Source organism: Oncorhynchus nerka, linkage group LG4 (genome assembly GCF_034236695.1).
Source record: "Oncorhynchus nerka isolate Pitt River linkage group LG4, Oner_Uvic_2.0, whole genome shotgun sequence".
NCBI classification, from domain to species: domain Eukaryota; kingdom Metazoa; phylum Chordata; class Actinopteri; order Salmoniformes; family Salmonidae; genus Oncorhynchus; species Oncorhynchus nerka.
In genome coordinates, this window is record NC_088399.1 from 64,068,266 (window position 1) to 64,295,105 (window position 226,840).

The 226,840-nt window shown below is 42.4% G+C and overlaps 5 protein-coding genes across 12 annotated transcripts; 2 read left to right on the top strand and 3 right to left on the bottom strand.

Moving 5' to 3' along the window:
* Positions 1 to 5,411: 5,411 nt before the first annotated feature.
* Positions 5,412 to 29,362, bottom strand: LOC115128413 (zinc fingers and homeoboxes protein 2). 2 transcript variants are annotated; one of them, XM_029658241.2, is made up of 4 exons: positions 29,221 to 29,362; positions 22,077 to 22,204; positions 9,684 to 12,676; positions 5,412 to 9,273 (listed from the first exon to the last, which is right to left on the bottom strand). In XM_029658241.2, the coding sequence occupies exon 3, from the start codon at positions 12,648 to 12,650 to the stop codon at positions 9,687 to 9,689; it is 2,964 nt and encodes a 987-aa protein (XP_029514101.1). In that variant the 5' UTR covers positions 12,651 to 12,676; positions 22,077 to 22,204; positions 29,221 to 29,362; the 3' UTR covers positions 5,412 to 9,273; positions 9,684 to 9,686. The 2 variants fall into 2 exon arrangements, with proteins under 2 accessions (XP_029514101.1, XP_029514102.1); XM_029658242.2 differs by lacking the exon at positions 22,077 to 22,204.
* A 7,113-nt stretch (positions 29,363 to 36,475) lies between these two features.
* On the bottom strand, positions 36,476 to 120,445 carry col14a1b (collagen, type XIV, alpha 1b). 4 transcript variants are annotated; one of them, XM_029658237.2, is made up of 47 exons: positions 120,088 to 120,445; positions 118,069 to 118,200; positions 115,470 to 115,586; positions 105,661 to 105,801; positions 105,396 to 105,500; positions 92,054 to 92,206; positions 91,644 to 91,763; positions 91,187 to 91,351; positions 90,733 to 90,894; positions 88,749 to 89,036; positions 87,192 to 87,337; positions 86,192 to 86,321; positions 83,423 to 83,562; positions 82,999 to 83,125; positions 82,480 to 82,619; positions 81,706 to 81,838; positions 80,469 to 80,537; positions 79,316 to 79,458; positions 77,065 to 77,194; positions 75,972 to 76,094; positions 74,871 to 75,020; positions 72,145 to 72,261; positions 70,009 to 70,155; positions 68,947 to 69,021; positions 65,580 to 65,719; positions 65,255 to 65,378; positions 64,396 to 64,539; positions 64,090 to 64,254; positions 63,956 to 63,994; positions 63,422 to 63,560; positions 62,629 to 62,771; positions 62,245 to 62,354; positions 58,434 to 58,592; positions 56,144 to 56,221; positions 55,804 to 55,890; positions 55,484 to 55,537; positions 54,453 to 54,548; positions 52,306 to 52,359; positions 51,449 to 51,502; positions 51,267 to 51,320; positions 50,861 to 50,932; positions 45,665 to 45,700; positions 43,770 to 43,836; positions 43,374 to 43,562; positions 43,006 to 43,083; positions 41,543 to 41,698; positions 36,476 to 38,145 (listed from the first exon to the last, which is right to left on the bottom strand). In XM_029658237.2, the coding sequence occupies exons 2-47, from the start codon at positions 118,163 to 118,165 to the stop codon at positions 37,766 to 37,768; spliced, it is 5,736 nt and encodes a 1,911-aa protein (XP_029514097.2). In that variant the 5' UTR covers positions 118,166 to 118,200; positions 120,088 to 120,445; the 3' UTR covers positions 36,476 to 37,765. The 4 variants fall into 4 exon arrangements, with proteins under 4 accessions (XP_029514097.2, XP_029514098.2, XP_029514100.2 ...); XM_029658238.2 differs by having other exon boundaries at positions 36,476 to 38,097; positions 120,088 to 120,444; XM_029658239.2 differs by lacking the exon at positions 36,476 to 38,145 and adding an exon at positions 38,175 to 40,093.
* A 2,310-nt stretch (positions 120,446 to 122,755) lies between these two features.
* LOC115128416 (DEP domain-containing mTOR-interacting protein-like) lies at positions 122,756 to 137,536 on the bottom strand. 3 transcript variants are annotated; one of them, XM_029658245.2, is made up of 5 exons: positions 137,407 to 137,536; positions 124,664 to 124,795; positions 124,467 to 124,537; positions 124,235 to 124,339; positions 122,756 to 124,050 (listed from the first exon to the last, which is right to left on the bottom strand). In XM_029658245.2, exons 1-5 carry the CDS (start codon positions 137,444 to 137,446, stop codon positions 123,922 to 123,924), a joined length of 477 nt encoding a protein of 158 aa, XP_029514105.1. In that variant the 5' UTR covers positions 137,447 to 137,536; the 3' UTR covers positions 122,756 to 123,921. The 3 variants fall into 3 exon arrangements, with proteins under 3 accessions (XP_029514105.1, XP_029514107.1, XP_029514106.1); XM_029658247.2 differs by lacking the exon at positions 137,407 to 137,536 and adding an exon at positions 130,983 to 131,072; XM_029658246.2 differs by lacking the exon at positions 137,407 to 137,536 and adding an exon at positions 125,637 to 126,670.
* Positions 137,537 to 137,566: 30 nt separating this feature from the next.
* Positions 137,567 to 170,005, top strand: LOC115128415 (ectonucleotide pyrophosphatase/phosphodiesterase family member 2-like). 2 transcript variants are annotated; one of them, XR_010463826.1, is made up of 26 exons: positions 137,567 to 137,735; positions 139,088 to 139,193; positions 139,668 to 139,823; positions 140,231 to 140,356; positions 140,967 to 141,027; positions 141,291 to 141,388; positions 141,767 to 141,846; positions 142,053 to 142,172; positions 142,406 to 142,461; positions 142,994 to 143,059; positions 143,256 to 143,328; positions 143,656 to 143,764; positions 145,593 to 145,718; positions 145,858 to 145,889; positions 146,025 to 146,152; positions 147,707 to 147,791; positions 147,894 to 147,981; positions 148,131 to 148,300; positions 151,725 to 151,770; positions 153,159 to 153,298; positions 153,968 to 154,109; positions 154,328 to 154,405; positions 155,197 to 155,329; positions 166,161 to 166,314; positions 168,297 to 168,559; positions 168,765 to 168,895. XR_010463826.1 is itself a non-coding variant. In XM_029658243.2 (25 exons), the coding sequence occupies exons 1-25, from the start codon at positions 137,718 to 137,720 to the stop codon at positions 168,933 to 168,935; spliced, it is 2,562 nt and encodes an 853-aa protein (XP_029514103.1). In that variant the 5' UTR covers positions 137,567 to 137,717; the 3' UTR covers positions 168,936 to 170,005. The 2 variants fall into 2 exon arrangements, 1 of the variants encoding a protein (XP_029514103.1); XM_029658243.2 differs by lacking the exon at positions 168,297 to 168,559 and having other exon boundaries at positions 168,765 to 170,005.
* A 1,679-nt stretch (positions 170,006 to 171,684) lies between these two features.
* LOC115128417 (venom phosphodiesterase 1) lies at positions 171,685 to 196,518 on the top strand. Its single transcript, XM_029658248.2, has 25 exons — positions 171,685 to 171,866; positions 177,272 to 177,359; positions 177,616 to 177,750; positions 179,660 to 179,785; positions 179,950 to 180,010; positions 180,178 to 180,275; positions 180,398 to 180,477; positions 182,332 to 182,451; positions 182,753 to 182,862; positions 182,981 to 183,046; positions 183,168 to 183,240; positions 186,495 to 186,603; positions 186,834 to 186,962; positions 187,049 to 187,080; positions 187,304 to 187,431; positions 187,546 to 187,615; positions 189,094 to 189,181; positions 190,236 to 190,408; positions 191,128 to 191,173; positions 193,356 to 193,510; positions 193,950 to 194,085; positions 194,428 to 194,505; positions 194,798 to 194,930; positions 195,130 to 195,283; positions 196,214 to 196,518. Exons 1-25 carry the CDS (start codon positions 171,825 to 171,827, stop codon positions 196,385 to 196,387), a joined length of 2,604 nt encoding a protein of 867 aa, XP_029514108.1. The 5' UTR covers positions 171,685 to 171,824; the 3' UTR covers positions 196,388 to 196,518.
* Positions 196,519 to 226,840: the final 30,322 nt, after the last annotated feature.

Genomic DNA, 226,840 nt, shown 5'->3' on the forward strand with positions numbered 1-226,840 from the left:
TCGCATCTCTGCATGTCTGGCAGACATATCAGTGTGGATGACGGATCATCACCTCAAGCTGAACCTCGGCAAGACGGAGCTGCTCTTCCTCCCGGGGAAGGACTGCCCGTTCCATGATCTCGCCATCACGGTTGACAACTCCATTGTGTCCTCGTCCCAGAGCGCTAAGAACCTTGGCGTGATCCTGGACAACACCCTGTCGTTCTCAAATAACATCAAGGCGGTGGCCCGTTCCTGTAGGTTCATGCTCTACAACATCCGCAGAGTACGACCCTGCCTCACACAGGAAGCGGCGCAGGTCCTAATCCAGGCACTTGTCATCTCCCGTCTGGATTACTGCAACTCGCTGTTGGCTGGGCTCCCTGCCTGTGCCATTAAACCCCTCATCCAGAATGCCGCAGCCCGTCTGGTGTTCAACCTTCCCAAGTTCTCTCACGTCACCCCGCTCCTCCGCTCTCTCCACTGGCTTCCAGTTGAAGCTCGCATCCGCTACAAGACCATGGTGCTTGCCTACGGAGCTGTGAGGGGAACGGCACCTCAGTACCTCCAGGCTCTGATCAGGCCCTACACCCAAACAAGGGCACTGCGTTCATCCACCTCTGGCCTGCTCGCCTCCCTACCACTGAGGAAGTACAGTTCCCGCTCAGCCCAGTCAAAACTGTTCGCTGCTCTGGCCCCCCAATGGTGGAACAAACTCCCTCACGACGCCAGGACAGCGGAGTCAATCACCACCTTCCGGAGACACCTGAAACCCCACCTCTTTAAGGAATACCTAGGATAGGATAAAGTAATCCTTCTCACCCCCCCCCCCCCCTTAAAAGACCTAGATGCACTATTGTAAAGTGGCTGTTCCACTGGATGTCATAAGGTGAAAGCACCAATTTGTAAGTCGCTCTGGATAAGAGCGTCTGCTAAATGACTTAAATGTAATGTAAATGTGTTTTACAAAGACATGGTTGCATTCATCAGTTTGAGACTCAAAAATTGAGATAGTAAGGATCAGAATCAGAAAGGTGGAGGGGATATGTGCGTTTGTAAGATCGGACATAGCTTATAACGTCAGATCGGATTTACGCGTTGATCTGGAGATTGTCTGGCCACTCAATCAGAATGCATTATATGAAGGTCTTAAACTTGTGTTGTCAAACTGTAATGATTCTCTGCTGAAGGAAAATAAATTATTAGGGGATTTCAATACTGATGTCTGCATAAAGGACTGAACATCAGGGGGAGATGGAATATGAAAAAGCAGAGGATGCCAATGAATTCAACTCTTTTTTTAAACTTATTTTGCCAGCAAGCTGCCTGCCACCTGTTCTGGTTTGTATGGAAACGACCAAGTCAAGAACTATTATGCAGAGTATGGGGTCCAGCCAAACTCTTTTTCTTTTGCAAAGGTAGCAACAGCCAAAATAGCCAGTATGCTAGCAGAGCTTAAAGGCTCCAAAGCCACAGGCCTGGATAATATTCCTGCAAGGTTTCTTAAAGATTCTGCTGAGCACATTGCCCCTTGTATTACGCATATTGTTAATCTCTCGCTTGAACAAGGCATCTTTCCCAGGGACATGAAACACACTAAAGTTATACCTCTGTATAAGAAGGCGATACAGTCTGACCCTGGTAATTATAGGCCTGTATCTATCCTCAGTAAAACATCAAAGATACTGGAGAGAGTTGTACATGAGCAAATGTATAAATATGTCAACAAAGTCTAATGTATAATTTTCAGTCAGGTTTTAGAAAAATTAATATATACTTTACTGACTTCACCAGGAAATAGATTGATGAGGGAAATCTCTGTGGAATTGTACTGCTTGACCTACAGAAGGCCTTTGATACAGTTAACCACTGTATCCTAATCTCCAAACTGGAGGCACTGGGGTTAAGCCATATTCCTCTAGGCTGGGTAAAGTCCTATTTATCAGGTAGGGAGTAAGTAGTAGAGGTTAATGGTTCACTGTCTCCGCAGGCGTTCCGCAGGGGAGCATGCTTGGGCCTCTACTGTTTTTACTTTATATTAACAATATTTTTATTTATTTATTTTACCTAGGCAAGTCAGTTAAGAACAAATTCTTATTTTCAATGACGGCCTAGGGGGCAGAACGAAAGATTTGTACCTTGTCAGCTCGGGGGTTTGAACTTGCAACCTTCCGGTTACTAGTCCAACGCTCTAACCACTAGGCTACTCTGCCGCCCCATATGAAAGATGCTTGTTCTTGCCGTCTTCCTTTATGCGGATAATTCTACACTTCTGATGTCTCACAAAAGTAAATCTATGTTGGAGAGTATATTTAGCACAGAGCTTACTAACATTAGCAAGTGGCTTGGAGATAAGCTATTTGGGAAAACTGAGGCAATTATTTTGGGATCCAGACCTAAATCGAATGGGTCCTCTAAAATCAGAGTGGAGTTAGGGGGTGAGGTGCTGACTACTAAAACCTATGTTAGCTACCTGGGATGCATCCTTGATGGAAGCTTGGGAGGTGTGAGCATGGCAACTAAAGTGCGAGGGAAGGTTAATGCTAGGACTAAGTTTTTGTCCAGAAAACCCAAGCTGCATGATAAGGACATGAAAGTGCTAGCTCCTTCAATGCCATTTTGACGACGCTAGTACATCCTGGTTTGGGGGCTTATCCGAGCTTATGAAGGAGAAGCTCCAGATAGCCCAGAATAAGCTGATCAGGGTAGTATTGAAGGTGAGTCCACGTACTCACATATGCACGAGCTGCTTTCAGGAACTCAGCTGGCTGCCTGTTGAGGCTAGGGTATCCCAGATTAGACGGTTTGGTTTACTGTAGTATTTATGTTTCTGTGCCCAGATATCTAACGGATTCATTTCCCTGTGTAAGGGATGCACACAATCACAGCACCAGATCAGGTGTTTCTAATGTGTGCTTATACAGGTTCAGGAGTAATGATGGGAAAGGTACTTTCTTGTATACTGGAGCCCAGAGTGGAATGAGTTGCCTCAGCCCATAAAAACAACATCCTCTCTGGGTAGCTTAAAAATAAAGTATTCTGGTTCCATATGAATGGCCCCTATGATGTAACTGCAATGATGAGATAGATGTTCTTCTTCTTTGTTTTATTATCGAGCTGTCATACTGTGTTCCGTGTTCGATCTTGCCTAGCCATCTTGTCTCAAGAGGACCACAATGGAAATAAGTCCAACTTTTTGTGCGTTATCCTCAATGATTTACCTCATGTGTATGCATGTATGGCTTCTTCAAGGTTTGTGTGTGCTTGTTTATAAAAATGATTCAAATGAATAAACTAAACTAGTCCATCATACACATTCATACCCTTATCTTTCACTTTCAGATGTTGGACCAAAACATTACGATACGGGTTAAAGTATCAATCCATCCAGTTGTTTGGGACACGATGGCGGAGCACCTGCTCAGCTTCCTAATGGTTTGAGTTGACATGGGCGGCAGCGCCTTTCTCTTGACGCCGGGGTTCCTGTGAGCTTGTAATCACTTCCTCCTATTAAGCACTCCGCATTGTTGGCCGACCTTGGCTCAGAGGCCCAACAGTGAGGGACATCTGATTTCTCTTCCACCTGGCCCATTATTCCTGTGCCTGAGTCCCTTAAAATGTGACCATCTCTTTATCAAAAGCTGAAACATAGGCCTGCAGGTATTGCAGCAGGTTGTGCAAGGCAGGCCATCTTCTTGTTGATATTGTGGCAAAATACCAAGTGAAGCACAAGCAAAGCCATTTAAATCTCTGGTTGTTCTCAACAATGTTGGCTGCTTCTGTTAAGACCCACACTTCATCTCCATTGTGCATCTTACCTGTGTTGCTCTGACCACTAATATCCCAGCAGACAGAGCCTCAGGACCTTTAACCAATATTAGATGTACCCCAGCGGGGCTAAGTGAGAAGTAACAGAACTCCAGCTCTGTTGTCTGATGGTCTCGAGTCAACAGTGGTGGAATTGAACAAGGTGAACAAATCCCTCCAGTGATGCTTGTCATCTCTTTTGCAGGATGGTAAGCTGAAGGGTCATCTTTTTCTCCTGCTTTTGCTGATGACATGCAGAAACAACCCCAATGGCTGATGCTGTATTTGTGCTTTAACACTTTAAACTAAGGCTTTGCCAACTTCATGTTAATTAATGACGCTTGAATTCCGCTTAAGAGCTGAGGGATGGACAGTGTCCTCAAGGTGTACAGCCTGCTGCATTGGTACTCAGACAATTTGTGGTGTCAACATTTGAATACTATAAAACAGGAGGCTTGCGCTTTGCCTAAATGAATTTACTGGGTTCTGTTGGTGGGCCCATGGCCAGTCAGCCCGGAGTGATTAGCTCTGTCCTGTACCAGTCAAATCTCAAGGTAAACCTTCTGAGACACATTACATCTGCCAAGAGCAGAGGAGAGAATGCCAGGCCAGTGCCCTCTGTGTCCTATTACAGCGGTTACTCTACTCTCTAAGCCCATACTAGACTTTAAAACAAGGTTGGTACAGTAGATGGTGAACTGACATCCTAAAATGAATTGTTAAAATTGGCCTTAGCCATCAGGAAGTGGAGGATTTCCAGGAGGTGAGACACCATTATACTGGATGCCCAAAAAATGTTTTCCTCAGAAGTGGATGGCAAAGGCCAGAAATCACATTACTGCCCAATAGTGGCACAGGATTGAAAGCTGTGCTGAGTTAAAGGCATCATTGTAGAGTAAAGGCTGAATAGTTCCCTCTCGTGCCATGACATTGGTGAAGTGGTCCATTTAGAGAAGCAATCTGTGTTTCGTAAATCAAATAAGTAGGCTGCAGATTAGTGCATTAGCACTGAAATAGTGCAGGTTTCCTGCAATAACAGAAAAGTCCCATATGGTCTGAAGTGGTAAAATATGGGTTATGAGTAAAAGCCAAAAAAAAAAAAATCCTAATTGATATACCCTATACAAGCTTGTTCTATCCAAAAAAAAGAGAGTGCACACTTCCAATACACATGAATTACTTAATCCACACAGTATGTTAAGGTAAAATTACATGGTGGAGCTTGTAACATTACACAGTTCAATAATTGTTTGGAAATGACCACATCAAATCTGAATGAAAAATCCAAACAAATGCAATAAAACAATTACACATGATAATTGCATACAAATTAGACTGTTGGCTGTCTCACAAACTGTTGTATGCTATATTGAAAGATGGCCACATTCAAATGGTTCTCCCAATTATAACCACACAAATAAGATGGTTACATAATGGTTTTCAGACAGGACTAATACTGAAAGGCTAGGGTAATTTGATTGGTAGTCCATCCAGCAGAAAGTATTCACAGGATTTGGCTCAAAATCCGAGTTTACCTGAGCTCAGAAAGGTTTCTTCACAATACGTTGCATCCAAGTTACCTCATGACACGCTGCATACATGGGACAAAGAGTAAACACAGCGAGTTACCTTTAAAAAGGCTCTGTTTTATTGGATTACAGCAGACAACTGGTTTTTGAAAAGAGTAACTGGTTTTTGAAAAGAGTAAGCAGGATCTTGGTATAAGTGGAGTATTTCTTGTTATACAGTGCCTTCGGAAAGTATTCAGACCCCTTGACTTTACACATTTTGTAAAGTTACAGCCTTAATCTAAATTGGATTAGTCCAATATACCCCCAATCTACACACAATACCCCAGAATAAGAATGTAAAAACAGGTACATTTTTGCTAATTAAAAAACCTGAAATATCGTATTTACATAAGTATTCAGACCCTTTACTCAGTACTTTGTTGAAAACCTTTGGCAGGGATTACAGCCTCGAGTCTTCTTGGGTATGACACTACAGGCTAGGCACACCTGTATTTGGGGAGTTTCTCTCATTCTTCTCTGCAGATCCTCTCAAGCTCTGCCAGGTTGAATGGGGAGTGTTGCTGCGCAGCTATTTTCAGGTCTCTGCAGAGATGTTAGATCAGGTTCAAGTCCGGGCTCTGGCGGGACCACTCAAGAACATTCAGTGACTTGTCCCGAAGACACTCTTGCATTGTCTTGGCTGTGTGCTTAGGGGCGTTGTCATGTTGGAAGTTGAACCTACACCCTAGTCGGAGGTCCTGAGCATGTTTTCATCAAGGATCTCTCGAATCTTTGCTCTTTTCATCTTTGCCTTGATCCTGACTAGTCTCCTGGTCTTTGCTACTGAAAAACATCCAAAGCATTATGCTGCCAACACCATGCATCACCGTAGGGATGGTGCCAAGTTTCCGACAGACGTGACACTTGGCATTCAGGCCAAAGTGTTGAATCTTGGTTTCATCAGTCCAGAGAATCTTGATTCTCATGGTATGAGAGTCTTTAGGTGCCTTTTGGCAAACTCCAAGCAGGCTGTCATGTGCCTTTTACTGAGGAGTGGCTTCCGTCTGGCCCCTCTACCATATAGGCCTGATTGGTGGAGTGCTGCAGAGATGAGAGAACCTTCCAGAAGGACAACCATCTCCACAGAGGAACTCTGGAGCTCTTTCAGAGTGACCATCGGGTTCTTGGTCACCTCCCTGACCAAGGCACTTCTCCCGATTGATCAGTTTGGCCGGGCAGCCAGCTCTAGGAAGAGTCTTGGTGATTCAAAACGTCTTCCATTTAAGAATGATGTAGGCCACTGTGTTCTTGGAGATCTTCAATGCTGAAGAAATGTTTAATACATTTGCAAACATTTCTAAAAACCTGTTTTCACTTTGCCATTATGGGGTACTGTGTGCAGATTATAGGTCGACCAATTATTTGGAATGGCCGATTAATTAGGGCCGATTTCAAGTTTTCATAATCGGAAAGCGGTATTTATTTTTTAAACCTTTGAATTATTTTAACTAGGTAAATTGTGTCACTTCTCTTGCAACAGAGTCAGGGTATATGCAGCAGTTTGGGCCGCCTGGCTCGTTTGAGAATTGTGTGAAGACTATTTCTTCCTAACAAAGACAGCCAACTTCGCCAAACGGGGGATGATTTAACAAAAGCACATTTGCGGAAAAAAGCACAATTGTTGCAAGACTGTACCTAACCATAAACACCAATGCCTTTCTTAAAATCAATACACAGAAGCATATATTTTTAAACCTGCATATTTAGCTAAAAGAAATCCAGGTTAGCAGGCAATATTAACTAGGTGAAATTGTGTCACTTCTCTTGCGTTCATTGCACGCAGAGTCAGGGTATATGCAACAATTTGGACCGCCTGGCTCGTTGCGAACTAATATACCAGAATTTTACGTAATTATGACATAACATTGAAGGTTGTACAATGTAACAGCAATATTTAGACTTAGGGATGCCACCCGTTAGATAAAATATGGAACGGTTCCGTATTTCAATGAAATAAACGTTTGGTTTTCGAAATGATAGTTTCCTGATTCGACCATATTAATGGCCAAAGGTTCGTCTTTCTGTGTGTTATCTTATAATTAAGTCTATGATTTGATAGAGCAGTCTGACTGAGCGGTGGTAGGCAGCAGCAGGCTCGTAAGCATTCATTCAAACAGCACTTTCGTGCGTTTTGCCAGCAGCTCGTCGCTGTGCTTCAAGCATTGAGCTGTTTATGACTTCAAGCCTATCAACTCCCGAGATTAGGCTGGTGTAACCGATGTGAAATGGCTAGCTAGTTAGCGGGGTGCGCGCTAATAGCGTTTCAAACGTCACTCGCTCTGAGACTTGGAGTAGTTGTTCCCTTTGCTCTGCAAGGGCCGTGGATTTTGTGGAGCGATGGGTAACGATGCTTCGAGGGTGGCTGTTGTCGATGTGTTCCTGGTTCGAGCCCAGGCAGGGGCGAGGAGAGGGACGGAAGCTATACTGTTACACTGGCAATACTAAAGTGCCTATAAGAACATGCAATAGTTAAAGGTATATGAAATACAAATGGTAGAGAGAGAAATAGTCCTATAAATACTATATTAACTACAACCTAATACCTCTTACGTTGGAATATTTAAGTCTCATTTTATAAAGGAACCACCAGCTTTCATATGTTCTCATGTTCTGAGCAAAGAACTTAAACGTTAGTTTTTTTTACATGGCACATGTTGCACTTTTACTTTCTTCCAACACTTTGTTTTTGCATTATTTAAACCAAATTGAACATGTTTCATTATTTATTTGAGGCTAAATGGATTTTTATTGATGTATTATATTAAGTTAAAATAAGTGTTCATTCAGTATTGTTGTAATTGTCATTAATGTAATACATAAAAGTTTTTTTTTTTTTTAAATAAATCGGCCGATTAATCGGTATCGGCGTTGAAAAATCATAATCGGTCGACCTCTAGTGCAGATTACAGAAATGTTTTATTTAATCAATTTTAGAATAAGGCTGTAACGTAACAAAATGTGGAAAAAGTCAAGGGGTCTGAATACTTTCTCGAAGGCACTATGTCCTGACCATGACTCTAAAGCGGTACATAAAGAGCTTGTATTGGTTTGTTTCTAATGTCGGAATGGAACTAGCACTACTTCTATTAAGTCAACATGTACGTAGGTATAAAGGCTATTACAGATGTGTATGTTCATTTGCAGGACAACAAATAAATCAAAAGAGAAAGATTAGAATATGATACAGGCAGGCAGCATGATTCTGGATTTGTTTCAATGTGATTATTTCTTTCTGGTTTTGCCACTGACCGTTTCTTTTCTCTAACAATGATCCACAACATCACTTGGTCAAACAAGCATGTTCCTTACCAAAGTGCAGGTTGGCTTAGAGTCCAGGGAGTACAATAGCACTTCAGAACCGTAAATAGTTTGATTTGATATAAGTCCACCTGACAGGAGGGAACTGCAACGGAAGTTCAGCATTGGAAAATGGACTGAAGTATTGCCAACGGTTGTAGTGGTTCATGGTGTTTCATTACAAAATGTAGGACAGACCACTTAAGATCCGCTGGAGCGAAAAAAAGGGGCAAGTTGCTCCCATTATAAAATGTAACAAAATTCCCCCAAAATTGTACAAATCTGTAGCAACACAGAAAAAATATATTTACAAGAATCCTTTTTTTAAAAGTGTAATAACACAGCAAATCCAGCTTTGGCACTCAACGATCACCACCTGGTCAGTGCTTCAGGCACACATTCACTGCACTGTGCCTTCTACCTCATCCTAAATCACACACAACATTACCACCATGTTTTTGAAAACGTTCTACAAAGTTAACTCAACCTTGAGGAAATGTTGGGCACAAACTGGGATGGAACAAGCAAGAAATAATTTGTTCAGAAAATACAATATTCAATAATTAAACTCTTTCCTTTTCAGCTCCTGTGTGCAACTGACAGTGGCAACGGTTCTCACCTGCAAGGAAGAAAAATGGTCCCGTTATTACGTTTTATACAATTGGCATAACACTTTCACAAGAGCCCTGATAATTCCCAAAAGGGATTAAAATGCTATTCTACTGCCAACAGTCAGGGCTCTCAGTGCCTTGGTCCCATTAGTAACTAGGACACGTTGTGAAATGCAGCTACTACAGTAAGAAAAACATGCCCTATTCTAGTGGCAGCAGGTAGCCTAGCGGTTAAGAGGTTGGGCCAGTAACCAAAAGGTTGCTGGTTCAAATCCCCAAGCTGACTAGGTGATAAGTCTGTCAATGTGCCCTTGAGCAAGGCACTTAGCCTTAATTGCTCCTGTAAGTTGCTCTGGATAAATGACTAAAATGTAAATGTCTACAAAACTAATAAATTAAGTTTGATACACTTTCTTACCCTTTATCCAGTCACCCTTCCAGAAGCATCCTCCATCATCCTGTCTTTGTCCGAGACCAGCTCCTTAGCACCCATGCGTGCATCCATCCCCTTGGTTTCTTCCATCCAGCTCCCGAACCCCTCTCGAGAGCCTCCATTTTGGCCACAATTCTGGCTGATATCAGATGTGTTTTGTCTCAATTTGCTGGCAAACCATTCCTTGATCTCCTGGCTGCTAAGACTGGCATGCTCCGTTAGCCTCCCAATATCCTCCACCTTGGGTGCCTTTACTTCCTGGTAGCGCTGGATTATGCTGAAAGCATTCTCTGTGCTCAGTAGCGCCCCCTCGCCATTTTGCCCACTGCTGTTCAGTTTATGGAAAAACTCCATCCACTCCAAGGTCCCACTCTTCAGTGCTGACCTACTGTCCTTGAACCAGCGGACGATTTCTGTGCGAGCCAGGCTTGTCTGGGCCTCAAGCTGATTGTATTCTTCAGGGGAAGGCCACCGAGTTTGTGCAAAAACATCCTTCAGAAGAGCCAAGGATTTGCTGTCTAGAGGCACTGAGCAAGTGGTGGTGGGGGCAATGATGGCAAAGGGAGAGCTTCTTGGATGGCCACCTTGCTTGTGCACACCATTCAGCGGTCCGTGTTGTTGCTGACGCTTATCAACGTTGAGTCTCTTTGAGCCCATGGAGTTTAGAAGAGCTTGTTCAAGGTTGTCACGCAGCGCCCGGCGCTCTAAAAACCAGCTGTCAATTTCCTCCCGCGACAGTTGGGTTGCAGTCACTAGATTGTCAACGTCATTGTATGTTGGAGAGCTGTTTTTCTGGAAGTTCTCTTCTAGAATCTTCAACTGCTCAGAAGTCTTCCCTTTCATTCTCTCCAAGAGTGGAAATTGAGTCTGAACTGATTGTTGCTGTTCTGGTTTTGATGCTAGCTCGTTGTACAACTGTAGAATGCCGTTCTGTGCATGAGGCCCTTGGTCATGAACCCACTTTGCATCCCCACGAGAGACACCATTGGCTTCCCCAAGAGGGGTGAGCACTTTGTCCTCTGAGAGACGTCCTCTGACATATCTGGCCTTCATCTCTGTTATTTGCGTTTTTGTTTTCTTGCTGTCTTGGTAAAAGCTAGGGAGTTGGAACGGGCCCTTGAGGGGAGTCCACACGGACTGGATTATTGTTGGCCTCCTCACTTGAGGGGCAATGAGAGGGGGTGAGATTGGTAACTTTAAGTCTGAAGCCAATAGAGAGTGGGTGATTGGAAGTTTGTCTTTGGAAACTAATGAAGGAGGAGGCTGCATGTAACTCTTGAATTGAGGGGTGACAATAGGTCTCTTCATCTTAGGGAAGACTGGAGAAGGTGCCATTGGCAGCTTGTTTTTGGGGTTCACAAGTGGAGTGGCCAAGGGCAGTTTTCCTTTAGAAACCATGAGAGGTGCTGCCAAGGACCTTTTCATCTCCGAGGCGATAATAGGAAATGCTACAGATCTCTTTAATTCTGGGGGCACTGGGGGTGGGGCCATGGGAAGTCTCTCTTTTTGTGGAACTGGAGGAGGGGCCATTAGTATCTTCTCCTTTGGGTCTTCTGCAGGGGCCGCCATGGGGCGCTTTAATTCTGGGGCGAATGAAGGAGTTGTCAGGGGTCGCTTGAGAGGTTGCACAAAACTGGCTACAGTCACTGCAACAGGAGCACAGGTCATGGTTGATCCATTAGCAATACTTGTCAGTACTAGATTAGACTGCCCAAAGCTAGTCTGAATAAGGGGCTGGGTGGCTTTGGCAGCCTGAGAGATTGGGGTAGGCAGAACGGTGAAGGTCTGATGTATGGGTGGGATGGAGCCATTAAACATTTTCTTCCTGGCTTCCTCGACTTCCTCTGGTGACCAGGTGATGCCTTGCTTTAGCCGTTGGGTAGTGAACCACACCTTTATTTGCTCCTCTGGGTGCTTGGACGCAGCAGTTAGCCAGGACAGCTCAGCATGGGTTGGGTAAGGGAATTTGTTAAAAGATGTCATTAGGGTTGTGTTATTGTCCAGTGAAGGATTATATTTGGTAGAGTTCAGAGGAACAGCAATTGTTGGTACAGAACAGAAGTTGGGTGGTCTTTGAAGCAATGGCATTACATACGAAAGCCCTTGAATGATTGTTGGTTCAGGGATGATCATTGTGCCGTTTATGTTCACAGCTGTGATTTGATCTTTTGGAATAAAGTTTTGCAACCTCTTTTCCAAATCATTCCCTTGGTAGAGGGACTGTATGTTGTCCATGTTTGGCTTTCCGATATTCCCCTTAATTGGTTTGCTCGGTGGAAAAGTGACAACGCCTTGTCCGTCTACAGTATTGCAGAGAACTGAATTGGTCTTGCCTTCGATTGTCTGCTCCAAGATAGTCTGGTTATTTATTTTTACCCTCTTGAACTTGAAGTTGGTCTCTCCAGGGTGTTGGGTCTCATTGTGGTCTGTAAGAGAGTCAAACTTTTTGGTGCTGAAGTTGCACACGGCACAAAGATAGAGGGGGTTGAGTATGACATTGGGGTGACTGGAGTCTACGTGCTCTTTGAAGTCGTTGAGTTTCTGGGTGGAGAACGGACAGTATTTGCACTCATAACTTCCATGCTGCCTCAGTTGGGGCATAGGATCAGCTTCCGCCACAACTTTTGTTTCAATCTCACTTCCTAGATCTTCTATAGTGTCTTGTACTGTATGGTCTTGATTTTCCACAGACTCTGAAGACCCATTGTTGGTCACATTGGCAGTGGACACTTCCATTTCTTCAGAGTCATCCTGCTCTATTATGTCACTAACCCGGATCATGCAGGGGGTGGAGGATTTCCTGCGACTGGACATTGCTGGTGACTGATGTGGGATGTTATTTGGGTCAGGGGGAGGGTAAGTCTCCAGTGTTTGAAGAAGACCCTGCTCCTCTACTGTCCTGGGTCTGCAGTGGTGTCTCCTGCGGACGTCAGCTCCCGTGTGCGGCTTCATGAGAGTTCATCACAGATGGCATTCACCTGGAATAAAAAGGGGAAAATAGGAAATGTTAAAAGGGGCAGTTGAAAAAAAGCTGAGGGATGGGGCTGGAGAAATGTAACCACTCAAACTCAGACAGAGCTATGGATGCAAGGTTTGACCATCAATTTAAACATGTTGTTTCGAGGCTATAGTGTTTGTTTACAAACAATGGAGTAAAACAAGCTTATATATTGGGTTCTCATGGAGTGTGACAGTTAAACTAAGTTCAAGAGGCATTTCTAAAAAGTATGTACCCATTGCCTCTTGAAGAATATATCATTAAAGTCCAAAAATGTATGGAGCAACTACAGATTGGCCCTTTAACTGCCATCACCTTTTATTTTCACTCTTGTAAAACTATAGCTGTACCACCTAATCTGGAAAAACAGTAGGTCTATAAATTCAACATATAATTCAATATCTACAGAGAGTGGGCCTAAAATGCAGTACTGAGGTGTGACTTTCAGTAAAAAGTTTAACTTCAAAGAAGCCAGACTGACATTCACACAAACTCAAAAGTGGAGAAGTTTGAGTGCCAAAGGAGTCTCACATTCAGGCATTCTGAAGTGTAACGTGTACGCCAATGTGAGCACAAAGCAGAAGATAAACTAGGCCATGGCCTGAGTGAGACCGTTGTGATGGGGGGAGGAAGGGAGATCAAATCTAAGACACATGATAACCTATTTATCTAATAATGACAGTATAACAAATCTTAGTGTATTAGCCATTTTAAGTCTTTAAACAAAACTATCACTTTTAGCTTTGTTGTTTTAATAATTAAACTTCTAGGCTACATGCAATGGTACTACCCAAGCTAGCCTACACTTACTACATTATTACAATAATTAGGCCTACAGTACAATTACATTTTATTACCAACAAGCTGAACTAATTGCCTCTAGTTTTTTTTGTTCAGGTTAATAGACAAAAGTTTAATTATGATGCCGTGTCACTATGCTTTTATCAATTGCACACCTAAGGTCAGTCTGACAAACTTTACATCTAGAATGAAATACTCTGAACTTACACTCAAGATCCCTAGAACTTTCAACACCAGTCTGAAAGTAGCATGCCTATTGTCTGTAGGAAAACTACCATATAAACGCCGCAAAAGAAACATCCCTTTTCCAGGACCCTGTCTTTCAAAGATAATTTGAAAAATCCAAATAACTTCAGATCTTCATTGAAAAGGGTTTAAACACTGTTTCCCATGCTTGTTCAATGAACCACAAACAATTAATGAACATGCACCTGTGGAATGATCGTTAAGACACTAACAGCTTACAGATGGTAGGCAATTAAGGTCACAGTTATGAAAACTTAGGACACTAAAGAGGACTTTCTACTGACTCTGGAAAAACACCAAAAGAAAGATGCCCAGGGTCCCTGCTCATCAGCGTGAACGTGCCTTAGGCATGCTGCAAAGAGGCATGAGGACTGCAGATGTGGCCAGGGCAATAAATTGAAATGTTCATACTGTGAGACACCTAAGACCGCGCTACAGGGAGACAGGACGGACAGCTGATCTCAGCACAGGATCAGTACATCCGAACATCACACCTGCGGGACAGTTATAGGATGGCACCAATAACTGCCCAAGTTACACCAGGAACGCACAATCCCTCCATCAGTGCTCAGACTGTCCGCAATAGGCTGAGAGAGGCTGGACTGAGGGCTTGTAGGCCTGTTGTAAGGAAGGTCCTCACCAGACATCACCGGCAACAACGTAGTCTACGGGCACAAACCAACCGTCGCTGGACCAGACAGGACTGGCAAAAAGTGCTCTTCACTGGCGAGTCGCGGTTGTGTCTCACCAGGGGTGATGGTCGCATTCGCGTTTATCGTTGAAGGAATGAGCATTACGCCGAGGCCTGTACTCTGGAGCGGGATCGATTTGGAGGTGGAGGGTCCGTCATGGACTGGGGCGGTGTGTCACAGCATCATCAGACTGAGCTTGTTGTCATTGCAGGCAATCTCAACGCTGTGCGTTACATGGAAGACATCCTCCTCCCTCATGTGGTACCCTTCCTGCAGGCTCATCCTGACATGACCCTCCAGCATGACAATGCCACCAGCAATACTGCTCGTTCTGTGCGGTATTTACTGCAAGACAGGAATGTCAGTGTTCTGCCATGGCCAGCGAAGAGCCTGGATCTCAATCGAATTGAGCACGTCTGGGATCTGTTGGAACAGAGGGTGAGGGCTAGGGCCATTCCCCCAAGAAATGTCCGGGAACTTTCAGGTGCCTTGGTGGAAGACTGGGGTAACATCTCACAGCAAGAACTGGCAAATCTGGTGCAGTCCATGAAGAGGAGATGCACTGCAGTACTTAATGCAGCCAGATACTGTTACTTTTGATTTTGACCCCACCTTTGTTCAGGGACACATTATTCCATTTCTGTTAGTCACAAGTCTGTGAAACTTGTTCAGTTTATATATCCCAGTTGTTGATTCTTATGTTCATACAAATATTTACACATGTTAATAAGTTGCTGAAAATTGATAAGTTGCTTAGTTTGTATTCAGTAGCACCATGAGACGCATGACAAAAAGCATTGATCAATCATTCATTATCCACACAGGGCCTGAAACAGTAATTAGGCTACATAGTGTTAATGTGCCTCAAGGTGCACGGCACACCAAGACAAGACCATATGACTGCCTTCCTCAAGTTTGCATACAGTATTTACAATTCATGTGACGCAGAAAAAAAACACACCATGTTTTTCAAACGGAACTGACAGATCTAGGCCGATATTCAGTAATCAAAAGGAATATTGTTAATTGTAAAAAGCACAGCAACAGTGTCCTCAGCTCTAGGTCTGTCAATATGCTGGGCAGCAGGGATTATGTTGTCTTGCACCTTAAGAATGCAACATGCCAGGCATCTCGTCACCTCTACCTAAACAACAATCTATGGCATGCCCACAAATGATTTTTATTTTATTTATTTTTTTATAAATATGGAAGATTGTTCGATCACACACTTGCCTCACAAATATTATCCAGCCTCATCAAGGGTACACTCTATTCTACCCAAACTTGAATTGTCATGCCCATATTGCCCAGAACTGAATGATGAACTAAAACATGAATAAATAATTATATCAGTCCTCCCTCATAAATGAAATAGATTCAGTGGCTCCTTATTAAAAATGAAAAAAAGAATCTAAAATAATTAGACTGCCTTCATTGCCATGGTGTCACTATGGCAACAGCCGAGGTGCCTTTCTGCTACCTCACCACTGCATATTAACGATTTCTTCTCACAGGTGCTAATTAGGCGAGGAGGGCTGTGGTCGAGCAGAGCTGGGGCCAGCCACAGTGAACAGCGTGTGGCAAGGGTCCTCCGCGAACCCCGTCGGGACGATCTATTCTGGCTGATCAGTGACGCTCGCCTGGGTAGGCCTTCTCCATGGAGGCGGCTGGGCTGATCAAACATGCATGAGCCATTCTGTCTCGTGTCCTTTGGCAACTCTCAAAGCGCCAGTCAGCCACGGGGGACATAAGCCGGCCTCCAGACTGCCTGGGATATGACTTAAACCTCATCTGTGCATACTGGCCGATTAACACACTTCATAAATGGTGGCAACACTGCCTAAAATCAGGGCAAGAAAATTCCCCCTAAAATCTGGGCAAGACAATTCCCTCTAAAGAAGGCTGACAGTGACATATGCCAGGGATGTTCAGGGATCTATACCGTGGAAAAGACTAGCGCTGAAGATTTCTAAAATGGTGCGTTGAACTCTTCCGGTACCAGTTCAGAGAACAAACGCAATGCATCATCGTGGATGATCAATGTCCTGTACAGCTAGAGCAGACTGTGTAAAACCCCAGAGGCAGCCTCTACTAAGTCACATACACGCAGCCCTGCCTCGCGGTCAGCTCTCTCAATCACAAGAGAAAACGACAGACAGCGAGAAAGTAAGAGGGGAGAGAGAAAAACAAGAAAAAAGACAGAGTCAATCTGAGCATGTCATGTAGGGCTCAAACAAATTTGACAAGTGGATAATGGCATTTGTGATCGACTGTAGGCTAATTAGTAACACAAAAGGAACTTACTAGTTACTATAAAACTATGATTATCAACACCATAAAGATTCATAAACGATTTAGGCTGCACTTCCTAAAAGACAAGGCATAATTTGTCCTCAAATGAACGCAGGTTCATTCAGAGACATCGATCTTAGTTAGAAGTTGTCCTCAAAGCTCAGAGCATCATGCAATCCAAACAAGCAGTTCTAGAAAGGATCATGTTTTATTTTCCTGTGTAGTCATTTCCATATCAAAAGGAGGTGACTGACTGACATGCAATATCAAAGTCCTCAAATAGTGCACTGCACTGAGGAAACGTTGCATGTGTCTGATTTCAAAAGCATGTTAAGTACAAGCTCATCGGCTAAATCTTGCTCTATTTGGTTAAACATTTTAAGAACTGCTTCGCCAGTGAGAGGAGACTAAACCCAAATAACAGAGCAGCTCATTCTCAATAAGACAGAAGAATTTGAATGAGCACAGAATTAATTTAAATCTCATCAGGCCACCCTTTAATACCTTATCAGTTCTGCATGGAGACAGAGGTAATTGCATTAGTCCCCCTTTGGTGTTTCGTAAGTCAGTGTAGCCTATTTGAAGTGGTTAGACAGTTACCTTCTAGGGGAAGAGCTCATGGAGAAGTTATGCACTGTGCTGTTGTCTCTGGCAACATAGGTCGGGTTTAATATCTTCACACACTGTAGAACTGTACATTATATACAGACTCCCACAAATCCAAAGCACGATGAGTCAAAAACAACAAAAAACGAATTATACAAAAGAAATGCAGTCACACAATGTAGACCACACAAATAGTATAGGCTATTCCATACTATTATGTAAGGATGTAATAAAAATAAAAAACAGTATTTCCCCATAGCTATATAAATGTTAGGGGAAGTCTGTGGCAGCATCAGTGTGTAAGGGCTATTCCAAACAACTCTTACAACGTTTAATCATTACGCTCAGATTGATGCCCCTGAAACTTTGATGGCAGATTTGGGTCCAGGCTACTGGGGTTTAATTCTCCTCAGACGGCCATGGGACTGGCAGGTTGCTATGGAAACTGCCAAACCGGAGATAAGAGTGATTCAATCTCCTCCAAGACCTTTTGATGGCAATTGTTTCGCTCCGTTTGAATTTAGAGATGTGAGGGTCTTGTTCATACTTTTGAAGGACATTCATATAGATTTTGGTTCGGAGTATAACGGTCAAATTTTTGGCCAACGATAATTTGGTGACTAATATTCCTATTCCTTGTCCTTCGTCTTGATTATTCACGTTTATTCTCCTGCGAACATGTCTCAAACTAATGTCTGACTGTCTCTTAGTTCATGAAAACATCTCTAAACTTGGTCTTTGAAATAAACTACAAACTAAACCACGGAGACAAACACAAGATCAGACAAAGGATTAGAAGTATGTTTAGGCAGGATCCCGTCCCGCCCACCTGTGAATAAAAGGGACGAAACCACATGACATCCACAGGGACTGCTGTTCTCCGAGAACAGAGGACTCCATCTTGTCTGCAAACTCCACACATTAAAGACATTTATTTCAAAAACGCCAGCCAAGCAGGGAAATAGTTTGGCTGCACATCCTGTGCTGCTTGTTTAAGCTCCGATCTGGAAAACGTTTTTTTTCTTCTCCCCCCATGCTTTCCTCCTTACACCCCTGCAGACAAAGAAACCATTGATCCTTACATTGTGGTAAAGCAGGGTTTGTGGTCACTCTAAACAATGGCAAAAACGCAGGAAATGGTTTTCTGCTGACCACTGAACTGCGGATGAAAGGCTAAAACGTCCAGCAACTCAAAATAAAACATTGGAGCTCGCTTATGAAAAGTTATGAAACAATACATTAGCCCATTAAAGTGTGACGCTGTAAACTGTGGTGGTGAAACCATTCATTTGTATATGTGTAAACAGACTGAGAAAAGGGCTATGTAAAGGACAGGAGCACGAGTGTGTGTGAGAGAGAGCTGGAAGGGGTATGTGTCGAATAACTGTGTGGTGGCCAGCTGCTTCTCTACATGTGGGGATGTCCAGCAGGAACTGGATCCAGTAGAGCGGCAGACTCCCATGGCTTCTTTCCCAGAGAGTTTAGAGGCAAAGCAACGTTGACGAATCCGAGGGGGTGTCTGGGGGAGAGGGGGAGCCGAGAAGGGGGTCTGATGAAGACAAGGGGGAAGGAGTGGGCTGAGTTTGACTGTTGTTCGACAGCAAATACGTATCTTTTGCCAGACACATGGTCTAAGGAACAAAACGGTATTAGAACTCGTAGTAGTTCAAATGGGGACAACAGAATCTTCAGGCAGGCCTAAATGTTTATCTTTTTAGACAAATTAAAAGAGACTAGTCTGTTTAAAATATAATGTCCACCCAACAGCGTATGCATGTAGGATACACGTGAGATCAAGTCACAAACACTGTCCATGCACAAATGAGACAGCAGACGTAAGTAAATTATGAGAGCAGTTAAAAATATAGCTAAACATTGGCAAACAAAGTATGGAGAGCGGAATTAAGCCTCCCATGTACCCAGGACAAGCACACAGGTGAGACTCAAGGAGAAGCACAACATAGATCACTTGATGCCACAGAACCAATTGGGGAAAGCATTTGGTATTAACAAGGTGTGCTTGTCATCTTGTTAAAGTGATAAGGAAAAATTCTTCACTGCAGGTATGTTAATATACACTGTGTACAAAACATTAGGAACACCTGCTCTTTCCATGACAGACTGACCAGGTGAAAGCTATGATCCCTTATGGATGTCACTTCAAATAAATCAGTGTAAATGAAGGGGAGGAGACATGTTGAAGAAGGATTTTTAAGTCTTGATACAACTGAGACATGGATTGTGTGTGTGTGTGCGCCATTCAGAGGGTGAATGGGCAAGAGAAAAGATTTGTGCCTTTGAATGGGTTATGGTAGGTGCCAGGCGCACAGGTTTGTGTCAAGAAATACAACGCAGCAGGGTTTTTCAAGCTGAACAATTTCCCATGTATCAAGAATGATCCACCACCCAAAGGACATCTAGACAACTTGACACAACTGTGGGAAGCATTGGAGTCAACATGGATCAGCATCCCTGTGGAACGCTTGACAGAGTCCATGCCCCGACGAATTGAGTCTGTTCTGAGGGCAAAAGGGGGGAGGGTGCAACTCAATATTAAAAGTGGTACAAGTATGAAGAAATATATATTTATTTAACAGTTCCCTACGTGGCTTTTAAAGTTGGTATTCTTCATGTTTGTATGCGTAGACATCTATTATGGCTCTTTGAGTGGGAAGGCATAAAAATGCCCACCCCCTTGATGAATTATTAAATGTGGCCTTGATCAAGGGTACACACAGTAACTCCAGTTGCAGTAGGCAGCAGTGGCTGCTTGTCAGTGAATCGAGAGTCAACTTACCTGGTGACTCAGGACTTGGATTGATTGAAAGGGAAAACGTGCTGGCATGTCAGCTGTTGAAAGACCGGAGATATGGTTCCCAAGTCTAACTATGCACCAAAAATCACTGTTTTCCTGCCAAATATGAATTATTCTATTAGCCCTGGCTGGGTAGGAGACATTACTTGGGTGAACCGCTTTAACGGCGGAGGTCAAGGAGAACTAATATTGCGAAGTGTGAGACGGATCAAAGACTGTCACTGCGGCATGATGACCCATGATGACGTATCGTTGCACAAATAAACATTCCCCAGATGGGTCTCGCTCCAACATTCAAATAAATACTGTAAAGTGTCACTTGTTATGCGGCCCATTAATTACAGTGGAATTTCAAGTGAGCGCCAAACATAATATTCACTTATCTGTACCAAAAACCATTACTTCTATTAGATGGAAAAACAGACTAGATACTATATTTTGTATGCTTGTTCTTCTGAAAAAGTCTGACACATCTACAATGAATTGTGAGGTAATTACTATATACAGTATTATATTGGTAACACTGAAGTTCCCTTTGCTGCATGTTGAACCATCTGACTAACCATCACAGGGATTTTTCTGCCATCAAAATCCTTGGGTGGGTTGCCTAGGCGTTTTTTCGGGCCACCAAACAGTGTAAAAATAATAATAATAATAATAATTTTCAGGATGGAAAAGCGCCTTCAGCCTAAATGACTAAAACCAGATATAAAGTAAGTAAAAAAGATTATGGGACTACATATTTTGTAATAATATAATCTTTGAGAACCAACAAATTCACCAAAAAAACCTAGACAGCCAGGTAGAATAAAAAATTCCAAAAACAATGAATTTGGCAGTTTTGATTTGTTATTAAGTTTGAACAAAATTACACAGCATTAGCCAAGGTAAAATGCATAGAATTGAAGGAAATTAGCTTAGAAACTGCTAACATTTTTCTCAGCTCTATGGATAAACGTTTAGAATTTCAGGAAATTGCCTTAAATTCAAGAATGTCTACACCGCCAAGATGGGGGCCTCTAAAATGTACTCAAATTCAGCTGGGCCAACCACGCCCACCACCTTAGCCCCTTTTGATCCAGATATCCAGTGGAATCCAGTCGAATGAGAGGGGGTTATTGGGTCTGTAGGTCGGTTAGGACACTTCTGCACCACATATCCCCCACAGTGTGTTTGTGGTGTGCAAAGAGAATGTCTCTTGAAGCAGACAAGTAAAACAGCTCATATCTAAAACAGAAATAACATACATTTGGAGACTTGTTTATCGAGCTTTTAGGCCTAGTTTTAATTGCAGTAACAGCCTTTTACTTTCTCATTGACAAAAAAAGGAAAACAGTACATAGTTAGCTAAGCTAGGCAAATAGATGTTTTGAAGTGTTTAAAAAGTAAATGCAGAGAAATGTTTACCATGGGAACTACCTGTGTTAAAATGCAGATTGATAGTTTTGTATTTGAAATAATAGCCTGCCCTACTCGATGCATGACTGAGAAGATTAAAATCAGCCAACTAATGTTAACTATGCTAGCTAGGAATAGTAGCTCGTATGCAGCTTTGTGCTGTGCATTCTGTTGAGTTTGCTGAACGGAAAATTTGACTTCTAATTGTTGCATATATTATGTTCAATATGTTTTAGATGAGCAGCTGTTTGCTTTGTTTGTATTTATAGCTATCTATTGTGATATTTACTGTATGCTGAGTGGGCTTAAAGCTGCGTAGTGTGAACGTGGCTTTGCCCATACCACATCCAAGGATGTTCTAAGGATAATATAAATAGAAAACTTGCAAATCTGATGTCAACGAAAGGCAGCGCCGTCTAAAGGGCCTATTTCAACAAGCATAGCAATTACAACAGTAGAGTAGTACTTGTTTCCCCCCCCGAGCATCCCGCCCCCACCAGAGTGTTGCCCCGTTGTGAAAGGGCACTCACTGCACTTCCGCAGTAGGGTGGGGCTTCCCTTGGGGGGGTTGCCTATCTTGCTCCAGTTCCGCCTCCACTCTCTCCAGCTCCTTTTTGGTCTCCGGTCCAGCGGCACTCTGGGTAGTCTCCTCTGGAATCTGAGACGAGACAAGAATGTCAGTGGCAGGGGGGGGGGGTTGGGTAGCTCGGAGGCAGAGCCCTGCCAAGGCCCTGAAAACTGCATCGCTTTGTGTTTGCCGAAAAATTGAAGGTTGTTACCTTGGAAACGTGCCGAAAGAAAGAGCCGGACAGCTTTGGAAGGTTATTTGAATGACAAACACCACCTGGGATGTATCGTTTCATTGCGCTTGACTTATCAGAATTAATCACATTACAACTTGTCAATGAACGCCGTTAGGAATTAAGCTCATCGCCGATACAGTTAGGCTACTTTAAAAAGTGTGTGCAAGACTGGGGTAAAACCAGGACCAGTTTATAACAATCAGCCCAAAGCGAGATGGAAGCTGTGTAAAATGGAGCTAGGCAGCAAGCTGCTTATTCGAAGATGTAACAAACTAACCCGAAATTACAATAAACAGTGCATGTTATAGAAAATATACCGAAAATGTGTTACAGGATATCGATGGCACACAAAAACATAACGTCTTAACACGAACACGCTTAGCCTATGCCGCTCAAATTGCTCATCCATATATTTATATATTCTTATTCTATTCCTTTACTTAGATGTGTGTATTAGGTATTTGTTGTGAAATTGTTAGATAGATATTGCTGCACTGTCGGGAACTAGAAGCACAAGCATTTCACTACACTCGCAATAACATCTGCTAAACACGTATGTGAACAATAAAATTTGATTTGACATTTACAAAATGGAGTCATCCACCTAGGGCTGGGATGATATCAATATTGCAATGTATGTATACATATATACACATACATACAAAACATGAAACAGACAATTCTTTGGTCCTTTAAAAACCTGTGAATGTAAAATATTGTGCGCTATAGCTTGGAAAATAAATTTGTAACTCTGGATGACAACATAATGATGGTTTCCAACAGTTTTCCTAAAGAAGTTAAATACGCTTCTTGTTTTGTTTCCTTGCCATGATAATAACTAGTCTCGCGATACTGGGATCTTCCCAGCCTATGATCCACCCCACATACAGCACTTATGACAAGAGGAGCTGTGGACCATACAGTACAACCAGAGAGCCACTGAGATGCTCCCCCTCAGGATGAGGTCATTGCTACAGACAGAGCACAACAACGCAGCTTTCAAGGGAGCTTAAGCCCAAAGAAGTGACATCATCCGTCCACCTGAAACGACTGCTTAGTCACCAACAGCATAGCATCCACATGTGAACCGCAGCAAGTGGTTGCCACATAGAACTACCTCCTACTCACCACTCAATGTATTGATAAACAAGTAGGCCTATTCAAGGTAATGTAGCTGCAATGAAATTCATTTTCTTTTGGAGAATCAAAATGTACCATTATCGAATGAAAACCACTGCGCTCTCTCCACAAGGCTAGGCCTGTGATAACTACCAATAAATATGATGGTCCTGACAGCCCCTCCTGTTTGCCAGAATCGACAACCCTGAAGTGAAGGTTCAGCCAAGGAGTACTTTACGCCTACGCCATGTGTTTACTTTTGAGGACACTGTTGGAGGCAGAGTTGAAGAGGAGAACAGTGTAAGGCTGTGTCCAAGCTTATGTCATTTCTGACCCTCAAATGAAGTCTTAAAGCAATAGAGCTGCTTTTGGAGGCAAATGTAGTTGATTATGGTTCTCTTCTCTTACACTGAATCATAATGTGAAATACAAAATGCTTTAGATAGCCAACTGCTGTTGAGAGATGTGGCCTACATTTAAGTGTTCGGAATTTCACCATTTCACTAACAATGAGTCACTGAAATAAAAATATTTAGCATATCTTAATTGGTGCTGGCAATTAATCGACTATGGTATTCAAAGCGAGCAGACAGATAATTTTTGTGTAAACAGAGGTAACTATGCAATGAATGATGTTGGGGAAGCTGCAGTAGATGGCTCTACACTACAGCCTCCATGGCTACAGTAGTTAGGTCCCACATGCAGCTCTCTGGGAAGAAACAGACCCACTTGATTCAGTGAGACAACTGAATGCAAATGCATTTACTGGAGCACTAAATATATTAATCTAATGCAGCATGCAGAACATTCTACTAGCCTTAGTCATAAAGTATTTACAGGATAGGTCTACCACACCTTGCTTGTTAGTCTGCAGGGCTGCATATTGCAAAATGGAGTAGGCTATGCGTGTTAACATCCAATTAGGCAAGCCCGGCATAGTGGAGGAGAGCAAAAACAAAGCTGCAGAATTTGAGCACTGGGCTTGTGATTTCCAGCTTTGCACATGCTCAGTTGGGGGGGGGGGGGGGGGGGGGCTCATCAGAGCACATTGTATTTGCACCACATGACTTGCACAAGTGCATGCTTGCCAAGCAGCTCTCTGGAGCTCACATTAACCAATACTTGTGCAAGCAGGAAATTCAAATAAGATGCAAATGAATTAATTCCTTGAGCTTGAACCAAAAATCGAGTAGTACCAGATTGAGCAGAAAAATGTTCGCTAAGGGCTAGTCTGAAGACAAAATGGAAATATATGTTTTTCTGATAAGAATATTAGACAATAGTTAAATCATTCAAAACCAACAAGTAACTAATTGATCAACATAATATACATTTTAAAACTATTAACCCCATCTATCATTGGGCTTACATAATTAAGGATACAAAAAATAACTACAAGAACAATAGTATAGGATTACTACTAGCCACTAATCTCAACATATCTGGCCCAGGCTATAGGAGTTTTGAGTCTATTTTTAGTGAGTGCAAACTGAGAAGTCATACAAGGGACAGGGCTTACCGAGATACAACATAAAAGTGTCCTGAGACATTGTAGTGCAGGGATCCCCAATTTGGCCTGCAGGTGGTTTTACTTAGCCTTCTGATTTCATTGTTGGACATAAATATAAAATGTAAAAACACCAGGAAATTAATTTTAATTTGTAAAATATGTTAAAGTATTTCCACTCATATTAGACGTGATCATAAACAACTGTAAGCAAGGTTTGAAATGATTATGTTTCAGTGAAATATGATATCTGTTTGGGCTTCCTGTGGTCAATTTTCAGTCAACAAATGACTTGTAATTATGCTCCGGCCCGCCGACCATCCACTCAAGGGGAGGGGGAAAAAAGAAGAATTGTCCCGTGGCTGAATCTATACTGAACCAAAATATAAACATGCAGCAATTAATGATTTTACTGAGTTACAGTTCACAAAGGAAATCAGTCAACTGAAATACATTTATTAGGACCTAATCTATGGATTTCACATGACTAGGCAGGGGTGCAGCTATGGGTAGGCCTATGAGGGCATAAGCAATCCACTGGGGAGCCAGGCCCAGCCAATCAGAATTAGTTTTTCCCCACAAAAGGGCTTTGTTACAGAAATACACAGTTTCATCAGCTGTCCGGGTGACTGGTCTCAGACAACCCAACAGGTAAAGAAGCAGGATGTGGAGGTCCTAGGCTGGCGTGGTTACATTTACATTTACATTTAAGTCATTTAGCAGACGCTCTTATCCAGAGCGACTTACAAAGGCTGGTCCAGTGGAACAGTAGTGCATCTAAATCTTTTCAGGGGGAGGGGGTTATCTGGTTACATGTGGTATGCGGTTGTGAGGCTGGTTGGACGTACTGACAAATTTTCAAAAACAACGTTGGTTTATGGTAGAGAAATTAACATTAAATTCTCTGGCAACAGCTTTTGTGGACATTCCTGCAGTCAGCATGCCAATTGCACGCTCCCTCAACTTGAGACATCTGTGGATTTGTATGAAAAAACTGCACATTTTAGAGTGGCCTTTTATTGTCCCCCAGCATAAGGTGCACCTGTTTAATGATTGTGCTGTTTATCAGCTTCTTGATATACTACCGTCAGGTGGATGGATTATCTTGGCAAAGGAGAAATGTTCACTAACAGAGATGTAAACACATTTGTGCACAAAACCTTAAGAGAAATATGCTTTGTGTGTGCATCGAACATTTCTGGGATTTTTTTTATTTCAGCTCATGAAACATGGGACCAACACTTTACATGTTGTGCTTATATTTTTGTTCAGTATAGTTGATCAATGTCATAGTGCTTTGTTTACTTGCAAATAAGAAACCATGTAAACCATTTCCAGCTAAACTTTCCCATACCTAATAAGTAAAGTGCAATGAGCTGTGGGCATTGAACTCCACGGTCCAACTGGCCTCACAACCATTGTGAACAGAGTGCCCCATGGTGGTGGTGGGGTTATTGTATAGGCAGGCATAAGCTACAGACAACGAACAAAACTGCATTTTATCGATGGTAATTTGAATGCAGAGATGATGAGATCCTGTGGCCCATTCATCTGCCGCCATCACCTCATGTTTCAGCATGATAATGCACAGACCCATGTTGCAAGGATCTGTACACAATTTCTGGAAGCTGAAAATGTCCTTGTTCTTCCATGGCCTGCATACTCACCAGACATATCACCCATTGAGCATGTTTGGGATGCTCTGGGAAGACGTGTACAACATCGTGTTCCAGTTTCAACCACTATCCAGCAACTTTGCACAGCCATTGAAGATGAGTGGGACAACATTCCACAGGCCACAATCAACAGCCTGATCAACTCTATGCAAAGGAAATGTGTCGCGCTGCATGTGGAAAATTGTGGTCACACCAGACACTGTCGGGTTCTGAGCCACGCCCCTACTTGTTTTTTTGCATCTTTTTTTATATTTTTTTAAAGGTATGTGTGACCAACAGATACATATCTGTAGTCCCAGTCATGTAAAAGCCATAGAATAGGATCTAATGAATGCATTTCAATTGACTGATTTCCTTATAAGAACTGTAACTCAGTAAAATCTTTGAAATTCTTCCATGATGCATTTATAATTTTTATTCAGTAAAATGTATAAAATTAACAAAATCCACTGAGCAGATAGGGCACTTTCTCATAGGAAAGAAAACAGGCAGGTGCTTGAGCACTGGTTGAGCCGTATCTGTGCACATGCCTGCTCCAGTGGTATTTTTGCATTTTGTATTTGTTTTAAACATGAGCTGGTAAAAATGTTTAGGACCATGTCTTGCCAGTCACTGGTATAGCAGCGGTTGCAAAAAGCTGTACTGTACTGCCAATGTTATGTCAGCACTACTGCCCGTGTCTAAAGGCAGATGCACACTACAAGATTTTGGCCACGATCTAGCTTCCCAGACAACTTTTTGAGATCCGAGATAAAATACCCATGTCGTTGCCTACTTGGGGCGTCTGTCATCGACGCTCGCTTAATGTGAGTGGGTCAAAGATGCAATCTGAGGGCTACCAAACTCATCTTTGAGAAGTTCCGAACATCAATATATTTTCAAACATGTTTAATTTTATCAGCACAAAGTCTGCAATGCTCTTGTAGAGCGAGATGTGCAATGACACGTTTTGAGAATGGTGATCAGCAACAGCCAATGAGAGTTTGCCAGAGGAAGCCAGTGAGATGTTTCGCATCACCCAGAATGTGTAGACTCTCGAGCAGGAGCAATGACTACTACTAGTATGCGTTTGTACTTGCCTTTATTAACCAAAGCGTCAAATTGTTACAGCTCTGATGATCACAAGCTATGTTATTCAAATCAAAATGTTGGCTAGATATTTGAACTCTGTATGGCAAGCATGAATGTCTGACAAAGTTCACGAGGCTGCTTTGAGCCACAGCTCGTAGCTACATTAAATCTTATCACATTGTTTTCCCGAGAAAGCATGGTATCGAGAATCCTCATGACCAAGTGAAGAATCTTGTAGTGTGTGACAATCTCTGTGCCACATCGTTTAGTGTGTGCACCACTACGTTGGCAACACACACAAAACTACTGGAAAGACAGTCATTTAATGTGTGAGGCTGAGCAATAGGAGGATTTAGAAAGTTGTGTAGTGTTCCCCCGGTTGAAGCTGGACGCAGTGATATAGGCTGGTGTGGATAAAATGCCAGGGCCGAATTCTTGTCCCAGTCCGCCACTGCTGGTTTAATTTACCACACTGCTGTCACCGGGCAGCATAGCCCGCGCTGCCAGTGTGCCACCACCAATCCATACCGCGGAAGGCGTCACCACCAATCCATACCGCGGAAGGCGTCACCACATTTAACCCATCTGCCTGCCTGGCTGGCTAACTGCTGTAGCCAGGCTGCTAAGCAAGCTAGTTTCAACCAGCTACGAGACAAATAAAACCAGAGCTATATAACAGCAGCAAGTAAAATGTACAATAACTAATTAGCGATAAGTAACGTTAGCTAGTTACCTAATCCAAATTGTGCCTCTTGTTACACAATACATATAACTAACTGCACGGTGACAATTAAGGAATAAAAAAATATTCACATAGTTAGGTACTGTACGTTTCGCTGGTGACAATAGGAAGGCTGTCTAATATGTAGGATGACTCACATTACTGTCCTATAGCTAGCTACTATAGTATAAACCCAGAACTTGTCAACAAGCTTGACAAACGGAGGTCGAATCTTAAAATAATGATGGCACTATTTAACGAGTTAGCTAACTATGTAAACATAGACATTATAAAGCTAACCAGTTCAGAAGTAGTGTTGAAGCACGAATCTTTGTTTAGCACGTTTTCAAACTTCAGAAGTGAGCTGCTGGGTCGCTAGCTAGCTAGGTGACAAGGCAAGCTAAATGTCTAGCGCCAATACATTAAAGGTGCCCACTTCAAATGGGCACAAAAAGTTAAAAACGTCAAAGTAAAAACATTTACTTAATTCTAAAATGGTTACATATTTACCTAAACGAAAAGTTAATGTATGTAATTAAAGGGTAAATTATACTTTTAAGGTTTTATTGGCATGATTTGATGGCAAGGTGATTCTAATTCAAGTGTGACAGCGCGCGAGTAGTGATGAAAGGGATGTCGCTAGCATAACCACACGAGCCGGGCAAACCAGGCGGCTAGTCTCGCTTGCTACCAAACCGTTTATAACTTCATTTGAGGAATTTATTTGGCCAATATTCTTCACCATTGTTGAAAAACTGTTTAATATAGTATTCTTACCTGCCTAGAGCCTTTTGTTGCTGGGACGATAAACTAGCAGTAAAATTCCCAATTGTAAGTAGTCGGTGGTAACGCGCATATTCCGCTGGTAATTCTAAAGATTCTGGCATATCCTAAAGACAACAGTAAAAAAAAAAGTAGTCGTTCATGATCTACGACAAAAACCACATGATGTTTTACGTCAGCATATATTTGCATACGACGCCAAAAATATGTTTCAGTCAAGTGCCATGAAAATGTATTTAAAAGTTAGATATGGCAATATACATTTGGAAATTGAAGACAATTGAACAAAATGTCTGAATTCCTCTGGTGAGTGGATTATATTCGAACGCATGTTCAAACATTGACCATACTACATATCAAATAACTTCGTGTGTATACCATAACCTACATAAGAAATCAAGTGTCACATCTACGCTGAAATACACAATATAAATTCAAGTCATTTTCACATTTTCTCCATTGATTGGTTATATCCAATAAATCTTCATGAATCATGTTTTACTCAGTGGATTCTATGGGCATAGACTGCCAAAACTGTTCATTCATAATGTAGACTACCATGTATTGAAATAAGATATAGCAAAATAAATATAAGGCAGACGAGACTATTTAGGCATAATATGAATACTATAAACCTAGCATTAACAATATTATGGGACATGAATCACATTAGAGATATGCTATATTAAATATATAGACCTAATATGGAAAATTGATTGTCAGGTATGGTCATCAGTGCAATTTACTTTGATGGGAGAAAGGCATCAGCCTAAAGCTCAGTGTTTTAGCAATATCATTTTGCAATTTATATTGTCTGTGAACTTAATGTACATGACCAAATTCAACATAATAATGCAACATCAATGTGTCCACTGTCAAGCTCTAGTGAAAACGTGACTGATAGCGACATCTTCTGTCCATACGGAGAATAGCAAGCAAGATGTATATACATTTATACAGTACACACAGCCAAGTCTAGGGATACCACCGTATCATACAATTTTAACTCTTAAAATGTCTATTTTGATATAAACAAATTGAAGAGGAGTATGTAGCTGACTGTCCTTGATGATTAGGCATTGATACTACAATAGGAATGTGACAAAAAACCCTACAGTCAGTCTTAGGCTACTCCTCTGGATTCAGTGACCTTAAGACCAGGGGTGACATTGAATAAGCAGAGAGGTGGATGGCTACACTTTTGATGAAGCACAGGGAGTTGGCCTCTAACTCTTTCTGTTATGATCTGATGAATTACAGAGGGGGGAAATAGGTGTGATAAATTGGGAGAAGAAGTTCTTTGCACTCCACTGCAGCACGGGTTGGCTCTCCTCATGCATAATTCATGAGGCCAAACTGGATCGCCATGGTGTCTGGGCACATTTACATACAAATGAGCTTTGAATTCATTATTTATACACCCCTCTGCTGCTGTCTTCGGCCGGCGTCTTCTTCCTCAGCTCCACTGATGTAGTGGATGCCAATTATAAATGTCACTACACAATACAGTATCAGTGTTATTGTAAGGCGAAGGAGTATGTTCTCTGCTAGTGTGTTTGAGCACTTAATCAAGTTTGTTGAAGTGATCATTTGCCTTCTTGTTTACAGTAACATTGTCAATTTATTGGTGCGTGGAGCAGGTTGACTGCACTGTGTATTTTCTGCACGGTTGCATCATCAGTCTTTTGATATTGTGTATATTCATATTCATGCAAGGATCCACATGGTCTGCATAATAAGGCCTCTCTCACCGGGCATACCCGCCAAAGCACACGCATGCACACGCTGTTTAATGTTTATGATTGCATGCACTGTATAGGGTCTATTAATAATATTTTATCTACAGTGCCTTGCAAAAGTGTTCATCCCCCTTGGCATTTTTCCTATTTTGTTGCATTACAACCTGTAATTTAGATGGATTTTTATTTGGATTTCATGCATTGGACATACACAAAATAGTCCAAATTGGTGAAATTAAATGAAAAAAAGTACTTGTTTCAAAAAAATTTAAACCAGAAAAGTGGTGGGTGCCAATGTATTCACCTCCTTTGCTATGAAGCCCCTAAATAAGATCTGGTGCAACCCATTACCTTCAGAAGTCACATAATTGCTAAATAAAGTCCACCTGTGTGCAATCTAAGTGTCACATGATCTGTTACATGATCTCAGTATATATACACCTGTTCTGAAAGGCCCCAGAATCTGCAACACCACTAAGCAAGGTGTGCCACCAAGCAAGCGCCACCACGAAGACCAAGGAGCTCTCCAAACAGGTCAGGGACAAAGTTGTGGAGAAGTACAGATCAGGTTTGGGTTATAAAAAAATATCAAAAACTTTGAACATCCCATGGAGCACCATTGAATCCATTATTCAAAAATGAAAAGAATATGGCACTACAACAAACCTGCCAAGAGGGGGCTGCCCACCAAACCTCACGGACCAGACAAGGAGGGCATTAATCAGAGAGGCAACAAAGAGACCAACGATAACCCTGAAGGAGCTGCAAAGCTCCACAGCGGAGATTGGAGTATCTGTCCACTTTAATCTGTACACTCCACAGAGCTGGGCTTTACGGAAGAGTGGCCAGAAAAAAATCCATTGCTTTTGGTGTTAGCCAAAAGGCATGTGGGAGACTTCCCAAACATATGGGAAAAGGTACTCTGGTCAGATGAGACTAAAATTGATCTTTTTGGCCATCAAGGAAAATGCTATGTCTGGCGCAAACCCAACACTTCTCATAACCCCCGAGAACACCATTCCCACAATGAAGCATAGTGGTGGCAGCATCATGCTATGGGGATGTTTTTCATCGGCAGGGATTGGGAAATTGGTCAAAATTTAAGGAATGATGGATGGAGCTAAATGCAGGGAATATCTTGAGGGAAATCTGTTTCAGTCTTCCAGAGATTTGAGACTGGGACGGAGGTTCACCTTCCAGCAGGACATTGACCCTAAGCATACTGCTAAAGCAACACTCAAGTGGTTTAAGGGGAAACATTTAAATGTCTTGGAATGGCCTAGTCAAAGCCTAGACCTCAATCCAATTGAGAATCTGTGATATGACTTAAAGATTGCAGAACCCGTCCAACTTGAAGGAGCTGGAGCAGTTTTGACTTGAAGAATGGGCAAAAATCTCAGTGGCTAGATGTGCCAAGCTTATAGAGACATACCCCAAGAGACTTGCAGCTGTAATTGCTGCAAAAGGTGGCTCTACAAAGTATTGACTTTGGGGGGGTGAATAGTTATGCACACTCAAGTTTTCTGTTTTTTTGTCTTATTACTTGTTTGTGTCACTATAAAAAATATTGTGCATCTTCAAAGTGACACCAGGCCAAAGAAAAAGCAAAAAAATTTTGTATGTCCATTGTTACATCAAGATTTTCTCTCCTTTTTGGAATATCTGAGAATATATTATTTATCTTGCTGTTTCCATCACAACCTTCCTCGACTAACCTGTACCCCTGCACATTGACTCGGTACTGGTACCGGTACCCCCGTATATATAGCCTCGTTATTGTTATTTTGTGTTACTTTAGTAAATATTTTCTTAACTATTATTTTTATTGAAACTCTATTGTTGGTTAATGTAAGTAAGCATTTCACAGTTAGGTCTACATCTATTGTATTCGGCACGTGACATTATGTTTTGTATTTCATGTATAAAGTCCGACATCTAAACGAAAATGATTGAAATCTCACTTTTTCTTCAGACAATCCACATCTATTTGTATTATCTATGGTAAACAGTAAGGGACTTCAGTAACATCCTTTGTTGGACCCAGTAATACCGTAAACAGGCACAACATCAGATTACCCCAAATCACGTGCCTTTTTAAAATTGTCTAAAGGGAGGCTAATTGAATTGAATGTGATTATGAAAATGTACTCTAATTACCCATGCTCTGATATATTAGAATCCAAATGACTACCCTATTGAAAATATTAGATTGTTTTCCAGGTTCAGTTTGGCCCTTCTAATGTCTTGTTCAAAACTGAAAAATGACTGTGGTAATCACATTCACCAGACCTATAGTCATGTAATCATCTGAGATAATGAAGTCCTTCAAATGTATGTATCCCATATATATATAAAATATATGAATATAATATATGCAGTGTGTACGTATAGTACAGACATTTCTTTCCCGATCATGAATTATCTGAAAATCCACACTAGGTGGGGCACTAGGTCCAAACTTTACAATCTCAAGCTTATTTTCAGATCTGCCAATGTAAGTTTCTCACATTCTCTGACAGTTAAAGTAGAAGTAACAATAACATGTACATTTACAAAATGCTTCTGTACAACCGGACAACCCAAGCATTTGAGCAAATACCGTTCACTGGGAAAAACAGGTCTAAAACATGGTGATTGTGGCATCTTTATGTAGCGCCGTGCCTCAATATGTCCTCGGAATGTACCTGTAAATTGCCTGGTTGTTAGCGTTGACAGCTCACACAGTAGAGAGCGAAACATCTGCCACTGTATCCTTCCCCAGGATGAGACTTCTCTTTCTTCACTTGACCTAAATACTTGGTAACCTAGTAGTGATCGTGACATGACTTGTCTGAAATCAGATAAAGAAAATTCTTATAGGGTGTATGTTTTTTGTGTGCTTGGGTTTGTGATAAGAGGGAGAGGGGGAGGGAGGGAGAGAGAGCAGGATACGTTTATTTAAAAAACCTTTGACTGTAGTGTATATATACAGTACCAGTCAAAAGTTTGGACACACCTACTCATTCCAGGGTTTTCTTTATTTTTACTATTTTCTACATTGTAGAATAATAGTGAAGAAACCAAAACTATGAAATAACACATATGGAATCATGTAGTAACTAAAAAAGTGTTAAACAAATCAAAATATATGTTATATTTGAGATTCTTCAAAGTAGCCACCCTTTGCCTTGATGACAGCTTTGCACACCCTTGGCCTTCATGGTCAGCTCGTCATTCATTCGCCCCCACTTGGAGCGAAAAGGCAGACTTATGTACAGGGGCACCTGTCTGTCTGGTCTGGTCTGTCTGTCTGTCTGTCACCAGAGCCCACTTAGCAGCGTGACCCCAGGGGATCTAACACCTGGCCTGGAGACTTCCTGGGTGCAGATCATGTAATTATACCTCCCCTCAGGACGCGGCAGAAATAATAGCGAGGCAGACACTACTCTCACTCAGCAATTAGACAGAGGAAGAAAGTTTCTGGCTTCACAACGTTTCGGTGTGTGTCAGTTCCATTTGGTTGTAAGTAGGGCTGTGGCAGTCACTACATTTCTTCAGCCTGTGATTGTCAAGCAAATAACTGTCAGTCTCACGGTAATTGACAGTTAATTAACATAAACACATTTAGCATCTCCTGGCTTCCACAAGCCACTGATGCAGACCTTTGGAACATCTACATTCTAAAAAGTCTAATAAATCCATGTAATATAGCCTACACATTCACAATAAATCCATTATTTATTTTAGACAGGTCTAAAGAAGCATGATATGAAGAAAAAGTAGTCTATTTCAGAAGAACAGAATAGCATACTCTGAGTTGTCCTTATATTAAGTCCTGATCTGGCTATGCCAAATGGCTGTGGGCTACACTAGTTCATTTAGCAGACAAGATTTGCTTGGAATTCCGTGGCATTATTTTATATTAATGAAGAACACAACTGAACAAAGCTGAATAAAATAGAAAGGATATTTTCTCCAAACGATTTGAGGGAGTGCGCACATTCGGCTATTCTGTGTTGAGTGGTTAACAAAAAATAATTATTCCTATATGCTTAATTTAGAGTTATTAATGTAACTTACGTTGGGCTATATGTTTTCATTTTTAATACATTGTAAGGCTGCATGATACGATTCTAATGATGATTTGAAGAAAGTCGCTTGAAAGGAACGAGCTCTGCTTTGTTTTTTGCACAGGCTGTACACACTACATCTGTCACTCAACAAGCAGGCGGTATCCCTTTTGTGTGGCCGTAATGCACCCTCATAAGCGCAAATGTTCCATTAGAACAGCATTCTCAAAAGCGACCGCAAATGCAATTATGCATGTAATTCTGCATTTTTATAGTGAAAATGATCTTCCCCAAACTTGAAACTCACCCGCTGCTTATGTATGCCAATTAGGCTCTACACCCCTTGTAAAGTGGATTAATGAGCTACATTTTAAGAAGTTATTTGGCCACTTTAGTTGTGATATAAACCATATCAAAACATTTAGGCCCATGGTCTAGGCTACATGAGGTGTGCAGACTATGATTAGAAAAAGTTGCAAAAAAAAGCATTTTTCTTATGCTGGACATAACTCACAAGTGATAATATATCATTCACAAGTGATAGGCTAATATTGTTACCCATCAGACTATTCTTGATTTAAGCTTGTCTTTACCTATACTAAATAGTTTGTGTGTGAAATTTGTTTTGATTTAGAATGGACCATTATCATGGAAACGAATGGAGGAAGCTTTTTTTGAGTGGTTAATTTTCCTGCCAGCCAGTTTGGTTATATTTACAACAGGAGTATAGCCTATGTGCTTAATATTAGGAAAGTTGAGAAATAAATATACTAGGCCTAGCTGATGGGATCCTCCTCTTTTTAATAGAGGCCATCACACTGTTTTCTGGCGCAATTGCATTGCCTATAGAAATGTTGCGCAACATGAGCTCATGGGCTCTCATGAAGTGTTTGATTAGATTTTCGATTACATTTGCATTGATGTCAGAGTGATTAGAGGGACAATAGTGTGCTTAGTACCAGGCAGTTAGCATGTTTTGTAGGCTACTAATGACCAGCAGCATCAGAGCTTGGAGAAGCCTAACTACTGTGACATTCACATGGAATTTGATTGCCTTCATGACTCGTGACCGCAGGTGTTGCAGTAATACGGTCACAGCAAAAGCCCTAGTTGTAAGTCCTATGCGGTTCACGGATTCAAAAATAATTAAGTATTGCACACCGCTTGCTTACAAAGTTTCAGTGTGTGTGAGTGCATCCTTTTTCAAGTCCCGATAGCTGAGAGAACCACAACAAGGATTAAGGATGTCATCTAGAAGACTCTCAGCTATAGCAAGTACACATTGCTTTGGGGTTGCCATCTGTGTGTGTACACATTGCTTTGGGGTTGCCATCTGTGTGGGTCCTTTAGTAATGAAACATCTTATAACTGATCATGTAATTGAAGTTCTGCCATTGGTCCAATTGAAGTGCATTTTATTACTTGTAGGAGAAAACAAACACATCCATATGAACAAAGAAGCAGTGTTGAGAGTACCCACCGCAAATAATGGTTGTACTTCAATTTTATTGTTTGAAAAACCAATACCAAGTAAAAAATAAATTACTTCCTTGATTGAAATGTGTTCTGATGAGAGACACTACAGTGGCCTGTTCCACATAGTTAGTCTCTGGAGCTCTGCAAGGTGAATAGACCACAGGCCTAACAACTCATCACAATACTGTAGGCTGAACGTTCCTGTTCTGGAGACCATATTCCGAGACACTTGCAATAACAATAAACATACATTAAAAAAAGAAATATATTTTTCACATATTTAACTCATAATCTTGTTATATTACATGTTTAGCACCTTCTCAAACACCCTTTAAAGACATACATGTATCGTAAAAATACAAAGAGCAAAATGTTTTGTACTGTAACACTGCAATGGGGGTATTAGTTGGGCTATATGGCTGGTAGCTTGAATGACCCTGTCAAGATATGAAAGCATATATTTATGTTGATATGTTGTTTCCCATGGGTGGGTAAAAATAGCATTATAAATTGATATGGAATAATTATATGTGAAACAAACACACATGCAAATATTACATTATGGGACATTTCATCAAAATAAATAATAATAGTCAAGTTTTGAACAGCTGGAGAATAACTGGTCATATTGAGTCTATTTATAATGTTAGTTGGATAGTTATCAATATAGGTAGTTGTATTCACTACAAATATCACCAAGTAGTATATCGTTAATATTATATTATATTTTCAAAATGTTCAAATAGTACTTGCTATCCACTCTTGCGTAATATCCTAGCAATAAAAGCTACAATTGAACAAAAATATTACTACTAAACTATACTATATTATACTATAATATACACTAGACTATAATATACTACACTACACTATAGGCCTATGTTCTTCCAGTATTTACTAAGCTCATAAACAAGCACTTGAAGTAAACCGTGACCAGGAAATTGATCATTTGCATGAAATTAGATGAATGAAGCACAGAGGTGGTAGGCTGAAAACGAAAAGAAAATAACAATACAATTGTATCTCTTGAAGTAACCGATTAACACACACAAAAATCTGACCACGCTACAACCAACAGTACAGATACCATATCTACACCACCAACCACAACACTTCCAGAAAGAAGAGGAGAAGATGGTCCCTCCCACTCTCTCCTCCAACCTCCTCCACCCTTCCTCTCCCTTATGTCCCTTTGACATTGACATCAGGCACTTAATGATAGTCCTTAGAACCCCCTTTGGATATTTATCCCTTTAACTGAACAGTCCCAACTCCTCAGTCGTGTGTCCCCGACCTCCTCAAGGCTCTCCTTAGCCTGCTCTCTCTCATGGGACCAACCATTTTCCTCTCCTCCGGCCCCTCTTCCTCTTTCTTCTTCTCCTCCTCCTCCTCCTCCTCTTCAGCCAGGCTCCTGGAGGAGCGGTGGATCCCGGGGGACCTCAGCACCTCGTCGCCCTGAGTCAGGGCTGGGTCCTCGGGCTCGACTGGTCGGGGCGCTGGGTAGTTGGGCTGATAGTACTCGGAGGGGTAGCCCCCTGCGTCGTACCTATAGGGGTCCTCCTCCCCCACCTCGTCATAGTTCTGGTAGACGTTGGGGGGCAATTGGACTAAGGGAAGATTGTGGTGGTCAGATGGGTCACCACCGTTGCCACCCTCTTTAGCCACCGCGGACACCCCCAAAGCGTGCATTTGTTTGTTTGTTTTTGATTGGGTTAGCGGGACAGGAAGGAGGAAGAGACACACATGAGGAACAGTGTTAGCGACGACATCAAAGCGGCCAGAAGAGCTAAAGAGGGGTATGGATGAGCTACACTGACAGGGACAGGAGGTCTAAAGTGAATCTCTAATTAAATGTATGTGACAGCTCAACTGAGTAATGCATCAAATGACAATCAGTATTCAACTATTGGCTCCTTATAGAATATAAAAACTGTACACATTCGCTGCAGAAACATAGAGAAGCCTTGGATAAAATACAGTTGAAGTCGGAAGTTTATATACACTTAGGTTGGTGTCATTAACACTCATTTTTCAACCTCTCCACAAATTTCTTGTTAACAAACTATAGTTTTGGCAAGTCGGTTTACTTTGTGCATGACACAAGTCATTTTTCCAACAATTGTTTACAGACAGATTATTTCACTGTATCACAATTCCAGTGGGTCAGAAGTTTACATACACTAAGTTGAATGTTCCTTTAAACAGCTTGGAAAATTCCAGAAAATGATTTTATGGCTTTAGAAGCTTCTGATAGGCTAATTGACATAATTTGAGTCAATTGGAGGTGTACCTGTGGATGTATTTCAAGGCCTACCTTCAAACTCAGTGCAATTTTCAAAAGCCTGAAGGTACCATGTTCATCTATACAAACAATAGTACGCAAGTATAAACACCATGGGACCACGCAGCTGTCATACCACTCCGGAAGGAGACGCGTTCTGTCTCCTAGAGATGAACGTACATTGGGGCTAAAAGTGCAAATCAATCCCAGAACAATAGCAAAGGATCTTGTGAAGATGGTGGAGGAAACAGGTACAAAAGTATCTATATCCACAGTAAAATGAGTCCTATATCAAATAGATGGCATCATGAGGCAGGAAAATTATGTGGATATATTGAAGCTACATCTCAAGTGTAACGATCGTCGTATGAAGGAGTGGACCAAAACGCAGTGTGATAAGTATTCATGATAAATGTAATACTCAAAACACTCAAATAAAATAACAAAGAAGGAAAACAGAAACAGTCCTGTCAGGCGCAGACACTAAACAGAAAACAACTACCCACAAAACCCAAACGAAAAAGGACAACTTATATACAGTATGATCCCCAATCAGATACAACGATAGACAGCTACCTCTGATTGGGAACCACTCCAACATAGAAATAAAGAAACTAGAATTCCCACCCTAGTCACACCCTGGCCTAACCAAAATAGAGAATAAAAACCTATCCTATAGAAAATTTGTGGGCAGAACTGAAAAAACGAGTGCGAGCAAGGAGGCCTACAAACCTGACTCAGTTACACCAGCTCTGTCAGGAGGAATGGGCCAAAATTCACCCAACTTATTGTGGGAAGCTTGTCTACCCGAAATGTTTGACCCAAGTTAAACAATTTAAAAGGCATTCCTACCAAATACTAATTGAGTGCATGTAAACTTCTGTCCCACTGGAAGGTGATGAAAAAAAATAAAAGCTGAAATAAATAATTCTCTATAGTATTATTCTGACATTTCACATTCTTAAAATAAAGTGGTGATCCTAACTGACCTAAGACAGGGAATTTTTACTAGGATTAAATGTCAGGAATTGTGAAAAACTGAGTTTAAATGTATTTGGCTAAGGTGTATATAAACTTCCAACTTCAACTGTATATATTAGTTTATATGGGGTGAGCTAAAAAAACATGCATTTATGGCTAAATTAGTTTTTGTGTCGGGCAGAATGTGTTTCTACAAATAGAGGGACAGCCTTATAGGAAACAAGGCAGTAGTCATTGCTGACAGTGATATAGCGAGGGAGTAGGGCCAAGGGACAAGCCTATCTACCCTAACATCTCCACTACAACCCTTTTGAACGCTGCTCACTACCCATACTGTTGGACTTGAGTAGGAGAAAGTAGCGAGAGAGAGAGAGGGATGACAGAAGCAGAGAGAGAGGGAGACACACACACATACCACAGGTCAGACAGATGAGACAAAATCATAAAGTCACCATGCTGGTATTACTCACACTGTGGAGTGCATGGAGAACACCGCAGGCCTTTTGAGCCATACAGTGTGCTCACCGTAATGCCTTTTCCTCAGAGAAAATGGCCCGATAGAGAAAGACATCATTGATGGGTGTCCATGCACACATGCATTTACAGTTCGGGCGCTATAGATTGTATCCACACTCACAATAACCATGTGTATTAGATGACAAACTATTGTTGAATAAATCATGATCACATGACTGTAAAGATGCAGAATTGTCTTTTTGAAACAATGTAGCCAAACTTGATGCAATAGTGTGGTCTGTTCATGCAAATACTGAAACATGACTTATCGTGATAAGACTTTGAGAGTTGATAGATACTTTGTTGGAATAACTATATTGCACATGTCACAAGCATTCACAGATATCTATCTGTAGGGTCTATATACGTTTAAACAAGCAGGCTTGTTTACATTCAATTCCACAAGCTAAGATACTGGGATACTGAGATGGCAACATTTAAAAAAATATTCTCAGGTACCATTATATGAATTCAGCACATTGTAACTCATTGTTTCCAAGCTGAATTCTGCATCTTGGTTACATTTTGTATTTCAAGGCTTAAATGGCAACAGGAACTAATGGATTCATAAATAAGCCATATGCTCACGGCCATCTTACTGTAAACCATCAGATAATAGAATGGGCTCATTATTTTCCTGAGCTGTCGTAAACAGAGAATAAAGAGCTCCCACTCATTTATTTTAATGAGGTTTGGTCCTGAGGTTAATCAAGTGGGTCTCAATACATTAGAATTCAAAGTCTATTATGCATAAAGTAAATCAGAAAACAAATGCCAATTGCTTAAATATATCTCAGTATGGGCAACCAAACTAAACTTGGTTAACTGGTAAGTTAGTCATACTATAGTGTAGGCAATTCTGAGAACTTCCTTTTCAAGATAAGTCAGATAGGTCATGTTGTCTTAGCTTCACCTTGAAATACAGTGTGGATAAGGGTGTGATTCGGGTCAACCCCCTGGCGGATTTAACCCAATGAGACCTCTTTGCTCAGGTCTCCCTTTCAAAGAGCTTTAATTGGATTAAATGAGTTGATGATTGATTGACAGGGTATGATACAATAGGTCAGATACACAGACATGGAAACCCATTCTCAGAGAGTGCATTCTCAGGTAAAGGTTATCTATACAACAAGCTGATGGCAACGCCAATGGAGTTCACTATGGCTAAACAATTAGATCTAACGTATTGGACTTTGATATTCTAAAAATCTCATGCTGCCTTGTGGTGTTTTGGTGTGTTTACAGTGGTAGGGGAGGATGAGGGTCATAATTACCTCCTACGTTGTAGCCCACGCAAGAGTTCTGGTCACAGTATCCAGGAGGTCCAGCCGACCCCACTGGTCCAGGGATACCCGGCCGCCCAGGAGTTCCAGGGTTCCCCGGCCGACCAGACGGACCCTGGCTACCTGTCCGCCCCTGACCCGTTGGTCCTGGAGGAGAATGGAAAAGGAGTGATGAGAGGGCGGAGAAATGTGGGGAGTGTGTTTTGATACAACAAATACATTTTCAATGAACAATTAAGGTTTTAACATTGAGCTAAATTCCGAAGTTAAATCATTATATGAAACGTTATGGCAAACCAATAAAACATGATGGCAATATTATTGTCTTCATTGTGACTAAGAACACTGCGTATTGAGGTAGAATTCATGAAGTTAAAGGGATTGTTCACCCAAATGACAAAATTACGCATTGGTTTCCTTACCCTGTAAGCAGTCTATGAAGAAGTTATGACAGCAATCCATGTTTTGGTTTAGTTTCCCTGGCACTGGTTCCACATGCTAACGTTTTAGCATTTGTGGCGCAAATCCCATTATTGTAAAGCTCAACCGTCACTTATAGATGTTTTGAACATAATGTGTGAAAAATGCTACTATTCAATTCATGGGACCAATGTATTGAATTCAATTTATGCCCAAAAACAATAAAACATTACCATGTGGAAACAGTGCCAAGGAAACTAAATCAAAGCATGAATTGCTGTCATACCTTATCCATAGACTTCTTACAGGGTAAGGAAACGAATACGTCAACATGTAATTTGGGTGAACTATCTAGTAGTGTGCTTTGAAATAGAAAACTAGCTAGAGTCCATAATTAGGCCACTGATTGGCCAAACATCTCTCCACAAAAGGAAGAAAATCAGCATATTTATCATTACCCAGCAGTCAGTATAAGCTTTTGTGCCTTTTCATCAGACCCAAAATGCTATTATCACTGAGCTGTCTCCATCAGGAAATGCAAAGGCTATGAATGTCCTTTTTCAAATATCCTTGGAGGCACTGATCTCGCGCATGCCAGACACCTACATGTTCTCCCAGTAGCGCTCCAAGTTCTCTCATGTAGACCAACCTGGCAACCACTCCAGGAGTTCAATCAACACTCTGCGTCAGCTAGACTACAATCAATAAAGGAGTCAAAAGCTATGCCCCCTAATCATGTTTAATTAAACCAGTAGGGGCAGCTTAATGAAAAACAACAAAACAACAAACAAAAGTAAATTAAATCCAACTTGGGCTATCCTCTTCGTGTCATATTCTCCCCTTGAATCAAGAGGGAGACGCTTAATCAAAAAACAGATCGGATGACTTCCCATTTTCTAATCCACCCCCTTAACAGATGTTGATTTCCTCTGCAGATGTTCGGTGGCAAAGGAAGTCCCTGGAGAAAAATTGAAGTTGGAAATGTGCATTTTTTCGTTTTTGGGGTGTTTTTCACCAGGCATTGTTTTGGTTACCTGGGGGTCCTACGGGGCCTCTGGGACCCTGGACTCCTACACCTGGGCTTCCCTTGTCACCCTTCTCTCCTGACAAACCTGGACAAACAGAGACAGAGGGGACACACACTTTGACAAAATTCAGAGAAGTGGGCATGCTTGTCTCCTTTCCATATTATATCACCTTCAGCACTACACATGTCATGTCCAATAATGTAGATCTAGCCTAATATGTAATCATCTTTCTGATTCTATTAGTGATGTTTTCTTACATTACCTGCCGGTATCATTTACTGTAATATCTTCTCTCACAAGCTTATGGCACAGGCTACATGACTATATCTTTGCTCGATAGCTTGAGTTAAATCTGAGTCTCCTCTATTCAGTACCTCTGGCTCCTGGTTGTCCATTCTCTCCGTTGGACCCGGGGAACCCTGGTCTGCCCGCGGGCCCCTGCTCTCCCTGTGGTCCTTGGCCGCCCTGCCGCCCGGGCTCTCCTGGGGGTCCAGGAATGGTGCGGACCGAAACGGGTGCACTGGGGATGTGGTTGAGGATGGAGCTGTAGCGAGCCATGTGACCTGTGGGACAGACGTCAGACTGAGGTCAGTGGCGCATGAATGGATGCCAATGGCAAAATACATTTACACCATCACAGACAACACTCCTTTTTTCAAACCGTACACCCCTTCTATAGAATACAATTACACAAGACCTGTGCAAACTCACATCAATACACACAAACCCGCACAGGAAGAGGGTCAGCTGAAGGATAAAAAAATACTCACTCTGTATCAGCTGCTCACAGACCTGCCGGGCGATTGCTTGGACCGATGCCTGGGATTGCAGGTCACCCTGGAGGCAAAAACACATGGTGACACCAAGACTATGGCTACAGATAACACTGTGTGTTTGATGTGTCCAACCTGTTTCATCGATCCCACAGGTGACATTTCCTCCACCATTACTTGGGTAGAAAGCCTGCCAGTTGTGATTTTGGCATCAACTCTTTCGATTGGAAAACATGGCTGTTGTTGACAGGCATAGATGTTGCTTTTTGAGCCTTGTATAGAAACCTTATTACCCATTCGCTGTTCGCTGTTATGGGCGAAACCAATCCATAAAGTACTTAACACTAGAACGATAGCTCTTTAAAAATACAACTGCTGTAAAGTAGAAAATCATTTCTACAGCTCAGTAACACAGCTCTAAAGCTTTAGCTTATAAAGTATGCATGAATAGGTCTTCTACAAAATGTGTTCTGGGTGCAGTACACCGTGTGATATTGCTCTTCAGAAAACTTGTTGTAATGGTAATTGTATACTGTCAGGCTGTCAGAGAACACCTACTGTATACCGCCTAGCTGAGGAGCAGCAATTACTTGAAAGGAGGGCATTATTTATCTTGAACATTGATGTTAAGCATCGAACACATACTTCACAGAATTACACTACATGACCAAAAGTATGTGGACACCTGCTTGTTGTACATCGCATTCCAAAATCTTGGGTATTAATATGGAGTTGGTCCCCCCTTTGCTGCTATAACAGCCTCTACTCTTCTGGGAAGGCTTTCCACTAGATGTTGGAACATTGTTGCGGGGACTTGCTTCCATTCAGCCAGAAGAGCATTAGTGAGGTCGGGCACTGATGTTGTGCATTTTGGCCTGGCTCGCAGTCGGAATTCCATTTCAATCAAATGTATTTATAAAGCCCTTTTTACATCAGACGATGTCACAAAGTGCTATACAGAAACCCAGCCTAAAACCCAAACAGCAAGCAATGCAGATGTAGAAGCACAGTGACCAGGAAAAACTCCCTAGAAAGGAAGGAACCTAGGAAGAAACCTAGAGAGGAACTCGGCTCTGAGGAGTGGCCAGTCCTCTTCTAGCTGTGCCGGGTTGAGATTAAAACAGTACATGGCCAAGATGTTCAAACGTTCATATATAATAATCACAGTGGTTGTAGAGGTGCAACAGGTAAGAACCTCAGGAGTAAATGTCAGTTCATAGCCGAGCATTCAGTTTCATCCCAAAGGTGTTCGATGGGGTAGAGGTCAGGGCTCTGTGCAAGCCAGTCAAGTTCTTCCACACCGATCTCGACAAACTATTTCTATATGGAGCTCACTTTGTGCACAGGGGCATTGTCATGCTGAAACAGGAACTGTTGCCACAAAGTTGGAAGCACAGAATGTTGTCTAGAATGCTGTAGCGTTAAGATTTCCCTTCACTGGAACAAGGGGCCTAGCCTGAACCATGAAAAACAGTCCCAGACCATTATTCCTCCACCAAACTTTACAGTCGGCACTATGCATTCGGGCAGGTACCAGATTTGACTGTTGGACTGCCAGATGGTGAAGCGTGATTCATCACTCCAGAGAACGCATTTCCACTGCTCCAGAGTCCAATGGCCACGGGCTTTACACCACTCCAGTCGACGCTTGGCATTGCACATGGTGACCTTAGGCTAGCTGAATCCACTAATTTGAAGGGGTGTCCACATACATTTGTATATATAGTACACTGTATATTATATAGAACAAGATAAGTATCATAAGATATCTCAATTCAATTGAATTTAATAAATGCTCTACTGGCATGAATGGGTGGTTGCCACTGTTGCCAAAGCAATGTATATGAAGTATTACATCAATTACCAATATGTTTGTTATCTCTATGACTTACTCTTTCTCCCTTCTCTCCTTTGTTTCCGGCGGAACCCTGCAACAGAACAAGAGGCAGAATGACAATGGACAGAAAACAATGAAGTACATTTACTGTACACATTTTTTGAGTTGTCCATTTTCTTTGCCATCTTTTTCTTTTCAAGAACTTGCATCAAGAAGTAGACATTTACCCCAGAGAAGTAAAAGCAATTTGGAAAGGTTAACAGAATTACAACAGACATTGAAAGCAGGTATGACAGGTATGAAGAACTCTTTTTAGGAAAAAGCACTGCACAATGAACAGACGCTACCTTCAGTAAGCTAGAAGCTACCTTAAGCAAGCTAGCGTCATTATTTGAACCCTGCCATAACCATTTATCTGCAAAGGTCATATAATGACAAATAATAACTATGCAGTACCAGTAATTACATCGTAATTACATAGTAGGCAAGAGTATGTAATTACTGCTAACCTTGTCTGGCTCTCAGCCAGAGAATGTTAGCATTTTGACGTCTGGGGGCACACCAATTAAAAAGTACCTTGATCTTTGGTTGGACGATAAGGTGTCCTACAAAGTTCACGTGAGGATTGTGATTGTGAGGATGTTTAAACTCAAATTGGGTTCTTATTCTTGTAACAAGGCTTTGCTTCCCATTTGAGGCCAGAAAGAAGCTTGTTCAAGCCACTTTTCTTTCTGTAATTGATTATGGTGACATATTGTATATGCATGCAGCCTGTTCTGTGTTAAAGAGACTGGACTCTGTTTATCATGCATCTTTGCGTTATGTTACAAATGCCAAGTCACTCACCCACCAGTGCACCTTATATCAAATGCAGGGCAAGACCTCACTTTACATACGCAGACAGCTACATTTGTATTTCTTCATCTACAAAGCCCTTCTGGGTAGCCTGCTCTCCTTCCCCATCACCACCAGCAGTTCCCAGACGCGGTCTACTAGATGGTTGCTGCTAAAAGTCCCCAGGGCCATTGCCGAGTTAAGCAAGACTGCCATTCCGATTGTGCACCTGAGGCATGGAAGTCTGCAAAATATGCTTCACCTAGATATACTAGTGCCCCTTAGTGGGTTTAAAACTCTGGCCCAAAACTCTGTTGAGGAGTGTAAATGTTTCCTCCAGGTCGGATGAGCACCTAATGATGTGTTGTTTGTATTGGTATGTTTAAATGTTGAATTGACTGCTGCTGCTTTCTTGGCCAGGTCTCCCCTTGCAAAAGAGACAATGTGTCTCAATGGGTTTCTTCCTGGTTAAATAAAAGGTGAAAAAAATCATATATATATATATATATATATATATATATATAAATACGTTAGTGCCTTGCAAGCCACCAATGTAGCTTAAAATGCATATTGCATATTGTCATGACATTTTAAGGCAATATGTTAAAGGTTAACTTAAACTGCCACAAACATATTCTGTTCCATAGTCATGATAGTGTTAGGTTAACCTCTGATTTTCTAACGAAAAGAGAGGCCATTGAGTGACACAAAAGTATGTTTTTCTGGCAACAATGTTGAAATGGACAACGAAAAAATAAACTTAACAGCCGAAATAAAGGAAACACCAACATAAACCGTTGGGAAACCACGAGCGGGTAGAATAAACAGGATGCATAGATTGTACAAGCATAGATTCTACATGTGTCTGGAATAGGGGTGCGGGTCAGCTGTTTGTTCACCCGCACCCGCCCGCAATTGTTAATAACCCATTCGCAAACCGCACATTGGGGCGGCAGGTAACCTAGTAGTTAAAGCGGTTGGGCCAGTAACCGAAAGGTCGCTAGATCGAATCACCGAGCTGACAAGGTAAAAATCTGTCGTTCTGCCCCTGAACAAGGCAGTTAACCCACTGTTCCTAGACTGTCATTGTAAATAAGAATTTGTTCTTAACTGACTTGCCTAGTTAAATAAAGGTACAAAAAAAAGTGTGACCCACTCAACCCTAACCCAAATATAGAATATGCGCTACAGTCAATGATGACACAATGATTATTATTATTTTTTTTACAGTGGGTGCATTTTTTGTTGTTGTTGCCTGATTTAGATACAGTTGAAGTCGGAAGTTTACATACACCTTAGCCAAATACATTTAAACTCAATTCCTGACATTTAATGCTAGTAAAAATTCCCTGTCTTAGGTCAGTTAGGATCACCACTTTATTCTACGAATGTGAAATATCAGAATAATAGTAGAGAGAATGATTTATTTCAGCTTTTATTTCTTTCATCACATTCCCAGTGGGTCAGAGGTTAACATACACTCAATTAGTATTTGGTAGCATTGCCTTGAAATTGTTAATTAACTTGGGTCAAATGCTTCAGGTAGCCTTCCACAAGCTTCCCACAATAAGTTGGGTGAATTTTGGCCCATTCCTCCTGACAGAGCTGGTGCAACTAAGTCAGATTTGCAGGCCTCATTTCTCACACACGCCTTTTCAGTTCTGCCCACAAATTTTCTATAGGATTGAGGTCAGGGCTTTGTGATGGCCACTCCAATACCTTGACTTTGTTGTCCTTAAGCCATTTTGCCACAACTTTGGAAGTATGCTTGGGGTCATTGTCCATTTGGAAGACCCATTTGCAACCAAGCTTGAACTTCCTGACTGATGTCTTGATATGTTGCCTCAATATATCCACATCATTTTCCTCCCTCATGAGGCCATCTATTTTGTGAGGTGCACCAGTCCCTCCTGCAGCAAAGCACCCCCACAACATGATGCTGCCACCCCCGTGCTTCATGTTTGGGATGGTGTTCTTCGGCTTGCAAGCCTCCCCCCTTTTCCTCCAAACATAACAATGGTTATTATGGCCAAACAGTTCTATTTTTGTTTCATCAGACCAGAGGACAGTTCTCCAAAAAGTACGATCTTTGTCCCCATGTGCAGTTGCAAACTATAGTCTGGCTTTTTTATGGCAGTTTTGGAGCAGTGGCTTCTTCCTTGCTGAGCGGCCTTTCAGGTTATGTCGATATAGGACTCGTTTTACTGTGGAAATAGATACTTTTGTACCTGTTTCCTCCAGCATCTTCACACTTTCCTTTGCTGTTGTTCTGGGATTGATTTGCACTTTTCGCACCAAAGTAAGTTCATCTCTAGGAAACAGAATGCGTCTCCTTCCTGAGCGGTATGACGGCTGCGTGGTCCCATGGTGTTTATACTCGCATACTATTTTTTGTACAGATGAATGTGGTACCTTCAGGCGTTTGGAAATTGCTCCCAAGGATGAACCAGACTTGTGGAGGTCTACAATTTTTTTTCTGAGGTCTTGGCCGATTTCTTTAGATTTTCCCATGATGTCAAGCAAAGAGGCACCGAGTTTGAAGGTATGCCTTGAAATACATCCACAGGTACACCTCCAATTGACACAAACTATGTCAATTAGCCTATCAGAAGCTTTTAAAGCCATGACATCATTTTCTGGAATTTCCCAAGTTGTTTAAAGGCTTGGGAAATTTCCCAAGAAGACTAATTAAACCCATGCTCAACAGAATAATGTAGTAGATCGATAGAATGAATGCTTCAATCTAGTTGACATCGGTAAAGTTCTCTCTGTCATCTTTCGCGGAGCAAAGACTGGGGAGAAAATACAATGACGCAAAAATAAAAAACAGGAAAAAAATTCTGTGCAAAATATGATTTTTTTGTGGTGGCTATTTGACACATGTGCAGTTAAACCCTAAAGCTTAGGCTTGTGCACTAATACCAGATAGTATAAATAATGAAAGAAAAACCTCAATGTAGCCTGTATAAATTGCACAATAATTCTACATTTATGGATTTGTTAAGGTGTTGTTTCTCTTTATTCAACCTGCCCGCCACCCACCTGCCGTTCAGCCACACAATATTTAATGACCCTAAACATGTCCGCCCCGTCGATATAACCGCGGGGACTGCGGGTTATGAGTCAACATGTGCATTACTAGTCTGGAACTCTTGTGGAGATCTGGGGACTGACTCACACATACACACACACACCCCAAATACATGAGCCACAGTTGAGGCTGCTGAGGGGAGAATGGCTCATAATAATGTCTGGAATGGAGCAAATGGCATCAAACACAAGGAAATCATGTTTTTGATGGATTTGATACCAATCCACCTATTCCGATCCAGCCATTACCATAAGCCCGTTCTCCCCAATTAAGGTGCCACCAACCTCCTGTGATGACCCTAAGCATAATGGATGATAATTGCTTAATTAACTCATGAACCACGCCTGTGTGGAAGCACCTGCTATCAATATACTTTGTATCCCTCATTAACTCAAGTGTTTCCTTGATTTTGGCAGTTACCTGAATATACAACGTCACATCAATGTTAAAGTAACATTAAGAAAACATTAACTAGCTTCAATTACAGGTAGAAAATGGTGTGGACAATGTTCTCAAAGACGTTCAGGGACAATGCTCCTGTTGTGTCCTGAGACGTCAAGACATCCACTATTTGAATCCCCTACATTTAAAACAATCTCCTGAAGACTCCTTGGCTTCCGGCATCTCTGTCTATCACATCTCTGTCCACCAGACCAGACAGACAACAGACGTGTCGATCCCAAATAGCAAGCAGGCACACACAATCCTGTTTGCATTTCAGCATCACACACAGATAGCTTTAGAATGAAGTTGGTGGACTTTGAGTGTCTATTAGTTTACCAAAGTCCTTTTTCAAGCCTGGCGAACATAAAATACAGTACATCTTTGACATACCTTCTCCTTACAATGTTATATTTTCTAGATGTAGAACTAGATGTATATATAGTTCCTTAAATGATTTCTCTGTCTCCGAATATCCCCTTTGAACTGTTATCCTTTCTCCCAGGTCTTTATACATACATAGAAATACGACATATTCCTGACCATGTGACCTGCCCTAGAATAATGCCTGGCGCTTGTTATAGTTTGTAACTTTTATTGGTCAAGTCAGGCAGTCAGGAACAACTCTAGGTCCTAATTATGATATATATACTGTACTGTAGGACTATGGACAATATATTCATATATGACTTTGCTGTCTCCCAAAACCTACCTCCCAAATACTACTACACACAACGGGCAAAACCGTTTGAAATGACATCATGCTGACGTATCTGGTTGTAATGATGTAATTTCATCATTTCTGCTTGCTGGGTATTTCCCTAGCTAGAGGGTCAGCTCCTTAAGTAGTAACATGCATGGACATAGAGAGGTCAGATGACTCACAGGAGGTCCTTGGTCTCCCAGTGACCCTTGAGGTCCACTTGACCCTGGTGAGCCGGGAGCTCCTGGAGTGCCCTGTAGGTGAAGGAAGAGAAAAACACAAACAAACAAATTGTCACCTCACTGATTAAGCAATCACTCAAAGTTCCAATTTGTAACTTTCGTTTACCCAGTGGTAACTTGAGGTACTACAAAAACATTTGGCCAAGAAACAAAAGAAAAAACTGTTACATTTGTCAAGAAGCACAAACAAGTAACCTACAGGGACAATACTGTTGACCAGAAAGTATTGTAAGTTGCAGATCACATTTTACAATTCAAAGCTACAGGATGAATGTATTTTATAATTCAATTCAATCAAGTTCATTCATCAGTCCCTGATGCTCCATCCACACACAATCTGACTTACCATAGTCCCTGGAGGACCTGTTCGCCCCTGGGGTCCATCTTTACCAGGCAGTCCCTATGGAAAGGGGTTACATGTACAAATACATACCTATGAGACTGTGCTGTTACGCCAGCTCCTATACCATGACTTTATATTCACATAAAATCTATTCCTTTGGATTAAACAGACAAACAAGACCTTACCCGTGTTCCTGTTTGTCCCTCTCGACCTGGTGACCCAGGAGACCCAGGAATGCCCTGCAACCGTAGAGAGAGAGAGCATGTGAAAACAGAAAGGCCTGTTAAGGGTGTCAGCATGAATACATTTGTATTGACGGACTCAGTTGGTTGGACCATTATCCTAACTCATTACAGATAATTAATGTTGTGAGACCTGAGCTGTTTGTAATACACAGTCTCTTGCATGACCTTCACAGCTGTCAAAGCCAAATTCCCTCACTCAGACACAACGGGTACTGAATGCCAATGGCATGACTCAAAGCCTATTACAAACAAAAACACACATCTCCCAACCTCTACAGTTATTGACAGGATCCAACTTAATTGGCTGAGTTCAGAGATTGATTATAATGAAAGTTCATGGCATCTTAGACATGAATCATTACAACAGAGGGGAAATAGCGATTGTTTTTCTGTAAAAATGTCTTGTTACGGTCCAGGCAGGCGCTGCCCATAACCACAGATCTAGGATCAGATTGCCCTATCCGCTAATGCTCAGATTTACCATCAATTGGATGGGAAGACAGCTGACCCGTTATTATTGGTTAAGACCAACTTCTACCTTCTCCTTTTGCTACCTGTGCAAATCCGACATAACATAAACCAAAGGGGAGCAGTAGCCCTTCACACAAAACTCTCTCACCAGAACTCAGAATGACTTGTTCCTATTAACAGCTACATTACAGAGATAGAAATTAAATATATTCAAAGATCTCCCTTTGGTGCAATGGTGTCATTTGAATGTCATTTGAAGACTGAATGCCATTTTGTGATGAGGGAAAGTGTGTCTGAAAGGGCAGGAAGTGAATGGTGGTCTTTACCTGTATTCCTGGAGCGCCAGCTGCACCCTTCTCACCTCTCTCTCCTGGACCACCCTGAAGTGTGAAAAAACAACAATAGATATCAACAGCAAATATCAAGCTTATTTGGAGGCTATTTCATAAGTTGGGGTCGTCACTATCTGCGTTCGAATTACAAATGCCATTTGTTTCACAAGCTCTTACAGTAGCTGTACCTTAATAACCCTGAACTTGTTATGGCTGCAGGGGCAGTATTGAATAGCTTGGATGAAAGGTGCCCAGAGCAAACGGCCTGCTCCTCAGACTCAGTTGCTAATATATGCATATTATTATTAGTATTGGATAGAAAACACTCTGAAGTTTCTAAAACTGTTTGAATGATGTCTGTGAGTATAACAGAACTCATATGGCAGGCAAAAACCTGCAAAGAAATCCAAACAGGAAGTGAGAAATCTGAGGTTGGTATATTTTCAACCCAGGCCCTATTGAATTCACATTGGGATATGAATGAAGTTGCACTTCCTAGGGCTTCCACTAGATGTCAACAGTCTTTAGAAACTTGAATGAGGCTTTGTTGTGGGACTGAATAAGAGCTGAATGAGTCAGCTTATTGGCAGAGAGACATTTCCTGGTCACGCGCATTCCACATGATATCGACTTGCGTTCTGTTGCTTCTGTAGACACAAAGGAATTCTCCGGTTGGAACTTTATTGAAGATTTATGATAAAAACATCCTAATGATAGATTCTATACTTAGTTTGAAATGTTTCTTCGACCTGTAATATAACTTTTTGAAGTTTTTGTCTGAAGTTTTTGTCCAAACACACAAGTGTTTGGATATGTGTACCAACGCTAACAAAGTAGATACTTGGACATAAATAACGAACATTATCGAACAAATCAAGCATTTATTGTGGAACTGCGATTCCTGGGAGTGCATTCTGATAAAGATCATCAAAGGTAAGGGAATATTTATTATGTAATTTTATCTCTATTTGTGCTTTTTGTGACTCCTCTCTTTGGCTGGAAAAATGGCTGGGTTTTTCTGTGGCTTGGTGGTGACCTAACATAATCGTTTGTGGTGCTTTCGCCGTAAAGCCTATTTGAAATCGGACACTGTGGTGGGATTAACAACAAAATAACCTATAAAACGACATAAGATAGATGTATGTTTGAGCAATTGTAATTATGAGATTTCTGTTGTTTTGAATTTGGCGCCCTGCACTTTCACTGGCTGTTGTCATATCCTCCCGTTAACAGGATTTCACCCCTAAGATTAATAACCCTTAAGGACCCTTACTGTCACCATAATCCTGAATTAACAACAAACAGATCATGTCATCGATATAGAATGTGTGTATGTTATACCATAGAGAAAAATTTACCATGTGTTGAAGCAAAATTAATTTATTACATTCTAATGTTTTTGTGGGTGAAAAATGGTTGTTACAGTCACTGGTAATCTTCCGCAGCTGACCAGTAACCTCTTCATACACCCTACAAAGGAGTGATTTGTTACTCGTTCCTTATCTCTAAAAGCCATCCAGGTTGAATTATTTGCCTGTCTGTTTAGGCTCTAAAGATCGGATCATTCCCCTATCTTAGACACATCGGCTGTGAGAACCGGTTAGAACCTGGTTTTGTTTGTTTGAACGTTTAAAGGGAGTATAGATAATGACCCTTAGCTCTTTTGTAAGCTTGCCTCTTTTTGAGGGTTAAGCAGCTCTTTGTGTAGGTGGAGTATATAAAGACTGAATGACTTGTAAATAATCAAGATCCTCTCCGGGTTCATCCTGAGAGTGCGATCTTCCTTGCAATTACTTGAATAAACTTCTTATTGCTGATAAAGGAGTTCTCCTGATTCCTTGAACAAGTTTTTCTCAACACATAGGTTGGCTTAAACATTGCCTTAGTACAGTTAAGTCCATTAGATTACGATACATCCTTCCTCCTTTATGGCTTATGTTCAACATCAGTCCTTGAGAGAGAGAAAGAATCGACCTCTGAGTATTACAACAGCTTTTACAAGGTGGACTTTATAGCAGGCCTAGGTGAATCTGGTACTGTTGCTGTGTTATGTATGTCGGGAAACTAGACTCCTCTAATATGTGCAGTATTAGATGGTGTGTGTGAGCGTGTGTATGCGCATGTGTATGTGTGTGTCTTACCGGGGGGCCCATGATGGTGCGGCCGCTGGGGCCCTGGGGGCCAGGAGGCCCCTGCAGCCCAGGAGTGCCAGCGTCCCCAACTGGACCTATCGGGCCCTGTCATAGAGACAGAAGAACACATTGATCAAATAGATTAGAATATAGTTAACAAAGAGATAAAGTGATCTATTTTTAATACAGATCTAGTTAAATCCCCTATTTTCTACAGCCATTACCTCTATGTAGTATGAAAGTACAATTTTAAACAACAGCAAAATACCAATTTGTGAATGTTGAACTGCTAGCTGGTAATATAGTACTATAAACATGTTTTAATGACATATAAGACCATAACACCGGAACTGCAATCTAAGGCTTTCAAAAATTGACGACATGAATATCAATAGTGTGCTGTGCGAGGTTTCGTGGAGGGCGAGCAATATGTTCATAAATCTTTTATTCCATACAACTGTCTTCATCCTTTATACATTATCTGACCCAGCTCTTGGCGGCTGAGGGGGCTTTAGGCTAACTCTGTGATTTAACTGCAAATCAGAGCGCCGTGAGGCCACTCTCTGTCAGTCTTGTCGTGAGCCAACCAGTCGCAGGCCATTGACTTTCATGGGGGCACGCTGCGTCTCCGACGAATATAAAATTCATGAGAGTAGGAAGACAGCATGGGCGCACTGCGAGGACGCCTGCATTACAAAGACCTTCCCATGCTGTAATAACACACCATTCAACCACCAGTGCAATTTCAATTTTCTGGGACTTTCAAGACCCATGCAATCCCGAGTCAAATAGCGTGTGAGAGAATGAGATATGAATAAAAGATTAGAACTTTGCAGGGGGCATTTTCAGAGAGAGTGGGTTTTCAGCCAAGCATCGTATAAGGGATCTTTTATGGAAGAGAGGTATCCATCAATGTGGGTATGTGTCTGTCCACCCACTCAGTGCTTGTGGAATTCTAACATATCGTGGTTTCAGTTTTACAAGCTGCATTGACTTTCATTGGGTTTTTATTTACATGAGTGTGTGTGTGTGTACTGTACCACAGCTCCTGGTTCTCCACGGTCCCCTCTCCCTCCTCTGATCCCAGGACCTCCCTGTTGATAACATACAAACACACACCCTCTGTCACACACCATCAACATACTGTACGTATCACAGACATTAAAGACCCACTCTTTCAACACATCCTAAGCACGCTATCACACGCCGGGCCAGGTGTATGTACTGTAGCTATGTATATATCCCTCTCCATCTCCAAATGTCTGTTCATCTGGCACTGAATGCAATGAATGAGTTCCTAGCTCAACAACAGCTTTAAGTAACAAATGATGGTGATGAAGGAGAGACGAAGGGTCCTCACAGGGGGTCCAGTGGGGCCGGGGGGGCCTTTGCTGTCCTGTGTGCAGGTGCAGGCCCGGGGCATGGCAGGACAGTCCTCCTCCTTCCTCTGAGAGATGAGAGAAACACCACAATAACATGACTATGCTACTGTGCGAACAAATGACAATACATGGAACACAAGATGACAATGAGCTAATGATTACGATAATGACCAAAGCATAATGATGGAAAAAAAGAGGATAACGACCACAAGACACAAAATGACATGATCCTACAACATGCAACTACACATTACAACAAAGGTTAGGGTCATTCCATGTCAGTCAGTAGATGAGATCAGTAGTGAGGCTTGAACTCACCAGACCAGGAAGCTCACAGCACTTGTCTCGGCTGGCCCAGGACGTGCTGCAGACGATGTCAAACGACTGCAGTTGAAACTGAGGACAAAAAGAACAACAAACACAGACATCTTTTTTATAGTGAACAAAAATGTAAACGCAACATGTAAAGAAAGTGTTGTAAAGCTTTGTGCACAAATTTGTTTTACATCCCTGTTAGTCAGCATTTCTCCTGTGCCAAGAAAATCCATCCACCTGACAGGTGTGGCATATCAAGAAGCTGATTAAATTCTCATGATCATTACACAGGTGCACCTTGTGCTGGGGACAATAAAAGGCCACTTGTCACACAACACAATGCCACAGATGTCTTATGTTTTATTTTAATTTTATTTTTGAATTTTTTACCAATTTTTCTCCCCAATTTCGTGGTATCCAATTGTTGTAGTAGCTACTATCTTGTCTCATCGCTACAACTCCCGTACGGGCTCGGGAGAGACGAAGGTTGAAAGTCATGCGATACACAACCCAACCAAGCCGCACTGCTTCTTAACACAGTGCGCATCCAACCCGGAAGCCAGCCGCACCAATGCGCCGGAGGAAACACCGTGCACCTGGCCACCTTGGCTAGCGTACACTGCGCCCAGCCCGCCACAGGAGTCGCTGGTGCGCGATGAGACAAGGACACCCCTACCGACCAAGCCCTCCCTAACCCGGGCGACGCTAGGCCAATTGTGCGTCGCCCCACGGACCTCCCGGTCGCGGCCGGTTACGACAGAGCCTGGGCGCGAACCCAGGGACTCTGATGGCACAGCTGGCGCTGCAGTACAGCGCCCTTAACCACTGCGCCACCGATGAGGCCCCCGATGTCTTATGTTTTGAGGGAGCGTGCAATTGGCATGCTGACTGCAGGAATGTTCACCAGAGCTGTTTCCAGAGAATTTAATGTTAATTTCTCTACCATAAGCCACCTCCAACATCATTTTAGAGAACACAATTCCATTTTATCAATGGCAATTTGAATGCACAGAGATACTGTGACGAGATCCTGAGTCCCATTGTCGTGCCATTCATCTGCCGCCATCACCTCATGTTTCACAATGATAATACATGGCCCCATGTCACAAGGATCTGTACACAACTCCTGGAAGCTTAAAATGTCCCAGTTCTTCCATGGCCTGCATACTTACCAGAAATGTCACCCATTGAGCGCGTTTGGGATGCTCTGGATAGATGTGTACGACAGTGCTTTCCAGTTCCCGGCAATCTCCAGCAACTTCGCACAGCCATTGAAGATGAGTGGGACAACATTCCACTGGCCACAATCAACAGCCTGACCAACTCTATGCAAAGACACGTATGGAGCTGCATGAGGCAAATGGTGGTCACACCAGATACTGACTGGTTTCCTGATCCACACCCCTACCTTTATTTAAAGATATCTGTGAACAACAGATGCATATCTGTATTCCCAGTCATGTGAAATCCATAGATTAGGGCCTAATGAATTGATTTAAATTGACTGATTTCCTTATATGAACTGTAACTCAGTAAAATCTTAGAAATTGTTGGATGTTGCGTTTAGATTATATACAGGTTGTGCTACTTTACTACTAGTCTCTTGATAAAACCAGCAGCAAGCTGCAGAACTCCTAAATAAGGCCTGAGCGAAAGTATGATAACTCTTCAGTATTACACATAGCTAATAGACTCGTTGCACAGCTCTTATTGAGGAGGAAGAATCAATAATTGGTCTCTCCAAACAGATTGCTCTGTTTTCTCCTCCTCTGCAGAAAGGGGTCCATTTGAAAAAAAGGTGTGAAAAGTTTTTGTCAAAGGAAGAAAATTATCAAGCCTATCAGAGAGTACATCTCACTGCTTTTCCTGTATGAGGATATCTGGGCTATTTATGGAACTGGGCGATTGGATATGAAAGTTCAGTTAGTAGTGTCTCTGTTGTTTCTATGACTTGTTTATATTTAGTGGCAAATGGACCTTGAAGTGCTGATGTGATTATACTTCACTCAAACCCTCTGTCTTAATGTTGTTTTAGGAATTCATAACCTAGGCCGTAGATAGTTTATCCACCAGTGTATTGGTTACTGTATGACACTAAACATCTTACTGTACTGTAAGGCACGTTAGAATTCAGCCCGGCTACACATGTAAAATAAGGTGAATCAAGAGGTTAAAAATGCATAGAAATCCAATTACGGAATGTTGACATGGATATTGAACAGGATGTCCTTAGAACTACAGTATATTCTAGTAATTCTATGTCAAAACAGCTGTGTCTGACTATAGGGCTTACCGGTGCAGAGTTGTCCTTCTTCCCCCGGGAGCGCACCATTCGTCCCAGCACCTCCAGGCCATCTGTGGTGATGTTGCCCGCCGCGTTGATGGCCTTCTCCCCAACCAGCTTACAGTCGATGACAGCCTTGGCGTTGGTCTTGCTAATAGCCAGGTGCAGCTACAGGGAAGTTAAAGAACCAGACCTAGGTTAAAATCCTATTTGAAATCTTTCAAATACGTTGAGCGTTTGCCAAAGCCTGCCTGGAGTGCCAGTTTGGCAGGGTTTACACTTTTGTGGCTATTCTATTGGTTCCATTGCGCCAGGCAAGGTCAATCCTAAACACAGCTAAATTATCCTAAATGATTTAAAATAGTATTTGAACCCCGGTCTGTTTGGAAAACAGACGCAGTGGGATTGAAACATCTTATGTGTGAGTAATAAATCACTGGGCAGCATTACAGAGTTGCGGGCGGACATACTTTTTTTCCCAATAGTCCAGAACGCAGACAGTGGTTCAAAGAGACAGAGGCTGTAAAATAAGGTCTGCTCTGAGAATTGCACCAGTCACTCGAAACGAGAGAGTCGGTTTTGAAGTCGGGTGATTTAAGACGTTTTTGTGACAAATAAAATATTTGCTTTTTTTTAATACCCTTGACACATCAAGCTTCTACTGTATGCTTCGTGGAAATGGGATGTCTCATGGGGAAATATATGGGGGAATTTCAAGACATTAGCAAAATCACATTTGGTGATTAGGCCTGGCTCGCAGTCGACATTCCAATTCATCCCAAATGTGTTCGATGAGGTTGAGGTCAGGGCTCTGTGCAGCAATATTCCCTAAAAAAAATAGAGCAAATTTCAGGTCGGCTGAGCACGAACCTGAATGTTGTAAAAAATTCTGTGCAACTTCCAGCGTGCATTTACTGTGAACACTGAGGCTGTACCCTCTTTAAGTTACAGTTTAAACAGTGGCCAAGTAGGCTACTGTGGCTATTGTATTATAGTATAGGCCTACCAGATAGGCATACTATCAAAAACAATGGAAAAAATGCATCCCATAACATTTTAACATGGAAATAGCTGTTTAATCATTCAGCCTACAGTAGCAGCTAATGTGTGGTGTTCAATGTAGGCCTACATTCCATGAGACTTTTGAAAAAAAAAAAAAACCATGTAGGGTTTGACATTAACCTGTTTAGCCACCTGTCCTTCAGACAAGGAGGTGACTGAACATTTTGTTGTGTTGTTTGATGCAAGAAACCACTTTACAAAATAAAATCCTTTATTATTCCCATACCATTACTACAGAGAATCAGACAAATTATGCTACCCTCTGCCTATTGGCTACTTAGCTTATTCAAGCCTGTCTCAAAATACAACACTGCCCCTTTAAGACAAAAAAAAGCTCTTTACCTCAATTTTTAAAATGTACACCTTTTGTGCCCTTGTAGAAAGCAATCACTCCCCTATTGCTGACTACAAATGATCTGAAACTGGGCAATTAACTCACTAACTAGTAAAGGATATGAACAAAATGTGCACATGTGGCTACATGCAGCTCTTGCTTTGATCTCAAAACAAGCGCATCTACTCACGGATCCATATATGGCAATGGTCTACTGCAGGTCTGATTGGCTATGCCGCACTGGTCTGTGTAGAGTATGGTCTGGGTCATGCACAATAGAATCCTACTCCGATGCCTACAACAACATCTCTTGTATAGTTTGTTTTGTTTCGGTGTGTTGCATTGCAAGTGGCTTATATTGCATTGATTTGATCACAATTGCCACAGTAAAGGGAAATGTTGATAGTGTTAACTAACAGGGAAAAGTCTAGAAAGTTGAGTGAAGTTACATTTTGTGCTTCTCTCCGTGGGCTGATATTTACTCTGCGCGGCCGTCTGCGGCAGTCTCGGGGGTACTGCACGCCTGCGCGCAGTTTAGAGGGAATATTGCTGTGCAGTCAAGTTCTTACACACCAACCTCGAAAAACCATTTCTTTATGGACCTCGCTTTGTGCATAGGGGAATTGTCATACTAAACAGGAAAGGGCCTTCCCCAAACTGTTGCCACAAAGTTGGAAGCACAGAATCAGCTAGAATGTCATTGTATGCTGTAGCACTAACATTTCTCTTCACTGGAACTAAGGGGCCTAGCCTGAACAATGAAAAACAGACCCAGACCATCATTATTCCTCCTCCACCAAACTTTACAGTTGGCACTATGCATTCGGGCCGGTAGCATTCTCCTGGCATCCGCCAAACCTAGATTCGTCTGTCAGACTCCCAGATGGTGAAGTGTGATTCCTCACTCCAGAGAACGCGTTTCCACTGCTCCAGAGTCTAATGGCCGCGAGCTTTACACCACTCCAGCCGATGCCTGGCATTGCGCATGGTGATCATCACAATAACAGCACTTACAGTTGACCGGGCAACTCTGGTAGGGCAGAAATTTGAAGAACTGACTTGTTGGAAAGGTGGCATCCTACAACGGCACCAGGTTGAAAGTCACTGAGCTCTTCAGTACGGGCCATTTTATTGTCAATGTTTGTCTATGGAGATTGCATGGCAGTGTGCTCAATTTGATACACCTGTCAGCAACAGGTGTGGATGAAATAGCCGAATCCACAAATTTGAAGGGGTGTCCACTTACTTTTGGCAATGTAGTGTATCTATTCTACCTGAATATCAAATGTAAATGTGTGTCTTTATGAAACATCACTTTCAGCTTTGTTGAAATTGGTGCATTACTATGCTAAAGCTCTGATAATGATGGAACTGTAGCATTTCCTTTGCATTTACACCTTTGTTCCTACAAAAACAGATTCCTGATTAATCATTCGAATTAGACAACTTGAATCAGCAAAGTATCTGGCCATCAATCAGGTCTTCTTGAGAGGTAATCTAAAATGTTACCACATTATCACCAAAGTGCTGACAAGATGACACATGATAATACTTATGGATTGGCAGGGCAAAGAATTGCAGTAATCACTAGTGATAATTTGCTGAGGAAAAAGGCAACAGTGGTTAATTGAATACAGGCCATAGTCACTTTCAGTCATATCAAATCCCCCCTCCCTACATAGTTTAGTTTGTTTGGAAGAGGCTATGATTCAATTATGAGTATATTATTCTGGCAATATTGGAGTGCCAGCTTCATTCCACAAGGTTTGCATTTTAAAAGAACAAAATGAATTTCACCAGATAGCAGGTGAAATATGAAGGGGATTCCTTGTGAATATCATAATGGCACCGTATTACCCACAGTATATGTTACTGCTACAGCCACACACTGTGAACTGGTCCCGTGTGGCTCAGTTGGTAGAGCACGGCACTTGCAACGCCAAAGGTTGTGGGTTATAGTCGCATTGAATAAAAGCGTCTGTTAAATTACATATAGTACTATTATTGTGCAGCAAAAAAAGTTGAAGCAATTTGAACAGTCATAACATAAGTGATTTACAAACTGCTCCAAAAAAGGTCTGTGTTTGTTTCAGGTCCTATATCTCACTCATGGATGATAAAGTTAGTTATCTGTAGACGGAGGATGATTATGACATTGGCAAGTGGGTGACCTGAATACACTATCAGATAGCTGTGCCAGTGAAGAGATAAAGCACATCCTCATTCATTTTAGCAGCAGGCCATGGATGTGGGCAAAGGTATTGTAAGCTCCACTGACAGCCAGACAAGAGTGACTTAACATCACTCAACAAGCTGGCTTATAGCCAGGAAGCAGGACATTCTCTGAGGTGTTAGGGTGATGTTGTAGCATTTAGTGTTTGCACTGAGGAAGTGAGACAACAAGGAGTGCTTTTGAACTCTGACCTTGTGGAAACTGCCGTAGAAGAGCTTCTTGATTTCAGGTCCCTCGAAGGTCACAGTCTGAAACTGTCCTTTGTAGTCGTGGTTGAAGAAGGTGAGGGTTTTGCCACCGTCTAGAGTTGGAAAGAGAACCATTTGACAGTATACAGTACAACTCGAATATAGTGAGGAATGTTCTCGTTTCAAATAGAGGAGGCACGGACGGTTTAGTAGACATTGTGCAATCTGAGCAACGGGATACCTTTTGAAAATGTAGCCTACATTGACAAAATGTTTGTGCTGCTCACAACTGAAAAATGAGCAGAGACACCTGGGGAAATGTCCATTGCTTTGTCTATCTTATGACAGCAACCAAGTCCCAGCCCCGTCCCCCGGCATTCTACTCACTGTCCAGGATGACGCCCACCAGGGGCTCATTGTCCTTGTTGAGGATCTCCCACAATGCAAAGGGCTCTTTGGGGGTTTCAGGCAGCAGGCGGAACAGCATGGTGATGGTGTAATCGGAGGGCAAGCCCTCAGGGTGGATAAACCTGGAGTGGAAAGTTCACAGAACAATAGGCTCTAGTCTGAACGTACTGCAGGTTTTGTTGTACTGTAGCACCTTCACCGAGTTCAACTGTTGTTAAACACATTTTCAAATGCTGTTTCAACTTGCCAGTTAAATTCTTTCAATAGTGTCTTTCAATTCGAAAGAGAGGTTAGGAGCAGGAAGCTATTGTTTCTCCCTACTGTATTTGGACCACATTTGCTGCATTATAATTTGAGAATGGAACACAAAATGACTATGCTTTGTGTGATGTGGTGTGGGGATTGTTGCAGATAAAGGAGAGGAAATAGACCAGGCAAGGCCAGCTGTCTGTCATTATCACCACCTCTTCATTGTAATAACAGCATTGTTAGGCCACATGACAGGAAAAGAGAATTAAATTCAGGGGAGTAGGGTTAGTTGTATGCTATAAGGTGATGTTTTTGTTATCATTGGGTAAGTGTTGCCAATACTTAAATACATTGTCATAAAGTTATAATATATATGAAGTGTCATGTACTTGTGTTATGCAACCTGTACCATTGTAGTTCCTGACATTTTGTCACTTTGGACAAGAGCATCTACTAAATTCTACATGATTGATGGAAGATAATGCACTGTAATGCCTTTTAGTTAAGATGCTAGTTTCCATACTTGGTGGGCTGGGCGTGGAGGGAGTTGTTGTGCAGTCGAAAGCAGGGGAAGCTGTTGAAGGTGCCAGGCTCCATGGACACTCCTGATACACGTCCATACAGACCCTCCACCAGGCCAAACATCTCCATCATCCTGAAACCTGCAGCCACAACATAAACAACCGTGAGTCGGTGTAAAAGCAGATTTATCCATACACAGTTGTCTACTGATAAGTAAAAATAATCTGTTTTATCATGACTTCTCAATACTGGGCTTCTACTTCTTATCATTAAAGATATTCTGACTTACTAGTACACACTCGGAAACAGGCCATTTTACGCAGTGTTAATGGTACGGGTTGACACTTCAGAGTCCAGTGTTTGAAATTATCTGTGTCAACTGTACTGTCCCTGTCCAGTTTACAGTGATGTTGTGCATAACAGTTATACTGGGGTCGGAACTAGTCAACGGGTCAGAGAGTAGAGGTCTTGACTGTGCCCTATATGCTAGGAGGCATGAAGAGGTTCTATAAGTAAGCATGCTCCAGTCTCTAACCTGGCAAGGTACTGCCACTCATCGCCACCGAAGGACAAGCTGAAAGACAAAACATTTATGTCACTCCATGGATAAAAATAGACACAACAATATGCCCCTTCCCTGTTTCCAAATAACATGGATGTAGGACTCACTGGCAGTGGCAGCCTCACAAACAAAGGTGACCAGCTTTTCCTCAATTTTCTGGAAGGCGTCTAAATCGTCCACAAAGAAAACGTGTCTCTCGCTGGGCTTGCTGGCGATGCTCACCAGCTCCCCGTAGTCCGCATCCGCAAAACCAATGGCAAAGACAATGTACCCTGTGAAGAAGGCAAGCACACATTATTGCCTATTGTGTGTAATGTGCATGCAAATATAGAACATTTTGGTGGACTAACATATACAGATACTTTTTTTGTACCACCTTCTATTCAATTGAATTCTCGCATCATGTGCATTACCTTCCATCTGCATCTCTTTGGAGACCTTGTTGACATCGTCCTGAGAGCGCCCGTCAGTCAACACCACCACTACTTTGGGGATGCCCCTCCGGATGCCTCCCCCCACCGTGAAGATGGTGTCTTTCACATGCCGGATGGCTAGCCCTAGAGTAAGGGAATTAGCAGGAGGGATGAAGGGAGGGGTGGAGGGAGAGAGAGAGAGAGAGAGAGAGAGAGGGAGGAGGGGAAGATGAAGAGAGGAGTTGCACTCAAAGTGAGATTGACAGCAGGATTTAGCCAGGTTACTTGGTAGAGGATCATGGTTTTGGGTTACCACTATCACTGCAAATGATTCAGCAAAAAAATATACAATGTAGTTATTATTCCCACCCCACCTGCAATTATACACATTACACACAAATACAGCAGAATCAAAGGAGAACACAATGCAACAATTATCATTACCAAGCGGACTTCTTTGTTGCACCCGTTTGGAAAAAAGAAAACATTGCTGGATGACTTGGAGAATGCATTATCGCTCCCCTTGGGGTTCCTGGGTTTGGTACTTAGAAACACTGATTAGTGACAGTGTCTCACTGTTCTCCGGAAGCCATGCTTGACAACTCTGGCCTGTCTGATTACAATGACGGATTCTTTTTTGGCAGGTTACAAAAGGAAAGTCAATAAGGGGTACTTCTGTTCATCTGGCGGCTACAGCTGTCTCAATGGGATTCAGTTATCCTGTTAATTAACTGTTATGGGAGTCCCTTTAGAAATTCTAAGAAAAATCAATGGGGACTTAATGTATGCAGAGTAGTTATATGAAAACTCCTCATTGGTAGGGAGTGAATAAGGTTTGACTTTAATAAAGTCTACTTGCCTGTCTTGGTGTTCCCTCCCTTGTAGGAGATGCGGTTAATGGCCTCTAGTAGCCTCTCCTTGTTGTCGTAGGAGTTGAGTTTGAACTCGGTTCTAGCATCGTCACTAAACTGGACAATGGCCACCTGGCAGGAGAAAGATACTATGAGTTTAATGAAAACTGGGGCATTGTTCATAAAAGCACAGGTGACACAAGAGTCAAACATAAATGTACCTTCATACATTTTAAGACCATTAATTACAATTTATTTGAGTATATCACTACAGTACTGTAAATGCTAGCTTCAGGACCTCACCCATTGGTTGATCTAGGTGTCAATATTTACCTGAGTGCCATCTGGTCCAATGGTGTCAAGGGCTCCTGTGGTGCTGTACAGGAAGCGGATGATTTTCAGGAAGCTTTCATCCCCGATGCTCCAGGAGCCATCCACTAGGAACGCCAGGTCTGCCTTGGCTGCCTTGCAAACTGACATGAGAGAAGGAATGAGAGAAAGGAGCGAGAGAGGAGAGAGTGATAGAAGTAGAGAAAAGTAGGTGGAGGGAGGAGGAAGAGGGATAAAGGGATGAGGAGAAATGAGGAAAGAGGGGAGAGGGATGAGGAGTGAGAAAAGGAGAGGAAAAGAGGGGAGAGAGTGGAAGAGTGAGAGAAAAGAATATATAAACAGAGAAAGAGAGAGGGAGACTGAACAGGACATTTACATTTACAAGGCAATTAGAACATGCTCTTATCAAGAGCAATTTAAATTCAGTGCCCACAATAAGAGTTCCTACAATAGACAGCATATATAATACAAACTGACAAAGAAAGAGAACAATACACACACACACACACACACACACACACACACACACACACACTCTAGCCTCAAAAGGCAGCAGTGGAAGAATCACAATGGAGAATAGAGAGAGCTTTCTCATTCTCCACAGGTTACGAGAGAGGAGCTGCGATGATTGGCAATTATCTCAACAACTTCCCTCTCGCATATCAGCGCCAGCCAGGGACAGATTGACCAGTAGAATACCTCATTTCCTGTTGTTTACTGTTCTGCTCTGTCATTTTCAAAAGAACCAAAAATAATAACCAAGTTGCTAGTACGTGGGAAGCAAAGTGAACTAAAAGTAGCGTTTGTTGATGTTTCCTAGGCATACAATGACAATAATAAAACAATAACAATTACAGGCTTGGAAGTTCCAACAGAGGGGACTGAGTTCTCAGTTAACTTTTACAAGACTCATCCCGGGAAAGCTGTGTAGGAAAAAAGAAAACTGCTAAGATTATCGTTCTCTAAAACAGCAAATAAAGTTAAACTTTTACACATTTTCTACAAGTTTTTCTACAAGTATAATAATACATACATGCATGTGTTTGTTGGAGTATTGTAAATATTCTGTGAGATATTCTGACTTGAAACTCAAGACACAAGGTCACACAAGTTCCAGCTTATGGTATTATCTCATATGTGATCGTTTTTGAAAGTCTGAATAGATTTGTGATTATTCTAAAAGCACATTAAACAGATTTACTATCATTTCAGATGTCTGTAGTCATGACCGTGCAATAGACACTGCATTACATGAACTTGTATTAGATTCACATATTTGTGTCAGGAATCATTTGAGGTTTGAATGTCAGTCAGGGACCGGTTTAAAATTAACCAAGCAACCTGACAGAGTGATTTCCATGGTAACTGCCTGTTCTGAGGGCTCTTTAATTTACTCAAACCTTTCACCAAACAAAATTACAGTGCCTTCAGAAAGTATTCACGCCCCTTAAGTTTTTCCACATTTCCTTGTGTTACAGCGTGAATTTAAAATGGATTCAATTGAGATTGTTTTGTCACTGGCCTACACACAATCACACAATACCCCATAATGTCAAAGTGTCATTTCTTTGTTGTTGTTGACATTTTTTACAAATGAATTACACATGAATAGCGGAAAGGTCTTGAGTCAATAAGTATTCAACCCCTTTGTTACGGCAAGCCTAAATATGTTCAAGAGTAAACATCTGCTTAACAAGTCACGTTACAAGTTCCATGGACTCCACTCGATGTGCAATATTAGTGTTTAACATGATTTTTGAATGACTACCTCATCTCTGTACCCCACACATGCAATTATCTGTAAGGTTCCTCAGTTGAGCAGTGAATTTCAAACACAGATTCAACCACAAAGACCAGGGAGGTTTTCCAATGCATCTATTGGTAGATGGGTAAAAAAAGAAAGAAAGAAGCAGACATGAAATATCCATTTGAGCATGTTGAAGTTATTAATTACACTTTGGATGGTGTATCAATACACCCAGTCAAAGAGACATGCGTCCTTCCTAACTCAGCTGCTAAGAGAGCAAGGAAATCACTCAGGGATTTCACCATGAAGCCAATGCTGACTTTAAAACAGTTACAGAGTTTAATGGCTGTGATAGGAGAAAACTGAGGATGAATCAACAACATTGTAGTTACTCCACAATGCTAACCTAATTGAGTGAAAAGAAGGAAGCCTGTACAGAATAAACATATTCCAAAACATGCATTCTGTTTGCAACAAGGCGTTAAAGTAATAATGCAAAAAATCTGTCAAAGCAAACTTTTTGTCCTGAATACAAAGTGTTAGGTTTGTGGCAAATCCAATACAACACAATACTGAGAACCACTCTCCATATTTTCAAGCATAGTGGTGGCTGCATCATGTTATGGGTATGCTTGTAATCATTAAGGACTGGGGAGTTTTCAGGATAAAAAAAGAGACGGAATGGCGCTAAGCACAGGCAAAATCCTAGAGGTTCAGTCTGCTTTCCACCAGACACTGGGAGATGAATTCACCTTTCAGCTGGACATTAACCTAAAACAAAAGGCCATATCTACACTGGAGCTACTTACCAAGAAGACAGTGAACGTTCCTGAGACCGCTGCGCCACTCGGGAGACCGATCAACAACCAATTTGACAGAGTTTGAAGTATTTTGAAAATAATAAATGGGCAAATGTTGCACAATCCAGGTGTGGAAAGCTCTTAGAGACTTACCCAGAAAGACTCACAGCTGTAATCACTGCCAAATGTGATTATAACATGTCTTGACTCTGGGGGTTGAATACTTATGTAATCAAGATATATTAGTGTTTATTTTTCAATCGTTTTTTTCAATGTTAGAAATGTTCTTCCACTTTGACATTAGAGTATTCTGTGTAGATTATTGACAAAACATTACAATTAATTCCATTTTAATCCCACTTCGTAACACAACAAAATGTGAAAAAAAGTCAAGGGATGTGAATACTTTCTGTAGACCCTGTATGTTAATTAAGGTTCATGCCACTAAGTGAGTTGAACAAAAATACATAGATAATCTACCATAGGGGATATCTCTACACTATCTATTTGCCGATGGGTGGGGACTTGTGAGCATTTTAGTGCAAAATTGCTGCGCTACATCACCCAGGTAGATGTTCACAATGGACAGTATTAGTTCCCCTTACCCCATAAAGGAACACGAAGGGCTTTGAGGCCAAGCCAAAAGCACTATAGCTTACTAAACGCAATACAGACCTAAAGTTTTTCTCTCCAGCAGCCCAACCAAGCATCAGTGTTAACTAGGGGAAACACTGATGACATCGGTACTGGTCTACCAGATAGGAATGGAATGGACCACACTCGGACCAACAGGTATGTGTTTACAACACGCTTTTTGTCTTACCTTCCTTGGTTGAGGGTATTGTGGGAGGAGGGGTGGTAGTGGGCGGCCTGGTGGGTGCCGGGGTGGGAACAGGGACTGTATGAAAGCAATGACATAAGACACACACAAATCATTATGACATCCTCATTAGTTTGTCATTAGTATGTCACCTCACCTAACCACATGCTTGGTGAGGCTTTCATTTACAGTAAAAAATAAAAATGGCTACAGACAGAAGATACCACATGATACCACATCTATCACATGATAGAAGAATCAGAAGGAATTCAGAGAATAAATCCGAGATGGTAGCTTATGCTTAGCAGCATGCCGAGTTGATGATTAAGTTACCCATATACAGTAATTTGCAAGCTTGATCACTACCAACAGCGGCAGTCAAATTGAAATGAATTTAAACATTTTTATCTAGCTCTGGAACCCTGCTGAAACTCGCATATACTTTACCGCCGTAGTTATTCAGCTACATGAAACTGGGAATTACTTTTGATAGCAGCCTGCAAGGCCGCCTGGGGAATCGCAGGGTAATTTAAAAAAGGCCTTTAGCTCTAATCTGCATCAAAACAAAGCTATAAATCAGTGTCTACACTTAGAGTAAAGCAATTCAATGCAAACAAATGCCTGGTGGGTTAGAGAGAGTGCCTTGATTACTGTTGTGGTTGGCTACAGACCGAATCGTGATTCATTCCTGGGAGAGGCATTCAAGTGCCTCCCAGGAGGCTAATAATGTCTTGAAAATATTGTATATGTTGTGATTGTCTGTAAGACATGTTGATGTACTGTATGTTTGGTGTGGATAATGTTGTAACGACGTTGCTACAGTCTAGAGGGAATACTTTTTTTGTTTATGTTTTAACTAAAAACTTTGGGGCGCCAAAATAAATCACTTCGGGGCTGGTTTTGGCCGGCGTGCTGCCGGTTGCCGACCCTTGAGCTAGACTGTTGAGGTGATGTTGGAACTTATGTCGTCACAACATTGTAAGAATCCTTCCTGAGAATAGTAGCAAGACGGTTGTAGGGCTGTTGTAGAGTGTATACTAAGCAGCAGTTGATGGGGACACCTACAGGTTCTCTCTGTGGTGGTGACTGCAGGCCCCTCTGTGTCCTGGAGTTGGGCGTACACACTGATTTTGTACTGCGTGTTAGCCGTCAGGTCATTGAAGCAGTGCCGGGTGGCTCCTCCTCCCAGCCTTGCCTCCTGTTTATGTCCATCTAAAATGATGACAGAATAACCGTCACAATATGCACTGAGTGTACGAAACAGGAAACTGTTGAGCATGAAAAACCCAGCAGCATTGCAGTTCTTCACACAAACCATGTATTAAGACCGGTGCCTCTTACACAAACTGTTCGGGGTTATTCAAATATCTGGCAACCCGAGCAGTGGCCTTTCCATGAGTAGAATCTCATTATGAGGTCTCCTGTGGAAGTGGTGGGTTCATTTCTCACCCCAGAATTTTAATTTCGGAACCTTCCCCTTAAGGCCTCAATTTAAGCCAATTTCACTCATACACCGAGGTGGTATTTTCTTTGGGTAATTATATATTTATCTAGCCATCATAAATCCTAATTTGGGCTTAATACCGGCTGATAGATCTAATATTTCAGGAGCTCCCAACGGTAATGCTGCGAAATTGCAATGTGCGAAACGCTACACGATAATAATGATGTTTGGGTCTCAGTGTTAAACTTGATGAATTGCTCGCATTATTTTCCTATTTGGCAGATGATACTCATATTGGGATCAACACAGCATTGATAAGACATTGACATTTTAAATGTTTCATTGCTGAAATATTCCATGCCATCTGTTGCATAAATCCCACTATATGCTAACTGTATATTAGGATAAATTGATCATTGAATGTCATGAATTGTCTAGAATTAGATTAATGCCAGGTTCTTTCATTAATTCAGGATGTGTTTTGTTTTATCATATGGACTGGAATACTAAACTCAGCAAAAAAAGAAACGTCCTCTCACTGTCAACTGCATTTATTTTCAGCAAACTTAACATGTGTAAATATTTGTATGAACATAACAAGATTCCACAACTGAGACATAAACTGAACAAGTTCCACAGACATGTGACTAACAGAAATGGAATAATGTATCCCTGAACAAAGGGGGGGTCAAAATCAAAAGTAAGTCAGTATCTGGTGTGGCCACCAGCTGCAATCAGTACTGCAGTGCATCTCCTCCTCATGGACTGCACCAGATTTGCCAGTTCAGTGCACCTGCACACTGACAGTTGGTTGGAAGTCTCACGTCTGTGAGGTGATAATTATGACTTAGAAGATAAAAGGCGCTTACAATATTTTCCTGAATATAATTTTTTGCCTCATAATGTTCTGCTTTGCGGCAAATACAGTATCTAGTTAACTACAAGCTGAAACAGAAGTATCTGGAACTTCCCCTGTCAGAGCACATTGAACCAGAAACCCAATTGTTACATTTTTTCAAAAAGTTGCAATGAGGTGCAATTACGGTCATCTGCATAACAAGTATATCTTGGCTAGCCAACGTTCACTTATTTAACCATAGGATATGTAAACGTCAACTAAGCTCGCCTGTTAAAAAGCCATGTAGGCCTAATGTATATTATTCGAAACTGAAACCCAAAATATAGCCCCCAGAGTCTGTCCTATTGATGTTATATCTTATGCTTTATACTGTTTATAATATAGCATAATTTAACATGGTATATCATAGCATTTTAATATTGTTCAAATGCTATGATATACAAATGACAATCCCCCAGTTCCTTATACAGTTCTGCTGGGGAAGTGTGAAATCCCTGTCGGTATTACAAGTGAATCTTCCTCCCTGCAGGTTTCCGTGTCCCAACCGAGATTCCCTGCCAGGAGCATAATTCCTGACCGGGATCACATGTGGATTCTAGGGGGGAGCTGACAGCCTTATCCACATGGAGACGTGTGGCCGCATGGTAATCACCTCCTTCCACTAGAGTGGCTGTGTCAGTGTGTGGGGAATACCAATGTGGATTTGGTTGCATATAGTGTACTGTACAGTGTACGTCTACACACAGAAGTAAGGGCATACTGTCAAGGAGAGGGTGTGGATATTGTGCTGCCATGACAAATGACTTGCTTATAGTAAGCTCAATACTGTAAAAAAAAAAAGTTATTGGAACAGGGCAAATTTATGTGTGTATGTGGTTGTGTGGTGCTGGGCACTCACTGAGCAGCGACTCGATGACCACACGGTACAGAGTGGCGTGGCGGTGGGAACTCCACTGGGCACACATGCTGTTCATCCTCACCTGGTAGGTGTTCAGATTGGTCACTCCCAGGTATACTGTGACAGAGAGACAGACATAAAAAAAAAATGTTTTAAATAGTGTTAGCAGACCCATCATACTGGAAGCCATTTCACAACAGGCCTAAGACTGAAAAGAATGTTTATGGATCAGTATTCAGTAGATTGTTGTGCTATACTGCAACATAGTGGAATATAATCATGTCATCGTGACTTGACTTTAACCAGAGCAGTGATGGTAAATACACCAGTGATATCTGCAGAAGTGACTAAATGATAAAGCCCTGCAATATAAACATATCCTTAACGATAATGAGCAGACATCTATCGTCAGGCAGTGCATCTATCGCCACACAGCATATGTCTCCATTTGGGTTGGACTCTAAACATAGTTATTTGGGGAGTTGAAATATGGTGCCGGTATCTTACTCCTAATGATCAGCAGTACAAATCCATTTATGCAAATGTTGCATGCATTTCTTAATCTCATTCTTGCATGCTGCTATCGATTTGAATATTTCAGTGGGACATACATTTGCAGTTTCATTCCAAAATGCAATATATACATTTTCAGAAATGTTGGTAAATTCATTTTTTAAAGAAATGATGAAACATATTGATGTGTTTTTTTCACTATCTAATCAAGGGGTTTTCAATGACAGACATGTATTTGTTTAACATCTGTCACTTGATGGTTTCATTTCAGAGAGACAAATAATCATGTTTTTTTGCAAAATATTTGCCTCAATCTCAGAGAAATAAGTAGTACTGGTCACGCCCTGACCATAGACAGCCATTGTTTCTCTATGGTGTAGTAGGTCAGGGTGTGACTAGGGGGTAGTCTAGTTTATTATTTCTATGTTGTGTTCTAGTTTATTTTTCTATGTTGGTGTTTTGTATGATTCCCAATTAGAGGCAGCTGGTAATCGTTGTCTCTAATTGGGGATCATATTTAAGTAGCTATTTTTCCCACCTGTGTTTGTGGGATACTGCTAAGTTTCAGTGAGTCAAATGTAACAAACAGCTAAATGTAACAGAGAAATGTACAAATTATACATTTGTGAACTTAATATATATACCGTATATTTTTTAAATAAATTCAATAAAGTATTATGAGATCTGTATGTAAAACATTTACATTTGACATTTTAGTCATTTAGCAGATGCTCTTATCCAGACATACAGTAAGTGCATTCATCTTAAGATAGCTAGGTAAGACAACCACATACAGTATCACAGTCAAATATACATGATATGGATATTCCATTCCAGCTAAACAATGGCTATATAGCATTTTGCTACACACATCTAACACATCTAAAATATATCAATAAAAAATCTGAGAACAGTAATATTTTACCCACGCATGAAAGTATCCATAAGCAATCATTTCTAATTAAAAAACACAAACGTGAAAAATTGGTGGATATAGCGTTTTGTAAATAAACTCCATTTAATTTGGGGAGCTTGGAGTAAATTATGTCCATATTTTGTATTCAGTCACAGAAACTAATTTACTCACAACTGTTCGGTAAATAATCTAATCGGCATATCTTGGACCATGCATATTTCCCAATGCATATGAATAAATTAATTAACGTTTACACAAGTAGACTGTTACATAATTCTTAACATACAATACAACAATTCATTGACTTTCACAACGTAACTATACACATAAATGACTGTAAAACAAGGAGATCTTGAACATGACATTGAGCTATCCCCATTGTTTCTTACTGTAGTGCAGGGTTCATTAACATGCTCACTCTGTGTCAGTCAGGCATCAAACTCCACCCAAGAGACACCCCTATCCTGATTGCTATATCTCTATCTATGCCCTTCAAATCACGCACTACCCAAGCGTGCTTTACTTAATTATCATGCACAAGGTGAGATCGTAGTTATGTGCAAACGAATGCGAGTCTCTAGTTTCCACTCCCCCTTCCAATCTGATTATCTGGGAGCTGCCAGCCCTAATAAGACAATGATCTCCGTTACAGTGCTGGGTTGCTGACACTGGTACTACATTAGGCACGCCTGCCTGGCCACTTGATATCATTGTGGCGGCTGCAGTCTCCGATGGAGTGAAGCTGTGATACTCAATAATTCGCACTGATTCAATCTCAGACAGCACCAGTTGACCTAGATGTGATCCAAACGATGCTTGCTGGGAAAGTTGGGGATTCAAATTAGAGAGGGAGGCAGGTAGCCTAGTGGTTAACAGCGTTGGGCCAGCAACGCAAGGAAAGTTGTTAGTTTGAATCCCCGAGCCGACTAGATGAAAAATCTGTTGATGTTCCCTTGAGCAAGGCACTGAACTCCTAAGTAAGTCGCTATGGATAAGAGCGTCTGGAAAATGTAGAGGGGCCAACCTGGAAAGAGGATGATGAATAACGGAAGTGTATTTGACAAACATTGTGCCCCAATCACCTTGACAGTGATCAATGTGACCAGAAAGTGTTTAATAAATTAATTAAGTTTGTTATGCACAAAGGGGATAAGTAAGTAATTATGCAGTCACAGTATACACAGTATCCATTCTGGAATCCTGCTCTACTTGGAGGTGTTGTGTTGAATAATCGATTAATTAACATATATCCATTCTCGAGTCCCATTCTACCTGGGGCTGCTGATAGTCTACTCACGTGTCCTGGCCTTGCCAGTGAGGGCCTCGCTGGAGCCGGTGGTGTAGGAGGCGATGACCCTGACGCCGTACTCTGTACCGCTCATCAGGTTCAGGATCAGCATGGTGTTCACGTCCTCGCCCACAAAGGTCTCCAGAGCAGGTCCCGGAGCTGTGAAAAAGAGAGGGTTTGGTGTGTGTGTGTGTGTGTGTGTGTGAGAGAGAAAGAGCTCACATTCACCACCACACATACTACAGCACACTGCTTGCAGAATTCAAAGGCTACTCTCGCCTAAGGAGCATTTAAGACGTTATTGATTTTTTGCAGCTGACTGTGATTGCTAGAATTTCATGAATACCACATTGTATTAAGTGTGAATTGGAGTTTGAGTAGTGGGTTGTCAGTCAGAAAAAAGCTTTAGACATCATTGTGTGGAATGTTTTAAACATGTTTTGTGTCAAGGCGATTTTTCCATCTAGCAGATATATAAATAGGGTGGTAGGAATTTCTCTTTTACTAAACATTTCGTGCTTAGAAGGTGATGAACTGACCAGATCACATATGAGTGGGATCACAAGCGTAGGAGGTGGCCCAGAATATCATCATTTGTAGTTAACACAATATATTGAATGAGGGTTCATGCACTTTCACAACATGTGTTTGTGTGTAGTAGTAGTAGTATTAGTAGTATTGGCATTAGTAGTAGTAGTGGGAGTAGTAGTAGTATTAGTATCGGTATTAATATCAGCAATAGTAATGGTTGTATTAGTATTAGTAGCAGTACTAGTAGTAATTGTAATTAGTAGTAGTAGTAGTAGTAGTAGCAGTAGTAGCTGTAAGAGTAGTAGTTGTAATAGTAGTTGTAAGAGTAGTAGTTGTAAGAGTAGTATTTGTAGTAGTAGCTGTACCTTTAGTTGTAAGAGTAGTAGTAGTAGTAGTGGTAGTAGTAGTAGTTGTAAGAGTAGTAGTAGTAGTAGTAGTAGTAGTATGATATATCTGTTTTATATGCAGCATTGATGTGTGTTGTAGGGTTTTTGTGGGTTAGATGGGCTATCATTTGAAATAAGCAGTACTGTGTGTGTGTGTGTGTGTGTGTGTGTGTGTGTGTGTGTGTGTGTGTACCAGAGATGGGTTTGTAGACAACCCTGTAGCCCATAGTTGGGGATGGGGGTGTGTCCCAGGTGATACGGAAGCGGTTGTACCATTCCTCCGACACTCTCAGGTTCCTAGGAGCAGACAGTGGCACTGCAGGATGAATGAAAGAGCAAGGGAAAGAGAGAATGAAATTAGAGATGGATAGAGGGGGGGAACGTATGGAGACATGAGACAGATAGATATAGAGAAGGAATCAGAGGAAAAAAGAAAGAGAGACAGAGAGGGATAGAGAGAGATAAAGGCATAGTGCGAGTGAGCGATGGACAGAAAGAGAGAACAGAACACACTCAGAGAAAAGGTACATTTTCATCAAGTACAGTAATGAATTGTAGATGAGAAACTCTGTGTACATATGAGTCACTCAGTCTCCTGTCCTAAAAAGAGAAGCACGTTGGCAGTTCTAAACCTGATACACATCTGATGGGCTTTTAGATGACTAACTTTGAGTCACAGCCTCACAGCGTTGGACTGAATTACAACTGGATTCAGTAGTGTTAGCAGAACTTGTCCAGACCTGTTCCATACAATACAAATCATATACACACACACACACACAACCAATGTGACACGTCGTTTGAGGGATTAGCCTAATTTTTCATTCTTAAAGGGGACTGTCATTTTCAGAGCAGGGAAAATAAAAAGCAACTACTCATGTTTGCATTTGAGGAAGAATGTAAATGTGAAATCCATAAAAATGATTTTGCTAAGCTTCTGAAAACCTCCACAGGAGGAATTACCATCTCCTGTCAAATCAACAGTTTATTTAAGCCTACGAGAGCTCCCTGATGTAGAGGTGAAGAGCTTCCATTGGATTATTCAGTATGTGTCAATGATATACAGAGCATGGTGAGGGTTCATGAACTACCTAACTAACTCAATCCCCATGTGCAACACTGGTTGTTTTACCTGCTGGGTCTTTAAAGTTCCATATTCCACATGAAAGAAGAATACAGAAGCACAGAGGCTTCCATTGTGCCGAAGAGAACAGAACACATATCTCAGAGTCCGAGCCTGTCACTAAAATGTCACCACGGAGAGAAGGTCATGCAGACAGACTTACAGGTGCGTCCCATGCGGCTGACACCGGGGCCATCTCCGTCGGTGTAGACCGGGGTGACCGTCACCTTGTACTCCGTGTCAGACAGCAGTGGCTGCAGCAGCAGGCTGTTCTGACCACCGGGGACCATTTTCTAGAACACAGATACACACACAACTGCAAATCACGATACTAGGACGAGCTTCTGGTATTGTCTGGAGTGGAGGCCGGTTAAGGGACATGCTGGGTCGATGTGACTGGTGATTAAATGTACTGGAGTTGTATCAGAGGAACAGATGAAGCTAGTAGGTAGCCTTGCACCAGACATGTCTGTGCTGTCTTTCCAACTCCCAAACTATGGTCATTGTTTGGCATGACATGTAGAGGTGAAGTCTGGGACCAGGCGAGCTAATAGGAGCACTGTGATGGCTTTGTTTTTAGTGATAACAGAAAGATCAACTGATCTGATTTCTGTTTTCGCATCTTCATGTCCTTACGTCATGTGCAATAACGTGTGATAGTGAGTGAATGAACATGCTGTATTGGAGAAAACCATTCAGCAAATGACTGATTGAATTGAATTATTAAGGCCATGATACAAAATTGAGCAGACACGAGATTAAGTTAATACTGTATCTAGGAGAAACTCTAGTCTAGGACTTTTAGGCAATCAGTGAATGACAAGAAAGAATACCTCCCCCAAATAGTTAAGAACATGTCAGGTCTACACTTGAGCAGAAAACTAGAATTTGAATCATACTGGCTCTGGTTGCGTATGAATCTTTGTATGTACATAATAAACATGAATTAAACTATTATTAATTCATATCCACATCTAATAGCTGACAGGAATATAGATTTAAACAGCAATTCATTGCAAAGTCATATAGGGGGTACTAACAGACATAGAAATGTACATGAAGTTAGAAATCACAAATAATGCTAAGCTTGCCTTCCTACAAAAGAAAACAAGTATGTTTTTTGGGGTACTTTGCCCCCAATTTATGTACAATTTTAATAATAAATAGACATTGAATTTGAAATGAAGGTATAGACTACCTAGACACTGATATCAGTAAATTTAATTGGGAAATAGTTTTAAAAATATACTTTTAAACTTTCAGGAGTTAGGCTATAGAAGTTAATTGAGTATTGCACAGTGCATAACTCGACATGTGAACACTGTGAATTCGTAATGCAGGCTGTCTAATTTCAGAATCACCTAGAATGTTTGTCATTTCTGGACTAAAGCCACTCCTCCTCTTCTCTCTCTCTCTCTCTCTCTCTCTCCCAGGCATCTTCTTTTTCTCTTCCTCTTCCCTCTCTCTCTCTCTCTCCCAGGCATCTTCTTTTTCTCTGTCTCTCTCTCATCCACTCTCCATTCCTCCTCTCATTCCTGTTTGCATTCCGAGCGTGTGCGGTCTAGCCTTGCCTCCGTCCCAAAAAGTTTCACAGCCATGACAAGCGGCGAGCGGCGAGCTTGACAAATCAATTTCAGGCAAACGTGATGAAAATAGCAGTTAGCTTTTTCGAAGGGGGGGACCGCAGGACGGAGTGCGACCCGAATGGCCGAGTCCCAATGCCACCGCAGTTGCCAAATTAGATTATTTTTATTATGCGGCCGCTCCCTCATAAACTATTTATAATTTGGGCGGTTCAATCTAGTTTGGAATGAAGTATCTGTGAAGAATGCAAACTATCAATCACATTGACTTTGCTACAGAGTAGAGCTGTGGGTTCCACTCTACTGCTTCTATTGCTGGGCTGGCCTTTAGTGAACTGTGATTGGATAGGAGTTGTTCAGGCTATGTGGTGTTGGAAGTTGCCGGTGATTTGAGAAACCAAATGCAAGGCTTCAGCGACTTTTCCGAGTTTTCCTGTACTATAGCATTGGACTAGGAATGAATTGTTGTTTTGTCATTGAAATCCTATTTGAAGACACAATTTCATTGTATTGTTTTCCATTATTATCTCTCAATGAGGCTGTAACATTGGCTTGGGACACCGCATCACAAAATCAGCAAGGTTCATCCAACAGATAAGTAATACTTATCGACTACATTCTCACCGGACTTCAACATTCTGATATCAATAGATAAGGAATCTGATTAAACACTATATCACTAGGCATCTGGCATAAACGCTTAAAGACTACCATACAACCCCAATCTCTAGGAAGTGTTTATGGAAGTGTTTGTGTGTGTGTGTGTGTGTGTGTGTGTGTGGGGTGGGGGGGTACTAACAGACAACAAAGTCTCCTCTGTCTGCATCTTACCGTCTCCTCGGCACGATCGCCCCTGGCGGTGACATAGGCGACGCGGTACTGACGCACATTGCGGTCCTGCAGCTCCCAGGACACCTCCATGCTGAAGGTGGTGTGATCACTAAGCAGGAGGTTCCTCGCACCCAGATGCACAACTGGGAGAGAGAGGGAGATGGGTAGAGGGAAGGCGGCATGGAGGAAAGGAGGGAGCGAGGATACAGGAGGTTGGAGGAAGGTAGAAAAAGAGGGTAGTGAGGGTGGAGGGAGGGGGAAAAAGGGAAGCGAGGATGAGTTGAGAAAGGGAGGTGGAAAATGGAGATAGGATAGAGACACCAGGTGGCTTTACTATGCAGACTGTGTGGTTGCATGCATACATTTGAATAAACACAATATTAATAGACTAATGATGCAACTGTGCAGAAAGAGAGGGCACACAAACACAGGGATCCTGATGAGATCATAGCTACATACAAGATGAAGAGTTTCAATCCAAAACTCTACATATCCATTTTCACAAATGTTGGTAAAGTTGCTTTTATTGTTTAAATAAATTATTAAAGAGATTGGTATATTTTTTCCCTATCTAATCATGGCATGGGGTTGTTCAATGACAGATGTGTTTAAAATCTATTACTTCATGGTTTAATTTCAGATACAAATAATCATGTTTTTTTTTAAATTTTTTTTTTAAAAAAAATGCAGTCAAATATACAGTCATAAAAAAACATTTTAGTCAGATCTAGGTGAGACAATCACATATCAGTCAAATATACAGGATCCGTACGTTCCATACCAGCCTATCAATGGATGTACAGCGTCTTGCAAAACAACACATTTTCTCAAATCTATGAATAAAAAAATCTGAGAAAATGTATATTTTACCGACACATGAAGGTACCCATAAGCAATAATTTCTGATGAAAAAACACAAATTAAGATTTTTGCGTTTTGGAAGTAAACTCTTTCCATTGATGATGGATGAGGTGAATTGCAATTTCAAACCAAGTGAAAAGCACTATATAAATGCAATCCATTATCACAATTATACATTACTATCACTATTATAAACAACAGGACAAGTTGAGGAAATTACTATTAAAAGCTCTCACAAAACTAACTTTATAAAAATCGATACAGTACATGACCGAAAAAAGATCTAGTTTACCTGCTGTGGTGGTAGCTCGTGTGGTAGTTGTGGTTGTAGTAGCTTTTGTGGTAGTCGTTGTTCTTGCCACTGAAAAACAGATACATTGGTCGGGTCAACCAATAAATCAATCAATTAATGAATACATTTTGATTTGTATAGTGAGCATTTCAGAAGAAGAATTAGAGGAGATATACACTATATATACAAAAGTATGTGAACACCCCTTCAAATGAGTGGATTTGGCTATTTCATCCACATCTGTTGCTGACAGGTGTATAAAATTACACAGCCGTACAATCTCCATAGATAAACATTGGCAGTAGAATAGCCTTACTAAAGAGCTCAGTGACTTTCAACGTGGCACCGTCATAGGATGCTACCTTTCCAACAAGTCAGTTCTTCAAATGGTTGCCCTGCTAGAGCTGCTCCAGTCAACTGTAAGTGCTGTTATTGTGAAGTGGAAACATCTAGAAGCAACAACTGTGAAGTGGTAGGCCACACAAGCTCACAGAAGTGCATTGCAAAAATTGTCTGTCCTCGGTTGCAACACTCACTACCGAGTTCCAAACTGCCTCTGGAAGCAACGTCAGCACAAGAAGTCTTCGTTGGGAGCTTCGTGAAATGGGTTTCAATGACCTTCTTGACGATTCTGTACCTAAAACTTTGTGGCAATAGTTTGGGGAAGGCCCTTTCCTGTTTCAGCATGACAATGCTCCCCGAACTTGACTGGCCTGCACAGAGCCCTGACCTCAACCCCATCGAACACCTTTGGGATGAATTGGAACGCCGAGTGCGAGCCAGGCCTAATCGCCTAACATCAGTGCCCGACCTCACTAATGCGCTTGTCGCTGAATGGAAGCAAGTCCCCGCAGCAATGTTCCAACATCTAGTGGAAAGCCTTCCCAGAAGAGTCGAGGCTGTTATAGCAGCAAAGGGGGGGACCTACTCCATATTAATGCCCATGATATTGGAATGAGATGTTCGACGAGCAGGTGTCCATATACTTTTGGTCATGTAGTGTAGTTTTGACTTTAATGTCAATGTTTCAGCACAAAGGTGTTTCTCAAGACCAGTCTCAATGAACAATGCCCTGTAGCAAACATACAACACATGGGTAAAAAAGCTGTGTTGTGGACAAGCACGATTTTAACAAAGAGCAAGCAGTAGCACAGTGGCAACATTAAATCAATACAATAATCAATACAATCCCCAATGTTTAATTAACCCTGATTGGAGTGGAGTTTCCCTTAATTACCTGTTGACTCTGTGAGGGTCACGGCGTCACTTTCCTCCTCGTTTCTAAAGACAGCAATCAGAGAGACTTCGTACTCAGTGATGGGCCTCAGTCCAGTCAGCAGGTGGCTGTTCCTGTTACCATTCACTAGCATCTAGAGAGGGGGAGGGATGGAGGGAAGGGGGGGATGTAGTGAGAAGTTGCGTCAAAAATGTCAGATATTTCTGCTGCTACCGAATGGACTGGAATTCTACAGTCATCAAAAGGGCTTGAAAATAACACTGTAGCCCATTCCTGCGGTCAATGACCAAAAGCGCCGTCTGTGGCCACATGGGTGGAATGTTATTAATCATTTTCATAATTTCAAAGTTAATAAATATTATTTTTTTATAATCTATATCTGACATGGTGCAGGTGTCTTCTTTTTGTAAGCCCGTAACCATGTGTGTGAGGTGTTTAAACGCTCAGGGGTGTGATAGAAAGTATGCCGAGCAGGTTCCCAATAAGAAGCAGCTGTCTATCGTTGTCTCTGATTTGGAACCATACTTAGGTAGCCTGTTCCCACCTGTGTTGTGGGTAGTTGTTTTCTGTTTCGTGTGGTTTGCACCTGACGGAGCTGTTTCGGTTGTTCTCATTTGTTACTTTGTATTCAGTTCTATTTAATAAATATTAACACGTACCACGCTGCATCTGGGTCCTCACCTTCTTCCACCAACGGCCGTTACACAGATAGACAGAAACACAGACAGAGAACTATCCATCCATTCAACTAACCAACAGCCATCAGACACAGACCTCTTTAGTGTCTTCTCCTCTGGTTGGGGTCCAGGTGAGTCTGTAGAGGACCACGTCTTGGGCTGAGTGTTCCCAGGTGACCCTGAAGCTCTCTGTGGAGACTTCACTGGTCTTTAGGTTCAGAGGCTCTGGGACTGTCTCTGGATTACACACAAAGGGTAAAGATGCCTCAAAATAATGGAAGGAGAGCTCCACTTCACTTTGCATATGAGTGGTCATATTCACAGTCTGAACTCACTTTTAGATACACTTTATCACATGTAAGAAACTGTTCACTTACATCAGTGTTTCATTTTCAAATACAGCTGGATAATTTGTTAGCACTTTCCATAGAAATAGAATGCCCACCCATCACGGAATGTTGAATTGAATGGGAATGTCCGTTCCCAATAATTATATTTCTATGGCACTTTCTACAAGCCACAGCATTTAAAGCCTTTTTTTGGTGTATTATAAAGGCTGTTGTTGAAAGCCAAGAGCTGCCAATAGCATTGCTTATATGGGTAGAGACAGTCTTACTAGTGGTGAAGCTGTCAGTAAGGGGCTCCGCCTGGCCCTCGTCATAGATAGCAAAGATGGCCACCGTGTACTCTGTCAATGACGTCAGGTTCCTTAGCAACAGGGTGGTGATGCGGCCAACATCCATCTATAGCCACGGAAGAGAGAGGTCAGGGTTAACGGTCAGTGTGAGTCCCTCTATGTGACAATAAAACAGTATATATATTTTATTTAACTTATCTTATAAATTTGGTATCCATTCCAGTGATGCCTACTTTTCTATAAATCAGTCAGCACCAGATTATATATGACATTCTATCGGGTTTACATATGTGCAAGAAAAGTTATTTCTTTAGGGGGAAAGTCCGCAACATTAACATTAATACAATCTATTCATGGGTTTAAAGTCCAGCTACGTTATTGGCCAAGTGCCGTGAGCTCTCACCTCATTGGTCTGCACTCCGTTTGTCTTGACGTACATGATGCGATAGCCGTTGGCCTTCTTGGACGTCGCCTCCCAGGTGAGCCTGGCCGAGCTGTGGTCGACGTCGGAGAAGCGCAGGTTCCGCGCCGGAGTCAGGGGTACTGGGAGATGAAGGGTGGGGGGGTAGAGAACAGGAACACGGGTCAACCCTAATATAGTTGTAATTAAACACAATAACCTGAGTCACCCTCCCGCAGGTGCATGACGCGAGTGACTCTTTTTGATTGAGAGTTCCTCTCCGAGGAAAATAAAAGGGCAGGAGAATGGCCTTTTGCGGACAAAGTACATTCTCTGGCAGAGTTAGAATTTAACAAGGACCTTTAGGTAGGGCTAGAAGTCCTGCTTAAAATTACTCCTGTTCTTTCTTGCTGCGGATCATTCTCTTCAATTTAAATGAGGGTCAGCGTTTAGCTTTAGACGCAGGGAGCATGAAAAGGATGCAGTGAAGGTGGACTGGGTTCATGAAGGAATTGTACATTTTTAAAAGTTGGAGAGGAGGGTATTAAAGTTTGGCAAGGATCTATTCCTACTATACTTCAATGCTGTCATTTATTAAATGTGACAGATCACTCCAAAACATCAGTTTGTCAAATGTTTACAGATGTCCTAAGTGGTCTAATGTTGAGATGAGTTGAGAACACACAATCTGTTATTTAGATCATGTTACATACCTCCATTCCAAATGAACTGGACATACTAGCAGCATTTGTAGACAGTGTTTATCTTTCCCATTCTTTTGGGGTGGAGATAAATAGGCTGGATCTACACCACATCCAGAAAAGTTTAATTCAGGAGTGAACTGTTCCTTTTTAAGGCACTGTCCTGTTCCCTTAAAACAGACAGAACGTCTAAGGACAACTACTTTCTGAACTGTTTTCAAGCCTCTGTATATCTACAACACATGTCGTGACACCGCCCTTAGAAGTGCTCAAAGAAGGACAATAACACATTAACTAGCAAGGTGGTGACTGACAGTTGGTCAACGTCAACACTAAATTGATGCAACCGTAATAGCTCTGAAACACAAAATTAGCACAAGCACCGTTTTGTCAGCCTGTTTGTTACGTCTTGCTCTAAAGCTTGCCAGGGCTTGACATCAAGATGCAGGCAGAAGTATGCAAATTCACTAGGCCTGATGGCTAACAAAACATCTAAATACCTACAGTAAGTAAAAAATTAAATTAAAATTAAAGTATGGACACACTTTCTCATTCCAGGGTTTTAAAGTATTTAAAAAATATATACATTGTAGAATAGTGAAAACATCAAATCTATGAAATAACACACATGGAATTGTGTAGTAACCAAAAAAGTGTTATATTTGAGATTCTTCAAAGTAGCCACCCTTTGCCTTGATGACAGCTTTGCACACTCTTGGCATTCTCTCAACCAGCTTAATCTGGAATGCTTTTCCAACAGTCTTGAAGTAGTTGCCACATACGCCGAGCACTTTTTGGCTGCTTTTCCTTCACTCTGCGGTCCAACTCATCCCAAACCATCTCAATTGGGTTGAGGTTGGGTGATTGTGGAGGACAGGTCATCTCATGCAGCACTCCATCACTCTCCTTCTTGGTCAAATAGCCCTTACACAGCCTGGAGGTGTGTTGGGTCATTGTCCTGTTGAAAAACAAATGACAGTCCCACTAAAAGCAAACCAGATGGGATGGCGTATGGCTGCAGAAAGCTGTGGTAGACATGTTGGTTAAGTGTGCCTTGAATTCTAAATAAATCACCATCAGGGTCACCAGCAAAGCACCCCCACACCATCACACGTCCTCCTCCATGCTTCACGGTGGGAACTACACAAGCAGAGATAATCCGTTCACCTACTCTCAAACTTGGACTCATCAGACCAAAGGACAGATTTCCACCAGTCTAATGTCCATTGCTCGTGTTTCTTGGCCCAAGCAAGTCTCTTCTTCTTATTGGTGTCCTTTAGTAATGGTTTCTTTGCAGAAATTCGACCTGAAGGCCTGATTCACACAGTCTACTCTGAACAATCGATGTTGAGATATGTCTGTTACTTGAACTCTGTGAAGCATTTATTTGGACTGCAATTTCTTATCCACTGCAGCAGACGTAAGTCTTGTGTCTTCCATTCCTGTGGTGGTCCTCATGAGAGCCAGTTTCATCATAGCGCTTGATGGTTTTTGCGACTGCAGTTGAAGAAACTTTCAAAGTTCTTGAAATGTTCCGGATTGACTGACCTTCATGTCTTAAAGTAATGATGGACTGTCTTTTCTCTTTGCTTATTTGAGCTGTTCTTCCCATAATATGGACCACATAGGGCTATCTTCTGTATACCACCCCTACCTTGTCAAAACACAACTGATTGGCTTAAACACATTAAGGAAAGAAAGTTAACATATTCATTTTTAATACATTCCAGGTGACTACCTCATGAAGCTTGTTGAGAGAATGCCAAAGAGTGTGCAAACCTGTCATCAAGCCAAAGGGTGGCTATTTGAAGAATCTCAAATATAAAATATATTTTGATTTGTTTAACACTTTTTTGGTTACTATGTGATTCCATATGTGTTATTTCATAGTTGTGATGTCTTCACTACTAGCCTACAATGTAGAAAATAGTACAAATAAAGAAAACCCCTGGAATGAGTACCTGTGTCCAAACTTTTGACTGGTACTGTATATGTGTGTCTGCTTATTCATAATGTATATGAATCTGTGTGTACACGTGCATGCGTACGAGTGTATGAGGTGGTTACTCACGCGTGGTCTCCTGACTGGTCATAGGGTCACTGGCCTCCTCTCCGTACATGGCGTACACGGTCACTGTGTACTCTGTGTCTGGAGTCAGGTTCTCCAGTTCCACTTCGTTCACAGTCTCAGCCACTTTCACCTGCACAAACAGTCATCAGAGACCTTAGACAGGGTGACAGACAGGTACGCAGAGAGGTTGGCAAGGAGCAAGATATATACAGGGGGTTGATAGAGACAGAATATCAACCATCAAACAGACAAGGGCAAGGCAGTCACACCGCCAGATAAAGTGGCAGCCAGCCAGCCAGACGTGATACACGAGGGTGTGAAAAAAAAAAGTGCCTTTTCCTGCATTTTACAGAATGAACCATATTACCCCAAGATTGCATTTGTTTTAGGCTATTCTATATAGAGGCTGCAGATTGTAACTAAACAACCCAGATATGCACGTCAAACCTGTCTGGATCAATCGACAACAGTCGATGTAACATTTAGCACAAAAAACTTCAAGCATCACTTTGAGAAAAAGAGAAAAAAGCCCTGGAAGCCATGTTGTGCCCCAACAGGCTGAGCAAGTGAAACTGTGAACCTGAACTGATTACTGTGCCTGGAGGGAGTGTTCTTTTTTAATGAGCACTAACAGGATGGGTGGAATTTGAGCGGTAGAGGACTTTGCCCTCATTTTCTCTCTCCCTCTCCCCCTTTCACTGTACTAGTTACAATGTATTCTAAACATTTCCTTGCTTTGAGTCTAAATTCCCTCCCTTGCTTCTTTATTTTCCTCTGTATTTAAATTTAGCCACTCCATTTCTTAAATCCTCTTCTCTCTCTTTCCCTCTCCATCTGTGCTTTGGATTATACTTCTTCTTTCCTTTTCTTTCTGACAGTCTTTTCCCCTTCTCTATTTTCCCCTTCTTTATTTTACCATCTCATTCCTCTTCTCGCTCATTCCTCTCATCCTCCTTTCTCTATCCTCTCCGTCCTCCCTTTGCTCTCTTTTTTCTCTCACCTCCTTCTCGTCGGCGGCGTCTCCCTCGGTCAGTGGAGCATAGAGGATCATGTAGCCAGAAGCCCCCTCTGCGACCCTCCAGCGGGCTCTCATGCTATTGTGGGTGATGTCAAACAGCTCCAGGTTGTTCACCATGGGTAGGGCCACTGTAACACACAAGGGTTATACAGGGGTCACGCCATAGAATTACTACAACAGCCAACAACATTCAAGTCAACATTCAGGATCACAATTCTATATTAGTCATATTGAGTGTACCAATGAGGGTGCAGTCAAATTGGTCAGAGGGGCTTTGCCCGTTCTAGTCATTTTATTTATTTGGGTCACACACAGCTCACACAGGGTTGAGACAAGGTCCTGACTAGCAAAACCCTCCTTATGGAGAGCTAAAATCAAATCAAATGTTATTTGTCACATGCTTTGTAAAAAACAGGTGCAGACTAAGAGTGAAATGATTACCTACTGCATTGCAGGTTTTTGCTCCAGCCCTGCTCTGTCTAAGACAGCTGATTGTACTCTAATTAAGGTACTGATGTGCAGCTGATCAGGGGTTAGCAGTAGGAAGTGGGTTAGGACACAGTTACACTATCAGTCCATTTCACTAGCAGTCCATTATTCATATCCCAGCAGCAGCAGGGCCAGGTGCTCAGAGTGCCAGTAGGGAGTGATTGCTCACAGGTGGGATAGATTACCTAGCTGAGAAGCTGATTGGAAGTAGCCTCCTGACCTGGCAGGGTTTTCACATTTGTGTCTGAATCCTTTTTCCTTAGGTTGGCATGCCTTTTTGTTTTTCCTTTTGTAGACTATTATCTTTGTCCCCATTTTAACCTAATAGCTTGCTTGTGCTGGCCGACTACGGAGTCCCAACTGAGCTCTCCCTGGACCTTGGTGAGTAGGCTATACTGTCTCCACTAGGGACAAAGACATACAACACAATGCTCGCTTACCTCAAGGTTACAGACTCGTTAGCATGTCCTAGCTTCCCTTGATTGAGTTTATATACATTCTTAGAAAAAAAGGTGCTATCTAGAACCTAAAATGGTTCATCAGCAATCCTCATAGGAGAACCCTTTGAAAAATATTTTGGGGGTTCCAGGTATAACCCTTTTGGGTTCCACGAAGAACCCTTTTCAGTTTCGTAACATACTAAGAGGAAAAGCAAAGATAAAATTGTAAACAATTTGGCATAATTCACAATTCACACAGCAAAGCAATCTCCATTCCTGTTAACCTGTTTGACCAAGAGTGGCCATAGCCCCTCCCTTAACCTGTCTATAGAAATACATAAATGGTGGGCCTAAACGCAATACGGGCTACTTAAGCGCCAAAAAGTGAGAGCCTTTACAGATTTACTGGATGTCGTAAATTGTCTTACTTCCTCCTCCATCTGTATGTCAGTCTTGACAGCGGTAGGTTACTCACCATCCCCATTAACTTTGAGACAAGGTCAATTGTGTACTTAGTATTCACAGATATCCATGGGGGGATTTCATTGCCATTCATCAACTTCTAGCCACCACTAAATTAGATGAGATTCAGTTTTGTAACTAGACTTACATGTGGTAGTGCTGCCTCGGAGGGCCTCGCTAGCTGAGCTGGCGTAGATGGCGAACACAGCCACCTGGTACTCAGTCAGGGAGAGGAGGTAGTTGAGCACTACCGTGTCCACTGTGCCCTGCACCACCTTCTCCTCGGGCTGGCCCCCGCTGGCAGGGTAGAACACCACCCGGTACTTCTCCACTGTGCCAGGGGCGTGGGTCCACGACACCCGGAAACTCCTGGCCGTCACTTCCGAGGTCACCAGGTCTCTGGGAGCGGCCATGGTGACTTCTGGGCCTGTGTCGCCTGAGAGATTGTAGAGTGGGAGAAGAATGAGAGAAAGGAAGGGAGGATGTAGAATGGCAGAGGAAATAGAAAGTGTTAAAAGATTTAGGGTGGCAGAGGAAATAGAAAGGGTTAGAAGATGTAGGGCGGCAGAGGAAATAGAAAGAGTTAGAAGGTGTAGGGTGGCAGAGGAAATAGAAAGGGTTAGAAGATGTAGGGTGGCAGAGGAAATAGAAAGGTTTAGAAGATGTAGGGTGGCAGAGGAAATAGAAAGGGTTAGAAGATGTAGGGCGGCAGAGGAAATAGAAAGGGTTAGAAGATGTAGGGTGGCAGAGGAAATAGAAAGGGTTAGAAGATGTAGGGCGGCAGAGGAAATAGAAAGGGTTAGAAGATGTAGGGTGGCAGAGGAAATAGAAAGGGTTAGAAGATGTAGGATGACAGAGGATATAGAAAGGGTTAGAAGATGTAGGGGGGCAGAGGACATAGAAAGGATGGGAGGATGTTTGGCCCTGTCCGGGGGTGTCCTCGGATGGGGCCACAGTGTCTCCTGACCCCTCCTGTCTCAGCCTCCAGTATTTATGCTGCATTAGTTTATGTGTCGGGGGGCTAGGGTCAGTTTGTTATATCTGGAGTACTTCTCCTGTCCTATTCGGTGTCCTGTGTGAATCTAAGTGTGCGTTCTCTAATTCTCTCCTTCTCTCTTTCTTTCTCTCTCTCTCGGAGGACCTGAGCCCTAGGACCATGCCCCAGGACTACCTGACATGATGACTCCTTGCTGTCCCCAGTCCACCTGGCCATGCTGCTGCTCCAGTTTCAACTGTTCTGCCTTACTATTATTCAACCATGCTGGTCATTTATGAACATTTGAACATCTTGGCCACGTTCTGTTATAATCTCCACCCGGCACAGCCAGAAGAGGACTGGCCACCCCACATATGCTCTCTCTAATTCTCTCTTTCTTTCTCTCTCTCTCGGAGGACCTGAGCCCTAGGACCGTGCCCCAGGACTACCTGACATGATGACTCCTCGCTGTCCCCAGTCCACCTGACTGTGCTGCTGCTCCAGTTTCAACTGTTCTGCCTTATTATTATTTGACCATGCTGGTCATTTATGAACATTTGAACATCTTGGTCATGTTCTGTTATAATCTCTACCCGGCACAGCCAGAAGAGGACTGGCCACCCCACATAGCCTGGTTCCTCTCTAGGTTTCTTCCTAGGTTTTGGCCTTTCTAGGGAGTTTTTCCTAGCCACCGTGCTTTTACACCTGCATTGTTTGCTGTTTGGGGTTTTAGGCTGGGTTTCTGTACAGCACTTTGAGATATCAGCTGATGTACGAAGGGCTATATAAATAAATTTGATTTGATTTTGATTTGATTTGATGAGGGGATGGATGTGTTTGCTTTCCGGTGGATCTGTCCAAAATCACTGAAGTGTCACTATTTAAACAATGTCTGCTTGTACAAAGGTATACAATGTGACTAAATGTCTATATAATCCCAGGTATTGGAAGCTATTTGGTTTTTACAAATAACCATTCAAATACTCAAATAAAAGTACTGTACTTGTTTTGGGCTGTGTAGTTGAAAATACAAAAATACACAGAAAACAATTTTAAATACCAGATACTCAAATACACATGTATTTGAACCTAGGTCTGGATGTGACATTCTCAATTCTCTTTTCTGAATCTACAACTCTACTTGAATCTGGCTCACCTTTGATGGCCTTGTCAAGCTGTTCGACCCGGTCGCAGACGGTCCTGGTCAGACCCTCCACGATGGAGCTCATGACGCTGAAGTCAGCCACGTTGTAGACGTGCGTCTCCTCTGGAGGAGAGCCAATGGCCTTCAGCTCTTTCTCATCGGCGTTCTTCACACCTTTTATAGAGGGGGAGAGAGAAAGAGAGATGTTTCCCATGCCAATAAAGCCCTTTGAATTGAGAGAGAGAGATGAGTAGATTGAGACATCTCTAGATTACATATCACTACACTGGGCAGGTGTCAGAACAGGTGGCTTCACATTCAAACCAGATTTCCCAAATACTGTATAAATGTGAAAGGTGAAAGAATGCCCTCCATCCGTCAAGAAAATTGCATCTGCATTCAATCTGTTTAACTACAGTAGTATATGAGCATGTAGAGAAAACTAAGATGAGGCTTTGTCTCATACCAATGGCAAACAGCTCTATTCCCGCCTCTCTCAGACTCCGTGCCGGGGGTTGGACATCGTCTTGAGACTTCCCATCTGTGATCAGGATTCCAATTTTGGGAACGCCGGCCCTGGATCCGGACTCGGGTTTGTAACTGTTCTCAAGGATGTACGTCAATGCAAGACCTACAGTAGAGAAGATCAGCATACTGTCTAACTCTTGCATACACCGGGGTTCTTGAGGACTGTCACATACAGTATTAGCGTCTTTGTTGGGTTAATGGGATCCCTGGCTAAATCTCTAAGATATGGTCAAAATGTAATGGAAAACAGATTGTCAATCAGGTTATCTGGACATGTAATAAAATGTGGTAGAATAACATCATGAGCGTAATTTGCTGCCGGGTGGGTAATGTGTATTATGTGGAGTTCAGTAGTATTACAGAGTACAGAGGAAGAAAGGATTCCTTTCCAGTACCCGTCAGTGTGTTCCCTCCTTTGTAAGGAAGGTTCTTCACAGCGTCGATGACTGCTTCTTTGGTGGTGAAAGTGTTCAGGTGCCACTCAATCCTGGGATCACCACTATACTGGGCCAGACCTGTGCAAAGGGAATCAACACTCAGGGTAGCTTCTCTCAACGCACAAACACACGCTGTTACTGTACTGACGAGCATCTAATCATTTATTACCCAGATGAAATGCAGCAGCACAACGACACAGAAACTACAGTACCCGTGACTTGAGTGGGTGGGATAGAAAGGCTAATCATCTAATCATGAGCTCTTTAGCAACGCTGCTTTCTCATGCTTATAATTATAATGATGATGACAATGATAGGGAAACAACGTCACCAATGATGATGATAAAGAAACCAGTGAAATGACTCGCCTATCCGTGTCTTGTCAAACTCCACATGGAAGGCGCTAACCAGATTCTCCAGGAACATGCGGACCAGACGGAAGTTTATCCGTCCGATACTCCATGATCCGTCCACCAGGATCACAATATCCGCTATGGCCGGGGTCTTACACATGAACTGCTCTGTAAGGGAAAGATACACAGACTAGATTATGTTTAAACCAACATATTAATGACAAAGCATTCAAACAATAGCCTAGATAAAACACAAGAATATACAACATACCACTACTGAGCGTAAAGGGGAAAGTAAGGTCACTGAAGAGAGTAACTTATCAAATAATGGTAAACTGAATCAAACAATAAATAATAAATAACTGAATCAAACAACAAAAAAGCATTTGTAATTCTTTGAAGTGCAGCTTAGGTCCAAAGCATTTGTTTATTCAGTTTAATACATCCTCCCACGAAATTCCCTGAAGGGCAATTTAGTGTATAATTCATGCAAAAATAATGCTAGTGCTCATGAATACACCCAGTCAATGAAGAGAAAATAGGCCTTGATTAGGTGACATTTTATTTAGACACTCTATGCTACATAGCGTTTCACATAATAACATCTCATTATGCCTCCTCTCACAATCTGTGCCGATCTATTAAAGTAGAGAGGCCTGTCATTAGACCATAAACAGACATGATGACAGGAATGTGCTGGATATTATCCTGATCCGACATACTCAGATAGAGTGAGTGAAAGCCATTGAGCCAGAACTCTCTCTGTGTGGATTCAGAAGGTTTCTGCAGGATATGCACAAATCTGCATTGAATACTGTATGTATCTTAAGTTCAGGAAAAAATTCAGGAAAGAAACTCTGACTTTCACGGTTCAGAAAACTGTCAGACTTTCAGAGTCTTATAGGAAATAATATACCCAGAATCAAGATTTTTTTTTGTTGACAGTATATTTCTCCTATGCCAATTGTTGTGTGTGAGAATTGTGAAATTGGGTGACCAGCAAAGACACAGACAACTAGAATAGGGCAGCAGTTTATTGTTTAAAAGCAAAATACTGTAAAAGTAATCCAGCATTCCATCAGTCTTTATGGTGGATTGCAATGATTGATTTCAGATTGTAAATGAGCTGTAGGTGGTATGTGCCACTTTTCCCATCGAGCGTTCAATGCACACAGCTGCAGTGGCACACAAATTCCGTCTGAGCTGAGAGGACCGATATCTTCTGGATGTTTTGCTCTACCTCTGGGGAGAGAGGATATACAGTATATAACATCAATGTAGAGAGCATCACTTAAACAATATTTCAATCAAAAAGGTGTGGTTGGGTTCAAATCCATGCAAAAGATAAACATACTGTACATTACTCTGTTGGTTGGAAAAGACAGAATATATCATTCAATAACCATCATATCCCCCAGATGTCGAACAAATACTTATCAGGCTGGAACATTTTATGCAATCTAGGGTAGAACTGCATTTTTTAAGAGTTGTTTAATTTGCCATTGACAGAAACAGAGTGGTCTATCACTTCCTACAAGTCTATACCTTCCTGGAATTTCTGTTTCCAAACCAATCAATATCTCAGCATAATAGACCTTGGTAAAGGAAGTCAAACAAAAAAAGTGTTTTATGTGTGTCAACCTCATAAAATAACCTCCTGTTTCCTGAACATTTAATTGAAGGGCAGGGCACCATTTTGGAGTGAATGAAAGAGCATTGTCTGAGTGCCTTTAATAGCAGGGCAGCAAACATAGCCAGGTGGATAGACGGTGGGAAGATGGGGAGTGAGAGTAGAACAAGACATCTCTAGATGACATATCACTACACTGAGTAGGTGTCACAACAGGTGGCTTCACATTCAGACCAGTTTTCCTGAATACACTATATATAAGAAAGTATTTGGACACCCTTTCAAATGAGCAGATTCGGCTATTTCAGCCACACCCGTTCCTGACATGTGTATAAAATCGAGCACTCAGCCATGCGTTCTCCATAGACAGACAGTAGAATGGCCTTACTGAAGAGCTCAGTGACTTTCAACGTGGCACCATCATAGGATGCCACTTTTCCAAGAGAGGTATAGGAGGACAGAGGGTGGAGAGAGTGGTAGACACTATACAGACAGGCGGATAGGAGAAGGACACTGACAAGCAGAGGGGATAGTAAGAATGGAGAAAGGGAGAGGGTTGAAAGAGGGAGAGAGAGATTATTTTAGAACATAGCTATTAGTGGAGGACCTCAGGCGCTTGTGGATCTGATGGGTCACAGGGTCAACAGTCAAGGCCAAGCCGGGGTCAGGGTTAAGGCGACTGCGGTAATGCCTAGAGGGAGAGGGAGCCAAGAGTTCCCATTCCTCCATGTCAAAGCAGATCCATGCACCGCTCTCTCATCCGCATCCAGATTTATAATGTGTGCAATTTACAAACACAGAGGAGAGAAGTCACCATCGCCTCAAGATAAGGGCCTAACATTCCTCTCCAAAAACATGAAAGGGCAAAGTAGTTGTGTGCATCGGCTAGTAGCAGATTCCAAACATGTATGTCCACTAGGCAGATAATCTCAAAGGTCAGCTCATTAATCTACAGTATGAACATGGCAGGGTTAAAGTGATCGATTAGTGAAAGCTACACGTGACAAAAGTGACACGTATGCACAGTACCAGTCAAAAGTTTGGACACACTTACTCATTCCAGGAATTTTTGTAGAATAATAGTGAAGACATCAAAACTATGAAATCACACATATGGAATCATGTAGTTAACAAAAAAGTAGCTACCCTTTGCCTAGATGACAGTAGTCACCTGGAATGCATTTCAAGTAACAGGTGTGACTTGTTAAAAGTGAATTTGTGGAATTTATTTTCTTCTTAATGCGTTTGAGCCAATCAGTTGTGTTGTAACAAGGTAGGGGTGGTATACAGAAGATAGCACTATTTGGTAAAAGACCAAGTCCATATTATGGCAAGAACAGCTCAAATAAGCAAAGAGAAATTACAGTCCATCATTACTTTAAGACATGAAGGTCAGTCAATCTGGAACATTTCAAGAACTTTGGAAGTTTCTTCTTCAAGTGCAGTCACAAAAACCATCAAGCGCTATGATGAAACTGGCTCTCATGCAGCCCAAAATGCTTCACAGATGCTTCACAAATAAATGCTTCACAAGTAACAGACACATCTCAACATCAACTGTTCAGAAGAGACTGCGTGAATCAGGCCTTCATGGTCGAATTGCTGCAAAGAAACCCCTACTAAAGGACACCAATAAGAAGAAGAGACTTGCTTGGGCCAAGAAACATGAGCAATGTACATTAGACTGGTAGAAATATGTCCTTTTGTCTGATGAGTCTAAATTAGCTATTTTTGGTTCCAATCTCTGTGTCTTTGTGAGACGCAGAGTAGGTGAACGGATGATCTCCGCATGTGTGGTTCCCACCGTGAAGCATGGAGGAGGAGGTGTGATGGTGTGGGGTGCTTTGCTGGTGACACTGTCTGTAATTTATTTAGAATTCAAGGCACACTTAACCAATATGGCTACCACAGCATTCTGAAGCAATACGCCATTACATCTGGTTTGCGCTTAGTGGGACTATCATTTGTTTTTCAATAGGACAATGACCCAACACACCTCCAGGCTGTGTAAGGGCTATTTGACCAAGAAGGAGAGTGATGGAGTGCCGCATCAGATGACCTGACCTCCACAATCAACAGACCTCCTCCCAATTGAGATGGGTTGGGATGAGTTGTTGCGCAGAGTGAAGAAAAAGCAGCCAACAAGTGCTCAGCATACGTGGGAACTCCTTCAAGACTGTTGAAAAAGCATCCCTTGTGAAGCTGCTTGAGAGAATGCCAAGAGTGTGCAAAGCTGTCATCAAGACAAAGGGTAGCAACTTTGAAGAATCTCAAATATAAAATATATTCTGGATTTGTTTAACACTTTTTTTGGTTACTATACGATTCCATATGTGCTATTTCATAGTTTTGATGTCTTCACTATTATTCTACAATGTTGAAAATAGGGAGTCCCATAGGGCAGCGCACAATTGGCCCAGCTTCGTCCGCGTTTGGCAGGGGTAGGCCGTCACTGTAAATAAGAATTTGTTCTTAACTGACTTGCCTAGTTAAATAAAGGTTAAATTTAAAAAATGAGTAGGTGTGTCCAAACATTTGACTGGTACTGTATATACACACACATACTCACTTATTCCTATACACTCAGTGTACAAACCATTAGGAACACCTGACCTTTCCATGACATAGCTTTCAACTGGATTCAAATGGTCACCTTGTTAATTCCACTTAAATCAGAGTAGATGATGGGGAGGAGACAGGTTAAAGAAGGACTTTTAAGCCTTAAGACAATTGAATGGGTGAATGCAAGACAAAAGGTTGAAGTGCCTTTGAACGGGGTATGGTAGTAGGTGCCAGACACACCTATTTGATTGTGCCAAGAACTGCAACGCTGCTGTCGACAGTTTCCCGTGTGTATAAAGGATTGTCCACCACCCAAAGGACATCCAGCCAACTTGACACAACTGTGGGAAGCATTGAAGTCAACATGGGCCAGCTGTCACAATGTTGAAGGTAAGTCAGGTGCAGGAGAGCAGAGATGGGTGATAACAGGCGCACTTTATTCATGCCCAAGGAAAACAGCGATAACGCCCAAAGTACACAAACGGTACAATAAACAAAACACACGAGTCAAACACATACCCGGCGCAAACCAGCCTGATGCGAACCACATGTAACAAACAATTCCACACACAGACATGGGGGGAACAGAGGGTAAAATACATTTAGTCAGATGAGGGAATGTGAACCAGGTGTGTGGAAAACCAAGACAAAACAAATGGAAAATAAAAAGTGGAGCGGCGATGGAAAACCAAGAACAAAACAAATGGAAAATAAAAAGTGGTCCATGCCCCAACGAATTGAGGCTGTTCTAAGGGCAAAAGTGGGTGCAACTAGATATTAGGAAGGTATTCTTAATGTTCTGGACACTCAGTGTAAATAAGCAGGTAAGAAGAATATAAAATCTGGTCACATATACCATGAATTTATGCAACTACTCCAAACAAACTAGCTCCCTCTGACAATAATAAATGTGATCAGCCAGTGGTCCCTCTGACAATAATACATGTGATTAGCCAGTGGTCCCTCTGACAATAATACATGTGATTAGCCAGTGGAGCTCCACACCAGCCCTCCAACCCGAGTGGCAAATCTAAGCCTAATAATCTCATAGGGTTGACATTATTCACAGGAGCTGTCTCCGAGGAGCTCTACCATACAGTAGAATAATGAAATAATGCAGAATAAACTACACTAAACAAAAATATAAATGCAACGTTTAAAATGTAGGTCCCATGTTTCATGAGCTGAAGCAAAAGATCCCAGACATTTTTCAAAACACACAAGAAGCTTATTTCTCTCAAATGTTGTGCACAAATTTGTTTACATTCCTGTTAGTGAGCATTTCTCCATTGCCAAGATAATCTATCAACGTGACAGGTGTGGAATAGCAAGAAGCTGATTAAACAGCATGATCATTACACATGTGCACCTTGTGCTGGGGACAATAAAAGGCCACTCTAAAACGTGCAGTTTTACATCTCAAATTTTGAGGGAGCGTTCAATTGGCATGCTGACTGCAGGAATGTCCACCAAAGCTGTTGCCAGAGAATCAAATGTTTATTTATCTACCATAAGCTGCGTCCAACGTCTTTTAGAGAATTTGGCAGTATGTCCAACCGGCCTGACAATCGCAGAGTACGTGTATGGCGTTGTGTGGGTGAGCAGTTTGCCGACGTCAACGTTGTGAACAGAGTACCTCATGGTGGCAGTAGGGTTATGGTATGGGCAGGCATAAGCTATGGACATCGACCACGAATTGCATTTTATTGATTGTAATTTCAATGCACAGAGATACCATGACAAGATCCTGAGTCCCATTGTCGTGCCATTCATCCGCCGCCATCACCTCATGTTTCAGCATGATAATGCACGGCCACATGTCACAAGGATTTGTACACAATTCCTGGAAGCTGAAAATGTCCCAGTTATTTCAGTTCTTGGCCTGCATATTCACCAGACACGTCACCCATTGAGCATGTGTGGGATGCTCTGGAGCGACGTGTACAACAGTGTGTTCCAGTTCCCGCCAATATCCATCAACTTCGCACAGTCATTGAAGAGGAGAAGGACAACATTCTACAAGCCACAATCAACAGGCTGATCAACTCTATGTGAAGGAGATGTGTTGCGCTGCATGAGGCAAATGGTGGTCACACTAGATACTGACTGGTTTTCTGATCCACGTCCATACCTTTCTTTTAAAGGTATCTGTGACCAACAGATGCATATCTGTATTCCCAGTCATGTGAAATCCATAGATTAGGGCCTAATTAATTGACTGATTTCCTTATATGAACTGTAACTCTGTACAATCTTTGAAATTGTTGCATGTTGCATTTATATTTTTGTTCAGTACATAAGGAGGAATCTCCATGCTTTCCTCCCACAGGCATCTCACAGACTACAGTAGAACCAATAATACAAGCCTCAATATAGCAATGCTAGTTTTCTCTTAATGTTATTGTAGTATTTGGAATATGTGGCTGAAATATGTAAGGGATTAGATATGAGCAGTGCCTTATTAATAGTGATCAAATGGTGTATGGTTCATCTGTACGGTTCTTACTGGTCCATTGATATCAGATTATGATTGGTCTCTGGCATTCATAATTCTCTAGGGGATCCAGGTTGATTTTTCCTCATGCATTTATCTGAAAACAACGCAGGTATAGGCTAATGTTTTTCGATGGGTAACTTGAAAAGAATCGACTTAAAATCCTCGGCCTTATGAAGGATGTTATGACAGAAGAATCTCCCTATTCTCCAATAAAATCCTAAATGTGTCTACAGAATGTATGGCCATCTGTCTGCATATTTTCCACAGTACTTTCTCATACCATAAGCTTATGAAGCTTATGAAGATGTTTAAGCTAAGAGGCCACACGGCCCCACTCCCAGTGAGTGATGGGACTACAGCGACTGGGGCAGAGTGGAACAGGTAAAGCCTCACCTCTGGGCATTGGCTTTGTGACTGTGAGGCGATGCAGCATACGAAGAAAGGGCCGCGCTGTCAACCAAGCGAGGATGTTACTCGTTTATCTGTCAGCCCCATACGGTAGAGAACCGAACAATGAGCAGACAATGTGACAACGTTCAGACGTTGTCGTGGGAACCCGGGGGAAATTACTGTAAGTCAAACTTGTCCTGCGAATATTCAAATGCACTTCTGTCGCTAGAAACAATTAACCACAGACTGGAGGAGTTGGGTGATGTGACAGCCACACTGACTCACACAACATCCTGGCAGGTGTTTGTGTGACATCTCAGAAAGTGTACACTCCCTCACTCACCCAAAACCAAAACCAATAACAACAAAGGAAACATCAACATTTTTTCATAAGAAAACTGTCATCAAAAGTTCAAGCCTCAGAGGCTAAACACGTCCACCTAATGAATGATGCTGGTCAACAGAGGCCCATTCCCTCGGGCAATATGGACGTGATCACGTGGCATCTTTTCTCTGGATGGGGTTGACTAGGTGACTTTAAAACGTGTGCCCGCCTAACTGCCTGAGAGCATCCGTCACCTGTCACATTCCTAACCCTTCTATTTCTACTTGGGACTCCAAATGACTCTGTCTGAATGTCAAGTTCCATTAATGAAGCTTTTTCTCCACGCTTCATAACTCAGTAAAGCCTGCACTTGCATTAATGGAATAACAGACTCTCTCTCAGTCTAGGCCACAGCACTATTTTGCTCACTTTCAATTTGCCTTTATCAACAGTGGATCCGTCTGCGATGAGGCATGCTCTGTTGATTCATCCGTCTGCGATGAGGCATGCTCTGTTGATTCATCGTTCATCGTGATTTGTAGCATGGGGAAATGACATTGCGTTGAGTTGTTTGTTGATTGCTCATTTTGTACATAATGTATCCGGTAAGTTCGCTGTGGTCTGTATATGCATCAGCTAAAGCAGGGATGGGCAACTGATGGACCGCGGACCACTTTTTTTGTAGGCCTGCAGATCAATGGTAGAATACACAAGGTGCAATTTCGAAATTTGGTTGTGCATCAGCAGTTTCTCTTGTTATGTCCGTCAATGACAGTCACTCAATTAGCCCATGTCAGCTAACATTATTTTTATTGGAATGTTAGTCTAGCGACCAGCTATCTAAATCATGGTCGAATTATCGACCTGAGGGCCACCATTGATCATCAGATATCATGTTAAAAAAGGGAAACATTTGTCTCTACCCTTTGACAAAAAGTGAAGAATTGCAGGAAATTAGCTGTAAAATTGCGAATTTATCTCTCCACCTCTCGGCAAAATGAGTAGAATTGCATGAAATTAGTTAACACGGGCCCCCAAAAGGCTAGGGCCGACTCTGACTGCATGTGTGGGTATGGATGTGGGTACGCAGCCCCTCATGATGAGTCCGATTTGCTGTGGCCTCCACCCCCATCAAAGTTGTCCATCCCTGAGCCATGTATAGTAAATGGGTTCCTTTCACCACAAGCTGACAGACCGAGCCAGCCAGGTGAATTTCTTTTGCAATGAAACTGTTATAAAACCTGTTATAATACCAACAAGTGAATGACATAATACCTGTCACTCAATAGGAAGCAGTATCCCAAGAGTCCAGCATAAAAGTTGCAATGCTCCATTTGTCCATCAAATTATTTCCATTTCATAACAGTGTTTCCTGCGTGTCTTACATGAACAGCACTACGGCTGAAGATCAAAAGTACTATACAGTCTGTTACACAATTCCCTGTAATTAATTAGTTTGGTGTCTTTGACACTGAACAGAGAATTCCAACAGTTACATGACTTCAGCCTTAAAAATAAAACATGCCTGTGTCCATGGTTACAGAAATACAGTGAGGGAAAAAAGTATTTGATACCCTGCTGATTTTGTACGTTTGCCCACTGACAACGAAATAATTAGTCTATAATTTTAATGGTAGGTTTATTTCAACAGTGAGAGACAGAATAACAACAAAATAATCCAGAAAAACTCTGCAAAACATGACTTAGTACTTGGTGAAAACCCTTGTTGGCAATCACAGAGGTCAGACGTTTCTTGTAGTTGGCCACCAGGTTTGCACACATCTCAGGAGGGATTTTGTCCCACTCCTCTTTGCAGATCTTCTCCAAGTCATTAAGGTTTCGAGGCTGACGTTTGGCAACTCAAACCTTCAGCTCCCTCCACATATGTTCTATGGGATTAAGGTCTGGAGACTGGCTAGGCCACTAAAGGACCTTAATGTGCTTCTTCTTGAGCAACTCCTTTGTTGCCTTGGTCGTGTGTTTTGGGTCATTGTCATGCTGGAATACCCATCCACGACCCATTTTCAATGCCCTGGCTGAGGGAAGGAGGTTCTCACCCAAGATTTGACGGTACATTGCCCCGTCCATCGTCCCTTTGATGTGGTGATGATGTCCTGTCCCCTTACAGCCCCAAAGCATAATGTTTGAAGGTGGGGATGGTGTTCTTGGGGTCATATGGAGCATTCCTCCTCCTCCAAACACGGCAAGTTGAGTTGATGCCAAAGAGCTCCATTTTGGTCTCATCTGACCACAACACTTTCACCCAGTTGTCCTCTGAATCATTCAGATGTTCATTGGCAAACTTCAGACGGGCATGTATATGTGCTTTCTTGAGCAGGGGGACCTTGCGGGCGCTGCAGGATTTCAGTCCTTCACGGCGTAGTGTGTTACCAATTGTTTTCTTGGTGACTATGTTCCCAGCTGCCTTGAGATCATTGACAAGATCCTCCCATGTAGTTCTGGGCTGATTCCTCACCGTTCTCATGATCATTGCAACTCCACGAGGTGAGATCTTGCATGGAACCCCAGGCAGGGGAAGATTGACAGTTCTTTTGTGTTTCTTCCATTTGCGAATAATCGCACCAACTGTTGTCACCTTCTCACCCAGCTGCTTGGCGATGGTCTTGTAGCCCATTCTAGTCTTGTGTAGGTCTACAATCTTGTCCCTGACATCCTTGGAGAGTTCTTTGCCTTTGCCATGCTGGAGAGTTTGGAATCTTCTGTGGACAGGTGTCTTTTATACAGGTAACAAACTGAGATTAAGAGCACTCCCTTTAAGAGTGTGCTCCTAATCTCAGCTCGTTACCTGTATAAAAGACACCTGGGAGCCAGAAATCTTTCTGATTGAGAGGGGGTCAAATACTTATTTCCCTCATTAAAATGCAAATCAATTTATAACATTATAGCATTTGACATGCGTTTTTCTGGATTTTTTTGTTGTTATTCTGTCTCTCACTGTTCAAATAAACCTACCATTAAAATTCTAGATGGATCATTTCTTTGTCAGTGGGCAAACATACAAAATCAGCAGGGGATCAAATACTCTTTTCCCTCACTGTACCTCAGGTTGCTCTTATGTCTTGTGAAAATACTGTGTTTTCCAGACATCCAAGAGGATTAGGAAAGTTAGCCATGCTTCAAAACACTAGTTTGCACCTGTTATTGCTGAATTTGTGCTGTTTTACAAGGCAAATTGTCACATTTTCATTCACTACTGCACAGATATTTAATCGCATCTTAATCAACAAAAAAGTTAAATAACAACCTCTTCCTTCACTAAACAGCCTCAAAAGACACCACTACCATAACATCTTCTGTCCCCATCTCTTAGCTGTTATTCATGAGCCTAGAGAGAACCTCTCTGTCCTCTAAGCAGCCCTGCCCGTAGGCTACTACAGACCACTAAATGTCTTCTATGCTTAAAATATAACCTGTGGTTCCTGGGGGCGACACTACAGCGCGTTAGGGTCCTCTGAAGAGTGGGGGGAATCAGGAGCAAGCTGTGATTTCATTATCTCGCCGGCCTCTCCGGATACAGTCCAATTACCTCCGTGTGAACAAATGACCGTGTAATTAAAGTTAAACAAATGGGTCATGTCATCGCAGCGTAATACTGTCTGGCAGCACCACCTCCCCAACCACCTGCTAGTTAAGGGACATTGAGGAAGCGTAATATCCTCCTTGACCCCCAAGCGACAGGGCGGATGATAAGCTAATGCTATCTGCGCTAACTTGCACAGGTAGCAGTGTAGCCAGCGGGAACTGAAAGCAGTCTAGCTGAAAGGTAAAGGATATGGTCTGGTACTGGTTGTGGTTATTGGTTCAGATGTACTGGTAACTGCGTATGCCGCTGCATATAGAATATACCTAAAAGCTGGAAGGGCAAACATAAACTGGAAAGAAATGAAAAGACGTTAAGTAAATGCCTATGATAATGTTATGGCAGTGTAATATACCACATGGCACATACCCATATACTCATCTAGAGCCAAAAGGGGCTAAAAATCAACGTGTCATACATAAACTATGCCATTTTATCCCTTCACCGACTGACACCAATGACTTTTCGCTCAAAAATGTGTCAATCAACCCTGAGCCTCGGATCCCAAACCCCGGCCACTGCACAACATAAGCGCTGCCATGGTGATGCATGAGTCATCCGGCCTTAATTACCTATATGTGTCCCTTATGACACCACCACCACCTCCGGAAGCGCCGACTCTGCCGAGCACGGCCCCAGCAACTTCAATTAGGGCATAAATATAGGGGCCTAATATCCTTCCTGGGCCCAGTTCAGAGAGGGTAGGCGTGGAGGTAAGTGCTAGGTTGTGTGGGACTGAGGCATCTGCCAGGCCTTGGGCACACCTTTATGCCCTCTGGTATATCTGCACACCCAGGCAGGCAGGGAGCTACAGGGGGTTTACTTAGCAAGCCTGGAGCCGTCCAAGTATGGGCCCCGTGATAACATAGCAAAGGTATTCTGCAAGTGTGGGCAAGGAGATAGCTGTCTGTGTCAACTGTCTACATGCAATGGAGAGAGAGAGGGAGAGTGGAGAGCAAGAGGGCGAGAGAGAAGGAGGAAGGGGAAAAGGAGAGAAACAGTGAGGAGGAAGAAATTAGAGCTTGACAGGGAAAGAGAGAGTTTGGAGAAAGAAAAGCAGCATCATTATATCCAAGTTATTTTCCCCTTCTGTCTTTTACTCATAGGCAATTTGAGCATTTTAAGAGACGGCAGGTGATCCATCGCAGACCTCAAAGCACCACAGGGATCCTTACACCACACTCCATAACTGCAAAACACTTTTTGACACCTCAGCCAAATCATAGCTCTTTATGCCAGAAGCACAGACGATCCAAGTCACCATGAAACACAGACTCCACAGGAGTTTCATAAACACTGTTACTATCTTTGTCTGAAAACAAACTCCTAAATCTACCACTAATAGCCTGTTTCAGCCTACCAACAGCTTTTACTATCACAGTTTTTTTTGTTTTTTTAATTTAAAAAATATTGACACTGGTTACAGACAAGGAGCAATACTGTGGCAGACACTTTGAGATCAATCCTTTGTAAATAATCAATATTTAGTCCCCAGGTCTCTTTTATCTGTTTGAACTCAACTGTAAGGGTGTGTTAAAATACCTCTGCAACTATTGCATACATAACCTTTACCCTGACAGATGTTATTTCAGTTGGGGCTGAATCCTCCTATACAGTATTAGCCCTGAGACATAACTGTAGACTCCTATAACATTACAGCTTTGTATCAGTGTCATGATGACTGGTTTTAAACTTTGTCATTCCAGATTTTAGATCCTGGCCGATCGTTTACCATAACAGATTTATAACAACTTCATGCTCATTTTAAAAGGAAAACAGTTTCAGGCTTACCTTGGTTTTACGGAACACAGAAATCACAAGTAGATCATTGGTCCAAAATGCTTCAATATCCAGTGCTTTTGGTTTAATCAGATCCTCTCCGGCTCTGTCTGTTTCAGGACCACAAGACAGTGTCTGTGGTACCTCTGGTGTCTTGGAGTCCGATTACAAGTTTTGTTTACTGGGATCCAATGCAGACTTACTTTGTGGCAATTTCCAGCCCTGGAATTTCCTTCAAAGTCCACATGAAATGAAGCACATTGCAGTTGTTGCTCCAATGAGTGAGTGGGAATGAGGATCCCATTCAAGGCCTTTCTTCTTCAGAAAAGTTTGAACAAAAACATCACACGGGCAATGTTTTCTAATTCTCGCATCCACTCCCAATGAAAAATGTACAGCTGTCCACTCCACCACCAGGTATAGCCTCAGCACCAACCAAGAGCCCTTTGGAGCTTCAACTTACCTGTGTGTCTTCAAGCTAATCTTCTCCATGTTGATTTCTTGGTTGATTTGAAGACTGAGCCATGGCAATTTCCAGATTTCAGGTTGGTCACTCATACATCCCATACTTACCTTCAGATATCTCATTGTTCTCCTCTGTGACACTGGTGTCTTTCTGGTTTTTGGGGCGTACATTCTGGGGCTGTACGTTCTTAACGTCAGGCTCTGAAAGTTGGGCTGAAACAAACCAAACACAGTTCCATTGACACATACCGTAGAATACATTTTGTCAAATGTGTTGGAACAATGGCAATCACACAGACCAGCTATTACCTTTTGATTGAACAAGTTCATGTAATCATAGAATAGGTTGTAAAAGGTCGAAGGCTCTTCTCACCCTCAAATGTTCCTAGAAGGGGCTTGCTCTCCTGAGCACCTTTCACAGCAGTGACCTTGACTGTGTATAACTGTCTGGGGTCAAAGTCTATGATCACTTTGGCTTCCTTCTTTGTCACCTCTAGTTCAGTCTCCTCTGCATCTGGAATTGGGAGAAAGTAACAAACAAGACCAATCTTTGTAAATATGAATGAAATTGTTTTCACTTGTGTTCTGATTGTTTATTAAATACATTCTATTGAAAATTAGTTTACCATAATAAAAATATACTTTTTGGGATATTTTGACTATTTTGAAATCTCCTTTTCAGGTGGAATGTCAGGAATGACATTTGATGTTGCAATGAAGGATACCACTGGATACGGCAGTAAATGAACTAGGCAGTGGCTCAGCGGCTGCTGCAGGAGAAGTAAAGTGAGGCCTGTTCCAACACACCTGAATTACTTCAAGAAACAGTATGCACAGTACATGGAGACACTCAGTTGGACTCACTCCACTGTCTCTCTCTTCAAAAACAACTTAACAGGGCTGTGTGAAAACAGGGGAGAACGCACTCCCCGTGTAGCCTACTGATTCTAAATCAATTCATATAAATCGAGCCTGGCAGACCATTGAAGCACTTAAGGGAATGTGGCTAAAATGTACTATTTATGCATTGACCTTAGGTTTCATCCTTCATGTTTTGCATATCAGAACAGAACTACGGAATTACAATTATCCTGACATTTAACACTCGTCTTTAACTGCGTTCACTGTCACGTACAATTCCTCCTTTGTTACTATTTTGATATAGCTGCTAAGCATGGCCCGAAGGCAACATGTTGCAAATGGAGGTGTGTAGGCATGTTGTAGAAATGGGGGTGTCAAGTCCTGTCAGGTCTTGCTTAAAGATGATGCGCCAATCATAGGTCATTTACAGGTATTATGAGGCCTCATCTGACACAATTGGACCTTAGGACGCACCCCTTTGAATGACTCAAACAATCTTGACCAATACTTCCGAATGTACCGGAGAATACTTGAAAAGCACTGATATTGTCTTTTTCAGCAAAATGTCTGTGTTGATACAGCACACTCTGTATATATTTATATTTGAGTCATTTTGCAGATGCTCTTATCCAGAGCGACTTACAGTTAGTGCATTTATCTTAAGATAGCTAGGTGGGACAACCACATATCACAGGCATAAAAATGTACATTTTCCTCAATAACGTAGCTATCAGTAGAGTCAGAGCTAGTGAGGGGGGGGGGGGGTGAAGGCTGTTTTTATGTCCTGCCCAATGCATTCTCGAAATAGTCAAATAGAAGGTGAGGAGGATTATTTAAGATACTGTTTGAAGAGGTAGGGTTTCAGAAGTTTTCGGAAGATGGGAAGGGAATCTGCTGTCCTAACTTCAGGGGGAAGCTGGTTCTACCATTGGGGTGCCAGGACAGAGAAGAGCTTGGACTGTGCTGAGCGGGAGCTGCCCTCCCGTATGGGTGGGAGGGCCAAGAGACCTGATGTGGCAGAACGGAATGCTCGGGTTGGGGTGTTGGGTTTGAGCATAGCCTGAAGGTAGGGAGGGGCAGTTCCTTTTGCTGTTCCGTAGGTAAACACCATGGTCTTGTGGTGGATGCGAGCTTCAGTTGAAGTGTGCGGAGGAGCGGGTGACATGAGAGAACTTGGGAAGGTTGAAAACCAGGCGGGCTGCTGCGTTCTGGATAAGTTGCAGGGGTTTTATGGCACAGCAGGGAGCCCAGTCAACAGCGAGTTGCAGGAGCCCAGATGGGAGAGGACACGCTTCCTGTGTGAGGTAGGGTCGTACTCTACGGATGTTGTAGAACATGAACCTGCAGGACCGGGTCACTGCTTTGATGTTTGCAGAGAATGACAGGGTGTTGTCCAGGGTCACACCAAGGTTCTTTGCACATTGGGAGGGGGGAGATGGTGGAGTGGTCAACCGTGATGGAGAGGAAGAGCAGTTCCGTCTTGTTGAGTTTGAGCTTGAGGTGGTGGACCGACATCCAAGTTGATATATCTGCCAGGCACACAGAGATGCGTGTCGCCACCTTGGTGTCAGAAGGGGGGAAGGAGAAAAGTAGTTGAGTGTCATCGGCATAGCAATGATAGGAGAGACCATGTGAGGATATGACGGAGCCGAGTGACTTGGTGTATAAAGAGAAGAGGAGAGGGCTTAGAACCGAGCCCTGGGGGACACCAGTAGGGAGAGTACGTGGTGCAGACACAGATCCTCTTCACATCCCCTGGTAGGAGCGGAGAGCCTTCGTGACACAGAGAAGAACAGTCTCATTTGAATGACACGTCTTGAGGCCTGACTGGCTGGGGTCAAGAAGATCATTCTGAGAGAGATAACGAAAAAGTTGATCAGAGACAGCACGATCAAGTGTTTTGGAAAGAAAATAAAGAAGGGATACAGGTCTATAGTTTTTGATGTCAGATGAGTCGAGTGTTGGCGAGTGTTGGTTTCATGAGGAGGGGAACAAACTCGAGCCATTTTGAAGTCAGAGGGAACGAATCTAAGAAGATCTCCAGAGATGGTCTGGAGAAGGGAGGAAAGGATGGGGTTGAGCGGGCAGGTTGTCGGGCGGCCAGACCTCACTACTTGTAGGATTTAATCTGGAGAAAGAGGTCAAGGCGTAGGGTAGTTCTGTGTGAGTGAGACCAGTGGACTCAATAGGCTGAGTGAATGAGTAATCGATGTCGTCAAACTTTTTTTCAAAGTGGATGACAAAGTCGTCCGCAGGGGTGGGGGGTTTAGGATTAAGGGGAAGGTGGAAGAGTTTCCCAGGGTTATAGGCAGAAGCTATAGGCAGAGAATTAGAGTGGTAGAAAGTGGCTTTAGCAGCAGATACAGATAAAGAGAAGGTAGAGAGGAGGAAGTGAAAGGATGATAGGTCCTCCGAAGTTTAGCCCTGTTCTGTAAGCTCGCAATGAGTCACTCAGCCGCGGAGCAGGAGGGGAGGGCCGAGCCGGCCAGGAGAAATGGGGACAGTGTGAGTCATAGGATGTGGAAAGGGAGGAGAGTTGGGTTGAAGAGGCAGAATCCGGAGACAGGAGGGAGAAAGATTTAGCAGAAGGGAGAGATGATAGGATAGAAGATGAGAGAGTAGTTGGAGAGAGAGTGAAAAATTGCATGACCACCTGGGTAGGGGCTGAGTGGTTAGGGTTGGAGGAAAGGGAGACAGAAAAGGAAAATCAGAGACCTGGAGGGGGGGGGGGGGTCGCAGTGAGATTAGTAGGCGAGCAGCCTCTAGTAAAGATGAGGTTAAGCGTATTGCCTGCCTGGTGATTTGGAGGGGATTGGGAAAGGGTGAGGTCAAAAGAGGCAAGGAGGAGAAAGAGAGAGTTGGAAAGAAATACATTGAAGGCAGATGTCGGGAGGTTGAAGTTGCCAAGTACGAAGAGCAGTGAGCCATCGTCAGGAAATGAGCTTATCAAGGTGTCAAGCTTATTGAGGAATTCTCCAAGGGCACCTGGTGGGTGATAGATTACAATAATGTTAAGCTTGAGTGGACAAGTGACAGTGTGGCATGGAATTCAAATGAGATGGACAGGTGAGAGTGAGAAAAGAGAAAATCTCCACATGAGTAGACCTGTGCCACCACCGCGACAACCAGATGCTCTTGGACTATGAGAGAAAACATAGTCAGATGAAGAAAGAGCAGTTGAAGTAGCAGTGTTCTCTGGGGTAATCCATGTCCCCGTCAGGGCCAAAAAGTCAAAGGACTGAAGTGCAGCATAGGCTGAGATGAACTCTGGTTCTTGACTGCAGATTGGCAGTTTTTTTTACCGATTAATTCTGCATCGTTACAGGGTTAAAACAACAACAACGTAAAGGGTTATTAAGTTTAGGTATTCATTTAAAGTGGTTAAGGTTACGGCTATGGTTTGGGGAAGGCTTAAAACAAAATAATTAAAAACAATCCATTAAGTATCATCAAGTACTCTCCCTGCTTGCTAGAGAATTGTGAACTGCCGAGGGGCAGTGATATAAGTAGCATGCTCTGAGCCTTGTGAGTTTGAGCCCAGTGCTATGCTATTTTTTTTTCTTCCCCTAAACAAGCCGTCAGTAGGCTACCCTTACCCTAGTCCAACTATACTACTAGCTGTTTCAACAGCAATGCTTTGGGTGTATTTCATGCATTAGCCAAGGAGCCTATCCATAAAAGATTTCTAAAATAATTGTCTACTCGTGAGGCTTTTGCATTATTCACAACTCACATAGGCCTACCTGCAGTGCAAACTCCTTTCGGCTTGTATCCGTCCCCATTTCCAAAACGCGCCTATTGTCTGGTTACCAAAGACTCACTCCACCAAACATATTCAAATGATTCAGTCCTATAACGTGCTTATTGAGAACGTGCCTCACACATACAATACAATTTATGGTAGTCTAGTATTACTTTTTTTGGAGGAGAAGTGCGACGCTTAAATTCAAATCAAATGTATTTGTCACATACACATGGTTAGCAGATGTTAATGCGAGTGTAGCGAAATGCTTGTGCTTCTAGTTCCGACAATGCAGTAATAACCAACGAGTAATCTAACCTAACAATTCCAAAACTACTACCTTATACACACAAGTGTAAAGGGATAAAGAATATGTACATAAAGATATATGAATGAGTGATTGTACAGAACGGCATAGGCAAGATGCAGTAGATGGTATCGAGTACAGTATATACATATCAGATGAGTAATGTAGGGTATGTAAACAAAGTGGCATAGTTTAAAGTGGCTAGTGATACATGTATTACATAAATATGCAGTAGATGATATAGAGTACAGTATATACAAATACATATGAGATGAGTAATGTAGGGTATGTAAACATTATATTAAGTAGCATTGTTTAAAGTGGCTAGTGATATATTTTATATCAATTCCCATTATTAAAGAGGCTGGAGTTGAGTCAGTGTGTTGGCAGCAGCCACTCAATGTTAGTGGTGGCTGTTTAACAGACTGATGGCCTTGAGATAGAAGCTGTTTTTCAGTCTCTCGGTCCCTGCTTTGATGCACCTGTACTGACCTCGCCTTCTGGATGATATCGGGGTGAACAGGCAGTGGCTCGGGTGGTTGTTGTCCTTGATGATCTTTATGGCCTTCCTGTGACATCGGGTGGTGTAGGTGTCCTGGAAGGCAGGTAGTTTGCCCCCGGTGATGCGTTGTGCAGACCTCACTACCCTCTGGAGAGCCTTACGGTTGTGGGCGGAGCAGTTGCCGTACCAGGAGGTGATACAGCCCGACAGGATGCTCTCGATTGTGCATCTGTAGAAGTTTGTGACAAGCCAAATTTCTTCAGCCTCCTGAGGTTGAAGAGGCGCTGCTGCGCCTTCTTCACAACGCTGTCTGTGTGGGTGGACCAATTCCGTTTGTCTGTGATGTGTATGCCGAGGAACTTAAAACTTACTACCCTCTCCACTACTGTCCCATCGATGTGGATAGGGGGGTGCTCCCTCTGCTGTTTCCTGAAGTTGTTGACGTTGAGTGTGAGGTTATTTTCCTGACACCACACTCCGAGGGCCCTCACCTCCTCCCTGTAGGCCGTCTCGTCGTTGTTGGTAATCAAGCCTACCACTGTAGTGTCGTCCACAAACTTGATGATTGAGTTGGAGGCGTGCATGGCCACGCAGTTGTGGGTGAACAGGGAGTACAGGAGAGGGCTCAGAATGCACCCTTGTGGGGCCCCAGTGTTGAGGATCTGCGGGGTGGAGATGTTGTTACCTACCCTCACCACCTGGGGCGGCCCGTCAGGAAGTCCAGTACCCAGTTGCACAGGGCGGGGTCGAGACCCAGGGTCTCGAGCTTGATGACGAGTTTGGAGGGTACTATGGTGTTAAATGCTGAGCTGTAGTCGATGAACAGCATTCTCACATAGGTCTTCCTCTTGTCCAGATGGGTTAGGGCAGTGTGGTTGAGATTGCATCGTCTGTGGACCTATTTGGGCGGTAAGCAAATTGGAGTGGGTCTAAGGTGTCAGGTAGGGTGGAGGTGATATGGTCCTTGACTAGTCTCTCAAAGCACTTCATGATGACGGAAGTGAGTGCTACGGGGCAGTTGTTTAGCTCAGTTACCTTAGCTTTCTTGGGAACAGGGACAATGGTGGCCCTCTTGAAGCATGTGGGAACAGCAGACTGGGATAAGGATTGATTGAATATGTCCGTAAACACACCAGCCAGCTAGTCTGCGCATGCTCTGAGGACGCGGCTGGGGATGCCGTCTGGGCCTGCAGCCTTGCGAGGGTTAACACGTTTAAATGTTACTCACGTTGCAGTGAAGGAGAGTCCGCATGTTTTGGTTGCGGGCCGTGTCAGTGCCACTGTATTGTCCTCAAAGCGGACAAAAAAGTTATTTAGTCTGCCTGGGAGCAAGACATCCTGGTCCGTGATGGGGCTGGTTTTCTTTTTGTAATCCGTGATTGACTGTAGACCCTGCCACATACCTCTTGTGTCTGAGCCATTGAATTGCGACTCTACTTCGTCTCTATCCTGACGCTTAGCTTGTTTGATTGCCTTGCGGAGGGAATAGCTACACTGTTTGTATTCGGTCATGTTTCCGGTCACCTTGCCCTGGTTAAAAGCAGTGGTTCGCGCTTTCAGTTTCACGCGAATGCTGCCATCAATCCACGGTTTCAGGTTTGAGAATGTGTTAATTGTTGTTATGGGAACGACATCTTCAAAGCACTTTCTAATGAACTCGCTCACCGAATCAACGTATTCGTCAATGTTGTTGTTGGACGCAGTGCGGAACATATCCCAATCCACGTGATGGAAGCAGTCTTGGAGCGTGAAATCAGATTGGTCGGACCAGCGTTGAACAGACCTGAGTGCGGGAGCTTCTTGTTTTAGCTTCTGTCTGTAAGCAGGGAGCAACAAAATGGAGTCGTGGTCAGCTTTTACGAAAGGAAAAGGAGGCCTGTACTCGTTGAAGCCAATTTGAACAATGTTGACTGTCAACACTGTTACTTCTCTGTATATATCAATGATGTTGCTCATGCTGCGGGCGATTCCCCGATCCACCTCTACGCAGACGACACCATTCTATATACTTTCGGCCCGTCATTGGACACTGTGCTATCTAACCTCCAAACGAGCTTCAATGCCATACAACACTCCTTCCGTGGCCTCCAACTGCTCTTAAACGCTAGTAAAACCAAATGCATGCTTTTCAACCGATCGCTGCCTGCACCCGCATGCCCGACTAGCATCACCACCCTGGATGGCTCCGACCTTGAATATGTGGACACCTATAAGTACCTAGGTGTCTGGCTAGACTGCAAACTCTCCTTCCAGACTCATATCAAACATCTCCAATCGAAAATCAAATCAAGAGTCGGCTTTCTATTCCGCAACAAAGCCTCCTTCACTCACGCTGCCAAGCTTACCCTAGTAAAACTGACTATCCTACCGATCCTCGACTTCTGCGATGTCATCTACAAAATTGCTTCCAACACTCTACTCAGCAAACTGGATGCAGTTTATCACAGTGCCATCCGTTTTGTCACTAAAGCACCTTATACTACCCACCACTGCGACTTGTATGCTCTAGTCGGCTGGCCCTCGCTACATATTCGTCGCCAGACCCACTGGCTCCAGGTCATCTACAAGGCCATGCTAGGTAAAGCTCCGCCTTATCTCAGTTCACTGGTCACGATGGCAACACCCATCCGTAGCACGCGCTCCAGCAGGTGTATCTCACTGATCATCCCTAAAGCCAACACCTCATTCGGCCGCCTTTCGTTCCAGTACTCTGCTGCCTGTGACTGGAACGAATTGCAAAAATCGCTGAAGTTGGAGACTTTTGTCTCCCACACCAACTTCAAACATCAGCTATCTGAGCAGCTAACCGATCGCTGCAGCTGTACATAGTCTATTGGTAAATAGCCCACCCATTTTCACCTACCTCATCCCCACAGTTTTTATTTATTTACTTTTCTGCTCTTTTGCACACCAATATCTCTACCTGTACATGATCATCTGATCATTTATCACTCCAGTGTTAATCTGCAATATTGTAATTATTCGCCTACCTCATGCCTTTTGCACACATTGTATAAAGACTCCCCTTTTTTTTCTACTGTGTTATTGACTTGTTAATTGTTTACTCCATGTGTAACTCTGTGTTGTCTGTTCACACTGCTATGCTTTATCTTGGCCAGGTCGCAGTTGCAAATGATAACTTGTTCTCAACTAGCCTACCTGGTTAAATAAAGGTGAAATAAAAAATAAATAAATAAAACTATAGCTTATCCTATTTAATAAACTGTAGTATCAATCCACAATGGACTACGATGAGAATATTCCGTGCCCCCAGCCGCATTGGCGTTGACGACAATGCGAAGACTGTCAATAACCTACAGAACTTGGCACAACGGCATGCAATATTAATCCATGAAACGCGTTGATTGGCCAGTGAATGGCTAAGCCCTCGTCACACCTCAAATGTATTAATTTGTCAAATCCCAGCCCTTTATTGCCACCGCCAGCTACTGCGCCTATAATTCTGGTTGTGAATATTTCTGACACACCCCTGAACCTATAATCCTACTGCCAGAGTTACTACCCACAATCTAGCGCGGCATTCAATTCCACCCCAATCATAATGGTTTATGTATGTCTGCGGGTGTTGCCCTCTGTCAAAGCAACTCTTCTTCAATGAACAAAGGCTCACTGACTAGCTTCTCTCAGGAGCTCCCATTTCAACCCACACAGAATGACAATTCTTACTGAGAAAGAGAGAGGAGTGAAATAGCATTATTTATTTGTTTTAATACTTTTTAAATACTTTTTAATGTGCTCGATTGAGCTTGCCTGGTGCAAAGAAACCAATGTAATAGTCTCAAACCTTACCAATATGGTACTACAGGCAGACTCGATCAAAAGCGCATAGCATTTAAAAAGAAAAAACGAATATCATTTGAACACAGGTCTGGAAGAAACGGTTGAAATATCCTCTATTTTGCAGCTGGCATAAGGAGAAGTTCACCAGAGGAAGCTGGCTTGGTGGGGAGATGTGCTCCTTTAGCAGGGTGCCAGAGCTGGGATAAGATTGTGCCCCCCGCCCTGGCCTGCCTCAGGCAGTTTAGATACAGCTGCTTGTGCTCTGCTCACTGGCGCTTACTCCATCATCTTTATCAACACCAGATCAAGGCCAGGCAAGACACTGGAGCTGCAGCTTTCCCCCTAGCTGCGGGTAAGGTACTGTAAGGACTCAAAGTAAAAGCCATGGTGGAATGTCATGGAGTCGATCTATACATTGGCAATTTATAAATATCTTACCTTAAGAACAACTTGAGAAGTGAAATGGTAGGCTGTACTACACATTGAGTCAAATTCGCCTAATACAGTGTTTCTCAAGTTGATACACGTCGTTGGCTTACTACGGGTATCAATCACAGTAATTAACATAGATTACAAAATGGATGTTTGGAATTCATTTCCAAACGTGATTATAAAATGGAGGGAAATCACATACTCTGAAGTACTCCTATTTCTTTACTGCAAGTGTGTGCCAAAGACATTGGCTATCTCACTCTCCTCATTTCTTCATGATCATTACCAATCAGTCTGTGTCTTCTTCAACTCCTACTCCAATTACCATTAATGAACTAGTCAAACCTCCAGAAGCCATTCACGTCATAGGAGACGGGCTATAACCAGATGACATCATCATCTGACATGTAATTGATATGTAATTCCGTTTTTCTACACTGCAAGTATGAAGCCGTTTGTGAAACACAGAATATAAGTTAGAAAGCGTAGTCCTTCAGGGCCGAATCGTAACTTGATTGTAACATTGCTGGACCTTACCTGATTGTGTGCTATAAATAAATCTGTAGCTTTCAAAGTCTCCTTTCGGCTCTTTCCATGACACATGCAGCTGGGTTGCGCTCAGGACCTTGAAACGAAGTCTTCGTGGAGTGGCAACTAGACAAAAAAAGACACAAAACACTATTTTTTTACAATAATTGACTAACTCAAGAAACATTTGTATATAATATTCAATAGTAATATTGAATGCATGGTTAATATGACACCAAGACAGTGGTTGGGGTTCAATCAAGTGTAAAAAACAATGTTCTTTGAAGAAACTGTCCGAATTCAGTAACTAGTAGAGTGCGACAGGTTTGGTGATTTATTTTTTGCCAATGAAAATGCATGAAACTTGAGATTCCCGAGTTAAAAGTGATTATGAAACAGTTAGCAGCTAGATTGAACTCCAGCCAGAGTTTGGCGAGGTAACAGGCACTCCCATCTGTGTTTCAAGTCCTAAAAGATTGTATCTTGGCCAAATAACAAAGATACAGATTCAAAGAATACCACAGATGTCACAAAAAAGCAGTCACATTCTCTCACTTTGCCATTGATAGCTCTCATGTCTCTTTTGGAGGGGGGGGGGTCTTTTGTGCAGCACTTATCTCAGCATCAAAGAACCATCCCTGATCTCATCATGATTGCATTTGGCCGGAGCAGTCGAATTGAGGGTGTATTACAAAGCGTGTGCTCTTTACTTTGAGGCCTTTTCAGAGGAGAATGTGACTTTTTTTCAATTGTAGCAGCGACAAAGGGAAAGGCACTGGAATAGCATCTATTCCTGTCTTCAAGAAGATATCTATCTGCAAGTAGAGCAATATACCACTTCACCACTTCCTCTTGGGTCAACATCCCACAGCTCCGCACAGTAGTTAATACTAGGCATGACCAAATCCCAGAGTAAAATAAAATACAAATAAACATTCCCATCTAATTTGGTAATAATGGAAAGTTCCGCAAACAGTCCCACAAACTTGTCTTGTTTGTGTCCTCATTAGGAGCAGGCAAGCTATCTGGTGCCAATGTATTCTTTAAATACCTTCACTATGACTGACATAAATGAGAGCGAAGCTCTACAGTTGAAACATACAGAATAATGATGTGTGTATGAGATTATATTTGGAGACATTGATGTAGGTATGGAAAGAATACATCCAAGCACATAGAATGGATTAACTCATCGGAAGGTAAAGAGCCCGGAGATGGTACATGGTGCAAACAGGCGAATAATAATACTGTACTGAGCTCACCAACCTGAAAATGGGGGCTGGGTATTCAGCAGGGCTTAACTCTCTCTGAAAAAAAGATCTTCTCTGAAGAATGTCATTTCCCCGAGTGAGAGAATTAGCATGTGTGTTGTTTGTGGGTTGTTTTTTGTTTTTTTAAACCTTCAGAGACTTTATGCATCACCATGTACAGTGAGCCAGGAAATTTCCAGAACAGACGTCTCAGACTAGTTGTACGCTCGGTAAACAACATCTCCGAGACAAAGGACTTGCCTGTGTGGAGATGGGCTTAAGTTCTCATATATTTTTCATAGCCATCTTGTGCAAGCAGCCAGCAGGCTGCGGAGGGTTTAAGAGACCTCAAGTACCCATGGGGAGTTTGGAAGTCAGATACAGTACAGAAAGTTTAATGCATTTGAATTCATATGTAAGAATTAGTTATAAGAAGGGCCATTTTGGGTGAGATGCTGACACTGTAGGGATGGGCACGTGGCCACATGCCATTGGGTGACAGTGGCCTGTGTTCCCAGACATCCCTCCCTTGTCTATCGACCTCAAGGGCCGGATGCTTTCAGTTAAACCTCTTTAGTGCACTTTGAAGGAAACATCTATTGAAGCCCACTGACCGTACACTTTGAACTCTGACCTGTAAAAAGGACAGGTTGTTTACTTTAAACAAGAGGCCGGCCCTTTTGAGCAGAAGGCTTCTGCCGACACCCAATGGATACTGTCCAAGGTGTAATGCTACAATACAACACAAAGCGGCACTATGCTGTAGCCCAGGTTAGCACAGTACAGAGTGCACTCTTAGCACAGGAATGCTGTGGTTCGTTTCACTTGAGGACTGGGCAACGGTGTCAAGACAAGCCCAGGTAAACAAACTGCAGCTGTTTGAGGGTGCAGTTCTTGTTTGTCTTCACATCAACAAGGATAAGGCCAAAGTCAGATATTGTTTGCAACATTGTATATATAGGCAAGGACCATAAGGGTAGGTAGTTCATGTAAAATCATAATCTTAAAACACTTTAGTTGACTGCAAATGGAAAGTTAATGATGTGATTTTACACACAAAAATTAACTTATATTACCAGAAAATAGTGACTTTTCCCTTTGAAGTAAAATAATCACAAAGTGAAAGTGACACAAAGACAAATGCTTTCGACAAAAGCGGCACATCAAATGGAATGTTAATGATGTGATTTTACACGCAAATATTTACTTATATTACCAGAAAATAGTGACTTTTCCCTTTTGAAGTAAAATAATCACAGTGACAGTGACACAGACAAACGCTTTGACAAAAGCAGCACATCAAAAAGACACACACGGGGCGACAGAGGATAAGAAGCAGCCTATATGATCGTGTTTACCTTGACCCTGAGCTGGAGCTGGTGCAGGTGAGAGAGAGATAAGAGCCAGACAGAGTAGAGGATTCCATACCCACGTCTTCAGTCCTGTAGCCGGCATCCTTCACACTGGTATAGGAGAGGAGCTCAGAAAACCTGACGAGACATCAAACGGAATGACAATGCCTGATGCCATTGAAAATAAATAGATAAGCTCCATTATTAAAGGAAGTCTAGAGGAACAGCTTGACTGGAAGTCGTGTAGTCTTCCAGTCATTGCGCTAACGCTAGTTATTGTTATCTATGCACTGTTGAAAATGGTGTTTTACCGGAATTTCAACCCGAAATTTGCCGAAAGTAATCAACGTAATGGCATTTTGTCTTTCTTTCACCCAACTTTGAACCGTAATCCAATGACATGGTGGTTCTTTTTTTTTTTTTTTTTAAACCAAACATTTTATGTTGATTTCACGTTAGTTGAAAACTTAACCAAATATAAATCAAAACTAGACATTGAACTGAGGTATGTGCCCAGGTCATACCTGCTGAACGGGGCTTACTACAATCTATTTTATTGTGATTGTTCAGGTTCACCATCAGCAATAGTTCTGGTAATTTTGCTTTAAACAGTATGTGTATATAGTCATTTTTAGATATACAGGGTAAAGTTGATGATTTCATTATGAGGACAGAAAGGAGCACTGCATGGCCAAAGCAAGAGGAAAAGAGAAGATCCCACCATAAAAACATCCAAATGGTCAAAATCATTCAATTTTGAGATGGGGGTGAAATCCAAAATTGTGCTATATATTCATTGGCTATGTCATAGCTCATTTGTAAACAATAAATATTGATATATTACTAGCTCAAATACTTAATCTGGTGGGGGGCTAGGCTACATTGCCACCCTAATCTGATAGTGGTAGTGGGATGATAGATACCTAGTCTCACTTATAACTCAGCTCAGGTGCCTACATAGTACACCATAGATATACATAATTTACACACACACACACACACACACACAGAGAGAGAGTGAAGTCAGCTCAGACTGATCCAGCTCTGAGAGGCCCAGCTCATGAGCTCCATCAACAGCAGATTTTAGTTTATAATGGAAAATGAATGTCTTTATGCAACAAATGTTAGTGCATCGAATCGTATCACATCGAACTGAATCGCATCGATTTGTTCTCTAATCAAACTGAATTGCATGAATCGTTTCAAACTAAAACGTGTCGTTCCTGTATCATATCGGAGCCCATGTATCTAGATAAGTATTGAATTATCTTGAAAGGGAAATATGCACATCCCTAGAAGTTATAGAGCAATTTTATGAATATCATTGATAAACTTCAACTGTGGGTTGATAAAACAGTCCCATTTACATTTCAAATAGTTTGGAAAATAAACTCAACAAAGCATCTAAACTTTGGCATAACCACAATGACACCCATAAATCATTCATAATGATATTTGAAACGTGGCATGCTCCTGCAGAGTACTGTGGCAGTAGTATCTTCTCAAACAAATGGAGGATGTAAAAATGAGCATGATGTCACACCTTTCTCTCAAACTCATGCAAACACTTCAATAAGAATACTTCGTCATTAGGCTAGCTGGTATTTCAAAGCAACACTTCAATTCGCCGTGCCTAATCTTTCTCCTCATCTACTCAATGTACCTAAATAGCCTTTTAATCTTGCCATTATGACAAATTGCAGGTGTACAAGTAGGCTAACCTACAGGTAAACCGCAGTAGTAGTCCACAGTCCTCGGTGATGGTTCGTGTAGGCCTATAGATTTAGGGGGAAATGGAAAACGACTGTACATTATATTTTAATAATAAATATGATAAACAAACAGTATCGACGAAGTACAAAAACAGATATAATAAACTGACTAAACCAAATGTGCATATATTGCCAAACGCGCCCCCACGACCACCACTGACAGGTGAGGTTCCGTGTTCCCGACCACTTCTACTTTAAACGTGTTGTTATTAAAAACGGACTTTATCCCAAAACTAAAGAAAATATCTCATACCTTTTCAAAACATATGTTTACAGGTAATATTGCTCCCAAAGGACCCTTCCTGTGTGTCTTGCTTCGCGGGCTGTTGGCAAACTATCTCCAGCTCCTTCAGTTTCAGACTTGCTATGGTGGGTGTATCCCGTGCTGGTATTCACCCATCCCTTGAGCGATTCATTCCTTCACCTCGTTTAATCTTGACTGAGGCAGAAAAATGTGTTTCGGCGGCAGCCAATATAAAAGAGGTGATAAGCTATGAAATGTGAATTCTGTTCTGACCGCCCCCAGGGTAGGCTACATGCGTTCACTCCTCGTCCGCGAGCTTTTTTTCAGGTATGTCTTTTTTCCCCCTACCGCTTTCTGGTCCGCACGAGCGCTACCTGCGTGCAAATGTTCATTCCTCCTTTCAGGGGAGAATTTACTGATGTGGCTGAAATATTTGAGACAGCTTAATCAGCCAGCCATTTGGTAACTTGGCATATATTATTATTTCATGTTAGTGTTATTATTATATTACGCACACACAGACATAGATGAGTGTTGTTATGTAGGCCTATAACAACAACATTTAACTGTCAACCTTGGTTCATGATTATCTTCGTGTTCTCAAGACCTGAAAATGCAACAATTTCAGGTTTCAAGGTTTTAATTGATAATACATCCTCATCTCTGCTCTGTTATTTGTTTGCATTCCATCTATCTGGCCATCACCATCATCAGGGTGCAGCAAGTTGTTCTTGTCTCAACATGCAATGGGACATGTATGAAAGTGTTGTATCAATACAGTACCAGCCAAAAGTTTGGACACACCTACTCATTCAAAGGGTTTTTCTTTATTTTTACTATTTTCTACATTGTAGAATAATAGTGAAGAAATCAAAACTACAAAATAACATATAATGTAGTAACCAAAAAAGTGTTTAACAAATCAAAATATATGTTATATTTGAGATTCTTCAAAGTAGCCACCCTTTGCCTTGATGACAGCTTTGCACACTCTTGGCATTCTCTGAACCAATTGGGTTGAGGTCAGGTGACTGTGGAGGACAGGTCATCTGATGCAGCACTCCATCATTCTCCCTCTTTGTCAAATAGCCCTTACACAGCCTGGAGGTGTGTTGGGTCATTGTCCTGTCAAAAAACAAATGGTAGTCCAACTAAGCACAAACCAGATGTGATGGCGTATCGCTGAGGGATGCTGTGCAGAAAAAGCACCCCCACACCATCACACCTCCTCCTCCATGGTTCACAGTGGGAACCACACATGCAGAGATCATCCGCATAGCACAGACACAAGTTAAGATTACAGTAAGTACCGCTCACTTTGATCATGTTGCAGCAACCTTAATGCAACCTAGCATCTACTTCAAGAGGCCCGTCAGGTTACCCCCGAATTTGCCACTTTGGTGTTATGAATGGAATGGCACTCCGGTGCAGCCTACTTTTCTTTTTTGAATGAATATCCAATGAAGTTTAATGTTTCACTCAATAAATATAGTATTTTTTTATTGAAATGGTTCCAAACACACAGGAATACAGTATGTTAGCATGGTTAGCCCCATGAAGTTATAGGATCTACAAGAGCCCCTTGGGCTACACACCTTTCCCAGTTGACCCAATGTCGAATGTGTTTCTACAAGCACAGAGGGGTAGTTAGGTACGCTGTGTTTTATGCATCGCTATGACAGCAAGGTCATGGTCATGACAGAAGTGATAAAGAATCGTCTTTTTAAATCAATTACCTGTGGAATCTCTCTTCAACTCTTTTTATTGGAGGCCCCTTATGGGGTTAACATTCCTGCAGTTAGAGAATTCACAGTTGTTACTGTAGTTACAGTAGGATATGGCTACACTATATCACTTCCTCTTTTTGCTTTTGAATATCTTTGTGCGTTCATAATGCTGAGCTCATCACTAGATGGAGTTTGAAGTAGCTCACAATGTCTGCCCTTGACACAAGCCCTGACCCATCTTAAGAGCATTCCATGCTACTGCACTTAAACGCTTGGCCCCTGAACTCTGATGAGGGCAGCAGAGGGGTTATCTTAACATACTTTTCCTACACTAACAGGCACCAATCTGGATATTTTAGTAATCTGTAGTGATAGCGACCCTACTAATATTGCAGGAAAAATATCATGCAGCTTGTGGTTTGTTATTGTAATATTATTGTGGCAAAAGTGACATCAAACAAACATGACAAACAAAACAACTTCTCAAAGTACTGGAAAGGTATTTCCAGTAAAAAGCCTGTAAAAGAGATTTGGATATTCAGTCAATGAGATCCAGTTGGGAAATATCAGTTGTATATATGGTACATACTGCCACCTGGTGGTCAGAGCCATATAGTCTGTTTACGTGATTGAATGTTGTTACAGTTCACATGACATCTACAGATTTTATTGCACAATGCACACTCCTTGACCAGATATTATAACCACTTAATCTAGGAATGCCAATATGATCCTGTTGATCTTGATCTTCAAGGTTATTTGAACTTTTATTGCAGTTTAAAGTTCCCGTCAGGGTTCAATAAATGCTCTTACTTTATTGCTATTCGATTGAAGCGGTTACATTTCTATCCATAATATTGATTTTCTGGTGATGTTGCTAAAATAATTTGCTTCCGTTGACGTGAGCCCTGATTTTTAACAATAATAAGATTGATTATTTGCAAGTGATGAATCATGTTATTGCTTTAATATCATAAACATTTATTCAAATACACATTTGCTAACATTTTCCATTAAATTACTTTATTTTTATTAATTCATTGGCTAATTGAAATATTTTCACACTGATCAGACGCCAACACAAATTCAGATACTCTTTGCTGGCCTGGTCTGCACTAATACCCTTTAAAGATCAGTTGACCATAACAAATGTATAGGGTCGGGCTATATGGCTATATGAAAGTACAACTCCTTTAGTGCTTTGGGTCCTTTATACCTTGTGTTAGACTATGTGATCATGCATTACCCTTGACATATTTGACAAAATGCACAATATCACTGCTATAACCTATCTATGTGCATTAACATAACACACGGATTTGTTGTTTCAAAATAAAAACATTAAAAAAGGATTAACATGTTGATAGGCTACTACTGTTTGATTATTTGAACTTTTATCAGTATTGTGGGTTTCCAAAAAATATTGCAGTGGAATCAGAAACCAAGATGACATCCAAGCCTTTTTATGCTGCCAGAAAGTATGTGATCTGCAGTTTGACAGTATTGTGCTATTTTCAGTCCAATATGAATACAAGGTTTAAGTTACTCCCGCTACCAAACTTTAGCATTCAATGCCAAACATATTCCAAGCTAAATGCAAAGCTAAATCATCAAAATAAATTCTACTGCTCTCAAAAACACCTCTGCCACGTCACAAAGTGCGGTGTTGTTGACAATATGTGCCACCTCACTTAATCAACAACACCCTAAGTACTTGTCTTTCTAGGAAGGAACCCTCCATTGGAGCAAACGAGGGAGTGGGTGGAAAAGCAAACAGCAGGCGCACAGGTCAAAAGTCTAAACTGCTGTGGGAGAGCAAAAAAAACACTAGCAGTATCCATGTTAACCACAGAACACTGGCCAGAGTCTCAGACTGATGATGTATGCACACACGGCTTCACAGTGGGGCTCGTCCGTTTTCTGTTGCTGTGACCCCGCGTCTCAAGTCCATCATGTAGCTAAGTCCATTTGGCTCCATATCAAGGTCATAAGGTATCTATGGATTTATTTCGGCCAATACAGTCCACATTCTTACTCTTAAGCTTTCGACCACCAAGAGCCAATGGGTTACTGAGGCCTTAAGTTGACTGTAACCGAATACAATACAACCTCATCCTCAGCAATCAGACTCCTCCATAACCTCCATGACCACGGTCCGCGATCCAGTGAGGATGAGGTTGCTGACCGTCTTGTAGTCCAGAGACAGGACGTCCAGACCATTGACAGAGACCACAAACTGGCACACCTGGAAAACGGACTTTGGTCAAATACTGTACGTAATGAAGAGAATTTATGAGAGCTGCACATAGCAGAGGAAGACTTATTATTGTCTCCCAGTATAACAAATATATTGATTTGACAAAGCTATCAACCTGTAAGCCCTGGAGATGCTCTTTGCACTAAATGTCCCACAATGCCATGGTACTCACTTTCACTCCTACTGCTGCTGCAGGGCCACTGGGGTCCACTGCCTGGATATGACATGGTCTACTCCCCCTGACCACGAAGCCCCAGCCCACCGCATCACCCACAATCTGGAGATAGATTGATCACATGACTTACAAAGGAATAGAATCGTGAAAAAAGGTTATGGATATCATTGATATTTGGTTGTGTTTCATTGTTTTTGCATGAATAAGAGGGAACACTGTGGTAACGTACTGTAAACGTCCTCTTTATGTATGAACCTCCTGGTCTCCGAAGCTCCTCTGGACTTACATGTCTCTTTAGCACTGTCAATGGAACAAAGACGCTGTTAGCAGATTCTCAGTGTCATCACGAACAGTGGTGTTTAAATTGAATCTGTACAGCAGAGAGGACATGATACAGCTTTAGGTGAAGACCAGAGAGATTCTAACCTGATTTGGGGTTTGACAGCACAGGTGAGGTAGGGCTAAGCATGGGACCTCTGTTACAATACCCGCTGTTGCCACTACTAAAACTGTTATCTTGCCCCCCGGACACCATCTTTCTTTCCTTAGATGGATTGACTGAGAGAAAGAGAAGAAGAACATACAGAGATGTGGCACAGAGAGCATAGACATGTTTTGTGATTGAGAGTGATTGACAAAGTGTACTGAGAGGGAAAAGCACGAATAACAAAAGGAGGCCACCATGTTATTCCTTCTGAAATGTCTCACACACACAGTCACACACTCCAGTTTCAGAACTGTTAGCTGTGCTGTAGTTCACAGTAGAACACATCAAACACACACCACATACCCCACTGCCTCCCATTTCATATCTGAGTGTTATGAAAGAACAAAGTGTCTGCTGCTAATCAAATATAGCCACATAATGTGTTGTATGAACACTCCCTGAGTTGATTGATATCACGGTAACACTTCCTGACAAGCTTATATTTATACCAGCCTATCGTGGAAGCTATGGTTACTGTACTTAGTTACATAACAATCACCAACATACTATTATGATGACATATAGAATAAAGGTCAAATTCACCCCCCAGTCAAACCCAATGTAATAATCCTTTCATCTGTGCTGGGTATCTCTTCTAATTTGTAGTTGCATATAATTGGACTAATCTATCATTTTTCATCAATAAAATGTTTCTCAGTCTCACAAAAAAAGGAATAAACATGATAATTTAAAAATACTTAAGAGCACAAGTAGGAGTAAAAAGAGATCCTCAGCCACTTGTGATACCATTGTATTCGTAGCACTCATATAGGTGAACTCAACACCAATGCTTATGACTTAACAAGAGACACAATATTACATTAGCCTTAGCAAGTAAACCCAAACAAGTTCAGTAAACCTACAATCTCCACCTTTCACGTATTTGCCTCGCGCAATAAAAGTTGCCCTTACCAGCTGTCCGAGGTCCCATCGTACAATTCACTTCAAAGGTTTGCCAGCCAAAGTGCCAAGTAACTTGGGAAGGTTGCTGTCCACAATCTCTGATGATGTAGTCAGCTGTGGTGCTCCGGTATAAATGTTAAATGTTAACCCCCAGAGAGAGTAAACAGTCTAGGCTGGCCGGGAGGGAGTGGGAGGGGTTGAGGGATGACTTGTTGCCAGGCTATCCCAGGGTAGGCGATAAGAGCTGAGAAAGGCATCTTGGGATCACTAATGCTCTAATGGAGGTAGGGAAAGAAACAGTGGAGTTTTCCACTGGTCACTGTGGTCAGGCAAGGTGGAGTGGAAGGACAGGACATTCTCTATTACACACACACGCACACAAACTGTAACGATTTTCGTTGGTGGAAGGAGAGGAGGTTCAAAGTGCAGCATGGTACGCATCCATAATACCTTTTAATCAAGAATGAACACACAAACAAAACCGATACACAAACAGTTCTGACAGGTGCAACAAACACTAACCAGAAAATAACTAGCCCCAAATCATAGTGGGAAAACAGGCTACCTAAGTATGGTTCTCAATCAGAGACAACGATCGACAGCTGCCTCTGATTGGGAACCATACCAGGCCAAACACAGAAATACAAAACCTAGAACAAAAACATAGAATGCCCACCCCAACTCACGGGGCGTGACACAAACGCACACACACACACATTCTCTGTCATGGTACATGGATGAGAGACATGGTCAGTGGGAAGGTTCAACAACATCCATATCAACAATGACCACATCCACAATGACATATCGACAAACAAACTGATGATAATGGCCTTCTGTGAGATAAATCAAGAACATTCCTAGCTGTTGACAGCATGAGGTATTTGCCTCTACAAATATAATATTCAATGTATTTACCCAATTACAGTTGAAGTCAGAAGTTTACATACACTTAGATTGGAGTCATTAAAACTTGTTTTTCAATCACTCCACAAATATCTCTGTCTCCTAGAGATGAACGTACCTTGGTGCTAAAAGTGCAAATCAATCCCAGAACAACAGCAAAGGAACTTGTGAAGATGCTGGAGGAAACAGGTACAAAAGTATCTATATCCACAGTAAAACGAGTTCTATATCGACATAACCTGAAAGGCCGCTCAGCAAGGAAGAAAACCACCATAAAAAAGCCAGAATACAGTTTGCAACTGCACATGGGGACAAAGATCGTACTTTTTGGAGCAATGTCCTCTGGTCTGATGAAACAAAAATAGAACTCTTTGGCCATAATGACCATCATTATGTTTGGAGGAAAAAGGGGAGGCTTGCAAGCCGAAGAACACCATCCCAACTGTGAAGCATGTTGTGGGGTTGCTTTGGTGCAGCAGAGACTGGTGCACTTCACAAAATAGATGGCTTCATGAGATAGGAAAATTATGTGGATATATTGAAGCAACATCTCATCAGTCCTGGTTGCCCAGCCAGAGAGCAATATCCAATAGCAATATCTCTCTCCTCTCACATTGCTAAAATGTAGAGACATAATTCATAATGTATAGAGAGAGGTGAGTCGTGATCAATAGGCTTATAAATTCTGATATGGATGTCACACTGCCTGAGGTATTTAGAGAACATATAGCTCAATAACTTTACATAGGCCTTTTCTTACATGCAGATGTAGGATGATCACTCTTTTGTTGCTGAGAATCATCCAGGAAATGCAAACTCATTGTGTATTCAAGGTTTAAAAAAGCTTCTAAAGTTTGTCATTTTAACTTTAAAATGTCAAACTTGATTTGCCTTAAAGAAAAATGCACCAGCCCCTATAAGAAAATGTCCATCGTTATAATCCACATAATAATTCACATTTTCTGTTGCTGCAGGATTATTTTCCTGCTGTAGCAAATTGGCTCAAATTAAGATCCTATGTCTGTAGAATTAGAGCTCCATTCAATAAATCCCAAATGTAGCGCTAAGCTCTTTCCCCATATGTCCCCAAATAAAACAACAGAATGTTCCTGGATATTATACTACTATTAGTAACAGTTAGGCTCTGCACAAAGGTAGATGCCTCCGGATTTCCGAAAACGTAGTGTGTGTGTGTAACTGTGCCCTAGAAGACGGTGTTTGGAGGGTATATATATATCCTCCAAACACTGGCTTCGAGGGGATTATCACTTTTATTTTGATGAATTTATTCATACTATTTCATCCTTCCACAAGATATAGTCTCGACACAAGTCTTGGGTTGCTTCCCAAGCCGGTCGGTCGTTCATTCTATCGATTCAGTTGATTCTATCTTTCTGTTCTGTATCTATGGACGCGACACAGTTGTTAATTCTAAATGTTCCGTTGCCATACTGGCGGGCAACGTTCTTATCCTTTGCTTACTAGCTAGCCAGCTACGGCTAATTTATAGTCACTTCAAACAGTATAGCTGGAAAGGCCGCAAACTAGCTGCACTTCGTTTGTTTGACCTTTTTTCAATTGACATTTCTTTGTATATAACCATAAAAATTATGCCAGCTGATTCATGACTGGCTGAGACACGACTGGCTGAGAAACGCTGCCTGTCCGTCTGTCTCGTCCTGACTCCCGGCACGTTCATTACTACGGGACACTAGAGATCGAATTTAAATATTGAAACAATGTTGCAAATGTCAGAGAGATAGATAGCAAGGTTTATACAAATCTCTGCTGTTGAACACTAAATGTTAGTCTAAAAGAAGCGTGAGATAATGTCTAGATGCATTTTATAGTGGAGTTCGAGTTTATAAATTGCCTGGCTGGGCTGATGAGACAGTGGATTGCGCAGTCAGATGGAACAGAGTAAATTGGCATTTTAACGTTGTAGATTTAGACGGCGGTAACTTTTGGAATAGACACCGGCTGGAATATGCTTTGAACTAATCAGCATTCAGGATTAGAACCACCCGTTGTATAATAGTAAATACACTTGCTATGGCAGGTTTGACTGAATTCACACTGTACAGTACGTACCATACTGTGTGTCCCAACTTCCTTCATGTACTATACTGTATGTGTCCCAACTTCCTTCAAGACATGTCTCTGTCTGTCCCCAGGTCAAGATGACCATAAAAGCATGCACTGAACAGTGACAAAAACATAGAAGATAAGCTCAGTTTACAGAGCTGCAAGATGACCATACAGACAACATGACAGTATTACAACATCTGTACACCACATCTGTCATTGGCTTCATCAATAAGTGAATCGATGACGTTGCCCCCACAGTGACCGTACGTACATACCCCACCCAGAAATCATGGATTACAGGCAGCATCCGCACTGAGCTAAAGGCTAGAGCTGCCGCTTTAAAAGAGCGGGACTCTAACCCGGAAGCTTATAAGAAATCCCGCTATGCCCTCCGATGAACCATCAAACAGGCAAAGCGTCAATACAGGACTAAGATCAAGTCGTACAACACCGGCTCTGATGCTCGTCGGATGTGGCAGGGCCTGCAAACCATTACAGACTGCAAAGGGAAGCACAGCCGAGAGCTGCCCAGTGACACGAGCCTACCGGATGAGTTAAACTACTTCTATGCTCGCTTCGAGGCAAATAACACTGAAACACGCATGGGAGCACCAGCTGTACAGGAAGACTGTGTGATCACTCTCTCCGCAGCCGATGTAAGTAAGACCTTTAGACAGGTCAACATTCACAATTATCAGGACGTATGCTGTGAGCATGCGCTGACCAACTAGCAAGTGTCTTCACTGACATTTTCAACCTCTCCCTGTACGAGTCTGAAATACCAAAATTTTTTAAACTGACCACCATAGTGCCTGTGCCCAAGAACACTAAGGTAACCTGCCTAAATGACTACCGACCTGTAGCACTCACTTCTGTTGCCATGAAGTGCTTTGAAAGGCCGGTCATGGCTCACATCAACACAATCATCCCAGAAACCCTAGACCCACTCCAATTTGCATACCTCCCCAACATATCCACAGATGATGCAGTCTCTTTTGCACTCCACACTGCCCTTTCCCACCTGGACAAAAGGAACACCTATGTGAGAATGCTATTCATTGACTACAGCTCAGCGTTCAACACCCTAGTGCCCTCAAAGCTCATCAATAAGCTAAGGTCCCTGGGACAAAACACCTCCCTCTGCAACTGGATCCTGGACTTCCTGACGGGCCGCCCCCAGGTGGTAAGGGTAGGTAACAACACATCCGCCACGCTGTTCTTCATCACAGGGGCCCCTCAGGGGTGCGTGCTCAGCCCCCTCCTGTACTCCCTGTTCACTCATGACTGCACGGCCACGCACGACTGCAACACCATCATTAAATTTGCTGATGACACAACAGTGGTAGGCCTTATCACCGACAACAACGAGACAGCCTATAGGGAGGAGATCAGAGACCTGGCCGTGTGGTGCCAGGACAACAACCTCTCCCTCAACGTGATCAAGACAAAGGAGATGATTGTGGACTACAGGAAAAAGAGGACCGAGCACGCCCCAATTCTCATCGACGGGGCTGCAATTGAGCAGGTTGAGCACTTCAAGTTCCTTGGTGTCCACATCACCAACAAACTAACATGGTCCATGCACACCATGACAATCGTGAAGCGGACACGACAAAACCTATTCCCCCTCAGAAAAGATTTGGCACGGGTCCTCAGATCCTCAAAACGTTCTACAGCTGCATCATTGAGAGCATCCTGACTGGTTGCATCACTGCCTGGTATAGCAACTGCTCGGCCTCCAACCGCAAAGCACTACAGAGGGTAATGCGAAAGGCCCAGTAGATCACTGGGGCCAAGCTTCCTGCCATCCAGGACCTCTACACCAGGCAGTGTCAGAGAAAGGCCCTGAAAGTTGCCAAAGACTCCAGTCACCCTAGTCATAAACTGTTCTCTCTGCTATCACACGGCAAGCGGTACCAGAGCACCAAGTCTAGGTCCAAAAGGCTTCTTAACAGCTTCTACCCCCAAGCCATAAGACTCCTGAACATCTAATCAAATGGCTACCCAGACTATTCACATTGCCCCCCCACCTCCACACCACTGCCACTCTCTGTTGTCATCTATGCATAGTCACTTTAATTAACTCAACCTACATGTACATACTACCTCAACTAACCGGTGCCCCCGCACATTGACTCTGTACCGGCACCCCCCTGTATATAGTCTCGCTATTGTTATTTCACTGCTGCTCTTTAAGTACTTGTTACTTTTATCTCTTATTCTTATCTGTATTTTTTAAAACTGCACTGTCGGTTAGGGACTCGTAAGTAAGCATTTCACTGTAAGGTCTACACCTTACGTTGTATTCGGCGCATGTGACTAATACAATTTGATTTCATTTAATTTGACAACATGACTTACTGTTTATCAGCACGTGTCCTACATTGGAACCACAAATTCAGTTTAGATTTGTCCTTGCTTTGTATCATGTGTAACAGAGTCCATCGCTGCTATAGGCCTACATGATAGCAATGGCAGGCGCACAGTGTCATTTCACAGTAATTTATACAGCGGGGCTTGTTTCAACAGTCAACACGTGCCACTTCTGTTTGTCTTATACATGGTTAATCATTTGCCATTTAAGGTCAGTTGACAGACAGTTGAAGGAATGACACAATTGTCAGGAGACAATGGTTGGTCAGTTGGATGTGTGGTGTTTCGATCAGGTTTCAGTGTAGCGCTCGACAGTACCAGGGTTGGGGACCACTGTTATGATGCTTTTGTATTATAGATAACATTGCCATCGACTGGCCATAGACTGAGTAACAGTTATGCATTCAAAAAATGATTACCATTTTGTTGATCATAATCAGTGGAGGCTGGTTGGGGGAGCTACAGGAGGACGGGCTCATTGTAATGTCTGTAATGGGATAAATGGAACAGTATCAAACATATGAAATCACATGTTTGTTCCATTTATGTCATTCCAGCCTTTACAATGAGCCTTTCCTCTCATAGCCGTTCCACCAGCCTCCCCTGATCATAATAAAGTGCTAATAATGCGATCATAGTTTGTAATTCTCTGCTAGAAACTTTTCAGTTTGATACCACTCTTTGAAGTTCAATATATTCTTTAGGCTCTTTATTGGGTTGTAAGAAAAAACTATGTCCTCTACTTTCGCAGACAGTCTCCATCCAAGATCTTTATACTAGTTCAGTGGGAATTATCGTGGACATCTACATTTTATTTATTTTATTTCACCTTTATTTAACCAGGTAGGCTAGTTGAGAACAAGTTCTCATTTACAACTGCGACCTGGCCAAGATAAAGCATAGCAGTGTGAACAGACAACAACACAGAGTTACACATGGAGTAAACAATAAACAAGTCAATAACACAGTAGAAAAAAAGAGTCTATATACATTGTGTGCAAAAGGCATGAGGAGGTAGGCGAATAATTACAATTTTGCAGATTAACACTGGAGTGATAAATGATCAGATGGTCATGTGTAGGTAGAGATACTGGTGTGCAAAAGAGCAGAAAAGTAAATAAATAAAACAGTATGGGGATGAGGTAGGTAAATTGGGTGGGATATTTACCGATGGACTATGTACAGCTGCAGCGATCGGTTAGCTGCTCAGATAGCAGATGTTTAAAGTTGGTGAGGGACAACAATGGAAGAAGTTAACTGACAAGTTTGATACCACCACCATACAAAAGTTAACTGACAAGTTTGATACCACCACCATACAAAAGTTAACTGACAAGCAGTCATGATCCAGCCAGGTTTATATTTGTAGTTGTACAGTAACAGTGCTTTTTAACAAAGACTCCTATGACCGTAGTTTACTCAGAAGTAGAAATGACGTTACCACTATTCACAACCAGTACCACTATTCACCAGCAGTACCACTATTCACCAGCAGAGAGAGTACGTTTCAAAATGAGGAGTTCAAGGGTCCCAGCGCAGATGGTAGAACATGTGTTTCTGTACATTTATACCAGTGTCGGATTTAGACTTGTGAAATTGAGGACGATGGATGAAAATGATTTGGAAAAATACCTATTTTTAATCTAGCTGCCGACACTACAGCACCACGGTGCAACTTTGTTTAAAGCGGCAATCTGCAATTGCCACATCCATTTTTTGGACTTGTTAATGAAGAATTTAACTTATAACTGCCTCATGAGTTTAGTTCAACTGTATCAGAACCCAAAATATAAGCTTGCTTAACTCCAATGTTTGTAAAGAAAGTAAATGTAAACAGACACTGCATAGGCTCAAACCATAGTTAACATGATACTTTTGATATCATGGATGGTCAGTCCTTGCATCCATAGCTAAGTCTATACATTTGAGAGAGGTTACATTTCTCTAGCCCCATCTCTCAGCTTTTTACTGAAACTGCGGCAGGGTATTTCACTAGATGCTATTACAGTTTTTATCAATTGCTAAAACACTATAACCCATTGGCTGAACAAAGTTCTCAGTTGCCTGGACTCATTTAGCTAATTATGCAGTCGGTTGTCAATACCTTCAACCATTTCACATGGTAAAACACAATTTGCAGATCTCACTTAGACTTTTCAGCAAAACTCTAAACACATTCTCATTCTCAAATCACTTTCTGCACTCTAATGCACATGTCATCCATACTGGTAAACACAAGTGGCAACAATCAAATACAAATAGAGAACATATGTCATTGATTGAACACAACCACTCAAAATGGATTTAATCTGTTTCAAATGATGCGGCACAACCAATGTAAGCCAGTTCAGAGAGCAAACAGGTTGTTGAAGGTGGGAAGGAGAAAGTCTGAGAATGGATACTGTAGTACAGTGCATTGTAGGCTGTATACTGTACAATGGACAAATTGTATGGCCCTGAACATTGTGCTTTCCATTTATTAACAGTACTGACTGATCAATAGATTTTGACTGGTTGCAGGGTCATATCAACAAAGAACAAGAATTACAGTATCACAGAGACAAAGGACAAGTTTGTGAGATGCAGGGTACAGTACTGTAAAAATAGGGGTACAAGGAGGAGGAAGAACAAAAAACAAAATTGCAAAGAGCAAAGCAGAGTAGTAATTTCTGATCAATTTTGAGCTACTATGATAGAACATGTTTTCGTTCATCAAAAGAGAATGATGGAAAAATATGTATTTTTTTTAGATTAAAAATGTACTTCTCCCTAAGAATTGTATGTTTTGAACAATGTGTTTTCTATTTTTCGGTGTATTGTTTACTGACTGCTTGAGAGTGTATATCATTTTGATCACTTTGTTTATGATTTGAGAGCAGTGTTTAATTTTGAACACAGGCAAAACTGTTTTGAGGCGAATGTTTCATTCAGAGGTTATGTAAATAGTGCTTGAAGATGAGGTTTTGTGTTGAATGTTTTCAGGAAATGGAGCAAGGTTTCAGAAATTGTGTTTTGGCAATTGAGAAAAACTGTAAAAATGATTCTCTGCCCCAAATATCTTTTCAATTCTGAATCACGCATGTCAGTTCATTCAATCATTTGATTGGATGGGAAACATGTGGAAAACTACTGCAAGAGATCTGAATGGCTATCTGTTCATTCTTCTCTGGATAATGTAAAAAATCCAAAAGACGAGTTACCTATCAAAACAGAAATGGTGGGAAGTTGGACCAGAAACTTGCAAAATGTCCCACCGATACGTTTAATAACTATAGAAAAATGGACAGATGAAGACACATGGGTGCTGAATGCAGTAGAACAGAAGGGAACATTCACAACATATGTATCAGATTGTGTCTGCTTATTGCATTGCTGCAACCGAGTCATCAGCTGTTTATATTAACAGTTTAAACCAGTTAGGTTTCAAACTCTTTGGCTAAACAAACTAATTGGGATTTAAGGAATGTGTCAATTATAAAGCAATGGACCGTTTTTAAATACTGAATGGGAACCTGGAGGAGGACAGAAAAATGCCTCCCTCACCTATAGGGTGTGCTGTCGAGACAACTGTAGACCATTGAAAAACAGTGTTTTCATCCAGATTTTGTATTTAGTATCTGGACATTATTATATTTATTCAGTACAGATTAATCTAAAATGATTTTTTTTCTTAAATTCAAATAGGGAAATGGACCTCCACTTCCTCCAATGACTTTGAAGTTCCCAACAACTGATACACCTTCAGATATTTAGTACCACTAGATAGTCCATCGTTGACAAATTCCCCAAATGTTTTGCTAGTCATCGATCACGTTTTCAAGATATGTAACTGTCAAAGGACAGAAATCATCCCCGTTTGAGGCACTTTGCATCATATGATGCTGCGTTTTGCACTAATTCCATTGAAGCTGCTGATGTGTAAGATTTGAAGAGCATAGAGACATACTGCCTCAAACCTGCAAGCCTTTCAAGCAGCAAACTGTCAAACCCTCACAATGCTCAAACTTGTGAATACTGGCTTGGCCTTAAAAATACTAGAAAGAAATGATATCCCCTGAACCAGCCTCAGCGTGCGGGACAAGTTCAAATATGTTTTTTTAGTTACATTGTATTGTTTGCACTAGGTCAGTGGTCCTACGTCAGTGGACTGTGTGGGTGAAATTGAGGTCAACTCAATTTAAAACAATAAAATGTTGCATCTGTCCGTAGGCTGTGGGATATGAGTATTATGAGGAATAATTATATTGGTGTTCTGGATTTTGCATCACTGTTAACTTGGACGAATCATGCATGAGTGCACCTACACCTGTCTGGCATCTTTAGAATTTTCATTTGGGCAATAGACTGACATTTTAAGAGGTGAGGGTGTGTTGACTTGTCTGCTACCAGATATGTAGTGTGTGTAGTGTGCGTGATGGGGCAAATATTTACAAACTTTGTCCAAAGTGCTGTAGTGTGCTCTTTCACTTTGCTCTCAACGAATGTCAGCATAAGCTTATTTGATTATACTCTTGACCTCACTTCCCACAACCATATTACTGTCCATTTTATTCCTGGACAATTCTCAATATATTCAATTAATCTAGAGCGACAACAATGTTTCCTTTTAAGGTCTATCATAGTGGTTGACACATTTGACTGCACAAAGACCGAGGCAGGGTGGGTCCTGAGCAATGGTTACTGCATGAGAAGCAGTGACAAACTCACAAACTCTTCTTTGTCTAAGGTATTTTCTTTAACCATTTCAACTTCTGGTGTGCATCTGGAGTTTGATAAAACATACAGGATTCTCTGGTCTAAATTCACAGGGTAACATAGTTAGAAACCACATCAAATAAGTGTCCTTATAGTAAAGTTTGTCAACCAGAGTCTGAGGGGGAGAGGGACCGTGTCCAATCCAAGACAGGCTGAAATTTCCCAGGTGACATGGAAGTTGAAACCCTATCCGATCCAACTTCCTGTAGGATCAGGGAGGTAAGCATAGCCCCAGGTAGCAGAGGTTCATTGCCCAATCAAATTGCTCAATGGCCATGCCAGGTAATCCACTCCTAAGGCCGAATAGCCCGAATGAGACAGGACAAGCTTTTAGCCTTAATGCTGTGTCATTCAACAGCTACCCATAACTACCTAAGCCTCCAACGACTGAACAAAACACCATTGTTTGATAAATATTTCATAACATCGGAGTACATTTTAGGAAGTGGATGCCCTCAAGCAAAGTTTATCCTGATTAGTTTCAAAACAGTAAAGCAGTTACCAGAAAAAATATAGATTTCTGAGAATTGGTACCATTGGCGCCTTTATAATGCTGTGGAATAGAGCCCCTGCTAAATGAGTGGAATTTAACATTGTGTACTGTACTGTATATCAGCATGCACTGAAGGATGCCCCTGTGGGCTGTTTGAACCCTCTATACTTCTAGCCTTGAGAGTAGCATTGAGTAACTGTTCCCTTTGCATTGTGACATCCCCTTTGACTCAATAAACAGAACAGAATGATTGGTAAACGAGACAAAATGGGGTGTATTTGTTGTAGTAAATGAAATTGAGGACTCTTACCTCAAATATGCATTGCCCCATTCAGTATCAAAATACTTTCATCTTTGCTTTTGGGCTTGATGAATTAAGAGCATAATCACACAGGAAATGACAAATGGCAAAAGGAGTGCTTTCCATGCATTTCCAAAACATATTTCAATAAAGTGTCAATTTCAAGTCAAACCCCTAGCACCACAAGTAGAGGTCAACAAGGGTACACATGCCATATCTGACATACAGTACAGGCCTATGATAAACATGGAATCACCCTGTGCACTCACCCTCCCATGCAAGGGTGTAGATATTGGGAAGGACGAACAGTAGACTGGGGGTCCTCCCCCAGAATCTTTGTTTACATTTTAAAATGCATTTCCTGCAATTCTACACAGTTTTCCCTGTGGCTGACATACATTTTTGCAGTTTTAAAGTTACTGTCCAGTGAAAATCGAACTTTTAAAAGTTAAAATTATGTTAACGCATACCCAAATAATGTTGTTGACTCATCCTATACTCGTATTTGTGGCTACAGCATGAATTGTAGAGAAAAAAAAGCACTTAAAAAAAAACACCTCAAAATGCTTGGTATTTAAAAAAATGCTGAGGAGGATAAACTGGCCAATCAGTGTTTAACTCGCATGAATATTTATAATGACCGGTATGCGCCCACACAATTCCAACACAGAAAAGCTGCTTTTTAACATACTTAATTACAATATTTTGGAAGGAAAACTATTTAACTTATATTGTAATTAATTATATGAAATTTCGCTATGGTCCCAAGGCCAAAAGTTATTTTTGTGTGTGTTTTCTAGAATTATTTTCACAGCTGTTATTTCAACATAAACTGTAGTTGAGAAAGTGTTATAAAAACCCACCCCTTCTCTCTCTGAGCGTCTCTCTCTCCCCCTCGGTCATTGCGCGGGTCGTGCGTAGGAGTGAAGCCACAGTTTAGTGCTGACTGTGGTTAAACAGATCATCTGCCAGCAGCACCATTGTACCAGAGCGCAGCTGTCACCATTACTTTATCCGCATTGGTTTGTAGCAAAAAAACAAATTGAGCAAGACAACTGAACAGCGCTGAACCCCAGCGCCCTGTCCATCGATTCAGAACCGTCAGGGTGGACTTTGCCCACCATTTTTTTTGACACTTTTGAAGAATGCACTAAGAGGATACGCTATTTGGAACATGTTACTGGGAAAATTGGTACGGTAAGATTGTTTCATAATTGTTGTATTCTGAAATGTAGTCATGAAATTCTTGGATTTCTTTTGGGCAACCTGACAAAATGCTAAATGCGTCCTTGCAACAGGCGTCCAGATCTTGCAAGCGAGCTATAATAACACGTATGTAATGATTCATCCTGTGCATAATGCATTAACTACGAAAAATAAACAATAGCCAAATTGTCGGTAGGCTACATACAGTCCGTAAATAGTGGCACACGCACTTGTTTACCCGGGCAAGTAAACATGCTAAATTGGCTAGTGATGCATATTGTGTATAGTCATGTAAGGCTCGGTTATGTTCTGCAACACATTATTTTACATTTTCTTAATTGATGCCAGCATTTATTTCAGAGTAAATGTTTCAACTGAAACTGAATAGGACTGACTATGTGTCAGATGTATCGTTTTAAGTGCAGCAGTTCAGATGAACTTGAATCAATAGCGATGCAATCAATGAGTGACAGGAATCGTCTGCTCAGACTGATTAGCTTATATAATGAATCACATTCATTTAAGTTTTCTCTTCGCTGACACAAATATCAGTATCTGCTAAGATTATTGTTTTGGACAATTTCACATAGACCTGAGCATTAAAAAAATACACAGGGTGGTCTAATCAGGGATCAAATTACAAAGATTGTGAACATAAAGGGCTTGTTTGGACTATTTTAAACCACTGTCAATAACTTTCAAAAAGACAATAAACAGGGGGATCGTTTTCAAATAGCGATATTTGTGTATGAAATATTTTGCCGTGATAATCAAGTTACACATAAGTTCAGCTTGTCTATCCTCCAATTGAAAAACAAACCTCTCTTCAAACTTCAAACCGTGGGCTGCTTATGGAATAACAAAAGGCAACCACTAGTTGTGATAGTTGTAAAGGAGTACTTCAAGGGTAACAATATTATGTTCCTCTCTTCAATGACACTCTGGTTTGTTTGATCATATTTCAAGCTCAACACACACTAGTAACAACAGAATATTTGTCAATAGGATGGTGCTATCATCAGACCTGAGTCAAAAATAGGCTATAGGTCAAATGCTTTCAACTACCCTATTTAAGGGCACTTGATTTTTTTGGGACTATTCCATTGGTTCAATTGTACAGTGTAGGCTAAATCATGCTCAGCTTGAGTATTTGAATGTAGTTGACATCAACCAGTGTACACATATCTAAGTTGTCACAGTATATAACTGGTATTTTTGTACCAGTAAAAAAGGATTTGGGCATTTGTTTGAATTCATCAGGTGGATTACCTAATGTTCTAGGCTTGACTCCTTGATTCTGTGAACAGCTTCAGGGTGACGTCTATCTCTTCTTCTCAGGCAGTTGTTCTCTTCGCACTCCTTGTGGGATCCAGTGTTAGTGTGGCATATGTCTTTCAAGCAAGTGGACCTGGAGAAGATGCGGGATCTCCGCCCCAAACCAAAAGTGAGACGTGGATCGATGTGTTGACGTTTGGCCTTTCCTGCTCTGACACAGTTGACTAATAATGGTTTTATTACAGTATAATAAAATAGAGAGTAATGGAACTGTTTTGTCCGTTCAAGGATGTAAACTGTTCATTGGCATCACCACTGTACCTTTTCTTCCATATTGCACCTTTTGTCTGGAACAGTAGGCGAATAGACGTACAGTGGTAACCCAATATTTAAGATTGACGTAACATTTCCTGCAGCCTGGTTGCCTTTAGCCGTGGTCATTTGTGTCGTCACGATACCATAGCCTATTATGTGTAGCACACACAAACTGTGTTTACCAGGCTACGTCTTCAGCACGCTGAAGTCTTTGCTAGCGAGTATGGTGTCCATATTAAGGACACATCCATGGACGTTGTGTCAATCACTTGTTGGTGTGTCGGTGTGTCTCGTTAGCGCTGATGCTAATTGTGTTCTATTGTCCCAGCTCTCTCAGACTCCCTGTGGGTTAGCTCCGCAGGATCATGTAAGGGCAGATGTTTTGAATTGGAGGAAGCTTTACCGCCAGGTTGCAGATGTGACAACTTGTGCAAAACCTACTACAGCTGCTGCTCAGATTTCGACGAGCACTGTTTAAAAACAGGTTTGTATACCCGCAATACAGAGTGCCTGGATTCAGCCCTTAGCCGTGATACGTATATTGGCAAAATTACCACAAACCCCTGAGGTGCCTTATTGCTAATATAAACTGGTTACCAATGTAATTAGAGCAGTATAAATAAATGTTTTTCCATACCTGTGGTATACGGTCTGATTAACCACAGCTTTCAGCCAATCAGCATTCAGGGCTCGAACCACCCAGTTATATTCCCCAGTATGCACAGGGTATAACCATCCACTACTGTTAAAAATAATGTACACCAAATTAAACAATGGCTGATATGGAATTTGCTATCTGATTTTGTGTGTGTGCATGAGACATGACTATGGTTTTGTAGTAGCTAGTTGTTGATGGTGAATACAGACTCTTATGTCCCTTCCCTGGTGCAGCGGGGAGCTTTGAGTGCAGTGAAGATCGCTGTGGGGAGACGAGAAACAATGACCACGCTTGCCACTGCTCAGAGGACTGTCTGGCCAGAGGAGACTGCTGCACCAACTACAAAGCCCTCTGCAAAGGTACACACTCGAACTAGGGATGTGTGAAAGGCTTTTGAAGAAAGTGAATTTAGGTCAGTTCATTCCGTATTGGAACCAAATGAGAAGGCAGTCGGTTAGAAGGAAAAGTAGAATGTGGGCTTTGGGTTCTTGTTGTGCATTTTCCCTTTGGACTGCAGAAGTGCATTAGTTTCACTGTTGTTACACTACAATGAACCTATAAAAAGTTGTGAGTCTCTTATATACATAGTAACTTTCACATTCTACATCAGGGGTATTCAACTCTTACACTCGTGGTCCAGAGTCTGCTGGTTTTCTGTTTCTACCTAATAATTAATTGCACCCACCTGGTGTCCCAGGTCTAAATCAGTCCCTAATTAAAAGGCAACAGTGAAAAAGACGCAGTGAGGTCCCGAGTTGAGTTTGAGGGTTCTACATTGCATGCATGTTTTCTATTCTTCTCACACTCTGACAAGCTTTGATCATCCAAATACTTTCAAAATGAAGAAGTGAAACTTTGCAACAAGCAGTGTGAGGGAAATTCTTCTTCTGAATCAAATTCCAATGCACTGGCAACAGACTTTTGCAGACTTGCGCTAGATTTTAACTTTTCAAGTTCTCCTATTTGCAGGAGACACTAAATGGGTGGACGATGAGTGTGAGGAGATCACAGGCCCTGAATGTCCTGCAGGGTAAGTTTGAATCAAAAACTCAATAAACGTTAATGATTTTATCCTCAGAAACAGTGACAGTGGCTTTATGGTCTGGGGGAAAGGGGCAGCAGCACAGCAGTCGCCTCCAACTTGGACTGGAACCAGTAGCCCGGTGGACACCTTTTGACCTAACACTACAAGGCCATATGGTTCCCATATCATTTGTGTAAACTAAACAAGTGACATCCCATCAACAGCTCATTTTCCATGACAGCTTTTGAGTATTTGGTCCTTATTCCCAGTTTTATCCGTCCTCCTCTGATCATGCTGTCGGTGGATGGGTTCCGGGACTCCTACATGAAGAAGGGCAAAGCGGTGATCCCCAACATGGAGAAACTGAGTAAGTCACTCCCACTCACACCCTGACACTAGATAGGCCATAGTGTAGCTATACTGTTGTTGAAGGCAGACAAAGTCAGGAACCCAAGCGACTTAGTTACATATCAATCAAATGTATTTTATACATTTCTTTTTTACATCAGCAGTTGTCACAGACTGCCTTACAGATACCCAGCCTAAAACCCCCAAAGAGCAAGCAATGCAGAGGCAGAAGTCTCTAGGAATAAAACAACATTCTCCTACTACGCTACTATTAGATTTTAGAACCGGAGTGGACGAGTTGAAGTGAGGTGCTTTCACTTTAGATTTCATGCAGTGTGATGAATGATTCTAGGCTACTGATAATATATTGATCATTTGCTCATTTCTTTCCATATAGGAACATGTGGCACTCATGCACCCTACATGCGACCAGTGTACCCCTCCAAAACTTTCCCCAATTTGTATACTCTTGCCACGGTATGGTTACTTATTCCCATGCATGTCCATATGAATATACCACTGTTTTATTGAAACTTGAAATAAAATATGTTTTCAATTAGATGGATCCCAATTCATATACATTGTAACAACATTATGCATTATAATAACATTGTAACAACTTTTATACAGATCTTCGTCAATTATGTTTCACTGGTATATCTATGAGTTGTGATGTTTTCAAGGGGCTATATCCCGAGTCTCATGGAATAGTGGGCAACTCCATGCATGACCCCGTGTTTGACGCCAACTTCAGCCTGAGGGGGAGGGAGAAACTGAACCACCGCTGGTGGGGTGGCCAACCTGTAAGTGCACAGACACTGTCCATTTCTTCACGCTTACACAGTTTTTAAACTTAGGGAAATAGACTAAAGGTTTGCAGAATCACAATGACATTTCTAATGTAAGACGGTAACTTGGAGCAGCATCAAGTGGTTAGGAATGGATAATGAATGTTTTTTGTTGTTGTTGTTGCATACTGTATGCCTCATGTTTTATATCGGTGCTTGGAACGATACCTGTTTCCATGTATCTGTAGATCTGGATCACTGCAGAGAAGCAAGGGGTGAAGGCAGGAACCTTCTTCTGGCCGTGGTGAGTTAACGTGGTCTCTTTGTCAATGGCTATTTGACCGTCAACGACGGTGGCCTGTTGAGAGCAAAATGACACAACAAATAATTGATCAGTTGATTAAAAAACCAAGACCATTCATTATTTATAAAACATTAATACTGAGTGGTGAAACTTAATATAAAGATGATAATAAGGGATAATAAATGCAAATAAGTTGTGATTTTACTGAAATAGTGAAAATCATTTGCACATCTATTAACTAATAATGACGAGGGAGCTGGTCCTTCCTGTGGCACATCCATACAAACAATGCCCCCCCCCCACGCAATCAGACACATTGGCCATTGAGCTTCCAAAGCATGGTAGCCTAGAGCCCAGTTTGTTTTGCTAGCGAGTTGCACGAATTAGCATAAACACATGTTAGACTGCCAGGCAAAAACTTTGGTTGATATTTCTTTTAGCAAAATAATGTACCCTCATAACATGTAGTTATTCTAGAACTAAGTCATGAGATACTTGCAAGTGTACTTGACTGACATGTCTGTCGTTGCAGGGTGATTCCACTGGAGAGGAGAATCCTGACCATCCTGCGTTGGCTTAGTCTTCCTGACGATGAGAGGTTAGATATTCTTCCCCAATGCTCATTAAATATGAACATCAATCTGCACCAACCTCACTTCCACCAATTTCCCCAAAAGACTCAGAGAGGGACTAAGCTACTCAGCCTTATAAGAGTGTTAATAGATAGGAGAATCAAGCTGCTGTACTGTACTGAATAGGTCAGAGGTTGAGCTGTGTGTCTGTGATATTTCTAGGCCCTATGTATACGCTGTCCACTCAGAGCAGCCCGACACATTCGGACACAGACTGGGACCCTTCAGCAACGAGGTGAGCTCCTTTGATTGGGACAGACATAACCTCGTCCCCAGTCCCGAATTGGTTCGACAGAGAGAGAGAGCCGGCTGGTGGATGAGATTAGGCCAGAGATAGTTGATGGTTGCTATGGGGCGGGGTGGGTGTTGTGGGGGAGGGGTTCACGTAAGGGCAACTCATCTTAAGGGGATAAAGAGCTAAATCATGTTGCGGTCTCTAACTTTGGTGATATTTACGCATTTTTACACATTAATACTGTAAATACAGGTCATGACAAATTCCAGAGATTGTTGTTGAGGTATGGCTTACTGTAGTAACCTTTGTGTGTTTTGTGTGTTATAGTTGGACAACCCCCTGAGGGAGATTGATAATGTCATTGGTCAGCTGATGAACGGCCTGAAGCAGATGAACCTACACCGCTGCGTTAACGTCATCGTCGTTGGAGACCATGGTATGGAACAACGGGCCACAAGGAGCCTATGTCTACTCTGGTTAACTGTCCGAATAACACAAAAACAGATTTCCCTGATGTCTTGTTAACAGTGTGAAAAAATACATATTTACCTTGTTGTAATCTTGTTATTTGATGTCTGCAACCAGAAAAACATTTTGGAACCATTAAATGAAGTTATTGTGAAGTCCCATGTCGACTTTTGTTCCATGGGAAATGTTTACTAACCTTGACTTATGCGTAAGGCCGTCATTGTAGAAGAATCATAAAACACGGGACGAGATGTTAAAAACTGTCCATTGTGCCAATAGATGGAATGCACTCACATGAGATTTGCCGTGATGTTGACAGAGTGGCATGGGAGGTTTATTTCTTAGACTGGGGTAAGATGTCAATTTTGGGACACATCCTCAGTAGTGTGCCTTCGAATCAGTGGGTGTTTCGGCCTTTAATCACTAAACACCCTCATCAAAGGTGGCCAGCTAAAGGGTAATCAAGCCTTAGCTTGTGTCCCATGCCCAATTAAGATGTCCCACGGGACTATGCAAGACAGGGGCGTCCTCTTCCCTGAGCCAGCCATACAGCTGACCGCATACCTCATATGCCCTCCTCAAGTTGGAGGGATCTGAATTGGGTTCTCAGGTGGGGGTGGGGGGTCATGAAGTTATAGCCCAGCAAGGGTCCTTCCGTTTGATCCAGATCCACTGGCTGCCTCTTTCAGCTGCTTGAGAAACTGCTCTGACGGTCTGCCGCAGAGCCTGTCCATGGATTCCAAGTTCTTTCAGCAACCTGATGATGGAAGAAGCCACGAATCCTCTGCATCCCACTTCAACTGGCCAGACCTTTGCATTCCAGCCACGCTGAGTTGCGTCTGCTGCCAACTCTGTGTAACGCAGTTTCTTACGCTCGTAGGCCTCTTCAACAGAGTTTTCCCACGGGACTGTGAGCTCTATGATGTACACAGCCTTTCGTGAAGGGGACCAGAGTACCATGTCTGGCCTAAGGTTGGTAGAAGCAATCTCTGGTGGAAAAATGAGTTGCTGGCCAATATCGACAAGCATCTTCCAGTCCCGGGCCATGGCTAGGTGTCCAGTTTCTGGCTTTGTAGGAGGATACTTGGGCCTTTTCTGTCCCTCCCGGATGAATGTTGTTGTTTTGACGGGATTGCTTGTTTTTGGAGGTAATGAATTGGTTGCACTCCTCTTGGTCTCAAGTGCTGCAGCCAGGCTCTTGAGGACCTGATTGTGCCTCCAGGTGTAGCGGCCTTGTGAGAGGCTGGTCTTGCAACCTGTCATTATATGCCTGAGAGTCGCTGGAGCTGGGCAGAGGGGGCAGGTCGAGTCCTCGCCATACCATTGATGTAGATTTTTTGGTGATGGAAGCACATCATAAACAGCTCTTATGATGAAGCTGACGTTGCTTGCCTCCATTTGCCAAAGCTCACTCCAGTTGATCTTTCTCCTCTCCAGGCCTTCCCACCGAGTCCATTGCCCTTGTTTAGCAAGAGAGACAGCCTTTGCACTTCTTGCAGTCTCCTCCTGTCTACGCACCTCCTCGACCACCAGCTTCCTGCGTTCAGATGTTGTTGCCTTATGGAACGTTGGTTTGCTTGCTGCCAGGCCAAAGCCTCCTCTTCCATGCTGGATATTCCCCACGGTGTCTCAGGGCTGATGTTGCTTGCTGCACAGTCTTGGATGATGTCCATTTCCGTCCAGTTTGGACGGAAATAAGAATTTGTTCTTAACTGACATACCTAGTTAAATAAAATGTAAATTAATTTTTGATTAAATAAATTACATAAAAATAACTTGTCTCTTTCTGCCCCTAGGAATGGAGGAGGCCCACTGTGAAAGGACTGAGTTCCTCAGTACCTATCCTGTGAACGTGGACGAGATCAATCTGATCCCTGGATCTCTTGGGAGAATCCGGGCCCGGGATCCCAAGTCAACCACCTGTGAGTTACACAGTACTGTAAGAGAATGGACATAGCTGGATAGATGTGTGAACTAGAATGTGTTCACACATCTTTCTTTCTTTCTAGTACATATTTTCCTATATAGCTGTTTTACTTTTTTATGTTTACAATTTTTCAGACGACCCAAAAGTAGTTGTGGCAAATCTTACAGTAAGTACACATGAAACATTTACGAAACAAAACAATTATTATGTTTTTGTTAGTTATTTTGCTGGCTGTGTAGAACTTCCTGTAAGTCATCTACATAAGAGATCACGGACTCCATGTAATGACCTTGTTTTACAGTGTAAAATGCCAACCCAGCACTTTAAGCCTTACTTGAAACAACACCTCCCAAAACGGCTTCACTACGCCAACAACCGCAGAATTGAGGATGTCCACTTACTCATGGAGAGAAAGTGGCACATTGCCAAGTATTGTATTTTTCTACACTACTAGTACTATCAAGTCAACTAAACTCAGCAAAAAAAAACATCCTCTCACTGTCAACTGCGTTTATTTTCAGCAAACTTAACATGTGTAAATATTTGTATGAACATAACAAGTTTCCACAACTGAGACAAACTGAATAATGTGTCTCTGAACAAAGGGGGGTCAAAATCAAAAGTAACAGTCAGTAATCTGGTGTGGCCACCAGCTGCAACAAGTACTGCAGTGCATCTCCTCCTCATGGACTGCACCAGATTTGCCAGTTCTTGCTGTGAGATGTTACCCCACTCTTCCACCAAGGCACCTGCAAGTTCCCTGACATGTCTAGGGGGAATGCCCTAGCCCTCACCCTCTGATCCAACAGGTCCCAGACGTACTCAATGGGATTGAGATCCGGGCTCTTCGCTGGCTATGGCAGAACACTGACATTCCTGTCTTGCAGGAAATCACGCACAGAATGAGCAGTATGAATGGTGGCATTGTCATGCTGGAGGGTCATGTCAGGATGAGCCTGCAGGAAGGGTACCACATGATGGAGCAGGATGTCTTCCCTTTAACGCACAGCGTTGAGATTCCCTGCAATGACAACAAGCTCAGTCCGATGATGCTGTGACACACCGCCCCAGACCATGACGGACCCTCCACCTCCAAATCGATCCTGCTCCAGAGTACAGGCCTCGGTGTAACGCTCATTCCTTTGACGATAAACGCGAATCCGACCATCACCCCTGGTGAGACAAAACCGCGACTCGTTAGTAAAGAGCACTTTTTTGCCAGTCCTGTCTGGTCCAGCGATGGTGGGTTTGTGCCCATAGGCAACGTTGTTGCCGGTGATGTCTGATGAGGACCTGCCTTACAACAGGCCTACAAGCCCTCAGTCCAGCCTCTCTCAGCCTATTGCGGACAGTCTGAGCACTGATGGAGGGATTGTGCATTCCTGGGGTAACTCGGGCAGTTGTTGTTGCCATCCTGTACCTGTCCCGCAAGTGTGATGTTCAGATGTACCAATCCTGTGCAAGTGTTTTTACACGTGGTCTGCCACTGCGAGGACGATCAGCTGTCCATCTTGTCTCCCTGTAGCGCTGTCTTCTGCGCCTCACAGTACGTACATTGCAATTTATTGCCCTGGCCATATCTGCAGTCCACATGCCTCCTTGCAGCATGCCTAAGGCACGTTCACGTAGATGAGCAGGGACCCTGGGCATCTTTCTTTTGGTGTTTTTCAGAGTTAGTAGAAAGGCCTCTTTAGTGACATTAATTGCCTACTGTCTGTAAGCTGTTAGTGTCTTAACGACCGTTCCACAAGTGCATGTTCATTAATTATTTATGGTTCATTGAACAAGCATGGGAAGCAGTGTTTAAACCCTTTACAATGAAGATATTTGTTATTTGGATTTTTACGAATTATCTTTGAAAGACAGGGTCCTGAAAAAGGAACATTTATTTTTGCTGAGTTTAGATTAAGTTAAAAAGTGGAATTTGGGGACAAATTGGCATTTGTCTAATGCTTTTTATTTTGTATATTCTATGTTATGCAGGAAAGTGCCTGAAAACAGGAGGAATCCTGGGAGATGTGGTTTCTTTGGTGACCACGGATTTGACAATAAGATCACCAGTATGCGGGTAAACCACTTAAATCAAAATGATATAATTGTAACATTTTCCAGATATCATATTCTTAGCTGCTTGTGTTTACATTGTTTCCAATGTTTGTTCCCTGTATAGACAATCTTTTTGGGCTACGGACCAAGCTTTATGTTCCAGACAAAAGTGACAGAATTTGAAAGTATTGAGTTGTACAATGTCATGTGCGGTACGATTTCTTTCTTTACTTAAGTGCTATTAAGAGCTTATTCCTTGGCACCAGATATTTACAATAAATATTTCATAACTAGGAAATGAAACGTTTCAGTGGAAACTTTGTTGCATACTAAATCAATCTCATATGCCCTTCTTTCTCAGACCTCCTGGGCTTGACCCCTGCCCCTAACAATGGAACCCATGGCAGTCTGAATGACATGCTGAAAGCCCCTCCTTTCACACCCACCATGCCAGAGGAAGTGACCCCTCCCACCAGCTCTGACACATCCTCTGCCACAACCTACGACCTGGGATGTAGCTGTGACAATGAGGTCAGTGGGGAGGTCATGAGTGGGAACCAACTCAAAGAGTTTTATTGAGTAACAGGATCAAGTCCATTCCTTTTTAAACCCCTAAGGTTGATGTCCGATGAATGCAAGTATATATGGAGACTGTTTAGCGTCACTTAACCCTAATTGCCGCTGTAAGTTGCTCTGGATAAGAGCGTCTGCTAAATGTAAATATAGGACAGACACTTCAGAACAAACTTTTTTGATTTTTGTAGGGGGGACGATCTGCTGTTCCATGTAGGGAATCTGGTTTTCAATGTGTTTGTATTGGTCCCATGATTCATGAGCTGAAATAAAATATCTCAGAAATGTTCCTTACGCACAAAAAAAGTATTTATAAAAAAATAAAATAAAAATCACACATTTGTTTACATCCAACTGTGACCATTTCACCTTTGCCAAGATAATCCATCCACCTCACAGGTATAGCATATGAAGAAAGCTGATTAACTTCTTACGGCTAAAATCCCGTTAATGTGATCGATTTGACAACAGCCAGTGAAAGTGCAGGGCGCCAAATTCAAACAACAGAAATCTCATAATTACAATTCCTCAAACATACAAGTATTACACACCATTTTAAACATAAACTTGTTGTTAATCGCACCACAGTGTCCGATTCCAAAAAGGCTTTACGACGAAAGCATACCATGCGATTATGTTAGGTCAGCACCTAGTCACAGAAAAACACAGCCATTTTTCCAGCCAAAGAGAGGAGTCACAAAAAGCAGAAATAGAGATAAAATTAATCACTAACCTTTGATGATCTTTATCAGATGACACTCATAGGACTTCATGTTACACAATACATGTATGTTTTGTTCGCTAAAGTTCATATTTATATCCAAAAATCTCAGTTTACATTGGCGCGTTATGTTCAGTAATGTTTTGCTTCCAAAACATCCAGTGATTTTGCAGAGAGCCACATCAATTTACAGAAATACTCATCATGTAACGGCTCTCGTCAGAATGAGTATCAGACCAAAGCGCAGCTTGGTAAGTGTTCATGATTTTTATTTATCAAAACACTCAAACAAAATAACAACGTGAAAGACGAACAGTTCTGTAAAGCAAATAAACTATACAGAAAACTACCCACAAAACCCAAACGAAAAAGGACAACTTATATATGATCCACAATCAGAGACAACAATAGACCTGCTACCTCTGATTGGGAACCACACCAACATAGAAATAAAGAAACTAGAATGCCCACCCTAGTTACACCCTGGCCTAACCAAAATAGAGAATAAAAACCTCTCTATAGCCAGGGCGTGACACATCATAAATGTTGATGAAAATATAAGTGTTATACATGGAATTAAAGATATACTTCTCCTTAATGCAACCGCTGTGTCAGATTTCAAAAAAGGTTTACGGAAAAAGCACACCATGCAATAAACTGAGTACAGCGCTCAGGGACCAAAACAAGCCATACAGATACACGCCATGTTGTGGAGTCAACAGAAGTTAGAAATAGCATTATAAATATTCACTTACCTTTGATGATCTTCATCGGAATGCACTCCCAGGAATCCCAGTTCCACAATAAATGTTTGTTTTGTTCGATAAAGTCCATCATTTATGTCCAAATACCTCCTTTTTGTTTGTGCCTTTAGTTCACAAATCCAAATTCACGAGGTGCAGGCACTTAGTCCAGACGAAAAGTCAAAAAGGTTATATTACAGTTCGTAGAAACATGTCAAACGATGTATAGAATCAATCTTTAGGATGTTTTTAACATAAATCTTCAATAATGTTTCAACCGGACAATTCCTTTCTCTTTAGAAATGAAAAGGAACACAGCTCGCTCTCATGGCCACGCGCATGACTTAGCTCATGGCACTCTGCCAGACCCCTTAGTCAAACAACTCTTATTTGCTCCCCCTTCACAGTAGAAGCCCGAAACAAGGTTCTAAAGACTGTTGACATCTAGTGAAAGCCTTAGGAAGTGCAATTGGACCACATTTACACTGTATCTTGGATAGGCAAAGAATTGAAAACCTACAATCTTCCCACTTCCTGGTTGGATTTTTTCTCATGTTTTTGCCTGCCATATGAGTTCTATTATACTCACAGACATCATTCAAACCGTTTTAGAAACTTCAGAGTGTTTTCTATCCGAATCTACTAATACCATGCATGCCTTAGCTTCTGGGCCTGAGTAGCAGGTAGTTTACTCTGGGCACCTTATTCATCCAAGCTACTCAATACTGCCCCCCAGCCATAAGAAGTTAAACAACCTGATCATTACACAGACAATGCCACAGATGTCTCAAGTTGAGGGAGCATGCAAATAGCATGCTGACTGCAGGAATGTCCACCAGAGCTGTTGCCAGAGAATTTAATGTTAATTTCTCTACCAACTGTAACGATGTACTCTTGAGAGTCGGGAAGCAAGTTCAGGGAGTGAAGGCATTTAATAAATAAACGAACATGAACAAAACAAGAAACATGAACAGCGCACCGACATGAAACAGATACAGAAACAATAATACATTGGGAAAGGAACCAAAGGGAGTGACATAACTAGGGCAGGTAATCAAGGAGGTGATGAAGTCCAGGTGAGTGTCAATAAGCGCTGGTGTGCGTGACGATGATGACAGGTGTGCCTAATAATCAGCAGTCGTGTGACCTAGAGGCCAGAGGGGGAGTATACGTGACACCAAAGTCGTTTTAGAGAATTTGGCAGTACGTCCAACCTGCCTCACAAGCACAGACCACATGTAACCACGCCAGCCCAGGGCCTCCACTTCCAGTTTCTTCACCTAAGGGATCATCTGAGACCAGCCACCTGGACAGCTGATGAACCTGTGGGTTTGCACAACTGAAAAATGTCTGTACAAACCGTCAGAAACCGTCTCCGGGAAGCTCATCTGCGTCAAATGCTCTCCTTCGATGGCCACTGGCACGCTGAATGAATCCCGGTTTCAACTGTACCGGGCAGATTGTGTTGTGTGGGCGAGCGGTTTGCTGATGTCAACGACAGCATTTTCCATTTCCCACCAATATCCAGCAACTTCACACAGCCATTGAAGAGGAGTGGGACAACATTCCACAGGCCACATTCAACAGCCTGATCCACTCTATGCGAAAGAGATGTGTTGTGTTGTGAGATGAGATGTGTTGTGCCTGAGGCAAACGGTGGTTTTCTAATCCACGCCTCTACCTTTTTTTTAAGGTGTCTGTGACCAACAGATGCATATCTGTATTCCTAGTCATGTGAAATCCACAGATTTCATGAATTTATTTCAATTGACTGATTTCCTTATATGAACTGTAACTCAGTAAAATCTTTGAAATTGTTGCAGGTTGCATTTTTATTTTTGTTCAATGTATATAACACACAGGGAAATCACGCTTTTGACTGCACTGGGACTTTAAGGTCTCTGTTCCTCTGTTACAGAACAAAGTGGAGGAGAACAATCAGAGATTCAGCCCAGACGTAGATGGTAAGTGTCAATCTTATTTTTTATTTTTTATTTTTTTTGGTTAAAGTTTATTTAAAGTCTTTTTTTTGTGTACTTATTTTCCACTTACCTAGGGTGTTATGAAGTAATCCAAATAATTTAAACGTTTGCTTGCTGGTTATTTACCAACTTCCAGAATCTCCAGGCTAACAGTTGTTGAAAATGTGAAAGATTGTATCAGTTAGCGGTACATTCAAAAGTATTACAACTGGCCTAGTCTCTCGTGACAAGGTATGACATGAAACGCCTAAAATGCTAATATCATTAATATTGATCAGTGTTTTTTTAACACTAGTAAACCAAACAAAAGCATTGTTTTCTGTCTTACCTTGTCCATATACTGCTCACGGGGAAACTAATTTTGTAATTTGGGTGAACTCTTTTTAAACTCACACCCTGACTTTCCCAATTACTGAGTGACCAGGAGCTTAGCAACCATCTGACGTGTAACCTGTGGCACTGTGTAGCTTAGCAGCTTTGCTTCCTCACTCACACGTCTGCTACTGGGATTGTTCTTGTGTCCTCTGTATCCCAAACACTCTCGTATCCCCATAGCCAGCTGCGCCACCATAATTCAAGCAATTCCATGCTGTTGGTGGTGGTATTTCAAGCTGAGTGAACTTTACCAACTCAACTCGGTTACACTCGCCCCTCTTAGTCCACAGCCACCCCAGCCTTTGAAATGAACGCACTGCAGATTCAGGGCATGGAGCCACTGTAACAGGTGGCATGCTACTTGCTTAAGAGCTTTGCTTCCTAGCTAACAAGTCAACTACTGAAGGGGATTGATCTTGCGTACTTTGTCTCGCAAATACACGTGACCGCCCTCTTGAAACACCTTAGCCAGCTGAGCCACCGAAAAGCAATTAAATGGCACAGGTGGTGGTATTTCAAGCTGAAGAGTGAGCTTTACCAACTCAACTCGGTTGCACCATGACAACGAGAATGTGGTTGGTCGAGAACCCGTAGTGCAGAGCGTTACACATTGTACACACTCCTGAGTTACTCCAGCCAGCTCCAATGCCTTATCCCCATGCTTTTGAATACACTGACTTATGCTAATGCTAATCCTAATGCTAATGCCCTAACTGATACAATTAGTTTCCACTAGCATTGCTACATCCCCCAAAAACACTAGCCAGGGGATTCTGGACCTTCTATTGAACCAGCTAAAGAACTTAGAACTTTGAATGAAACAACACTCAGGTAAGTCGAAATATTAAAAATAAACTATCCAGTTTGCAATATTTAGACAATATTAAAATACTATATAGTCACATAGCCTGCTGTAGAATTCAAAAACAAAATGACTGATTTTGAGCCAAGGTTAACTACTGCCCTACTTGCTTGATTAACTGGTATTTTCACAGACGCCACACACCTACCCTTCGGTCGACCAGCGGTTCTTTTCCAAACGACGTATAGCCTCCTCCTCCACAGTGACTTCATCAGTGGATACAGCCAGGAGCTCTCCATGCCCCTATGGACGTCATTCACAGTGCCCAAACAAGTAGGCTATTCATCACATGGAACACAACAAACTAGTAGTAGTAATTTAATGAGTCGATCCATATGATTTGAGAGCTAGTCCTCAGACCTGGGTCATGTTGAGTCGTTGATCAGTGGTTGCCGAACGGTTTTTGAATTGTGACCCACAAGGCTTTTCTAGTTTTCTTCTTACCCACAGAATAGACACACAAAAAAGATCATAGTCACAGCCCAGGCTTTGGTCAGGGACTGGCTATGACCTACCAGTCGGCCCAGAGCCACCATTTGGGAAGCATTAGGTCATATCTTTCCAAAGCTCTTTTGAAATGTCTTGAGTGGTTGCAAGGAGTAGCATGCGTGAAAACAATTAGTACTCCTGTTGGGAGATCGTAAATGTTATTTTGGTCTTTGACTCAACTGGTTAATTGCATTTTGTATTAAAATGAGCCTGGTTTTGTTTTATTGGGGGGAGAGAATCTGGATAGGTACTTGCGTAACACTAACCTAACAGAACCCTACACAGACCCAGACACTATACAGCACACAAATACCAACTAATGACATGGCCCCAATCACATACAGCAACACTGTATTGGCTGTTTGTTAACACTGGCTGTTTGTGTACCGGTTCTCTCTCGTTTGGCGATGGGATTTCACTATGTGTTACCAATGACAACATATTCCCTTCCAGGAAGAAGTCATGCCCCTCCCTGAGCCTGAGCCAGTGATTGAGTGTGTGAGAGCAGACATGCGGGTCGCTCTAGAACACAGCCAGGCCTGCACCACCTACAGCCAGGACACTGATGGCTCCTATGGCTTCCTCTATCCACCAGGTGGGTTGCACACTTGCCCACTCTTGGTCATGTTCATTAAGGCACACTGAAGCAAAACAAGAATTTCTTATTGGAGTTCAGATAGTACCTCCTTTTTCAATCCGTTTTGTGCTTAATGAAGACGACCCTGGTTTTGTGGCGCTACATGGGGTGCAGGCTTTTGTTCCAGGCCTAAATGGGAGGTAAATGAAAGTCTATATTTGTATTTTCTATGCTAGAGCTGGCCATCTCTTCTGAATCAAAATATGATGCATCACTGATCACGAACACTGTTCCCATGTACCCTGCGTTCAAAAGTGAGTATTCACTGATATCTACTTATATCAATTGTAGTAAATCTGTCACTGCGTTTTTGTTAAGGTTGTTGTTATGCTGTAGGTTCTCAAATGAGATCCTTGTTGCTCACTTTCTGTTTTCCTCTGGTAGATGCTTCCTTCCAAAGCTTTTACGGTTACCAATCACATCATATATAGTACATGTGGGCCTCTGGACTCTTGTGCTGCGTTTTTGCTTGGACTGCCCATTCTAATGTGTGGAGGGAGAGGTGGGAGGAGGAGTGAGGCGGGAGGCTAGTCGGAAGAACTCAGGTCTGGGAGAGAATGGACAGGCTGACACCCCATTATCCCCCCCCCCGCCACACACACACACACACACACACACACACACATGCAAAGAGAGACTCAATCTAGGCCAGTGAAGCCTGGTGTGGTGAAAGACTAGAAAAGGATGTGAAGGTCAGTTCCCTTGTCTGGGGACTTTTAGTGTGGGGCATGACTTTGACTTCCTCTTGAAGGAATTAGCATCAAGATCAGACCAGCAGCCTTTGGCTTTTGAAATGCTTAGAAGGTGCCCTGTCATGATTCAAATGGCGCAATAACACATTAATAACATGTATTCACAAAATGCTATACACAAATGCAGTATAGAGAGCATTTTCCAAGGTTGGCTGTAAGCATTCATTTCAGTTCATGACCTAAATGCATTCAGGCAACAAGTAATTTACACATAATGTTGCAGAACATTTGATTTGGTTCTCCAATTGTTGAATGTCTTATTCCCTTGTTCTCTTTTCCCTTCAACTCTGCAGAAGTATGGAGGTACCTCCAGGGGACTCTTCTCAAGCGCTACGCAGAGGAGAATAACGGCATAAACGTGGTCACCGGTCCCATCTTTGACAACAACTACGATGGCCACCGGGACACCACAGTGAAAATCAAAGAGTAAGGACTCAGACACAACAATAGCGTTTGCTGGCCGAGAGTACGTAGCACATCTGAAAGTAATTTGCGGACCGAGTGCGTTACCGATTTTACGTCTACAGCGGGTAGTCCCTAAAATGGTGTAATGGTGTTACATTGGATAAAAGTGGAGACTCAGAGCTAGAAATTGTATATTGTACACTGCAGTATTTTATTTAACCTTTATTTAACTAGGCAAGTCAGTTAAAAACATTCTTATTTACAATAACGGCCTACCAGGGAACAGTGGGTTAACTGCCTTGTTCAGGGGCAGAACAACATATTTTTACCTTGTCAGCTTGGGGATTCGATCCAGCAACCTTTCGGTTAGGATACCTGCCGCAGTTGAGGAACAATGGGAAAGTATTTCTGCTTGAAACTTGCTAAACTTGAAACGCCACTTTTGAGAAAATGACACTTGAAAGTTTTGCTACACCTAATGGAGAGCTCTTCTTTGTCTACACCCATTCAGCATCGTTCACACCCTCTTAAGCCTTAGCCCCACCCATCTCTTTAAGGATTCACATGTGTGGCCATGTGCTAAACTAAGTGAGTAGTTTAGTAAACAACCAAATATTTCTAGATTAAAGTGGTAAAAGTAGTAGCCTACAATAAGGAAAAACTCCAGGTAAAATCACACTTTATCTAGCCCATACCTATATCCCAATCTGGCTTTGGTGCAGGTCATGTTGTTCTTCAATTGTCACGATCGTTTAGAGATGGATTGAACCAAGGTGCAGCGTGGTAGGCGAACATCTTACTTTATTAAAATGAACAACGAAAAACAACAAAATACAAAACGAACGTAAAGTTCTGCAGGCTACACAGCAACTATACAAAATCAAGATCTCACAAACTAAAGGTGGAAAAAGGCTGCCTAAGTATGATCCCCAATCAAAGACAACGATAGACAGCTGCCTAAGACAGAGAAACTATACTGCCCACCCAAATCACACCCCGACCTAACCAAATAGAGAAATAAAAAGGCTCTCTAAGGTCAGGGCGTGACATCAATGGTAAACACACACTATATCAAATAAAATCAAAAGTTTATTTGTCACATGCACAGGATACAGAAGGTGTAAATAGTACAGTGAAATGGTTACTTACATATTTGCAATATCAAAAACAGAAAGTGTCCAGATTAAATATTTTATAAATTTTGTATAATTACTAGACGATGCTCACCCGACACACTTGTCTAAATTGATGGGTCATGTCAAGGAAATGCTATAACCACCCCCCGGCCACATCTAGCTAAGTGGAGGGGTCACTATTGTCTAGATATGTACACATGTTGATTAAATACAATAGATGGCCTTAATCACCCCTAGACACACCTGGCTAATTTGATGGATCATGTAATCATCTGGCAAAGTGGAGCCTTTTGTTTAGACATGGTGCTAGCTAGCTAGCCAAACAATGAATTGGCATAATCCCAATTCGTACTACTACCAATACAAACATTGTCATAGCTGTAGTATAAATCTGCAGGTAGCTAAAGCTAACAACTAGGTTCAATGTTAGCTAGCTAACATTAGGCTATAACTAGTAATGCAAATGGATTTCTGATTAGAATAATATTACTACACAGATGATACACGTTCGCTAGCTAACGAACAGTACACTTTAACTTGCAAAGAAAATAACTTTCTGACAAAATTTGAAACTTAAAATATCTGAAAATGTAGCTAGACTCTTACCCGTATAGATGGGTGAACGCTTCACAGCAGACCTGACCCATTTGAACTATGTTTTTGTTTGTAGCTACATCTTGTTTGGCCAGAGTGGTGTCAAATCACTCCGGTTCATACCGACAGTGGCGTGTGTCAATAGCGCCTGCTAAAGTCAGTGCATCAATGTTGTTGAGAAAAGTAGCAAACCTTTTGTAGTTCTAGATGGCTAACGTTATATATTTCAAAATGACACTGTGGAGAGGACTATCAACACATACTGAACAGCTCACGTTATAGACAGAAGCATGCTACATGGCAGACCAATCCAAACTCATCTCCCGGCATGTGCAGCCCAAACATTATCTCTGCCAATCATGGCTAGCGGGAAGGTTCCTGTCTTTTTCCGTGGCTAGACCAACTAGGCTCGTAATTTAACACTTTTATTCGTATTTACGTATATAATACATGTTTGTTATTAAAGCACATGAAAGTATACATGTTCCAGGCATTTCTGACCAAAAACACATTTTGATTAAAAAAATACATGTTTCCATTCAAATGCCTCTCCTGTGAAGTAGTGAAGTGCGACATACGCCTAGTTTCCTGAAGCAAGTCTCATATCGCAGTATTATTTTGGGACGATATTATATCGATATTTGATTCCAAGTATCGATTTTGCTACTGTAGGTAGCGATAGGTAGAGCTAGCTGGCACTAGTCGGCTGTGCCTGCGCCAAAACTCCAGTATTTTTCCTCCTATAGTTTGTTCTCCGTCTTCTTTTTAAATAGTGAGCCCACATGTTTTCAGCCCTTTTAATTTCCTGACTGATCAAAACTTGTTTTCTCATGCTCTGTCTTTTCTCTCTAAAGCAGACATGGTGTTCAATATGTTCATAACATCATCGCAATAAAATCGCAGTATCAAATCCCGATACATATAGTATCTTGAGAATCGCAAAACATATTTTATTGGCACCTAAGTGTCGTGATAATATAGCATTGTGAGGTCCCTAGCAATTCCCAGCCCTAGTGACAGGTCAAGATGATACCCTTTGTAAGATGTTACAAACCAAGGTGATCATGTTTTGTGTTATTCTATTTTTATGCTCAAATAGTTATGGCTGTTCAATTGGAGTGATCTGGATTCATTTGGATGTATTTCTTTTTTTTTTACTGGCTGGTACATTTAGCTATGATATCTCCTTTTACATAGTAGCGATGTGTGGGTAAAATCAACGGGGAAGCCAAGCCAGGCATATGTTATTTTCTACAACCTGTGTTGTAACAATTGCTTTGATTTCACTATAACCTGTTAGAAATTAATTTGTACAGCACCGTGATAGCCGATATAAGGCTGATAAACCATAGCCTACATCGTTTCACAGACAGTTCCAAAAGACAAGTGTCACACAGTGGCGTAATAAATTCAACCACATACATTTGTGTTTCATCACAGTTAAAACCCGGAGAGCAACTTCTGTCCTGTTTAAGTCCACAAAGATAATACTGCATGTAACAAACATGACCTACACAGCATGGTCAAATGAAAGTTAAAGTTAGTTGTAAAAGTTCATTTGACCATCGGCTTGCTCGAGTTATAATAACATCCTTACTAAAATGTTTCCGAAGCAGCAAGATCATAATAGCCTAATGGGAAATACAACTGCAATGCACTTCAACTTTGACATGTTGTAGGCTAACTTTAGGGAGAAGCCCCCCGGAATACTGATGTTAACTTGTGGTAACCCCAAGATGTGCATTAAAACAGACTCTGAGCAGTCTAAATATTGATTCAGGACCACGGAGAGTTTACCGGAGAGTGCGGCCTCCGCTATCAGCACCTCAAGTTGGACAGTGCCTTTCTGGCGGAGGCAGCATCTCAACGAGCACATTCACATTCACACTCATTACAATAATATTTGCGAGTTAGAATAAACCTGTGTAGAATATATTCCCACAGTCCAGACTAGATAAATAGTTAAGTATTACCATCTCGCGGCAAAGATGGAAGCAAACATGAAATAAACCGATTAATGATTAACATGGTACAGAAATTGTAAGCATATAGACATTGATCCTCTTACAGCAAAGATGAAAACACAAACCATTTAAAAAACAACATTTCAACAACATCAAGTATGCCTAGTCTAATACAATGGCAATTTAAAAACACTGTAAGCTATTTAGTCCAATCAATTTTTGTGTGTGTGTGTGTGTGTGTGTGTGTGTGTGTGTGTGTGTGTGTGTGTGACTCACCCTACTTGTTGACTCACCTTCCTCTCTTTCATGCTGGCAAAATGGTCAAGTACTCCGCTGGACTTAAGTTCATGCAACACACGTTTCCATTCACATTTTTGCTAAATGTGTGAGTCTCTCTTGTCCACAGCTATTGTTTAGGCAGGTTTTAATCATTTTCAGATAGGAAAATGGCCTTTCAAATGGCCTTTCAGCTGTACTTGTAACAAGGGATGGTGATCATCAGTTTCAGGAGCTTGCATACCTCGGGTAAAGTGTTGGTCACGTCATTTTTCACAAGTGATTGCAGCAGCTCACCTGGTGGTTTGTGGAAGGCGGCATCAGCATAGACTACCTGCAGCAAATGTTTCACTGAGACAGTGAGCCTCTTAGGTCATATACTAGCTCAAGATAAGGGCAACCTCAGAGGGGACATTCCCATAAGAAGACAAGCCCCTCTCTGGGCCCCTAGTGACTTAGCCCTAGGAGAGAAGGGATAACTGCAAACAGTATTATCCAAAAGAAAACATTCTAATGACATATCTCACATAAGCATTATTATGTAAATAAAACATCTTATTTATCAATGTTACCTGACTAATTCTGATTGAGTCGGGACAGGGCCCACGTGTTGAGGTCAGTGTGTGTTGTTGCCTACCCAGCAGCCCTTCAGGAAGTCCAGGACCCAGTTGCTAAGGGAGGTGTTTAATCTCAGGGTCCTTAGTTTAGTGATGAGCTTGGAAGGCACAAGTCAGTTAAGAACAAATTCTTATTTTCAATGACAGCCTAGGAACAGTGGGTTAACTGCCTTGTTCAGGGGCAGAACAACAGATTTTTACCTTGTCAGCTCTGGGATTTGATCTTGCAACCTTCCAGTTACAAGTCCAACACTCTAACCACTAGGCTACATGTCACCCATTCAACTGTGCTGTTGAATTCTGAACACGTAGGTGTTCCGTTTGTCCAAGTGGGAAAGGGCAGTTACCATACCAAGTGTGCAATAGAGATTGCATCATCTGTGGATCTGTTGGGGTGGTATGATGGTAATCCAATCCAATTTTATTTGTCACATACACATGGTTAGCAGATGTTAATGCGAGTGTAGCGAAATGCTTGTGCTTCTAGTTCCGACAATGCAGTAATAACAAACGAGTAATCTAACCTAATAATTCCACAACTACTACCTTATACACACAAGTGTAAAGGCATAAAAAAATATGTACATAAAGATATATGAATGAGTGATGGTACAGAACAGCGTAGGCAAGATGCAGTAGATGGTATCGAGTACAGTATATACATATGAGATGAGTAATGTAGGGTATGTAAACATTATATTAAGTGGCATTGTTTAAAGTGTCTAGTGATACATTTTTTACATCAATTTTCCATTATTAAAGTGGCTGGAGTTGAGTCAGTATGTTTGGCAGCAGCCACTCAATGTTAGTGGTGGCTGTTTAACAGTCTGATGGCCTTGAGATAGAAGCTGTTTTTCAGTCTCTTGGTCCCTGCTTTGATGCATCTGTACTGACCTCGCCTTCTGGATGATAGCGGGGTGAACAGGCAGAAGCTCGGGTGGTTGTTGTCCTTGATGATCTTTATGGCCTTCCTGTGACATCGGGTGGTGTAGGTGTCCTGGAGAGCAGGTAGTTTGCCCCCGGTGATGCGTTGTGCAGACCTCACTACCCTCTGGAGAGCCTTATGGTTGTTGGCGGAGCAGTTGCCGTACCAGGCGGTGACAGGACCGACAGGATGCTCTCGATTGTGCATCTGTAAAAGTTTGTGAGTGCTTTTGGTGACAAGCCAAATTTCTTCAGCCTCCTGAGGTTGAAGAGGCGCTGCTGCGCCTTCTTCACCACACTGTGTGGGTGGACCAATTCAGTTTGTCTGTGATGTGTACCCCGAGGAACTTAAAACTTACTACCCTCTCCACTACTGTCCTGTCGATGTGGATAGGGGGGTGCTCCCTCTGCTGTTTCCAGAAGTCCACGATCATCTCCTTTGTTTTGTTGACGTTGAGTGTGAGGTTATTTTCCTGACACCAGACTCCGAGAGCCCTCACCTCCTCCCTGTAGGCCGTCTCGTTGTTGTTGGTAATCAAGCCTACCTCTAGTGTTGTCCGCAAACTTGTGGGTGAACAGGGAGTACAGGAGAGGGCTCAGAACACACCCATGTGGGGCCCCAGTGTTGAGGATCAGCGGGGTGGAGATGTTGTTACCTACCCTCACCACCTGGGGGCGGCCCGTCAGGAAGTCCAGTACCCAGTTGCACAGGGCGGGGTCGAGACCCAGGGTCTCGAGCTTGATGACGAGTTTGGAGGGTACTATGGTGTTAAATGCTGAGCTGTAGTCGATGAACAGCATTCTCACATAGGTCTTCCTCTTGTCCAGATGGGTTAGGGCAGTATGCAGTGTGGTTGCGATTGCGTCGTCTGTGGACCTATTGGTGCGTTAAGCAAATTGGAGTGGGTCTAGGGTGTCAGGTAGGCTGGAGGTGATATGGTCCTTGACTAGTCTCTCAAAGCACTTCATGATGACGGAAGTGAGTGCTACGGGGCGGTAGTCGTTTACATTTACATTTACATTTAAGTCATTTAGCAGACGCTCTTATCCAGAGCGACTTACAAATTGGTGCGTTCACCTTATGACATCCAGTGGAACAGCCACTTTACAATAGTGCATCTAAATCTTTTAGGGGGGGGGTGAGAAGGATTACTTTATCCTATCCTAGGTATTCCTTAAAGAGGTGGGGTTTCAGGTGTCTCCGGAAGGTGGTGATTGACTCCGCTGTCCTGGCGTCGTGAGGGAGTTTGTTCCACCATTGGGGGGCCAGAGCAGCGAACAGTTTTGACTGGGCTGAGGGGGAACTGAACTTCCTCAGTGGTAGGGAGGCGAGCAGGCCAGAGGTGGATGAACGCAGTGCCCTTGTTTGGGTGTAGGGCCTGATCAGAGCCTGGAGGTACTGAGGTGCCGTTCCCCTCACAGCTCCGTAGGCAAGCACCATGGTCTTGTAGCGGATGCGAGCTTCAACTGGAAGCCAGTGGAGGGAGCGGAGGAGCGGGGTGACGTGAGAGAACTTGGGAAGGTTGAACACCAGACGGGCTGCGGCGTTCTGGATGAGTTGTAGGGGTTTAATGGCACAGGCAGGAGCCCAGCCAACAGCGAGTTGCAGTAATCCAGACGGGAGATGACAAGTGCCTGGATTAGGACCTGCGCCGCTTCCTGTGTGAGGCAGGGTCGTACTCTGCGGATGTTGTAGAGCATGAACCTACAGGAACGGGCCACCGCCTTGATGTTAGCTGAGAACGACAGGGTGTTGTCCAGGATCACGCCAAGGTTCTTAGCGCTCTGGGAGGAGGACACAATGGAGTTGTCAACCGTGATGGCGAGATCATGGAACGGGCAGTCCTTCCCGGGAGGAAGAGCAGCTCCGTCTTGCCGAGGTTCAGCTTGAGGTGGTGATCCGTCATCCACACTGATATGTCTGCCAGACATGCAGAGATGCGATTCGCCACCTGGTCATCAGAAGGGGGAAAGGAGAAGATTAATTGTGTGTCGTCTGCATAGCAATGATAGGAGAGACCATGTGAGGTTATGACAGAGCCAAGTGACTTGGTGTATAGCGAGAATAGGAGAGGGCCTAGAACAGAGCCCTGGGGACGCCAGTGGTGAGAGCGCGTGGTGAGGAGACAGATTCTCGCCACGCCACCTGGTAGGAGCGACCTGTCAGGTAGGACGCAATCCAAGCGTGGGCCGCGCCGGAGATGCCCAACTCGGAGAGGGTGGAGAGGAGGATCTGATGGTTCACAGTATCGAAGGCAGCCGATAGGTCTAGAAGGATGAGAGCAGAGGAGAGAGAGTTAGCTTTAGCAGTGCGGAGGGCCTCCGTGATACAGAGAAGAGCAGTCTCAGTTGAATGACTAGTCTTGAAACCTGACTGATTTGGATCAAGAAGGTCATTCTGAGAGAGATAGCGGGAGAGCTGGCCAAGGACGGCACGTTCAAGAGTTTTGGAGAGAAAATAAAGAAGGGATACTGGTCTGTAGTTGTTGACATCGGAGGGATCGAGTGTAGGTTTTTTCAGAAGGGGTGCAACTCTCGCTCTCTTGAAGACGGAAGGGACGTAGCCAGCGGTCAGGGATGAGTTGATGAGCGAGGTGAGGTAAGGGAGAAGGTCTCCGGAAATGGTCTGGAGAAGAGAGGAGGGGATAGGGTCAAGCGGGCAGGTTGTTGGGCGGCCGGCCGTCACAAGACGCAAGATTTCATCTGGAGAGAGAGGGGAGAAAGAGGTCAGAGCACAGGGTAAGGCAGTGTGAGCAGAACCAGCGGTGTCGTTTGACTTAGCAAACGAGGATCGGATGTCGTCGACCTTCTTTTCAAAATGGTTGACGAAGTCATCTGCAGAGAGGGAGGAGGGGGGGGGAGGGGGAGGAGGATTCAGGAGGGAGGAGAAGGTGGCAAAGAGCTTCCTAGGGTTAGAGGCAGATGCTTAGAGTGGAAGAAAGTGGCTTTAGCAGCAGAGACAGAAGAGGAAAATGTAGAGAGGAGGGAGTGAAAGGATGCCAGGTCCGCAGGGAGGCGAGTTTTCCTCCATTTCCGCTCGGCTGCCCGGAGCCTTGTTCTGTGAGCTCGCAATGAGTCGTCGAGCCACGGAGCGGGAGGGGAGGACCGAGCCGGCCTGGAGGATAGGGGACATAGAGAGTCAAAGGATGCAGAAAGGGAGGAGAGTAGGGTTGAGGAGGCAGAATCAGGAGATAGGTTGGAGAAGGTTTGAGCAGAGGGAAGAGATGATAGGATGGAAGAGGAGAGAGTAGCGGGGGAGAGAGAGCGAAGGTTGGGACGGCGCGATACCATCAGTAGGGGCAGTGTGGGAAGTGTTGGATGAGAGCGAGAGGGAAAAGGATACAAGGTAGTGGTCGGAGACTTGGAGGGAGTTGCAATGAGGTTAGTGGAAGAACAGCATCTAGTAAAGATGAGGTCGAGCGTATTGCCTGCCTTGTGAGTAGGGGGAAGGTGAGAGGGTGAGGTCAAAAGAGGAGAGGAGTGGAAAGAAGGAGGCAGAGAGGAATGAGTCAAAGGTAGACGTGGGGAGGTTAAAGTCGCCCAGCACTGTGAGAGGTGAGCCGTCCTCAGGAAAGGAGCTTATCAAGGCATCAAGCTCATTGATGAACTCTCCGAGGGAACCTGGAGGGCGATAAATGATAAGGATGTTAAGCTTGAAAGGGCTGGTAACTGTGACAGCATGGAATTCAAAGGAGGCGATAGACAGATGGGTAAGGGGAGAAAAGAGAATGACCACTTGGGAGAGATGAGGATCCCGGTGCCACCACCCCGCTGACCAGAAGCTCTCGGGGTGTGCGAGAACACGTGGGCGGACGAAGAGAGAGCAGTAGGAGTAGCAGTGTTATCTGTGGTGATCCATGTTTCCGTCAGTGCCAAGAAGTCGAGGGACTGGAGGGAGGCATAGGCTGAGATGAACTCTGCCTTGTTGGCCGCAGATCGGCAGTTCCAGAAGCTACCGGAGACCTGGAACTCCACGTGGGTCGTGCGCGCTGGGACCACCAGATTAGGGTGGCCGCGGCCACGCGGTGTGGAGCGTTTGTATGGTCTGTGCAGAGAGGAGAGAACAGGGATAGACAGACACATAGTTGACAGGCTACAGAAGAGGCTACGCTAATGCAAAGGAGATTGGAATGACAAGTGGACTACACGTCTCGAATGTTCAGAAAGTTAAGCTTACGTAGCAAGAATCTTATTGACTAAAATGATTAAAATGATACAGTACTGCTGAAGTAAGCTAGCTGGCAGTGGCTGTGTTGTTGACTTTGTAGGCTAGCTGGCAGTGGCTGCGTTGTTGACACTACACTAATCAAGTCGTTCCGTTGAGTGTGATAGTTACCACAGTGCTGCTATTCGGGGGCTAGCTGGCTAGCTAGCAGTGTTGATTACGTTACGTTGCGTTAAAAGAACGACAATAGCTGGCTAGCTAACCTAGAAAATCACTCTAGACTACACAATTCTCTTTGATACAAAGACGGCTATGTAGCTAGCTATGTAGCTAGCTACGATCAAACAAATCAAACCGTTGTACTGTAATGAAATTAAATGAAAATGTGATACTACCTGTGGAGCGAAGCGGAATGCGACCGGGTTGTTGAGTGAGGAAGTTCTATTCGGCAGACGTTGGCTAGCTGTTGGCTAGCTAGCAGTGTCTCCTACGTTAAGGACGACAAATAGCTGGCTAGCTAACCTCGGTAAATTAAGATAATCACTCTAAGACTACACACTCTAAACTACACAATTATCTTGGATACGAAGACAGCAAAGACAGCAAAGACAACTGGTAGACGGTGGACGTTAGCTAGCTGGCTAGCTGCTGGGCAGATAGCAGTGTAGGCTACGTTAGGACGACGAAATACGATGATTACGCAATTATCTTTGATACAAAGACGGCTATGTAGCTAGCTAAGGAGAAATTGCTAAGATTAGACAAATCAAACCATTGTGCTATAGTGAAATGTAATGAAATGTAATGAAAAGTTATACTACCTGCGAGCCGAGGTGCGAATGCGACCGCTCGCTCCAACCCGGAAGTAGACAGTTACCTTAGCTTTCTTGGGAACAGAAACAATTGAAGCATGTGGGGACAGCAGACTGGGATTGATTGATTATGTCCGTAAATACACCAGCCAGCTGGTCTGCGCATGCTCTGAGGACGCGGCTGGGGATGCCGTCTGGGCCTGCAGCCTTGCGAGGGTTAACACGTTTTTAAATGTTTTACTCACGTCGGCTGCAGTGAAGGAGAGCCCGCAGGTTGTTTTTTTTTTGTTGGGGGGGGGTTGTTTGTGTGTGTGCGCTTGTCTGTATATTCATTAAAGTGACCACTAATGACTGTCACCCCCAGGTACGCCGGAGTCTCGGCTCCGGTCCCCACCCACTACTACGTAGTGATCACAAGCTGTCAGGATGTCAACCAGACGGCCGAGGCGTGTGACGGCCCCCTCAATGTCTTCTCCTTCCTCTTACCCCACCGCTCAGATAATGATGAGAGCTGCAAGGTAATTCTCTCACCACATGGGGGCACTATGTCTATGACTAGCTCTCTGCTTGAAGAAGACAACATCAGAAATGGTCATTCACCGCAGATCAAGGATCAGGTTATCCTACTGCCAGCCCTTACCGTAACCATTAGATGGATGAAATAGTATCTGACCCTGTATGAGTGGTTATGTGTATCTTGGCTCCACCATTCTTCCCCATGGCTGGGACTCTCTATATTCAACCACAGTTGCTTTAATCACAGGATTCTATACAAATAGAATCCAACCTCCGAGTGCGTATTTATTTCACAGAACAATACCACATCATTGAAAAGCTATTTACTTAGAAATGACATGGCAACGGTTGGTATTTATGTGAACTATTTCAACTGACGTTATTCCCTTGACAAACTCTTGGCACCACATGATACGTTCATGCTGATGAATTCTTAAGAATCTTAGGGAAAGGTCTAGCATGACATTCTAGGATCATTTCAAGGGAACAGTTAAATGGTGTAGGGGAAGTACTTTGTTGTTTCCACTGCACATTCCTTGAGTCAACTCTGCATCTAATAACCTTTTCCACAGTTTCTCATGTTCAGACTTCCATTCATGGGACATCCCTTGCCCTACTGAATTATTGGAGTGACATTTAGAATGAATACAGATGACCATCTCTGTAGGCTACCTGTCACTCTTCTCACTAACCGTTTGCCACACAAACTCATAAAAGGCCTGATTCAGGGCCGAGATATTCACACACAACTCTGACCTTCCCGTTAATGACTTAAACAATGTGCAGATTACACATTAAGTTTTAAACTGAATTTCTTTGAAGTTTGATTAGGATGTATTAAGCTTTGCGTTGTCAGCAGAAGATGGCATTTATTGCAGCCTCCTGTGTCAGTTCAAATTTCACAATACAGTGCCTTCAAAAAGTATTAAGACCCCTTGAATTTTTCCAAATTTTGTTATGTTACAGCCTTATTATCAAATAGATTTTTTTTAAGTGTCCTCAGCAATGTACACACGATACCCAATAATGACAATGCAAAAACAGGTTTTTAGAAATGTAATAAACAGAAATGCCTTATTTACATAATTATTCAGACCCTTTGCTATGAGACTCGAAATTGAGCTCAGGTGCATTCTGTTTCCATTGATCATCCTTGAGATGTTTCTTTGATCCTTGAGATGTTTCTACAACTTGGTTGGAGTCCACCTGTGGTAAATTAAATTGGAAAGGCACACACCTGTCTATATAAGGTCCCACAGTTGACAGTGCATGTCAGAGCAAAAAAACGAGCCATGAGAACAGCTCAAAAAAGAAAAGAGAAAAGACAGTCCATTACTTTAAGACATGAAGGTCAGTCAATCTGGAAAATGTCAAGAACTTTGGAAGTTTCTTCAGGTGCAGTTGCAAAAACCATCAAGCGCTATGATGAAACGGTCTTTCATGAGGACCACCACAGGAAAGGAAGACCCCGAGTTACCTCCGCTGCAGAGGAGAAGTTCATTAGAGTTACCACCCTCAGAAATTGCAGCCCAAATAAATGCTTCACAGAGTTCAAGTAACAGACACATCTGAACATCAACTGTTCAGAGGAGACTATGTGAATCAGGCCTTCATGGTCAAATTGCTGCAAAGAAACCACTACTAAAGGACACCAATAAGAAGATGATACTTGCTTGGGCCATGAAACATGAGCAATGGACATTAGACCGGTGGAAATCTGTCCAAATTTGAGATTTTGGGTTCCAACCGCCATGTCTTTGTGAGACGCGGTGTGGGTGAATGGATGATCTCCGCATGTGTGGTTCCCACCATGAAGCATGGAGGAGGAGGTATGATGTTGTGGGAGAGCTTTGCTGGTGACACTGTCAGTGATTTATTTAGAATTCAAGGCACACTTAACCAGCATGGATACCACAACATTCTGCAGCGATACACCATTCCATCTGGTTTGCGCTTAGTGGGACTATCATTTGTTTTTCAACAGGACAAGGACCCAACACACCTTCAGGCTGTGTAAGGGCTATTTGACCAAGAAGGAGAGTGATGGAGTGCTGCATCAGAGGACCTGGCTTCCACAATCATTCGACCTCAACCTAATTGAGAATGTTTGGGATGAGTTGGACCGCAGAGTGAAGGAAAAGCAGCTAACAAGTGCTCAGCATATGTGGGAACTCATTCAAGACTGTTGGAAAATCATTCCAGGTGAAGCTGGTTGAGAGAATGCCAAGAGTGTGCAAATCTGTCAAGGTAAAGGGTGGCTACTTTGAAGAATCTGAAATGTAAAATATATTTTGATTTGTTGAACACTTTTTTGGTTACTACACGATTCCATGTATCTTATCTCATAGTTTTGATGTCTTCACTTATTATTCTACAATGAAGAAAATAGTAAAAATAAATAGAAACCCTTGAGTACATAAACATTTCATCTTGACTTGTGGTGGTCCTGCAGAGCTCAGACGACGAGTCGCAGTGGGTGGAGGAGCTGCTGATGTTGCACACAGCGCGCGTCAGAGATGTGGAGATCCTCACAGGGCTGGACATGTACCGCTCCACCACCCTGAACTACACCCAGACCCTCTCCCTCAAGACCTTCCTGCACACCTTTGAGAGTGACACCTAAAACAGACACACACAGACTCACTCTTACTGTATCTCTGTATTGTTTTCACTCTCTTCTCAATCTTGTTACTTGTTATCTTGTCACTTCCCCTCTCTGTCTCTCCCCTCTCTGTCCTACTGGGTACAGACGCCAATTCAACGTCTACTCCACATTGGTGCAACGTCATTTCATTGAAATGATGTGGAAACAACGTTGATTCAACCAGCGTGTGCCCAGTGGGGTCTCTCTCTCTCCCCAGTACATCTCTGATCTTTAGGTGTATATTTGTATACAATGTGTCATATTTATTAGGTAGAAGATATTAATGCTACCACTTAGTCACACTAATTCAGATAGCTCTTGTGTAGAAGTGGAATTAAACTTTTGCTGTGTGTGGTTCGAGAGAAAGTGTTGTGTCGTGAACGGAGTGTTTGTTTGGGGAAGTGGAGTAATGGGTTGGATTAGGTAATGGTCCCTTTGGTTGCAGGAAGATGATTTCATATCTCTTAATGCCGCACAGTGATGATGTACTATAGCCTGAAGTATCTGTGTAATTCGTGTGAAGACTTTACTGCCACCTCCTACACCTACATAAGGTTTACATAAGGAGCAAATGTTATACAGTCGAGGCATCAACGGCAACTTGCTGTAAACCTTTTTTTGGTGACACAAAGCGTTGTTCAGGTTATCTAACAGGCTAGTGCATTGGTGTTATAAGTGCTAAGTCAGTTGTTATAAGATCTTATAACTGTGTTATAACATAACTTTAACAACTGGTATATGATGTTTATGACAGTGTTACGTTGGCCTTATGACAGTGGAGTCAAGTGCAATGATTGGCTGTTTGGCATTGAGCGTACTGTACTAAATCTATTACTGATGACGGCCCTGCTGGCAGCACACTTAACTCAGTCAAAGTCATAGAGATTCATCACAATTAACAATAATTTTCATGTCACTTAGTACAAGCTCCATTGACGGCCTCAAATGGTTGATATGTATGATGATGGTATCTGGATATGTTTTCCCTTCTAAATTGTGTATTATTAGCATGTGGCAAGGTTCTGATCAGAATAAATTCTTATACTATTGCAGATGACCATTTGAGTCATTTTTGCCACCGTAACCATTCAATCAGTATGTATGTTATGTATAGAGACATTTGAGAGCACCATCTTGTCAATCATTTAACCTTGGCTGTAGTAGTTGGAGTAAAAACCAAAACGCTAAGTTTAAAAGGTGTGTTTTCTTATGCTATACTTTTACAGTTTTTTGCTGTTTATCCATGAGGAATAATTGTGGAAGCTACGCACTAAAATCTGGGTGGTTGTTATTTCAGATTTAGATGACAGTGGCTCTGCAAAGTGCTTACAAAGCTTAATTCCCTCCTTCAGTGGAACCATTGCTGGATTTGGCTACTGTTTAGATTATGCTTTGAAGGAAAAAATGTTTGATTCAGTCTTTACACTGATCTTACATACAGAGACTCAAAAGTTTTCTTAAAATTCCAAAGTCAGTGGTTATGAACGATTTATTGACTTTTACATTTTTTATTTGTATTTTTGTAATTTAGCAGGCATTCTTATTCAGAGCGACGTAGTTAGCGCATTGATCTTAAAATAGCTAGGTGGGACAAACACATATCACAGGCATAGTATTACACTTTTCCTCAATAGTAGTTATCAGCAAAGTCAGAGCTAGGAAAGGGGGGTCAAGGGCAAGTGTTGGTTCAGGATTCTTTTTGGGGGGGTCTAGGTGAGGAGGGGGATTATTTAAGATACTCTATAAAGAGGAAAGGGGTTCAGGTGCATTCGGAAGATGGGAAGGGACTCTGCTGTCCTAACTTCAGGGGGAAGCTGGTTCTACCATTGGGGTGCCAGGACAGAGAAGAGCTTGGACTGTGCTGAGCGGGAGCTGCCCTCCCGTATGGGTGGGGGGGCCAAGAGACCTGATGTGGCAGAACGGAATGCTCGGGTTGGGGTGTTGGGTTTGAGCATAGCCTGAAGGTAGGGAGGGGCAGTTCCTCCAGAGCAACATACAGTTAGTGCCCTGTAGGGGCACTAATAAAATAACACTGTCATTTTTGCATCCATAGCTCTGTATAAGAATTTGAGAGTGGTTACAGTACATTTCTCCAGTCCCACCCCTAGTGTTTTACTGAAACAGGGGCAGGGGAAACACTTTATTATTGTTTTTCGATTGCTGATTTAAATTATCTATATTTCTTTATTTCAACAATTGCACCATCAACAATTGTTCACCAATTCCTAATACTTCCAGGGCAATACTTGCCCTATTAATGAATAAAGTCTCATACTCTCAGAAAATATTGATTTTAAGATTAAGATCACTTTATTGGTCAATTGCACACTGGGTCCAAGCGAAATATGACTTTCACTTTCAACCCAACCACTCTGAAAGACACATATATACACAGGCTTTTGGAGAGGTGCGGGGAGCTATTGTGGGGGGTTAAGTGTTTTGCTCAAGGGCACAACAGCAGGCAATGGCATCTAGGATTTGATACCAGCAACCCTCTGCCTGCCAGCTCACTTCCCAACAACAATTTTCTTGTTGGACCCCGGATTTGAACTCGAAACGCTCCGGTTGCTGGCTCGCCTCTCTAACCTTTTAGCCCTCTGCAATCAGATCTGAACATTGTAAAAATCAGAGTTGCAAAACGTCTTCCCTGTAAATCATTAGCGTTTCCTGTAAAGCTTAATATCAGGTGAGTTCTGGACAGGTTCCCAAAGCTTTCAATTGGTCTCTTGCCTTTTACAGTTGCAGAAACACGAAGTTCCCTCTTCTGACAATAAATGACTTTCCCACACTCATGGAGTTCCAGAGTTCACTGTTGTGGTGAAGTAGCACCTCGTGTTGGCTGTGTTTAGAGCTGGACAGCTCTCAAGTATGGGGATAAGCAAGGAGTTGCAGGGAAAGAAGACTCTTGTCGTAAGTGCATCCAACATCCAGCTTCTTTTGAATGCTTCACTAATGGAAGTGGTGTACAATGAGATATGGGTAACACTAAACTGAAAGCCTACAGGTAATATTTATCATGATGCAGTCATAATGTATTCTAAGACTTTTGTCTCATAATCATTTCATCGCAATCCTAAGTAAATACCAGCCAGTTGAAATGTTGATACGTAGACATTATTATTATTATTATTATAATCGTTATTATAAAACCTTACAAAGGCTCATAAATGCTTAATGTAAGTTATAAAACATACCGGCAGGCTTTAAGTAGTTTTAAGTGTTATCGAGATAGGATATGCATAAGATTGATTGGATTTATGGGAAAGGGTGCAATTGTACTTTATAATGCATACAAATAAAGTACTCTTAGAAGAATACTTACACTACTCATGAAATGCACTACATAAAAATGCTCACGACAATCAAAAGGATACCCGTAAGGCATATGAAGGGTCATGTTTGGGAAAGTGTTTCAGTGGGACTGGTAGCTTTACCATCACAGATGTGTGCTTATTGTGTATTGCCCACTCCACATGCCCAGTGTATTTGTGTCCTTTGCCATTTTTTTAACCATATGTTCTCCACAGTGACTCAGCAACCCTACATTTTTTTTCCGGGAACACTTTACCATAAGGTTCCATTTGAGAAGGGGTAATACAGGGGATAGAATGGTTATTTAATCATTTGTAAATGAGTTATAACCCATTAATAAACGGTTATATCACATTGGCCTAAATAGTGTAATAACTGGTCAGTGTTAAGTCAATTAGTAAGCCAATATTTACCTCCTGTTATTAACCATTTATAAATGCACTTGGAAATGTTTATAAGATGAACCTTTATGTCATCTTGCAACCAAATGTTCAATGGTTGCACAGTTAAACTATAGTCATTTAACTTTTGGGTGTGATACATTGTTGCTCTGTCCCAGGAACAGAGGATGGTTTTTATGATGTGTCTTGACTGACCTTTGAAAACCTGATGCCCTGGTCATTTACATCCAGGACATTATTCAATCATTACCCCTTAACAGATTACCAGATTATATCAACAAATATCACTTCTCTGTGATAGTCTAAGTACGGCGAACGCTCTGGTGTGAAATGGTAACCGTAATACCTTTGATTGGTGAAACATTGGAGGAGGTATCCTCTCACAACGTTGATTGTTTTGGTCTTCACGCCCACCATTCATTGACGGAACATATTTAACAAAGTGTTGAATCCTCTCTCATGTATGTAGTGATGAGGACCCAATACTGCCTATAAGTATGTCTAACTTCTGACTGAACTCTCAAATCATCTATAAATGATTTACCCACATGTATAACTGCTAAAAGTATACCTTATTTTAAAGGTGACAGACCTATAAACATTTATAACTGAGTTATCGACATTTATAACTGCTAAAAGTATCATGTTTCTTAAACAACAGGCCTGTGAACATGTTTAACTAAGTTATCAAAAAATACTTTTAAAGTTGCAATATCGCTCCACCATTTCCTGGTTGCTAAAATTCTAATAGTTAGACTAATTTCAGTTTATGTAACAAAACGAGCAGTCGTTGTGTAGAGAATCATTGTACCATCTAAACCGCTGTGAAATATATTTTCCATAACTAAAGAGATTGTCACGTTCGTCGTATTGATGAGACCAAGATATGAATACATCTTTCTTTATTAAAAGAAGTACCACTAAACAAACGTGACGCTACATAAACCAAGTGCTGACAGGCAACAACACATAGACAATAACCCACAAAAACCAAAATGGAAAATGGCAACCTAAATAGGATCCACAATCAGAGACAACGATAAACAGCTGCCTCTGATTGGGAACCAATTCAGGCCACCATAGACCTACATTACCTAGACATTCAAAAGCCCCATAGAATTACAAAAACCTTAGACAGGGTAAAACACACATACCCACCCTTGTCACACACTGACCTGACCAAAATAATACATAAACCATAGATAACTAAGGTCAGGGCGTGACAGATATTGTATTTTCAGCTGTTTGAAGCTGGTGTACAAAACCGAAAGTAAAAGATGGAAAAATGAAACGTAAGAACAGGAAGCATTGAAATAGCACACATACAAACAGATCTATCACTTCTTAGACTTGCTTTCAATGAGAATGATAGATCTATAAACTTTAAAGAAAGTGGAAACATACTGACCATTTATTAATGAGTTAGGACTACCAGTATTTATAACTTCAAAAAACAAAATACATTAAAAGAAAGTGGAAAACTTCTGGACATTTATTCATGTTGTTACAAACATTTCTAACAGTATATACAGTAATCTCCTCAAATATGCAATACATAGTAAGAAAAAAAAAATAATTTAATAGAAGGATACATTGGGAAAACAATTTTAATTGCAGTGACTCAAATCTGTAGCCTATCATTGGAATAGTGAGTAGCCTATCTAATTCAGATAAACAGGGGTGTCTTTTTCTCCCCTTTTTAACATTACAAATCAGAAGAGAAATTGACAGATTAATACAAAAATGACAAATGGGGTCGCGGGAGTATTTCCAAAATATATTTTTAATTATTAATATTATAAAATCATCTTTGTCTCCCTAAATCACTGTAATATGGTTAACCTTACAAATCTAAATGTGTAAGGACCGACGCTGCAGACGAGAAGCAAGTGCAGGGAGTGAACATTTAATGGAAGACGGCCATCAAACAAAAGAAGAACAGCGTCTGGACGGGGGGAACAAAACGACATGATGAAAATAATGCTGACATGGATCACAAAACTGAGCAACAAACAGATATAGGGGGCAATCAACAATGTGAAGGAGTCCAGGTGAGTTCAATGACCGTTGATGTGCGTAATGATGGTGAAAGGTGCGAGTAATGAAGGGCAGCCTGGCACCCTCGAGCGGCAGAGAGGGGAAGTGGGAACAGGCGTGACAGTATCCCCCCTCTAGGGGCGCCACCTGGCATCCCACATGGGTGAGCTTGACGGGCCGGCCAAGGCATGGGCGCCGGACTGACCGGCTGAGGCATGGGATCCTGACGATCCGGTTGAGGCAGGACCCGGCACCCGGACCCGACATCACCACTAAAAACAAAAACTCCCTGATGCTTCAAATAGTGGTGGCAGTATTCTGTAAGGACCGACGCTGGAGACGAGAAGCAAGTACAGGGAGTGAACATTTAATGGAAGACTGACATCAAACAAAAGAAAAACAGCTTCTGGACGGGGGGAACAAAACGACATGACGAAAATAATGATGACACGGGGCACAAAACTGAGCAACAAACAGATATAGGGGGCAATCAACAATGTGAAGGAGTCCAATGATCGTTGATGTGCGTAAAGATGGTGACAGGTGTGCATAATGAAGGGCAACCTGGCGCCCTCGAGCGCCAGAGAGGGGAAGTGGGAGCAGGCATGACAAAATGATAATTAATTAAATGTAACAGTAAAAATTCAACCAGAGAGAGTCCATAGATCGTGGGAAAAGGCCGCACTTGACCCTTGCACTTGAGTCATACCCACAGTGACTGGCTAAACCCGCTACGCTATGAAACCACACACTATTGCAGAGACTTTGATATTACCGGCTGCAATTGATATGGTGAAAACAATGTGTGGGGAGGCAGAGGCACAGAAACTCCCATCAATACCTTTGCCAGATAACCTTGTGAAACTAAGAATGTATGCTATTGCTAGCAATTAGGAGGAAACTGACTGAACAACTCAAAAACTCCCCAGCTTATGCTCTCCAAATGGACGTTAGCTGTGAGGGCCGAGATGCCCATGCAAGCAATGACTTTTGTTCGCTACATGTCGGGGATGCTACTCACGAAGACATATTGTTCTGTCTCACAATTGGTAGGAAGCTTGGCCCCAGTGATGTACTGGGCCGTACGCACTACCCCCTGTAGTGCCTTGCAGTCGGAGGCCGAGCAGTTGCCATACCAGGCAGTCATGCAACCAGTTAGGAAGGTCTCGATGGTGCGGCTGTAGAACTTTTTGAGGATCTGAGGACCCATGCCAAATCATGCCAAGTCTCCTGAGGGGGAATAGGTGTTGTCGTGCCCTCTTCACGATTGTCTTGATAAGTTTGGACCATGATAGTTTGTTGGTGATGTGGACACCAAGGAACTTGAAGCTATCTACCTGCTCGACTACAGCCCTGATGATGAGAATGGGGGTGTGCTCGTCCCTCATTTTCTTGAAGTCCACAATCATATCCTTTGTCTTGATCACGTTGAGGGAGAGGTTGTTGTCCTCTCATCGTTGTCGGTGATCAGGCCTACCTCCGTTGTGTCGTCAGCCAACTTAATGATGGTGTTGGAGTCGTGCTTGGATATCATCATCATGATTCCCACCATTTAGCCTTAGCTAGTTATGTTATCCACTGGTAGCTAAAACTAATAATAGCCCGTGTTTAACATGTGTTGTTGTATGTGTCGAACTGCTTTGCTTTATCTTGGCCAGGTCGCAGTTGCAAATGAGAACTTGTTCTCAACTAGCCTACCTGGTTAAATAAAGGTAAAATTAAAATAAAACTTGCTAGCTAGCTATCACAGATGAAAGGGGTTAGCTAGTTATCACGATTTTTGCTAATACACTAGCTAGTTAGCTAGCTAGCTAGTAAGTTTGTCTTACAATTGGAGTCACTCATGTTAGTGTGCTGAAAAAGAATGCTAGCTAGTTAACTTACCAGCTAACAGCTAGTTAGATAACTACTATAGCTAGCTAGCATGCTAAACCACTAAATTTAGCTAACTGAGCAGCGTGCTAAATCATCCAGCAGAATTTCTGTATTCAAAAGTGAAACAAATTGCATAGAGAATTTACCCTCTCTCCATATCAACATTTTGATCCTGTGAACAATGATTATTTCATGCAATCTCTTCTGTCTGGACTTTGCACACTTCTCATAGCCACGTCCATCATGATTCTTCATTATGCACTATCACATAATGTCAGTGTCAACACAACATTCTGGACACGTTCCAGGTCATCTTTATTTCAAGCACGTTTCACAGATGGGCAGATCTCACAAAGTAGGGGACATTTTTCAGAATTTTCAGCAAGCACTATTTTGACTAATTTGTTATAACCCATTTATTAATGGTTAATAATGCAGTTAAAAATGATTAAATAAGTGTTAGTATCGTAATTACAAACCCTTTATAAACCCTTTACAAATGGAACCTTATTGTAAAGTGTTACCGTCTTGGTATACCACAGTAAATGGGATGCCCTTTTTTCAAAAACATTTTATATTAAAAAATAGTACAACTAGTGTCTTTGTGGTTGATACTTGTACTGATACTGTGTGTGTATGTTTGTGTGTGCTTACATGCATGTATGTGTTTGTGTGTGTCTATATGTGTAGATAGGTGCTTTGGCGATCTCCATGGTCACCATAATCCTAGGGCTCGGACTGGGGCTTGGTTTACAACTAGAGGACTGTCGAAACAAAGGTACACTATTTCTTATTGGAGCAGATTCTGTAAAAAAATTCACGTACACAACCACAATATGTAAAACTACAATTATATGTGATATTTGATATCACCACTTCAACAATAAATGAAGAATACCTTGGTGTGCCAAATCAAAATTGGCTCGTGGGCCGGATTTGGCCCGCGAGCCATCAGTTGGTGCCCCCTGTTCTACTGTATAAGCTGCACCTGTGAAATCCACTGGAAGTGCTCAGTGTACCTTTATGTGTTCCAGTGGTTCCCACTACCTCCTGCAAGAACAGATGCTACGAGCCCTTCGACGATGAGACACCAGGCTGTCGCTGTGATACTCAGTGTGTCATCAACAATAACTGTTGCTATGACTTTCAGGACATCTGTTTCCAACCAAGTGAGCCATGTTTACTGTAAATTGGGGTGCGCCACCTAGCGGGGGGGGGGGGGGGGGGGCAGTAATAGTAGAACAAGCACAATTTCGAAATTACATAGTGCATTCTCAGTTCCACTTGCCATGTTAGTCATTGCATACCTTAGAGAGCTATTTATAACTTGTCAGAAATTTGGGGTGCGGGATGTTACCCAATGCTGGAACAGGGACCCTGAGTGAAAAAGTTTGGGAACCCCTGCCCTATATCACCCACTGAATGTCCTCACAAATTGAACTCATACATTGGCATACTGATATGAATACCTTTGAAAAGTATGGTGTTATCAGTGGAGGCTCCTCAGAGGAGGAAGGGGAGGACAATCTCCTCAGTGAATTTCATAAAAATAAAAATATATTTAGTTTTAGTTTTATCACGTCACCAAATAATTGTTTTGCAATGAAAAATACAGTTTTGCAATGAAAGTCTGCAGTAGCCTCAACAGCACTCTGTAGCACCATGGTTTAGCCGGAGGACAGCTAGCTTCCGCTCTCCTCTGGATATATTGACTTCAATACAAATCCTAGGAGGCTTATGGTTCTCACCCCCTTCCATAGACTTACACAGTAATTATGACAACTTCCGGAGGACATCCTCCAACCTATCAGAGCTCTGGTAGCATGAACTGACATGTTGTCCTCCCGGTCAAAGGATTAGAGAATGAATCTAGTACTGAAAGCATAAGCTACAGCTAGCTAGCACTGCAGTGCATAAAATGTGGTGAGTAGTTGACTCAAAGAGAGTAGTTGAATAGTTTTGAACAAATTCATTTCTTCAAAAATGAAGGAGAAGCATGAAAGAGATAGAGATTTCATCATTTTTTACATTTTCACTTACTTAGCTAGCAAAATCAGATAGCTAGTTTAGCCTACTCAAACACCCGGCTCAAATAGAGGGATTCTATTTTATCTAGCTGGCTATGACTATCCAACACAACACTGGAACTCTTCCAAATCAAGATAAGCTTTTGGTTTTACAAATATATTGCCACCGGGGCCTGCCAGTGTAACTGCTAAACTGCTTACTGACTATACACTGCACCATTACTAATATAACTAACGTGTTAGTTATATTAGCTATGATGTTCCTTTAGCTAATATGATGACAATGATGTAGGCTGTGTGTAGTGGTTATGATATGGTTTGGCTTGGAAAGGTTTTTTCACCTGGTCACAGGTGATGTGTTGTGCATTGAAGTCCACAAACGAAGGAAAAAGGTGAGAGGAGGAGAGTGAATAGATGCGAGAAGGAGTACAACGTGGCTGCTATGAAAGTGAACTGTGTTTACGCGGGGTGTATTCATTCCACCAATTCTGTTGAAAAAAGTTTCTTAAACGGACGCAAACAGAACGAAACAGGGATGAACATCCCTGAACTCTCGTTTGCAACGCAACTGTTGGACTAATGATTACACCCTCTTTACCAGCTAGATGCAGGCAAGAGTGTGCAAGGCCTCACATGTTTCTCTTGACCTGCGTGAACCTATGTTGTAAGTTTTCATTCATAGGCTAGGTTTTAGCAACCTCATGATATAGGGAAAATTAGAGTATTATGTAGTAGCTTAAACCTATCGATGTTACATTGAACTGGGTGAATGGAATATGAATGACAGTCATCCAATATGCTGTAATAGAAATAAGGTCACGCTCATGAAAAAAAAACGTCCTCCCTCATCATAAACGGCACCGACCGCCACTGGGTGTTGTCATGTTGTATAATTTTTTATGATAGCATATTATGACCAATAGGGTTCAAGTCTACCACATTATTCAACTAAGAAAACACTGAACTTTGATGACAGAATTGTTTCCTTGTTCACATGTTAGCTTATTATGGCTTAGCTAGCTTCACCACTTCTAATGGTTTAATCCAACAGCTCAACAATGGGAGTGCACCAAACTGCGCTGTGGAGAAACGAGGTTGGCGGAGAGCAGGTGCCACTGCTCTGACGACTGCCTGGGTGCTGGTGACTGTTGTACCAACTTCAAACATGTCTGTCAAGGTGAGAAGAACTTTATTAAATGTACACGTCAATGTACACATTACCATGTATCCATGTATCCTCAGTAGCTCAAATGTTTGCATAGAGACAGATTTGGAGGAACACTTGAAATGATTTTTTCTTCTTCAATTTTCTCACTTGTACTTGTTTTCCCATGAATGAAGGAGAGACAGAATGGGTGGCAGATGACTGTGTGGATTTGGCGACCCCTAAATGTCCAGCGAAGTATGTTTTAGCGTATAAAGGAATGCACAAGGAATGAAAAAAAAAACAAGAATGCCAAGATGATTAGAAAAGGCTTCAATATCTACCTGAATTACTAAACTAAATGTAAAATGTCAAATTCTACATATTTTCTAAATGTTTCTAAAAATCTATATTTTTACCCTTAGCTTTAAACTGCAGCCGCTGCTCCTCATCTCACTGGACGGCTTGAGAGCAGAGTATCAACAAACATGGAGTTCCCTCATCCCCGTCCTAGACAAACTGAGTGAGTCCCATCATCCCTTTGTCAGATGGGATCAGCTTGTGCCATCATCCCTGTTCAACTGCCTTAACCATACCAATGGACTTGCACATAAGGGCTAATCTTTTTCCTTATCCCTCTAACAGGAACCTGTGGCACCTCTGCACCTTACATGCAGCCTGTGTTCCCCAGCATTACCTTCCCGAATCACTACACCATTGTGACGGTTAGCCTCATACTGTATATATCCTCACACACAAACCCATTGTTATGCACTATGACAGGTATGACTTTTTAAAATACCCACAGAATTGTATATCAGCGAACAAGGGGATATCAAATATACAGTTGAAGTCGGGAAGTTTACATACACTTAGGTTGGAGTCATTAAAACTTGTTTATCAACCACTCCACACATTTCTTGTTAACAAACTATAGTTTTGGCAAGTCGGTTAGGACATCTACTTTGTGCATGCCACAAGTAATTTTTCCAACAGTTGTTTACAGACTGATGATTTCACTTATAATTCACAGTATCACAATTCCAGTGGGTCAGACGTTTACATACGCGAAGTTGACTGTGCCTTTAAACAGCTGGAAATTTCCAGAAAATTATGTCATGGCTTTAGAAGCTTCTGATAGGCTAATTGACATCATTTGAGTCAATTGGAGGTGTGCCTGTGGATGTATTTCAAGGCCTACCTTCAAACTCAGTGCCTCTTTGCTTGACATGGAAAAATCTAAAGAAATCAGCCAAGACCTCAGAAAAATATTTGTAGACCTCCACAAGTTTGTTTCATGCTTTGGAGCAATTTTCAAATGCCTGAAGGTACCACGTTCATCTGTACAAACATTAGTTACGCAAGTATAAACACCATGGGACCATGCAGCTGTCATACCGCTCAGGAAGGAGATGCGTTCTGTCTCCTAGAGATGAATGTACTTTGGTGCGAAAAGTGCAAATCAATCCCAGAACAACAGCAAAGGACCTTATGAAGATGCTGGAGAAAACAGGTACGAAAGTATCTATATCCACAATAAAAACGAGTCCTATATCGACATAACCTGAAAAGTCACTCAGCAAGGAAGAAGCCACTGCTCCAAAACCGCCATAAAAAAATCCAGACTACGGTTTGCAACTGCACATGGGGACAAAGATTTGTCTTTTTGGAGAAATAGCCTCTGGTCTGATGAAACAAAAATAGAACTGTTTGGCCATAATGACCATCGTTATGTTTGGAGGAAAAAGGGGGATGCTTGCAAGTCGAAGAACACCATCCCAACCATGAAGTACGGGGGTGGCAGCATCATGTTGTGGGGATGCTTTGCTACAGGAGGGACTGGTGCACTTCACAAAATAGATGGCATCATGAGAAAGGAAAATTATGTGGCTATATTGAAGCAACATCTCAAGACATCAGTCAGGAAGTTAAAGCTTGGTCGCAAATGGGTCTTCTAAATGGTTAATGACCCCAAGCATACTTCCAAAGTTATGGCAAAATGGCTTAAGGACAACAAAGTCAAGGTATTGGAGTGGCCATCACAAAGCCCTGACCTCAATGCTATAGAACATTTGTGGGCAGAACTGAAAAAGCATGTGCGAGCAAGGAGACCTACAAACCTGACTCAGTTACACCAGCTCTGTCAGGAGGAATGGGCCAAAATTCACCCAACTTATTGTGGGAAGCTTATGGAAGGCTACCTGAAACTTTTGACCCAAGTTAAATAATTTAAAGGCAATGCTACCAAATACTAATTGAGTGTATGTAAACTTTTGACCCAATGGGAATGTGATGAAAGAAATTAAAGCTGAAATAAATCGTTCTCTCTACTATTATTCTGACATTTCACATTTTTTAAATAAAGTGGTGATCCTAACTGACCTAAGACAGGGAATTTTTACTAGGATTAAATGTCGGGAATTGTGAAACTGATCTGTATGTATTTGGCTTAGGTGTATGTAAACTTCCGACTTCAACTGTATAAGAAATAAAAATATGCAGCAGTTTGTGTCATTGCCAAAACTGTGTCATTTAATTTTGTATTCTTCTTCACAAAATGTCCACTGTGTCATCTTTAGGGCATGTACTCCGAGTCCCACGGACTGGTTGACAACAAGATGTATGACCCTGTGTTCGACGCTTCCTTCAGTCTGTCAAACGACGAGAAGTCCAACCCCAGATGGTACTTTGGTCAGCCTGTGAGTACACCCCCCTGCTTTGTGCTCTGCCATTCACATTGCAACCTTTAGAGAGTTAGATAAGCAAGATAAGAATACTTTTATTTGGTTTCCCACAGTCAGACACCGGGCCTACTGCCATCTTTTGACCATAGCGTTGAAAGTCAGCCTGGCGTCAGTATTTTTCTTTTCATTGTATGTTGTGCATTTCTGTGTGTTGCTATAGTTCACAAAAGAACACAACTCTCTGCTCAAACGAATACTTTGATCAGTACTGAGGAGTGATTCGAAAATATTCTCGTTCATAACCTTGTCATTGTAGATTTGGCACACTGCCAGTTACCAAGGACTGAGAGCAGGAACGTATTTCTGGCCTGGCTCAGATGTCAAAATCAATGGCAGTTTCCCAGACATCAACTTAGACTACAACGGGTAATATAATCAGGAATAAATTATCTTCTTTCTCATATATGAATAGACCGATAGCTTTATTACCCTTGGATGATAAGAACTGTAATTTTCTATTGTCATGTCTTTCATTTCATTTCAGAAAAATACCTTTTGAGGAGAGGGTCTTCACACTCCTGAAGTGGCTACAGTTGCCAGATAATGAGAGGTAAATCCCCCATTTAAGTTAAGAGGCATCCCAGCTACTAGCAAGCCTTTATCAGAGACATTCAAGCCCAAAGTGCATTGTGTATAATGTCGTGGTGTATAACAATTGTTGTCCCCTGCAGGCCAGATTTCTTCACGTTGTACCTCGAGGAGCCGGACAAGTCGGGGCACAGCTTTGGTCCTGTCAGTGGAGGGGTAAGGTCAATAAGGAAAACAACCAGGATGCATCTCATTAGTCTGAAGTTATTTCATATGCAATTAACTGAGAGGCGAAGGGCAAACAACAGGTTTGTTCTCAGATCATTGCATATCAAGGGAAGGAGAAGAGGTGAGGAAGCAACTGCAGACTATTGAAATACCTCTGGTGCAACAACCTTACAACAACCTGCAGGTTCTGGATTGTTAAACTTATACTGTATCTACCATTCGAGAGCTTGGGACAATAAAGCTATATCTGCATTGGGGGGAAAAATGTAATTGACAGGCTCTTTCTGTTCAATGTTCTCTACCTATTAAAGTACTCTAAATGCAACAATTCATGTTAAGTTCAAAATAATACAATGCTGACACCATTCAAACCAATGAGAGTTCGGAGCATTAAAGCCAATTATCTCAGAATAATCTTTTTTTCTGATAGAACTTTATAGTCCAAAGCTCTCGCATTAATAAGATACACTTCAGACGCTCTGAAGTACTTTGATGAAATGGTCCATAAATCTTTATTAATAAAATAACCAAAATGACAAAATAACTAATATTAGAATTAACACTACTGCAGAGTTCCTGCACCTAAATATAAAAAGTACCAGCACACAAAATTAGCACTGGCACCTATTTCAGTCAAGCATTAAGGCTGCCGCCTCAAAGGTGTTGTTCCATTCCTGTTAAGGACAAAACAGCAAAAGGTCATGATGTACTGCTTTGTTGTTACGTAATGTATTCCAAAAAGGCTCACTTCTTGTGTTTAGGTCAGGCATGTGTCGAAACTACCCTTTGTTTTTGTTCTCGTAACTGCTTTAAACATGCTTTTATAGCACCATAATCAACCCCTGACAACTCTCAAAATATAACCAACTGGCAAGTGTCTTCACTGACATTTTCAACCTTTCCCTGACTGAGTCTGTAATACCAACATGTTTCAAGCAGACCACCATAGTCCCTGTGCCCAAGAACACAAGGGTAACCTGCCAAAATGACTACAGACCCTTAGCACTCACATCTGTAGCCATGAAGTGCTTTGATAGGCTGGTCATGGCTCACATCAACACCATTATCCCCAAAAAACTAGACCCACTCCAATTTGCATACTGCTACAACAGATCAACAGACAATGCAATATAGATTGCATTCCACACTGCCCTTTCCCACCTGGACAAAAGGAACACCTATGTGAGAATGCTACTCATTGACTACAGCTCAGCATCTAACACCATAGTGGTGCACTCATATCTCATCACTAAGGACCCTGGGACTACACACCTCCCTCTGCAACTGGATCCTGGACTTCCTGATGGGCCATCCCCAGGTGGTAAGGGTAGGTAACAACACATCCACCACGCTGATCCTCAACATGGGGGTCCCTCAGGGGTGCATGCTCAGTCCCCTCCTGTACTCCCTGTTCACTCATGACTGCATGGCCAGGCACAATTCCAACACCATCATTCATTTTGCCGACGACACACAGTGGTAGGCCTGATCACCGACAACGATGAGACAGCCTATAGGGAGGAGGTCAGAGTGTGGTGCCAGGATAACAACCTCTCCCTCAACATGATCAAGACAAAGGAGATGATTGTGGACTACAGGAAAAGGAGAACTGAGCACGCCCCCTTTCTCATCGACAGGGCTGTAGTGGAGCAGGTAGAGAGCTTCAAGTTCCTTGGTGTTCACATCACCAACAAACTAGAATGGTCCAAACACACCAAGACAGTCGCGAAGAGGCACAACATAGCCTATTCCCAATCAGGAGACTGAAAAGATTTGGCATGGATCCTCAGATCCTCAAAAAGTTCTACAGCTGCCCCATCGAGAGCATCCTGACTGGTTGCATCACCAACTGGTATGGCAACTGCTCAGCCTCCGACCGCAAGGCACTACAGAGGGTAGTGCGTACGGCCCAGTACATCACTGGGGCCAAGCTTCCTGCCATCCAGGACCTCAATACCAGGTGGTGTCAGAGGAAGGCCCTAAAACCTGTCAAAGACTCCAGCCACCCAAGTCATAGACTGTTATCTCTGCTACCACACGGAAACCGGTACCAGAGCGCCAAGTCTAAATCCAAAAGGCTTCTTAACAGCTTCTACCCCCAATCAGTAAGACTCCCGAACAGCTAATCAAATGGCTACCCAGACTATTTGCATTCCCCCCCTCTTTTACGCTGCTGCTACTCTCTGTTTATTATCTATGCATAGTCACTTTAACTCTAGCTACATGTACATATTACCTAATTTACCTCGACTAACCTGTGCCCCCAAACATGGACTCTGTACCGGTTCCCCCTGTATATATCCTTGCTACTGTTATTCTACTGCTGCTCTTTAATTATTTGTCATTTTTATTTTTTTACTCATGTATTTTCTACTTAACACTTGTTTTTCTTAAAACTGCATTGTTGGTTTTGGGCTCCCGAGTGGCATAGCGGTCTAAGGCACTGCATCTCAGTTCAAGAGGGGACACTACAGCCCCTTGTTCGAATCTAGGCTGATTGGGAGTCCCATAGGGCGGCGCACAATTGGCCCAGCATCGTCCGGGTTTGGCCGGGGTAGACCTTCATTGTAAATAAGAATTTGTTCTTAACTGATTTGCCTAGTAAAATGAAGGTTACATTAAATAAAAATCAATGGTTAAGGGCTTGCAAGTAAGCATTTCACTGTAAGGTACCTGTTCTGTTTAGTGCAGGTGACAAAAAACATTTGATTTGATTTGATAGACAGAGCAACCCACTGAATGATTTTGATCCATGACCGCTGTTTTCAAAACACATGGCTTAGATTCAATGCTGAACGCCAAATTAAAGTGCTCACCAAAAGGTGGAAGTTCAATGTCTTGCTCACATGTGAACAAATGGTGCCGTTGACAATTATGTTGGGTATAGTTTTTCTCCATTGAAAAGGCCCCTTCAAATTAGTTGTCTTATAAATGCAAACATATTGTTAAATCATCAATGATGAAAAGTTACGATCTAATGACATTTACGTATTGTAGTAACCCCAAGAGAAAATTACATCGCTTTTTTTAATCTATATAGAACTCCACATTTGTTTTCATATAATCATGCATAAATCACAAGTAAACACATGTCAAAGTCTGTTTCCCTTTTGTAAATAGACTGGTACTTAACAATAATCAAGGTTTGATTATGTTGAGGGTGCCATTAGCCTTGGTCAAAGTCATTGAAGACTACCCACACAGATATATAACAGTCTCACAAGTTTCTCACTGTATTTCAGTTGATCAAGGCTCTCACTGGAGTGGACAAGGTCATTGGTCAACTGATGAACGGACTCAAACAGCTGAACCTGCATCAGTGTCTCAACATCATCATCGTAGCTGACCACGGTAGGAGGCTAATAAATCAAAGGAATCAAATGTATTCGCCCTTTCCCTCCACAAATCTGACATCTGGACAGCAAATGGACCTCTTTCCCATAGACCTAGTATGTCTAAAAATGTAATGTATTTAGAATAATATGGAATTAGTCTACAAACATGAAAATAATAGTAAGTATTGTTGTATTCGTGTTGTGGCTTAATAGTTCAACAAAAAATGTATTGGGCTACACCAATAGGTATGGAGGACACAAGTTGTGACAGGAAGGAAGTCCTCCAGGATCTACTCCAGGTGGAAAATGTACGTGATCTATATGTCTACGAGGGACCTTTTGGGAGAATTAGATCCAATGACAAAAACCAACCCTGTGAGTGTAAGACCAAACATGTAGAAAATGTACCCTTTCTTTGTATCACAATAAAAATGACACATTCCTGTTGTTTCCTTTGACAGTGGACTCGTCCCGACTTGTAGCCAACATGACGGTGAGTAAGAAGCTACAATAAATCCTTCACCCTGATTTGAAACTAGCCGTGACTGCCATATTGACTGGAAATGCTCCAATTGAGGAATAATCAAATGTTTAGGCAAAGCTTTGGTCATAGGTTGTTTGTATTCAGTCCCATAATGTTTTGTCCCTAATACCGTATCTGTTATAGAAACCTAGTGATTGATCAAAAATATGATGTTGTTTTCTTCGGATTCCAGTGCAAGAAGAACAGTCAGAAGGTCAAGCCTTACCTGAAAAACCATCTGCCCAAGCGGTTCCACTACGCAAACAGTAGACGCATTGAGGACGTCAGCGTGATAGTCAACCCAGGATGGCTGTTCGAGAGGTACCGATTTAAGAAACTCCACCCTGCTTTATGAACATAACCCTGGTGTGGATTTTAGTAGGGCATGATGTAGCAAAATGTTGGCTTCTTACATATTTCTGTGTTCTGTTATAGATACCCAGGGTCTTTGACCTTCTGTGCAGGTGGAGCTCATGGGTATGACAATGATGAGGCCAGTATGCATGTGAGTAGGAAGGAGATCCATTTACTCGTTTAAATCAGTTAGTTAATGAGTACAAACTTAATTTGATTGGTTTAAAAATATATACTGAACAAAAATATAAACGCAACATGCAACAATTTCAACGATTTTACTGAGTTACAGTTAATATAAGGAAATCAGTCAATTGAAATACATTCATTAGACCCTAATCTATGGATATCACATTACTAGTCAGGGGCACAGCCATGGGTGGGCCTGGGAGGGGATAGGCCCACCCACTTGGGAGCCAGTCTCACCCACTGGGGAGCCAGGCTCAGACAATCAGAATGAGTTTTTTTCCCCATAAAAGGGCTTTATCACAGACAGAAATACTCTTCAGTTTCATGGCTGGTCTTGAACAATCCCGTAGGGGAAGAAGCCAGATGTGGAGGTCCTGGGCTGGCGTGGTCGGCGGTTGTGAGGCTGGTTGGACGTACTGACAAATTCTCTAAAACAACGTTGGAGGCGGCTTATGGTAGAGAAATTAACATGTAATCCTCTGGCAACAGCTCTGGTGGACATTCCTGCAGTCGGCATGCCAATTGCACGCTCCCTCAGAACTTGAGACATCTGTGGCATTGTGTTTTAGAGTGGCCTTTTATTGTCCCCAGCACAAGGTGCTCCTGTGTAATGATCATGCTGTTTAAACCAGCTTCTTGATATGCCACACCTATCAGGTGGATGGATTATTTTGGCAAAGGGGAAATGCTCACTAATGGGGATGGAAAAACAATTTAGAGAAATAAGCTTTTTGTGCTCTTGGAACATTTCTGGGATCTTTTATTTCAGCTCATGAAACATGGGACCAACACTTTACATGTTGTGTTTATATTTTTGTTCTGTATGTATGTATGTATGTATGTATGTATGTATGTATGTATGTATGTATGTATGTATGTATGTATGTATACACACACACATCTTTGCACTGAGTGCACAAAACATTAGGAACACATGCTCATTCCATGACATAGACTGACCAGGTGAAAGCTATGATCTCTTATTGACGCCCCTTGTTAAATCCACTTCAAATCAGTGTAGCAGAAGGGGAAGAGACAGGTTAAAGAAGGATTTTTAAGCATTGAGACAATTGAGACATGTAAAAGTATGGGATATGGTAGTAGGTACCAGGCACACCGGTTTGTGTCAAGAACCACAATGCTGCACAGTATTCTCTGTGTATCAATAATGGTCCACCACCCAAAGGACATCCAGTCAACTTGACACAACTGTGGGAAGCATTGCAGTCAACACGGGCCAGCATCTCTATGGAACGCTTTCCACAACTTGTAGATACCATGCCACGAGGAGGCTGTCCTGAGGGCAAATGGGGTGCAACTCAATATTAGGAGGGTGCTCCTAATGTTTTTTACACTCAGTGTATATTGATATTGTTGTATTTAAGAGATGGGAAAATTATAGCTTAACCCTATGATGAAGATCCTCTTTATTCCCCTCAGGCTATGTTCTTAAGCTATGGACCCAAGTTTCATTATAAAACCGAAATAGAACCATTCTCCAATATTGAGCTCTACAATCTCATGTGTGGTGAGTAGCAGTAAATATCGCAGTAAATTACAGGGTCGGTTGTCTGTGTTAACAAGAAATTGTTTCTGTCACTCCATCATTAAGTGGCAGAATTTGTTGTGAAAGGTCTGGGTTTTGATGAATAAGTAAGTTGAACGCGGGGCGAGGGCTTGACCATTCACTGGCCAATCAACGTGTTCCATGGCTTAATATTGCACGAGGTAGTCTCAAGTTGTGTCGGTTATTGACGGTCTTTCGATGTCATCAACTCCAATTCGGCTTGAGGGGCACGGAATATTCTCGTCCTAATCAATGTATTAAATAGCATAGGCTACAGTAATTAATAATAGCAACAACAATATACATCCAGTTTTTGATAAATATGTTTGGAGTGTTTGCAGTCAACATTGTAATCGCTTCACCTATAGGCCTATACATGTCTTTACGCATCGCATTTCTCCTGAAAAAAAAAATATTAGGCTCCCCTTAAAATGTATTGTAGGCTATATGTGAGGCTAGTTCGCAATATCAAGATGTACCGTAGGTCTACCCACCGTTGATATTGCATTATAGGACTGAATATTTTGAATAGGTTTGGAGGAGCGCATCTTTGGTAACACCCACTAGGCTGTGCGTCTGCTGTCAAAATGCATGCCGTAATCAAACTTGTTACTTATAAGAATAGCTTTTGTTGAGACTTAAATCTCCCTATTTGTGCTAAATGAAATTGTCACTGCTGTGCTAGTTTTTAAGGACTCACTTCACATATTACCAACCCTCCCACAGCACAAGTGAGCTGATGTAAGACAGGTAAATAGCTGCACCTGGCGCAAGGTGTGGAAATGCCAGAGCGCCAGTTTTTACGTGACGAAGTTTGACAATAGCGCTGCTTTAGCGCTAGCCAAAAAATATAACTCCTGGTATTTGAACACTGCATTGTTGAGGAAGAGATTTGAAGTAAGCATTTCGCTGGACTGTTTTACACCTGTTGTATCCTGTACAAACGACAAATATGATATCATTTCATTTGATCTCAAACATGAATTGTGACATTGTCCATGTGAAACCCTTTCAGATGTGTTGGGGATCTCCCCATCCCAAAACAATGGAAGCCACGGCAGTATGAACCATCTCCTGAGGACTCCCTGGCACACTCCCATACACCCTGCAGAGCAAACAACCCCTGGGCAGTGCCCTCTGGTGATCCTTGAACCCACAGATACCCTGGACTGCACATGCACCTCCCTGGTAGTACCCCTTGCTTACATTGAGTACCAAACATTACGAACACCTTCCAAATATTGAGTTGCACCCCCTTTTGCCCTCCAAACAGCCTCAATTCCTCAGGGCATGTTCATCTCAAATGTAATCTATATAATCCCCAAGAGTAATTATGTATCATTAGAGGACCACAAACAATATCTAGTAATGCTGCATATGCCAAGAAAGGTTCAAATCTCACCTTTCTGGAATTGTTTTTTAAAATAAATGCTTGAAAGGCTTGAAATGACGTATATGCTTTCTAAATATAGTATAAACAAATTATAAAAACAATAACTATAACATTTCACCTTCCTTATAACTGCAAAATACATATTTCTATGTTCAGTGTCAGAGAAAATGTGGACATCACACAGCTCTATAGCTTGACTTCTTGAACTCGCCTTTCATCCCATATTAACCTTGTCCATCTATGACAAACGGAAAGTGTTTTTGTTGAAAATTATTTTTTGTTTAAAATGATGGTCCTCCCATGCCTACACCTCTGCTTTGAAGTTACAGTATACACCTCTTAATACTATAGTGATAAGAAGCTGGTATTATACAGTATATTAAGCACATATGAATTACCCTAACCATAGAACGTCTCCGTCTCCAATGTTGTTGATATTCATGAAAGAATCAATGAATTAAAGGATCAATATTGTCAGAGTCTTATCTATAACAACATCCTTGTTTCTTTCCAGGGTGTAACTAATCCAAATAGTCGTCTGAATCTGACAGCTGCTGAAGGTAAATATTGTGCGAGAGACAGTATGGACAGATTATTGCCGGAATATTGTCATGATTAACAATCAATTATGATACCAGATGGTACATTGAGTTTAGCAATAATACTTCATTATAAACTGGTTGGTTTGAGCCCTGAATGCTGATTGTCTGAAAGCCGTGATATACCACGGGTCTGACCCCAAAATTATTTTACTGTTTTAATTACGTTGGTAACCAGTTTATAATAGCAATAAGGCACCTCGGGGGGCAGTCACTTCTTAACCTGAAAAGGGACAACTTCGACATGGTATGCAGCCAAATATATGCTAATCGGATTTAAGTAACCACATTGTGGGCCTGTTACAATACAGAAATCAGGACAGATTTGAACAATAGCCACATTGTTAGAACAGATTTGTTGAATGTGCACCAGTCTGGTCAATGCGTCTGCATCCCATTGACTCCTTTACCAAATCTATGGCATTGTTGAATACCTGTTTCTGATTGCCTTGAAGGGCATTCTAGACCGTTCATTATTTAAGTGATAATTCCTGAGATGCCGGTGTTTGGAGGATATATTGGCATGGGTGTTAGAAAACCGTGCCAATATATCCTCCAAACACTGGATTCAAGGGCATTATCACTTTTATACAACGGGTTACCAACATATTCAAATGATTGTCATATTTTAAAAAACAACAACATTATTTGGATTAATTTATTCATACTATTTCATCCTTCCACAAGATATAGTCCCAACACAAATCTAGAGTTGCTACCCAAGCCGGCTGCTCGTTCGTTCTATTGGTTCGGTTGCCAGAGACAAGACCCAGTTGTTGAGTTTTTTTAATTTTATGGACACGACCCAGTCGCCGGTTCTAAATGTTCCGTTGCCAGCCTTTTCTTATCCCATGCTTTCTATCTAGCCAACTACGCCTAACTTACAGTCAAGTCAAAAAGTGCAGCCAGAATAACAGCAATGTAGCTGCTTTTGTATTCGTTTAAGCTGTTTTCTAGTAACATTTATTTGGATACATCCATAACAATGAGCTAATGAGGCGTGATTTTGACTGGCATAAAAAAACGTGCTCACTCGTCGGGACACTGTTGTTCAGATGAGCTAGCCAACAACACAGCTAACACAATGACTTCCAACTCTCAGGTGTCAAGGTAAGACCCAAGTGCAGACTGTGTGAAGTAACAATGTGGTCCAGTGGTCACGACAGGGCAGACGAAAATTCCAAATAGTATCCGTAAAGTTCGTAGAAACATGTCAAACGTTTTTTTACAATTAATCCTCAGGTTTTTACAATAAATAATCGATAATATTTCAACCGGACCGTAGCTTTTTCAATAGGAGAGAGAGAGAAAATGTCTGCTCCAAGCTGTTGCGCATGCAAAGCTCTGCTGGCACCCAGCCATCCACTGACGCAATGCTCATTTTTCAGAATAAAAGGCTGAAACTATGTCTAAAGACTGTTCACACCATGTGGAAGCAATAGGGAAAGGAATCTGGTTGATATCACTTTAAATGGAGGGAAGGCATGCAATGGAACAGGGAGCTTTCAAAATAAGAGTCACTTCCTAGTTGGATTTTCCTCAGGTTTCCACCTGCAATATCAGTTCTGTTATACTCACAGACAATAGTTTTGGAAAGTTTAGAGTGCCGGGGCGGCAGGGTAGCCTAGTGGTTAGAGTGTTGGACTAGTAACCGGAAGGTTGCAATTTCAAACCCCCGATCTGTCGTTCTGCCCCTGAACAGGCAGTTAACCCACTGTTCCTAGGCCGTCATTGAAAATAAGAATTTGTTCTTAACTGACTTGCCTAGTTAAATAAAGGTAAAATAAAAAAATAAATTTCTATCCTAATCTGACAATTATATGCATATTCTAGCTTCTGGGCCTGAGAAATAGGCAGTTTAATTTGGGTATGTTTTTCATCCAAACATCAAAATACTGCCCCCTACACTCAACAGGTTAAATTTTGTTTTTGCGTCTTTTACTTTAGCTTTTGTACACCAGCTTCAAACATACAGTAATATTATGGTTATGGGAAATTCACAGGTGGTTATATGGTACAATGATTGTTTTGCTACATAAACTGAAATTAGGCAAACTATTCCATTTTTTACAACCAGGAAATGGCAGAGTGATTTCTGCATAGTACATCTTTATCTGACATCTGTTTGTCTACTCACTTTCAGTGAAAGCTGTTGAGCAGAAGCACATGTTGTTTGGAAGACCAATAATGCTGGAACCCAGCAATGACTACTGCTTACTGTATCATCAGGGCTTTGTCAACGCCTATAGCAAAAAATCCCTCATGCCAGTGTGGAACTCATATACTTTGGACAAACCTGTAAGAGTCATTTCATCGAAAGGCCATCATTTTTACAAATCAGTAACTGATCAAGTGTAATTTGTTAGACACATTAATTTGAACTTTTGGTTAATTCTTACTTTGATATGTGAATGATATGTGAATGTCCCCAAGTCTTCAAATTATCTATTCTTTTGTCAAACATGAGCTATGATGAGTTTTAAACATTGCCTCTCAGAGATCATCCACTTTGATTAAATGACATCTAAAGGAAGGTTGGAATGTAAATTGACATACAAAGTACAGGGGTCATCCTTGTAAAAATGCATTGGAGAAGATCCAAGGTTGCTTTTTTTGCTATTGTCTTCTCCAATGTTGTCCTTGCTTCCCTTGGATGTTTTCAAAAGGATGTGGTGAGTGGATGTGAGTAATGCAGGAAGGACCTTTGTAATTTCCTCCTCTTTGTCACCCTCTTTAGGAAAACATGGACCCTCTGCCAGCAGTCACACCAGACTGTCAGAGGGCTGATGTCCGCATCCCGGCAGATAAAAGTCCCAGATGTGACCAGTATGCTTCAGCCAGGAACATTACCCACGGTTTCCTCTACCCTCCCAGTATGCGGGATGATTTTACATCTATACTGTCAAATACACTAATCTTAAGCAAACAGAATACATCTGAAACAACAAAGAAGTCTGACTCCCAACCCCTTAACTTTGTTTTTGTTTTTCTATGTCATTTAGTTAGCAGACACTCATAGCCAGAGAGAGTTGCTGTAAGTGATGTAATAGTAGAATGTATGTCAAAAAGAAACTGTTGCTCATCTGGTCTCCCCCTCCCCCTGGTCTCCCCTAAAATAATATTATACTTCTCCGCCCAGGCATCCAGCTGTCAAAATAACGAGGTTACTTCAATAAGACTATCTTGTTGTTTGTGTTATTTCTTGTGACGCCCAGATCTCAACAAGACAGCAGAGGAGGAGTATGATGGCCTGTTGATGAGCAATGTTGTCCCCATGTATCCTGAGTTTAAGAGTACGTACACTCTTCACAGTCTGAGACAGCTCCCTCTTGCTTCCTTCAAACTCATTTTTTCCTCTCTTGTTCACTCACTGAACTCTAACATGTCTCCTACATGTTATATAATTAAACATTCATTTATTATTATTTATATGTACTTTTATTTTGTGATTCAATTTGTATTTAGTTTTCACACAACATAAAAGAACGTCAACAAACAAAACAGACGCAGCAAACAGTCAACACCACACGTCATACAAGTAGCTTCAGCTCATGATAAATAGATGCATATTTCTTTATTTTATAGAGATCTGGGATTACTTCCACACTACATTGCTGAAGAAATATGCCAGTCAATATAATGGCATTAATGTGGTGACGGGACCGGCATTTGACTACAACTACGACGGACAGTTTGATTCTCAGGACCAGATAGAACAGTATGTGAGCTTTTCTTTATCATACAAAATGGTGTGTTATATATAACATGGAGCAGAGAGGAAGTAAAGTTTCTAAATCTCACAAAAGGCAACCATGAAACACGTAGTGTTGCAGAGCGCTATCACTGGGGCACAGAGGATTGCAGCCATGCCAGACACTTCAGTCTTAACCAGTGTTTTATTTCTTGTTTTCATTAAGGTTTGTAACAGGTACACAGATTCCAATCCCAACCCATTACTTTGCAGTTCTCACCAGCTGTAAGGACTCGCAACCAGTGAGCAGCTGTAACAATGAGCTACAGACCGTTTCCTTCTTGATACCACACAAAGCGGACAACTCAGAGAACTGTAATGTAAGGCAACCATATCACCTAAAAAGCACTGCACACTTTTTGTAAAAAAACAAAAACAAAAAACTGGACAGGTCTAAGTACTTGAATTGTAAGTACAGAGTGTTTTGGAATGATGTACATTCTGTACTCTCTCCTACTACTGACAAACACATAGTGAAATGCAAAAACAATTGTGTGGTAAAGTTGACAAAACACCTATACTTTCATCTGTTTTGAAAACAGAGTAACCTTTTGCATGACCCTTTCCCAACACCTGGCAACTATCATAATGTTTTGGTGGGAAACCCCTGGTTAGCACCTTGATGTGGATTGTGTTTAACGTCGATTGTGTCTAACGTAAGCTAGCTAGCCTGCCTCTCTAGCATTATCAAATGATAATGTTACATAACCAGTAGTATCTAGACAATACACTTGTATGAGCTATGACCTAACCAATTTGTAATGAGGTAGCTAGCTAGCTAGGTAAGCTAACATTAGCTAAAAAGTTAGCTAGCATGCCTTGCTAATTAACGTTAGCTAGCCTGCCTTGGAGATTGGCAAAAGGGGGCATGGTTTGTTGACATAATTGTAATCCAAACCCAACCTTCATTTACTCGTTGTGACGCACTGAAGTTCCAAACTCCATTTTAGATGAGACTGACTTTATGACCAAAATTATCCTATTTTCTCTTTCTCCTACCACTGACAAACACATAGGGAAGTTTTATAAAGTTGAAAAAACACCCAAACTTTCATCTGTTTTGAAGACAGTCAACTTTTGCATGCCCCTTTCCCAACACCTGGCAACTATCATGATGTTTTGGTGGAAAACCTCTGGTTCGCAACTTGATCTCGTTGTTTTTGTCTGTACCTCTGTCTTGTTGTGTCAACACCTAAGTAGTGATAATTAGGGTCTGTGTCACTGATCCGCTTGTTTTTATACTTCCACAGAATGGTGACACGGCATCTCTATGGGTTGAAGACCACCTGTGGTTCCACCAATCACGTGTCAGAGATGTAGAGTGGCTCACAGGATTGGATTTCTATCAAGGCAGCACCAGGCCTATCCCGGAACTTCTAAAAGTAAAGACTCGCCCAACTGCTGCCATTCACAGAAGACCTTGAAATGAATGACCTTTTGAAATATACATGTATTGGTAGAGGTATTTGATCATTATAAAAACATACATTTTATTTAGTTTGTCTAGTGTGGGTATTTATCCACTTGTTAATAAATATTTCATGATTCAAATCAATGCAGGGAGGAATGCAAATGTCATGAAACATGTACAATGCTTCTGTAGGCCACAATCACCACAAGTATTTTCCACCCTTAAATTCCTGTGCAGAGATAATCTTCTGACTTCCACAGAAAGACCTGTTTAACAATTACAGGAAAACATATCAGCTAAATGACTTCGGAAAGTGCCTTCGGAATGTGTTCAGACCCGTTGACTTTTTCCACATTTTGTTATGTTACAGCCTTATTCTAAAATGGATTCAATAAAAAAAATCCTCATCAATCTACATACAATAATGACAAAGCGAAAACACGTTTTTAGACATTTTTGCAAATGTATTAAAAGCAAAAAACAGATACCTTATTTACATAATTCAGATCCTTTGCTATGAGACTCGAATCCTGTTTCCATTGATCATCCTTGATGTTTCTACAACTGGATTGGAGTCCACCTGTGGTAAATTAAATTGATTGGACATGGTTTAGAAAAGGCACACACATGTCTAAATAAGGTCACACAGTTGACAGTGAATGTCAGCTCAAAATCCAAGCCATGAGATTGAACTAATTGTCCGTAGAGTTCCTAGACAGGATTGTGTCGAGGCACAGATCTGGGGAATGGTACCAAAACATTTCTGCAGCATTGTGGGTCCCCAAGAACAGTGTCCTCCATCATTCTTAAATGGAACCACCAGGACTCTTCCTAGAGCTGGCCGTCCGGCCACACTGAGCAATCGGGGGAGAAGGGCCTTGGTCAGGGAGGTGACCAAGAACCCGATGATCACTCTGATAGAGCTCTAGAGTTCCTCTATGGAGATGGGAGAACCTTCCAGAGGGACAACCATCTCTGCAGCACTCCACCAATCAGGCCTTTATGGTAGAGTGGCCAGACGGAAGCCACTCCTCAGTAAAAGGCACATGACAGCCCGCTTGGAGTTTGCCAAAAGGCACCTAAAGACTCTCAGACCATGAGAAACAAGATTCTCTGGCCTGATGAAACCAAGATGGAACTCTTTGGCCTGAGTGCTAAATGTCATGTCTGGAGGAAACCTGGCACCATCCCTACGGTGAAGCATGGTGGTGGCAGCATCATGCTGTGGGTTGTTTTTCAGTGGCAGGGACTGGGAGACTAGTCAGGATCGAGGCAAAGATGAACAGAGCAAAGTACAGAGAAATCCTTGATGAAAACCTGCTCCAGAGGGCCTCATTTTGACAGCTGGATGCCTGTGCGGAGAAGTATAATATTATTTTAGTGAGGGGGAGACCAGATGAACAACAGTTTCTTTTTGACATACATTCTACTATTACACCACTTACAGCAAATCTCTCTGGCTATGAGTGTCTGCTAACTAAATGACATAGAAAAACAAAAACAAAGTTAAGGGGTTGGGATTTAGACTTTTTTGTTGTTTCAGGACCTCAGACTGGGGACCTCACACCTTCCAACAGGACAACGACCATAAGCAAACAGCCAAGACAATGCAGAAGTGGCTTAGGGACAAGTCTCTGAATGTCCTTGAGTGACCAAGCCAGAGTCTGGACTTGAACCCGATCAAACATCTCTGGAGATACCCAAAAATAGCTGTGCAGCAACTCTCCCCATCCAACCTGACAGAGCTTGAGAGAATCTGCAGAGAAGAATGGGAGAATCTCCCCAAATACAGGTGTGCCAAGCTTGTAGCGTCATACCCAAGAAGACCCAAGGCTGTAATCGCTGCCAAAGGTGCTTCAACAAATAAAGGGTCTGAATACTTTTGTAAATGTGATATTTAAGTTTGAGTATTGTGTGTAGATTGATGAGGGAAAAAAACTATGTAATCAATTTTAGAATAAGGCTGTAACCTAACAAAAAGGGGTCTGAATACTTTCCGAAGGCACTGTATAATGTGGTATTTCCATCAGCCAAACCCTCACATGGGATTACTGTTATCTGCTGGCCTAGATACAGCAATTCTGTGGAAGACCTTTTGACTTCTTATTTTTTAAATTTGCTGAACATGTTAATACAGCTCGTGCACGAAATCTAATAGTAAGGAAGTCTCAAGGTTTTGTTCACCTGAGGTAGAGTATCTCAAGATAAGCTGTAAACCACACTATTTACCAAGAGAGTTTTCATCTATATTCTTCGTATCTGTCTATTTACCACCACAAACCGATGCTGGCACTAAGACCGCAATCAAGGAGCTGTATACGGCCATAAGCGAACAGGAAAACGCTCATCCAGAGACGGTGCTCCTAGTGGCTGGGAACTTTAATGCAGGGAAACTTAAATCCGTTTTACCTAATTTCTTCCAGCGTGTTAAATGTACAACCAGAGAGAAAAACATCTACCACCTTTACTCCACACACAGAGACGCGTACAAAGCTCTCCCTCGCCCTCCATTTGGCAAATCTGACCATAATTATATCCTCCTGATTCCTGCTTAAAAGCAAAAACTAAAGCAGGAAGCACCAGTGACTCGGTCAATAAAGAAGTGGTTAGATGACAAAGATGCTAAGCTACAGGACTGTTTCGCTAGCACAGACTGGAATATGATCCGGGATTCCACCAATGGCATTGAGGAGTACACCACATCAGTCACTGGCTTCATCGATAAATGCATTGATGACTTCGTCCCCACAGGCAACATCCACACTGAGCTCAAGGGTAGAGCTGCCACTTTCAAGGAGCGGGTCTCTAACCCTAAGAAATCCCGCTATGCACTCTGACAAACCACCAAATAGACAAAGCGTCAATACAGGACTACGACTGAATCGTACTACACCGGCTCGGACAGACTGGCGAACCTGGAGGGAGGAGACAGAGAGACAGCCTGGTGCGTGGGCTGCCACAGGACCCACCAGGCTGGGGAGACCTATAGTAGGCCTGGTGCGTGGAGGCGGCACCGGATGGACCGGGCTGTGGGGGAGCACTGGAGCCCTGGTGCGCAGCCTTGGCACCACTCCTCCAGGCTGGATGACCACTTTAGCCCGGACCCTCAGAGTGCAGGCACAGGTTGAACCGGGCTGTGGGTGAGCACTGGAGATCTGGTGCATACCACTCATACCTCTCCCTTAGGCTCAATGCCCACATTCGCCCGGCACGGGCGGAGCGCAGGCATAGGACGCACTGCACCCTCCCAGCGCCCCGGAGACACAGCACGCAGAGCCGGCGCAGGATACCCTGGGCTGAAACGGCGTACCGGAGACCAGACACGCTGAGCCGGCACAACACGCCCTGGCTGGATGCTCACACTCGCATGGCAATTGCGGGGGGCTGGCCTATAGCGCACCGGGCTATGAGCGCATACTGGCGACAACGTGCGCTTGACCGCATTACGTGGTGCCTGACCAGTACTGTGCTGCCTCTGGTAAGCACGAGGAGTGGGCTCAGGTCTCCGCCACACTCCCCGTGTGCCCCCCCCAAAAAAATTGGGGGGCTGCCTCTCATGCCTGTCGCGCTGCCGTGCTACCTCCTCATATTGCCGCCGCTCAGCTCTCGCTGCCTCCAGTTCTTCTTTGGGGTGGCGATATTCCCCAGCCTGTGCCCAGGGTCCCTTACCGTCTAACATCTCCTCCCATGTCCATGAGTCCAGACAATGCTGCTGCTCGATGCCACGCTGCTTGGTCCTTAGTTGGTGGGTGTTTCTCTAATGGCTGTTGGAAGGAGAGGACCGAGGTGCAGCGTGGTATGTGTCCATATTTATTTAATGAACACTGAAATCACAAAAATAACAACGAAGAGAAAACTAAACAGTTCTGCCAGGTGAACAGACACTAAACAGAAAATAAACACCCACAACCAAAATGGGGAAAACAGGCTACCTAAGTATGATTCTCAATCGGAGACAACGAACGACACCTGCCTCTGATTGAGAACCATACTAGGCCAAACACATAGAAATATAACATAGAAAAAAGAACAGACTACCCACCCCAACTCACGCCCTGACCAACCTAACACAAAGACATAAAAAAGGAACTAAGGTCAGAACGGGACAGGTGGTTTGACACAATTTGCTTGAAGAGGGTTTTTTCAAAGTCACTGACATTTATTTTACGTTTTCTTTTAGCTTTGTCCATTGTTTGGTTTAGGTGACTTGGTCCAATTCCACACAAGTGTTATGTATTGTGTCCCATCCCTGTTTTTTAAAGCATGCTCAGGTTAGCACTAAGAGCACCGTATTAATCTAATTAGGCTTCAGAAAGATTAACGGGTAGGTCCTTACTTCCCTTAGTCTGGGACTCCCTAGTCTAGAATTAATTAATCTGAAGCTAAGAAATCATTTTTTAAAATCTGGATTCATGTAAAGTGGATTTAGCCTAGTCTTGATTTAAATTAAACTCTGTCCGGGAATCCGTCCCTTAATCTTCCAATTTCAATTTTGAGATTATTTATTTGGATGTGATTCATAGACCATTGTCAAGGTAGAGGATGTTGAAATAGTGAGTGAGTATGGAGTTTGTGGAACCATAGCTTAATCTGGGGAAGAGGATGTTGAACTAAAAGGACTGTGACATCAATACATTAGACATCAATAGAAATGTGTGAAGATCAATTCCAAATCAACCTAACCCAACATAAGCAGGATCATTTGAAAAGCTTATAGGCTACATTTTCATCATACATATAAGAATCCATCGCTGCTCTGCAGGTGTTGTTACCCAGCTGGTGTTCTATTGTGCACCTGGTGCAACAAGTTGGGCAAAGATCATTTTAGTTCAGTTCAGAAGAAAGGGCAAGGATCATTTTAGTTCAGTTCGGAAGAAACAGACGATGATACATCTGAAAGTCAGTCATTTATTCGGAAAATGATTGAGGGAGAAAATGACTTCCAACACATTTCTTTATCGTTTAGATGACAATTACCAGAGTGATATTCATTCATCTTGATAATTATACTGAACAAATATATAAACTCAACGTGTTAAGTTTTTGTCCCAGAAATTTTCCAAACGCACAAAAAGTGTATTTTTCTCAAATGTTTACATTGCTGTCAGTGAGCATCTCTCATTTGCCAAAATAATCCAGCCACCTGACAAATGTGGCATATCAAGAAGCTTATTAAACAGCATGATCATTAAACAGGTGCACCTTGTGCTGGGGACAATAAAAGGCCACTAAAATGTGCAGTTGTGTCACATAACACAATGCCACAGATGTCTCAAGTTGAGGGAGCATTGCCCGATAATTTTATGTTAATTTCTCTACCATTAGCCGCCTCCAACGTCATTTTAGAGAATTTGGCAGTACGTCCAACTGCAGACCACGTGTATGGTGTGGACGAGCGGATTGCCGATATCAATGTTGTGAACAGAGTGTCCCATGGTATGTGCAGGCATAAACGAAAGACACCCAGCACAATTGCATTTTATTAATGGATATTTGAATGCACAGAAATACCGTGACGAGATTCTGAGGCCCATTTCTTTTAAAGGTATCTATGACCAACAGAGATCTAAATATATAAAATATATACAGTGGGGAGAACAAGTATTTGATACACTGCCAATTTTGCAGGTTTTCCTACTTACAAAGCATGTAGAGGTCTGTAATTTTTATCATAGGTACACTTCAACTGTGAGAGACGGAATCTAAAACAAAAATCCAGAAAATCACATTGTATGATTTTTAAGTAATTAATTAGCATTTTATTGCATGACATAAGTATTTGATCACCTACCAACCAGTAAGAATTCCGGCTCTCACAGACCTGTTTTTATTTAAGAAGCCCTCCTGTTCTCCACTCATTACCTGTATTAACTGCACCTGTTTGAACTCGTTACCTGTATAAAAGACACATGCCCACACATTCAATCAAACAGACTCCAACCTCTCCACAATGGCCAAGACGAGAGAGCTGTGTAAGGACATCAGGGATAAAATTGTAGACCTGTACAAGGCTGAGATGGGCTACAGGACAATAGGCAAGCAGCTTGGTGAGAAGGCAACAACTGTTGGCGCAATTATTCGAAAATGGAAGAAGTTCAAGTTGACTGTCAATCACCCTCGGTCTGGGGCTCCATGCAAGATCTCACCTCGTGGGGCATCAATGATCATGAGGAAGGTGAGGGATCAGCCCAGAACTATCATTGCAGGACCTGGTCAATAACCTGAAGAGAGCTGGGACCACAGTCTCAAAGAAAACCATTAGTAACACACTACGCCGTCATGGATTAAAATCCTGCAGCGCACGCAAGGTCCCCCTGCTCAAGCCAGCGCATGTCCAGGCCCATCTGAAGTTTGCCAATGACCATCTGCATGATCCAGAGGAGGAATGGGAGAAGGTCATGTGGTCTGATGAGACAAAAATAGAGCTTTTTGGTCTAAACTCCACTCGTCGTGTTTGGAGGAAGAAGAAGGATGAGTACAACCCCAAGAACACCATCCCAACCGTGAAGCATGGAGGTGGAAACATCATTCTTTGGGGATGGTTTTATGCAAAGGGGACAGGACGACTGTACCGTATTGAGGGGAGGATGGATGGGGCCATGTATTGCGAGATCTTGGCCAACAACCTCCTTCCCTCAGTAAGAGCATTGAAGATGGGTCGTGGCTGGGTCTTCCAGCATGACAACGACCCGAAATACTCAGCTAGGGCAACTAAGGAGTGGCTCCATAAGCAGCATCACAAGTTCCTGGAGTGGCCTAGCCAGTCTCCAGACCTTGAACCCAATAGAACATCTTTGGAGGGAGCTGAAAGTCCATATTGGCCAGCGACAGCCCCGAAACCTGAAGGATCTGGAGAAGGTCTTTATGGAGGAGTGGGCCAAAATCCCTACTGCAGTGTGTGCAAACCTGGTCAAGAACTACAGGAAACGTATGATCTCTGTAATTGCAAACAAAGGTTTCTGTACCAAATATTAAGTTCTGCTTTTCTGATGTATCAAATACTTGTCATGCAATAAAATGTAAATTAATTACTTAAAAATCATAATGTGATTTTTTGGATTTTTGTTTTAGATTCCGTCTCTCACAGTTGAAGTGTGTCTATGATAAAAATTACAGACCTCTACATGCTTTGTAAGTAGGAAAACCTGCAAAGTCGGCAATGTATCAAATACTTGTTCTCCCCATTGTATATCTGTATTCTCAATCATGTGACATCAATAGATTAGGGCCTAATAGATTTTTTTCAATTGACTGATTTCCTCATATGAACTATAAATTGATGCATGTTGTGTTTATATTTTTGTTCAGTATACTTTGAATAAACACAGGGCTGGCTTTCTTCGGAATAGATGTTTGCTTACAAGGAAATGAGGGCTGAACATTTGTTCAGAAACAAAACAAATGCTGTATGGGGAATGCAACCAACATTCCCACAGGGTGAAAACTCAATCACATAGAACAGAGGTTACATGAGAAACCCAGATATTTTGGTGAAATTGTATTCTCACGGAAGGACATTGAGTCAATTGCTTGAGTGATTACGGTCTTCATTATTTGGGTTTAAAGTTCCATTATTTGGGTTTAAAGTTCCATTATGTTCCAAGAATTCCTTGATGTCTTACTGGCTCTCTGATTCACATCTGTTGCACCTAAGATCTGGGAAACTCCCCAGGGCCGGGACACGATTAGCAAAGTGTGTGTGTGTGTCTCTCTCAGTGGGCCATTGAATTATCTGCACCAGATGGTCACAGAGCAACAAGGCTCTACTGAGATGATTGAGCACAAGAACTCTTCTTCAAATTGACCTCTTTGTTTTTCATAACTGAAGGGGACACTAGAAGAGAAGGCCCACATTCATCATGATGTAAAATATTAGGTTGATAAGGAACATATTTATAATATGCATGAAGTATTTTATGTAATTGAGCTGGAAAATGTGTACGTAAACTGTGAGTCAGTGTATGTTGGTGGCATCTCAAGGCAAATACTGTAAATCATTATCAAGCAGGGTCCCTTCTACCAAACAACATGACCTTGGTTTTAGTGGTGTTTAGTATGTCCTTAGTGTTTGTGCTCCATGACTTATTTGCCCGGTAAGAGAAAATAAAATAAGATATCAATGTTAATAATGCTAAACTTTTCACACAAACAAAAAAAATACATGATCTGTTAGGGCTAGTATCTGGACGGCTCTGGTGCTTGGCTTTGATTTCAGTTGCTCATGTACGATTATTTTATGATCATTTAGATTTTGTTGTACCGAGGTCAGTTATTTTCTATGGAACTTGTGCACATTTATAAAATGTATGGAATTCATTATATCTGGTAACGAATCATCTGCTTCCTGATTGGCTAATGCGTAAAGATGTATTGAAACAGGAAGTGACAGACAGTTCTCGAGTTGTAGCTGATGGTGCTCAATGTGGTCTGACCATTTAAACTGCTAAATAGTTATCCATCACCATCCAGTCCTTGCTCCTTACGTAAAGTTGTCATTTCACTTGTACTCTCAGTTGCATAAGCAGCGGTGCTATTTTTAGTGGATTTGTGTGTTTTGGTGAGTTTTATTCCTGGGAAGTGTGGATAGCTTGAGTCACCATCAAATTTGGACAGCAAGTATTTTGGCAGGAGATAGACAGGCTTTCATTCTGTCACTAGGGTCTTTATGGAAACGCACCATAGCAGGCAATTGTTGCAGCTATTCTATCCCCCCCCAAAAATCCCCGTATAAGTTAATGGAAACATAGCTTGTGACAATCTCTGAGGAAAACAACATGCACCTTTAGCACCCTTAAGGCAAGTGTTTCTCTACTCCGGTTCCCGAGTACCCCCAAAAGCACACATTTTTGTTGTAGCCCCGAACATAAAAATTATTAGTTGACTAGTTGAATCAGGTGTGCTTGTCTGGGGCTACAATAAAAAGGTGTGCTGTTGGGGGTAGTTGAGGACTGGAGTTGGGAAACACTGCTCTTAGCTACTTGATAGTTAGCTCTCAAAAAGCCTTATACAGCTCCACAGTGGAGGTGTCATAATACCCATAAAACCTAGCGTTCAAAACAGGGAAATGTTTCCAATCGTTTTTCCACCATTAATTATTCCTGTAGCAGATCTTAGAAAACCTTAAAATAAGCTCTGTGCCTCGTGTAATCTTACACTGGCGTGACATTTTGATAACCATGTAAATCTCGTGGCCTCCTGGTGGCGCAGTGATTAAGGGCGCTGTACTACAGCGCCAGCTGTGCCATCAGAGTCCCTGGGTTCGCTCCCAGGCTCTGTCGTAACCGGCCGCGACCGGGAGGTCCGTGGGGCGAAGCACAATTGGCCTAGCGTCGTCCGGGTTAGGGAGGGCTTGGTCGGTAGGGATGTCCTTGTCTCATCGCGCACCAGCGACTCCTGTGGCGGGCCGGGCGCAGTGCGCGCTAACCAAGGTTGCCAGGTGCACGGTGTAGGATGCGTGCTGTGTTAAGAAGCAGTACGGCTGGTTGGGTTGTGTATCGGAGGACGCATGACATTCAACCTTCGTCTCTCCCGAGCCCGTACGGGAGTTGTAGCGATGAGACAAGATAGTAGCTACTACAACAATTGGATACCACGAAAATTGGGGAGAAAAAGGGGTAAAATTAAATTAAAAAAAACATGTAAATCTCTCTTGGGCACTTACTATATTTCGGCTGTATTTATTCTCATATTCAAAAATGCTAATTAACATCAAGCATGTTGGAAGAACTTGTCCCGATTGGGTTTTTTAAATCACTGTTGAACGATTTTGTGGCTGATTCCCAGACCTGTCAATGTTTTTAATTTGCTGTTTTATACTCTTGTGAATTCAATGGTTTTTACTAGATTACTCGTAGTTTTTCATGTTGTCGGTCTAATTTTTTTGTAATGACTTGGTGCTGCCTATCTTGGCCAGGGCGCTCTTGAAAAAGAGATTTTAATCTCAATGAGCCCTTCCTGGTTAAATAAAGGTTCAAAAATATATATAAATAAATAGGCTATAGTAGCAAAGTAATTACAATTTAGCAGATTAACACTGGAGTGATAGATGAGCAGATGATGGTGTGTAAGTAGTGATATTGGTATGCAAAAGAGCAGCAAAGTACATAAAAACAATATGGGGAGGAGGTAGGTAGATTGTGTGGGCTATTTACAGATGGACTATGTACAGCTGCAGCGATCGGTTAGCTGCTCAGATAGCTGATGTTTAAAGTTAGTGAAGGAAATGTAAGTCTCCAGCTTCAGCGATTTTTGCAATTCGTTCCAGTTACTGGCAGCAGAGAACTGGAAGGAATGGTGGCCAAATTAGGTGTTGGCTTTGGGGATGACCAGTGAGATATACCTGCTGGAGCGCGTGCTACGGGTGGGTGTTGTTATCGTGACCAGTGAGCTGAGAATATGACTCATACTGTGCTACTCTATTATCTGTAGTGTTTTCAGGAGTTAGCTTTGGCCCGAATGGCTGCATGTGAACTACAATTCCGACATGTGCGAATAATCACTTTTCACTGCTTGTAGCCTAGTGGTTAGAGAGTTGGGCGAGTAACTGGAAGGTTGCTGAATCAATCCCTGAGCTGACAAGGTAAACATCTGTTGTTCCGCCTCTGAGCAAGGCAGTTAACTCACTGTTCCCCTGAATCGAAGACGTGGATGTCGATTAAGGCAGCCCCCCCCGACATCTCTTGATTCAGAGGTGTTGGGTTAAACGCAAAAGACACATTTCAGTTGAATACATTCAATTGGACAACTGACTTTTCCTCTTATTTTCTCCTATCTCGTCTCAAAGCGAACCAGTGAGATGCTTGTATAAAATACATTGGAGGCGAAACGACCAGAAGAATAACATCTGATGTAATAACAAAGTGGCTTAGTTAGTATGTAGACAATGAGGTAATGTTGACTTGATCTTTTAACCATGAGAAATCACTGATTCACTGAAAGCATAATAAACAGCAGATGACTGTTGGTAGTGTGGAAGTATCTGTGAGACTGTTTCTGGTGGGTAGTTTACTTTACCATGTGGCAGATGGTTCTATACACAAAAAACACAACTTGTTTGAGATTTGTAGGGTGAGAATTCCTTTCCAACAAACTCTCTAGGAATATAAAGTGATTGTGTGTGTTTATGCGCTCTCTTGGAAAGAATATACAAATGGTCTCGCAGGATTGTCAGCCTGCAAACAAAAATATAAATGCAACAATTTCAAAGACTTTACTGAGTTACAGTTCAAATAAGGAAATGAGTCAATTGAAATAAATTCACTAGGCCCTAGGTTTCACATGACTGGAAATATAGAAATGCATCTGTTGGTGACAGTTTTGCATGGCGAACATTCCTCCACAGTGACATGAGAGACTGATTAACAACTACAGGAAGTGTTTGGTTGGAGTCATTGCAGCTAAAGGTGGCACAACCAGTTATTGAGTGTAAGGGGGCATTTACTTTTTCACACAGGGGCATTGGGTGTTGCATAACTTTGTTTATGAAATAACTGTCATTGTTGTGTTCACTCAGGTTCCCTTTATCTAATATTAGGTTTTGATTGAACATCTGACATTCAGTATTCAACACTCAGTATGCAAAATACGAGACAATAGAGACAATTAGAAAGGGAGATAATACTTTTTCACAGCAATGTTTGGGGTGAGTTGGACCACAGAGTGAAGGGAAAAACAGCAAACAAGTGCTCAGCATATGTGGGAACTCCTTCAAGACTGTTGGAAAAGCATTCCAGGTGAAGCTGTTTGAGATAATGCCAAGAGTGTGCAAAGCTGTCATCAAGGCAAAGGGTGGCTACTTTGAAGAATCTAAAATATACTTTTTTTGTTACTACATGATTCTATATGTGTTATTTCATAAAACCCTTGAATGAGTAGGTATGTCCAAACTGTTGACTGGTACTGTTTACGTCCATGAAGTACAAAACACTCCTGAGGAGCAACGGTTATGGTTAGTACAAAATAATTAGCTGGGATTGGGGGAAAAGTGTGTGTGTGTGTATGGAAACTCAGCAAAAAAAGAAAACAGCCCTTTTTCAGGACCCTGTCTTTCAAAGATAAAAAATCCAAATAACTTCACAGATCTTCATTGTAAAGGGATTAAAACACTGTTTCCGATGCTTGTTCAATGAAACTTAGGACACTAAAGAGGCCTTTCTATTCACTCTGAAAAACACCAAAAGATAGATGCCCAGTGTCCCTGCTCATCTACGTGAACGTGCCTTAGGCATGCTGCAAGGAGGCATGAGGACTGTAGACGTGGCCAGGGCAATAAATTGCAATGTCCGTACTGTGAGACGTGTAAGACAACGCTACAGGGAGACATGACGTACAGCTGATCGACCTCGCAGTGGCAGACCACGTGTAACAACACCTGCACAGGATCGGTACATCCGAACATCACACCTACCGGACAGGTACAGGATGGCAACAACAACTGCCCGAGTTACACCAGGAACGCAGAATCCGTCCATCAGTGCTCAGACTGTCCACAATAAGCTGAGAGAGGCTGGACTGAGGGCTTGTAGGCCTGTTGTAAGGCAGGTCCTCACCGGCAACCACGTCGCCTATGGATACAAACCCACTGTCACTGGGCCAGACAGGACTGGCAAAAAGTGCTCTTCACTAACGAGTCGCAGTTTTGTCATAGCAGAGGTGATGGTCGGATTCGCGTTTATCGTCGAAGGAATGAGCGTTACACCGAGGCCTGTACTCTGGAGCGGGATCGATTTGGAGGTGGAGGGTCCATCATGGTCTGGGGCGGTGTGTCAAGGCATCATCGGACTGAGCTTGTTGTCATTGCAGGCAAACTCAATGCTGTGCGTTACAGCGAAGACATCCTCCTCCCTCATGTGGTACCCTTCCTGCAGGCTCATCCTGACCTGATTGACACAATTTTGGAAGTATGCTGGGGTAATTGTCCAATTGGAAGACCCATTTGCGACAAAGCTTTAACTTCCTGAGAGATGTCTTGAGATGTTGCTTCAGGCAACTCACCCAAGAAAGAGATGTGAAATACGTTACCCTCGGTTGTTTTCTCTTCATTGTCTCTCAACATCCAGGAAAGCGAGTGTGCGTTTGCAGGGCCCTCTGATTTTCAGTATTCAACCTCATAGGCGTATGCCATCAGGATCAGTGCCCACCACTGCATCCTCAATGCTGCTAAGGTAGGGATAGCTGACCCAGGATTGCCAAAAGCGGTTTGTGGTCTGTAGTGAGAATGAACTTTCGTCCATACAGGTATTTGTGGAATTTCTTTACTCCAAATATCAAAGCCAGCGCTTCTTTCTGAGAATACTTGTACGCAACGCAAACGCTATTGGCTTATCCTCTCTGTGATATGTGATATGACGGCGCCAAGTCCAGACGGAGATGCGTGGCCATCTAGCCTCACCTGCTTCTTTGTGTCATAGTATACAACTGCTGTCTCTTTGCGTTGTGGAACGCTGCTTTGCACTCCGGTGTTCATTTACAGGTAACCTCCTTTCTTAGCAGGGTTGTAGTTGGACTGAAGTAAATCTTATCTGTATACCCATCTGTTTAATCCTGTCATGGGTGTGTAGTACATCATAAAGCAGGTCTTGTCTGCTACGTGAGGTACAGTAAAGGACTGGAGACTCATCAACACTGCCAATGAATCAGAGCAAATAACTACTCTGTCTGGCTTGACTTCCTTCACCCACTGCAAGGCCAACAGTATGGCCATCTGTAAATGGCCCCAAAATCCTGATACACAGTACCCAGACGTCTATTACACAAATCAGATGAGATCAACACCTTCCCTATCTTTCTGTAATCTCTCCAACACTTCTAAATCAACTACTGGAGGCGAGTGTAGCCATGGTGGATTTACTGGAATCGCTACCGTTGAACTAATCTCCTTCGCGTGGGTATTACCCACCCGCCCAAAGCACCCAAAGCTCGTCCTTGCTTATGTTCCCAGCATGCCTATAAAATCCCTTTCACAGGATGAGACACCCCATGTCCCTGTAGGTTGGCCCAATAATTAATTGCCAGTTGCTGCCAGGGTTCACATACTTTGTCTTGCAACTGTATGCAGGTTCCGAGTGAAACAAACAGCATTATTCATTCAGTAGAAGAGAAACCTGGTGTATGTCATTAATTGCGCAATTTCTGGTCACTGGCAACGAGAATATTGGAAAGGAGAATGTGTTCTTATGAGGAATGGCCAGGAGAAGCAGGGTCCGTCTAAGGGAAAATAGAATCAAGACAACAGCCCCAATGACACAATGCGGATGCAGAAATTTAGCAGCAGTTTGCTGGATGCTGTTGAAGCAAACTAATAGATCCACTCTTACGTCCCATTTTAGCTGGTATACATATGTAATGTGATGGAATATATGTGAACATGATGGTTAACAACTTTGCAGTAGATACAGGTGTTGAAGTCAATGTATTTCCCATATCTTATGCAAAACATAATTTATATGTCCTTAGCACATGGGCAAGAAGATAAGAGCAACAGGGGGGGGGGGGGGGGTTATGAAACAAACCAAACCATTATCAATTTCTATTGGTCCAATAAAGATTGATGCAGGGGTGTGGATAGGCTCATTTGAACAACCTATTTTAGGTTTTGATGTTATTATGCAACTTGACTCTACATTGAACATTTCTGAAGGAAAGGTGACTTGGCAATGTCGATTATGTCGATATAGAACTCATTTTACTGTGGATATAGATACTTTTGTACCCGTTTCCTCCAGCATCTTCACAAGGTCCTTTGCTGTTGTTCTGGGATTGATTTGCACTTTTTGCTCCAAAGTACGTTCATCTCTAGGAGACAGAACGCGTCTCCTTCCTGAGCGGTATGATGGCTGCATGGTCCCATGGTGTTTATACTTGCGTACTATTGTTTGTACAGATGAACGTGGTACCTTCAGGCATTTGGAAATTACTCCCAAGGATGAGCCAGACTTGTGTAGGTCTACAATTTCTTTTCTGAGGTCTTGGCTGATTTCTTTTGACTTTCTCATGATGTCAAGCAAAGAGGCACTGAGTTTGAAGGTAGGCCTTGAAATACATCCACAGGTACACCTCCAATTGACTCAAATTATGTCAATTGGCCTATCAGAAGCTTCTAAAGCCATGACATCATGTTCTGGAATGTTCTAAGCTGTTTAAAGGCACAGTCAACTTAGCGTATGTAAACTTCTGACCCACTGGAATTGTGATACAGTGAGTTACAAATGAAATAATCTGTCTGTAAACAATTGTTGTGAAAATTACTTGTGTCATTCTCAAAGTAGATGTCTTAACCAACTTGCCAGGCCAAAATGGGAAGGTCCTTATGAAGTTTTGCTCATCATGAGGTCAGCAGTAAAAGTTCAGGAAAAATCACGATGGATACATGTCATTCATTGCAAGGTTGTCCATTTTGATGACACGGTGGAGCCTGGAGAATAAAGAACTGATTGATTAGCAATCGGGGGCCGATCTCAGGTGAAGAAGCATAGTAAGATGATCAGAACCTGATAGGCTTCTATGTTGTGCACTGCAGTTGTCATATTAGGGATATCTAGGTGAAATGTCCAACGTTTTCCTGAAAAATGGGACATGCTAACTTATGGAAATCTATGTGAAATATCAATTTATCTTGAAACCAGGACATGTTACTTTCCCTTTGCTGTTTCCTTCGTTACAGGTTATGATAATCTATCGTCTGAGATTGAAGCAATATCCTTTGGTTCAAGGACTAACTGAAGTGCAACCAGTGGAACGGAAAAAGAATTCCTCACTACCGGCAGACTGTCAAAACATGATTTCTAATAGTTATCGATGTGGGACTGATACCAGTGTGGAAGAGCTGGTCACTTTTAAAGGACTTGGTGAATGATTACCTTGCCAATAGGACGATAGGACGATTTGAATGTTTTTGTCTACCAGACAATATATTTATTTCCTCCTAATACAGGATGTACAGTGGGGCAACAAAGTATTTAGTCAGCCACCAATTGTGCAAGTTCTCCCACTTAAAAAGATGAGAGAGGACTGTAATTTTCACCATAGGTACACTTCAACTATGACAGACAAAATGAGAAAAAAATCCAGAAAATCACATTGTAGGATTTTTTATGAATTTATTTGCAAATTATGGTGGAAAATAAGTATTTTCAGTTTGTCTGTGATGTGTACGCCGAGGAACTTAAAACTTACTACCCTCTCCACTACTGTTCCTTCGATGTGGATAGGGGGGTGTTCCCTCTGCTGTTTCCTGAAGTCCAAGCCTACCACTTTTCTTTTTGTAATCCGTGATTGACTGTAGACCCTGCCACATACCTCTTGCTGTCTGAGATTCTACTTTGTCTCTATACTGACGCTTAGCTTGTTTGATTGCCTTGCGGAGGGAATAACTACACTGTTTGTTTTCGGTCATGTTTCCGGTCACCTTGCCCTGATTAAAAGCAGTGGTTCGTGCTTTCAGTTTCACGCGAATGCTGCCATCAATCCACGGTTTCTGGTTTGGGAATGTTTTAACCGTTGCTATGGGAACGACATCTTCAACGCACGTTCTAATGAACTCGCTCACCGAATCAGCGTATTCGTCAATGTTGTTGTCTGACGCAATACAAAACATATCCCAGTCCACGTGATGGAAGCAGTCTTGGAGCGTGGAATCAGATTGGTCGGACCAGCGTTGAACAGACCTCAGCGTGGGAGCTTCTTGTTTTAGCTTCTGTCTGTAGGCAGGGAGCAACAAAATGGAGTCGTGGTCAGCTTTTCCGAAAGGAGGGCGGGGGAGGGCCTTATATGCATTGCGGAAGTTAGAATAGCAATGATCCAAGGTTTTACCAGCCCTGGTTGTGCAATTGATATGCTGATACAATTTAGGGAGTCTTGTTTTCAGATTAGCCTTGTTAAAATCCCCAGCTACAATGAATGCAGCCTCAGGATATATGGATTCCAGCTTGCAATGAGTCAAATAAAGTTTGTTCAGAGCCATCGATGTGTCTGCTTGGGGGGGAATATATACGGCTGTGATTATAATTGAAGAGAATTCCCTTGGTAGATAATGTGGTCGACATTTGATTGTGAGTAATTCTAAATCAGGTGTACAGAAGGACTTGAGTTCCTGTATGTTGTTGTGACCACACCACGTCTCGTTAACCATAAAGCATACGCCCCAGCCCCTCTTCTTACCAGAAAGATGTTTGTTTCTGTCGGCGCGATGCGTGGAGAAACCAGCTGGCTGCACCGACTCCGATAGCGTCTCTCGAGTGAGCCATGTTTCCGTGAAGCAAAGAACGTTACAGTCCCTGATGTCCCTCTGGAATGCTACCCTTGCTCGTATTTCATCAACCTTGTTGTCAAGAGACTGGACATTGGCGAGTAGTATGCTAGGGAGTCGCGCGCGATGTGCCCGTCTCTGGAGCCTGACCAGAAGACCGCTTTGTTTGCCTCTTTTACGACGTCATTGTTTTGGGTCGCAGGCTGGGATCCATTCCGTTGTCCTGGGTGAAAGGCATTCAGGATCCGCTCCGGGAAAGTCATATTCTTGGTCGTACTGATGGTGAGTTGACGCTGCTCTTATATTCAGTAGTTCTTCTCAACTGTATGTAATGAAACCTAAGATGACCTGGGGTACCAATGTAAGAAATAACACGTAAAAAAACAAAAAAATGCATAGTTTCCTAGGAACGCGAAGCGAGGCGGCCATCTCTGTCGGCGCCGGAAGTAAATCAATTTATTACAATATTTAGTTGAGGTCTAGGATTCAGTGAATGATTTGTCCCAAATACAATGCTTTAAGTTTTAGAAATGTTTAGGGTGTATTCCTTGCCACCCACTGAAACTAACTGCAACTCTTTGTTAAGTGTTGCAGTCATTTCAGTCGCTGTAGTAGCTGACGTGTATAGTGTTGAGTCATCCGCATACGTACTGTAGACACTCTGGCTTTACTGAAAGTCAGTGGCATGTCGTTAGTAAAGATTGAAAAAAGCAAGGGACCTAAAAAGCTACCCTGGGGTATTCCTGATTCTACCTGGATTATGTTTGAGAGGCTTCCATTGAAGAACACACTCTGTGTACTGTTAGACAAGTAACTCTTTATCCACATTATAGCAGGGGGTGTAAAGCCATAACACATACGTTTTCCATCAGCAGACTATGATCGATAATGTCAAAAGCTGCACTGAAGTCTAAAAAGACAGCCCCCACAATCATTTTATCATACATTTCTCTCAGCCAATCATCAGTCTCACACATACATTCATTAACGATTGATACAGGAGCTCCGATCAACCCACATCCCAACAACCTGCTCGGTTGACCCTGTGACCTCGTTCACCCTGTTTGTTCAGAACCTAACTGAGTAAAAGCTCAAATGGACAACTAGAAAAAGCTCAAGCCAAGTTTATTCACCCACTTGGTCATACAGCTGCAAAGACAAGGCATAATTACACAAGCACATATATTTATAACCTTCTAATAGGCGCGGTCAACTCCTTACACATCTAGACAACCAATAGATTTCTATTTCTAGGCAGGAATATAATTGGTTCATCTCACTGGTGTCGCTAAAACCTTCATGGGCGTGGAATGTATGTGTGCGGTAGTACTGCAGCAGGAGAGGCATTGTGGTGGGCCTCTCTGGCCCCACTCTCAAAGGTTTCTTCTCACTTTGTCACATCTGCTCCCCCTCTCTGGTGCTCGAGGCCGCCAGGCTGCTTCATCATTACACACACCCGTCACCATCGTTACGCACACCAGCGCGTCATCGGACTCAACCGGACTCCATCACGTTATTAATTACCTCCCCTATATCTGTCACTTCCTCAGTTTCTTTACCGAGTCAGCGTTAATGTCGTTATGTGTCCTTTATCCAGACGACGCTGTTCGTGTTTTGTTTCCCGTCTGTTTATTCATTAAATATTCACTCCCTGTACTTGCTTCTCGTCTCCCAGCGTCTGTCCTTACACACTTCATCTGTTGACTTGACCTCGAGACGCATTCCTCACTCCTCCCCAGCCATCCTGCCTTATCAGAGACTAACAATTACCTTTCACCTCTCCTCTCAGAAACATGGAACAGAATATGAAGCTATTACGATCAATAACTTTCCATTTTCCTAGTCCCGTCTACCCTTCATTGAACCCAACATATACATTCCTTATACATGTAATGTAATTAATGTGTTCACTAGTATAGTAACATGAATCAGTACATTTCAAGCTAGAGTCTAACAACGCTTACCAATGTCCCTTACCAATTCAGTGCACTGCAGATAAGGAATCAAATGACACTATACGGTGGTACCACAGGGTGGGGTCAATTAACCTTATAATATGCCAATCTATTACATGGGCACTTTGTTCACATCAGCAAATCTGCCGGTACAGTTGAATCCGGGATTCATCCGTGAAGAGCACACTTCTCCAGCGTGCCAGTGGCCATCGAAGGAGAGCATTTGCTCACTGAACTGCAGTCAGGTCAAGACCTAGTGAGGACAACGAGCATGCAGATGAGCTTCCCTGAGACGGTTTCTGGCAGTTTATGCAGAAATTATTCGGTTGTGCAAACCCCCAGTTTCATCAGCTGTCTGGGTAGCTTATCTCAGATGATCCAGCAGATGTGGAGGTCCTGGGCTGTAGTGGTTACACGTGGTCTGTGTTTGTGAGGCTGGTTGGACATACTGCCAAATTCTCTAAAACAACGTTGGCTTGTGGTAGAGAAATTAACATTCTGTTGGACATTCCTGCAGTCAGCATGCCAATTGCACACTCCCTCAAAACTTGAGACATCTGTGACATTGTGTTGTGTGACAAAAGAGTGGCCTTTTATTGTCCCCAGCACAAGGTTCACCTGTCAAGTGGATGGATTATCTTGGCAAAACATAAATGCTCCCTAACAGGGATGTAAACAAATTTGTGCACAACATTTTTGAGAAATAAGCTTTTTGTGCGTACTGTATGGACAATTTCTGGGATCCTTAATTTCCGCTCATGAAACATGGGACCAACACTTTACGTGTGTTTATATTTTTGTTTTGTTCCTTATTAAGTAATACGTTCCGAGGAGGTGTGGTGTATGGCCAATATACCACGGCTAAGGGCTGTTTTCCTGCACGACGCAACGCAGAGTGTCTTGATACAGGAATTAGCCGTGGTATACTGGCCATATACCCCAAACCCCAGAGGTGCCTTATTGCTATTATAAACTGGCTACAAACGTAATTAGAAAATAAAACTTGAAAATAAAAGAGAGCCGCACACTCTAGGAGCTCAGATGCAAAAATGTAATTACCAACGTTTCGACAGCCAAGCTGTCTTCATCAGGGTATAATCACAAACACTGCGGGATGACTCGTTTATATAGTGTCAAAAGACACAGGTGTCTGTAATCATGGCCAAGAGGGGCCTAATATCATTGGTTAATAATCAAATATTAAAATGTCATACAAAGAACAACATACAAAGAACAAATGGATAGCATACGATCATAGATTAATTTGACTACACAAGCTTACAAACAATTACAATGGCAAAGTCACAATAATCACAAGAATGTGATCACAAGAAGTCTACGTTGAGACTGAAGGGCGCAATGGTCTTTAAATTAAAGATCCAGGCAGCCTCTCGTTTTAACAATACATTATCAAGGTCACCCCCTCTCCTAGGGAGGGTGACATGTTCGATGCCAATATAACGCAGAGACTAAATCGAGTTTTTACACCTAATGGTGCTACGATGCTCTGAGATACGTACTTTTAATTCGCGCTTTGTTTTACCTACATAATTTTTTACCACAAGGACAAGTTATAAGATAAATAACTGCCTTAGTGGAGCACGTAATAACACCTTTTATTGGAATCGATTTCCCTGTTTGTGGGTGTTTGAAGGATCTACATTTATAAGTGCCATTGCATTGAGCACAGCCATTACATTTGTAATTTCCATCCAGTAGGGGCGCAAATAGACAGGAATGTTCAGGAATATCTTGGGGTGGTAAATCAGAGTTTACCAATTGGTCTCTGAGATTTCCGCCCCGCGAGAATATGACCAAGGGAAGGTCCGAAAACACATTACCGAGACTATCATCGGATTTTAGGATGTCCCAATGTTTGTGAACAATTCCCTTAATCTGTTCAGAGCACTTTGAATAGCGGGTAGTTAGAACGCAAGAATGCGTCTTTTTGCGAGACTGACATTGAAAAAGGTCATGTTTTGTTTTGAATTTTCTCAATGGCAATATTAATCTGATCATTCTTGTAGCCACTCTCCTTGAACTTTCTTTGCGTCTCAGCCATATTTCTGTCGAATTGTTTTTTGCAAATTCTTTTGATTCGACAGAATTGGCTGTAGGGCGAACTATTTTTCAAGGGAAGTGGGTGACAACTATCAGCCCTCAACAAACTGTTACGATCAGCAGACTTCCTGTAAAGATCAGTGTATAGAACATTATCTTCACATAAGATCAGAAGATCAAGAAAACTGATTTGACGTGTATCAGATTGCATAGTAAATCTCAGCTGCTCAGAACAGGAGTTAAGAAAAGCATGGAATGCCTGGAGCTGTTTTGCATCACCCCTCCACAGAACAAAAATATCATCAATATGATGTGAGGCAAGAAAACATTTTTGAGAGGATTGAAAATAGACTGTTTCTCCATGTAACCCACATACAAATTAGCATAGTTAGGAGCCATGGGGGATCCCATAGTAGTACATTTCGTCTGAATAAAGAAATAATTTAAAAACATGAAACGTAATTAGAACAGTACCAGCAAAGCAGCATTCTGGGCTCAAACCACCCAGTAAATAAACAGTAACATTGTTTAGAGAAAAGACAAAAACCTCTGAAACCTATGTGCCTGCATGCATTCATACACTGATTACACGATGTTTGTGTCATGTTACTTTTGACCCTGACCTTTGTACATACAAATGTAATGGTGTGACTTCACTCTCTTCGCCCCCTGCCTCACAGCTTCTAATTGTCTCACTCAACTGTGTGTCACCAGTTCTTATGATTGTTTCTTTATATTCTTGAGAACTTTGCAAAATATTTATTGGGAGTTTCTCAGTTAATATCTCGAGGATGAGTGACGGCCAAAATCCCAAATTCAGTCAATTGATTATGCAGTAGGTAAACCCATACATTAGGTGTCTTAAAAGCATGCAATCATTCTGCAGAAGATTGCATAATGTATCATTTCTGAATGTATAATTTCTTAAAGTCCTTCAGTCATCCTCCATCATTCTAAAGTGTACAAGTGGGGACAAGTGGGGATCTAATTTGTTCAGGGACAGAAGCTAACAGTCTTACATGTAGATGGATACAACCAGCAGATGGAGATAGAATTGTATTCTGTAAATTGAAAGTCAGGAGTGAATATACCTGTGGTGGAGGAGGTGCAGTTAATACAAAAAGGTTGACTGTGCTCTCTTTACAAAACAAGAAACAAAAATCAGAATACCCAATATCCAGGCAAATATGCCATGCTTGTATACACAGTTCTGTACCATTTCTTACATACAGGAACATCGCTAAGTGACAGTGTGGGAAGAGGGTACAGAGGGATATTTCTGCAGCATTGCTTCGGCATCCAAAAGACTGCCTCGTCTATGGTGCTAGACAGGTAAATACTGTGCGTACCAACATTATTCATAGGTCAAGTCATAGACATATAAATCAGTTTGTTTATTCATGTGTAATCATGTATACTTTTGGTCAATTAAGTTAGTCAGGGCATCATCATGTGTTCCCTCTGAGTCTATCATTGTGTGTGTTATACATACACACACACACACCACATACACACTAAAATAACTAAAGTGAATGTTATTAAAATCACACAGAGAAAGGAAGAAGGCCTACCACAATCATGCCAATCTCTTCAAGGCATTTATGATATTGCAGTGAATATGCTGTCAAAGTGACACATCTTTGTGTCAACGGCTGTGAACAAGACCATTACAACATCGGTAAAATGACTAGAGTGAAAGTGAATGAATTGAGAAAATATGTTGTGAGGAGGTGACGCAGCCTGTGCTTGAAATCCAGTGGTCAAATACTGTGGTATTATGCTTACCTAAAATGGGGGAGTTACAGTGGTGGGAAAAGTCCCCAATTTTCCTACTTGAGTAAAAAGGTACCTTAATAGAAAATGACTCAAGTAAAAGTGTAAGAACTACTTGAATAAAACTCCAAAAGTATTTGGTTTTCAATATACGTAAGTATCAAAAGTAAATATAGTTGCTCAAATATACTTAAGTAGTACATTAAAGTATTTTTTACTTAAGTACTTCACACCACTGTGGAAGTTGTCACGCCAAACATTCCTCTATCCTCTTTCTGACTTTAGTCTTGGACTATGTTAGTCATATTTTGAGGTTAAAAGGACAGTCAAAGAGTAGGTTGATCAATTTGATCAACCTACGGACATCACATAGTAGGTACCGTACATTCTTCCTGTGTAATGCAAAATATATTGACTATGTGATGTCCCTAGGTTGATCAAACTGATCAACCTACTCTTTGACTGTCCTTTTAACCTCAAAATATGATTAATTCTAATTGTATTGTAATCGATTTATCCTTTTGATTTTGAGCGGACATTGGAAGGTCCTTTTTTCACTGTCATTCAAATGTAGTAACCATTAATGTATGCAATACCTCAATTTATATCCTGAGGCTTAACGTGGATGACATTTGATATTTCACTTTAAAAATGGAAATGACGCTGATCGAAGCTGATCGTAATGATGGAACAGATGGAAATGATGGAGGTGGAGATTAAGGTGTAAATAAATGGCTAAATGTTTTCCAATGGAAAACAAAAATCTTTGTTCTATTTTACAGTAAGTACGGCTACTTTTTGTCAAATGTTTTTTCTCAACTGAACATGACCCTGGTTTGACAGTGCAGTTGGTTCTTATACAATAACATGGTAAACAGCCAATATGGCTGCACTGAGTTGTGTAACATATGTGCATGCTCTTACAGTATAGCATACTTACAGCTTAACCCGGGTTCTTAATGTTGTCCAAATGTTTACAATTTGAGGATCTCGTCTGAGTTTACGAGTTGAGGATCTGCTGGGGGAACATCTGCAATAAAACAAATGGCATTTTCACCAGCCGTACCTAAGAAGGTTCCTCATAAACCTTCCAGACTGCGTGTAAACCTCGTTTTACAGGCTTCTTATTTAATTGGTCAGTTTGTCATCCAAATTAGGGCAATGCACATGTGTTTGTAATCAAATAACGGTTAAATACCTGAGAAAGGTCTACTCTGGAGTCACCAATGGAATCAAATATAGTTGTGTACACAAACGTGTTTTTGCAATAGGAAAGTCTGTTGGGAAGACTTGAGGATTTTTTTGTTCATTCTCCTGTGCCCAAATAATTGTTTCCATTTACATCAGCACGTTTGAAAATAAAAACAGCAAAATATTGTTTAAAAGTGTCTCATGGAAAATGCCAATAAAGGCACTTACTGTGTGGAACTTCAAATGGTGAGGCATTGCCATGGAATTGATATTGTTTTTGGCACAATCAAACACCCAATAAAACAATTTGTATACTTGTGTTGTTGATGGATTTGTGTGATCTATCGTTTTCAACTGTTGCCTTTGAAATGGAAGACTCGTCCAATGACAACTTGTTGTTCTGCATTGCATAACACATTCATTAAAATGACCCCCAAAACACCAATTAAAATAAAGCCCTCTGGGACATTGTCAGAGATGAATTACAATGAACAGGCCATCTAAGAAGAGGGTACAGTATGCCGCTGGTAACTCGTAAACTAGTCGGTGTCTAACAACCCATGAGTTTTGCAAAGGAAGAAAACCCACAGCACAGGTGAGGCTCATGAAAAACTCTGGGTCAAATGTACGGGTATGTACAACTGCTGCCTAGTGTTGACCTTTTTCTGCTGTCTGCAGGTCTGGCCCACTGTGAGAGGATGCAGCCCAAGTTTAGCAGCCTGGGCAACATCAGTTACTTGACCCAGATGGACCAAAGAGCTGTGAAAGTCTTCCTGTCAAGGGACAGCTGAAGAAGACACCACATGGGACTTTCAAAAAGGTAGAAGTTTTGCATATGGGTGAATAATTTATTTTCAAATGTACAGTACCAGTCAAAAGTTTGGACACACCTACTCATTCAAGGGTTTTTCTTTATTTTGACTATTTCCTACATTGTAGAATAATAGTGAAGACATTTTAAAAAAAACTGTGAAATAACATATATGGAATCATGTAGTAACCAAAAAAAGTTAATTTTACAAAGGGTAGCCACCCTTTGCCTTGATGACAGCGGTGCACACTCATGGCATTCCCTCAACCAGCTTCACGAGGAATGCTTTTCCAAAAGTTTTGAAGGAGTTCCCACATATGCTGAACACTTGTTGGCTGCTTTTCCTTCCTCTGCGGTCCAACTCATCCCAAACCATCTCAATTTGGTTGAGGTCAGGTGATTGTGGAGGCCAAGGTCATCTGATGCAGCACTCCATCACTCTCCTTGGTCAGATAGCCCTTACACAGCCTGGAGGTGTGTTGGGTCATTGTCCTGTTGAAAAACTAATGATAGTCCATCTAAGCACAGACCAGATGGGACGGCGTATCGCTGCAGAATGCTGTGGTAGCCATGCTGTGTTATGCAAGTGAGTGAGGACCCAAAAGCGGTTTAACAGAAACAGAGTCCTTTAATGTCCAAACACAGGGAAGACATAAATCCTCTTCAGAAGTATCGGTTGACAAAATAGACAACCCGCAGAGAGGGCGACAAACAAATCATAAAGTCCTCAGATCTTTACAGGAGAGTCCCCTTCTAGCAGCAGAGGAGAATAGCAGGGTTAGCGGCCACAGACTGCTGGTCTCTCCGGGTAGGCGCGGGTTGTAGAGGACAGAGGTACCTGATCACACGTAGCATCTGATTAAGAGGCAGATTACGACAGGACGGGACAAGGGTGAAGCAAACGAGAATCTGACAAAGACAGAAGCAGAAACAGAGAGAGAAATAGAGACCTAATCAGAGGGAAAAAGGGAACAGGTGGGAGAGAGTAAACGAGGTAGTTAGAGGAGATGAGGAACAGCTGGGGGAAGGAAAGGGAGAGAAGGTAACCTAATACGACCAGCAGGGGGAAACGAAGTGAAGAGAAAGAACAGGAACAAGACATAACATGACAATACATGACAGTACCCCCCCACTCACCGAGCGCCTCCTGGCGCACTCGAGGAGGAAACCTGGCGGCAACGGAGGAAATCATCGATAAGCGAACGGTCCAGCACGTCCCGAGATGGAACCCAACTCCTTTCCTCAGGACCGTACCCCTCCCAATCCACTAGGTACTGATGACCACGGCCCCGAGGACGCATGTCCAAAATCTTACGGACCCTGTAGATAGGTGCACCCTCGACAAGGATGGGGGGGGAAGACGAACGGGGGTGCGAAGAAAGGGCTTAACACAGGAGACATGGAAGACCGGGTGGACGCGACGAAGATGTCGCGGAAGAAGAAGTCGCACTGAGACAGGATTAATGACCTGAGAAATACGGAACGGACCAATGAACCGCGGGGTCAACTTGCGAGAAGCTGTCTTAAGGGGAAGGTTTTGAGTGGAAAGCCATACTCTCTGACCGCAACAATATCTAGGACTCTTAGTCCTACGCTTATTAGCGGCTCTCACAGTCTGCGCCCTATAACGGCAAAGTGCAGACCTGACCCTCTTCCAGGTGCGCTCACAACGTTGGACAAAAGCCTGAGCGGAGGGGACGCTGGACTCGGCGAGCTGAGACGGGAACAGAGGAGGCTGGTACCCGAGGCTACTCTGAAAAGGAGATAGCCCGGTCGCAGACGAAGGAGGCGAGTTGTGAGCATATTCTGCCCAGGGGAGCTGTTCTGCCCAAGACGCAGGGTTTCGAAAAGAAAGACTGCGTAAGATGCGACCAATAGTCTGATTGGCCCGTTCTGCTTGACCGTTAGACTGGGGGTGAAAGCCGGAAGAGAGACTGACGGAAACCCCAATCAAACAGCAAAACTCCCTCCAAAATTGAGACGTGAATTGCGGACCCCTGTCCGAAACGACGTCTGACGGAAGGCCATGAATTCTGAAAACATTCTCAATGATGATTTGTGCCGTCTCTTTAGCAGAAGGAAGCTTAGCGAGGGGAATAAAATGAGCCGCCTTAGAGAACCCATCGACTACCGTTAGAATAACAGTCTTCCCCGCTGACGAAGGCAGTCCGGTAATAAAATCTAAGGCGATGTGAGACCACGGTCGAGAGGGAATGGAAAGCGGTCTGAGATGGCCGGCAGGAGGGGAGTTACCGGACTTAGTCTGCGCGCAGTCCGAACAAGCAGCCACGAAACGACGCGTGTCACGCTCCTGAGTGGGCCACCAAAAACGCTGGCGAATGGAAGCAAGCGTACCCCGAACGCCGGGGTGGCCAGCTAACTTGGCAGAGTGAGCCCACTGAAGAACGGCCAGACGAGTAGGAACAGGAACGAAAAGAAGGTTCTTAGACAAACGCGCGGCGACGGAGTGTGAGTGAGTGCTTGCATTACCTGCCTCTCAATTCCCCAGACAGTCAACCCGACAACACGCCCCTCAGGGAGAATCCCCTCGGGGTCGGTAGAGGCTACTGAAGAACTGAAGAGACGGGATAACGCATCAGGCTTGGTGTTCTTAGAGCCCGGACGATAAGAAATAACGAACTCGAAACGAGCGAAAAACAGCGCCCAACGAGCCTGACGCGCATTAAGTCGTTTGGCAGAACGGATGTACTCAAGGTTCCTATGGTCAGTCCAAACGACAAAAGGAACGGTCGCCCCCTCCAACCACTGTCGCCATTCGCCTAGGGCTAAGCGGATGGCGAGCAGTTCGCGGTTTCCCACATCATAGTTACGTTCCGATGGCGACAGGCGATGAGAAAAATAAGCGCAAGGGTGAACCTTGTTGTCAGAGAGGGAGCGCTGGGAAAGAATGGCTCCCACGCCCACCTCTGACGCGTCAACCTCGACAATGAACTGTCTAGAGACGTCAGGTGTAACAAGGATAGGTGCGGATGTAAAACGCTTCTTGAGGAGATCAAAAGCTCCCTGGGCAGAAACGGACCACTTAAAGCATGTCTTGACAGAAGTAAGGGCTGTGAGAGGAGCTGCCACCTGACCGAAATTACGGATGAAACGACGATAGAAATTCGCGAAGCCGAGAAAGCGCTGCAGCTCGACGCGTGATTTAGGGACGGGCCAATCGATGACAGATTGGACCTTAGCGGGATCCATCTTTAATGCCTTCAGCGGAAATAACAGAACCGAGAAATGTGACGGAGGAGGCATGAAAAGAGCACTTCTCAGCCTTCACATAAAGACAATTCTCTAAAAGGCGCTGGAGGACACGTTGAACGTGCTGAACATGAATCTGGAGTGACGGTGAAAAAATCAGGATATCGTCAAGGTAAACGAAAACAAAGATGTTCAGCATGTCTCTCAGTACATCATTCACTAATGCCTGAAAGACAGCTGGAGCGTTAGCGAGGCCGAACGGCAGAACCCGGTATTCAAAGTGCCCTAACAGAGTGTTAAACGCCGTTTTCCACTCGTCCCCCTCCCTGATGCGCACGAGATGGTAAGCGTTACGAAGGTCCAACTTAGTGAAAAACCTGGCTCCTGCAGGATCTCGAAGGCTGAAGACATAAGGGAAGCGGATAACGATTCTTAACCGTTATGTCATTCAGCCCTCGATAATCCACGCAGGGGCGCAGGGTCCCGTCCTTTTTCTTAACAAAAACCCCGCTCCGGCGGGAGAGGAGGAAGGGACTACGGTACCGGCGTCGAGAGCTACAGACAAATAATCTTCGAGAGCCTTACGTTCGGGAGCCGACAGAGAGTATAGTCTACCTGGGGGGAGTGGTTCCCGGAAGGAGATCAATACTACAATCATACGACCGGTGCGGAGGAAGGGAGGTGGCCCTGGACCGACTGAACACCGTGCGCAGATCGTGATATTCCTCCGGCACCCCTGTCAAATCACCAGGCTCCTCCTGTGAAGAAGAGACAGAGGAAACAGGAGGGATAGCAGACATTAAACACTTCACATGACAAGAGACGTTCCAGGAGAGGATAGAATTACTAGACCAATTAATAGAAGGATTATGACACACTAGCCAGGGATGGCCCAAAACAACAGGTGTAAAAGGTGAACGAAAAATTAAAAAGAAATGGTTTCGCTATGATTACCAGAGACAGTGAGGGTTAAAGGTAGCGTTTCACGCTGAATCCTGGGGAGAGGACTACCATCCAAGGCGAACAAGGCCGTGGGCTCCCCTAACTGTCTGAGAGGAATGTCATGTTCCCGAGCCCAGGCTTCGTCCATAAAACAGCCCTCCGCCCCAGAGTCTATCAAGGCACTGCAGGAAGCTGCCGAACCGGTCCAGCGTAGATGGACCGACAAGGTAGTACAGGATCTTGAAGGAGAGACCTGAGTAGTAGCGCTCACCAGTAGCCCTCCGCTTACTGATGAGCTCTGGCTTTTACTGGACATGAAATGACAAAATGACCAGCGGAACCGCAATAGAGACAGAGGCGGTTGGTGATTCTCCGTTCCCTCTCCTTAGTCGAGATGCGAATCAGCACCTGAGCCAGTGGAGGAAGATGGTAGTGATGCGGAGAGGGGGGCAACGGATAACGCGAGCTCCCTTCCAGCTCGGTGACGAAGATCAACCCGTCGTTCTATGCGAATAGCGAGTTCAATCAAGGAATCCACGTTGGAAGGAACCTCCCGGGAGAGAATCTCATCCTTAACCTCCGCGCGGAGACCCTCCAGAAAACGAGCGAGCAAAGCCGGCTCGTTCCAGTCACTGGAGGCAGCAAGAGTGCGAAACTCTATAGAGTAATCCGTTATGGATCGATTACCTTGACATAGGGAAGACAGGACCCTGGAAGCTTCTTCCCCAAAAACAGAACGATCAAAAACCCGTATCATCTCCTCCTTAAAGTTCTGATACTGGTTAGTACACTCAGCCCTCGCCTCCCAAATTGCCGTGCCCCACTCACGAGCCCGTCCAGTAAGGAGAGATCTGACGTAGGCGATACGAGCTGTGCCCCTGGAGTACGTGTTGGGCTGGAGAGAAAACACAATATCACACTGGGTGAGGAACGAGCGGCATTCAGTGGGCTCCCCAGAGTAACACGGCGGGTTATTTATTCTGGGCTCCGGAGACTCGGAAGCCCTGGAAGTAGCCGGTGGATCGAGGCGGAGATGGTGAATATGTTTCGAGAGGTCGGAGACTTGGGCGGCCAGGGTCTCAACGGCATGTCGAGCAGCAGACAATTCCTGCTCGTGTCTGCCTAGCATCGCTCCCTGGATCTCGACGGCTGAGTGGAGAGGATCCAAAGTCGCTGGGTCCATTCTTGGTCAGATTCTTCTGTTATGCAGGTGAGTGAGGACCCAAAAGCGGTTTAACAGAAACAGAGTCTTTTAATGTCCAAACACAAGGAAGACAT

Excerpts from the sequence above, each read along its gene's own strand:
- LOC115128417 (XM_029658248.2), top strand. The coding sequence starts at position 171,825 with ATGGGGATAAGCAAGGAGTTGCAGGGAAAGAAGACTCTTGTC. Across the intron at positions 182,863-182,980 it reads ATCAACTTAGACTACAACGG|AAAAATACCTTTTGAGGAGA; the intron begins GTAATATAATCA and ends ATTTCATTTCAG. Across the intron at positions 183,241-186,494 it reads TTGGTCCTGTCAGTGGAGGG|TTGATCAAGGCTCTCACTGG; the intron begins GTAAGGTCAATA and ends ACTGTATTTCAG.
- col14a1b (XM_029658237.2), bottom strand. The coding sequence starts at position 118,165 with ATGCCGGCTACAGGACTGAAGACGTGGGTATGGAATCCTCTACTCTGT. Across the intron at positions 56,222-58,433 it reads AGAAGGACAACTCTGCACCG|TTTCAACTGCAGTCGTTTGA; the intron begins GTAAGCCCTATA and ends TTTTGTCCTCAG. Across the intron at positions 45,701-50,860 it reads TGGGAGACCAAGGACCTCCT|GGTTCCGCCGGAAACAAAGG; the intron begins GTGAGTCATCTG and ends GTTCTGTTGCAG.
- LOC115128416 (XM_029658245.2), bottom strand. The coding sequence starts at position 137,446 with ATGACCGAGGGGGAGAGAGAGACGCTCAGAGAGAGAAGGG. Across the intron at positions 124,538-124,663 it reads GCTGTCAAACCCCAAATCAG|TGCTAAAGAGACATGTAAGT; the intron begins GTTAGAATCTCT and ends TTCCATTGACAG. Across the intron at positions 124,340-124,466 it reads ACATAAAGAGGACGTTTACA|ATTGTGGGTGATGCGGTGGG; the intron begins GTACGTTACCAC and ends ATCTATCTCCAG.
- LOC115128415 (XM_029658243.2), top strand. Across the intron at positions 145,719-145,857 it reads GGATCCCAAGTCAACCACCT|ACGACCCAAAAGTAGTTGTG; the intron begins GTGAGTTACACA and ends ACAATTTTTCAG. Across the intron at positions 154,110-154,327 it reads TGGCTTCCTCTATCCACCAG|AGCTGGCCATCTCTTCTGAA; the intron begins GTGGGTTGCACA and ends TTTCTATGCTAG.
- LOC115128413 (XM_029658242.2), bottom strand. The coding sequence starts at position 12,650 with ATGAAGCCGCACACGGGAGCTGACGTCCGCAGGAGACACCACTGCAGA.